Raw genomic sequence first — 217,168 nt, 5'->3', positions numbered from 1 at the left:
TATAGTATTTATTATTTCAATAAACTAGCCTAATTATTTTGTGGCTGGAGAATATTCTCAATGATTGCAAACAATACTATTATTATTATTATTATTATTATTATTATTATTATTATTATTATTATTATGTTTCATTCTTCTTCTTTTAGGCTTTATCAGCTTCCTGGGGTGGATGCTTACCTTGTTTATTGTCAGTCTTTCTTAGTTTCTAATAACTGTAACTAAAGTTATAGATTCCCCTGCAATTGCTCTTTTATCATTCTATACATTTTATGTAGTGTTTTTATTTCTTTTAAATCTAAATATTTATAATTACCATTGTGATTTCTTCATTAATCTGTAAGTTATTGAGAAATGTACTTTTAGTCTGCAAATGTATGGGGTTTTTTTTTCTTTGTTGTTTTCTAATGAAGTTGCCCTGATAAAATATTGTGACCTAAATGACAAGTTCTTTGGAAACTGTTGAATTCCCTGGTTGTTTTTCTGCTCAATTTGTGTAACTGTTTCATATGCACTTTAAAAGAAAATTTGTTGTTTATTTGTTGCATGCACGGTTTTATATATATATATATATATACACACACACACACACACACACACACACATATATATGTGTATATATACACATATATACACATATATATACACATATATAGATACACATATATGTATACATATATATACATATCTATATCTATAGATATCTATATATATCTGTATAATCTCTATGTATATCTGTATAATCTATCATCTATCATCACCTATCTATAAAAATCAAGCTTGTTAATTACATTGTTAAATCTTCTATATCCTTACCAATATTTTTGTTCCTCTGATCTATCAATTTCTAAGAGAGGTGAATGTGCTATATTGATTACACTGATAGCCCTAACTAATGGCCTTTGCGTAACCATGCATGTAGCAATGTGACTTTGCAGCTTCTCCCATCAAAAGGTGGAATTTATTTCTCCACGTCTTGAATTTGGGCTGCCGTTCTGCCTTGGGTTGGCCAGTGGAATGTAGCAGAAGTAATGATGTGCCTACTCTGAGCCGAGGTCATAGACGTATTGTGTGCTTCTGCTTTCTCTCTGGAAGCTCTACCATACCATGCAAACAACCCCTGGCTAGTCTGCTAGAAGATAAGAAACTTTGTGAAGCAAAGATAAGTCATCTTAACTGTGCCCATCTGCAGTTGAATTAGTTAACTGATGAATAGATTCATGAATAATCATTAAAGACAATTCATTTAAGCCAGAGAGTTTGAGGGCAATTTTTATGGAGCCATGAACATTAACATACCAATTTTCCTCAGGTTAATTTATTCCTGGTGTATTCTCCCCCAACTCATTATGTTTAAATTCTCTGTGGATTTTTGTTCTGATCATATCTTTTATACGTGGCCCACCATTTTTTTTGCTTCTTTTTGTTTTCTTTCTCTGCTGTTTGTTGAATTGATCAAGTCGCCCTATCTTTTTTTCTTTACCTGTTTGAAAATTAAGATTTCAAAAAACTAATATGTAATACCTTTCTTTTCCCCATGTGTGTTCTGAAGCAATTGAGAGATAGATAATAGCGTCAGGCAGATGGAGATCACATGCCACCTTTATTACTAATAAAGGTTTTGGAGAATGTAACTTTAAGACTGTTATTCCTGAATTAGACCGATTTACCTGGTCCCTAACATTGTTGAGTAACTACAAGACTCCTTCCTCAGGGAGGAACAGAGTAGAAAGTATGTTCTCTGCTGTTAAGGAGATCCCAAGAGAGGAGGATTAGAAGGGGCTGAACTAAGGGTTCAGTAATGTTGGGTGAGGTTGGTCATCGAGGGGTATGACAACCAGTTGACCTGAGAGCTAGACGAAGGCTTTCAGAGGTTCCTCAGCCCTCCCTATCCTTGGAATTCATGCTCTGCCCACTGTTCCCAAAGTGGGAGCTGTCCCAAGGCTGTAGCCTGAGAGAGTAAGGTGTTGTTGAGACCATCTGGTCTGTCTACGTGACTGAACCCAGGTAAGGCCTCTATAGAATATTTTAAGCTTCTGACAGGTGGGTGCGGAGATCTAGTCTTGTGGTTGTGCACAAAAAGCTTTGTATATAAGTTCCCTTGCTTATTAAACCTACCACCTGCCAATCTGGAGAGGCATCAGGAGTGGTCTTTCTCTTTCTTTGGTCTCTCCTTGCTTTCCCTGTACAGGGGCCAGTTTGCGAACCAACAAGTTGCTTCTCCCAAACTATAGAGAAATGCAGATTCTCCTCTATTTACACTGGGGTTACATCCTGATAAACCCATCGTGAATTGAAAATATCATATGTCAAAAATGCATGTAATATACCTAACCTACTGAACACCATAGCTTAGCCTAGCCAGTTTCTACTGAATGCATATCACTTTCACACCATTGTAAAGTTGAAAATTTGTAAGTTGAACCATCAAAAGTTGGGGATAGCCTGTGATTTTGTCCCTACAAGAGAAGAGTGAAAATAATGACCTGAGTACCCAGTATTACTTTAATAAAAATAACCCCTAAAAACATGAGGAGTGACGGTATAAGTATTCCCTGAAAATAAATCATATATTCCACATCAATTCTTTTAGTGATTAACTCACGATTTTTAATATATTAGTATCCTTTGGTTGCTGTAACAATTACCACCAAACTTGGTAGTTTCAAACAACATTCATTTATTCTTTCACAGTTCTGGAGGCCAGAAGCCTGACAGCAATATCACTAGGCTGAGATCACAGTGACAGCAGGCTGTGCTCCTTCCAGGTGCTCTCAGGCGTTGTTGGGTTGCAACCTCTTCCTGAGCTTCCCAAGTGTAATCTGAAACAGGCACCCATAAGCAGAAGGCAGGGAGAGACTGAAGAAAGAGGCAGGCCACTCCAGGTTGGTAGGTAGGAAGTTTAATAAAGAAGGGAATTTACTAACAAAGCTCATCTTGAGAATCTGCAAGACAAGTAGATCTCTGCGCCCCCTTGCCAAATCTTAAGTTTATACAGAGGTCCTAACTGGGGTCCGTCGCATACGTTAGGAGGCTTTCACTAGGATCAGTCATATACCGAGTCCAGATAGTCTTAACACCACATTTCTACCTCAAGGCTATATCACTAGAGCAGTTTCTGGGAATGAGGAAGGCAAGCGGAGCGGAGTGTACATTTCAAAGCACAGGGGAGGGGTGAGGAGCCTCCAATTGCCTTAGTCCAGATTGTGGGTCAAACCAACCATCATGTCTTCTTGATGACCTTCCCTAACAGGCGTGAATTTGTTTCCTTTTCCTTTCCAGCTTCTAGAGCTACATTCTTTGCATTTCTTGGCTCCTGGTCCCTTCCTCCATTTTCAAAGCCAGAAATTTAGCACCATGCTTCACTCATCGCATTTCCTTCTGTCTCAGCTGTCATCAAATCTCTTATTAGGACAGTTGTGATTACATTTAGGACCCACCTGGATAATCCAGGATAATCTCCCCATCTCAAAATCATTAATCACATCTGCAAGGTCCCTTTGCCATATAAAATAATATTCACGGGTTCTGGAGATTAGGGCATAGCTATCTCTGGGGGCCATTATTCAGATTTCCACATATGTATTCTTAATATCTTATATCTCTAACAAAGTCTAAACTTAGAGTGTCTCTCTTCCTGTCCCAAATAAGCAAAGAGTTAATACTACTGTCTATGATTTTCAATTCTAACCTTTTCTAAATATGCACAAATTGTGGTTGCTTTTATATTGTAACACGTCTTTAGATTAGCTATGTGCTTAACTGATGTCTACTTATTACATCTGGCAAACCATTCCTTCTGATTTAATTTTGTTTCTTGCATCTCAAGTATATTTATTAGAAGTTAGTTTACTCAGATTCTGTGTTATCTAAAATTGTTTTTATTCAACCTTCACTTTCAGTGTAGTTTAGATGATTGTGTAATTGTAGGTTTACAGTGTTTCTTCCTCAGATCTGTGTCACAGTTCCGAGAAGAGCACCAGACACTGAGGGATGAGTGAATGAATGAGCTTTACAAATATTAGAAGGACAGAGCAGTGAAAATAATCCTAAACTAAGGGTCAGAAGAACTAGCCTTAAATGCCAGATCTTTTACTTATTAGATTTTGGTTTTGGTAAAGCCATTTAGCATAATCTCATTTGAAAATGCAAATAATACCTAGATCACAACATCTTTGTGAGTTTCAAGATAAAAATGAAATAATTAATTTGAAAATTCTTTGTTAATTGTGAAATTATATGATTTCTGAGTGATGCATTAATTAGTGTAAAATAATTAATAGCAATTGAAAAACATTTCCAAAATATTGATTGAAATCTACATCCACTTAATTGAGTTTGATAACATGTCTTGCAAATGATTCAGAATTTTTCATAAGGCTTATGTTTCAATGCTAAACAATAAAATTATTTTATGTTTCACAGATGTAACTCTTACCTGTAGAATTTAATTAGATCAATTAGTAAAAAAGTTTTGTTTTGCCACAGCAAAACAAAACAAAATGAAAAAAACCACATTGTATATTTGAAGATTCTCCTCCAGTATATCAATATAGTTATTTGTTTTTTGTGTTTGTTTTTTGTGACGGTTTTTGAAGTAACTTTAAGTATAAGTGGTTAATTGGAAAATTTGATATTCCTAGCAATAATGTTTTGTTTTGTTCCAATTCAATAGGTGCTTTCTTTTGTTAACTTTATTGTCCTTTAAAATTGGGATTAGTGTTTGTGTCCCTTTGGAGAAGGTCACGTTTGCCCAAAGATGGATGGATGACTGGGTAAAGCAGCCACCTGCACTGAGAACGCCAACATGAGACTGGGCTTTACAGGCTGTGTCCAAACCTGGGCTCTGCAGTGTCTCGTCTGTTACCCTGGGCATATCTCCCCTCCCAACCGGCCAAGACTCAGTTTCCTTGTGTGAAGTGGGGATAGTACCACAGTGCAAAGCTGTGTTGAGGATTAAGATAGATGCAGTATGTATGGAAAGCACCTTGCACACCATGTGGGCCAAGGAAGGGTCGATTATCCATGACACCCCTCCCTCTTCCCTCTTCCTTTCACTTCAGAGATAGCCTCTCCCAATCATATTCACTCTTTTGGTGTTGTTGTTGTTTTTGTTTTTTATATTCCATATATAAGTGAAATTGCATTGCATCTGTCTTTCTCTGTCTGGCATACTCCACTCAGCACTATACCCTCCAGGTCCATCCATGCCACCACGGATGGCAAGAACCCATTTCCTTCCATGGCTGAGCAATATTCCATTGTATGTATGTAACTCCTCCTCTTTATCCATTCATCCACTGATGGACATCCAAGTTAGCGCAATGGACATATGGATGCACTTGTCCCCTCGAAGTAGCATTTTGGGTTTCTTTGAATAAATACCCAGAAGTGAGATTCTGGGTCCTTCTTTGTCTCTTGTTATAGCCTTTGTTTTAAAGTCCATTTTGTCTGATATAAGTATTGCTACCTCAATGTTTTTGTGTTTGTTTCCATTTTCATGAAATATATTTGTTCCACCCCTTTACTTTCAGTCCATGTATGTTTTTTGATCTGAAGTGAGTCTCTGTAGGCAGCATATGTAAGGGTCTTGTTTTCTTATCCATTCAGCCCCCTATCTTTTGATTGAAGCATTTAATCCATTTATATTTAAAGTAATTGTTGATAGATATGTAGTTATTGCCATTTTATTATTCATATTTTTTATTTTTTTTTCCATCTTAAAGAAGTCCTTCTAAGATTCCTTGTAATACTGTTTTGGTGGTGATGAACTCCTTTAACTTCTTTTTATCTGGGAAGCTCTTTAGCTTTGCTGGGTAGAGTAATCTTGGTTGTAAGTTCTTGGTTGTAGGTCCTTGCTTTTCATTACTTTGAATATTTTCTGCCAAATCCTTCTGGCCTTCAAAGTTTTTGTGGAGAAATCAGCTAACAATCTTATGGGAGCTCCCTTGTACGTAACTAACATTTTTTTTCTTGCAGCTTTTAACATACTCTTTGTCTTTAATTTTTGGCATTTTAATTGTGATAATGTCTTGGTGTGGGCCTCTTTGGGTTCATCTATTTTGGGACTGTTTGCACTTGGGCTTGTATGTCTATTCCTTCACCAAGTTAGTGAAGTTTTCAGTTATTATTTCTTTAAATAGATTTTCAATTCCTTGCACTCTCTCTTCTTCTGGTAGGCCTATGATGCAAATATTGGTCCTGTTGTTTTTGTCCTAGAGTCCCCTTAAACTCTCCTCATTTTTTTTGGATTCTTTATTCTTTTTGCTGTTCTGTTTGAGTGTTTTCTCCTACCTTATCTTCTAAGTTTCTGATTCAGTTCTCCGCTTCATCTAATCTACTATTGATTCCCTTTAATGTATTCTTCCTTTAAGTATTCTTTATTTCTGACTGGTTCTTTTTTATGTTTTCTATCTTCATTTTTATGTTTCCTATCTCTTTGTTGAAGTCTTCCCTGAGATTATCGAGCATCCTTATAACCAATGTTTGGAACTCTGCATCTGGTAAATTGCTTGTCTCCATTTTATTTAGTTCTTTTTCTGGAGCTTTGTTCTGTTCTTTCATTTGGGACATGTTTTGTCTCCCCGTTTTAGCTGCCTCCCTGTGTTTGTTTCTGTGTATTAGGTAGGATTGCTATGCCTCCCAGTCTTAATAGAGTGGTCTGTAGATTAGGTGTGGGACCCAGTGGTGCAGTCTCCCTGATCACTGTAGCTGGGTGCTCCAGGTATGTCCCTTGTGTGGGTTTGTGTGTGTCCTCCTGTTGTAGTTGAGCCTTGGTTGCTGTTTGCACATCAATGAGAGGGATTGTCCCTCGGAATGATTGGTTGTGAGGACTGGTGGTGACTACAGTGGTGGAGCTGTGGTGCAAGGGCTGATCCTACTGAGCAGGGTTTGCTTTAGTAGGGCTCTGGTGCCTGCCCAGTCTGCCCTTTGGGTATGTTGTTTTTGGAGGTGGCTGGGTGATGCTCCGGCTTGGTACAAAGCTGGTCACCAGACGTGCCAGTTGTGGGGCCGCCTGGGAGGGACCTACTGGAGGCCAAGTTTAGCTGTAGCCTGTGCCCTGCCTGGGGCCACGTAATATGAGCCATAAAGCAATCTGCAGATGCCCTACCCACACTGGGATTCAAGGTGCCTTGAGAAGCCAATCTGAGAATTGAGGCTGGCTGTTGCTACCGTGTTTCCCTGAAAATAAGACCGGGTCTTATATTGAGTTTTGCTCCAAAAGATGCATTAGGGTTATGTTCAGGGATGTCCTCCTGGAAAATCATGCTGGGACTTATTTTCTGGTTAGGTCTTATTTTCAAGGAAAAACGGTAGTACTGGGCTTGGGGCTGTTCAGCCAGAGGTATGGGATACACCAAAGTCAGATGCTGTTTGATTGGTTTTTGTGAACCTTTGAGAGATTTTAGAAAGTCTGCAGCATGCAGCAAGAATGGTTGTTTGTAGGGAAAAGCCACTGGAAACAGCTTGGGTGTGTCTGAAAGTTCAGTGGAGCAGGGTCTCAGGAAATCACCAGCGTGGAGCAGATGAATGGTGATAGCCACTTTGATGGAGACTCAGATATGGCATCTGCATGCGTTTGCATATGTCTGCATGCAGGGCGGGGGAGAAGGACCCAACAATGTAACAAGAACGTCCACCAGCTCCACCCTCTAGGAGCAAGCTGCCCCTCCATCCCTCACCCTGAAGCTAGACAATTCAATTCCTCCTCGTATGGCCCTGGCACCTTTCAAGAGTTACTCTAGCACTAGAGCTCAGAGTGAATGGGTCCATCAGTGAGCAAGTCTGTACATGGGCTTTTTAAGAGGAGCTCCTCGGACTGCAACTGCCCTCTGTCTTACTCCACTGGTTTTTACAGCCTGAAATTATGGGCACTTCTCTCCCTGGCACTGGAACCCTGGGCTTGGGTGCTTAGTGTGGGGCTGGGACCCCTCACTCTTCTGGGGGGAGGGACCTCCACAGCTGAGATATCCCTCCCAATTTTTAATGGTCACTTGTGGGAGTGGGACTATCCTGTTTTGCATCTGTATCCTCCTACCAGTCTTGAGGTGGCTTCTTCTGTATGTCCATAGTTGGAGGGCTTTTGTTCAGCTAGACTTCAGGCGATTCTCAATGATGGTTTTTCTGTAGTTTAGTTGTAATTGATGTGGTCCTGAGAGGAGGGAGCACAGCATTTACCTACCCCTCCATCTTGACTGGAAATCCCCCAGTAATGTTTTCTTGAAAGGAAATTATTTATTTGAGATTGTTTAAAGGAATTGATTAGATCTGTAGAGAAGATGACAGGTGGAATTTAGAATGAATAATGACCCAGAATCTACAATGGTTAGAAAAGTTTTTCTCCTTTTGCATTGCAGTTAGTCACACACAACATTTTATCTTCACAGATAAGATATTCAAAGAAACTACTAGAAAGCAGGTTGAGGGAACGTGAGGGCTTCTTTTTGGCATAAAAATGAAGGTAATGCTTCCATACTCTACAAGACACAAACAAACACATATATGTTTTAATAACAGAGTTATCTAGTTAAATTATTCTTGGATGGTATTTGCTAGGGTTATTTAGAGAAGCTGGTCTATTTACAGATGTTATTCCTGTCTCTTTCTCACTCTCTGAAATTGAAAAAAACAAAATTGTGTTTTTTTGCCTGGCCCCAAGCAGTTATGTTTGATGGGCCTCTTCAGAATTTAAATTGATCAGTCTCCTTATCCTCTCTTTTGAAATAAAGTACTCAGCCATTATTGGTTCCTATTATATATATTAGAAATACTTATTGGTCTGTAAGGTTTTCCACCACACATGGGCACAAGCATCTCATTTACCAAAGTTGTTATAATAGTGGAAATAAAAGCTGAAGCATCAGTTCATAGTGGGTGGAAGAAGGTGGGAAGCAGCTGGGTTCAGTGGACTGATTGCTATTTGTCCTCTTGGGCATTTTCCAGAAAGGCCTTTCATATTTCTTATCCTCCAGGGGCATGAAGCTTAGGGATTGCCACTTAATGGTCCCAACTAGAAACCAATTTTCTTTGATACTCAGTGGGATGGACATAGGTACCACTTTATCCCTTATATTTTAGGTCTTAAACTATTAATAACCTGTTTATAGTTGCTTCTGTATTACTGCAGCTGATCTGGGTATATTAAGAAGAGTTCTACTATCACCAGCACAGTAATTGGTACATGATGAGGGCACAGTAAATATTTATGACAGGTAAAATCAATGAAAGCTTCAATTTCTTCTTTTAAAACAATCAAAATGCTATTGTTTAGGGTCCAAGATAAACTTTTAAGCATAAAGCTGTTTAAGCTAAGAAACAGTTAATTCTCTTAGTGCTTATGTGTGTTTAATACCTTATAACCATTTTAGTGTTATGCTGAGTTTGATCTATCTCAGGAGTTACCTTGTATGTCTTTTTTATTAACATTTTATTATTCTTTGATCCCCATGTTTTAGGATGTTTTAAAATTTTATCACTTCTTTTGTGGGCTTGTTTTTGAAATCTCAACCTGGTATTTTAAAACTAAAGTCACTGGCCAAGAACCTGTTAGTTAATTCTTTTATAAACATCCTGGTTTGAAATACCTGCTATCTAAATAGCAATCAATCAGGAAAAGAATAAAAAGCCAGTTAAGTCAATGATTCCTTTACCCAAATTCAAAATTGGTATCTTCAGTTCTATTATTGATTTTGTCTAATTATTTAAAGCTTTGGCAACAGTGGTGATGAGTAAGAACGTTGTTTTTGTCTCTTTTCCTTTCTCCTCCCCTTTCTTCCTTCTTTCTTTCTTTTCTGCATTTCACAGGGATTTTCAAGATTTATTCTCCCAATGTCACTTAGTGCATCAAAATTTGGGTGTGTATTTTTGTATAAAATACCACCCATCTAAGATATATTTCCACATAAAATGACCAGTTTCACTTTGAAATAAAAATTATGCCACCAGAGTGAAAGAACTGTAAATAGGCTTTGGCACAATAATTATATCCTCAGCCTGCTGAGGTATGCTGACAAGAGCTGCTATTCAGGAGACTCTTCTAGTCCTGGCTCTTCCCCCCAATCTAGTGTTATTACTCCTTCAGCTTAAAGGAGTAATTACTCCATGAGACTTGATAATCTAAAGAAGTCCCTCAGTCACTCTCACATTACCTAATTCTAATTCTCTATACAGCACGTATCACTCACTACTTGATATTTTCTTTATTTATTTTGATCATCCTCCTAGAATTTAAGCTTCAGAGACAATATCCATTTTTTTCCATTGCTGAATATCCAGCATTTAGAAGAGAGCCAGGAAGGTATCATATCCCATTGAATCTAAGCTGACTTCAATTGTAGGCTACATAATCATTTAATGTATGTATGAATTTTTTTAAATGCCACCATTTAAGCTATAGGGCCATGTCTTCCTGTCACTTTAGGCTTTTTATTTTAATTCATAGAAGAGCTCTTTTAGGTTCCTTTAGAAAGAACATAGATTTATCATATATCTTATTGTGCACTCTGAAGATGAGAATATCGGCAAAATATATTGGGTAAGCAATTCCCAAAACAGGTTTTCATTCAGAGTCCAACTCTTCAACATCAATTTTCAATGAAAAGTTGCCAGTATACACAATGTCCCACACAATATCATTGTCTCTGCCATCAAGGTCATTGGTGAAGCAGTATTTCCTAGAAGATTGCTCCATTATTGTCTTTGAGATTTTTTTCTCAGATGGTGACATTCACTCTGCAAATTTTGATGTGCATGGGCCATCAATGCCTGGCAGACAGCAACTCTAAGACTCACTCTGATTTCAGAGATGACAAAATCTGAAGAATTATACACCTTAAAAAATCACAAAAAATGAGGTTGCAGGTACTCAATAAGTAAATAATTTTTGAATGCCTGAATAAATAACTGTTGTCAGCTCTCTGTCCTTGGGCAAGCCAGTCTATTCCTTGAGATTTATTTTTCTCATTTAGAAAATTAAGGTGTTAGATTATAAGCTCTCTAAGATCCTTTTTTACTGTGGGTGTTTTATAAGTGGCTGAAGTTGTGTAAATGTAAGGCAATATAATTTCAGTGAGCTATTAAAAAAACAGACTCTCTAACTTAATCTTCAAGGTTTCCAAGTCAAATAGTAAGAATCCCACCTAGCTGTTCTTTCAGATAATTGATGAGAAGGTACAGGAGCTCAGCTCAGAAGAATTGTTATGTGAAACGTGGGGATTTTGCCATATTTAGCTGGCCCCTTTCTCTTTCCCTGGTTACAGCTGGTTAGTATACAGCACACAGAGCACTGCCATCAGAGAGAAAAAAAATCTAATCAATGACAGGATTTACAAATATGAAAGAATATATGCTTAGCCTTTATATGGCTCAGTCCCCAGGATGTAGGGAAGGGATGACCTCTGGACTCTTTGCCAAAGTTAGGAAATTTTTGGGGGCATCAGGCAGAGACCAGGTCCCTGTTTGCAGCCATGGTAGATTCTCTAGCCAACATGGGAATATGTTGCCTGGTTGCAGGTGACCCCATGGGCAGAAGTTAAAAATATCTTGGTTGTCAAATAAGATCTGTCTATACACAGCCCCCAGGGTCCTGTATCTCCAGATGTGGCTGAATTGCCACTTTGTAAATTCAGAATTGCTTTTTTACAAGCCTGAAGTCAGTGCCTACAAACTCCGGGAGTAACTCCATGATCCACCAGACAACCCACTTATATACCTAACTTCCAGCTAAAATTAGCTATAAGCCCGGCCCAAGACGGCTACCTATACCAGTTAATCTCTATGGTCTGTAACTTGCCATACAGCTCATTGTGTTTCAAGAGGTCCTATCTTGGACCTCCTGCACATGGGTGAAAGAACTGAGCTAAAATAAGGAAATTTGGGATTGGTTTCTCTACTTTGCTCCTTCTATTGCTGAAAGTATCTGACTCTATTGTAATTAATTGCTTCCTGCCTGTTTCTTTCCTTCAGTTATGAGATATTCCCCCAGAGAACTGGGGAGGAACAATGGAGTACATTATTAACTGAAATCAGCACATTCCTTTTTTTTAAAACCACCCTGAAACAGATAATTTATCATAGTTTGATGCCTCAGGAAACATTCCATTTTGGTTACATGACACAGAGAAAAGCTGTCTTAAACTTCCCTCACAGACTCCTCATACACTTGGCATGATGCTAATGTTTCACACTGGTGTGGGAATCTTCTCTTCCCAGCATAATTTGAATTTCTACTTCTAGGTCAGAACCAAAGAAAAATGAGAAAGAAGTCCATTTCAATGTTTAGAGCCCAGTGTATCCTGCCAGTTATAAATGTATTACATTTACCAAAAATTGCTAAGTACACTGCCAATTTTTTGTTAATATTATAATCAAAGGTACTTAGTTATTGCTATTTCTGCAGCCACTGCAAATGCCATGTAATTATATACAGAATATATTTTCTCCTTTGAAACAGCAAAGCCCCAAAGGTTCAGATTAATGGCCATGGTCTTCCAGATATATTATTCATTATAAATTAGCTTTCTAGAATTCTACATTATGGAAAACCAATTACCTGTCACATTTTAAACCACATGTATGCTAATTTATATTAGGAGGATTTGGAACAATCTTTCACTCCTAGTCAACTGGCAGTTTTAGTAATAAAGACACTGAACATTTTTTTTTTTTTGGTAAAGCTTAAAAAATAAGAAAAATAACAAATTAGGAAAATTTGACTAACAAAGAATTTAATACAGTTCATTTTTAGATGCATGATAAACACGTAAAATGGAAGATGAGTAACAGATTTGTGTGCTGGCTCATCTGTTAAGATGTAAGTCTTTATTGTGTAGGATTCTGTATAGATGCCAGGTCTGAAATGGAGGTGATAAGAGATGTGTCTCTCTATTGAGGATATGAAAGACACCACTCACCAGTTGTAGGCAACAGTTTAGAGAGGATTAGATGGGCTGCTTTGCTAGGTGCCCTGCTTCCCATATATGGAAGTTTCCCAAAGGATAATATATGGAATTATATGCTTGGAAGGGGCTTTTAGGTCACCCAGACCAGCCTTCTGTCCATCCTTTGCTAGGGGTTTTAGGGAAAGATGGTCAAAATTAATCTCAAGTATAAGTGTTCAAAAACCCTGGGAATTCCTGAAATATTATCATATACAGAACAAATATAGAGAAAAGTTAAACAACAGCAGTAAACCAGGTACAATGGTAATAGTGACATCTAGAACACAAACCTGCCCCAATCAATCTCTCTGCATTGACTCCATCACCCTGTATTGAAGTCTTATATTTAGAATGCAATTAAGGTCTTCCAAGATTCTACATGAATTGTCCCCCAACAACCTCTCTTACCTCAGCTCCTACAAATGCCCCGCTTTCTCTGCTTCAACTACCAGGAGGTCCTTCACATAATAAATATTTATACAACTGTACAAAAAAATGGAAAAGTTTTATTTATCTGCATATATATATATGTATATGTTTCTGTGCACATATATGTATACTATTATTTAAGTAGCGATGCTTTATAGTTTCTGAAGTACCTTTACTTTTTTCCCTTTGATTTCTATCTTGTTTCCAAAACCTTTCTATCAGTTTCCATTCGTTTTCTAAAAACTCCCATATCCTTGATATTAGATTAGTAGGACATTAGCAGTTGGTAGAAGTAATTGATAAAATAAATGAGTCAATCATTGTGGCTTGGTGGTGGCATTGAAAAAATAAATTAGTACAAAAATAGAAGGGAAAAAATGTGTCTATTGCTGTCAGAATATACATGAAAAAGTCAGTGACTCCAATTAGACTGAAAGTGAGAATATTAGCACAGTTCTTCTGAAAGCAGGTAAAAAATTGCACAGATGCAGAATGGAGTGACTCAGCTAGCCAAACTTCAATTATTATAAGGTAAAGAAGCTACATGTAGGGGAAACCTTGTGAATCATTGACAACATCCTTGCACCTGAGCAAAAACTTCATGCATCTTTAGATTGGAGTCTGTGGTGTCTTTAAGCTTCACTTGTAAGAAGGTGGTGGTAGCATGTTCTGTCATGGCACCACTTAATGAGAGTCAAAGCCCAAGTTGGTGTTCCCTCAACAGGAACAATAATTAACAGGTGTGTTCAGGTTCTGTTTATGCTGCTGCCATGAATGGAAGTCATTTTCCAGGTTGGATGAAAACAACCTTACCTCTCTCATCCTCACTCTAATTTCAGCGAACAGCACGAGCTAGGTATTGACCACGCTGGCTGTGCTCACTTGCTTAGCGCTGAGCTTTCCCCTCCCTCACTGGTGATATGACAAAACATCAACAGAAAGTACTTATGTATATTGTACAAAGCTCTGAGTTTGAGGTGTGAAATTAAATGGCTTGGTTTAAAGCCAGACCACTGTTTGAAGCACGTTGAATGAAGAGACTATAAGCAAACAGGAGGGTGATACACCCTTCTCCCGCCCCTGACAAGTTTTTATCAGTAAGCATTTAAAAGAGGTATTAGCCCAGCTCACGATGGGACTCATCTGCCATGACCTAGTGTGCAGCAGATTCTATTTTCCAAAATTGACGCTGCAATATTTTCAATTCCACATGCTCTCCAGAATCTTGCCTTTCTCCACCAAGAGGTGTAGTTGTTTACCATTTCAAATTGGAAATAGATTCGAAGGAATAAAGAAAGTAGAGGAGATATTGCCCAACTTCTGGGAATACATCACACAAAAGTGATATAGTCAGTACTATCATCTATCTATCTCTGTGTCTATCTATCATCATCTATCTATATCTATCTCTCCTCAGCCTTGGAAACAAGCCATCATGTTTTGAAGGTCGCATGGCCCATGTGAAGAAATCACGAAAAGGAGCCATCGACCTCAAACAGCTGGGATTACTCCCAGACATGTGAGAGAGTGAGTTTTCAGTTGATTGCAGCCCTCTTTTTGTTATGCAGCAACTGATAACTAATACAGATGTCTTGCTCTTTGCTCATTAACTTTCATTGTGGAGGCTTGCCATAGCCAAATTCTACATGATTCATTCTGGGCTTCTGCATGTATCATACACTGCACTTATAATGTGCTTCTCTTCTTCTATGCAAATGCATGTTCTTCATTTTTATTCCCTAATGTAGCTCAAAATCTCTCCTGTAGGGACTGATGCTATTCTCTTTACTCTACATATCCCCATTCACAATGAACTCCTTTATACTGTATTTTCATTCGTGTGTTTTGCTTTTCTTCTCTTTGCTTTTTCCCACAAGGCCAGGTTCTGAATATTAAGTTAGACCTATAATGACTGGAATTTATGGAAGGGGCAGTGTGAGGTGGTGGGTTCAGATCATTGGTTCAAGGCCCAGACCACCCAGGTCAGGATAGTGCCTCTACCACTTACCAGTGGTATGCCTTTCAATAAGCTACTTAATGTCTATATCCGAGTCCTAGCAGAGAAACACAGCCACTAGGATATATAACTCTATCCATATCGAGGTGTATATCTATCTACACCTATCTCTGTCTCTGTCTCTATCTCTATCTCTATCTCTATCTCTATCTCTATCTCTATATCATCTATATCTATCTCTATATCATCATTTGTATCTATATCATCATCTATACCTAAATCTAGCTACTAGACTATATCTAGCTACAAGGTCTAACAATTAAGTTCGTGAACTTGTTGCAATGATGTTCATAACCTTTTTTGATATCAAAGGGATTATTCATTGTGAATTTGTACCAACTGGACAAACAGTTAACCAAGTTTACTATTTAGAAGTGCTGAAAAGGCTACGTGAAAACGTTAGACAAAAACAACCTGAACTTTTCACCAACAATTCATGGCTCTTGCATCGCAATAATGCACCAGCTCACATGGCACTGTCTGTGAGGGAGTTTTTAGACAGTAAACAAATAACTGTATTGGAACACCCTCCCTACTCACCTGATCTGGCACCCAATGACTTCTTTCTTTACCCGAAGATCAAAGAAATATTGAAAAGAAGAAATTTTGATGACATTCGGGACGTCAAGGGTAATACGACGACAACTCTGATGGTCGTTCCAGAAAAAGAGTTTCAAAATTGCTTTGAAGGGTGGACTAGGTGCTGGCATCGGTGCATAACTTCCCAAGGGGAGCACTTTGAAGGTGACCATAGTGATAGTCAGCAGTGAGGTATATAGCACTTTTTCTAGGATGAATTTGTGGACTTAATTGTCTGACCTTGTGTATCTATATCTATATCATCATCTGTATCTATAATCATCATCTATATCTAATCTATATCTATTTACAGAGAGAAAGAGAGATTTATTTCAAGGAATTACACAATTGTGGTCTGGTTGAGCAAATCCAAAATCTGTTTTCCTGTTATACCAGCTGACGAGATCTCAACTCTGGTTCACTCTAGCTACCTATCTTTTTCTAGCAAATTGATGCTGGAGCAAATTTCAGCAGGATAGTGAACAATTCAGAAGAGACCTCATTCTGTCTCTGTCATAAGAAGGGGAATCCCTTCTCTTTTCTCAGGCTAGTCCTTGTACCTATATTTTAAGTCATACCCATGCAGTTTCCTCCTAAAATTCCTCCATGTTCTTCTTTATCTTTTATTTTCAAGCTTTCCTGTCTACTTGTTCTTAATCTCAACATATAAACCTGCCCGCAATCTTCCCTATGTCAGTCTTTAGATACTGGGCCTTCCTTTTTCAAACAAACTTCTTGGGAACACGTTTAGTATATCTTGCTTTATTTACATCCTCCCTTGCCATTTACTCTTCCATCCACTGAACTCTGACTTCTTCCTCAACTTTCCCACTGAAACTGCACTTACAAGTTTGCAGATTTAAACCACTAATCCAAGAGACAGCAAAAACGCATCTTTAGTGATCTTGTTCAAATCCAGGCAGCTCTGGACACTGTTTACAACTCTGTTCTGCTCGAACCCTTCTCTTCTCTTGGTTTCCATGGCACTAATTTCTTATAACACATATCTACTTTAATATGCATTGTAATTGCTCGGTCTCCATTTTGCTCCAATTAGCAGGGCTTCATGCATTTCTCTCCTATCCTCCAATAAAATGTATGCGAACCTGAAGGCTTACTTAGCCCAAAAAGGTCAGTCATGTGTCCAAGTGCCAGGTGAAGAAGGGACTGAAGACTCTGATTCACCCCTGGGGAGACTTCTTTTTCATCTGCTATGACTTCTGTCACTGCCACTCAGCGTTACTGTGGCAAACCTGTGAGAAGAGGGGACTTCAAGTCTCTTCCCTGAGTAACAATAACAAAAAATCCTGACCAAGTGCAATAAGTGGTTCACCTAGAGAGAAAAGAAGCGGGGAATTTTAAATGGCCAGACTTAAAAAGTCCCGCCTAACTGGGCATCATCATATTTCAGGTAGAAGTTACTTTTTAATTACATGAAAGTATAAATATTTCTCAAAATATAGCCACTTCATAGTTTAGACATATAAAATACATGTTATTTTATATTTTGGGATGTGGTCAAACTAATTCAATTCGTGTTAATTCCCTTGGTTATTATTTATTGACTCTGATTTGGGCAGTTCCTGGCTTATGCAGTGTTATTAGTGTTAAATTTGTGGGCTGTAACTTTAGGGTATAAATTTTATAATCCACCATCTGCTATGAAAATATATGAGATAGGTTTTAGGGATGTCAAACTATCAAGTGTAGAGCAGAGAAAGCTAAGCAGCTGTATAATAATTGCCTCAACTGGCTGATGGGTAGCTAGCTCTAAAGAAAGTGCAATCAATGAAAGGGCAGGTGAATGCCTTGAGGTGAACAGAGTGAGTCAGTTGTTTTCCTGAAGACTGAACAAGAAGAACTACACTTAAATCATAATAGAAGGTACCACACTAGCTTCTTCTTTGTTGTCCTTCATTTCTATCTGAACAAATAACTGCAGAAATAGCTGACATTTATGTCATGCTCCTTATAGACACTGAACACTAAATGCTTTATTAACTTTTTCATCCCCACACAATTTTATGAGGGAGGACTTTTACTCTCCTCATTTCTTATTTCATTTGCTCTATGGAACAGAAAAATGAATTATTTTTCCCAAAGTCACACAGCTAATAGTGACAAAACTATCATTTTAATTTAAACTCTCCAAGTTCATCATTGCAATAAAGGCTGGACAAAGCTCTCTAGCTCCATTTCTCCAATGTGAGTGACCAGAGCTGCTTCTATTTTTATTGTAATATTCTTTTCTATTGCTTTCTCTTTTGCCATAAGAAAAGGACAAAAAAGGCAAAGGACGGATACTATTGAACAAACCAGTGCTTCTCCCCTGGGATACCTACTATATACCCCAAAGACAACAAGAATAAGAAGTTACTGATGGAACGTCAGAGGCATGAATGAGGTGAGGAAAGAAGGGGACATGGCTGGCATAGGAGCTGGGAGAGGGACATGCAAGAGGGTTGGAGGGTTTCGCGGGCATCTGCAGTTCTCCTGAATCAGTGGCATTTTGGGTATCTATAATTCTTTCAAAAGAAACATGCACATTGGCTTCTATTCTACTTTAAATCATTGGAAGCTGCTAAAACAGAAATTACTCAGAGAATGCTCAACAGACGTAGATAAAAAATCTTCTGGTGGCCTTTTATTGGCCACATGTAAAATAAGGTCTTGCTGATACTCGTTGGGGAGGCTGAGGTGCTTTGATATTTGTGTTGTTGAGATTATAAAAATAAAGAAGTGGAAAAATTGTATAAGTGAGTTGAGAAGAGCACTTTCTAGTTATTGAATATATTTTAATTCTTAACAGCACAACTTTTTTTTTTTTTTTTTTTTTGAGTGACACAATTTTTCTTCCTCAAGTTCAAAGGATTTTTTTTTTTTTTGGCTTTTTACTCTTTTGGATTGAGATTCCATAGGACTATACAGATTTTGTAAAATATAAATTAAAAAGGAATCTATTTTCATGTTTTAATAAGTCTCAGCAGCCTCTGTTTGAATACTTCCTGTGACAAGAAGCTTACTACTTACAAGGCAGCTTATTCTATTTTTAAAAATACAACTCAAAGTATCAGAAAATGTTTTCATGATATGTAAATATAAAATATTCCTCAATGTTTGTGGCTAAGTAAACGTCTATCTGACAGAGGTGTAGTTAGGATGTTGAGAAGGCCTTCTTTATTTTCTAGAAAAATAGAGAATATTCTACCTTCTTTCTTATTATTTTCCTCATTTTAAACTACCAGTTTAAGAACTCCTCACCTCTTCCATCTACATCCAGTGTTTGGCCATGGATTGCCCAAACGCTTCTGTTCCTCCCCCATGCTTACCTGAAACTAAGACCTGAATCTAGGGACACACTTTAATGCAGGCACTGCCACATCAAGCTCTGGCTTGGAGCAATTCTTCCTGTAGAATGTTTAGAATAGCAAACATCTACGGTTATATTTCCCAATTTTCTATTTGAGACACGATTTTTTTTTAATTGAGGTAACATTGGTTATTAACATTATGTGAGATTCAGGTATACAAAAACAAACTCATAGATGCAGACAACAGATTGGTTGGTTACCAGAGGGGAAGGGGGGTGGGGAGCGGGTGAAATGGGTAAAGGGGTTCAAACATATGGAGGCAGCATTTAGTTTTTCTGAGCAGACTTCTAACATAAAGAGCAGGCTTGTTTCAGAAATCGCATTAAGAAATAGTAAACAAGAAAACTTGACCTTTTAATTGTAATACTGACACAAACAAATTAAAATTGTAATAAGACAAGGGTTCTCTCTCTTTTTTAAAAACATGAAATAGCCACATTACGGTTCCCAGTGTAGCTCTAAGACAATAGACACTGCTTAACACTCGTCTGGGTAAAAGGGCCAGAGAAATAATTACTGGAAGTTGATTGTTTGATATTGGATTTGAAAGTCATCCAAGATGTTAGAATTGTCCTAGAGAGGAAAGTTATGATATCCCCAAATGCCACAAGATAATATTTGTTACGAGTGGTACTGGAAGAATATATGCGGGAAGGAAACCAATATTGTTAGCAGTTTTTCCTTCAAGAGTAAGAGTGTAACAGATATGCCTTTGAAAGAGTAAAGTGATGTATTTATCTTCCCTTTAAATCATAATGTTCTGGGACTTTCCAGCTAACGAACTGGGTTTCAGTTTTTCATTGGAAGGGCAGAATATGCTATTTATTGCACAGATACATTTAGGGCTCTTAAAGATTGAAACTCTGGAATTTATATTATACTAGGGATCACAAAAAGTGGGAGAATACAGGCCGTGATATAAAAAGGCTGCTGTGTGTGCAGGAAAGAATAGCAGATTTCTAGGGGTAAGTGGAGAAGAGGAAAGAAAGAGGATGTGGTTAGATCTATGACTTATTCCTCCCTGCTTCAGGTCAAGCCCTGGGGTGAGGGGCATTAGAAATAACCAGAAAAGTTTCTTGTATATGAGAGAAAGAGGGACTTTCTCCTTATTTCTTTGAGAACAGGCTGGGATTTCAGGTCCCCTCAGAGAAGGAGTACAACAAACAAGGTGTATCCCAGATGACAGGTTAGAATGATTGAGAGGGGCTCTCCATAGGAGAGGAAGAGTTAGCTCCTCGTCTATCCAAGAAGGCCAAGTTCAGTCATTATGGAGGGGCCAGCACAAGGAACTGATCGGGAAAGAGAAAACACTACAGGTTTCCCTTCCTGTAGGTTTCAGTAGCAGATACCAGAAAAAGGTACATTGTCCAGGCAGGATGAGAAACAGCCTCACAGAGGTCAGGGAGGGCTGGGAGCACAGTGCAAGACCCACCCTCAGAACCCCAGACCCCAGGATCCTTTTCTCACCTCCACACTCAGATACCCTTTGATAGCGGAGATAATCTGAATGACTGAGCAATTACCGGAAATAAAATTAAACCCAAATAGACTTTTAAAAAAAAGAAGGGAGCCTAAGTAACCTTTAATCGGCAAGTTTAATAGATAAATTTAATTCTCATTCTCCTTTTGCTGCAAGCCTTTACAGAAAAAGAACCTCAGATGGAGATGAGAAGGCCTTCTTTTTTTTTTAGAAAAATAGAGAATGTTCTACCTTCTTATTATTTTCCTCATCTGACAGTATTGTAGGAATGCTAATTACTCCACAAAAAAACAAAACTCTAGATGTATTTGTTAATTTTATTTGGTTTGGGCACTAGCTTTCATTGAGTAAATTCTAGTTCCAAAAATAATTTCGTATTTTATATGATCACATCTGCTTGATGGACTGTGGTAAGGACATCACTATATCCTCTCCAAACCCTGTTTTTGTTTTCTCCGGGGCACACAGTTAAATTACATCACACCCTCTCCAACAGTTGGTCTCATATGACTATACTCTACTCAGTGGAATGTGGATGGAGGGATATATGCCACTCCCAGGCCTGGCCTCTAGAACCATGCAGTCCATGTTCGTCCTTCCCTCACCCATCAGCTACAGTCTGAAGATCTAGGTGAGAGACTCTGGCTAGGAGAGCCATCGGATGGAATATACCTTGATCCCTGAATGATTGTGTGGAACAGAGCCCTAACCTTCCACCTTCACCTGTCAAGAACTGTGAAGGGTCCAAGATTTTTTTTTTCAAATTTTTTATTGGGGAATATTGGGGAAAAGTGTGTTTTTCCAGGGCTCATTAGCTCCAAGTCATTGTCCTTCAGTCTGGTTGTGGAGGGTGCAGCTCAGCTCCAAGTCCAGTCGCTGTTTTCAATCTTGGTTGCAGGGTGCGCAACCCACTATCTACGGCAATTTTGTTAAGAGCTCACGCTCTAACCAACTGAGCCATCCCGCCGCCCCTCTGGCAGCTCAGCAGCAGCTCAGTGGCAGCTCTTTATCTTCAATCTAGCTGTGGAGGGTGCAGCTCACTGGCCCATGTGGGAATCAAACCAGCAACCCTGTTGTTCAGAGCTCGTGCTCTAACCAACTGAACCATCCAGCCACCCAAGGGTCCAGGATTTTATCGTACTCACAAGATAGCCAGTTAACCTGTTACTGTTTCATGGATCCCAGCAGAAGATGCAAAACTCCTGAGCCAGAGACAAGGACTTCATTAATCATGCAAAAGCAATAGCCAGAGCTTCATATTGGTTTGTATCTATTCTCTCTTTGTCTCCCAAGTTCTATTCAGTCAATATAGGACACATGAGAAATGTGTATACATGCAGTGGCTACATTACAGGAGAGGAACATTGACTTTGGGGAATTTACACTTTTATAGAAAGCAGAAGCAAGCCTGCACTTTGCCCATGGGGAAGATATTACCTCAATTTTCAAGGTTGCTGACAATAAATATAACCCTGAGAATGGCCCTAGTAAAGAATGGTCGGGGTCTTGACGTGACTAGCTAAAACTTGCAATGATGCTTAGTGTCCTACAGGACTGGGCAGCAAAGAAAGCTCTACTGGGTTAAGCCACTGAGATATTGGGGTGCTCTAGCAGTTAGCCTATCCTACCTGAAACATGGACTCACCTGAGATGAGCCCTCCTTACTTATTCCAGAAATCTAGCGGTAATTCCTCCTTTTCTTCTGCCTTCATTCTTATGCTTCATTTTCTCTATCTATTGCTGATAAGCATCCAGGGGCTAGATTTTTCAGACTAAAGAAAGTGTCCATTTTTCCCTAAGGTAATATTTTTTTCCTCAAAAACTATGACTAGGATTCAAGTATCAAAGTTCAAATTTGATTAGATTTAGTGTTAATTTTTTTAAATTTAGACATCTATGTTTGACAATTTTGATTGGTAGCAATACTGACAAATTGCAAAGATTTTCAAGGCCTTCCAATTCATGAGCCATTGCCAAACATAGTAAGTACTATTACTTTTCTTATACTGGTAGTAATAGTATTTCTACTACAGTCATGTACTGCTTAACTATGGGGATTTGTTCTGAGAAATGTATCATTAGGCAATTTCGTCATTGTGCAAACATCAGAGTGCACTTGCACAAACCTAGATGGTAGAGCCTATGATTGTAACTGTATGTGTTGTACTTTTATACAGCTGACTGTGCAGTAGGTTTGTTTACACGAGCATCACCACAAACATATGAGTAATTGTGTAAGCCCTGACAGTGGGCTTTTCTTTTTGTAATGCAAGTGTCTGATTTAAGCTTCTATTTCCCAGGCATCTACTTCAAGGAGGCATCCATTTCCACAGGCATTCTCTTCAAACCAGAGGCTATCTCCAATAAACATATTACCATCCACATGACTAGATAAAGCGCTAGGCCACCTCCTTCCTCTGGGGCTCCTTTGTTTTAGATCTTGGTTGATTTCTATAACTGACAATTTGGGCTATCCCCCCCCACCCTCCTTGAGCTTTAAATTCTTATGCTCTTATGTTTTAAATTCACCAATGAAGAGTGAACCCGCAAGACCCGTGGTCCCCACCCTTGATCCCAGCACCTTCCACAAACCCCCTCCACCCATGACCTTGCTGGATGCCGCCCAGCACCCTGTACGCTCCAGGGCCTGTAAGTAATAAACTCTTTTTTTCTTCAAAGTTTCCTGATGGCTATAGCTGAAGGGTGTCTTGCAATCATAATAAGAAGTCAGTCCAATAAGTCATAATAAGGGTCAGTCATAATAAGGGTCAGTCCAATTGTAACATTGGTTTAGAATATGGAGAAGTCCGTGGGAAGCTAACTGGGCCCAGGTGAGTGCTCCCAGGCATTTCTAGCCGATAGGATTGCTATTGATAGGCTAAGACTGGCACAAAACAGTAATGCCTTGTGCTGACTTTGCAAAATAGCTGTCACTAGGCAATAGAAATTTTTCAGCTCCATTATAAGCTTATGAGACCACATTGTATCTGTGGTCTCTCAGTAACTGAAAGGTCATTATGCAGTGTGTGACTGTATTACTATTATTATTAACTAACAGTTATTTCTTTTTCTCACAATGAAACAGTCAAGTGCTAAAAATATTATAATGACACGTGTTATGGAAAAGAACTAACAATATGAGTTTTTGCAATATCCAGGAAAAGCTAGTAAGATTATTAGAATACATTTCCTCTCCACGAGCTGCTATGGTGAGTTCTTTCAATGTTTAATGCTGAACTAGGAAAATTCAAAAGAAGACACAATTTTCTGTGGAAAATGGTGAGTTGTTACTAGGTCCTACATGGTATAACAGTACTTTATTTCATATCAAAAGTCAAACAATAGGTTATATTTCTTGAAATAGTATTTAACATTTTCCACCACTGATATGAATTACAAGTGTCTTCTCTGTTCACAATGATTGGCTCTCTTTCATTTTAAAATGATTCCATCGACCTGTCCGCAGAACCATCCATTTGAGTGCCTTTACAACAATAGAGACAGATCCATACATACCCACTGCCCTCTCCCCTTTGTCCTATTTAAGGGCAAATTGCACAATGTAGCCTGAAAACAAAGAAAATTGGTCTACTAGGGGATTAAACACACAACTTTGACCTCATTACTGGAACATGAATACCATTTTCTACTCAAAAGAGCAAGTCTGTCACAGATTCCATGAGCCTGTCACGTGACAAGTCTGTTCTTAATTTTCTGTTTTCACAGGGTTTCATGCTTGCTACACTATATGACTAAACCACACTGAGTTATATTTCTGTTCTAATATAGAGGCATAATATATTTTTTTCTCCGAGAATTGGTCATTCTGGGATTTTACATTTTATAAAAATAGGAGTTAGCTATCTGAATTTCTTGATGACTTAATTTATGACTATTCAACCAACTTCAATGACTGATGTCTGCTGTGGCAAAACTAGTGACTGTATGTATGATATATGGATAGATGCTATTTCCTGAAGTGATTTGTTGATGTTTGTTTCCCCAGCAGATTTATGTTGTCTAGTAAGTCTTCTACCACCATCTGGTATAATTAATGACTTGTGAAACTTGCCTCTTGTGGCACAAAATCCATCACATGGCAGACAATGCAGATGGACATTCTGTGAGATGAGCCAAAATTTTAAACACAAAGGCTTCTTCAGCCAGCTTGGAACAAATATATGAAGAGCCCTTGCCACCTGAACTTTGTTCTCCTTCCCCATTCATTGTCCCAGAACAGAGGGCAGCAGCTAGAACTTGACTATGACTGAAACTAAAGCTTCAGTTAGCAACAGTGTGAGCCTAGCCCGAACCTATATCATTATCCAGAGGTTGACTTCAGACTTCAGTATTTGCCAGTACCTCTGTTTTCTTGTTCTTTATTCACAGCTTTTTCCTTTACTCAGTACTCTGTTCTATATTATATCTCTTCCCTGACCTGATAAATCACCGTTTTCTTCTTTCCACGTCTTCCCCCCCCATAAATAATACATGCTTATGATAAAAACATTCAAACATTAGAAGAGTATTATAAAGCAAATGTCCGATGTCATGCAAAATATGTAAACATTGCTAATAGATTCTTTTGTTTCCATGGATAAATTTTCTATGCGTATTACAGTGTAAATAATACAAATATATCTTTGTTTTATAAAGAAATCATACTATACAAACTATTTTGGATTTCTTTCCTACTTAAAATATGTTTCAACATCACTTCAAATCAGTACATATAATTTCACCCCATTTTTTTATACAGTAAGGAATATTTATTATGTATGAACAAGAAGTCCTGAGATAAGAAAGCTCCAGGGCTCTACTCAGCTATTAATATCATTGGCAAGATGGCTTTCTCCTCCTGGTTACAAAATGGCTGTTGTAGTAGCAGGGATCGTATTCTGACATACCAAAGCAGAGTATTAGAAGCAATGTCTTTTCTTGTTTCCTTAAGAATGAAGAAACTTTTCCCAGAAGACCCCTGGAAAGATTCCCCTCACACGTCATTGGCCAGATCACACCAAACGCCCACATCTAACCTAATTACTGGCAAGGAGAGTGGAGACAGTGATTGTCTAAGACCAACTAGGATGTAGCCCAGGAATGACATGGAATGGAGAATTCCTTCAGTCACAAAGAAGGAGGTGAACATAGTTGGAGTTCTACTAATAAGGAAGAATGGAGAAATGGTGGTTGTTTAAGCAACTATGTCAGTTATAGTCTCTTTACTCTTCATTTTTCAAAACTGTGCCAGATATTCTTAGACACTTATTCTTTCATCTAAATTTGAGAATCTGTCATATTCTCTCAAATTCCACCAGAATTTTGATTGGGGCCACAAAGAATTTCTAGGTTATTTTTCTTTCTGTGTGTCCGTGTGTGGGAAAAAAATACCTTTTCAATCTTATGTTTGTCAGCCACAAACATGGTTATCTCTCCATTTATTAAGTTCCTCTGTTAAATACTTAATAGAGCTTAAAATTGTTCTTCATGAAATTCTATATGTTCTTTGTTAGATTAGTTTCTAGATATTTTACAGGTTTATTGCTATTGTCCAGGGTATCATATTTCCTAATACACTTTCTAGTTGGTTGTTTCTGCTGTAGAGGAATGTTGTTGATTTTTTACTTGTTGTTCTTGTGTTAAGCAAATTTGATAAACTTCCTTATTCTAATAAGGTTCTCTATGCCAATATTGGTTACTTTGTCTCTTTCCTTCCAATTCTCATGCCTATTATTCCTTTTTCTTGTCTCATTATGTTGGACAGGACTTCTAATACTATTTTAAAGAATAGATAATGAATATTGTCTTAGTCACAATTTTAAACAGACTATGTCTGAAGTTTATCATTAAGTCAGATGATTGCTGTGGTCTTGCTATTAAATTAAGATAGCTTCCATTAAATTAAGGAATTTCTTTTCTTAGTTTTCTAAGAGAAGCATACAATTTTTTTGAATGACGCATAGTATTGCTTTGAAAAAACATCATAATTTACTTAAGTAATCTCTTATTGTGAAAGATTTTAGTTATTTTTCAGCATTTTATTTTTTTCTATTACAAAAAAATGCTACTGTAAAAGTCTTTGTAATATTTCTTTCCACATTTTTGTAAATATATGTGTGGGGAAACTTTTAGAAGCATAATTGCCGAGTAGAAGGATGTGTTTCTTTAAATTTTTGATACATGTTATCAAAGAGAGAAAGGGCTTAGTATTTATTCATCTTGTTCTGTACACTATTTCAAGCTAACTAAAGAGCCTTAGATAATGAGAAGAAGTTAGTTTTACAGAAGAATTCAGATGAAAATATCGGCAGGGTGGTAGCATTTTATAAATGCATCACTGCAACTTCTAAAGTAATAATTGATTTAAACACAATGATCATTAAGGGATGTCAAAATCATCAAGAGAAAAGTGGATGTTTATAACAGAAGGATTATACAGCCACTTTCCGATATTACTTGTTAGTCTTAATATCAACATAGCTAAGCAACCAGACTTTATGAAGCACACAGCAGAACATGTGAAGTATTCTTTCAAGAAAGCTTGAACCTTGTTCTAAGCAAGGTTATAGATCTAACTTCCAGTTTAATGAGAGGAGAGGAGAAGGGAAAAAGTTAAAAAGCTCCAGGGGAAAGCAATCAGACAAATTCAGAATAGGGACATTCACAAGTCAATGACATGAATATAAAACAGAGAGGTGACAGTTCTAAACTAACAGAGCCTTAAGAAATGTAATGTAACAATCAAATGCCACATGTGGATCTTTGGTTCCTGATTCAAATAAATCTATAATAGATATATTCAAGTAAATCTATAATAGATATATTCAAGTCAATTGAGGAAATATTATTACAAGCAAGGTATTAGGTGATACCAAAGAGTTACTAATAATTTTGTTACAAATGAAAATAATGTTGTAGCTATGTAAGAAAATGCCCCTATTTTTTTTTTGGTGAAACTTATGGAAGTACTAATGATTTTAAATAAAAGAATACCAGAGAATTTCTCAAAAATATTATAGCAGCCCCTTCCCCATAAAACAAAACAAATAAAGAAGAAAAAAGAGTAGTTGAAACAGATATAGCAAAATGTTGATGATTGTTTAATCTGAGAAATACGCAGATCAGTTATACTATTCTCTGTACTTTTGTGAATGCTTGACGACTTTCACTTTAACAATTTTTTTTAAGTATTGCAAATTAGTTAAAGTCCCAAAGGATTTAAAATATGGGACCAAATTATTTTGCTTTTGTGAATTATAATTCCAAAAAATAGATATTAAGCCCTAATCTAATTTTTGTGATCTTTGAAAGTCCAAATAAAGTATAGTCCAAATTACTTAAATTAGCATTCCCCCCACCCATTCTAATTTGCCAATCTCTTTTCTGCTCAGTCTCAACCGGATGATTCTCACTTCAATACTTAGGTAGATTCAGGGTTTCTTTAATACAGTGATTCTTAACCTGCTGTCCAGGCTCCTCCTCCAGTTTCTGATTTCATGTGCTTGGGATGAGCTAGGTTGTCCTCAAACTTTGGTGTGTCTTAGAATCCCCTGGAAGGCTTAGGAAAATACAGATTGCTGGACCCTACCTACCCCCAGTTTGCATGTCTAACAAGTTCCCAGGTGATGTTGATATTCTAATATTAAAACAGCCTTGAATTCCTGGGAAAATACCCACTTGGTCATAATGTATTATCCTTTTAACATGTTATAGTACTCTATTTGCTAATATTTTGTTGAAAATTTTTATGTATGTATTCATGAAGGGTAGTTTGTTTTATAGTTTTTATTTCTTGTAAATGTCTATGTCTGGTTTTGCTTTTAGGGTAATGTTGGCCTCATAAAATAAAATTATTCTATTTTACCCACATTTTTTCATATTATGGGCATAGAGAAATCCATAGTGTTCTCTTCTTGCCTTTTCAATGTCACCACGGTCTGTAGTAATATCCCTTCTTTCCTTCTGGATCTTAGCAATGTGTGTCTTCTCTCTCTTTTTTTTTCTTGATCAAACTATTAAGAAGCATATCAATTTTATTAATGTATTCAATAATTGGCTTTCTGTTTTATTTATTTTCTCTATTTTTAAAAATTCCAATGCCATTGACTTCTGCTCCTATTTTTGGTATTACCTTCCTTCTACTTGGTTTGGTTTTAATTTGCTCTCCATTTTCTAGTTTCTTAAGGTGGAATCTTACATGATTGATTTGAGACCTTTCTTCTTTCCTAATGCAACCTTTTAATTACATATAAATTATACATAATTTCCCCTAATCACTAATTTAGATCCCTGCTACAAATTTTGCGATATTGCATTTTCGTTTTTATTCAATTTAAATGACAAACTTTCCCACAGCTTCCTGTTTGATCCATGTGGTATTAATAAGCAAGTTGTTTACTTTCCAGTTATTTGGGGATTTTCCACATATCTTTTTATTATGGACTTACTCTTTAATTCTGTTAAGGTCAGAGAGCATACTTTGTATAATATAACTTCTTCCAAGTATGTTAAGGTTTTTCTTAGAGCCAAATATATTGGTTTGTCTTGGTGAATGTTGATATAAACTTGAAACAATTGTGTACTCTACCTTTGTTGGTAGAATATTCTATATTTTGTAAATGTCTATATATGTCAAGTAGGTCAAATTTGTCAGTGGGGTTCAAATCTTATATATCCTTGCAATTTGACTATCTTTTTGTTTTATAAATTACTAAAAGAGGGCTTTTGAAGTCTCCAAGTATAATTGTGAATTTATTTATCTCTTCTTCGGGTTCTATCAGTATTTGATTAATGTATTTTCAAGCTCTGTTGTTAGGTGCAAACAAATTTAGGATTGTTATATATTTTTGGAGAACTGACCTTTTATCATTATGTAATGGACCTCTTTATCCATACTGATCTTCTTCATTATGAATATACTTTGTCCTATATTACTATAACTCCAGTTATCTGCTGATAATAATTTCATGGTATATATTTTTCCATTCTTTCCTTTTAACATATCTATATTATTATAGTTAAAGTTAATTTCTTGTAGACAGCAGATAGGCCTCATTCTTTTATCCAATCGGAAATTCTGTCTTTTAATTGGTGTGCTTAGATTACTTACATTTGTTATAGATATTATTATGCTTGGGGTTCAACCTATCATTTTATTATTTGTTTCTCTGTTTCTCATTTTCTGCCTTCTTTTGGGTTGTTTGATTTTTTAAAAATATTACATTCATTCATATTATTATTGGTTTATTTGATATATATCGTGTGCGTGTGCATGCACGCTCTAGATTACAATATACCTACCTAATCTTTCACAATCTACTTAGAGTTAATATTTTGCCACTTCAAAGTGTAGAAACCTTCTCTTTATCCTCTTCATCTTATGTTATAGCTGTCATATGTTTTAAATATAAATAACTAAAACCCATATCAGAAAATGTTATAATTTTTGCTTTAAAAAATTTAGGAGGAAAAAATAAATTTTAAAATATTTATCTAGATACATAGCCATTTATGTTGCTCTTCCTTTATTCCTGAAGTTCCAAATATTTCTCTGGTATCAATTTCCTTTAGCCAAAACAATCTCTTTTTACCATTTTTTTTTAGAACAATTCTGCTGGCAACAAACTCTTAGTTTTCCTTCATTTCAGAGTATATTTATTTTGCTATTATTCCTGAAGGATATTTTTACTGGAAATAGAATTGTGTGTTGACAGTTCTTTTCTTTCAGTATTTTAAAGATGTTGTTTCACTATCTTCTGGACTTCCTAGTTTCTAGGAATAAAAATCCATTCATTCAAATTGTTGTTCCCCTATATGCAATGTGTCATTTTGTTTTCTATGGCTCCTTTCAAAGCTTTTCTTAACGTTTGGTTTTCAGCAATTTTTTAATGATGTGTTTGAGCTTAGTTTTCTTTGAGTTTACTTGGATGTTGTTTGCTGAGCTACTTAAATGCATAGATTCAGGCCTTTCTTCAAATTTTGGAAGGTGTAGGCTATGCGTGTTGTCAGGTTGCACATTATTGCTAGGCAGGAGGAAGAAAAATTACTTCAGCACAGGCAATCACTTTGCTGAAAGAGTCTTGTCAAATCCACTCTATTTATTCTAGCAGAGAAATAGAAACTATAATAACAAACCAAGCAAAAAATTTTTTTAGACCTAAAACATACAATATTGGGAATAAAAATATCAGTGGATTACCTCAATAGCATGATGGAGATGAAAGAGGGAAAATTGTATCTGAAGATAGTTTAAGGGAAATTATTCAATCTGAAGAACAGAGGGATCAAAGAGATAGAAAATAAATTAACAGCCATGAGGACTTGTGAGGCAAAATTACATGGTCTAACATTTATATTGTTGGCATCGCAGAGGAAGAGGAGAAACAACTGGTAAGGAAAACATATCTAAAGAAATCACACTGAAAACTTTCCCAAAGAATTCTGAGATCCAAAAATACCTTTATGTCCTGGGTAATATCAGATTCACTCCATAAGGAAGGAGCAGCTCAGAAGAGCTCAGTGTTAAAATAGCAACGGTGGCCGTGACTCTGGGGATGTGTATTGTATCCTTATTCTATTACCACCCTGCCTTTAGGACCAACAACAGGAGCCCTCAAACTTGGCAGCTTTAGTGCATAATGGTTTGAATCATTGGTTTCTCCCTTTGTTAAAGCAAAGTGAAGTTCTTGGTTTACCGATAGAAATTCCAAGCTTGAGAATGTGATGCAGTCTAGAGGTTTGCTCCAATGGATAGTGGTTCATAAAACCTTGGCTGAAGAAGCAAGCGTAAGTTTGAACAATGGTCAAAATTGAGGGCAGAGTGTCCATAGTACAGCAAGAACCTTAACTTGCCAAGGTCTTGATATATAGTCCGACAGTGCTTTGTGAAGAATGCAATTATGGAAATCCCTGTAGGAATTCCAAGGACGAATTGAAGTGGACTACATAGATGGCAAGCTGAAAATCCCGGTTGGTGGCTCAGAAAGGGACTACAATATACAAGCTGTCCTAAGCCAGCCCTTGGAAATAGCTATCCAGGTACATGAATCAAGCAGCATGAAGGTGTTATAAGATGTTGGGTGGAAAAATGACAAATTCCTTTGCCTCCTGCTGAAGTTGCTAATGAGATAAAAGCCGACACAAAATATCAAGAAAAGTCTCCTGCAGATGACTTTGAGGAAGAGTCTCTGAGATTAAGAGCCAGCATTCTGCTGACAAGTAGACACATAGGGCTCTCACTAGCAGCCCTAGCTGGCTTCAAATGGGTCCTGCCTGGAGTAGACATGTAGTTTACTTTAGTCTATGCTTACCCAGTGCCTAAGGAATGGCTGAAAATGCCATCTAAGGTATGGAGCACCAGGTTGTGCATTAATCGATCTGCCAGACCAGATTTCATTGGACCAAGGTATGCATTCAACTGCTGGCAATGTACAAAACTGGAATAAAAAGAGTAATAATGCATGGACAGGTAGATATACCTAACCACATGCATAGTAAAAGTTTGGTTGAAAACTGAGATAAGCAGTTAAAACTTCTATTAATGAATCTGGGAGACTATAAGGCAGGAAAAGATGGCTGACTCACTTGAGTGAATGTGTGTTGTATCTTATTATATGGGTAATAAAAGGGAAACACCTTTGGGCAGGTTTCTGGAATGCAGAGTTGGGAAGAGAGGAGTAGGGTTTGATGCAGTCAAAACAATTTTGTATTCAGTTTCACAAAAGTTTTCTTTGTTTTCCTGTTTCCAGATGTCCTGGGTCTGGAACTGCCCTTTGGTGTCTGAAAGAGGGAGACAGTATTCAGGACACTATTTTACTATAATTTTTAAAATTAAATTTATTGGGGGTAACATTGGTTAATCATATTATATGATTTTTCAGGTGTATAAGGTTATAATTTGGTATCTGTGTACCCTATTTCATGCTCACCACCCAAAGTCTAGTTTCCTTCTGTTCTCATATATTTGGCCCCCTTTATCGACTTTACCCTCTTTCTCCCCCTTTCCCTTCTGGTAACCACCATTGTGTTGTCTGTATCCATGAGTTTGTTTTGTTAGTTCATTTGTTTACTTTTTGTTTTATATTCCACATATGAGTGAGCAGGACTCTGAATTTGTCTGAGTGTACTTTTAAGGGAACAGTAGCTGGAAAGCATGTCATGTGTCTAAACTAGGCTGGAAGTGCTGTCATACTGCCTAGTGATAGAAATAGTCTCATCATCCTTAACTTTTCTAACTTTAGTCCTATCACCTGGGTAGGGACAGAAGAGGAAAATCTGGCAAAACTATGCCTGCTGCCTGCCCTGTTCTAGGGCAGAGACTCCCTCCCAGGAAGGCTGAAAGGAAGTAATAAATGAAAACAAGTGGAAATTGTGGGAGATGGAGAGGGAGTATATAACTGAGTAATGATGCTAGAAAAGGGTACCATCACTTTTTTCTTGAGAGAACATCTCAGAGCAAGAGAATCATACTTTCAGCTATTTCAGATGTGGCATTGAGTCATGGCCAATGCTAGGCAAAGTCCCCAGGTTTGTTTTTCCCTGAGAAGAAGAACTGGATTGATGCCATCCTACAAGATTCATTTGAAGAATGTACTTGGGAACCTTAGATAAAAGATATTAATCAGCATCCCATGATGACTCACTTGAATAAAAGCATGTTGCAATTGCAATTTGAGTTATGTTATATTGTTTGTGTTTATTGTATCAAGTCCCATGATCTACCTTCTGGGGACTCAGTTCTACAAACTGGGGACCCAGGAAAGCCAGTGGTATAATTCCAGTCCAAGTCTGAAGGCTTGAGAATCAGGGAGTCAATGGTATAAATTCCAGTTCAAGGGCAGGAGAAGACCAAATTTTCAGCTCAGGAAGATAAGCAGGAGGAAAAATGGGGCACATTTCTCCTTCCTCTGCTTTTCATTCTATTCAGGCCCACAATAGATTGCACGATGCCCACCCACACTGGAGAGGGCCATTTACTATACTGAGTCCACTGATTCAAATGCTAATCTCATCCAGAAACACCCTCACAGACACACCCACAAATACTGTTTGATCTGGGCACCCTGTGGCTGCAGTCTAGTTGACAAACACAATTAACCATTATACAACCAAAGAAATTATTAAGTTGGTGCAAAAGTAATTGCGATCTAAAAGGTTAAAAATAATTGTAAAAACTGCAATCACTTTTGCACCAATCTAATATTTCTTTGTTTCTCATTCTTTCTATGTTTACTAATCTTTTTTTTTTTTATGTTTACCAATCTGATTCTAACTCTAGGTGTTATGCACTCATATATAATTGTAGAATTCGATAACTGGAGAGACATTCAAGATTATCAAGCACAATTTTCTGATTTTAGAAGAGAGAAACATGTGGCCCAGAAAGATTAGGTGACATTGTAATTCATTGTGAGTAGAATTTGGTATAGTGTACATATTGACATTTACCAAAAAATGAATATAATATGCAGTTAGGAGGTAAAGTTTGTGGCAGGTAGAGATGAATTTGAAAACAGACATGAGAGGATGTGAGTGTTGAGAATAACTCATAGGTTTCTGGCTACATAATTTAAGGTACTATTCTTAAAGACAGCAAACACTAGAAGAAGAGAAAGTTGGGTCTCAGGACCTAAATTTTGTTTCGGACATGTGGAATTGAGGTGCCTTGAGACATCCAGGTAAAAATATCACCTAGGCAGGGATCTATTCGTGTCTGGATATTTCATGCCCACTGGATCTCATAAAATATATTATTTTACAAATTACCCAATGACTTCACTTGAACTTGGCCTTCTGAAAAAAACCACCCTAGGCCATTGAAACAGGATTCAACTTAAATTTGCTTCTGGATAGTTTAACTGACAGTTAAATCATGTAAATCCAATATGCAGATAAGAAAACAAAGTGAAACTTCAAAACTATAGTTCTAGATGCACTGCTAAAATAGTTTTATAGATACTGACATCAAATTAAAAGAGGAGAGATCATCATGGCCTGAAATGTGGGAAAAAAGAAATACTTGTGAAAAGGATGGGATGTGAAGATAGGTGAGATCTGTAGTATAGGCAAAGGAAGTGAGACAGAATTTCAAATGAAGGGGCTTACATAAAGGAAGCAAAAGAAAGGTAGGGACATGAGTAGGTGGCTTGGTTGGAGGCAATTGTTTGTATGGGGATATAAGATTGAGAATCAGGATTGGTGAAATTGTGGTGCATCCTGCTTGCTAAGGTATAGATTTTAGCCACATACGTGTGGGTAACTGGGCATCCTTTTTTAAGTGCAGGATGATGCGATTAAAAGGGTTTCTTAGTAAGATAAATATGCCAGTGGTACACAGGATGGATGAGTGAAAGGATTGTAGGCAAGGAGCAGGTTAGGAGACTAAAGAAAATGAGAAGCAGAATTGAAACGGTAGCAAAAAGGGAAGCTTGAATTCTAAAGACACAAAGAATTGACAGAACTTAGCACCGATTAGTTGGTCTAAATTCACTAGTCCTTCATTCTTTCAACCCTAACCTAGGAACCTAGGATTTTCTTAATTTAAAGTAAATATGAATATTTACTTACATAAAGTTAATCAATAATATATTCTTTTTTAGTGTAAAAAGATTGACACACTTTTATTAAGCAATCTCTGAATGTATAGGAAGAATAATACCCCAAGGCCCTTCAATTCTATTGCTTAGGGTTACTCCATAAGGGAACTACCCATTTGTAAAAGGTTTTTCTTAAGATATTTTTAGACAAACCTTGAAAAAGAATAAAATGATATAAAGTGTTCAACCTCTACATGCCTCAAATTGCTCCTTTAAAAACTGGGATAACAACACGCTGTACCCCAGAGGGCTGCTATGAGGGTTAAATAGTTAAAAAATGTGAAGTGCCACACTTAGTGTCTCAGGAAGTGATAGCTCCCTTCCTCCCACTCTTCCTCCTTCTTAGACATAATGTATCTGTAGTAGCCTTTTCTGAAATCACGGCACTGTTGCTGTACATCAAAATGGCCATTTCCTCCCAAACATACCTTGCTAAAACTATATAGTCTCAAAATGATTAACTATCCATTCACAAAATTTTGATATTCCAATGAAGCCATGACTAGACTCCTTGGATCACCTCAAAAATACATACCACGTGAATGGAAATATATTCTGTTTTTACACCATGGATCATTTATTCCTCCACTCAATATTTTATTCTCTTACCTTCTGGGCACCATACTCTCTGGATTTTCATTCTACCTCTTGGGTCAACACTTTTCTAACTATTTTACGTATGAATTTTCTTTTATCTGGCCCCCTGAGTGCTGGGTACTCAGAGCTCAGTCCAGAGCACTGTTCGCCTCCTACTATGTTTTCCTCCACTAAACAGTTTCATCTATGTCACCATCTACAGGTCCCTGATTTCCAAATATATGTCATGCCCAGACCTCTCTGAGTTCTAGATACAAATAGATCCCTGCTTAGGTGATATTTTTACCTGGATGTCTCAAGGCACCTCAATTCTGCATATCCGAAACAAAACTCAGGTCCTGAGACCCAACTTGCTCTTATTCTAGTGTTTGCTGTCTTTAAGAATAGTACCTTTAATTATGTAGCCAGAAACCTATGAGTTACTCTCAACACTCACATCCCCTCATCGCTGTTTTCAAATTCGTCTCCACCTGCCACAAATTTTACCTCCTAACAGTTTCTCTAATCAACCCTCCTTTCTTAATCTCTACTGCAAGCATTCCAGACTCAATGATCTCCATGAATATTCTTTGACTCCCCCCTGATTTGTTTTCTTTCTTTTTAAAATTTGTTTCAAATTGTACAAAATGAAAAAGAAATCATATTTTAAGAAGTCCGGTAATAGCTTAAAAGAGTAAATAAATAAAGAACACAAACAAACAAACAAATAAATAGTTCTACCTGCTCCATCCCTTATCCCCTACTCCACAGAGGCAATTACTTTTAGCTCTTTCTGTTGCTTCTTTAGGTAGTTACTTTATAATTCTAAATAATATGCTTATGTTTCCTTTTCTTCAACTTAAAAAAAATGTTATCTATTGAATTCTTTCTGAGGAAGGTGAAGATTTTATCTTATACCCCTCTTCCCCATTTTACCTTGCCCTTATTTAATATCACAGTATCAAATTTTTTGGTTAAATCAGTATTAATTATATTATTAAGATTATGGATTAAATGTATGAAAGTATGTCTTTTCTTTCAAAACTTTTTGTTTTATCTGGAGTTAGTTATTGCCTCATTTTTACATTGGTTTAGTTTTCCCTGTGCCTATTAGTATTTGACGCCTAACTAGCTCGCACAAGTGTCTCTTCTCAACACATTCAAATATACCAATAGGTCTCTCTCGTTTCACTTTCTTCTGGGAGAATGCCTTTCTCAGACGCTCTGTCTTCCTGTTTCAATATAGATTGGTTGCTCTTTTTCCTCCTTTTCTCCAGCCCTCTCTGGTTTCAATTGAGCATTTTATATGACTCCATTTTATCTCCCCTCTTAGCATATCAATTATATTTTTTTTCTAAAAAGTCTTTAGTGAATACCCGAGATTGCAATATACATTTTCAGTTAGTCTAAGTCCACCTTCAAATAATGCTATATGTCTTTATTTGTAATGCAGGTATCTTATAACAGAGCAAAGCAAGTGCATTTATTCAGATAAACTATATTGTTTCTCATTCTTCAACCCTATTTGCTTTGGTGGAAAAGGCGTGTTTTTATGCTTTTTTGCTTTCCCCATTCCAAGCCATTCTGACAAGAAGAACTTGAGATGGAAGAATGGATGACACTTCTGAAATTTTTTATCTCAAGTCATTGACAATTCTATTTAATCTTTTAATGAGAGACTTCTATGTGACTATTAATATTTGTCTTCACGCCCATTGCATCCAAGCTAGCTTGTGAATTGTGTGTGTCCTATTCCCTCTGATCATCTTTCCAGATCTTATTCTTTCTCAACTTTTCAATGAGAGGTGCTTCTTTTCCTCTTCTCCATGGTTTCCATTCTGTAGTGGTTCTGTCTCTTACACAGGCTTTCACTACAACTCTGATGTCACAAAAGTTCTGCCCATCAATTTACTTACGGTATAAAGTAGCTTTGCACATCATGTGTACTAGTTCAGTAAATAAACATTTACAGAGTTTTAAAAGTTGTTTAGTCCCTGAGAAAACACTGTATGTATCCACAGATGCAGAAGCATAAAACAATGTACCTAGATTATCTACTAAAAGTCATATAACCCACATTGCTAAGTATCAGATGAAATATTTTATTTAAAACAAACCATGGGAGTTTATACTTTTCCTTAAACAGCGCTGCCTTAGGAACAGCCGGAATAAATTTGAGGCCCTCAAATTTATCAAGCAAACAATCAAGCAACAATTATTTGTTGAATATGTGTGTGCTCAAGCCTTAGTTGGTACTTGGAGGCATAGGAAGAAAATGTAGAATATTGTTCCCGCTCTTCCCTCAGACGTGGTCATGTCATGTGGAGTCCCCATTTGAATCAAAAGCACAGGCTTGTCATTTGGTATGAGACCAAATACTCTTACTGCCCAGTTGCTGAGACAAGTTACATATTAAAAATGCTATTAGGTTGGTGCAAAAGTAATTTCGGTTTTTGCAATTATTTTTAACTTTTTAAACTGCAATTACTTTTGCACCAATTTAATAGTAACACAACTTAGTGTTTAATCATCTGTCGGAGACAGCAAATACGATAGAACTTCAGAGCAGGAGGTCAAAGGGAACAGGAGCAGAAAGCGCAAACATTTATTGAGTTCTGTAGTGCAGGGGATCCTGCCGACTTCGCCAAGTGTCGTGCGGGGCGGCAGGCAGGGCCTCTGGTCCCGCTCCCCACACAAGAACGCAGGATATGGCTAGGCCAAAAAGGAACACCAACGGAGCCATAAGTAGGGGAATCATATCTCTACACTCTCGCTGGCGGCTGGGTTGGAGACACAAGAACCAGGAGCCACACAATTCTAGACCCTCACTGTGCCGCTTGCAGGTTCAACCACCATCTTCCTGCTAGCTCCCCCTTTTTTCTGCTAGCGTAGCCACAGCAGTTATATTAGTGGCCAATGGCTCACTGGTTACAGCTGACGGCCAACTAGCCACAGCTGATGGCCATTTGATCACAGTCGATGGCCATTTACTACCTGAGCCAGCACCTTTCTATGTGAGGCTGAGAGCCTGGAAACTGCTTTTTGGGGCTCTGTCCCCACAAGTTCCTACCCCATGAAACCTATGTTTTAGTTGGCCTGGGAACATATGGAGGGAGAAATGCTTAGCCATTTGGGTTGACCTTGGATGATGCACTGGATTTATGTGGAGGGAGAAAAAAGACATGCTATGGAAAAAAGAAGGTGTGCCACAAAACACAGTGACAAAAGTGAAGCCTGTGTGACTTGGAAAGGGAAGGACCTGACTGGATTCAGTGTTCATGCTAAGGAAAAGCAGGGAATAAGGTTGGACTGTAGGGTGGGGCAAGATTCAACAATGGTTAAAATAATTTCAGTTTTCAGAAGAAGGAAAAACAGCACATTGCATCACAGAAGTCTCTTGACTTAAGGCATGACTTTGATGTATTTTTATGAGGTTAAATGGGGCAACATTTACATGGCCCCATCATAACTGCAATAGATCTAATTTTTGGTTGTTGGCTTATTTATTTGTTATTTACTCCACAAGTATCCCTTGGACTTGGGAAAGAAAAGAAAAATTGGAGTGATTTGTGTTTTATTTAAATGATAGGAACAAAGAAGGCAGATGATTTATCCACAGCCCTGGCTGCTATAGGAAAGGTTTCCCGCTTCCATCTTCCCCTCTTTCCAGAACAGAAGAGGGTGGATTAGTTACTTTGCAGGGCTTCAGGTGATCTTCATTTCAAAGAATCTTTATTAGGTTCCACTGTGGTAAGATGTAATTTTGGAATTTCAGGGTTTCCCTTCTCTACTACTGATTTACCTAAGTAGGAGAGATTTCTGGGGCATGCTTGTGGGTAAGGGGCAGTGTGTGGTAGGGGAGGGAAAAATTCTCCCCTTCCTTTCTTAGTCCTTAAGGCTGGTCCAATAACTAAAATGACATAAGGCAGATTAACAGGAGAAAATAAAATTTAATACACATGGGAATTCACATAAGCATGAAAATTCCACACTGTAAGACCAAATGAGGTATATATGCCATTCTGGACTAAGGACAAGGAGGTAGGAGTCTGGGACTTCACAGGAAAGTAAGGCACTTCACAGAGAGATGAAAAGTGTTACTGTGTAGTAAGCAAATGTTTACTGGGACATCTAGATACAATGGGACACAAAGGTTCCTCCCTGCCTGCCACATCCAGTTCGGATTAAACTACAGTTATCTCCGATAGTTTCTTCCTGGAGCCTGGAATACACCTTCCATCTTAAATTCTTTTAGCAGTTAGAGGGAAGGTCAAAGGTTCTTCCTGAGCCTCCTGGGCCTGAAAAATAACCAACTTAAAATAATCAATACCCCAAAGAGCCATATTTGATTGTTGCAAACTTTGCTGCCCTTCAGGGCCATTTTTCTAAGAGAGCATAGTAATGTTGGAAGAAGGAGACTACCACCGTTGTTTGTTTATTTGGTAAATAACTTTCTATCAACTTCCCAAGTTCCACTTCTTAGTGGAGAAAGATGCTGGAGAATACTAGACCATATAGCATTTCGGTTGCGCTGGACACCGTAGCATGGTCGGCTGAGCAAATGGAGCTACCGCCTTAGCTTTGGTTCGTGAAGACTAAGCCAACCCGATTAGTAGGCTGCCGCGCTTCTTCTTTGTCCTTGCCCACTTTATGCTAGACAAGATGCTTAAGCAAATAGAATAGGCAACCACTAGGAGGTACCCAAGCTTGCATCAGCCGCCAAGGCAGGAATAAATGGCTAACTGTGGGTCCCTGGACTCCGCGGGTCCAGGCGGATGGTGCTTTTCCAAGGTCGGGATTGCAATGAAGTAGTCGATGGAGCAAGAAGGAGGTATAGGAACAACAGCCTTTTAATCTAAAATGCGGAGGAGGCGAAGGCGCCTCCGACGCACTGTCACGTCCTGAGGTTTGCGTGCCTGGACACCAGCTGCTAGCACATCTGGATGCAGCAGCGTCTTTCCCCGCAAGGCGGAGGCGAGGCGGAGGACCCGGTATGCGCGCACCTCCTCGTGTGCGCGTGTGCGGGCCGTGATCGTCGGTGTGTGTGTGTGTGTGTGCACGCCCGCGCGCGCGCGCACACACACACACACACACGGTGGCGGCTGGAGCCGCGGCTCCGGGACCCGGTAATGGGGGTGGGGGCCCAGGAAGGGATAAATCTCCGTCGGCCTCCTAGCGTCTCACTGCGGGTTAATAACCAACCATTTAGTGAGGGACCAGGGTGACGGCGGCCGGGTGATAGTCCCTGCACGAAGGCTTCGTGTTGAAGGGCCAGGTCATCAGCCAGTCTCTGCCACACTCAGGGATATATATATATTTTTGGGGGGAGCTTATTTTTTATTGTTTACCTCTATCTCCAGAGAACAAGGGCGGGAGAGAGAGGCCCGCACGCTCCAGTTGAGCGTCGCGGATCTGAACGGGTTGAAGGAGGCAATTTCGCGGGTGGGGGAGTGAGGGGGACCTTGAATTCCACCAATCCCCGGGCGTTTGTCTGCGAAGTCCGAGAGCAGCGAAAGGCTGCGGCGCGCTGCTGAATTAACTGATGAGAACGAGTTCTTTTCTTCTCCCGGAGCGGGGGGGAGCGAGGGTCCTGGCTGGCGAGGTGGAGAAGCCCGGCGCAGGATAGCGGTCCCGGGCCCCCGTGGAAATTTCCAAGGACTTGGCGCGGCGCGGAGAGCGCGTCTGGGGAGGGTGCCTGGCTGCGCAGCGGCGCGGGAGGCGGGGAGAGGCGGCGAAGGGCGCAGGAGCATCTCTCAGAAGGGGCCGCCGCGGACCGAGTGTCGGGGAGGGAGCCGAGCCTCTCCCCGGACCCACGCCGAGGGCGACAGTGATGCTGCAGAACCGGCGAGAGCGACTCGCCGCCGCCGCTCTCCGCGCTCACGGAGACTTCAGTGCCCGCCTTCTGCAGGGGAAGCGACCATGGCCATAGCTCGTGACTTGCCCCCAGCTACTTCCTCTTGAAAAAGTTGCATTAAAAAAAAAAAAAATCCTTGCTCTGACCTTTGAGGCTGTGGGGGCTGAAGAAGCGTGAGTGCGAGGGAAAGCAAGAAAGAGAAAGGTGTGTGTGCATGGGGGGCCGGCAGTGGGGACGCCCTCCGCTGCCACTTCGCCTGGAGTTGTGTTGAGGCTCTGGCCCGTGCCCCCCGGGACGTCGGGGCTGAGATGAGCCCCTGCGGGAGGGCCCGGCGACACACCTCTAGAGGAGCCATGGCCGTCCTGGCGTGGAAGTTCCCACGGACCCGGCTGCCAGTCGGAGCCAGTGCCCTCTGTGTCGTGGTTCTCTGTTGGCTCTACATCTTCCCGGTCTATCGGCTGCCCAACGAGAAGGAGATCGTGCAGGGGGTTCTACAACAGGGCACAGCGTGGAGGAGGAACCAGACGGCGGCCAGACTCTTCAGGTATTCCTGCTCTCGCGGCTTCTCCCCACTCGTGTCCTTTCTTCCCACTGCGCCGAGGACAGGGTCACCAGTGAGGACCGCCTCGCAGAGGCCTCTTTCGTGCAGTCTTTCCTGTCCTACTCCCCTTTCCATTCCCAAACAGCAGACAGTAGTCAGGGGTCCTTTCCCACCTCTTACCCCAAAAGATGTGCAGACACCTGTTTCATCAATGCAAAAAGCCTGCACACGTGTTTCTGCCCTGGCCTGATTTGTATTCAACGGTTTACGGATTCCCGGTGGGAAGGGGAACCCAGGCAACTTTGTCCCTTGCGCTTAATGAGAATTTATCTCTCGGGCTCAGCAGACTTTTGAAGATCCAGAAAACTAGACGCCGGTACGCGGCATCTTAATGAGGTTAGGTGAGTGGTTGGTAACATAAATCACTAATGAGGGAGTATGGGCAAGTCTTGAGCAGTGGAAACATGAGCACGCAGCCAGCATCTGCTGCTTTGTGCAACGTGCCCTTAACAAACACAGGGCACTACGGAGGCCCTATAAGAGCCGGGTACTGAGTGAGTTTTATGTTGAAGCCTCAACAACTTTCTAACAACAGATATCAATCCCATCTTACCAAGCACAAAACTGAGTCTTCAGAAAGATGAGGTACTTCCCCAAGGTCATGTACCTTTGAAGTGTCACAGCTGGAATCTTCATCGCAAAAGCTCTAAAGCTCCCAGAGCTTTCTCTTGGCTTAGACTGGATCCCTTCCAAAGGATGGGAGATGGGACTTAGGAAGGGACTTGATATCAGAAAACAAAAAACTAAAACCAGGTTGGATACCAGAACTCTGAGTATCCCTCAGACATTGTAGTTCCCCTTCCTTTCTGGGAATTTCAGTTTAAGTGTCCAAAAATAAGTTCTTGGCAGCAAGGTTTGTGTGTGGATTGGAGGGAAGGCAGAGCTGCTTTCCCTTCCTTTCCGCTTCCCTGGGCAGGGTGGGGGACACACCTGTGCTTCCAGCACTGCCAGGTGTCCCTTTCACCTTCAGTCCCTGGGGCTGATGACGCTGCAGTTGGTGCCTCCTGTGACTGGAGTGGTCTGGGTGGGGTTGCTTTCCTTTACTCTGCATAGAATCTTCCCAAGTATTATATGGGCAGGTGAGAGGCAATTTAAACGTTCCTCATTACTGTTAGTTACAAATGTTCAAAAATATCTATAAATTAAAAAAAGCTTTTAAAACATGTGGTTTCCCTCCCCATCTCAGGCCTGCTCCTGAAAAGAAGGTCTAAGAAATAATAGTCAATTCTTTCAGGAAAAGGTATCTGAATTCTTCTCTAAACTGGGAGGGAAGCCTTTCCTTTTTTTTTCTCTCTTTTTTTAGAATTCTGCTCTCATTGAGTTTAAAATAACCCCACTCCCCTTAAAAGTATATAAGGACTAATCTCTCACCTCCACAGCATTGATTGTCAGACTCAAAAGCATCCCAAAGGCATAGCATGCATCCAGCAATTCTTTTCTCTGAAGACAGAAAGCACATTCACTTCAAGTAATATAAGGAAATGAGTTAAGAACTTCCCATTGGTTTGCAGTGAAAGTCCATTTCTGTTTTGTATAAGAGGAGGAATAATGAAGCTCTGTTAGAAAATACATTTCTTTTGAAGGACGTAATCAACTGGAAAATGCTCCATATTCTGAGAAACACAGACTGATAGTTGTGGAGACACATTTGCCCCTTGCTGTCTGTAGCCTGGGGTACTCTTCAGGGTGTTTGGCTGTCATTTGGTCTAGTCTCTACGTGCCGAGAATTACTTATTAAAATGCACATACTACAAAAACTGCCTAAACACATATCCCTCAAAGTTAGTGTCTATAACACTGTGTGGGAGGCATTGTTGCTTACTGAAAAGAGTTTGGGTTTCAGAGTGGAACCCTGAGTTTTCAGACGGTGCCATGACTGGATAAACAGTCGAGTATCTTTGGCAAGTTACTCTATCTCTTTAAGTCTTAGTTTCCTAATTTATAAATGGGGTAATAACACCAACCTTTCAGGGTTGGTATAAGGTTTAAATAATAAAAAAGAAACTGATGCTAAGTTTGTGGCACATTTACCTAGTCCACAGTGTTACTATAATTGTTATAATTTTCTGTATATGTTACAACTTAAATAAGGACATCTTGCCAGCCCATACGAATTTGGAACATTTTACCTGCCAAATTTGTAGAGAAAGTTTATTGGTCCATAGTCTGCCTCCCTCTCTTATACCCCTCACACAAGCTAATGAACAGGGACGAGGGGTTTAAAAAGATAAAAGTATTATAGTTTGTTAAGTAAAAAAAAAAGATTTTAACTCTTCATGTTTAATAAAATCCATTTTTTACCATCTGAATTGTTAGTATGTGGGTAGTAGTGTACGTTTGTTAAATAATAGTAGAAAGGTCAGCCAGAAGCCTTTATTATGTTCAGGAGATCCAACTTTGGCAAACAGGTATCTGCATTTTCCAGTTTGAAATATATTCTACACAAATACATGTACATAAATGTACACTATGCACTTACGTGTAGGGATATATTCACATTTATTCATAAACCATGGAATAATGTCATGTACATATATATATATTCATATGTACATATAAATGCGATCAATCGACTAATATATAAGTGACTACTACTGTGTATTAGGTATAACTTAGGCCCTGGGGGAAAGCAGTGAACAGATTGCTTCCTCTCAGACAGCTTACCTCCTGCTACGGGGCGACTGACAAAAACAAACGAGTAGAAAAATATGATTTCAAGTAGTGTTAAGTGCTATGAGGATGAAAGAAAGTGTTTCACTATGTTTATAAGCACCAGAATTTTAGAATACATTTTGCTCTTTGTACTTCCATTTTACTTTTGTAAAATTTTGTGGTTTTCTTCTAGCTCAGAACTTGTTAAGTATTGACTTCTCAGAGGTGAACCTTCACAAATCCAATAGGAGAGGGCAGCAAGAAAGTAACAATGCTGCAAAACTTTTGAACTAACTAGGAATCTTTCCTAACATCCACCTGACAGTAGAAAGATACAGAAATCAATTGACTCTAGCATAGAAACAAGAAAGTTACTATGTGACTCTTGTTGCTTCTGATTAAATAGTCAAATACTATGCGGAAATGCCAAGTCGAAGTAGCGTTTGTCTCTTCCATTAGGTCCTTACCCATTTCAGTTGCTTCTCAGAAATAAACTTCAGCTCAGAATTTATGTGCAAGGCTTTATTCTTGGTACTTGACATGGTAACAACAACAACAACAACAAGAAAACTAACAAATTATTTGGTGCTTATTATTTGCACGATACTGTGCTAAATGCTTTAAATATATTGTCTCTTTTAATTCTCCTAAGAACCTTGTATAAATGAATACATTATTATCCACATTTATGAAGATCAGCATATCATCAAGGGGTTTTCTGTAATCCCATGGGACAGGTATATATGTCTATAATTAACCAACTGGAAATAGGGCCATCAAAGAGAGGCAACATTGCAGAGTGAAACACTATGGATTTGGGGACTCCGAACATGGCTGGAATTCTGGCTGTGTCCCTTTCTTGTTGTGTGATTATTGGTAAGCTCAACTCAGAGCTTCAGGTTCTCCATTTGTAAGTTGGGGTTTATAATTATTGCTTACAAGTTTGTAGTGAAAATGACATGATAGCATACAGAAAGCACCTACAATGATGCTCGCCACATACCTCTGTTTAGTACGTGGTCATTGTAACTGTAAATAAGCAAAGTGCTGGGGAAGTTTGCAGAACGTGGCATTTCATTTTGTCAGGAGGAGGGAAATCAGAGAGGAGGTGGTTTTTGTACTAAGCCTTGAAGGATGGTAAGATGGAGTAGCAGTACAAGGAGCTGAGGCAGGAGGATGCTCCAGGCAGAGACAACAGAAAAGGCCAAAGCAGGGAGATGTGGAAGTGCCTGGTGTGCTCCCTGTGTGGAAAGTTAGTAAGTAGCCCACGGACAACATAGTAGAGAGGTAGACTGGGAGGTAGGTGGAAGCCAGCTCACAGTCTTAAGATGGGCTTAAAGTGTAGCTCAGGAGACATGAACAAATATCAAGTAGCCAAGGACACTGGCCATGGGGTAGCCATCAGCAGAGATGGCACATCACGGTTAATGGTGGATTTGGGGATAGGGGACAACACACCAAAATGCTTTGAAAATCCCATCTATTCACTGGGTGGTAACCATCACTCTAAGCAGCTGTGTTCCTCTTTCCTTTCCCAAATTCTGAATGAAACACTATTCTAAACAGTTCTATCTTTATGTCCCTATTTTTAAATCTAGGGATACCAGAAGTTTCAGGTATTTCCACAGCTGTGCCGTTGGCTGCAAAAGGGCGCTGGAGGTGGTAGAGAGGTTGGAACAGGTGCAGCCATCTGTAGATATGAGATGTAAGTTTCATGTTTGTTAGGTTGGGGGATTTGTAGAATTCACTTTACAATTAGATAAGGAAAAAGATGGTTCAATAAGTTGTAGTGCTTGAGAAAACAAGCTTCGATTATGTTGCAGATTTATAAATGTGAGAAAAGTTGATTAGCAATAACCACAATTGCAAAATTAAATCATTAACATTTATTGGACGCAAAAAAATGTTCTGGGCCTGGTTCTTAGCTCTTATGTTTGTTAACGTTTGTTCCCACAGCTACTTATTAAAGTAGATATTTGTATGTTCTTTCTTTTTCAGATAAGGAAATAAATGCTCAGAGAAATATTTTAACAAAATGATGGCATTGGCTTTTCAACCCAGAGCTATTTGATTAAAAGCTTTGTGCTCCTTCCCTGATAATCTTGGATAAATGAAGCATTGCTGTATATGTCTCTTAGGATCTGGCCACGATTACTTCTCCAACATTATCTTTCATCAGTTTTCCTCTTTATGCTTTAGTTATATTGGTAAGGGTTAGAGTTCCTGAAATAAGCCAGGCTGTGCTGGTTTTGCTTGTATCATTCCCTCTACTTAGAATGCTTTCCTTCGAGTTCTCACCTCTTGCTCCTCACCTGGCCAAGTCCTACTCGTCTCTTGACTGTGCAGTCTAGTGGTTAAGAGCAAAGGTTCCAAAGTTAGCTATGTTCAAATCCTGATCCCACCATTTGTTGTATTCTTCAGCAGGTCAGCCTCCATTGCCCGTTTTTCTCATCTGTAACATGTGTCTTCTGGTAGGATTGTTGTGAGCATTAGAATAGATGTGTTGAAAATGCTTAGAACTGTTTCTGGCATATAATTCGTGCTTAATCCATGTTAGCTCTTCTCAAGGCAGTTTCCCTTACTCTTCATTCCTCCCCATGCTGTGTTAGATACTTCTCCTTTCTGCTTTTTAAAAAATACCTTGTGGATGTTCTTGCATTTCTTTCATTTATCCAAAATATCTACCACTATGTGTCTACCACTATTACTGTGGAAGATACTGGAATTATAACAGTGAACTTACTTTCTTGAAATTTATAGCCTTTCTTGAAATTTATAGGCTCAGGAGGGGAGGCATAATGAATAGAAAAATATACGAGTACAAATATCTGCTAGTGATGCATACATTTTTCATGACGTATTAACAGTAGTAGGTGGTTGCCTTTTCTGCTGATTCATTCATATTTGCATTCCCAGAGCTGAGCACGGTTCCTGGCACACTAATTTTTGAATTACTTCATGAATGAACGTTTTAGAAAGGTGTGGGACCAGATAGCCAGTCAGTCAGGCAACAAATAATGAGGTCCAGCACTCGGCCATGTGAGGATCAAAGGAGTAAATGACAGCCTCTCTATTCTCAGAGAGTTCTTACTCTAGAGCAGTTTCCTAGTCTTAGCACTACGAACATTTTGGGCTGGATAATTCTTCATTGTGAAGGGTTGTCCCTTATGCTGTAGAATGTTTAGCAGCATCCATGGCCTCTGTCCACTAAATGAGGCAAACACATATGTCTCCAGACTTAGCAAAATGTCTCCTGGGGGGCAAAATCGCCCCGGTTGAGAACCACTGCTTTAGACAAACAAAACTAACCCAGTTGATAAGATTTTAAAAACTCAGTAAATATCATGCAATTAAGAGACAAATTTGGAAACTACAAACTATAAATGCTTTGACTACTGGAAGAAGAGTGAAAGAATTGTACTTTGATGGATGGCCAGGTCTTAGTTAGAGAAGGGTAAGGAGAAGGGATGCTTTGTGGGAGATTTACTATAATCAGCTGCCTCTATTGAAAGCTTGTGTGAGAGCTGGCTAGGGTTCTCATCAGCGTCCCCCTTAACTCTGGCAAGAGGAGTCCTGGCTCTGTGCCCTACTTTCCGGGGACCTCAGTGGTCCTCTGGTCTCTGTCCTTCTTAACAAGGCAGGGCATCAATGCGGCTTTTGTAGACCCTGGAATTCTCTGCCCAAACGACCCATGCCCACTTCTATAGCCTGCCCGCCTGTGTGGAGGCGTTTTCCCCACTTCTCATCCTGAGGGTGACTTTGCCCGACTGCTGTGTGCACTCCTAGGCTCAAGGGATGGCCAAGGAACGGGTCTTGGCGGGAGGGGAAGGCTGTGGAAGGAACTTGGATATGGGACTGCGCGGTTCACATGTACACTCGGGGGGCTCCGCTGTGTTGTCATGTCTAGTAGCACCAAACTTCCTGGAGTCTGAGGAGCCTAAATTTGAATCTGGCATTCTAGGTTGTTATGCAGGTATATTTGTCCAGGGAAAAGGACAGAAGGATGAAATATATTTTTTATGTTTGTTGATTTGATGATAACTTTTAAATATTTAGATACATTTGTACTTTTGTCCTCTGCTTTGCAGATGGGCTGTTTTTTTGCATCTTAGAAGCCTATTAGTCTTCATTTTGGAGAGGACGGTTTGGGTAACTAGTTGGATCAATTGAATAAGTGTATATGTTAGTGTAGAGTATGGCCAGTTTGTCTTTTGACAAAGTTGTAAATCATCTTGGAAGTGATGCTGACTATGTATCATTATGACAGAGTTGATAGACTTCTATCAACAATACTCTTTAGCTTTTCCTTCTATTTTGGCTCTACTGAGAGCTGTGTGGTCTTGAGCGAGCTGCTTAATCTCTGTTTATTTGTTTTGTCATCTGCAAAATGGTATAATATGCTGTCCCACTTCATAGGGTTATGATGATAATTAAATGAGATAATTAGTGTAGAATCTATAGCCATTCTCATCTGACTAGGTGAGATGACAGAATGCTTGTTCCTACCTAGAAAGAGTCTGGACTTTGGGGCCCCAGAGAATCAGGTTGTTATCTTGTTTCTGTTATTTATTAACTTTGTAACCTTGAAAAATGTACTTGACCTTTCTGGGCAGTACTTACCTTGAGAGGATTAGGTACTGAATAATTGCTAATTATTAAGCCATAATGATGAGAAAAGCTGCTTCCTGGGACACATCCTATGCCTATTATTTGTATTTTCAATAATAGAATATAAGACAATGAAATGTGACCTTATGACATACCCTCTTTTTTTATAGTGTTAGTACTGAGGATGCTATAAAGCCATCAGCAGAATTTTAGGGAAGATAACAGAGCCCAGCCATAAATCACCTATTAATTAATTCATCCATTCATCCATATTTACTAACTGCCTGTATGTGCCAGGCAGATGCTGGGATACAGTGATGAAAATAAGACATGGTTCCTGATTTTATAAAATTTATAGTCTAGTCTAGTGTTATTAATTAAGTCAGTAAGAAATTGAGTAATGTAGTGTTTCAAGGGCTGCAGCTTATCTGTTTCAGATAATTATGCTGAGTTCCAAAGCTATTGATTTTTCCCCCTTTCTGTTCGATTATCTTCTAGCTATAGCGTTGTGTGAGAGGGAAGCAGCCAAGACCACAAGAGCTGTGTCACTCCTTTAATTAGGTGCCAGAAGGAAGCTGAAATGAATTCAGAGCTACACATTCTCCATTACTCAGGGCTTAAGTAACAGAGTACACTATCAGAGATTTCCAAGTGAGTGTAATGAGAAAGAACATTTTGAACAAAGTGCTTGTTTCAGTTATCAATACAACCAATATATACATGACTTTATGTTCCTTATGCTTATTATAAAAAATTAGAGTGCTTATTATTTGTCTGATTTTGGAAGGAGTAGGCACTGTAGAAAAATTTTAAATGTAGTAGAAAGGAGGAAAAACCCACTCATAATTTCATCTCTCAGAAGTATTCATTGTAAACACTGTTTCTTTTGTGCATATTTGTCTGCATATGTATGTATTACTAAATTGTTTTATATCCTCTTTAATTCACTCAATGTTTAACATTTTCTCGTAAAATTAAGTAATTTTTAACTTTCCAGCTTGTGATAAAATAGCTTTATGATTTTTACTGTGGAAAAAATTATTTACAGTGAGTTAAAAAATATTGCCATATTGGAACAAATAACTTTCTTCAAAAAGATCCTTAAAAAGATATCGAAATTTGCATGTTAGATTTTTTTCTTTAAAAATTTCTCCACATATATTTGGTAAATACTGAACACTGGGAATCACAAAGTCTCTTTAAAGAGTTCTACTTTCGCAAAGTTGGCATTTAAATGATAAGAGCAATGCTATTTTCATTTGTAAAATGACTGACATTTAATCACCTAGAAATAAACATTGCTAATATTTTGGTACATATTCTTCCAGACCATTCCATGCATCTGGGTGCATGTGGGTAAAACAAAAATATAATGAATTTGACAGTACATTGTGAATATTTTTCTGGTAACAGTATATGTAGATTTACATCATCCCTGTTCAATAGCTGTAAGATTTTCCTTTGTTAGGATAGTTAATAATTTATTTAACTAATCCACTGTTATTGGATATTTGTATTGTTGCAATTTCTCACTGCTATAAATAATGATGTGATGAACATGTTTGTGTATACATCTTAAATATTTATCTGTTTATCTTAGTATATATTTCTAAAAGTAGTTTCTTGCCAGTTTTTTTTTTCCTACCGTCAATTCTTATAACTGGTTTCTTTGGTCGTTCATAAAAAAAAATCTTTCTTTTTGGCTAAGGGCAGATTTGAGGTTTGTCAGTGTGAGTAGCGATTACTGCATACATAGCAGACATACAATAATTGTTAACATTAAGTGATGAAATCCCTCTTAGCGAATTTTCAAGAAGCCAAAGCAGCTAAGACAGATTCCCATACAACTGGATACATACAGTGGCAGACTCTCCCCTGACTGAGCATTGTGGAGACCTCGCTATGAGGCTTTGACTTAGTGCCCTGAGCAGTGACTTTATGTGTCACGGTTCTCCTGTCCATCAATAGTACAGTGTTTCATCTATGGTTTGAAGGCAGTGCCTTTGTGGGACCCTTTGCGTCATTGTTGTAGGACTTTAGCAATTAAATAAAACTGCAATTTAAAAAGAAAAATGAGCTTTTCCTTCATAATAAGGTAGAGAATTCAAGGAAAAAGAAAACTGTCTTAAATAACACAATGGTATTTTCTGACTCCGTTACTTTAAGAGTTGTTTTCCTGTTTACTATAATTAATAGTTGTGGGCTTGAGTCTGGAGCAGAGCACACCCACCTGAGTGGAAGGTGAGGGCGTGGTAAAAAGGCACAGAAATCCCGTGATGATATTTGGTTGGGTTGGGTTTTTGGAGCTTGAGTGTTGGTGGTCGTGCTGACGCTGGGCTATGTCATCTCTTCCCATGTCCTTCACTTCCTGTGCATTTGTTTTAGATCCCTCACCACAGTCTTACTAAGTGCCTAATACGTATTCATGACAGGAATAAAAAAAATTAGATTGCCTGAAAGGACTGTCTACAGCTGTCTGAACACCTCTCAGGGCTAATTTCATTTATTGCCTAATATTAAGATTCCATGCAATATTCACCACTATATTCATTTATGCACTCCTCCATTCATTCTTTTGTTATAATCTATTCAGTGTCATAATCCATTCCTTTGAACTATCTATTCAGTGCCTTCTATGTACCAGGCATATAGGTGCTGAGAATAAAGTGGTTAGCCAGGAGGACATGGCCTTCCCTCATAGGACCTACAAAAGCACATAGCACACGTTATTTACAGGAGCAGCTCTGGTGTCCAAAAAGTCTCTCAACACCTCTTTATGGAGGGAAAACAAGCCAAAGTTTAAGTTCACTCTCAGAATTCGGCTGTGTATTTCTGGATTTGGTACAGCCCAGAGATCCCTAAATACCTCCTGTGGTCCATTCAGTGTTTGGCCTACATCGTGACTGTGAGGCCAGAAGCCTTGGTGCAGTTCAGTGGTATAATATCTGTTGGCTCTGGTTAACCTAAGCAACATGTGAACTGTGAGAGAGGAAAAGCCCTTTAAAACACTGCTAAAAGATACATGAGTCCATGGGGGAAGCAAAGCTCAATTACCAGGAGAATAAAAGAGACCAAGAGGCAGGCAGGCTTGGATGGGGATTGCTGACTTCGTAAGCGAAAGACCCCCACCCAACTAGCACCCCTGCCATAATACAGGGAAGAGAAGGAGGGGAGCTCATCAGGAAGGGGAAGGTTGGGAAACAGGACAAAGACACTGAGGGCCGGGGAGTCTCAATTTCTGGTAAAAACACGAAGTCATTTTATTTTTTTCTTAGTCACTGCTTCAACTATGTGTTGTCAAATCTACCGCCCGGCCCCTATCCCTGCTTCACCTTGATGACTCTAATGGGTCTCTGACCAGCTTGGCCAGATTTTGTCCATTTGCATCCGCCTTGATTATTGGGACAATCTTATTCTGTTATTTAGCTCAGTGTTCTTGATTTTAAAGCTCAATGAAAACTCTTGGGTCTACCAGTTCTGCTTCCTTCAGTACCGCTTAGACCTCCAGCAGATGAGTGGAAGTGGGAAGGGCATTCTCTGATGTAGAGCCCCACTCCCCTCTTTCAGGCACCTCTTCTTCCCCATTGGGCAGGGAACACATGAATATTTACAGTCCTTTCTCTCCGTGATTGCAGCTTCTCAGGTGAACCCTGACAGGCTGCCCACATCCTGTAAGGGCATATTGTCCTGGTTCCTTTGCCTGCTGGGTAGCCTGCTACGGTGCAGTACTAGTAAACATGCCGTCCTTGCCACTCTAAAGGGATTTTTCACTGCCCACCCCTCTCTTCACCATCTCTTTCCATTTCTGTTTTCCTTTCTAGATAGCGCAGGGCCAGTGCAGCAAATGAGCCAAGGAAACAACACAAAAATGTCTGTTTCTCTTTATTGCAAACCCTCACAGTCTTTACAAGTGATTCTTTTGGAACTCCCCCACTCCTTCTTCCCTCTGTATCGTCAGGGAGGAAAAGCACTTGTCTCCCGTCTCCACAGGGGTGGACAGACAATAGCTTCACCCCCAAAACATGGCACTCCCAAGGCTGATCACTCCTCCCAGTCCTTCTCCAGTATGAATCACCTGTGTGGTGGCTGGACTGCTTTTCTAGTCTTGTACTAGTTAGAACACCTGTAGAGAGGTGATTGGTTCTGACTTCTGGCAGCTTTCTGAATTTAAAAGATGGGGTACTTGGCCCATGTTAGTCTCTGTTTTGTCCAGGACCATAATTCCAAGATAGAAGGGAAAAAAAACCCTCACATTTTGTTATACCTTTCCCCTGGATAAGTTTTGGGCCCTTACAAAACTCCATCACTGTTTCTTAAAAGGATCCCTGTGGGCCCCAGAAATAGCAAAATGCTCAACTGGGTCAGTTCATCTTGAACAGATGATTCAAGGTTTCTCATTGCAAAAAGGTATCCAAGCACCCACCCCCTATTTTGGAGGCTTAATCATTAATGTCTCCAACTGCTACCTCCCCCTTTAGAGTCACTCTTCTGCAGATTCTCATTTCATCTCATGTTTTTTCCCCCAGCTCAGGAAACTTGGGGGCCGACCAACAGGTGTTGGCTAAGCAGAGTCTAGCAGGGGGATGATATCTCTCTGGCCAGGTACCCCTAGTCCTGAGTGTCTTGGGTGTTCCCTCTTTTTCAGGAGAGGGAAGAATCTCCACTTCTCAACAGGGTCCTCTCTCTCCCAGTTTTTCTTTTTTGTTGACTAGGATTGGGACTGGTCTTGGTAGTGGGGCTGGATGGCTAATCAGACCTTCCCACCTCAAGCCCTGCTGGGGGTCTAGCTCCATATCCAGTGGCTCTCTCAACTCAAAATGTGGAGTATTTAGCAGCTATTTCTCCAGCTTTGGGCTTAATTCCAGCATTAGATCCCACTGAATATCCTGTAACAAATGGAGGGAACTTATAAAGAAGCCAGAAGATTGCTCTTGGTGTATCAGATTTCAAGGCTTATAATTTATAAGCAGTCCAAAACATCCTCTTTGGACTTTTAAAATAGAGATGCAATATGGAAAATTAAATTCATATTTCATTAGCATTTACTGAGCACCAGTTATGTGCAAGCACTATGCTAGATGCTTTCATGCACAATATATCAGTCTAACCCTAGACTTTAAAATCAGCTGTTTTTCAGACAATGATGATGATATTTTCAGTAACCTAGTTGTTATTCATTTGGTGTCTGCCACATGCCAAGCACTGTTTTAGGCACTTTACATGGTGTTATCATTTAACATTCACAAATACTCTATGAGGGAGATATCCTTATACTTATTTTACATAGAAACAAGGCTATAATTATTTGCCTAAGGCCATTTAGATTGTACCTCGTTCTGAGAGCTATATTTAAAGAATGCTTACTATGTGTCAGACCCTCTTTTAAATAATTTATGTATGTTCACATTATCATAGCAGCCCTATAAGATAGTCCTTCCCCCACTACCGCCAAACAACACAGATTTATTATGTTACGTTTCTGTAGGCTAGGAATCTAACAAGGGTCTCAGTGGGTTAAGGTCAGTGTCAGCAGGCTGCATTCCTTTTCAGAAGCTCTAGAGGAGGATCCATTCCCTTCTACAGAGGGGTTGTTGGCAGAATTCACTTCCTTGTGGTTGTATGGAGAATGTTGTCATTTCCTTGCTGGCTGCCAACTGAAGGCTGTCCTCGGCTTCTAGAAGCCACCCTCCTCCCTTTTTCCTTCTTAAACGTTCCCAAGGGCAGGTCGGGTCTTGTTTTTTTTTGAGACTTTATTTTTTAGAGCAGTTTTAGGTTCCCAGCAAAACTGAGAGTAAAGTAGAGATTTCCTACATAGTCTCTGCTCCCACACATGCGTACCCTCCCCCATTACCAATATTCTCCCATCGGAGTTGTACATTTATTATAATGGATGAACCTACACTAACATGTTATAGTCTCCCAAAGTCCATAATTTTACCTTAGAGTTCGCTCTTGGTGTTGTACATCCTATGGATTTGAACAAACATGTAATGACATGGAGCCATCATTATACGTAGTATCATACAGAGTAGTTTCACTGCTCTAAAAATCCTCTGCTCTCTGCCTATTCATCCCTCCCCTCTCCCCTAACCCCTAAAAACCCCTGATCTTTTTACTCTCTCCATAGTTTTGCCTTTTCCAGAATGTCATTTGGCTGTAATCATCCAGTAGGCAGCTTTTTCAGATTGGCACTTTTCACTTGATAATATGCATGTAAGTTTCCTCAATGGCTTTTCATGGCTTGGTAACTCATTTCTTTTTAACACTGAGTAATATTCCGTTGTATGTATGTATCAGTTTCTTTATCCATTCACCTACTGAAGGACATCTTGGTTGCTTCCAAGTTTTGTCAATCATAAACAAAGTTGCTGTAAACATTTGTGTGAACATAAGTGTTCAGCTCCTTTGGGGAAATACCAAGGAGTGTGATTGTTGGATTGTATGGTAAAAGTATGTTTAATTTTGTAAGAAACCACCACACAGTCTTGCGAAGTGGCTGTATGACTTTGCATTCCCACCAGCAATGAATGCGAGTTCTGTTGCTCCACATCCTCGCTGGTATTTGGTGTTGTCAGTGTTCTGGATTTTGGCCATGCTAATAGGTGTGTAGTGGCATCTCACTGTCATTTTAATTTGCATTTTCCTGATGACGTATGATGTGCAGCATCTTTCTATATGCTTATTTGCCATCTGGTGAGGTGTCTGTAAGGTCTTTGGCTTATTTTTTTCAATGAGGTATGATTGACATATAATATTATATTACTTTCAGGTGTATAACAAACACAATGATTCAATATTTGTATAAACTGAAATGATCACCACAGTAAGTCTCAGTAACCACCATCATCACACATGGTTACAAAGTTATTTTTCTTGTGATGAGAACTTTAAAAATCTACTCTCAGCGACTTTCAAATATACAGTGCAGTATTATTAACTATAACTACAGTCATCATGCCGCACGTTATATCCCCAGGACTTATTTATTTTAATACTGGATGTTTGTACTTTTTTTACCTCCTTCACCCACTTCACACCCCTCTCCCGCCTCTGGCAGCTACCAATCTGTTCTCTGTATCTATGAGTTCACTTTTTTTCTTTTTTCTTTTGCCCATGTTAAATTAGGTTTGTTTTTTCCTTGTTACATTTTAAGAGTTCTTTACATATTTTGGAGAACAGTCCTTTATCAGCTGTGCCTTTACAGGCTTGTCTTCTCATTCTCTTGACAATGTCTTTTACAGAGCAGATGTTTTTAATTTTAATGGAGCCCAGGTGATCAATTATTTCTTTCATGGATTGTGCCTTTGGTGTTATATCTAAAAATGCATCGCCATACCTAAGGTCATCTAGGTTTTCTCTTTATGTTATCTTCTAGAAGTTTTATAGTTTTGCATTTTACATTTAAGTCTATAATCCATTTGGGTTAATTTTGTGAATGGTGTAAAACCTGTGTCTAAGTTCATTTCTTTTGTGTGTGGATGTCCAGTTATCTCAGCACCATTTGTTGAAAAGACTAAGATAGTTATATTTTATTGATGGAGAATCTGAAATGAAAAGAGCTTAAGAACCTTGCTTGGGATTATGCAGTTAGTAAATGGTCTCTCTGGCTCTAAAGCTCATGGGATCTAGAGCTCTAGGCTCCTTACTATGCTGAATTGATCCTTTGCAGTAAGACCCATATTGACATTCAGGGCTTCAAGTTACAGCCCGATACTTCCTTATAGTGCAGGGTTTTAACTCAAAGGAAATAATGTCAAATGATAAGATTTCAGTCTGTGAATGTGAATTAAAACTTGCTGTATTTCACTATTGTTAATATCCAAGGCTGTTTTTACCACCCACTCCTCAAGCATCCTGCAAAAAAAGCCGTGAACTGCAGTCATGGGGACGGTGACTCCTTTCTCTCTCTGCCTAAAGTCTCTGATTGATCCCAGTGGGTTACTTTTAGGGTTTTTGTTTTATTTTGTTTTTTTTTTTTTCTCTTCTACTTAGCTGTCATAGCTCACTTGCTTAATTCCCTTTTATATCTGTGAGATGGATGCCAAGAAATGATACCAACTATGCTATGGTCAGAAGAACTAAAACCTGTACAACTGTGAGAAACAGGAGTGGAGTAGCCAACTGTGTGGAGACTATTTCTGTGTCATCTGAACAGAGAAGTTATTCTTTCTCTTCTCTCCAGTACTGACATCCCCAGGGGTTTTCCTTTTGGGGTCAGTCACTGTCTCTGAAATGGAATCCATGTGGTAATATTTTGAGTTATTCTGAAAGATAATCTAGAGGTCTAATGTACAATTTATGTTTTTTGAAAATTCTTTATTAAGATAATGCATTTCTATTGTAAATGATAAGCTTTATACAAGTTTATATTAAGCAAGCATATATCTCCTTAATCTCGTTTCTTAGAGGTAAACAATGTGAATGTGTTTTAATGTGTATCCTTTCAGACGTTCTCCTTTTCAGAGTATAATTTATTATCCAAGCTGGGATACTTAAGGTAAAATACTATCATTATTCCAGGACAATAGGCATAAACTAGGACTATTTCAAACAAACCAGGATGTGTAATCCCCCTACTGTATGTGAGTTTTTCTATCTACATTTATAGAAACATCTAGATATACTCCATACGTGTATTTTCTATATATATAGTGATGTCCTCTAAGATGGCTCCCAATGGTCCCCACCTCCTGATGTTCATGTGCCATCCCCTTCCTTTGAGTGTAGGCTGATTCACTTCTAGAATAGAATAGAATACTGCAGAAGTGAGGGTATGTCACTTCTGAGATTAAGTTGTAAAGACCGTGGCTTCCATTTTAGGTGCTCTTTTTTCTCTTTTTGGATCACTTGCTCTGAGAGACAGCAGCTATCATGTTGTGAGGGCCCTCAGGGAATTTATGGAACTGAGATAAGGGACACGTGGTAAGAAACTAAGGTGTCTAGTCAATGGTCAGTAGGGAACCGAGGTCACCAGCAACCAAGGAGGTGAACTGGCAAGTGGACCCTCCAGCTTTAGAAGACTGCAGCCTCAGACGATAGCTTGACTGAAACTTCATGAGAGACCCTGAGCCAGAACCTTCCATCTAAGACACACCTGACCCTATGTGAGAAATAAGTCTTTGTTGTTTGAAGCTGCTGAATTTTGGAATAATTTGTTATATAGTAATAAATAACAGATTTATTAAGTAATAATCAAATCATATTACAAAATTGTTTTTAACAACATCCTTCTTTTCCTACCCACAACTTATCTGTCAGTAGATACCTCATTTAGTATGTGTACTACAAAGCAATTCTATCTCATTCAAAAAAGATGGAGAGAATATGAAGTTCCATTTTAGTGTTGAACATAGTGTCTTCCTTCCTTCCTTTCTTCCTTCCTTCCTTTCTTCCTTCCTTCCTTCCTTCCTTCCTCCTTCCTTCCTTCCTTCCTTCCTTCCTTTTTTCCTTCCTTCCTTTCTTCCTTCCTTCCTTCCTTCCTTCCTTCCTTCCTTCCTTCCTTCCTTCCTTCCTCCTCCTTCCTTCCTTCCTTCCTTTTTTCCTTCCTTCCTTTCTTCCTTCTTCTCTCTCTCCTTCCTTCCTTCCTTCCTTCCTTCCTTCCTTCCTTCCTTCCTTCCTTCCTTCCTTCCTTCCTTCCTTCCTTCCTTCCTTTTAAACTAAAAAGGTTTAACAAACATCCTGGAAATATATTGTTCTTCTGCAATTATCTCTACAGGATAGCTTCCTAAAGAGAAAATTTCAGGGTCACTAAGCAACACGTTTAATTTTAAATTGATATTTATGAATTGTCTTCCATTGTGACCAAAGAGCCTGTTGGCCTTTCCAATACTGAATATTATTAACTTTAAAATGTTTTGATAATATACGGTGATGGAAAGAGAAATGACTCTAGGTGGTGAACACACAATGTGAGATATAGATAATGAATTACAGAATTGTACACCTGAAATCTATGTAACTTTACTAACAATTGTCACTCCAATAAACTTTAATTAAAAAAAATGTTTTGCTAGTATATAGGTAAGAAATTATAATTTTAATGATTTGGTGAGACTGAGCTTTATTTCTTTATTTCTGAGGATTTCCTTTCCTGTGAAGGACATTTCCATGTCTTTGCTACTTACTTCTTGAGTTGTTCATCTCTTTTTTGCTATCCAAAGTGTCCTGTGTTTGTTAAAAGAATCTGTTAAAAGATTCTTTTTTGGTCATATCTGTGGCAAATATTTTTTTCCAATTTGTCTTTTGCTTTGCTTATGCTTATGTTTATTTTTTATTTTTTTCTGTAAAGACTTTAAAATAATCAGGCAATCAACTTCATCAGTTTTTTCTGTTATGGCTTTTGAACCATTCTGTCCTGATTCCTACAGTCCAAGATATTTTCATCTGATATTTTATGATTTAACTTTTTGCATTTAAATTTTAAATTGATTTGCCATTTATTTTAGTATAATTAGGTAGAGATCATATATTTTCCCTATATGTTCTTCTTTTTACAAGACTTTTATTAAAATATAGCTAACATACAATATTATATTAGTTTCAGGGGTCTACATACTTAGTCAACATTTATACACCTAAAGAAGTGATCACCATGATAAGTCCAGCAACCATCTGAAACCATACAATGCTATCACAATATTATTGATGATATTCCCTATGCTATCCATTACGTCCCCATGACTTGTTTGTTTTATACCTGGAAATCTAGACCTCTTATTCTCCTTCACCTTTTCCCGCCTTTTTAAATGTTTCAATTACAGTTGACATTCAATATTATTTTATATTAATTTCAGGTGTACAGCATAGTGGTGAGACATTTATGTAATTTAAGAAGCGATCCCCCTCACTAGTACCTACCTGGCAGAATACATAGTTATTACCATATTATTAACTATATTCCTGTGCTTTACTTTACGTCCCTATGACTATTTTGTAACTACCAATTTGTACTTCTTAATCCCTTCACCTTTTTCACCCTGCCCCCCAACCACTTCCCACCTACCACCCCAACAAATCTAGTATCCATCTGATACCATACATAGTTATTGCAATGTTATTGACTATAATCCTTATGCTATACCCTACATCCCCATAACTACTTTGTAACAACCAATTTGTACTTCTTAATTCCTTCCCCTTTTTCATCCACACCCGCAAAACCCCTCCTATGTGGCAGCCATCAAAATGTTTTATGAATCTATGAGTTTGTTTCTGTTTTGTTTGTTTATTTTGTTCTTTACATTTCACATGTAAGTGAAATCTCATTGCATCTTTCTTTCTCTGTCTGACACTCCACTCAGCATAATACCCTGCAGGTCTGTCCATGCCACCATAGATGGCAAGAACCTATCCCCTTCCCTGGCCGAGCAATATTCCATTGTATACATGTACCACCTCCTCTTTATCCATTCATACATCAACAGACACCCAGGCTGCCTCCTCATCTTGGCCATTGTAAACAATGCTGCAATGAACAGATGGATGCACTTGTCCCCTCGAAGTAGCATTTTGGGGTTCTTTGGATAAATACCAAGAAGTGGGATTACTGGGTCCTTCTTTGTCTCTTGTTACAGCCTTTCTTTTGAAGTCTGTTTTGTTTGGAGTAAGTATTGCTACTTCAACTTCTTTTTTGTTTCCATTTTCATGAAATATCTTTGTTCCTTTACTTTTAGTCTGTGTGTGTTTTGATCTGGAGAGTCTCTTTTAGGCAGCATACGTAAAGATTTTGTTTTCTTATCCATTCAACCCTCCTATTTCTTTTGATTGGAGCATTTAACCCATTTACACTGAAAATAATTGTTGGTTTGTAGCCATTGCCATTTTATTATTTATAATTTTGATCTTTTTAAATTTTCTCCATCTTAAAGAAGTCCCTCTAAGTTTCCTTGTGATACTGGTTTGGTTGTGATGAACTCCTTTAGCTTTTTTTTCTTTTCTTTTTTTTTTTTTCTGGGGAGCTCTTTATCTGTCCTTGGATTCTAAATGATAGCCTTGCTGGGTAGAGTACCCTTGGTTTTAGGTCCTTGCTTTTCATCACGTTGAATATTTTGTGCCAGTCCCTTCTTTTTTTTTTTTTTTTTTTTTTGTCAACAGTAAATCACATCTGATTTTATTTTTATTTATTTTTTTTATTTATTTATTTATTTTTTTTTTAATTTATTGGGGTGACAATTGTTAGTAGAATTACATAGATTTCAGTTGTGCAATTCTGAATCACATCATCCATAAATCACACTGTGTGTTCACCACCCAGAGTCAGCTCCCCTTCCATCACCGTACATTTGATCCCCCTCACCCTCATCCCCCACCCCCCAACCCCCTTACGCTCTGGTAACCACCAAATTACGTTCCCCAGATTAATTTTCAAACCCCGTGGCCATCCTGTGGTCACCGACTGCCCTCCAATCCCCTCACCCTCCCCCCCACCCCCCACTCCCCCCGCCCATCTAGCAACCCTCAGTTTTTCCTCATTGTCTCCCAAACAGTTTCTGATTAGTTCATTCACTTATTCTTTTCTTTAGAATCCGCAAATAAGTGAGATCTCCAGTCCCTTCTGATTGCAAAGTTTCTGTTGAGAAATCAGCTGGCAATCTTATCAGAGCTCCCTTATAAGTTACTAGTTGCCTTTCTCTTGCTGCTTTTAGGATTTTCTCAGTCTTTAATATTTTCCATTTTAATTATAATGTGTCTTGGTGTGGGCCTATTTAGGTTCCTCTTGTTTGGGACTCTGAACTTCCTGGACTTGTGTGTCTCTTTCCTTCGCAAGGTTAGGGAAGTTTCCAGTCATTATTTCTTCAGTTTCTCAATCCCTTACTTTCTCTCCTCTCCTTCTGGTACACCATGATGTGACTGTTGTTATGCTTGACGTTGTCCCAGAGGTCTCTTAAATTCCCCTCATTAAAAAAAAAAGAAATCTTATTTGTTTTTGCTGTTGATTGGGTTTTTTCTGCTGCCTCTTCTTCTAAATCACTGCTTAGATCCTCTGCTTCATCTAGTGAACTGGTGATTATTCCTTTTAGTGCATTCTTCATTTCAGTTATTGTATTCTTCACTTCTGACTGGTTCTTTTTTATGTTTCTATGTCCTTTTTTATGCTTGCTATCTCTTTGTTGAAGTTCTTACTAAGTTCCTTTAGCATCCTTACAACCATTGTTTTCAACTGTTTATCTGGTAGGTTGCTTGCCTCCATTTCATTTAGTTCTTTTTCTGGAGTTTTCTCCTGTTCTTTTATTTGGGATGTATTTCTTTGTTTCCTCATTTTGGCTGATTCTCTGTGTTTGTCTCTATGTACTAGATAAATCTGCTATGTCTCCTAGTCTTGGCCAAGTGGACTTACGTTTTAGGTGCCCTGTTACTTTCTCCCTGGTAATCTGTTCTGGGTGTTCCAGGAGTGTCCCTTTTGTGGGTTGTGTGTGCTATCCTGTTATAGTTGAGCCTTGATTGTTATTGGCACATCAGTGGTTGGGATTGACCCTCAGGCTGATTGGCTGTGGGGTTTGGCCATGTCCACAACTTACAGGCTGTTATGTAGTGGGCTTTCTCCACTGAGTAGGATTTGCCTTAATGAGCTCTGGTGCCTGTTGAGACTGCCTATTGGGTATTCTGCTTCTGGCACTAATTGGGTGGTCCTCTGCTGTGGTCTGAAGCCAACCTCCAAGTATGTTGGTTCTTCTTTTTTCTAGTATTTACTTCCTGTGTTTTGTGTTCTTTAATGGGCATGCTTTCAATGTTTCTTCAGTGAATTTAATGCTGGATTTCTTTATTCTTCCTCTCTTTCCCCTGTTTCCCTCTTCAGTTGAATCTTACCCTCAGCAGTTTCTTGTTCTGTGACCTTGGGCAAGTTACTGACATAAAAAGAAAGTGGAACTTAGAGAGGTAGTGAGGGGCTGAGTTAGAATGCAAACTCAGGAGTCTCTGACTTCAGGGCCCGCACTCTATGTGTTCTCTCTCATGGTCTCAAAAATGATTTGGAAGCTTGCTTGCTTCCAGTCTCTCTCTTCTTCTCTATCTGTATCTCTGTCTCTCCCCCATCCCTCCTTCCCTCTCTCTCCCTCCCTTTCCCTCTCCCCTTCTTTTTATTTACTTTCTCCTTCCCACTGTCCCCTCTTCTTCTCCCCTCCTCCTCCTCTCTCTTTTTCCCTCCTCCTTTTCTCTCCCCCTCCTTCCCTCACTCCTTTGCTACCTCTTTCCCTGCTCCCCTCCCTTAATCCCTCTCTCTTTCTCTCTTCCACTCATCCTCCCCCTCACCCCACTTATTGTTTATGGATGCTCTAAATCTGGTTACCAAACCTCATCCCAGAATGCATTGTGTTTAAATCCTTGTGGTGGAAATCTGCAATTGATCCACCAGGCATCCAGATATACCATTACAGTGACTGGAAGCAAGTATGATGGACTTCTGACTTTAAGAATGATGGACTTCATCATATAGTATTGCTATCTGTGAGTGGATTGTATGTATGTGTGTGTGGGGGGAGGGGGTCTCCCTGAATTTGTTTGTTTGCCTTAACCAGTTTCTTCTTTTCCAGTTATTCCAACTCCTTAGTTCCTTCACTATCTCAAGGACTCTAAATGGCCCGCAGCATATTCCAAAAATATATTTAGTTTACTTAAATAAACCAGGTGAGGCAATACGTGCTTCACCTCGAGTGAGTGGCCCGGCTGTTTGTGTATTTTACCGCATATGGCCCTTGGTGAAAAACGTTGAAAAAAGTTTGGACACCCCTGGTGTAAGGCATAGTCTCTGACCTCCAGGTGTTTGTAGACAATGGTTCAGGTCACTAACTACTGGTACCTAAGAGTAGAGAATGCTGAACTTATTCTTGAACGATGAGTGGAATTTGAAGTGGCAGAGAAATAGTAATGGCACATTTTGAACCTGAGAAAGAGCACGAGAAATGGTTTTGGGTTTCAAGTTAGTCCAGAATGGTTGCTTTGAACAGAACAAGTGAGTGTGAGAAATGAAAAGAAAATCTGGGGCAGTTAGGATATGGTTTAATAGAAGTTTGAAACAGAAAATCAAAAATCATTTCATTTTTTTTTTTTTAAGTTCTTAGTCTCCTGTTACCCTTCACTACCCTAAGGTCTTCAGTTTGACAGGAAACACAGCTCACTGTGAGAGCCTTAAATCAAATGAATCTGGTTTCTGGAAATATCATTATTTTAGGAGGGAGCACTGGAGGGTGGGTAGGAAAATAGTTTGGATTTTTGTAGGGAAATGGAAAGCAAGAGGCAAAATAGAAGTCCTGTTCAGAAGAGAAGAAACAGGGATAGGTTTTAAAAATCAGTGTGTGTTAATTTTGCTGTATTTTCTCTGCATGAATCCTACTTCAGAGAAAAATTGATTGCTCTAAACCAAGTCTTTTGTTAGTAAAGCACAAGTTTGTCATAGGTGGTTGAGATGGGGATGGGAAAGGAGTAGGAAAAATGACAAAAATAGAAACTTCTTACTTGCAAGTGATAGAATTTACAACTCGGCTTAGCACATATTTTTTTCTTTTTTCCAACAAATCATTTTCGAGCTCCTACTGTGATGGTAACTTTGAGGAGAGATAGGAATAAAGTGTAAGGCAGGGGTGTCCAAATTGCGGCCCATGGGCCAACTGCGGCCCATGATCCATTGTTAATTGGCCTGCAGCAAATTCCAAAAATATATTTAGTTTACTTGAATAAACCAGGTGAGGCAATACGTACTTCACCTCGAGTGAGTGGCCCGGCTGTTTGTGTATTTTACTGCATATGGCCCTGGGTGAAAAACGTTGGAAAAAGTTTGGACACCCCTGGTGTAAGGCATAGTCTCTGACCTCCAGGTGTTTGTAGACAATGGTTCAGGTCACTAACTACTGGTACCTAAGAGTAGAGAATGCTGAACTTGTTCTTGAACGATGAGTGGAATTTGAAGTGGCAGAGAAATAGTAATGGCACATTTTGAAGCTGAGAAAGAGCATGAGAAATGGTTTTGGGTTTCAAGTTAGTCCGGAATGGTTGCTTTGAACAGAACAAGTGAGTGTGAGAAATGAAAAGAAAATCTGGGGCAGTTAGGATATGGTTTAATAGAAGTTTGAAACAGAAAATGAAAAATCATTTCATTTTTTTTTTTTTTTACGTTCTTAGTTATGGAAGTAACCCAGAGTATGATTAAGAGCATGAACTTTGTAGTGTTGTGGGGGCAGATTGGCAGAGGTAAGGACGTGAGTTAAAAAACAGTCATGTGAAGATCCCTATGTAGAGTGCAGATGATGGGAATATCATGGTATCAGTAGATCTAAGAGACTCAGTAGAAAACCTTCCAGATGAAAAAATTATTATTTAGTAGAGTTAATGGAAGAGAGGGAACATGCACAATAAATAAGGTTTGAGCCTCAAGTGCTGCTATTCAAAACTGGACTGTCAGGCAAATTGCCATTATTTATGACCTCTTGTGCTGAGTCATAGAATCTGGGCTGGAATTGAGGTTTCTTTTGCCAGTTGAGCCAGTTATTATTTCACTTTTTTTCTTTGATATTTTTCCAGTTTTTAGATGGGATTCTTCATGCATTCTCATAGCTCTTTCATCAGTAATATGTTGAATTGTCTTCAAGTGATTCTCCAGTAGATGCTCCTGTGAGTGAAAAGTCAAAGTTATCACCATGATGGCATCAATAGAGAAGGAGGTTAAAACTCTGTTAGGAGATCTATGGGCCGGCTTCCTTCTTTTTCTTTGATAATATGGGATAAGTGTATTTGAGAGCTCTTTTATGACTGACAGTCTACAGTGAATGCTAGTACTTGTGAGCATGGAGGAGGGAAGAGGAGAGTGTAAGACGAGACCAGTTCCACATTAGCTACTTTGTGAATCCTTCTGTTCTGGCCCATTGTGCAGTGGATGTTGGTGCACTAGGTTGAGCAAGTGAGGGTTTGGATAGATGGGAAAGGCAGACTCCTTGACATACTTTCCCTCTTTCTTTATCCCTCCTCACATAAACCAGTCCAATGCTTTTTTTCTTTCTTTTTTTTGTTTTTTATTTGATAATTACCTCACATCTTACTTACTCAGAATTGCAATTTTACTTAAATCAGAATTTTATTCTGAACTCAATCATTTTCATAATTTTTGTTAGTTTTGTTTTTGTTCTCTGTGATTGACGTATTTTCAAATTTCTCTTTCTTCCTTTCATATTGTCTTATTTTGAAACATATCATACATACTAAAGATGGTATAAAATGCACAGTTTACAGAATAACAATAAAATAAAGACTTGTGTACACAATGATAAACTTAAGAAATAGAATACTGAGTGAAGATTTGAGGTCTTCTGTGTACCTTGATCACATTCCCCTCTCTCCACCCCAGAGAAACTGATACTGAATTTGGTGATTCATCGCCTTGTTTTTTTTTTTTTTAATTTATTGGGGTGACAATTGTTAGTAAAGTTACATAGATTTCAGGTGTACAATTCTGTATTACATCATCTATAAATCCCATTGTATGTTCACCACCCAGAGTCAGTTCTCCTTCCATCACCATATATTTGATCCCCCTTACCATCATCTCCCACCCCCCACCCCCCTTACCCTCTGGTAACCACTAAACTGCTGTCTGTGTCTATGAGTTCTTGTTTCTCATTTGTTTGTCTTGTTCTTTTGTTGTTTTTGGTTTATATACCACATATCAGTGAAATCATATGGTTCTCTGCTTTTTCTGTCTGACTTATTTCGCTTCGTATTATACTTTCAAGATCCATCCATGTTGTCACAAATGTTCCTATATCATCTTTTCTTACCGCCGAATAGTATTCGATTGTGTATATATACTACAACTTCTTTATCCATTCATCTATCGAAGGACATTTTGGTTGTTTCCATGTCTTGGCCACTGTAAATAAAGCTGCCGTGAACATTGGAGCACACGTGTCTTTATGGTTAAATGTTTTCAGATTTTTTGTGTAGATACCCAGGAGAGGGATTGCTGGGTCATATGGTAATTCTATTTGTAATTTTTTGAGAAACCTCCACACTGCCTTCCATAACGGCTGCACCAGTTATGTGCAGTTATGTCCAGTTGGTAGGAACCACCAACAGTGTATGAGGGTTCCTTTTTCTCCACAGCCTCTCCAACACTTGTTACTATTTGTCTTGTTGATGATAGCCATTCTGACTGGGGTGAGGTGATATCTCATTGTGGTTTTTATTTGCATTTCTCTGATGATTAGTGATGTTGAGCATTTTTTCATATGTCTATTTGCCATTTGTATGTCCTCTTTGGAGAAATGTCTCTTCAGGTCCTCTGCCCATTTTTCAATTGGGTTGTTTGTTTTCTTGTTGTTGAGTTTCATGAGTTCCTTGTATATTTTGGATGTTAGCCCCTTATCGGAGGCACTGTTTGCAAAAATCTTCTCCCATTCAGTTGGTTGCCTCTTTATTTTGTCGATGGTTTCTTTTGCTGTGAAGAAGCTTTTCAGTTTCATGTAGTCCCATCGTTTATTTTAGCTTTTACTTCCATTGCCTTTGGAGTCAAATTCATAAAATGCTCTTTGAACCCAAGGTCCATAAGTCTAGTACCTATGTTTTCTTTTATGCAGTTTATTGTGTCAGGTCTTATGCTTAAGTTTTTGATCCATTTTGAATTAATTTTGGTACATGGTGACAGATAGCAGTCCAGTTTCATTCTTTTGCACGTGGCTATCCAATTCTCCCAGCACCATTTATTGAAGAGGCTGTCTTTCCTCCATTGTATGTTTTTAGCTTCTTTGTCAAAAATTATCTGTCCATATTTATGTGGTTTTATTTCTGGGTTCTCAATTCTATTCCATTGGTCTATGTCTCTGTTTTTCTGTCAATACCATGCTATTTTGATTATTGTAGCCCTGTAGTACAAACGAAAGTCAGGGAGTGTGATACCTCCAGTATTGTTCTTTTTGCTTAAGATTGTTTTGGCTATTCGGGGTCTTTTGTGGTTCCAAACAAATCTGATGATTTTTTGTTCTATTTCTTTAAAAAATGCCATTCAGATTTTGATGGGGTTTGCATTAAATCTGTATATTGCTTTGGGTAATATGGCCATTTTAACTATGTTGATTCTTCCAATCCATGAGCACGGAGTGTCTTTCTATTTCTTTGTGTCTTCTTCAATTTCTTTTAAAAATGTCTTATAGTTTTCAGCATATAGGTCTTTCACATCGTTGGGTAGGTTTATTCCTAGGTATTTTATTCTTTTTGCTGCAATTGCAAAAGGAATTGTATTTTGTATTTTTCTGAGATTTCATCGTTAGTATATAGGAATGCAATGGACTTTTGTACGTTGATTTTGTAGCCAGCAACTTTACTGTATTCGTTGATTGTTTCTAATAGCTTTTTGGTGGAGTCTTTAGGGTTTTCTATATATGGCATCATGTCATCTGCAAAGAGTGATAATTTAACTTCTTCATTCCCAATTTGGATGCCTTTTATTTCTTTCTCTTGCCTGATTGCTCTGGCAAGGACTTCCAACACTATGTTGAAAAGCAGAGGTGATAGGGGACAACCCTGTCGTGTTCCTGAACGTAGAGCAAAGGGCTTCAGTTTTTCACCATTAATTATGAGATTAGCTGAGGGCTTGTCATATATGGCCTTTATTATGTTAAGGTATTTTCCTTCTATACCTATTCTTTTAAGTGTTTTAATCATAAATGGATGTTATATCTTGTCAAATGCTTTTTCTGCATCAATTGATATAATCATGATTTTTGTCCTTTATTTTGTTTATGTGATGTATCACATTGATGGATTTGCAGATGTTGAACCATCCTTGTGCCCCGGGGATGAACCCCACTTGGTCGTGATGAATAATTTTTTTAATGCATTGTTGTATTTGATTTGCTAGAATTTTGTTTAGGATTTTTGCATCTGTATTCATCAGAGATATTGGTCTGTAGTTTTCTTTTTTTGTGCTGCCCTTACCAGGTTTTGGTATCAGGGTAATGTTGGCCTCATAAAATGAGTTAGGGAGTACTGTCTCTTATTCAGTTTTTTAGAAGAGTTTGAGCAGGATTGGTATTAGATCCTCTTTGAAGATTTGGTAGAATTCACTAGTGAAGCCATCTGGTCCCAGACTTTTGCTTTTGGGAAGGTTTTGGATGACTGATTCAATTTCATTACTGGTGATCGGTCTGTTTAGATTTTCTAGTTCTTCATGGTTCAGCCTGGGAAGGCTATATGTTTCTAAGAACTTGTCTATTACTTCTAGGTTATTGAATTTGGTGGCATATAGTCCTTCATAGTATTCTTGGATGATCCTTTGTATTTCTGTGGCATTCGTGATAACTTCCCCTTTTTCATTTCTGATTTTGTTTACTAGTGTCTTCTCTCTTTATATCTTAGTGAGCCTAGCCAAGGGTTTGTCAATTTTGTGAATCTTTTCAAAGAACCACCTCTTTTTCACGTTAATTTTTTCTATTGTCTTTTTGTTCTCTATTTCATTTAGTTCTGCTCTGATTTTTGTTATTTCCTTTCTTCTGCTGACCTTGGGTTTCACTTGTTCTTCTTTTTCTAGTTCTTTAAGGTGTACCATGAGGTTATTTATTTGGGATTTTTCTTCTTTCTTGAGATAGGCCTGTAATGATATAAATTTCCCTCTTAAAACTGCTTTCGCTGCATCCCAAAAATTTTGTTAGGATGTATTTTCATTGTCATTTGTTTCTATGTATCTTTTTTTTAAATTTATTTTAATTTTTATTTTTTTGATTTATTGGGGTGACAATTGTTAGTAAAATTACATAGATTTCAGGTGTACAATTCTGCATTACATCATCTATAAATCCCATTGTGTGTTCACCACCCGGAGTCAGTTCTCCTTCCATCACCATATATTTGTCTATGTATCTTTTGATCTCTCCTCTAATTTCTTCTTTGACCCAGTCATTCTTTAAAAGTATGTTGTTTAATCTCCATGTATTTGTGTTTTTTCCTGCTTTCTTTTTGCAGTTGATATCCAATTTCAAAGCCTTGTGATCAGAGAATATGCTTGGTATGATTTCAATCTTCTTAAATTTGCTGAGGCTGATTTTATGTCCCAATATATGGTTTATCCTTGAGAATGTTCCATGTACACTAGAAAAGAATGTATAGTCTGATGTTTTAGGATGAAGTGCTCTATATATGTCAATTATGTCCATTTTATCTAATGTGTCATTTAGGGCTGCTATTTCGTTATTTATTTTCTATTTGGATGATCTATCCATAGCTGTCAGTGATGTATTTAGGTCCCCTAGTATAATTGTGTTTTGGTCAATTTCTCCCTTTAGTTCTGTTAGTAGTTGCTTGGTATATTTCGGTGCTCCCCGATTGGGGGCATAAATATTGATGACTGTTATGTCTTCTTGTTGTATAGTCCCCTTTACCATTATAAAATGTCCATCTTTGTCTCTTGTTATCTTTTTCACCCTGAAGTCTGTTTCATCTGATATCATTATGGCTACATCTGATTTTCTCTGGGTACCATTTGCTTGGAGTGTCAATTTCCACCCTTTCACTTTGAGTCTATGCTTGTACTTGTAGCTGAGATGTGTCTCTTGGAGACAGGATATGGTTGGGTTTAGTTTTTGATCCAATCTGCTACTCTGTGCCTTTTTATTGGTGAGTTCAGTCCATTTACATTTAGGGTGATTATTGATATGTGAGGATTTCCTGTCATTCTATCTTTAGCTTTCTGGTAAGGCTGTGTCTCCATTGTTTCTTTGCCTTTTTGTTGTTGTCTGTTATTTCTGTGTGGTGGTATTCTGTGATGTTTTCCTCTGCTTCTTCTTTTATTACAGTATATATTTCAGTTCTGGATTTTTTTTGAGTGGTTACCCTTAAGTTTATGTAAAAGAAAGTTTGATATTTAGAGTATTCCATTTTCTTCAGCACGCTTACTTTCTCCATTCCCATATTCCGGTTCAGGCCTTTACTCTCCCCCTTTTTATGTTTTGGTTGCCACAAATTGTCCCTGTTGATGGTGGTCGAATAGCCTCCTTTAGTATTTCTTGTAGTGCAGGTGGGTGTATTAGAAAATTCCCTCAGCTTCTGTATGTCTGGAAAGGTCTTTATTCCTTCCTCATATCTAAAGGATATCTTTGCTGGATATGTTATTCTTGGCTCATAATTTCTCTCTTTCAATAGTTTGAATATTTGGTTCCACTCCATCCTGACTTGTAGTTTCTGCTGAAAAATCTGATGATAATCTAATGGGCTTTCCTTTGTAGGTTACTGTCTTCTTTTCCCTGGTTGCCTTGAGGATTCTTTCTTTGTTGTTGATTTTAGACAGCTTCAATACAATGTGCCTTGGAGAAGACCTGTTGGGATTGAGGTAATTAGGTGTTCTATTTGCTTCTTGGATTCGAGGATCCAGTTCTGTCCACAAGTTTGGGAAGTTGTCAACAATTTGTTTGAATATATTCTCTGTTCTGTTCTCTCTTTTTTCTCCTTCTGGTATGTCCATTATTCTTATATTGCTCTTTCTGATGGAGTCAGAAAGTTCTTGCAGAGTTCTCTCATTTCTTTTAAGTCTCAAGTCTCTTTCATCTTCCATCTGTGTAATTTCCACGTTTCTATCTTCAATGTCACTGATTCCTCCATCTGGTCAACTCTACTACCTAAGCTGGTTATTTCATTCTTTATTTCTTTTATTGAGTTCTTAATCTCCAGAAATTCTATTTGGTTCTTTTTTAAAATTTCAATCTCTTTCGTAAAATGCTCATGTTGTTCTTTGATTGTGCTTCTGAGTTCATTAAACTGCCTTTCTGTGTTTTCTTGCATCTCGTTGAGTTTTTTCAGAACTGCAGTCTTGAATTCTCTGTCATTTAAGTCACATATTTCCATATCTTTAAGTTCATTTTCTGGAGACTTTTTCTTTCTGAGCTGTCTTGTTGCCTTGGTTATTCATGTCAATTACTGATTTATTATTTCTCTTCCTAGACATCTACAGGAGTGGCTTCTGCAACAGGTTGATAGGAAGAGGTCTTTCTTTTGTTTTCCAGTACTTGTTGGTAGAATGTTTTATTTTCTCTCAGACTGCAGCCTTTTTTTCTCTCTCACACGGTAGTGCTATGTTTTCTCTGCACTATTCCAGCTTCTCACACAATGGGGGGATTCCCTGGGAGATGGGCTTCTCCTCTGTTAATAGTTTGCCTGGTCACAGGGCACAGTGTCCGTGTGGGTATGCAGAAAGCTTTTGAAGTTCCAAAGCTCTTCCTGCACCAGATCCAGAGCCCATAAGTTTCAGCAGTTCTGTTTACTCCTGCAGTGATCCACCCAGATAGGTGAGGCCAGGGGTGGAGTGAGTTGTGAGAGGTGGCCCAGAGCAATGGCGGTGACCACCACCACAGCTGGTCCTGCTTCCACAGCTCCCTCCCCTTTGCCGGAACTAGTTGGGCTGTGAATCTGTGTCTGCGGTCTACAGTTCTCAGAACACAAATATTCTGTTCTTTTGATCTGACACTGCTACTGTTCCACTTCTAGCACTGGGCAGGTGGGGGCGGGGCAAGCTCTGGGAGGGTAGGGAGGGCGGCTAGTCTCAGTGCCTAAGGCTTCCATTCTCTGCTTGGGTTCAGCCGTGTTATATGCTGACCCCTCAGCCCTGTGGGCCATAAACGGAGCCCTAGCAGTCCCAGTTCTCTCCTCTCCCACAGCTGCGGTAGTTCCGGGATGCAGCGAGCTTGGAGCACTGAGTCAGGTCCGCATCCTGCGCCCGCGCAGCTCCGTCTCCGCACTTCTCCCTTCCCTCCTTCCTCGTTCGGGGGATTCACCCACCTTTAGGTGAATTTAGTAGTGGACCTCTTCGTCTTGCCTGTCTGCTGTGCAGGGAATCCTTCGTGGAGTTATTGTTCAATTAGTTGTAAATTCCAGGGGAGCTTTACAGAGGCTCACCTCACGCCGCCATTTTGAATTTCTCCAGTGCTTTAATGACCACAAAGCTTTTGATTATTCCACATGTACCCTTTGCCTGGCAACACACCCAAACACAGACACTCATAAGTAGAACAAATACAACCAAAATATTTTTTCAATATACAGACATTTTTAAAAAATGAAAATCTCTAAAGTTGCATTATGAGCAAATACCAAGGTGTAAATAGAGCATATTTGCTGGTGCCAGGTATTTTACCAATGATTAGCCAGCCCATATGGCCTGGACAGCTTCCTGCTGACAACACATGACTCCGCTCCATGGACACTCCTGGCATATTCCAGATATGAAAGTACCTGTGTGAGAAGTTAAAGCAATTACCATAAAATTGGTAAATCGAGCATATGCATAAATTTATGAATATTGGTACAATTAAGCGGACATTCCAAAGATTCTATTTTGTTGTTGAACATCAGGGGTATCTGGCTTAGTTCTCTAGGTTCACTGAAATAGGGTGACATTTGTGGACAAGTGGTTACCCCAGCCCTTTGGCACAGGCTGGAATCCTCTTGCTTCTTCACATTTTCAGCTCCCTTGCACATTATCCCGTTTTCTATCCCTGCTGGTTTCTGTATGGAAATAGCTCTTCCAACATTTGTTCTGTGCTTTTTCTCTTTTCTTTGTTGATAAAAAAGTGTGTTTATATGGTGGCTTTAATGCACTGAGTTTTCTTGTCCTCCTATTTTACCTATTTCTACTTTATGTTGAAAATGAATTCAATAATAATAATAATAATAATAATAATAATAATAATAATAATAATAATGGCTACCTTTGAGAGATGTGACAGGTTTGATGCAAAGTACAATCTTATTTAGTGCCTTTACTAACCTATGAGGTAAGTACCTTTTCATTCTTGTTTTCCATTTGAGAAAATGAGGCCGAGTGACTTTATGAGACATACCCAAGATCTCATATATAGAGAGACATGGAGGCAGAACTCAAATTCAGGATAGTTTGTTTCCAAATCTTACTAACTATGAACTATTACTATACCAGCATATTTATGGATGATTCATATTTGACCTGTAAACAATACAGGTATGTCTCAAAGTTGTTCAAAAAATATAGCATAAAATATTGTCAGTGTAAATATTCACCTGTACATACCAGTTAGTCTAATAATGCACAAGAAACTAAAGTTTTTTTGCTAAGTTAAAAAATACATGGTATACTCGGTTTAGCAAAGTATTTTGAATTTGCCCATAATGACTACTTTAATGCCTTTTAGGAATTCAAGTATCAAATCATTAATTTTTAAAAAAATTTCTGTGATGCTCCTACTGGGTTGGCATAACAAATACAAACATAGTCTGCCTTTTGGTTAATCCAGCAATGACCGGAGTAATTTACATTTACAAACAAGAGCAGTAACAATGAAAAAATCACAGCCAATTCCCCACAACACTGATGATGTACTGATGAAGCATGTCTTTTTTAACAATTGTGGGAATTTTAAAACTGCATGTGTCAGGCACAAAAGAAGCATTGTTATAGAGCCAAGTGTTGCAGGGCAACCAGTCTTCTTTGTAGAATGTTGAATGAGAATCTTTGGTAAACTCTAAACATGTGGTAATTCTAGTATTGGAATACTAATTTTTAATAACATTTAAAAATTGTAGATTGTTAGTAAGTGGTCCTTTGTTACAAAGAAAGACGAAAATTTGTGGAGAGACATTTGACTGTTAGAACTTGAGAAGTGTCTTACTGTTTTCATCACTTCGTGTCCTGTCACTAGGATCTGTTGGTCCAGTATCCTGGCTAAAAGTGACCCAGGGCAAAACGAGCAGGAGGCAAGAGTTGAAAAGCTAGTGAGTTTATATGTTTATTTAGAGGACAGGGAGGATCATATTAATATTAACTCTTTACCTTTAGAGTATACACTGGAATTTATGGAATATTTCACCAGCTCATCTTGATTTTGATTTAAGCATCCATAAGTCTGGTAGGTGGGGTGGTTACCAGCATCGGCATTTTACAAACGAACACCAGAGAAAGAAAGTGACTGGCTCAATATCAAACTTGCTAATTCCTCACCCCTTTGAATGTCCCTCCCCTCCTTTTTGCCTATGGGATAAAATCTAAACTTCTTAACCAGCGATATAAAACCCTTCACAGTCTGGGCGCTGCTAACTTTCTGAATTTAATCTCCTTTGTAAACTATTACATGTTTATTTACCAGGTATATTCGACCTATTATCCATGCCAAGTACTGTGTTTCCCTGAAAATAAGACCTAACTGGAAAATAAGCCCTAGCATGATTTTTCAGGATGACATCACCTGAACATATGCCCTAATGCGTCTTTTGGAGCACAACTTAATATAAGACCCGGTCTTATTTTGGGGGAAACATGGTACTTGTGGCTCTGTTAATCTTGCTCAGGGTCTCCCAATTTTAGGATTTATGGGGTTAGAAAATTACCAAATAAATAAGTGGACAGTGTTGGTAATTTTGTATTTTGGCAAATAAGGAAATTATAAAATACAACCATTTTATTAAAGACTTTACATGTTAACATCAAAATACAGAAAGGACACAATCTCAGAAGAAAGGCCGCTGATTAAAATAAAATATGAAAGCCTGACTCATTGCCTGCATTTTCCTCATTTTGCCAGAGATTGTGGAAAAAAAATTTTCTGCACTGGCGCTGGCCTGTGGTATTTAGGAAATTTGCGTCTTTGGACACACTGTTTTCTCTGTCAGGAATTCCCTACTTTTCTCATGGCTCTAGCCTTTGGCCTGTCTGACTAAATCCTTAGTCCTTCAATTCACAACTTACACATTGAGCTTAGAAAATCTCTTCCCATCTTCCTCCACCTGTTCTCTCCCACCCTACCCATCCCTCCAGTTATCTCTTCTTGGTGGTGTTCCGTGCATCCTCTTGCATGCACCGATAACTGTCCTGGGGATGTTTATTTTCTGCTCTTTTGCCACTAGACCATGGGACTCTAGAAAATAGAGACTGCATCTTAGTCACCCTCATTTTCAACATTTAGCACACAATCTTTTGCACATACTCAGTGTGTATTAAATATTTAATAGATGAATGAATGAGTGAATACCTGGGTATTCTTCATGCCCTTTATTTGTGTCTTGTATGTCTTCTGTGACGTGTAGTTTCAAGAAGAGAGGATTTATTCAAACAAACACACTCAACGAATTGAATTAATTTATGAGTTTTGACCTCATCGGTTCTCTTTTTCTTTGGCAAGGAAAACTAATTAGGTTCTCTGTTATCAGAGTGTCTGGGAACAGTCTGCAGCTGCTGTCTGAAATATTTCCATGGGCTATAATGCTTCTCTCGATTCTTCTGGTCAGCTTGTGTTTTTCTTTTAGTCTGTTCACTTTTGGTTTACCATGTTGATTTTCACATTTTTATTTATTTTTATGGCAAAAGGAATGTTAAGACATGCTATGAAGGACATATGGAGAATATTCAGCATTTTTGTAGTCTGATCTTTCTAAATCCACAGATTTAAGATACTTTGCTTTTTTATTGCTGTTCCTTTCAAGAATATGCATGGGTTTTTTTTGCCCTTTAAAAAGTTTTGTCAAAACATCTCATCCAGAAAGGATAGCCACAGCTTCTCTTAAGATTCATTGGTGATCTGAGCACTCTTATTTGGGGACATGATCTCTTGGCAATATGAGTTACTGGATCGAGCGTTTTCCCAGCTCACAAGATGGCTATGACTTGTGTTATTTCACTGACTGTTGCTCAGACACAGGGGGCACACTTCTTTGCCTGTGTCACAGACATGCTTCCTGTAGACAGAGAGTTGCCGAAAGCTTCTCACTAAGGTTGTACAGCCATAAAAGCCCAGGCAGGCTTCAGTCTGGGCTTGAGTCTATGCCTTATAAGAAAAATTAGTTTCTCTCCCTGAAACTCTTTTTTCCTTTGCCTTTCATAGCATTCTCTTTTGTTATGAAAGTAACCTGTTTTTTATAGAGTCAGAATAATAACCACAATGACTGGTGAGCACTACCTAAATATTAGGTACTTTATACACCAGATTTACAATTCTTTCATTTGTTATCAACTAATTTTGTTCCCATTTTATAAATGAGAAAGCTGAAAACCAGTGTGTTAAGTGGTTGGGCCAAAGTCATGCAGCAGTTAGTTTTGGAGTTAAAGCCATGTCATCCCAAAGCCTCTCTTCTTTCCATTACACCATGCTGCCTTCCTCATCAGGCAACCTGAATTATAGCCGTGGGGTTTTGTGCTACTACTTAACTCCTATAAAGAGAAATAAACTATCTGGCTCACAAGACTGTGTTGAGAACTAAACAGGGTAATATATATATATATATGTGTGTATATATATATATATATATATATATACACAAATATATATACATATATATATACACATATATACATATATATGTATATGTATATATATATTATATATATATGAAAGAACCTGGCATAGTGTCTTATGCGTACTAAGAACTATTTTTCTAAATTCATTCCTTTTCCTCTGTGTCCTCCTTTCTTCACTGACCCAATCCACCCCCATCCCCCAACTTTAGACATCTCCTGATGGTCCATCCTAGGCCTGTTCTGTTTTGTATCTTTTTAGGAGACATTAGTAGTTCTCTTGGGTTAAGTATAAAGAATGTGGCTTTCATTATTATTAGAATGAAAAATGCTGAGAACCAAAGTATGAGCCTTGGTATATAACTACGTTTAGGTGATGGGAGGAAGAAGTGCTGTTTTGTCAGGAAAGAGAGGACAGATAAATAGAGAGGACGTGGTTGGGTAGGTTGATACACTGCCATGCACATACTGGGCAGAGGAGCTTGTAAGAAGGAAAGAGTTGCTCAACAATGTCAAATGACAGAGTGGTCATGATGAGTGAGAAATGATGAAAGGCCATTTGACTTTATTTGGTCATTTGGATGTATTTGAAGACCTTGGATAGGGCAGTTTCAGTAAAAGCAATGGGTTGGAGGCACAAGATTGATGAAGAAATAGAGGCAATAGTGTTTTGTGATGTTTGGTTCGTAAAGGTCCTCGGAGAGTTTTAGCATATCTTAAGGAGTTGGCATATTTAAGGGAATTTTTCTTTAGCTTAGGACAAATCTAAGTATTTTTATGGATAGAAATTAAGGATTTAGTTAAGAGGAAGACTTTGAGGATGCTAGAGAGCAGGGATAACTGATTGATAAATCTATATCAGTTTTGAAGAAAGCCTGAATATAACATCAAGATCACAGGGAGAAAAATGTTAATCATATTTTTCTATATGTGGTTGTATTATCGTTTAACTTTTAATTTCTTCTTTATCCTTTTTCATATTTTCCAGATTTTCCGTAACAAGCATCTATTACTTTTAATTTTTAATACCTCTTATAAATTATTCATATTTAAAACGACAAAGTAATATAATTTCACAGCATTAAAAAGCTATAGAAACATATAAGATGAAAAATATAAGTCTCTCTATATCCTGGTACCTCATTTCTCTTTCTTTAAAGCAATCACCGTCAAATTATTTTTTCAGTTTACACACTTTTAAAAAAAATTGAAATATAGTTGGCATACAATATTACATTTTCAGTGTACTGTTGTAGCGATTTGGCATTTAAATACCATGTTAAGTCTAGTAACCATCTCTCATTATGCAGTTAATACATTATTATGGAATATATTTTCTGTGTTGTACTTTACATTCCCATGACATTTATTTTATTACTGGAAGTTTGTACCTTTTAATCCCCTTCCACCTTTTTTGCCCACCCTCCCAGCCCCTCTCCTGTGGCAACAATCAGTTTGTTCTCTGTGTCTATAAGTTTGTTTGTTCATAAGCAAAATCATATAGTATTTGCCTTTCTCTGTCTGACTTATTTCGCTTGGCATGATGTCCCAAAGTTCCATCCATGTTGTTGCAAATGGCAATCTTCATTCTCTTTTATGGCTGAGTAATATTCCATTGTATATATGTACCAACTCTTCTTTATCCAGTCATCTCTTGATGGGCACTTAGGTTACTTCCATATCTTGGCTGTTGTAAGTAGGGCTGAAGGGCACTAGGGGTGCATATATCTTTTTAAATTAGTGTTTTCATCTTCTTTGTATAAATACCCAGAAGTAGAATTGCTGAGTTGTATGGTAATTCTATTTTTAATTTTTTGAGGAACCTTCATACTGTTTTCCATAGCAGCTGCATCAATTTACATTCCCACCAACAGTTCACGAAAGTTTCCTTTTCTCCACATCCTTGCCAACTGTTGTTATTTGTTGTCTTTTCGATGATACCATTCTGACAGGTGTGCAGTGATAGCTCATTGTAGTTTTCCTTTGCATTTCCCTAATGTTTAATGATGTTGAATATCTTTTTATATGTCTATTGGCCACATGGGTGTCTGGAAAAAGGTCTATTCAGTTTCTCTGCACATTTTTTTAAATCAGGTTGTTTGTTTTTATGATGGTGAGTTGCATGAGTTCTTTATGTATTTTGGACATTAACCCCTTATGAGATATATCATTTACAAATATCTTCTCCTTTTCAGTGGGTTGCTTTTTATGTTTTAAAATCAGAAAACATTATTGAAAAATCACAGATAAAGAGTTAAACTTGAAAGGGATAACATTTCCTGGCTTCTGGTTTTCTGACACCTCTTGAAAGACTAATAATATCATAAGAGAGGAATATAAACAGGAATAAACTTCTAAGAATGAAGAGAATGGAAGAGGAGACAATAGCCGACAAAAAGACATCAACAACATTTTAGGAGATGAAAAGCAGATGACCCAGTGCTATCTGACTAGGAGAATACAGAAATCAAAAACTTGAGTGTTTGCAGCAGGGAAAGCCCTTAAGAAGGAAACCAGTTCCTGTTGTAGGATTCCTGAAAAACTCAGCAACTAGCGATGAGTGCTAATAAGACTTAAAAAAGGAGGATTAGCTGGAAGTATTCCAGATCTCCCCTTACCCACAGACAGGAGTTGCCCTTGCCCATCTGTGAGAAGACTGGAGAAAAAACGAGACCGTGGACTTGGAATATCAGTTGGAAATGGGGACCAAGAGAAAGCTTGTGTTCTGAAAAGACCTAAGCCCCCATCTCCACTTAGCTCCCCAGGATGTTACCAACTAGACTTATACCTTATCGAGAAATTGGAAGGTTCCTCTCTGGGAAAACTGACTAGTACAAGAGACACAGCTCTGGATACTGACATTTGGGGATTCTTTAGTGAAATGACTGGGTCCCTGCTGGATCACACTCTGATGAGGCCCAGCAGTTGGTAATCACTGCTCAAGCATAAAGAGCTTTCATTCAACTGGTTAGTACTTCATTCTTAAACGTAAATGGACAGCTGTGGATCTGTAAATATTTCTATAAAGCGTCTAACATGGAAGAAAGAGACCCAAATAAACCAATGGAAAACAGACACATGAAGCAGACAAAGCAGAAGAATACATAACAAATGATATAATTATGATTCTCACAAAGAAAATATATTGCTTTCACAAAGGTTAGGAAGCTATGAAAATAAAACATAAGAAAGAACTTTCTGACTTTAAAAATGTGGTAGTAGAAATTGAAAAGTCCATACATGGATTTATAAAATAGTATTTAGGAAATACTTCCCCAAAAAGTAGAAAAGAAAAATAAAGAGGTCAGAAATGGAAAAAAGGTGAGAAGTTTGGTTAGTAGGAATTTTGGAAGGAGAAATATAAAAGAAAGTGAGGGTAGAAGTTATTAAAGTTATTAAAGAAATAATAAAAGGCTGTTTCCAGAACTAAAGGACTTGTTTCCTGGTTGTAACGGACCACCAAGTGTCCAGCACAATGAATGCAAAAAGACTTATCCAAAGCATATTGTGAAATTTCAGAATCCCCAATTTAAGATCTTAAACATTTTCAAAGATGAAAACTGCTTATAATCAAATGATTAGATATAAGAATAATGCCAGAGTTCTCAATAGAAACACTGGAAGTTAGAAAATAATGGACAATGCCATCAAAATCTGATAATTATTTCTATACTAGAATTTTGTGCCCAGCCAAAATAAATATTTTCAGCACTTAAAGACTCAAATATATATATGTGTGTGTGTGTGTGTGTGTGTGTGTGTGTATATATACATATATATATATATATATATATATTTATACTTTGCTTGCATCCATTCTCAAGAAGGAAGTAGAGTATATGCTACACCAGAATGAAGAAATACCAAGAAAGACAAAAAATGGATAAAGGTAACTGGGAAATAAGATACAGAAAAGACGTGAAGGCAGTTTCCAAGATGACAGGTGTTTATTGAGACTAGCAAGAAAGCAGCCCAAATTAGAGCAGGGGAACAGGAGGTTCTATAAGAGATGTCCCCAAGAAAAAAAGAATTGAACTGACTGATTTCTTGAGGTATTTGACTAAATTGTGAAAATGTTACAGTTTTTTAAAGAATTAAAAGCGGAATTATTGAAAAGTACATGGTAAATGAAGGAAGTGAAAAAAGTTAGGCAATAACAAACTCCTGGAAGAGCAAATTTTAAAAAGGCTATAAGAAAGGAAATATAGTGATAGTACACTGCCTGACTCAGCTATTAAGTAATAGAGACATGATACTATGAAAATATTTGCTTTAATTAAAAATTTTTAATGCAATTCTGTAGGGAATGTGGGGTGAAGAAAAGTCTGTTCATGTCTATTTGGGGTAGGATTAGAAAGTGGTTCTTAACCTTCTTTTGTAAGTAATAAGTAATAAGATAGTACAAAAAATAGTAAAAAAAAATAGCACTAATTGAATGATAATGACAAATATGAAAACCATTGCCTTTTTGTTCTGGGGGTGATGAATATCAAAAGGAACTCTTGTTTTTGTTGCCTTATAGTAGTTTAAACTCTGTACCTATTTTGCTTTGCTAAAAATAAAAAGTAAAAAAAATCAAAGATGGTGTAACATGTTTTTTGAAGCAAGAAGGACCCCATTAATATTTACCTTTAATTCAGTAAATACTTCTAAGAATTTATCCCAGGGAAGCAATCATGGATGTGCTCACAAATCTAAGCATGAGAATTTTTACTGCAGAGTAGTTTGTACCATCAATAAATTGGAAACAGACTAAATTCCTATTTCAAGAGGGCAAGCGCTGAACATGTCTTGTTTACTGGTGTACGTTCACTCTCCAGAATTGTATTTGACACAAACTAGGTACTCAGTAAATATTTGTTGAATACTTGCTGACTAAGGGAATAATTGAATTAATGCATAGGAAAAATGTACATCTATTAATAATGGTTATCTGTGTGTAGAGGGATTATTGTGATACTTACTTTTGCTTATTTTTTTCTCATTTGTATTTTTGAAAATGTCTAAAATTAACATTTTAAAATTATAAATTTCTAAAATTTAAAAAAATTGTACATTGACATTTTAAAAGCAGCCATTAATAAAGAGTAGTGTACAACATAGGGAATATAATCGATCAAATTGTAACAGTTATATTCAATGTCAGAAGGGTAGTAGATGGGGGAGTTATCACTTTGTGAAGGGTGTAAATGTCTATTACATTTTTTTGTACACCTGAAACTGAAAAAAAAAAAATTGGGGGATACCAGTCCATGGAATTGAGGCTAAGATAGTCTTAAAACCGTACTGTATTTAATTCTGAACTTCCTGATGACTCAGTCCAAAGGAACACTTCATGGGTCAAAATAATTTTCATTGTTTGATAAGTAGAAGCATACATTTCTATGTAATTACAAAATTTTTTTCCTCACACTAAATTCAAAGAAGAAGTTATGTAGGTAAACAAGACTATGGATACATAATAAATGTTACCTTCATTCTTATAGAAACTTGACTGCTATTCTTGATTTAGCTATTTCTTATACTGACCTTTAATGAAAACGTGACTTTGTAGTGTAACGTGATGGAGGCATTTCTGGTTAGTTAATTCAGAAACTTTTCAGCTTTGACATAGGTTACAGTTCCAAAAGTTGTTTTTAAATCCAAAATGACCAAAAATAATTTTTAACCTTGCATTACTCAATACATTTCCACCAAGTAGAGTGTCAGTCTGTCCTTTGAAAGCATGTTCTTCTGCTTTTAGTTTTATAGCCAATTAGGTACATTTTCTCCAAATGGTTAGATTTAGTTAGCATTGAAGGATTTTTTTTAATTTTTAAAAATTTATTTTTCAATTACAATTGATATACAATATTATATTAATCTCGTGAATAAAACAACATATTGATTAGATTTTTATATACCTCACAATGTGATGACCCCAATAAGTCTATTACCCATCTGACACTGTACATAGTTATTACAATATTATTGACTATATGAATATTCCCTATGTTGTACTTTAAATCCCTGTGACTTTTGTTTTTCAACTATAGTTGATATTCAATATTATTTTATATTAGTTTCTGGTATACAGCATAGTGGTTAGACATTTCTTTAATTTATGAAGTGATCCCCCCAATAAGTCTAGTACCCACCTAACACTATTCATAGTTTTTATAATATTATTGACTATATTCCCCATACTGTACTTTACATCCAAGTGACTATTTTGTAACTACTGATTTGTACTTCTTAATCCCTTCACCTTTCTCACCTAGTCCTCCAAGCCCTCTCCCATCTAGTATTTGTTCTCTGTGTCTATGAGTATATTTCTGTTATGTTTGTTTGCTTATTTTGTTCTTTATATTCCATATATAAGTGAGATTGCATGGTATTTGTCTTTCTTAGTCTGACTTATTTCACTTAGCATAATGTTCTCTAGGTCCATACATGTTGTCACAAATGGTAAGATTTCATTCCTTTTTATAACTGAGTGATATTCCATTGTATATGTGTACTATAACTTCTTTATCCAATCGTCTATTGATGGACATTTTGGTTGCTTCCGTATCTTGGCTATTGTAAATAGAGCCATAGTGAACATAGGGGTGCACATATCTTTTCAAATTAGTGGAGTCATGTGGGGATGGCCGTGCTGTGAATCAAGGCTGGCTGTCACCTGTACTGGACCTGGGGCAGCTTAGCAAAAGACCCAGGGTACCACTAGGCCTTCGTTACCTGCTGACTACTCATCAGGCTCAGCCTCTGAAAGAACCTCCTTAGGTATGCTGGCTGGGCTGCATATCCTGGTGCTAACAGTGTCCCTGGTGATGCTGCCCAAGTTGGGCAGGGTGGGGTCCCAAGGAATCACCAGGTTTGGGTGGACAGTGTTTACAAAGTTAATGTAGATCCAGTTCTTGGACCAGTGCTGCATCTGTTACCACTGTGCAAAACATCCAGAGAATACCGTGGCCAGCTGCCGCTCACCTCAGGCCCACAAATCTGCAAGAACTGCTCAAGAAAGTCTGCAGTGCAAACTAGGGCTGACTGCCCACTTCCAAAAGTTTTCTAGGTGCCTCAGGACATCCACTGCTGGAAAAGCCTCCTGCAGCTTGCAGGGCAGGCTGGCCACCCAGGAGCTGAGAGTACCCCCAGCAATGCCCCATAGCTGGGCAGGGTGGGGTCCCAGGGAGTCACCAGAGTGGGGAACATGCAAGTTCACTAGGCCAGTGTGGTCTCAAATTTGGCCGTGTGGTGGAGGTCTCAACACAGGAAAGATGGCGCCCACCTCTAAGCTACACATGAGGCAGGCTCCACACAGGGATAATGGTGGCTGTCCCTCTAGCCCTCATCCTGCAGCCACACAATTCAGTCTTTCCCTGTATGTGTCTGGTGCCTCTCAAGTTGTCACCTCTTCACCGGAGCCTAGGGTGAGTGCTTGCAAGTGGGTCTGTGTATGGGCCCTTTAATAGGATGACTGGGTTTCCAGTTGCCTTCTGTCTCACTGGGCTGGACAAAATCCTTGCTGATTTTAACATCCAGATGTTGTGAAGATTTCTCTTCCCAGCACAGGACCACTGGTCTGGGGAGCTTGGTATGGGGCTGGGACCCTTCACTCTTCAGGGGGGACCTCTGCCACCGAGGTGTCACTTCCAATACTCAAACACTACCTATGGGTTTGAGGTCAGCCTATTTCGCATCTCTACTCCTCCTACCAGTCTTGGCATGGCCTCTTCTTTATATCATTTGTTATAGGGGTTCTGCTTAGCTGGTCTTCAGATGGTTCTCAAGGTTGATTGTTTTATAATTTAGTTATTATTTTAATGTGGTCATGGGAAGTGGGAGGCACAGCATTTACCTATTCCATCATCTTGAAAAATTGCTGAATTGAAGGATTTTGAGATAGCTACCAGTTTCCTTGATCTCAGATATTGTGAGGGATTCCTCCTTATCAGGTAATTTAATAAATATTTGCCCCATTCCTTCTAATGGACAGATTCATTGACCTTAACATCAGGAAGCACCCACGGCTTGCTACACATTTTCATCAGTGGTTCTTGCACCGTATCCTTTAAACTTTTTCATAATGTTCTACCATTACCCTGAATTATCATTGGGTTAGTAGGCGTTTGACAATTATGATTTTTCTTTAGCAATAAACTCATTTTTATACTTCTCCCAGTTTTATGCAGTCTTGTTGATCTGTAAGCATTGAATACATCATAGTAGGTTTGTCTGGTCTCTAGTTTTCAGCCTCTTATCCTTTATTGACAAACTAAAAAATTGCTCATTTTATCTATCATTTTCCTTCTCTTTTGCTAATTGTTGTTTCTTTATTCACTTTGTCAAATGACTCATTCTGTCTACATTTGTAATATCCTTTATTTTCTCAATGCTTTCAGTTTTGAAAAAAATATTTCTACTTTTGTTTCCATTTCCAAGCCTACACTTCTCCTTAACTGTTGCTGTCAACTCTCTCAATACTGCTGCACTTTTTTAAATCAGGATTGGGATCAATGATATTCACAAACCAATCACTATTAAGTGCAAATATAGCAAACATAGCAACAAGGTGAGGGATGATGGATGGATGAGATACAATGTCTGTCTGATTGTTTTCATAATATGTTGGTGGTAAGCTAAGTTGACATGTTTGACCTGAAGAACAGCTCTGTTCACATCTGTGAACGTATATAGGGTGGATGTTTAAAAATAGTTACTTTATTTAATGCAAACATCTGACTTGCTTGTGATTTGACTTGATACAGAGAAAGAATATAAAGAAGAATATATAGGAGAAAATCAGCTAACACATCTCTTTGTCTCTCCCAAATATCCATTCCTTTAACCACACATTGAATGGGAACTAGTTTACAGTCAATTAAAGGTTGTTGACAAGTTGAAATGCTGATATTCTGTGCTGAGCAAAGAGAGACCCATATGTTTTAGACAAGCAGGTGGCATAGTAAATATTCTGTTAAGAAAATTGAGAATCCCTGGCTTGTGTTGTTACACAGAATTTCATCCTGTGGAAATGGGTCATAACGCAAAGCCAAAATTTTTCTCAAAAAATAATTCTGAATCTATTCAAATACTGGAACAGTTACAGAAATACCAAAAGTAAATAAATCATAAGTCATGAAAGAGACAATTATGATCTGGAAAAATCTTAGAACAAATGCTCCAGTCCTGCATCTACCTTAGTAGGAGTGGAACTGAGGTGAATTCAGGGAACTTGGTTCCTGGACTTCACCTTCTGAAATTTACCACTCCCCTGCTCATCTTGATGTTCGTTGGTTCAATTCCCTCGTTTAGAAAAGTCTGTATAATTTGAAAAATTTATAATACAGTTTCTATAACTTTTGTCTCCTCCTTTTAATTTGGTTTACCTTCCACTAACTTCTGCTCATCGTTCACAGAAATAATCTCAGACCTAAGTGTTATTAGAACAAGAAAGGAAAAGATGTTTCTGAATGGAATTCTTAGATTTAATACATAATGTCTGGCCTCCTAATGCTATTCAGGAGCACCACTGATCATAGTATGTAAAGAAATTCTACTGCATCTCACCCTGCTATGCAAATTTGTGCATTGGAGAAACAGCTCACTTGTAAATCAATGTAATTTGTAATTTGGGTACCTGCCACTTGGGCACAAATTTAAAACTTACTGGAGTATGGGGTGGGGGGTTATGTGTCAACTGGTGCTTCTGATCCAGACCTCATTTTCAGAACCTCAGTTGTCACATATGACTGCCCAACTATTTCTCTGAGTGGGTACACCTGTATCCTCCCTGTGCTCTAAAAGTAAGTACCCTGCACTCCTCTAAAACTGTGTTTTAGTTTCAGACCACTGAAAACATAGTATCCAAGGATGGGGACTTGAGAGAGGTTAAGGAGCTTGTATCAGGGCACACACTAGTAAATGAGAGAGCTAGGTTTCAAACCCAGGCAGTCTGGCTCCAGGATCCATGCTATTAATCAGGATGCTACATTGCCCCAAGTTTTTCCTTGGCCAGATACGTGGGTTACAGCGTACTAGTTGACCATCACTCAGTAAGGTTCATCAACTTGGCCTTTCCATCTTTCCTTTCAACAACTATTTACAGATGGCTACTTTACATCTTTCCTTTTTCTCTGATTCCGGTTGTCTGCCAAAATTCTCAATCTTTTATTTCCTCAAATATAGTAAGCATAATTATTTTAAAGTCTTTGTCTGAAAACTTCATTATCTTTGCTCCTGTTTTTGTGCCTATTACCGATTGTCCCTCTCAGTTTGCAATCATATTTTCTTTTCTATTCCTTATGTCTGGGTAGTTTTAATTATGTGCCAGACATTGTATCTACATGTTGATAAGATAGTTGAGGACTAGGATGATGTTACCTTCTTTCAGGCATCTAGGGTCATAATTGAATAATCTCAATCTAGTCAGAGATTAAGAACATTCAAAGTGGGGCTTAAATTCCTTCGAGGGCTGGTGTGTTTCTGGTATACTTTTATTCTTAAGTTATTTGTGCCAATCAAAAAGCTAAGGTATTTAATCAGGACAACATCTTCTTGGCAGTCTTTGAATTCCAGTTTTCATCCTCTCAGTTCCACAGGTCTGTTGGAAATTCGGCTCAGCTTTTCAGCCTTTTAGCTGCCTCTTCGAGAACATCAGATGCCTTTTACAACAGAGTGGTCCCAAATGTGGGACTGTCCTCTCTGAGTTTCGTTCTTCTCCTGGATCTTGACCTTATATTTTTTTCACTCCTTGTTAATACACAGATGCTCTCAAACTGATCTTGTTTTTGTCCACCTTTTCTAATGGTTTTTGATGGGATAGTTTGTCCAAATTACCTAGACCACCTTTAACAGGAACACCTTTGAGTAAACCATATTCTAGGTGAGGAACCAGACAGTTCCTGCCACCAGAGGCAGCCTATGAGGGAGGTAGACATGGAAACAGGCAAGGCTCAAAATGGCATAGAGTAATAGGACCACTGAGTGCATTGGTTAAGACAATGGTCCCTGCAGTTAGATCAGGGTTTAAATCTGAGCTATACCAGCATGAGGCCTTTGTTAAGTTACTTAAATTAAACTTATGATGGAGAGGAAGGGCTAGGTCATGGAGGGGTCTGGATATCAGGATCCACAGTAGGCACTGGAGACCCAGGGGATTTTTTTTCAGTTTTATTGAGAAATAATATATATGTATACCACTGTATAAGTTTAAGGTATACAGCATGATAGTTTGATTTTGTGAAATTATTCATGATATTGTGAAATTATTACTACAATAGGTTCAGCTAAAATCCATCTTCTACAGATATGCTAAAAAGAAAGAAAAAAGTAAAAAAAAAATTTGCCTTGTAATGAAAACTCATTGGATTTACTCTTAACTTTTATATATATCCTACAGCAGTGTTAGCTGTAGTCATCATGTTATACATCACATCCCTAGTATTTATTTATCTTATAACTGGAAGTTTGTATCTTTTGACTATTTCCTCCAATTCCCCCTCCCTTCTCCTCCTTCCTATGATAACCACAAGTTTTGATCTCTTTTTCTATGAGTTTTTAAATTCCACATATAAGTGAGATCATACAGTACTTGTCTTTCTCTGTCTGACTTAATTCACTCAGCATAATGCCTTCAGGGTCCAACCATGTTGTTGTAAATGGTAGTATTTCCTCATATTGTATCTATCTATCTATCTATCTATCTATCTATCTATCTATCTATCTATCTATCTATCTATCTATCTATCTATCTATCTTTCTATCTATCTTACAACTTCTTTATCCATTGAATGACACTGAGGTTTTTTTCTATGTCTTGGCTATGGTAAATAATGCTGCTATGAATATGCGAGAACAGATATCTTCTTTCTTTTCCAGATATCTTTTCAATTTAGTGTTTTCATCTTCTTTGGATATATTCCCAGGAGAGAAGTTGCTGTATCATATGGTAGTTCTATTTTTAATTATTTGAGGAACCTCCATACTGTTTTCTGTAGTAGCTGTACCAATTCACAATCCCACCAAAAGTGCATAAGGTTTCCTTTTCTCCAAACCCATGCCAGCTTTGTTATCTCTTGTCTTTTTGATGAAAGCCATTTTAACAGGTGTGTGGTGATATCTCATTGTGGTTTTAATTTGCATTTCCCTAATGGACTAGTGAGTTCAGCATCTTTTTATGTATCTGTTGGCCTGTTAGCCTCTTTGGAGAAATATCTATTCAGGTTCTTTGCCCATTTTTTAATTGGGTTATTTATTTTTTTGCTATTGAGTTGTATACGTTCTTTATATAATTTGGATATTAACCCCCATCAGATATATGGTTTGCAAATATTTTTTTTTCTCATTCTACAGGTTGTCTTTTCATTTTGTTGATGGTTTCTTTTGCTGTGCAGCTTTTAGTTTGATGTAGTCCCACTTGTTTATTTTTGTTTTTGTTTCATGTGCTTTTGGTGTCATATCCAAAAAATCATTACCAAAACCTATGTCAAGGAGATTTATTGTTGTTTTCTTCTAGGAGTCTCATAGTTTCAGATCTGACATTTAAGCCTGTAATCTATTCTGAGTTAATTTTTATGAGTAGTATGAAATATGGATTCAGTTTTATTCTTTTACATGTGAATATGCAATTATCCCAGCACCATTTATTGAAAAGACTGTCTTTTCTCCATTGAGATTCATGGCTCCCTTGTCAAATATTACTTGACTGTATATGCTTAGCTTAATTTCTGGGCTCTCGATTCTGTTCCATTGGTCTATTTGTATTTTTTATGGCAGTGTCATACTGTTTGGATGACTGTAACTTTATAGTATAGCTTGAAATCAGGAAGTGTGATGTTTCTTGCTTTGTTCTTCTGTCTCAGGATATTTCTTTGGCTATTTTTTGTGTGTGTGTGTGTGTGTGATTCCATATAAATTTTAGGAGTGTTTTTTTTGTTGTTGTTGTTGTTTGTTTTTTTCTGCATCTGTAAAATATGCCATAGGAATATTGATAGGGATTGCATTGAATGTCAATGTAAAAAAAAAAACAAAAACAAAAATAATAAAAAATAAGAACCAGTTCAAAGCTATTTATTTGGGATCAAAGATTACAATTCAGGGTACACAGATTCAATGAAAACCCAAATAGTGTCCTGACTGCAGGAGAGAGAGTTAGGGTTTTTACAAAAATGAACAAGGAAGATGAGGTAACTTATTTACAAGGAAAGTTTATTGGTGCTGACAAGCAAAGGCTACATTGGTACTTCATCAATTTGTCAGGCTAAATGGTCACTAGGCAAAGTTTACTTTTATCATTCCTTTCAAACAAGGTATATTTGTTCTTCCTGACTTCTTGGAATGTTGGTAGTTTAGTCCAGTTCAAAGGTTTAGAAAACAGGAATTGCAAGGCAGTTCCTCTGAAATGGCTGCTCTGGCTCCATTTAAAAATAGCTCCACTTATGTCAACTTTCACAAATCTTGATTTTGGTAGTATTGCCGTTTTAACAATATTAATTATTTTGATCCATAAACATGGGATACCTTTCCATTTATTTGTGTCTTCTTTGATTTCTTTCAACAATGTCTTGCAGTTTTTAGAGTAGAGATCTTTCACCTCCCTAGTTAAATTTACTTCTAAGTATTTTGTTGTCAATGTTATTGTAAATGGGATTGAGTTCTTTTTCATTAAATTTGTTGTTAGTGTATAGAAATGCTACTGATTTTTGTATGTTGATTTTGTATTCTGCAACTTTACTAAATTCACTGACTAGCCCTAACAGTTTTTTGGTTGTGTTTTTACAATTTTATGTATATAAATATATAAATGTATAAATTTATATACTCATATCACCTACAAATAGAGATAGTTTCACTTTTCCCCTTCTAATTCAGTTACCTTTTATTTATTTTTCTTGCTTGATTGCTCTAGGTAGTACTTCTAGTACTATGTTAAATAAGAGTGGTCAAAGTGGCCACCCTTATCTTGTTCCTGATCTTAGAGGAAAAGCTTTCAAATTTTCAGCATTGAGGATGATGTTAGCTGTGAGCTTGTCACATATGGCCTTTATATGTTAAGATATGTTCCTTCTGTTCCTTCTATGCCTGATTTGTTAAGAGTTATTTGTCTTAAATGGATGTTGAATTTTGTCAAAAGCTTTATCTGTGTCTATTGAGATGGTCATAGGATTCTTTTCTTTCATTTTACTAACATGGTGTATTACATTGATTGATTTTCATATGTTGAACCATCCTTATATTCCAGGAATAAATTCCACTTGACCATGGTGTATGATCTTTTTAATGTGCTGTTGAATTTGATTATTGAGAATTTTTGCATCTATATTCATCAGGGATTTTGGCCTGTGCTTTTCTAGTAGTGTCTTTTTTTGATTTTGGCATCAGGATAATACTGGCCTCATAAGATGAATTTGGGAGTATGCCTTCCTCTTCGATTTTTGAAGTGTTTGAGAATGATTGGTGTTTATTCTTCTTTAAATGTTTGGTCAATTCCCCAGTGAAGCCCTACGGTCCTGGGCTTTTCTTGATTGGGAGATTTTTGATTGCTGATTTAATCTACTTCATATTAATTGGTCTGTTTAGATTTTCCTTTCTTTCTGATTCAGTCTTGGTAAATTGTATGCTTCTAAGAATTTTTCCATTTCTTCTAAATTGTCCAGTTTGTTGGCATATAGTTGTTCATAGTAGCCTCTTGTGATTCTTTGAATTTCTGTGGTATTTGTTGTAATGTCTCCTTTCTGAGTTATATTTTGTTGATTTGGGTCTTTTTTTCTTTGTTTATTCCCACTAGGGGTTTGTCAATTTTGTTTATCTTGTCAAAGAACCAAATCTTAGTTTGGTTGATCTTTTCTATTGTTTTCCTGTTCTCTAGTTTATTAATTTCTCCTCGTGATTTCTAGTTTCATGCCATTGCAGTCAAAGAAGATAATGATTTCTGTCTTCTTGAATTTGCTAAGACTTGTTTTGTGCCTAACAGTGAATCAATTTATTTACCTCATAACATGTACTGAACTTCTACTATGTTCGCCACCTGCACATTCTTGGTGAATTCTCAAAAATAATCTTTGAAGCCAGTTCTGAAGCTCAGTAACATTCTCCAGTTAGGAAGTTAGTATGTGACAGAGCCGGGATTTCAACTGAAGCACTCCACATTACCATCCCCTTTCAGCTCTGAGCTGCTGTACCATGGATAGCTAACCATGTCTGAGCAAGCATATCTGTGTGAGGTTGCCATTCAGAAGTGGTTGTGTCAGCAGTTTGTTTTATTGGTCCTTCTAAAGGTGAGACTGGGGAATAGCTCTTCTATGCAGGACAGCTCAGTGAACAAAAGGAATTGTTTTCTGACAGGCTTTTAGTCAGAGGATAATATAAAAACTGGCCTGTAGAATAGTAACAGGGCTTCCATTTGAGGGGTAAATAGAGAAGCAGCCTGCCCAGAAAGATGAGGTAACCTAGGAGACCCTGGTGTTCCAGACACTAAGGGAGTGAGGAGACCTTTGCAAAGGTCATATTGCTTAACTGTGTTGAACACTACTGAGGGTTCAGACAAAATGACAAGTTAAAAGGCCCATGAGATTTACAAGTTAGGAGGCAGGTTGCTCTGCCAAGTGTCTGAAATCGCATCACTCATCTCATTTTGTTTCTATTTAAAAGGGTTTCCCAGGGGTTGTTCTTTAATCTTAACCTCAATTTTGGGAGTGTGCCTTCTTTTGGGCCACTGTGTGCATTCCCTACTCCATAGAGCGCATGTAAAGTCCCTTATCAATGAATTTAGCTACCTGCTTGTCAAATCACCATACAGACGCATTTCTACTACAGATGCATAGCTCAACAGTCTCCAAAGTTATCCATCCCAGTCTTTTTTGGACCTGGATATTTAAATCGACCAGTGAGTCTGCAATTATGATTATTTTTTATCTGTGGACATATTTCAACTGCATCTGGTAGCTGATGCATTTTTTTAAACGGTTTTTTTTTATTATGAAAAATTCCAGTCATCAATCCTGATGGCTGGAAGAGTGAATTAATAGTAATGTCGTCACCCTGGAGACACAGATGCTTTTAAGAGCTGGCACTGAGGTAAGGCTGCACATCTCTGTGGGAATGACAAGTGAATGAGTCTGCTGCTCACTTAACCTGCTGTTCTTTTCTCTCTCTATTTTCTCTCCTAGGAAACAAATGGAAGACTGCTGTGACCCTGCCCATCTCTTTGCTATGACTAAAATGAATTCCCCCATGGGGAAGAGCATGTGGTATGATGGGGAGTTTTTATACTCATTCACCATTGACAATTCAACTTATTCTCTCTTCCCCCAGGTTAGTATAGAGTTTGTTGCCTTTCAATATAGTTTCTTACATGTCTTGCTTTCATAGGAAAGGTATAATTGAGTATGCCTAACTAATCACATCTACTTCTTTTCATATTCTTTCTTCTCTTCTTAATTTTAAATGCCTTTCTTTATAGGTGTCGTTTTCTGTGAAGGAATCACATAATGTTTTGATGCGAGGGCAGAAGTAGGGTGCTGTAGAGTAACGGTTTTCTTAGCTCTTCTGATTTGCATCATATAAGCCTGAAACAAGCAAGCAGAGAAGGGAGCAAGGGCAGGGGATTGTGGGATTCTAGTGTCAGCGGGTGGCTGTAGAATGATCTTGGAGATTGTGGTGCCGGCATGTTGTCTTTGGACTGATGTTGCTCTCGGGGAGTGGGGACCACATGGTCAGATCTTGCTTCTTAGAGCTCTTGAACCTTCACCCTGTGGCTAGGTGACTGTTAGAATAAGCTTTGCTCAATGTTTTCTTCTTGAACCTTCACCCTGTGGTTAGGTGACTGCTAGAATAAGCTTTGCTTAATGTTTTTCTTCTTTGTTTCTTGAACATTGAAATAAAAATTTTTACTAAATTATATCTATGCAGCAAGTGGGGCAAAAAGGAAATCTTTCTTTCTAGGGAGCCCTAGTTGGAGAGGGGTGTGAATATTAGGTGAAATTGCCATTAAAGAGAAACGGGGAAATGAATCCTGCCTACCCCTGCCCCCCAAGTCTTCTAGTCACTCTTGGTTTGGCCATATGGTTGTGCAGAAAGAGAATTCATTGTCAGAGCTGGGAAACAGGACTGAACCTTTCATGTATCTGTTTTAACAGCAAAGAGTCCCTAAAGGAGGGATCCTATAAAGTTGTGGCACAGGCTCTCCCAGATCCAAAGTCACACTCTCTGTAAAATAGCCCCAATTGCTAGCTTATCCTTAGGCGTTTTAGTCTAATTTAATGGCTTTACAGTGTAATGATATGTTGTTTTTATTTTTTGATAGGAAATAGAAGGTTTAATCATTGTCTTCTATTTCTCTCTCTTGTGCTGTCTCTCTTCTTCATTTGCCCTTGGGAGCCTTTCTCGTATCAAAGGAAATAATTAAGACTCTTGAAATGTGGGATTGAGCTTTGTCTACATCTCTTACTCAGTAAAAGCCTTGCTAAGTCACCTAACTCTTCTGAGACTCAGCTTTCTCATCTGTACAGTGGAGAGAGCAGCATCTGACCTGCCACCTCTCAGAGTTGTGGTTGGAATTAAGGTAGATGATGCATGTCCACGTACTTTATAAACTACAAAGCATTCTGTAAATGTTGTGTTAATATTGTCCTGGTTCATATTTGCCTCATCAGATGGAGGAATGAAAAAATCTAATTATATTAGTCAGGGTTTAAGGCAAGGAACAGAAATCTTCCTAGGTATATTTTTTAGCAGAAAGATATTTCATATCAGGAATTAGGCACTTAAAAAATCATTAGGGGAATTGAAAAGTGGGAGTCGAGAGGTGGTTCCTGGAATTACTTAATTCAAGAACCTGTTGCCATAATTGTGGTTTAGGGATTAGAAAGCCCAGCTGCCATTGCCATTAGTGTGGCCACAACTGTCTCCAACGGAAACAAGCCTAGGGAGATGGGTTCCAACTGACCTCCTCCTTCCAAATCTCCCTTGAGTGCATCTAATGGATAAGATTAATTTACATCTGGAACAATAGTTGCTAAGAAGTCCAGGAGAGGCGGTTTCTAAGTCAAGGTTCAGCAGGGAGCTACAAAAAGGATGGACTAGAGGGTGAACAAGCCAATCCATAGTATCCTCTTTGTAAAAACCTGGTATCAATTTGCTATGAAATGAAGAAGAGATAAGGAAGCTATCGCCTGTAACAGCTCATCAAATAGAAACATTTAAAAAGAAATTCAAAATCAGCTTTTTATACATGAGGGCTTTCAGTCATACCAACTGACTAAGTTTGTGCTAGAAAACAGATTTGAAGAAAAGAGATGATGAAAGAAATACAAACTAGCTTTCCATCTTAACTGCCAGTTGTACAGTAGGATAGCAGGAAACATTTCCTCTTTAAAGTGCATGCACAGAATTTTGTGTGTCTTTGTGCTAGTTGCAAGACCAAGAGGAATAATAAAGAAAAAAATTGCTTTTTTTAAGGAAGCAGAGCTCGTTACATCATTGTGTGCATGCAGTCAAATGGCTGAACCAATTTAAATAGATTTTTTTAAAAAGTTACATTGTATTTTTCTGCTGAGATTCTGAAATGACTAAATTAATTTATAGAAATCTTGGAAAATCAGTTTGCATCAACAAAAAGGATGGTGTGTATCCCTGTACCCTCACCCCATTATTGTTTCTTAGTGAAATATTTCTAGTTTGTTATCAGGAAGCTAAGTTGCCAATTCATTGATATGCTTCATGTTCCTTGTGGGAAGAAAGTGGTGTGTGCTGATTAGGCAGAAATGCAGGTGAGTGGGCTAGGCTCAATGTTGTCAGATGCACAAAGCATCCCGCCTTTCTCCGAGTTTCAGCAAAATAAAGCCAAATCACTCATTCTCTAACTCAGGTGTATCATTTTCTATCACACTTTTAACATATTATTTTAAATATATATTACACGTTCCCCCTAAATGCTCAATATATGTTGACCATCATTATTATTGTTATTATTCCTTTGCCAACTTTTATCCACTATTTTTGTTGTTGTTGTTGTTGCCAAGATATAATGAAAGATGCTCTGTGTGTTGTGGAAAGTTAGCAAGTCCTGAATCAGGGCTGAAGTTTCCAGGAAAGTCCTACTGAAATACTGCGCACTTTGAGATGCCACATTGAATCTCCTTAATTACAATTAGTAGTTCTTATTTGGAACTCTCACGATTTCCCACAGCTTTATTATCAAATTTATTCAATTCTGCCTCATACGCAGTTATCCATGTAACTGTGTATCTATATATCATAGTTTTCTTAAAGACCTTATCTGCTGATTTCAATACCATATTGTGAGCTTTTGAGGAACAAGAGCAGTTTTTCATTTTTGTGCCTGGGGCAGTGCTTCCCACTCAGTATAGCTGTTCATTTCCAATTGCTCATGTTTGCCAAGGGCTTCCTATCTTTGTCCCACCTGAGCTGGACCACTGCAATGCCCTTGCCTGAACTACAGGAGACTGTGCAGCTGTTTCCAAATGTCTTTATAAATGTATTTTTGTGAAATGTTTGTTGAATATTATCAGGCACGAAGGGCCAAATTTTAACCCTCACATAGGTTTTCCAGAATATTCGACATGTGTGTGTTTGGAGGGGACAGTGTGATGGTAAATGCTTTCACTTTGAGAAAACCGCCATCCCTGGGTTAGGATCAACTCCTTCCTGACTTGCCAAGGCTGTCCCTTTCAAGCCTGCATCCTACCATGTTTATAGATATTACCGAATAAATGCTATTTTGGCCTAAAACTATTCATGCTATGCTTAGAAAAAACATAAATTTCCTTGGAAATGAGTGGGAAATTAGTAGGAATGTTAGAAACCACAACTGTGCTTATATAATCTGAAAAGTATTTCCTTTCGGTGTAATAAAAACACGGTTGGCTCATCATTCTCTTACATTGTGCTAAATAGTCATGTGATATCACAAACTAGACTAGTCATTTTACTTCAGACTAGTCACTCAAAGCCACATTGTAAAGAATCACGAAACATCATTAATGCACCCCAGATGGACACTCATTTCCAGCTCCTCTGGTCACCATAAACTATCTGACATGTTCCACTCGGGCTGGACCCACAATGCTTTGGCCCATGAAAACCTAGCAGGACATTTTGAAGTAGTTTTGTCAAAATGGCTTTGTTATAATGAAAATACACATTTTTCCCTTCTCATTATGTGCTTAATAGAATCCTCTGAGCTCCTAGATATCCCTGAGCTTCACAGCTACTGTTCTTTTCTCCTAGCAAAATCTGAATCATACAATAAAATCTACAGCATGTTGTAGTTTGTGTTTTTACTTACCGATATTATTGTAATCATTTTCCTTAACATATGTCTTTTCAACTGTAAGGAAACTGAGAGGAATAATGTTTGGTGGGCATAGATATTTGCTAAGTATGTGTTAGTAGGTTCATATTGGCAAGCTGACATTTGGCTACTTTATAACAGAAGCCTGACATGGACTTAACCAAATATGGGCTTATTTATCTCAAGCAATAATGAATCAGGAGGTGGGTAGTTCAGGGTTTGATGACAGCTACACAGTGCCATCAAGCTCCCAAGCTATTGTCTTCCTGCTTGAACATCCTTAGCTGATGACCAAGGAATCTTCCAGTTTTGGGCCAGGATCCCAGTAGGAAGAGTGAGGAAAGAGAAGAGGAAATATGGAAAGACTCCGGCTGGTAGGTCATTGGTTAGGACTGAATCACATGAGCATGTCTAGCTGGAAGAGAGGCTGGGGCTTCAGTATTTCAAGTCTAGGCAAATGCACTACATATGCTGACTGTGCTATCTGCCTCAGTTTCTTTACATGTTATCTCCATCTTAACAAGAACTCTGTGTGGTTATCATTATTGTCTTCATTTCATGGATGAAACTGAGACTGAGAAGGATTAAATGACTTATTCAAGGTTCTAGAGCTGGCAAGTAGAGGGCTAGGATGTGAACCCTGGCCTGTCTGATTTCAAAAGTTTTATTGTTTAATATTATTGTTTTTAAAGACATGGGTTCTAGTGGATCAGTTGTTTATTTTTATCACTCAGTTACCTTGGACCCACTTGAAGGTTTTTCACCTCCCTTATATGCATACTCTTAGAAGAAACGGAGAAACTTTTTTTGTAGCTATTTGAGAGAGAAAAAAGAGCATAGATATGCAGGCTATAGGATCCGATACAACACTGTAGTTTCCCTGGACTTTAAGCTCCCTAGTGACCCATATGGAAAGGAGAAATAAGGCCAGTTCCATCATTTTGATTTCTATAATAGAGAAATCTAGGTTCTCAAAGGGAAGCAAAATTATTCTTTGCACATTGCTTCTTTCTTATAGGAATCCAGAACATGGTTCCACTACCATTAAATAATTCAGGCCATTTACTCTATTATGCTTGGCCAAATGCCAACATTAGAGAAATATATAAGTGATGGAGTCTTAAGATCTAGCTTTTAGACGTAGTCTTTCTATGATAACATGTATGATCCCAGACAAGTCATGTAACTGTTTTCAGCCTGAGTTTTATAATTTTCAATTCAAGACTAATAATACCTGGTCTTCAGATTTCAGTGTTATTATGAAAAACAAAGTTAAAATGAGATTATGGATGAAAAACTACTTTGTAATGAATGCACTATATAAATATATAATCATGTTACTGTTATTGTCTGCTTAAGATTAATGGCACATAAGCATTTCCTTGGCATTTTGGTAATAACAGGAACCAATGTGCGTGGGGGGGGGGGGACTACTAGAAAAGGGGTGGAATCAATTTTCCAGGCCAGTTAATGATGAGAAAAGATAAATCTCTTGAGTCTGGGATTTAGGGAAATACAAAGCAGTAATGGATACAAACTCTGCCAATTGTACATTTGTATCATTATAGTTGGAAAATATGATAAACTCAAAGTTCACTGTGAGGTAAATTATTAATTTACAGTGAATTAAGATTGTGTATCTAAACAATGCATTAATATCCACTATTCTTCAAATTGCTATGTAACTGAGAAGATGAGGAAAGTGGATGATCATAGAATTTCCAAATATCTGTTATCTCCGTATAAAAGGAGAGCAATGATTAGACGTAAGGTAGTATTATACAATGGAGTTAACCCACAGAGTAGCTGAAGGTAAATTGTAAGGTTCCTTGTCTTTCAAACTTAGAAAATAATTACAAATCAAAACTTTTCTCTAATTAAAATTCACAGGTTAACTATGGTTGAGAACAAAATGAAAATTAAATGTAAACAATGGTTTATTGTACCATGGTGTAGACCTTTCTAAAATATTTGACAATATAAAATTTAGTACAAAGGCTGATTATGGCTCAGGCTTGTAGCTTCCTGGGAACAAGGGAAAAGGATGCATGACATAAATTACCCCTGAGCCCAATCTCATCTAGTAGGTCTGATGGAGTGATAACTTTTCTCAGGAGGTGTTAATGTTCCATCTTACACATCTTAGGTTTGGTGACATGACAGGGTTTTTTCCTGCAGAAAAAGCTAGTATATCTTTACTTTATTTCCCGTCAGTCGGTTTCTTCATCTTGGTCTTTCTTACTGGCAAGGGTCCAGGTGTAGAAAGGAATTTCCATCTTATTTTGATATAATTTTGAGCATTTGTTTGTATACCAGGAGGCCTCTGTTTCATTTCTGTGGTGCTCATTGATATGCTCATTTGCCCTTCCTACCTCCATTAGAGATCTCTTAAATGCATAAAGATACATTTGATTAATTTATAGAAAGGTATATCAACACTGAATTTTCTCTGGCTTAATTTGATCAGGGAATAAAAAGATACAAATGAGAACAGAGAATGTTTCTATCTGTTCAAATCATTTCACTGTCTTTTGCTCATTGACTTGTAACCTTTAGATCACATGGGAGATAGCACAATATTCTTCTCATCCCTCATGGCCTGACCAGAAGTACCCTGCTATCTGCAGGGTTGAGAAGTTCTGGGTAGACCTTCTCAAGAGAATGAGGAAGGGGTGGTGTGGGGATGGGACAGGGGAGTGAACTTAGCTGTGGGGGCTAACAGGAAGTCTAGCCAGTAGCCAGAGAGGTATTTCAATTCTCACCATAGGTAAGTGTTAGCCGTAACCAGAAGATAATAAGGAGTAACATGATGTGTCAATGGTGTGTAGAACTCAGAGATGAGGAATGGGGGAGGATGGAGCTATAGCCAGAGATCCAGTTTGAACAGCAATTGACTTCAAATTCCCAGCCACTAGGGCTAGAGGTTTTAATAACTGGCAGCTTCCAGGACGTACTGGCCAGAAGAAGGCATGGCCCCATCCTTTCAGAGGTTTGGGAACAGATCATTTTATCAAGTCAGGGACTCAAGGGAACAATGAGGGGGGTCCCCAGCATTGGAGTCAAAATTAGGGAGTGTTTCTGAGAACAAGGCTGAAGCACAGTTCTGGAACTGGATATGAGCTGGGAACCAGGAATCTGAGAGGGCTGCTTAGGGCTGTGTGTTGAAAATAAGACAGAAGCCAACTTACCAGAACCATACCTCAAAACCAGGTCCCAAGGTAACTTGATGGTGGTTCCCACAGCTTTGAGTGAACACTTTCCAAATCATTCCCCTAAAGCCAGGAGTCACCCACATTTCTCAGGGCTCAGGCTAGATCTGCAGATGTCCTAGATGTGGGTTCAGGATGTATATAGAAGTTGAGAAATAGGTTTGATGAAGCAGATGTTTTAGACAAAAACATTAGATTTTTGCCCTCCGAGCTGTGTGGAGAGTGACAATATGGAGGAAGTAGAACCTAAGTGAAGGAAAGAATCTGGGCAAATTGCTAACTAAGATAATATTCGTATATTATTAGCAGCTTGTCAGAAAAATAGATGAGACGATATGTGTGGTGGAGAAATTTAGGATAGATGGGCTGTGGGTCAAGATGTGCTGGCTGTAATGAAAACAGAAGTGCTTTTTGAGGATAATCAACATTTTATACTCTGAAAACTATAATGCGTAGGATTTTTCTTGCTAAATTTTATTTTTCCTGTCTACCCAGACTCAGAGTCTTAACTCTTTTCTAAGGAAAAAAAAAAAAAACTGCTGAGAAAAAGACAATTGCAAATTAGATTCGTCCAATAATCTCTTTATTTGAGGTGGTCAGCTATTAATAATCACTGGCTAATAGGTCCTTATAAAACATACATCATCTGATTATTTTGCTTAAATTTTTCTCTTCTTAGGGTTCAGTCTAACCTGACTTTATATACATTTTGGGTCTAATTTATTATTACGATGATAGCATATTCACTAAGTGTTGTTAATTCTGGAGCCATAATTTAGGAATTTCCTTTTTTTTTCTTGTTATAGCCTGACATTGACTTTGTAACAAACAAGGTCAATAAGAACTGAAGTAACTACAGTTTGCAGATGCTTCCGGAAGCCTGAGGTGGGGATTGTCAGAAAATGTTTTTCAAACTCAAAGGCCAGTGATATTTCTGAACTCAGGGAAAAATACAGTACTTCTATATGAGCCATAAAATTTAGTTAAATCGAATCAAAATAAAATTGAAACAAAATAAAATCAGAGTTGAAATTAAATTTTAAATGAGAGTTGGATACGTCAGAAATTCCCTTTCATATTCCTTGAAGTTGTCAACCAAGTGAATGTGTCCTGCTGCCAGCAAAACTGTGCTTGCCTAAAGTTTTGATGGTTCTATATAAAGCAAGTATTCAACCATTCATTCATCAAGTATTTATTGAGCAACTACTGCTGTGTGCTAGGGACTGTGCTGATTCCTATGGGAATAATGGTGAGTGAAAACAGATGCAGTCCCTTTTCCCATTTGTCCCATTGGGTACTGTCTTCAATGTCCTATGGGTTCTTACTTTCCACATGTTCAAAATTAAACTCCCCTCTCCCTTTCCTGCTTCTTTTCTCTATTCCCTTATTGAATAGTGATACCATAATCCACTCAATCACTTGAATTGAACTGGACACCTGGGTCTTGTGTTTGAATCCATCCTTCATACTAACTGCTCTCTAAATCCATTACCTCTTTTATTTTTAAGGCTTATTATCTGTTTTCTGGACTAATTCAAGCACTTCCTAAAAAGTTTCACGATTTGAAATTGCCTCCCTGCAACTGCCTCCACTCTGCTGCCAATGCTGTCCTTATGAAAATCTGTTTATATAAATTCTCTTAAGTCACCCCTCACTGCCCCCCATGCAAACAAGAGCAAATGGCCAAATAGCACACTCACTGAGCCTGCTGGAGCAGTGTTTCCTGGAGAAAACGCATGGAGAAGGACAAGTAACAGCTAGTAGATACCCTGTAGCCTTTTCACGATTAGAAATGATGAAATTTTAGATGTTGTAGACTCCAGGAAAGGGACCTCGAAACTGGATCGGGCTTTTTAGTTGTCTAATTAGGGATATAGCAACTCCTCCTCTGCTATGGCTCAAAGGCTGTGATTTTATAGTATTAAGGTAAGGCAGAGCTTTGGCTTCAGCCTGGTTTATTAGCTCAGTGTTTGCCATGAGTGGAAAGCCCTCCATTGCCATGATTGGCAGCTAGAGGACAAGCCTTGTAGATACAGGTGAATGACATAGATAGCCAAAAAAATGATTTAGCACATCAGCTCATGGTTGGGCAAGAGCTAGGCTTCTTCCCTGGCGTAATGAGAGTTCCGGGCTCCCAGCCTTGCTATTCGCCTCTGACACTGGACTAATGCTGGCTTCCATGGAACTGTACTGAGGCCGTTTCCTTTTCTACACTGCAGGGGATCAGCCTTCGATGATTTCACCTTGCTGGTTACCACCTATAGAGTAAAGTTCAGACTTCTTAGGGTGGCACACAAGGCCTTCAAGATCTGAACTCTAGGAGAATATACAATAATATAAGCTTAGTCATTGCCGTCTACCTCATTCCCTCTGCTCCTCTTTACTTGATACTCTGTAATTACCAACTGACTTGCATTTCCCCAAACAAATTGTGTGTTTTTCATGTCCTCTTGACATTTGCACATGCTGTTCCCCTGCCCAGAATGCCTTTCCTTTTCTACTCTGATGAATTCTTGTTTATCTTTTGAGATCCAGCTAAAGCATCTTCATTTCTGTCAAACTTTCCCAGTTCCCTCTCCCAAATCTCAATTGCCCTGCCATGTGGATTAAAAATCCACCCCTCCCCCAATTTCTGTATCTCTCTATTACTGTATTATTGAAAAACATTTATTTGTCCACCTGTTTTTTTTTTTTTGTTCACCAGGCTGTGAGTCCCTTGAAGGCAGCAGCACCTGGATAGGGCCTGGCACATAGCACAGCAGGCAGTAAATGAAAATGTACTGAATGAACAGTAGAATGGAGGGCTAGTCTTCCAACCACATGGCAGCAACCTAATTCTTTTGCAAGGAGGGGCCGCCTATGCTAGAATGACCCTGGATTGGTCCCATGAAGGCCATAGCAGTGGGAGAAGGAAAGGGTCTGGGTGTTAACAAGAATGTATGGAGTGTGGGATGTTGTGTTGACAATCACCTGTTAGTGCTCAGAAATTCATCCTAATTTTGAGATGACAAGATCATACAGTTTTAAAGTTGAGCCATAGCCCTGGTGCTTGGCAGTAGTTGTGAATTGGTTTGTGTTTGTTTTGATATTCTTGCTCACTTTAAAAACCTACATTGTTCTTAAGAAATTGTTACTGGCTAGAGCTGAAGGACATTTTCATGTTTGTGGAGGTCATTTCTTTTTCTTGTCATATCGATTTCTTATTCCTCACCACTGCCTCTACCATCTTATTTCAGATGACAATGACTTCTTGCCTAGAATTCTACGATAGCATTGGCCTCTTCTTGTATATAATTTGGCCCCTAGGCCACTTCCATATGGCAGCCTGAGTTATTGTTTCAAAATGCAAATCAGATTATGCCATCACTTGTGCTTTAAAACCCTCTATTAGCTTCCTGATGATTTCAGGATAAAACAGATGTCTAAGGGCCCATAAGGCACTGGTTGGCCTGGTCCCTGCACGGGGCTCCAGCACGAATGTTCACGGTGTCCCCTCTCATCCTTTACAAAAATTTTGCCTTCCAGCCTTTTTGAAGCTCCCGAGAAATACTATGCTTTCTCTTTCCGTAGACATTTTCAACACGATGTTCCTTTTCCTGGCAGACTTGTCTCCTCTTAGTTCACTTGTGTTAGTCCTTTAGATCCTGTTTGAATATCATTTCCTCAGAGGGCCTCCTCACAGCACCAGGTATTTCTGACTTGCAACTTTGTATTCAGTTGTTTAAGTATTTAATTCAAGGTTCCTTCTCACTAGCTGGGAAGCTCTCCAGGGACAGTGTTTAATTTGTGGGGATAGGGAGCTGTGGTATCTCAGTTATTAGTAGCATAATGCCTAGGGCATAATAAAGATTCAGTAAATTTTAGTGGAATGAATGAATGGAACTGCTTGTTTTTGCTATATAAAATCACCTGCTATAATTCTGGTAGATGCCACAGCCTATGTTTAGGTATAAATAAAGATACTAGGACTTCATTATCAGACAGTGGAGGGGGAAATCTATACTTTGGAAGCAGTCCACTTGAGACACCTCAGAATAACTGTGTCAGACTGCAGCTTTTAAGAGAAGACTGTGGGGATGGTCAAATAGGGTTACAATGAGGCCCCTTTGTTACTGCAGCTGTGTTTTGCCCTTGTGTGGTTATTTGTCAATATAGAGTCTCAGGTGTTGCAATGGAATCAATCTTACAAGACATCATGATGGAGAAAGTACTGCTCTTTCTGGAGATTTGAAATCACTGTCAGAGGTATCAATTCGCCCATTCTCTTCCCTCTGCCCATCTAGAACTAAATGACAGAAGCAGTGATAGAGTCAAAAGGGGGTGGTGACTCCTGGGTCTCCTCCCTGCCACGAGCTGATATCCCAACACCAGGCTTCTGTGCTGAGGCTGTGAGGCCCTCTTTTCTTCAGTCTTCTAACCATATGACATTCCTGCACCAATTTTCCCACAAAATGAATGTGTGGGATTTGTATTTTGAAATTACAGCTATTATAATACCACCATCTTTCAAAGTAACATACGTCTTGCCTGCTGGTTTTCAAGTTATCTTGGTTCAGCTGCTGGAGGAAAACATTTTCTAGTCTTTGTAGCACTTTGGAACTAATATGTTTAGGAAACAAACCAATCGATATAGCTCCCAAGCAACCTTTTGCCAGAGGCGGTAATAATTTTTTAACCCTTTTGGAACTCTAACCAGGGAAAAGATTTCAGCCAGATTATAGATGTTAGACTAGTGTGTAGTGTAGGCAGTTAGAACAATCATCCTTTGACTTGAAAACTTAGTGACTTTTCTGGAAGTGAAAGACATAAATTAAGTCCTCTAAGACTTCCTTTTCAGATTGTAATCACGGTGCATGGAAATGACCTTGGAACAGAGGAAGCAAAATGCCCTGCAATATTCAGAAGACAGAATATAGCAGGTCAAAAATTAAAAGTAAATGACATTCATCAAATTTTGAAGGCATTTTATAATTCCATTGTTGACCTTTTGCATTACGAACAAATAGAGCAAGAAAGGATGTCGGAGATGAAGATTTGGGATTAGGGGAATAACCTAGTTAGTGGGAAGGATTCATAAGATGTGGGGTGGATGAAGTGAGGAGGGCTAGGAAACCTGAAGGGAGAAAGACACACTACTATTATATTAATAAAAATAGTGGCAATAAAATGTCATAGATAATGTTATGTCTTTAAAAAGAGAATGCCTGAGGGAAACATAAAATTTGTGTTTTAGGTTGTGTTAGAAAAACAAAATTCAACTGAGGAAATTTGAACATCTAGTTGGCTTTATTAAGCAATTTATGAATCGGGCAGCATCCCATCTAACAAGAAGAAGAATTTGTACAAAATGGAAGGTTTTTATAGGAAGAAGGGTGTGGCAGGGGAGTTATTGGCAAAAGAAAAGAAAGGATTATTTTAGACCAGGACCTCTGTTGGCGGGAAGGGACTAGCAGCGGTTTTATCATGCAGATTACTAATCAGGAAATTTTGGATTGACAGAGGTCACGTTCTTGGGATAGGTTGAAAACTGCAGTTAAGTCTTGGTTTGCTGTCATGGGGGCAAAGGACTCCATTTTGGACCTGCTATTTCTTTTTTAACGGTGGGAATCTTGGTGTGTAGAAATCTCCTTGCTTGTTTCCAGACGGTTGAGCGATGCTGTAAGCAGAACAGTGGAGGGGTGTGGAGCTTACAGTACAAAAAGGGCAGGTGTGGGAAAGAGGGCACTGCAAAAACGACAGAAAACAGGACAGAGATCAGAGCTATGTGGTTATTGGCACTTCTATACTTTAAGGTTATTAATAGCTAATATTTACCGAGTGATTTCTGAATACCAGGCTTGCATTTTTAATAATTACCACCTTATTTAACTCTCTTAATACCCTGTGGAGGTAGTTCCTTAGATGTCTCTCTATTTGATAGAAGAGAAAGCTGAGGCTGAGAGAGGTTCAGGAACTCTGTTAGTAAGAGGCAGACTCTCTGACTTTGTGGTTTGTGTGCTTAATCATTATACTCTCCACGACTTGGGAGTCATTTCTACAACCTGGGCATTTAGAAGATGACTGATGCATAATTTAGATATAGTACATGTAGAAATACAGAGTCTATATATGTTATTGTTCTCTCTTGTCTGCAAAATTATCTTCACTTAAGGTGTGCTTGAGAAGTGTTTAGGCTAACCCCAGACTTTCTATTGCCAGTACTTACTTATTTGGTGCTTAGCATTATGTTTAGTACACTTGAAAGGAAATCTTTCTAGCCTTGAAAAGCACCCTGTCAATGCACATTTTTTTCTCACTGAGTCAATTAAGGGATACGCGAGCCAAATGGTCCATCAAAGCCACTGCTAACAAAATAATGAAAGCTTCATTTACTTGAGAATCCTATTGGTAAGTGCAAAAAAGAAAAGAAAATCTTTGTATCTATGGGAAATGCAGACATCATGGAACTATATCCTACAGCCCATGAAATTCTGCCACAATTGCAAGAAAGACTGGGTGGCAACGAAGAGTGGATGCAAGTGAATATGGCTAAATAAATAGGAAAAAAAAGATATATTTTAAAGACGTTTCAATTTGCTATTTATGACTCTATGGTAGCCACATATATAAATAAAGCAATGAATAAAATTGCCTACAAATTCTATAAAATTTATTAATTGAAATAGTTCTATTTAGAAGAAAAATTATATTGAACACATTTTTACTTTAATTCAGTGTTTTGATTTTAAATTAGAAATAGTAGATAAGTTCATTTAAATCAATTCAATTTCTACAATGTAATCATTAGGTAAAAGTGTCTAAGAAATATGAATGAAAATTAAATATAGAAAATCTACGGAAGTGTAAGTTAATTATGTTTTTGTAATTTGCTTAGATTTTGTGACTGCACTCTAGAGCTATAGTTTGCAGAGACCTTACTACGTGCTAGGCTTTTTGCTAAATATTTTACATGCATTGCCTGATAATTCTAACATACATGACTGGTATTATTTTCTCCATTGTACATGTAGAAACTGAAGTGTGAGATGTTAAGGGACCTGCTCAGATCTCCCAGCTAGAAACTGGTTCCAAGCTGAGTCAGGGTTCAAACTCAATCCTGTTGAAGCCAAACTCTGAACTGAACCACTTAACGCTGCAGTGCCTCTCCTCTTGGATTAAGTAATATACCGTTGAGTGATTACAACACAGTAGAGTCTCTCTCCCCTGGTATGTCTGAAATAGCTGTAATGAGGAGATTCCCATTGTATTTTCCTTATGGAAATAGATGAATACTTGCTCAGTTGCTAACATTTTTTGATATGACCCGGGTTGTTTCCAGGTAGCCAGATGAGGAGGTTGAGACACAGGTGCTCTCAGACCCACTGGTGCCAGTGAAGTAGAAATTTTCTGGTGAGTCATTTCGCAATGTATATCAAAAGCTGTAAATATGTGCTGATTATCTGCCTCAGCGATTCTATAGCTAGGGATTTCTCTTAAGAAAACAATTGGACAAGTGCTCATGGTTATATGTATCTGGTCAGTAACGGCATGAGGAATTCTCCGTGGGAGGGCTCAGGGTTGGCAATATTGAAAGGCAGTCTTGAAGAAGCTTCACAGTGCTTTACGTAAAATTAAACTGCATTGTCCATAGCAGAGGAGAAAGTAGAGGGCTGATCTGTATTTCCCCATCCACCTTCCTGGATTTGTCACAATCCAAAGACATTTATAGCTGTGTTGTTTACCATAGTGAAAAATTGGGAACCACCTAAAATATTCACATTAAGGCGTTGGTGAAATTTTGAACCACCTATTCAGCCAAATAGTATGCTGGTATTAAAATAATGTTGGAAAGATGTATGTGCATCTTGTTCAATAAACATGCATGTTACAAAAGCATGGATGAGGTGATCCCGTTTTGGTGAGAAAACAACGTGTTTAGAATAACAGGCATCAGCCACAGAGGCTGAGAAATCACTGTGGGTAATATCTGAATATTTCTTAATGTTATTTTGGACTGAAATTCGGGAGACTTTTCACTGCTCTTTGTCTTTTAGAATCCTGAATTTTTCACAAACTGCCATATGAAAGGATCTATTATTTCATTTGGGCCTGGCAAGGAGAAGAGGGTCTTTCCCAATCTTTGGCTAAAAATTCCCTAAAACATGTATTTTCCTACCTGTTTTTGAATAATTTCAGATTTACACTCATCTCTAACCTCCCACTCTTTGAGTAAATATAGGTCTGCCAGGGCCCTGCCTGGGTTCTGGTGTAAAAAGTACGGACTGGTTACCAGCAAGCCAAAACTGGCCCTCAAATGTATTTTATTTGGCTTTTATTGTTTTTAAAAAAATCACTTTAACTTTATTTTTCAATATTAAAAACTAGGAGATTTCACATAAAAATCTGGATTTTTAGTATCACTTGGAAAAAAAATCGGAAAACCTGGCAGCACTGGGTCCCGTGCCCATCAACAGGGTCTGAGCTGTTCCTGATCTTTTTGGTTTGGTCATGTGTCCTGTTTACCACAGTCCTTAGCACTCCCTATTGTCTTCCTTCCACTAGCTTATGCTCTCTGCTTGGATTCTGTAGTATTTGATTTTGCCACTCCTGTGTCCTAGATTCTAGCTCAGCTATGTATCCTTAGCCTTTACACCAGCGGTCTAAAAAAATTAATTTTTTAATTAATTTTTTAATTTAATTAATTTTTAATTTAATTTTTTAATTTAAGATTTGCTTTATCTGCTTATATTCCTAGCATTTCTGGGCCAATCCATCAATGCATCAATCAATGAAAACAGCTATTTGCTCACTGTGCTCATAATACTTAACGTCTGAGGACAGTAAGAGTTACAAGACGTGGTTTATACCCTCGAGCGGCTTATTCTCCATTTGTGGAAGACGGGTATAGACACAAAACAGTGGCTAGCGAATGGTACCAAATGCTAAGTGTCCAGAGTCTCTGGTGAGAGGGAGTGACTGTCAGTGCTCTAGGTTGTTTTGTAGCAGTGGGCAGCGTTGTGGATACCAAACCCAGAAGATGAAATTGGTCAGGGAACATTCTGGGGCAGGAAGATGTTAGGTTGTGTTAGAGTGGGCGGGGTCTGGTGGGTCACAGACTTTCCTGCGCACACAAGTTGTGTAGGGAACTTCAGCCTTCCAAGCCTTACCCAAATATTCTGTGTCAAGGGGACTGAAGTGGAACCAAGAATATGCATCTTTAATATGAATTTCAGGGTGATTTTGATATATATGGGCCATACTATGGAAAAAGGGGAGAAGATGGTCCAAGCAGGTAGTAAATAAGTACAGGTAGGAGAGTGAATGGGGAATTTAGAGGCTATATAATCCAGCTGATTGGAGGCTTGTCTGGGGGAGTGCTGGGAGATGGGTAAAGGAGCAATGCTGGGAAGAAAGGAATGCTCTGGAAACTTCTTTTCCTTTCTCTCACAAGAAAGGATGACAAATATTTTTATAAAACTTTTGGGGGGTGGGTGGGGAGTAGTAGGAGCCAGTTATTCTCAAAGAGAATATTCTCCGCTTGACTTCTTCATTTTAAAAGGGAATAGTTTTATATGAGACAATACTTCCTTTGTATCATTTTTTAAATTTAATAATTAAGTTAATAGTTAATTAGCAGGCATTTGATCCTGGTCTTGCTAGTTCAGATGCTTAATCAGTAAATTGGATTAACAGTTTAACAATCTGCTGTGTTACTGAGTAATTACACACTATTTATAGCTGAAAACAAAATAGATATCTTAATTCACACCACATTTTAGTGGAACAAACATTGAGCTGAGGGTCAGGGGTTTTCCCCAGCACCTCATATAGTGACTGGTGTATGGTTGGTTGGCACTCAATAAATACTTGCCAAATGGCCTTAACTGTTATGTGCTTTATGTTCGTAGCTCTTCATTTCTGAAAAAAATGGGGTTTGATTACATGAGTGGTTTTCTGCACCATCAAGTTCCCAGGGGTGCCTAGATTTCACTTTCAGAAACAAGAGAAAGACCAAGAGAAATCAGGGAGGAACAATCAGCTCTAACTCAAACAGCATCCTCTGTTTTATTTTTTAATGGGGGTTTTCTGCATATGATCCTATTTGAAAAAAGAAAACTTGCATTGTGAAACAAACAAAATAACAACATCAACAATAATAACTTTGAAAGTCTCTCAAGTATTGAAGAAATGATTCGATTCACTTCCACATATACAAAGTGTGATCAAAAAATATGGTGAATGTTTAAATCAAAACATTTATTACAGTAAAACATACATTGCCATTCATCCCACTCAAAATACTCCCCCTCGCTTTGAACACACATATCCCATTGTTCTTGCCACTTTCTGAGGCAGTTCTGGAACTCTGCTTTCGTGAGTGTCTTTATTTCATCCTTCATCATGACAATGCTCTGTGTCACGCATCGCTTCTGGTATAGCGATTTCTGTCAAATAAAAACATTACGGTGTGTCCTCATCCACCTTACTCACCGGATCTGGCACCGTGCAACTTCTGTCGCTTCCCCAAAGTCAAAATGATTCAGGATTTTGAGGCAGCCACGACAGCTCAACTAAAGACACTCATCTTCATTTTATAAGAACAACTAGTATATGAGGGTAAAGGATGGATGATGGGCAAGAACCAGAAGCTGACTAATAGTTTTATACCATTTAAAAAATATTTATGATGAGGATGTAAGAGAAGAACAGAGCCTCTGTAGAGGTAGGTGTTAGGATAATATTGAGAGATAAGTAAAAATGCCTCTAAGATTTCTAGGTTGTGTTGCTGAGAAAATGTCAGTCCATTGAAAATAAAAATAGCAGTTACTGTTACTAACCAGTGTCCCCCCCAACAAATTTAATAAAGATTAAAGAAAAAAGTAAAAATAATAGTTATTGATTACTTATCTTGTGCCAAACAGAACTCACTTTATCCTCACAACAACCGTGTGAGGTGGGTACCATTGTTACAAATGAGAAGGCTAAGGCACTGAAGTTAAATAACTTGCCACTGGTCGTAGAGGAAACATTAAGTCAGGACTCAGATACAGGCAGGCAGGCAGGCAGGCAGGCAGGCTGGCTCCAGGGCAATGCTTATCAACAGGAAGATGTACTGTCTCTATCTGCAGAAAAAGAACCCTTCCATAGTTCTTTCACCTCGGCAGCTGAAAATGCAAATTCTAGCCATAGCATGAGGCTTACTCCCTGCTGCTGCTGTGGCCATTTTCTGCTCCCCTACAAAGGCTCACTGACCACTACCTTTGAAATGTTGTGCATGTTCTTCATATTTTCTTTTTTTTCCACCATGAAAAAAATACCCCACAGTTTTGAGGACTCTTGAAATGTGGCTACCCTCTGACCTAAAGTATAGGCACAACCTCCCTTACTGTTTTGGCATTCGAGCATCAGAAACTGCATCAGTAACAAATTTCAGTTAACCAGGAAATGATTATGAAATGTTTAATCAATCTTAATAGTCACATGAATGATGTTATATTTGGCTTCCAGAGGTTCTATGTAGAATAACAGATTATATGTTAAAAATACATAATACTCCTTGGAATACTCAAGTGTTATTTTTTTTATAATGGATTAAGGAAAAATACTAATAGGGAAACGGTACCCATATATAAATATTCACATTATTCAATTTCCAAAGATGCATCCTGTGCACAAAGAACATTAATATTGCATTTATCTTTTTTAAATCCCAATTTTATTAGTGGAATGGGGAATACAAATCTGAGAAGCAGCTTTCTGAACATTTGTTTTCATGGAATTGAAGAACAGTGAAACTTCTGAATGGTAGGGATGTGCAAATATTCTATAATTAGTACTTGTAACTAAACATCCCCAGGCAAAGTTTTGGGTAATGGTTTTTGAAGGGTTCAACAGTTAAATATCTGTAATGAGAAGCATTTGTCTCTGAAGTAAATTACCAGATATTTTCATCATAAAAATGCTAATACATGCAAAGTAAAAAAAAAAAAAAACAGCTGAAATTTTAATTTGGACTTCCAAGGGGCTAGTTAAGTGACTGAAAGAAGCAAATGCATATTCACTTATTTACTGGAAAGGACCAACGCTGCTTTTGATTCAACTGCTCTTGTCATTATTTTGCCTGTTTAGCTGGGTGCTATGCGTACTTGGAATTCACTTGTGGGAAGTTGCCATCCTTGGTTGAAATAAAAAGGGGGAACAGAGATAAAGAGATGTTCATCTGAAGAATATCGGTAAAGGGTTAGGGGCCTCATTGGTGCACTGGTTAGAATGTAAGTAGGTTCTTGATCAGGGCAGTACAATTAAATATGTCAAGGAGTGCATAATTAGATGGGAGGCTGAATGGTGTAATTGCGTTCTTAAGAGGGGGCTGTAATTAGATGTGAGGCAGGCGGTATATTTATATGCCTAGGTTGAGGATATAATTAACGTATGGGTAAGAAATTAAATTATGTGTGTGGGTGGAGCATAATTATGTGTGGGAGTCCACGCAGGTATGTGGGTGAGGGTACATAGAAACGAATGGGTCCTGCTGCAATTAGATGTGTGAGTTCATGTTCTTATGGACAAAAACTTGAGAGAGTTTCATGAATAAGGGCAAGCATATGTTTTGACATTGTGATTCAAAGCAGCTGGCATATAGTGACAGCTTTTCAGGCCATGCTGAAGGGTTGCAAATCAAAACCTCTGCTTTTCCAGTAAGACTTGAGACCCACATCTAACACTGATGTTCATTCCTTTTCTGAATAGTGGCACTCGATGGTGCTCTAAGTACAGAAGAGGCAGTGATTTTGCTAGCTTTAAAACACAACTTCTTGGCAAGGAAGACTAACTTCTCCTTCCTATCAAAGAGGAGAGTTTGGAGGGAGTAGTGGGGCAAAATAAACAAACAAAGAATTTTTCTTTAGATTGTGAAGTGTGAAAATAAAAGTGCCAACTCTTCTAGTTCAGAGTACCAGCATAAAGTTCCTTGTGTAACAAAATCAGCAAAATTAGCTTGAAACCTTACCTTCTTTTTTTCTTTAGCTATGAAACAATGTTTATTCAAGAAATATTTGTGGCATTTCTCCTCCCTCACCCCTACCGCCCAAGTGTAAAAGCGCCACAGCAAGAAATGTAAGATACGGATCCAACCAGAACAGGGAGTTACACTAGAGGGAAGCTAGAGGGTGAAGAATGTAGAGCATAGTAGGTGCTAAAGTTATTCAGTGTATCTGAGCAATTTATATTGAAACAGTGAAGTATGGTGAGAGCTATAATAATTGATGTATCCTGTATTAGATTTAAAGCATGGAGTCTTTTGTTGTCATCTTCAAAACCAAGAGAGCATTTAAAAACACAAGCTCGTTGCTTAGATAATTTCTTGAAATTAAACATTAACTGGCCACTAGTCTGCTTAATCTGATTTAGTCTATTAATCAGTTCTCACAGAGCTGTGTGCCTCAAAGCCTCCTCCCATCTGTTCAGGACTTAGATTGTTTTTAGCAGAGGTCCACTATAGGTAGGATCCTAATGGACTGCTTCTGGAATTCCAAACTTTTCGGCTTCATTGTGAGCTCAAGAAGCCTAGATTTAAGATTAATTATTTTTCATAACCTGGATATAGGGACATTATAGCCTGCCTCCGGATCTCTGCTCTTGCTCTGTAATGATTCCATAGAACATTTTTTCTTCTTCGATTCCAATTTTACGTCAGTGCATGATGCTAGTTTTTTTACATTGGAGACATGCCTCAAAGCTAGTCTCTTTCAAAGACTATTGTAACTTAATGTGTAATCACAGGTGCTTTTACTAAAATGTTGTATACTCCTGTGAAAATAGTTATCACAGCATCGTTTAATCTAGTTCTCTATCTACTAAATGGCTTATATTTTTCTTTTTCTCTATGCACCTCCTACCCACTCCCCTTCTCCCAAGGCAAACTCAAAATCAGTCTAACACAGTGATTGATGGTGGTGAACTCAGTTGCTTTTAGAGCTAGTGTAATTTTCAGTCAAGACTTCTAATTAAGTCTACGGAATGGAAGATCAGTGGGCATGATCATGCTGGTGGTTGAGGTCACTGGCTCTTAGTGCTTTGTTGTCTTGTACGGATTGCATGTCTTCACGAAGAGGAGGAAGAAGTGAGGTATCGGGCTTTGGAAAGTACTCTGGTAAATAATACTTCACTCACTTAATTGTAAAAACCTTTCTAGGATGCTCAGGGGCTGTTTACATACGGCACAAAAAAAGGGGTTTAAATTCTTCAGATTTTAATAATATTCTTCCAGAAGTCACATTGTCAACCAGGAATACTTTTGCAGTTAGTATTAGTAGTTTGTTTCCAAAAAAAAGGTCTTCTAGCCTGTAACAAGTCTTTTTACCCTCATTTAAGCCATAAAACATCAAAGACCCTAATTTTTGTTTGTCTTTTCTTCTAACCTTCTTAAGATTATCTAACAGGCTGGAAATCTCAACTGCTTTTCTTAACGCCTAAAAACTTCTGATCTCAGAGAGATATTCCCTAACCCTAAAGCACTCTTCCCTTTCCTATCATGTTTGTTAAATTCTATTTTTCCTCTTAGAATGTGAGCTCCACAAGTGGGGTACATGTCTGTTTTGTTCTTCAGCACATTTCTCTTATCCATATCAGCTCCTGGTCCATTATAGGTGCTCCACAAATAGTTGTTGAATGAAAAGGGAAGTTAGGCATTAGAATTATTTAAGGAGAGGCACAGGAAGCGCAGGCTATGGATGATGATAAGGATAAAGGATATCTCAAAAGCAAGATTCTGAATGGCTTTATGAATCGACTCATATTTTAGATAGTGATGGGGTACATGTTTGTTCTTTGAGTTTGGGAATTAAATTATACATCCATTATGACAGCAAGGAAATGCCACTTTACGTTAGGCATTGCTAAAAGTAGATGTTCGACATAAATATGCTGACTAAATAATTTATTGAGCAAATTGTTGGTCATCTGACCTACGCTTTGTTTAGATATAGAAAGTTGAGCAAAAAGATATGATACCTGTAATGATTCATACACAAATGTACATTTAAAAACTCATTAATTGACAGAAGTAGTCGATGACCCTCAAAGGGCCAATGATGAAAAATATTTTGTTCAAAATCTATATAAATTTTCAAAATTAAAAGTATCTCACACAAAGATAAATGACACAGTGGTCTCACAGTATAATAATAATTTTTCCGTATAAAATTTAATTTCATAGTGTATAGTAATGTGCTAATTTATATTGATATGGGACGTTAGAGTTTCTTGATGCTGTTCAGTACCTCATCTTATTTTAATTCTTATAATTGTACTGGGAGATGGATGGGATAGTTATTACCGTGCTTGACTTCCAGTGAAGCACTGAAAGTTTGAGGTGCCTGGCAAACCAGTATCTGAATCTAGATAGTTGATATAATATGGTCATTAAGGAGATGGCCATTAGCAGATGGGCACAGTGATAAATAAAAACATTTGGACAAAGATCCATAAAATGAATTTGTGGTCAAGCAATATTTTGAGCTCATTGCTATAGTCAATCTGCCTAATTCATCCTTTTATTTAGAGTTGTGTTTTTTCAGGTTAACAGGAGGAGTGTTATAGTGTACTATGTTTTCAGAGCCAAGAGATATTTACTTGCATGGATGCGTAAAGATACATTTGAAAAGAAAGGATGCAGTGTCTTATTAAAAATACTTCTTGCTACAATCGTAATATTCATGTGTAAATTGATTATCAAAAGTTCTATGTAATATACCTCAAAATGAGAACACCTTGGTCGTACATTATTCTGGTAAACATTGACCATTGTCAAGTTGAGATATTCTGTGTTCTAAAGTGGAATAATGATATTATCTCAATTGATTAAAAAGAATCCCACAGTGTTTTCTTAATTACATTTTTTCTCTCTGTAAATCTTTAGTGAGCTCTTATTGTTCACTGATGTATTACCAATGCCCAGAAGAGTGCACTTCGGCACTCAAGAAATATTTATTGAAATGAAATTGCTTGTGTGAGGGCTAGCAGTTGACCAAATGAAGAAGTAACAAGCAAATATTACTAGGAAATGTCAGAAATGGCTTTTTTTCCTTCATTGGGCTTTTGTTGGAGGGCTTTAAAAACTTTTTTGTAGTACATGGATATAATAGTTAAGTGTTATAATAATAAAATTATTCCAATTGTTTAAGATAGAGTTAGATAAGTCACTATTTTACCATGTTGTTCCCAAACCCATGGAATCTAGGTATTTCACAGCTTGAAAAAGTCAGTAAACTCAGCTGGAAGGAGGAAAGGGATGAAAGAGGGGAAGGAAGATGAATGGATGACACACCAGTGGCTCGGCGAGATGCCTTACATACATCATCTCATATAATCTCGTAAAATCCTATGCAATTTTATCCGTCCTTTAAAGACAGGAAATGGAACGCCAAGGGGGCCTGACAGCCTGCCCCAGAATCCCACAACCTGAAAGTTAGGAGGCAGAGTTTGTACAGGTTTATGTTGCTTCTGTTGCTGCCACTTTCCAGATCTGCTTATTCTGGGCCCAGATCTTTACCTGGAAACCTGGGATGCCAGTCAGTCTGGTTCAAGAACCTCTCTAACAACAAATGCTGGGGTTTTAAGTTGCCTTTTACAAAACAAACTAAATGTTAGTTGAAGATGAATCAGCCCACACTTTTTATATAAACTACAGTATGTTCAAATAGATATGCAAATATACATGTGTAACTCACTGAATCAGATCAGTCTTCTGTCTTCACTGTGGAACCAAATTTGTTCCTGTTAAGGTTACCAGTGACCTCAGTGTTGCTACGGTAAATCCAGTGGCAATTTGCAGCTGTTTTCTTACTTAATGTATTAATAGCATTTAATATAATATTTTTTCACTTCCTTCTTCAGACACATTTTTTTACTTGCTTCCAGGACACCACACTTCGCTGTGTTTTTCTCCCATTCCATTGGCTACTCTTTCTTAGTTTCCTTTAGTGATTTCTCCTCAGACTCCTGAGGAGTGCCCTAGAATTTAGGCCTTACATCTCTTCTCTTTTCTGTCTACATTCATTCACCAGCTAGTCTCCTAACTTTAAATACCTACTGTACGATGATCACTCCTAACTTTCTATCTCCAGGAAAGATCAGGTCCCTAAGTGTATCCTCATATATTCAGTTGCCTACTTGAGACATTGCTGCTTAAATGTCTAAGGGCATCTAAACAGTTGATAAACCATTCCCCTGAAACCTACTCCTCTTGGGTTTTTTTTTTAATTAAAATTTATCGGGGTGACAGTGGTTAGTAAAATCACATAGGTTTCAAGTGTACAATTCTGTAATACATTATCTATGTATCACATAGTGTGTTCACTACCCAGAGTCAGTTCTCCTTCCATCACCATATATTTGACTCCGTTTACCCTCATTTACCACTCCCTTCTCCCCCCTTACTCTCTGGTAACCACTAAACTATTGTCTGTGTCTATGAGTTTGGGTTTCTTTCTTTGTCTTGTTCCTTCTTTGTTGCTTTCAGTTTTATATCCTACATACCAGTGAAATCATATGGTTCTTGACATTTTTCTGTCTGACTTATTTTGCTTAGCATAATAATCTCAAGATCCATTAAACTGAAACCTATTCCCCTTGCACTCTTCCATATCCCAATAAGTAGAAAGTCCATCTTTACCATTGTGCAAGCCAAAAACGTTGGCATGATTCTTGATTTCTCTCATTTCCTCTTACCCTATTTCCATTGCATCAGCAAATCTGGTCAGTTCTTCTTCCAAAATATCTCCAGAATCTGCTTACTTCTGACCACCCTCACTGCTATCACCCTAGTCTAAACCACCAAAGTCTCTAGTCTTGTCACAGGAAACTCCTAACTGGTGTGTTTCTTCCTGCCCATTACATCATACAGCTTATTCACACAGCAGCAGAGTGATCGTTCTCAAATATGACACGTTGTCACTCCTTTGCTCACAATTCATTGACTTGGTTCTCAGCTTAGAATAAAACTCAAAGTCTTTACCATACCCCACAAGGCCCTACAGAATTTGTTCCCCAACCTCTCCCCCGGCCCCAGTTATTTCTCTGGTCTCCCCTCTTACTTCTCTCCCTATTGCTTATTCATCTCCAGACTCAATGGGATCTTTGCTCTTCCTTTCAAATGCCAGGAATGTTCCCTCCTCAAGGTCTGCATCAGCAGTTCCCACCAATATCTGTAAGGCTCACTACCTCATCTCCTTCAGGGATTTGCTTACATGTCCCCTTTGAGTTTTTCCCTCACCACCCTATTTAAATTGCAATTCCTCCTCAGAAGCATTTCCTGATTCTCTAATGACAATGATTTCTTTCTCTCTAGCACCCATGACACCACCTGACATATTGTTCCTTTTACTCATTTATCTCAATTTATCATCTATTTCCCCACTAGAATGTAAGTGCTGTGGGAACAGGGATTATTACTTAACTCCCAGTCACCTAGGACAATGCTTGGAACATAGGAGGCACGTAATAAATGCATGTGCAATAAATGAACAGCTAATTAGAGCATAAATACCTAAATCGACATCGAACAAATTATAGATCTAACTAATGTGTGTCTAGTGTGGATTTCAAACCCTCCTCTCAGGAGTGACTCAGAAAAATGCCCTATGTCATTCTGGATCACCCTGGATGTGTTTGAGTGCTGGCCTCTGCCCGTCCCTCCTCTATATGTCCTGCCCTGGACGTCACTGGACTGGTCTCTGTTGTGGTCATGCAGGGAATTCTTAACTCTGTTGGCAAATGCTTAGATTTCACATTTAGGTACTATATCTTTATCAACTATATTTTCGTAGCTCTGGTTATTCCTTTTACTTACTAGAAATCAAGGAAGTGAAATTTTCTTCTTATGCCACAGGAAGTGCATAAGTAACCTCAGTTACTAAATGACCAAAAAGATTCCTGTAACTTTTTCTCTGGTTTGATTATTTTATGCCTATATAAGGCCCTCATCATATACATTCACGTATTTATTTCATTTATTCTTTTGGTATAATCCATATCATTTACTTCAGATTCATCCAGGATGGCCTACTTAACATCAGTATAGTTATTTTATGTACCAGTTATATGTAGTAAGGTCTTTGCCCAAAGAACTCCAACCGTTGTGCATTGTTTCAGCAGGCAGGAAATTCTGTACCTGGTGGTTCTTGCTGATCCAGCTAAAAGAGGCCGAATGACGCATTTCACTTTCAGGGGCCATTGCTGGGTTTTGATATTCCCTGTACTATAAATAGCACTTCAGGGAACACTGAGGTACAGTGAACATTTTTTTTGCAGTTCAGCTCAATGTTTGCAGAAAGAAAGTCACATGCTGTCTGGTTCAGCACAAGTCACTTGCCCCTCAGTGCCTCCTAAGTTCTAGACAGACCCACCCAGAGTGTTCAGTTGCTCATAAACACAGCATTTGCTCTCAGCATACTTTTGTGCCTTTGTTGATGCTGCTTTCTATGCCTGGCAATATCCTGCTTGTCCTTTAAAATTCAGCTCGAGTGAGAAAGCTTTCCTTGAGTCAGCTTGGCAGAAATACCTTGTTGCTCTTCTGCAGGATTCTCCACAGCATTTGGAACATACCTGTTCTACAGCAATTTTAGCATTACATTAGAGTTGGTTACATAAGTATATATGTTCGCACCCTCCTCATGTCCCACATTGTGAATGCTGAGGCCCGTGATTTCTGTATCCTTTTATCTATCCCTAACAGTTAGCATAGAAAACCTTCAGCAACATTTGTTGAGTGAATGGCTGATTGTATGAATGAATGAAATTCCGTTCAAATAGGGGAATAGGGTAGGATTCCTTTGCGTTTGTTCCCAGCTTAATGCCTTTAAAAATAATTCTATGCGTAGCTTGGATTTTTCTATTTTTCTTAGGAGACACCCTCTACTATGTGCATGGACAGTTTCACACTTTAGAAAAAAAAAAAGAAATGTTATATTTAAATAAACTTCAGGGAGTTAAAAAGTTTTTTTCTTTAATTTCAAAGGAACAATCTAGTTTTTTTCCTTATAGACCTCTTTCATCTCTCTTTCTACATGCTCTCTTTGCTCTGCCCAGTCTTCAAATTCCTCCAAAGGGTCTGCTGTAAACAATGATTTTGTGAGCAGTTGTTTGTTCTCTGCAGTGAAAACCCGCCTTGTTTTCTGTTGCTAGGCAACCCCATTCCAGCTGCCCTTGAAGAAATGTGCGGTGGTGGGAAATGGTGGGATTCTGAAGAAGAGTGGCTGTGGCCGTCAAATAGATGAAGCAAATTTTGTCATGCGGTAAGAGACAGCACTCACAACGTGGCCTCGGCCTTTTCTCCTTTTACCCCCGCCCCCCCCCCCCCCACAGCTCTGGAGCCTTTCAAAACTAGTCACTTGTAATTAATCAGTTGTAGCTGCTCTTTAGCTTCCCTTCAAGTTCATACACAAGTGGGTTCGGGAGAGGGCCAGCGGGGCAAGGGAACATACCCAAAGAAAGTACAAAGCTGAGAAAGTCTCATAGGTTGTGGGCAGACCCCACGAGTGGAAACACACAGATTTTATCTTAGGTTACATATTTGGGTGATTCAAACTTTAAAAATTGTTCTGAAGACTGACTGTCTATGAATAAACATTTTAGCTTATTCATTTCATTCCACGCCCTTTTATTTATTTTTTACAAAAACATTTGTGAGTAGCACGTGGGACTGGAAGAGAGATTTGATCTGTGCCTGACTAGGAAAACTGGAAGGGAGGAGGGGAATAAATTTTGAGCAAGGAAGAAGCTTGGAAAGAGGACTGAGCAGAGTGATGATGTGTACGTCACTTCCAGTGAAAACAAGAGGCTTCTGCAGTGGCATGTAAAGGAACTGCTAAGACACTCTCTAGCCAAGGGCAGAGACCATCAAACTGTAGTGGCACCAACCTGTACTATTTGGTGACTTTTACCAGAAATGAGGACAGCAAGTGATTGGATTGACCAGGTTTCAGATTATCTGGGTGAAAGGGAAGAAGGATGGAAGAGATAATAATATGGAAGGTCCTGGTTAGGGCGTGTGTGAAGTTAGAGACTTTGAAGTCTAAGCTGGACAGGAAGTGGGCCTGAAAGGCATGAAGGAGAAAGGAAGGGAGCCTAATGGAGCCAAATGATAGTCAGAGTCTGGAGGGAGTGGGTGGAAAGGATGAGGGAGAAGTGGAATAATAAGAGCTAAAGTCAAAGAATGGCCTGCTGGAGTATATGATTTTAGAGCTTAGCTTCTCCGGAGATGCTCAGACATGTTGTAGAAAAGAAGACATTTGTTACTGAGGTAATGAAGGGAATTTGAGGCTGGACTGTAGAGACGGTCTTTCAGTTGGGCTCTAAAGTCTCACTGAAGTGGGAATGACTATCAACCAGATGACAGAAGGCTCCGGGGCCAAAAAGCAACACGAAAGATAGAAAGCTGAGCAAAGGAGAGAGGGGAATTTGTTTTTTGAGTTCATTTTTAAGGATAATAGGTGATGGTCTAAATGGCAAAATGTAGCCAAGAAACACTGAACCACCTCTGAGCTCTGAGCTAAGTGGAATAGGGGAGAGTAAAGACTATTTCAAGGGGAAGCCATGTACATGGGGGAGGGCCTAGTTCTCTCTCAGAGAATGAGACTTGGGCTTATTGAAAGCCTGTAGCAGGATGAGGAGGTCCTTCTAGATCCATCTTTCCTTCAGGGATATGCCATGCCTTAGTTTTTCTAGTGTAAGACTGCATTTTCCTCTCCTCTGCAATTATTATTTTTCTGGCAGTATATACAAACAGTAAAAAAATGGAGACTATAAAAATATAGTTCTCTGCATTCAAATCAATATAACTTTTGTGTATTGAGCACCTTCACTGTATTGAGCCTTAGCGGATCTTGAAATGGTATATTGACCGATTCTGTCATGGGCTTAGAACCTGCAGGTGTGCTAGTGCTATGATGGGGCTAATTCAGAGACAGAAAGTGGAGGGAGGCAGGACTTTCTGAGGAAAAGCCGGTGTCTGGGCTCTGGGTGCAGGAACAAGACTTCAGTGTAGGAAAGACACCAAGACTTCAATGTAGGAAAGACACCAACCGTTGCCACAGTGTCATGATCCATGGGAGTGGTGTGAGGTGGGGCTGGAGACATATTTGAGCTATAGGAGTGGATACAATCACCTAAAGAGCATAGATAGAAGAGAAGAGCAGAGACCCAGTGCCAAATTCAGGCACTCATTTCAATACGTTCAATGTGTTGGAATTAAGTAGTCTACGAAGCCAGCAAAGAAAACAGAGATATAGGAGGACAGGTCTTTGCCACAAACTAACTCTGTGATCTGCAGTGAGTCATTTTGCTTTTGCTGGAGCTCAACTTTATAATCTGTGTGAGGAGGTGGGAGTGAACAATTCCTCAAGCCTTTCTGCTGTAGAAACCCTGATTCTGTCTGTGATTATATGAATGCTATATGATTGTAACACAGTTCATGTAATCTAGTTTAAATTTTCAAATTGTTCTCTATTATAAATTTATTTGCTCCTTCCAAAAACTATGTAAGGAAGAAGGAATGGATAATATTATTCTCACAGATTCAGGGAAGTTAAGTGACTTCAGGAGGTCTTAATGCAATGTAGACGGAGGCAGTACAATGAGTGTGTTCTTACCTGATAACTGAGTGCGTTTGTGTGTGTCTCTACATTTAGAAAGATGGATATTTTAAAGGTAACATGTGGAAGATGAGGACTAAGTATTATAGGGGTTTATCTATCTAGTGGGGCCACATTGATCATAAATAAGACTAAGTTTGCATTGTATGCAATCTGGAGTTGATATATTCAAGGTCAGAATTAATGAGTTCTTGTGATTAGAGTGCCCAGCATTATATTAAGCATGATGTTCATAGAAGGATGAGGGCAGCGAGGATTGAAAAGAATTTTCAAAGAGGTAGCATCACAACTAGAGCTATGTGTGCATGTGCCTTTGATTTAATTTCAAAAAGAGTGCTATTTTCATAACACATTTGAATTTTGTTTTTTAAAAAAACCCTATTTATGGTTTACAATGTGGAAGTAATTAAATGTTGATAAACTGTTTTAAAATTATTTTATTTGACCATTTATGGATCTATTTATAAATGGCTGCTTAATACACATATTTTGAGCACCCTTACAAAATTGAGATAGAAGCTCGCTTATATTGAAGATTAAACATTTAGTGAGTACATATGATTAGAAAATACATGGTATGTTTGGTTCTAAACTATAGGGGGCATGGACAGGTATAGTGAAGGAGGAGATCCAAAAATGGCCTTACCAGTACAGTGACATACCAGATTATAGTTCAAAATGTCTTCCAGGCCTAGGTAAAGCAATGCCATAATTTTCTTTGTTTATACATTTTCAAATACATCTTTTAATACTAAAAGTCAATTTTCCATTTTCAAAGTAAACATTCATTCTATAACCAAAAACAACACTTTAAAAATAATATTGAATAAAATTTATCCGGAAGGTCTATAAAACAGAGATAAGAATGATTGCATCTTGGAGAGGAATTGGTTGGTTCAGGGACATAAGTGAGGGCAATGTAATTTTGTTGCCTTTGAATTATGTTCAAATCATGTTTTGCAAACTTACGTATACATAAAATTTGAAAAGTAATTTTGTGACTGTTTTTTTCTATTTAAAGATTCTTCTCCATTAAGCCTATTCCCCACCCACCTCCACTCCCCAAGTCAAAGAAAATGTTATTAAGAAAATTGTACGGAAGAGAAAATACATTTACAGTATTTACTGAAAAAATTCACTGTGGACCTGCACAATTCATTTCTGATCAGTTCTGTGATCACATCTTTTAGGATCATGAGCATAGTTACTAAGATGCTTTAGCCATTAATATGTGTTAATTGTGCCAATAATCAATAATGCAAAGTTTGAAATACTTTTATACAATTATGCCGTATTAGGAATAATTTGACTCTATTAAATGTGCCTTTTATGGACATCTATGTAATTGTCAATTTAGGAGTTGAGGAGCTAAAATTATAGTGTACTTTTTCTAAGAAAAGAGCTACAGGGAAGTGTCACAGAGATTTGTACTTAAAAAGAAAGTTTACCTAGAAGAACTTAAAGCAAATATTCACACCAAAATATAATCTCATTATTTTCCAGGAATGCATTTGTAAAATATTATCTTTATTGTTTTAAGCATTTCCCTCTGCTGTTGGATTTGACAATCAATACCTGTTAGGTTCTCTTGAGCTTTTACTCTGTGGTAGGTGGTAGGAAGGAACCTAGACATATGAACCATGGAACTACCTACAAGGAACACAAAGGAAAACAAACTATTTACTCATGAAAGACAGTTTGTTTCAGTTAATAGTGACAGAGCAGGTTGACAGCAGTCCCTAGCAATATTCAGAGTTTACAGTTTTAATGTAAACTGGTTGCTTCTCAAATGTTACAAAGGAGCATCAAGATCAAAGCTTTTTCGAGAGACAAATGTCCAAATTTTAGCCTGTGTTTTATCCTGGAAGTCATCTTTAACCTTTCAAACAACAGTCAAATCACGAGACCACTGCCAGATAAACCTTGTTGTTAATTCATAAGCTCACTCCTTCACAAGGGTCCTCAGAAACCACATGGGATGTGGTGTAACCACTAGACTGGAGACGGCTCCAGAGTAGGCTCTGCAACTTGGCTTCTGGGCTCCCCACAGTGCCCACTGTGTTCTTAGTGGACACGCAGCAAAAGTCACTAGGTAGCTGACTAATCTGTGGGTAGCTTCTAGAACAGCCAGTATCTCATTACCAAAGAACACATGAAAGGAAGATTCCAAATCAACTGAGACAGGTTTCTGCCTAGGATGTCCTTGATGTGGTAGGAGTTACAGAGTAAATACAAGGCATCAGGGAACTTGAGCAGATCAGCAGAGTTGGTACCCACACAATTGCATGTCCTGGGGAAAATTTATTGGTTGGGGAACTAGCAGAGATGTTAATGTTTGTAAGATCTCTTTACCTACAAATAATCGATGCTTTAGTTTGTTGAAGTAATAAAAAGTTAGAGATGCCCTGATGTAGTAGGAGTTAAGTTAGAGATATGGGTGGAGAGGAGAAGTTAAGACCCAGGACTCAGTAATAAAAAGAAAAAAAGAAAGAAAGAAAGAAAGAAAAAAAACCTAATGGAAACTGTGGACTCGTTTGGGGTTGTCATAAATAATCAATGCATATTTATTATATTTATATGCTATATCTGATATGTGATATTTTTGAGTTTTTACAGTGTGTGAGACATCAAGGTAGGGCTGTTTATACATTTTTTTCCTTTAATCTTTACAAAAACCTAATTAAGAGAGGAAAAGTCACTATTCTCATTTTGTGTAATGGGGAAGCCGAGGCCAGGAAGATGAATTAACTTGTCTAATGTCCCACTGGCAGAAAGCCATGGGGTTTAGATTTGCAGTTGCCATATTTTCCATTGTAAACATTCATAAGACTCTGTGGCCAAGGAAAGCAATCGGGAAAGGGTGGTGGTGGTGGTGGTAGGGGCGGTGGTGGTGGTGGTGGTGGTAGTGGTGTGTGTGTGTGTGTGTGTGTGTGTGTGTGTGTGTGTGTGTGTGTGTGAGAGAGAGAGAGAGACAGAGAGAGAGAGAGAGAGAGAGAGAGAGAGAGAGACCTATTTCACCAAGAAAACATCACCTATACTCTTTCCCTTGGCTGAACCAGGATGGTGGAGAAGCATTGCAGTTTTTCAGAGGACGTATCATTATGACTTCACCAGTAGTCAACCCATACATTGGTCATGCACCCAAAAGAAGAACATATATTGATTTAGGTGGCAGAGTTTGCACTGAAAGTACTATTATAATTTAGAATTTGGGAAAAGAAAGAAAAACACAAACAAATACAATTCCTCCCTGTCTCTTCAGGTTTATGAGTATGCACAGGACACTGTAGGTCCTGTGTCCTTGAGTGTACCACACTCTCCTAAGCTCAAATTTCAAGTCTAATACTACCTGTCTTACCACCTGGAAAATATTTTGAATGGAATAAATTCATTCTAGTCGTGTCTCTTTCCTTTCATAGATCGCTTACCTCTCTAGCTAACACTTTTTTCTAAAACAGGACTAATTTTTATGACAGCGTTTTTTCTTTTTTTCCCTATAGAATACAATCAATTTATAGAAAACAATTTATGTCACTTAACTACTTGGTGACTCACATCTTTTTTTTTTTTTTTTTTTTTTTTGACTTTAAAAAAAACTAGTTTCAGGTGTACAAAGCAATGTAATAGTTAGTCATTTACATCCCACACAAAGTGATGCCTCCCCAAGCTACTACCCCTCTGACATCATATATATCTGTTACAATACCATCGACTATCTTTCTTATGTTGTACTTCACATACTACATATACATGTGGTCTGACAATTAAGTTGGTGAACTCATCCTAGAAAAAGTGCTACATACCTCATTGCTGAATATCACTATGGTCACCTTCAAAGTACTCCCCATGGGAAGCTATGCACCGACGCCAGTGCCACCTTTCAAAGCAATTTTGAAACTCTTTTTCTGGAATGACCATTAGAGCTGTAGTTGTATTACTCTTGATGTCCTGAATGTCATCAAACTGTCTTCCTTTCAATATTTCCTTTATCTTGTGGTAAAGAAAGAAGTCATTGGGGGCCAGATCAGGTGAGTGGGGAGGGTGTTCCAATACAGTGATTTGTTTACTGGCTAAAAACTCCCTCACAGACAGTGCCATGTGAGCTGGTGCATTGTCGTGATGCAAGAGCCATGAATTGTTGGTGAAAAGTTCAGGTCATCTAACTTTTTCACTCAGCCTTTTCAGCACTTCCAAATAGTAAACTTGGTTAACGGTTTGTCCAGTTGGTACAAATTCATAATCCCTCTGATATCAAAAAAGGTTAGCAACATCGTTGCAACAAGTTCATGAACTTAATTGTCAGACCGTGTGTGTGTGAGTGTGTGTGTGTGTGTGTGTGTGTGTATTTAACTATAGTTGGCATTCAATATTATTCTACTTCAGCTTCAGATGTATAATGCATTGGTCAGGCATCTACACAGTCTATGAAGTGATCCCCTGATAAATCTAGTGCCCATCTGGCACCCTACATAATCTTTACAACATTATTGATTATATTCCCCACACTGTAATTCATATCCCCACGACTACATTGTGACTACTAATTTGCACTTTCTAATCCTTTCACCTTTTGCCCTACCTCCATCCACCTCCCATCTAGCAACCATCAGTTTTTTTCCCCTATATCTCTGAGTCTATTTCTGTTAGTTACATTTGCTTGTTTTGAAGATGCTGATAGTCATCTAATGTCTATTAAAAGGGAGAGTAATGAAAACAGTTATTTGTGATTTGAGCTAGATTTAGTAAAATTCCCATTTGTCATGATAACTGACTTGATTTAAAAGTAGGTAAATCGTTCTAAAACGTTTGTTCTTGTTTCTCTAGATGCAATCTTCCTCCCTTGTCAAGTGAATACACTAAAGATGTTGGATCCAAAAGTCATTTAGTGACTGCTAACCCCAGCATAATTCGGCAAAGGTAAGAGTTTATGACTTCTGTTGGTAAGTAACTGAAGAGAAAGGAAGTTGAAGTATTCAGCATTTTAAAGGCAGTTAGCGTGACTCAGCTTGGGAAACAAAAAAGTAAGCCATCTGGACTGGCAGGAAAGGTGAAGATGGGAATTGTAAATAAACTAGGCAGGATTATGGGAATCCAAACACTATTTTATACTTCTTCTTGCATTCTGTTTCTTCCTTTAGAGAAGGTAAAAATAATATGAGGATGCATTGTTTGTCTCAAAGAAGCAATACAATATCTTGCTTACTCATTACTACCATTTTGTAGTTTGTTGGCTTCAGTCCCAACTCCTTGATTGGCATTGATTGGTAAATTGCATTAATGTCAGTTTTATTAAGAATAAAAACAAGAAATGACCAATTTACTGCATATGCCTGCCTGAAAATAATAACATTGCCAGAATATACAGGAAAATATGATATGATATTATATTACATTATATTCACTCAAAATTGTGAAAGCAGATGGAAAATTCTTGCTCTAGTGTTGATTCCAGAAATCTTGGCAGCTACCGTGGAAGCTTCTGGGGTCAGGCTCTAGATGAAGTCCATCAGTAGGCTATCAGCTGTTTTTTCAAGGACTGTTCATTATGGAGAATGACTCAATCTCTGGGAAAGGAAGAGTCAAACATCACCTTTAGACTCTCCTGTGTAGATAACAATTAAGATTGAAATATCCAGACATTCTGGGCTCTGGCATTTGTCACCTAAGGAAGTCCTATTCAAGTAAACAGCACTCATATGTCACTTTATAAACAATGCGACACTACTTCTTTTAATTCCTAAGTAAGTATTCTCATAAAATAGATGTCTAGAAACACAAACCATTTTTAATTTTGACAGATATTATGAAATTACGCTTCCAAAATGTGCCATTTACTTTGTCGTCAGTGATGGAAAAGACTACTTATTTCCTAATACTGGAAATGACGTTACCTACTACTTATCTTTTAAATTTTGTCAATTTGTTGGGTGAAAAATGGTATACTATTTATTTGCTTAATATGTGTTTGTTTGTTTTATCTGAATACAAAGAGGGCTGAGTGGGTATTAGCTATTAGTATTTCTTTTTCTGTGAATTGCCTGTTTGTATTTTTTTGTTTATTTTGTGCTTTTTTTTCTTTTTTAAAAAATACTTATCTGTTGAGTTATAGGAAGTCTTTGTATTATAGATATTAAGCACTTGTTTGCTATATATGTAACAAATGTTTCATTTTAGTCTGTTACATATCTTTTAACTTATGTCCTATTAGAATTTAACATTTTTTATGCAATGAAATTGTTAGTCTTTTCCTTTGTGGCTTCTTTAAAAAAAAAAAATCTTTCTTTGGATGATATTCCTTATTCAGATCACCTCCAATGAGAAAACATTATACTGTATTTTTCTAGTACATTCATAGTTTAATTTTTCATATCTAAAAAATTTAGTCCATGTGAATGTATTTATTTTTATAACAATAATTTTGTTTTTCAACAAAAAAATACGTTCATTATAAGAATTTAAAACAAAATGGTACAAAGAAACTAAAAAAAAGAATCACCCCAAACCTCACCATTGCAAATAACCATAATTAACATTAGGTAAACTTTTTCCACATATTTCATATATTCTTCAGAACTTTGACGCTGTTGTTTCATTATCTTCTTACACCCAGTATTGTCAATTAGAAGTCTGTTTTGTTCGAGGGAAACCTTTCTGTCCCATCTCCATTTAAAGCTTTTACAATTTTTTTTTGTTTCATTTAAATTCAGATAGTTTACCAACATATATCTTAGAGTGGGTCTTTTTAAATTAATGTTGTTTAGCACATTAATGAGAGGTTCTTTTAGTTGGAAGACTTGAGGGTTTAGTGGTTAAGAGTCTCTACTCTAAAGCAAAAGGATTTGGGTTTTATTTCCTATTTGCCCACTAACCAGCTGTGTGAGGTTGGCAAAGTTATTTAACACTTTCTCCTTCAGTTTTCTCATCTGTAAAGCTGGGATAATAATACTTATGTAATAGGTTTATTGTAGGGAATTACACTACATATGTGTGTATATGGATATATGTGCATATATGTGTTTGTATATATCACTATATATTTTAGTTATATATAATGCTTAGAACAGCGTCTGTATATTGTAAGCTCTATATAAGCATTAGCTGTCATTAGTATTATTTTTTAATCTCTGTGAACATTCTCTCTCTTATGTGTGTTACATTCCATTGAGTTGGCTCCAACTTCTGGAGACTCTATGACTGAGTAATATCCACAATGTCCTGTCCTCAACAGCCCTGCTCAGCTCCTGTACATTCAGCCTATGGCTTCTGTTATGAATCAAATCCATCTCATATTTGGTCTTCCTCTTTTCGTGCTCCCTTCTATTTTTCCCAGCATTATTGTCTTTTCCAATGAACCCTGCCTTTTCTTGATGTACCCAAAGTTGGACAGATTAGACAGCCTCTCTCTTATATGTCTGATTATTTCCTCTTCTCCATTGTATTTGTTCTCTCTCTGGTTCTCCTATTATGTAGATATTAGGATTTCTAGATCTATTATCTATGACTTCTAACTTTTTTCTTGTACCATAAAGTCTTATGTATGTGTGTATATATTGTGTCCGGAGAATAACTCCTTTCAGCTCATTAAATCATATTTCAGTTGTGTGCATTCTGCTTTATAGTCTGCCATTTCCGTTTTTAAAAATCATCTTTTTATTTTTTGTAAGTCTAATTATTTCATTTTCAAAGCACCACATTCTTTTTCATGGATGTGATGTCTTTTTAAATTTCATCAAGACTTAATGGACTTAAAAGTTTTGTGTTTTTTTCTATATTCCAGATTATTTCTTTTATTTTTTGAATTTAATGCTGCATATATGATTTGACTTTTTCAAAATTTGAATTTTAGTTTTCTGTTTATTTATGTATGATGACTGGTATCAGTGAGTATAGGTATATTACTTTCATAATAAACAATTAGTTTTTAAAATGTCACGGAAAACCAAAAATGCCAAATTTGTGAGTAAATTAAATGAATGACCAGAGATTAGCTTGATACTTAATATTTAGTGTGGTTTGTTTATGTAGCTGATGTAGAATGAGAAAATAAAACTGCACTTTCTTATAGTTTAGTTATTGACTCTCACTCAATTCTTGTATATATGTATGTATGCATGTATGTATGTATTTTTCAGGGGGTCTGATCAGGAAGATGGCAGAAAATCATAAATGATGATGATATTTCTTTAATTCAATTAAGTGGGTTCGGATTCTGGGAATCCTAAAAATGTACAGTTTTTATATTTGGGATGAGTTTATCTCAAGTTCAAGAGAATGAACAAAGGGGAAACAGAACTTACAGAAATATCTTTTTTTGATTATTTAATAAAAAAGTCTTATTTTTAAATAATTACAGATTCACAAGAAGTTGCCAAAAAAGTATGGAAAGTTCCTAGGTACTCTTAATCCTGTTTCCCCCAATGGTACTATCTTGCATAACCATAGTATAATACATTAACTGTTATTTTGAGTTGGGAATAAAAGAACTTTTAAGAAGGAACAAATGTTATTGTGAGGGAAATGAGACACTCAAGGGCAAAGGATTCTGTTTTCCTGTCTGAATATGTGGAGTAGCTGGTAAGATTTTAAAAGGAAGTTGAAAAAGAATATTTAAAGCAAGAGTTACAGTAAGATAAGATATAGAGAGACTGAGATGGTGTTTTTGAGAAAAATTATAAAAACTACAGGAGAAAGGAAAGGGTAAAAAATTAAATAACTATTTATGAGGAAAAGTAAACCTGTTGGTTAAGAGTTAAGTTTAATGTGAAGAATTAATACAAGGAAAACAAGAATCATTATGATTAATATTGGTCAATGTTTAGTCAACATTTCTATATGCCAAGTTATGTGCTGTTTATATGCATTGCCTCATTTAGTTCTTGAAACAATCCTAGTAGGTAGAAAGGATTTTAATTTGTGTATTTACAGAAAAAGAAGATGTGGTATTGTAAGTTTAGTCACCTCTTTATTCTAGTTGCTGGTACTTATTCTGGGACTTGACCAAGACATGTCTCAATCCAAAGCTCCTGCTCTTAACCAGTAGTCATCACACCACCTGATCTTTCCAGGTGATCCTTGCATTTCACAAAGAGACAATTGAGTTTTCACAAGTGATAAATTATTTTGGAAAAGTGAGTGAAAGTTTTTGCACTTAAAAATGTATTCAATGTAACAAGATTTGGGGTACAGTCCAGTGTATATAACCATTCCATTTTGTGAAATAAGGAAAAAATATACCATTTACAATAGCATTAAATAACATGTTATATAACAATTAAACAAAAAATCAAGCCCTCTACAGAAAAATTATGGAATTTTATTGAGACAGCGCAGACAACCTGACTGAATTTACTGATAAATCACGTCCGTAACTGAAAGAGTTAGTAAAGGCATCAGTTCTACCCAAATTGATTTATAGATTCATTGAAATCCCAATAACAACTCCAATAGTGAAATATGTGTATAACTTGACAAGTTGATTCTAAAATTTATGTGAAAATGCAAAGAGCCAAGAATACCAAAGAAGCTCTTGAAGAAAAAATTGGTTGGAGGAGTTGCCCTACCAGATATTAAGACTTATAAAGCTGTTATAATTAAAGCAATGTGTTATTGGTGCAGGATTAAACAAACTGACCAATTAAACAGAATAACGTCCCTCAATCAGATCCAAATATATATATAGATCCTTAATATATGACAGAGGTAATATTGTAGATTAGTGATAAAAGGACAAACTTTTTAAAACGATATTGAGAGAGTTAAGTGCTTATATGGGAAAAAATGAAGGTACATCTCTACCTCATACCTTATACTAAACGTAATTTCCAGGTGGTTAAGATCTACATTTGAAAAGCAAAACAAGAAAACATGTAGAAAACAACATAGGCCTTGTGATTTCTTTAATAAATAGCACTAATTATAAGGGGAAAGACGAATAAGTTTGATTTATTAAAATTAGGAACTTTTATTCATAAAAAGACATGGTAAAAGTAGAGCAAATACAACCACGTTGTAGAAGAGGACAACTGACAAAGGACTTATATTCAGAATATATGAATGATTCTTTCATATTTAACTTAGAAATAAATTAATTAATGTGAAAAATAGAAATCCCAATAGGGAAATAAGTCAGAGTTGAAGCAGACTTCAAAGCACAAGTCCAAATAGCCAATAAATGAATGAATATATGCTCTATCTCATTAGTAATCAGAAAAATGCAAATAAAAATCTTAATGAGATATCATTACATATCCATAATGTTGGCAGAAATTATTCCAACTGTTCGTGAGGATGCAGAGCAACAGAAAGTATTATGTATGCTGGTTGGAGTGAATATAGCTATTAATACAACCACTTTGGAATGCATTTTGACATTATCTAGTAGAGGTATTCATACCCCAGGCCTTGGCAGTTCTATTCCTAGGACTATACCCTACAGAAAAACAGCAATGAGAAATGTCTAATTGTTTATAGTAGCTAAAAACTAAAATAGTTGATTGTGCATCAGTAGGAGGTTGAATAAATTGGGATTATGTTCACGTAATCGAATGCTTTATAGCAATGAGCTATAACTACTCACAATAAAATGGATGAACTTCGCAAACCTAATGTTGAGAAAAAGAAGTGAATTATAAAAAATACAGTAGAATTCCATACAAAGGTAAAAATACAACTAATTACCAGTATGGTTTGACACATACATAGCAAGTAAAACTATGAAGAACAGTAACTGGTCCTTCTCAGGGGAGGGTGTTGGATTCAGGAAGTTTTTATTTGCACCTCGTACTCTTCTCTTAAAGCTGTGCAAACCCAAGATGTTGGCTGTGTCTTGCATTTTCATGTGACTAAAAATTAAATTCATTGGGCAAAGCTATGCGGTGGAAATGCTAAGTACCACTGATTTTCATAGCTGTCCTTACAAAGCTTTGATTCTTATAAAAAATATTCCATTGAGAATTATAAGCAGTGTGATTTTTCACTATAAATTTCTCTTAGAAAATATCAGTATCAAGATAAAACAAGTTTGAGCAAAATATATATGAAGCTCACACGTGATTATGGTAGCAAAAGTAAGGTTACCGAACATTATTGATGTATTTACAGAAATTGCTACAGCGTTTGTTAGGATATCTTGTTTACAGTGCATTCTTTTTAAAAAATATCTTTATTGAGTTATAACTGATATACAAAAAGAACTGCACATGTTTTATGTATACAATTTGATGAGTTTGGGCACATGCATACATCTATGATATTGGCACCACAATTAAGGTACTAAACGTCCCTCCCTCCAAGTTTCCTTGTTTTTGTGTCTGTATGATAAGAACACTTAACATGAGATCTACCCTCTTAATAAATTGTCGTTCAGTGGGTATAAAGTACATTCCTCTTGACAACACCTACAGCAAAAAGATTAGTTGGGATGTGTGGGACACAGGTCTGCAGTCACATTCATCCTCTGCTTGCGTTTCTATGGGCTAGGAGAAGAGAGGTTATTCTAACATGGCAGCAGAGTCTGTTGGATCCTCAGTTGCCATATCCTCTTCCTTTCTTTGCTGGGTTTTATAGGTGGATCCGTTGATGGGGTTACCCTTTATCAACACACCGGCTCTAACCTATTGGTTCTCAAAGGGTATTTTTGTTCAAATACCCTTTAAAAGAATATTTTAGATCCATCATTATTTCCTTGATCATTTTAAAATTATCCATTTTTTTGACATGAAGCTAAATTGTTGCCAAGTATGTATTTTTGGTACATTATATATTGTGCATGTGCTTTGAATATATAGTGTCAAAATTTCAAAAGTACAGATTTAGCTCTTCTGGTGTTACATGTCCTCATAGCAAAGTCAGTGTTCTTTGTCAAATTAATTCATTGAGTTAACTTTCTGTCCAGAAAAGGCTACCTTTTAATTCCAGTAAGTGTTAAAATGTAACCGCGTACAATCATCTCACTTCTGAATTCTAATTATTAAATAAATAAGGCGTGGGAATTGCCAAGAGTTTGCCCTCTGAATAAAATAAGGTACAGCCTTTTTCTATTTCTTATAAAGATCTTTTTGCTTTTTCTCAGGGGACAGTCCCTCAGGAGCTGTGTATCTTGGAAATGTTTCTTCTCTTAGTGGACTGGTGGTTTTTACACTCTGGGGAAATGCATCATTGTATTATTTGGGATAATAAGAGGTTTATCCCTTTCTTCTGTAAAGAGGAAAAGGCAAAATTATAAAAGTAGAGTTTGGAAAAGAGATAGTTGTCTAGACTGTCAGATTAGTCTCAAGCAAATAAGTTTTAGAAAAGTGTATATGTGGAAGTTGAAGATTTGGAAATTCATGGGGGAAGAGGGAGATGAAAATGGGAGCGTCACAAGAACAAAGTTGCAGAGGCACTCATTCAGCAAGTAAGTTTTTTTCTCTCTCTCTTTTTTAAAGTATGTAAGTATTATTGGTACACAATTTTATATTGGTTATATTAGTTTCAGGACCGACCCATAGAACAGAGACCAAAAGGATGATTACAGAAGGGAGAGGGTGGGCGGATGGGTGAAAAGGGGAGAGGAGTATCGCAGTAGTATTGTGATAAATTTTCACAGGGACAGATGCCTCCTAGAATTAGTGGGCTGGTTACATTGTAAGGTACAAACACGTCGAATCCGCAAATACTTTTTGAAATCTGCTTGGGATAGTGGATACAAAGTTAAATGAGACACAACTCATACCCTGAAATTGCTCATAGTCAGCAGATATTCCCATGGTTTTAGGGTCTGTGGAAGGGCTTTAGGGGTTCCCTGAACCCTTTCTGAAATGTATACAGAATTTTCATGGATGTACATGTATGTATTTTTAATCAGATTGTTCCATTACTCAGAAAAGGTTTAAAATCCACTGGCTCAGACTGAGTCATATGGTAGCATGATGTAAAAGTTGAGATTAGAGTACTCAAAGCTTGATTCTCAATTTTTCAGTAAAACTGAAAATGCAATTAGCCGTTTGGCCCATAATAGGAGTTCATTATATATTTGAGCAAACAATTGTTAAAAGATAAAAACTGGAACTTAATTGATTATCCTATTATGACATTAAGAATTCATTTTTAAATGTTGAGGCTCCAACTTGGGAACGATTGTTATTTGCAGCCACTAAAAGAGCAGCAGGATTCTGAACATGTGTGTTTCATGAAGGCATATTAGAGACAATAGTATAAGTGTGAGCTGCTTGCTGTCAAGAATCTTTTTTCTGTGCTCGCAAGACCGCAGCAAGTTGTTTGGCATACAGGACATGCACAGTATATGTGAATGGAATGAATGAATAAGTAAATAAATATATTTAAAAGTTTCCTCCAAAATGAGTTTCTGGTTTAAATTAACTTATAAAAGGAAATTTAATGTCTTTTTTTGGTGTCAGTCACAATGCTTTTATGATCTTAAGCTGAGGAGGTGAATGTTTTAGTAACAGATATTTCAAAGAAGTATTAGTAGAATGTGTGGCTGAGAAAACTTGGTTACCCCTTTTATTTTTAAGTTGACATGAATTAGGAACCAAAAAAGCTTAGAACAAATAGAGTATAAATCGTGGTGGAGTTAATCTTTTAAAATTTGTACGTGTGTAACTTTTAATTCACTGGGGAGACTTGATATGAAGCTCCGACATTATATTGAAGTTCCTAATATCCAAAGAGTTTGGATAGTCTTTCCCATACAAATGGAAGAGACTTTATCCAATGGTTATTGCCTCTAATTTTACTAAAGGCAATTGGGAGTTTGGAGATATTACTAGGGAGAACAATTATTTATTTTATTTGTATACTTTAAAAAAAATAATTTAAGTGTTGAGGAAAATAAGTTTGGTTCACAGATTATAGAAGTTTCTTTTTAAAATTCTATATGACTCATGTCTCAGCTTATGTTTCTAAAACTTCCATTCTATTTTGCAGGTTGACTCTCTTTCTTCTCCAAAATCAGAACAGCTTATCAATGTTTGCATCAAGGCTTGGCAGTCATTGATAACTATTCTGTCTAACATCTATCATCATATAAGGGAATTGGAAAGCAGATGCTAAAACTGGAACTAGAGAGAGCAAGTAGAAGATAGAGAAGAGATGTCTCTAAAGGGTGTAGATCTGTACAGAGTTTGTGTCTGAGCTGTAGTATTACATAGTGGTGAAGAACAGTTTTTGGCTTTAAACAGATTTGTGTTCAAATTCCAGTGCTAGTGCCAGTAAGTGCTTCTACTTACTAGCTATGTGACTTTAGTTACTTAACCTCCCACCTATCAATTGAGAATAAAATTATTTACCTTGATAGTTGTTGAAAGATATAAATGAAATAATGTAGCTCTGTCCAATAAAAACTACTCTGGGTGATATGTAGAATAGCTACTCAGGAGGACTCTCCTTTTGGAATACATTTTGTTCTTGGAGAAATCATATTTTTAAATGCATTAATGGGCTCATTAACTTTAGGGAATCTCCAAGGATACCTACATACTTATTCCCCAAACAAACAGAAGCACACACACACACACACACACACATACACACACATCATGGACCTAAAACCATACCAAGCACTGAAACTAAAATTCATATATCAAAGCTGAGAACAGGAGACCAAGCCCTGGACTTGCTGTGTTAATGTGTGCCCCATACTAAACCCTGATAAGGACCTAATGTGGTCACAGGTCATTAGCAGCCCTGGCTTCCAATAGAAGCAAACACAAATTTCGTCTAGAGGAAAGCTCTCAAAATTTTCATATATCACTTTCAAACAAATGTAAGCTTATAGGCAAACACTGAAATTTACACAAACCATCAATATTGAGAGTCCTCAGACACAAAAAACAAAAATTACAGATATAAATGCCTGAAAATATATTGGAATTGTTAAATGCAGTATATGACTAAGTATGAAGACTTTATAGAACAAAATAAGTAAGAACAAGTCAATAAGAGAATATAAAAGTTAACGAGGTAGCCTTGAAAAAGAGCCAAATAGTACTTTCAGAAATGAAAAATATAATTGTTGAAATAAGCACACACCATTTTAGATACAACTGAAGAGAGAATTGGTGAACTGGGAGATAGAGTAAATAATTTTCCACATACGAGGATATAGAAAATATGAAGACAAGACAAAGAAACATAGAGGACAGAATGAGAAGGACTACGGTAAAGTGGAATTGTGGAATTGTAAAATAGAGGTAAAGGTTGAGACTTTTTCAGATTTAAAAAGTAATGTAATCCATAAATATAGGAAACACAAAGTATCAAACATAACAAATTAACTTTGTAAAAATGCAAACCTAGACCATTTTAGTAAAACTGAACTAAAGGTAAAAGCATCCAGAGAAAAAATACACATCAGTTGCAAAAGAATGATAATTAGACTAAAAGCAGACTTCTTCCAGCAGTAAAATTGGAAGTCAGAAAGCAGTGGAAAGACATTTTCAAAATGTTGAGAGAAGAAACTCTCAACCCCAAAATGTGTACTCAGAAAATTATTTTTCAAAATAAAAAACGTTTTTTGAAAAACAGATTATTTACTACAATAGATCTTCATTGAAAAAAAATTGTAAAGAATGTATCTCAGGAAAAAAGGATGTTACTTTAGGAGGAAAATCTGAGATTCAAAGAAATCAGCAAGCTTATAAATAAATCTAAACAAACCTCATCTGAATAAAAGAATAATTATGTTTATCTTTACATATGATTTGTAGTGTCAAAATAAAAGGCACAACTGAAATACTGGAAAATAACATCCCATAAATTGGGAAGGGGAAATTGGAGTTGAAGTCTTGTAAAGCTCTTGTTTCAGTTATTTACTGCTCAATAACAAATCACTCTTTGTGGCTTAACAACAATAATAATTTTAATATCTTTCACAGTTCCTGTGGGTCAGGAATTCAGGAAAGACTAAGCTGAGCACATCTGACCCATGACCTCTCACCCGGTGGCTGGAGTTGGAACAGCACAGGGTTGGAACAGCTGGAGCTGGCCAAGCATCTTTCTTTCTCTATGTAGTCTCAGGGCTCTCCATGTTGTCTCTCCTTAAGGACTAGTTTGGGCTCCCTTACAACATGACAGCCTCAGGAAAGTTGGACTGTTTACATGGTAGCTGAGTTCCCCTGAAGCTAGTGTCCAAAGAGAACAAAGTGGAAGTGTGTGGCTTTTTCATAACCTCACACTGGAAGTGACTTAGCTTCAGCTCCATCAGGCTCTATTGCTCCAAGCAATCACAAAGGCCCACCCAGGTTCAAGGAGGGAACATCTACCTCTTGTTAGGAAGAGCATCAAGTCACATTGTTAGAAGAGAGTGGTAGAAGATGATGTTGTGGTCATCTTTGGAAAACATAATCTGCCACAGCCTGCCCTTAGGCTAAGCAAATCATATTCCTCACACATTCAAAATAAATTTAGCCCCTCCCTGAAAACCCCCAAGACTTATTCCATGATAGTATTAACTTAAAGTCCCAGGATCTCCATGTAGTTGAGAGAAGGAACAACAATACCGTGTTTCCCCAAAAATAAGACCTAGCAGGACTATCAGTTCTAATGCGTCTTTTGGAGCAAAAATAAATATAACACCGTATATATAATATAATATAATATAATACTGGGTCTTATATTAATTTTTGCTCCAAAAGACACATTAGAGTTGATGGTGTGGCTAGGTCCTATTTTCAGGTAACACGGTAACAGCGGCAAAAACCCAGAAAGGAATAACCTAAAAACAGAAATACCGCAGAGGAGATCCAAAAAGCTAAAGTTGATTCTTTGAAAAGTTGTAAATGAAAATTGTTTAAAAACAGACTTTCTATTATGTTTCTACAAATCCTTCCTAAAAACAAAGGGGAAAAAAAGTCCTAGTGTACACAAATATACATATCACATTATAGATAATTTAAAAACAATGACACTCTTTATATAAAAATACATTAATGGTCTGTAATTGATGTCTGTATTTATGGAATATGCAATGATATTTTGGAAAAATGTTCATGAATAATTTTAATAAATGGTAAAATGCACATTATAATAAGTAAAAAAATAAGTATATAAAAGTGTATACTTCAACTATATAAAATATGCATAGAAAATTTCTAAGGAAAAAAAAATTTCCAAATTTGGTGCAAAATTTTATAATAGGATAAATTATTTAAAAAACAAGCCTTGTTATTTTACATTTTTTCCTAATAATAACTCCTTTTGACACAACAGCAGCCCTGTGAGTTAGAGTGGCAGGAATTATGAATGTAATTTAGTCTGTGTGTGTTACTGCCCCTCCAGATCTCAGTGAGATTAGCTTGGACCCCACATTTTATGTACTGAATTCAGAAAGTCAAAACTTCTCTGCATCTTTCTAGTAACATTGTCCAGGGAACAGTGGCAGTGAGCATGACACCAAGAACCCAACTCCTGACACAGGGTAGTTATTACTTCAATGTCCATTTATTTCCTTCCTTTTTCTTCCCCCCTGTGACCTTCTAGTTCTCAACATTAAATAGTGGATCAGATCAAATGGTTCTCTAAAGGCATAATTATTTATATTGGAATAGACTAAATTCTCACGACATGTTCATGCAAGTCCATTGTGAGTGGGTTTCACCCCAGTGAGAAAACATTAGGGGGTGGACTCAGCAAGGATTAAGATTCTTTACAGGTTAAGATTCTTTACACAGAATCCTAACATTTATATTGACATGCAACATATTGAGACCACCAGACCAATAATTTGTACCCGCTTTCCCTGAATCATCCCTCCTCAGACTTCTTTTTAATGTTTACTTCAGTTGTATATTTTTCCTGATTAGTAGAATGTCAGTGAGTTTCAGTTTTAAGTGGAAGGAAAAATGTGTGGAAGTATTTCTGGAAACCAGTAGGCCAGTATTTGCTGTGTGATCTAAGATAAGTTATTTCACTCCTCCCTGCATGTAACATGATAAGGAAAAATTTGTTAACAGTGGCCACCAGAATTCTGTTTGGAGAGTGTATTGTCTGTATATGGTATTATTTCTTGCTAACTTCTGGGGGTCAGGGAGAGACGCAAGGGCCTGATGTTTCAAAGTTGGATCTGAGTAACAGAAAAGTATAGAACTGTTGGGATGAGACAAAAAGAGGCAATAACAAAAAGAGGAGGGTAGAGAAGGGAGAGGCAGTGAAGAACCAGGAGAGAAATCTTTGGGAACTTTAGGCAGGTTGGTTAGAAAAGCACTGAAATGTCTAAAATCAATTGTAAATTGTTTTTCAGAAACTGTGTCCTGAGATTATTTCTCCTTGACCTTTCTCTCACCATTTCTTACTCTTCAAATTTCTAATATTCTCTGCATTTTCTGTATATGATATCTGTTGAATTCGTGTGTGTGTGTGTGTGTGTGTGTGTGTGTGTATGTTTGTGTAAATGGTGAAGGGACTTTTTCATCTGGGATCAACATGGTTTGTGTTCTGAATAAAACAGCACTTAGGGGACTAAAAGGGCCTTGAAAATGGAACTCTCCAAAGATGGTTGACATTGAATTCCTGGGAAGTGCTACATTTGTACCGACAGCAGGCCACTCTTGAAATGTAGACAACAGCCTCTTGACTCACAAAGATATTTTGTTACAGCCAAGGCATTTGTGACCCAGCTTAACTGTGGGAGAAAACCTTGAAAGTAAAGTCGGCAACTGGCTAATTATCTCACCAAACTCCTTCTGTGCTAAGAGCTTCTTTGGGCAAGATGGTAGGGGTCCATCTGTGAACTCTTCCATTTCATGGAGTTCATTATGTATTCAGTGATTTCAAATTGTTCAGCAATTAATGAACTTTCCTAATTATCTTCATAAAAAAGGATAAGATAGTAGTAAATAGTATTATGTATATGAATATTTCTATAGTCTCCATGAAAATTACATTATTGTTAAATAATTTTACTGGAGAATATGAACCAAGTGGAGTAAATATAGTTTTAGGAATTTTTTATGTAATTGTATTTGAATATATGTGGGTTAAAATAATCAGTTATATATTCTTATTGAAAATGTTTGCTTTCCGACTTGAATTGTAAGAAAATATCTCTATAAGTTTCTATTACTAAATTGCTTAATTTGTTTCATAGAAAGATTTTTAAAATCAGAGCTTTAGTATTTGATTGGATCTATAAATCATGATATGCATTTTAAGTTTCCACTATTAGCTTTCGTCTGGATCTCTGTATGACACAGACCTGCATCCATGACCACACCAACACAACAACAATCGGAGTAGTGATGTAAATGATTGACAAGGGAAGAATATAAACTTGTGGGACAGATAACATATTTGATAAATACAATTGCAAGTACTCATGAAGGGAAAGGCAGAGGAAGGGATACTCACAAGACAAAAATATGTATTTTATTGAATATGAGATGTACAGTTTTTCTTATGCTACCATCTATGAGACTGAGCTGCCTTTTATAGCCTCTGTTGAACAGGTCGAAGCTGAGGCATAATTGGCACTGCCAGAGCAAAGATGACCTTGGCCATGGCTGCTCCTGTCCTGTTATCTCAACTGAGGTTTGTGCATCATTGGTACTGCACATATTGAGTTTGGCATTTAAAATATCTCTGAAAAGATAGAAGAGCTGTTGTGTATAATGAAAGACATGGAAGCAGAGCAACGGGGTGCCAATTTGATTTATAAGCAAATTATTATTCCAGAGACATGATGGATGCAATTCTCTATTTTCTTGTAAGTCAGCAAAATTAGAAAGGAACTAAATACCCACAAGTAGATGAAGCTGTATCAGAAGTAGTTAGTAACACGTGTGTGAAATGATTGTCTCTGTATCCCATGCCACACAATGCAAGTGAAAGCAGGGAAAATCTCTCAGTTCCTTCGAATGGATGACAGAAATGTCCAAGCAAGAAGTGAGTGCAGGACTCTCCGTAGTGCTATTGTAAAAACATTGAGTCATAGTTCTATTGGCAGCGTTCTTTTTCTTCTGTATTAGTAGATTTGATACCTGCCAATAACTCGGAAATAAAAATGAATAGCTAGATAAGAAAAGAATGAATGTTTGGAGGAAGAGTGACACATAAAAGAAAGAAAACACGAAGCATTACATAACCTTTTAGGTACTGACACCTGGGGAGATAAGTAATGCACATGGGGAGATAAATAATGCAGATATCCTGATTTTCAGTGAAAACGTTTGTGGCAGACAAGAAACGTGATTTCCTTGGATCAGCTAGTAACTGGCAGAATTAGTTTGAACCTAGGTCTTTGTACTTCCCTCTCCTCCCCTCCCTTCCCTTCTCATCTCAAGTAGTTACAGAGATACCACCTAAGGGTTTATGGTTGGTATCACAGCTTAGCGGGGTCTCACTGGGAGAGAAAACTCAAAGAGGCCAAGAATGAATGAGTTTACCAGTTAAAAGGGAAAGGGAGCGTTTATTGATTTAGAGAAAACTGGGTGAAACTCCTGGGGAGGCAAAAACGAGTGATTTATATTACTATATAACCACTCTGTAATACTATATTACAAAGATTCTGGCAGTAACAGGAGAAATGAAAGAGTAAAAGAATACATATTCAGTAAATGTTAAAAACACCAGAGGAAGCCACGAGATTACTACTTAAACATCATGAGCCAACCTGGAAAAAGAGCACAGGACACTACTACGTAATACATGAAACCTTTCTATTAAGTATAATTCCCATTATCTTCTATGTTCACTCATTTTTTTTGGAGCTGTTTAAAACAGAAGCATCCCGTCACAAAATAATTGCTTATCGTAGTAGCCTTAAACTAACCCATAACCATTTTCCATTTGGGTAAAAGATAATTACTCGTTTCTTGGATAAATTGTGATGAACCCCTTATCAGGTTCTTTGCTTTTATTATCACCTGCCTTTTTATAATCAATTCTCCCAGCCAAATTGTCTTCTGATATTTTAACCATGAGGCCTTCTTCTTTAAATTCTTCAAATTATTTTCCTTCAAATGAGGCCAAGTTATCACCCTCAGTTTCAAACCACTTCTCCAATGTGCTTTATAGCAATTCCCTCCTCCTCCAGACCACTCCTGCCATTTCTCTACGGATGCTGATCTCCACCCTTATTAGGCTTATGAGCCACACCCTCTGCTTGATCTCCAGACATGTCCAACTCCCAGCTAAGCTAATCTGATTGGATATCAAATATGCATATCAAACCTAAAATAATTAATAAGTGGCTCCTGATCTCCCCCAGCACCCACCCCAAACCTGTTTTCTGCCATTTTCCCCATCTTAGAAAACAGGACTCCATTTTTCCAGTTTCTCAGTTCAAAAACCTTGGACGTCTCCTTGGCTTGCCTCTTTTTCTCACACCTGACATTTGATTAAATACACTGCCAAATTACGATGAACCTACTTTCAAACATTGTAACTATTTTTCATCTCCTCCATGGCTTCCACCCTGGTCCAAAAAACCATCATCTCTCTCCTTGAATTACGCAGTCGTCTCCCAACAATTATTGTGCTTCCACCCTTACCACTTGTGCCACTTAGCAGGTTATTGTCTCTTGGCTACAAACTTACTTTCCTATAGTCTGTTTTGTGATGTTGGAACGAGGACTCTACAAATCACTTTTTTCCTTTGCCAGCTGGTTTCCTGTGAGGCTTTTCAATAGGGGGTACTAGACAGAGACTAGAGGCTGGCGGAGAAAGAGGGGCCTTCCAGTTTCCTGTGGGTTTCTTGTCTCCTTGTGGTTTCTATGAGCATTACCCTAGCAACAGTTCCTTCCCATAGCAATAACTAAATCCAATTGGCAGTTTATTCCAATACTTTTAAACCAGTCAACACTCAGATAAGAGATTTTTATTCTTGCTTTTTAATAATTTGGCATTTGTAAAACCACAGCCACCCAGTTTAAGCAGTAAAGCCTGTTGCATTAGCACGAAGTAGAAGAATTAGTCTGTACTTGGCCATCCCAAACTCTTATGCTTTCTTACTCTCTTTTCAGGCATTTTCTTCCCACATGGGCTGGTTTTTTTGCTTTGATTTTTGTTTCAGCCTATAACAATTATCTGTGATGAACTTTAGCGCAGGAGAAAAAATGGTTTATATTAATTAATTTAATCATTTGTTTGCCTCTTAAGCTGTTTTAGGGTGAAGGTGTTAGTGACAGGGTGATGCTGGAAGAGGTGAATGTGAAGTCAGGATCTGCAGCAGGGCATGAGTCTTTGCAAAAGCATAAACAGTAGTATAATAAAATTATCTATTTAAATACTTATATTTGGAAAATTTCAGAATTTCCGTATTATTTTCACAATTCAAATTATGGGAAGTCAAGCTCAGCAACATTTTTTATTTTTTAATTGTTTGGAATTTGGGGGAGATTTGGGATCCTTCGGAGAGGCCAAGGCTACCTTGGTGAGTACATCAGAATCTGGAGAGGCAGTGACCCAAGAAATGGTAATGTTTATTCAAGAAGAATTTGGTTTAAAAGAGCCTAAGAAACTCTGTTTTACCTTGTCACTTTCCCCATTTTGGTATCCTTTCTCCTGTGCCCAGTGACATGCTGTTCCTTGGTTATAAGAGTCCTGTCCCCCAGTCAGGGCCTTCTGATTCAAATCTTTTCAATGCCCAGTCCCTATTCTTTTTCCTTAAGATTATATATAGCAAGGCAGATGATATACAGATCTTTGATGAAATATTAATGATTGGTAATGGATTAATGTTTCGCTTCTGTTAGTGTTTTTCCTGGAACCATTTAGAGTAAAGTAAGTGCTTTAGCAAATTAGAATAATTTTCCAACCAAAGGAATTGCAGAAACCTTGACTGTCTTGGAGGTGGGGCTGGGAGGTATTTTAGGTGAAGAATCAGAAAGGAATCTTTATGGTTGTTTATGGCGAGTTATTCCTCAGGCTGTGCCTGCTGCCCCAGGGTTAATGATGGCTTTTGGAGAAAGAATGGGAAACAGACTCCTTTTCTGTACAAAGCTCAATAGAAGACAGGACTCAGTCTACTACTGTCCTCTAAGACCAGAAGCTCTTAGAAGGTTGTCTCCACCTTGGGTTACACCTCACTCCAACAAAGGTGTGAAACAGAAAGGTTGCACTTTCTCACTGTTTGCTAGATAATAACCTGTGCCTGATATCACTGAAAAGCCCAGAAGGCAGAGGTTTCATAACACAAATTCTCATTAGATGAAAACGTTTTCTGGTTAGAAATATCTGTGTTATTGTGCAAGAGCTTTCAGTTCACAGTTCTTCTCATTAAATTAATCTTCACAAAGAGAGATTTCAAGCCCTAGAAGACTGAACCTAGTGGTTACTAGTGTTTATATTACAGGATGACCTCTGCTATACTTACTGCTGTTGTTTCATGCTTCCCTGAAATTCTTTTCCTCTTGAGTCCCAACACACCTCTTTTTCCTGTTTCTTGCTAGCTTCCTTTACTGGTTGTTTTTTCCATCTACCCCCCTAATATTGCTGTTCTCCAGTGTTGCCTGTCAGCTCTTTTTTCTCTCTCACTATATTTGCCTTCCTTGGGGGAAAACATGGCTTTCACCCTCAGCCATACGCACCACTAGGGCAGATTATCCCAGGCCTGGATTCTGCGCTGTGCTTCAGACAGCTATATGTCTACTGGCTGTCTCCAGTTAGAAGCCCCACAGGCACCACACATTCCATGGGTCCCCAAAGAGAATTAGTTCTTATTCTCATCAAACCTTCCTCGGCCCTGTATTCTGCATCACAGTTCTGAGCACCATCCATCAGGTCACTGGGGTGGCTGACTTTTATTTTTTTATTTTTTATTTTTTTATTTTTTTTTTCATTTTCCCTAGCAATTTCACTTTTAATACAACTACAAAATGAATAAAATAGTGGGTTTCCATATTTAATATTATAGGTGTACATTTTATACATTAATAGGAAACTATACCAGCAGTGTCCATAGTTGCCAGTATTACTTCTTTTTTTGTTGTTTTGTTTCTGCTTTTTTTTTTTAATTTTTTTTTAAATTTTTTTTTATTTTTTAAATTTATTGGGGTGACAATTGTTAGTAAAATTACATAGATTTCAGGTGTGCAATTCTGTATCACATCATCTATAAATTACATTGTGTGTTCACCACCCAGAGTCAATTCTCCTTCCATCACCATATATTTGATCCCCCTTACCCTCATCTCCCACCCCCCAACCCTCTTACCCTCTGGTAACCACTAAATTACGTTCCCCAGATTAATTTTCAAACCCCGTGGCCATCCTGTGGTCACCGACTGCCCTCCAATCCCCTCACCCTCCCCCCCACTCCCACCCCCCGTGCCCATCTAGCAACCCTCAGTTTTTCCTCTTTGTCTCCAAAACTGTTTCTGATTAGTTCATTCACTCACTCTTTTCTTTAGAATCCGCAAATAAGTGAGATCATATGGTACTTATCTTTCTCTGTCTGACTTATTTCACTTAACATAATGTTCTCTAGGTCCATCCATGTTGTTGCAAATGGTAAGATTTCTTTCTTCTTTATGGCTGACTTTTAAATCATCCTTGTACCTCCTCCCTTCACCATCCTTATCTCCTCAACTAGCAAGCCCTATCAATATTACTTTCATATTATTTATTAGCTTTGTAGTGTCTCACTATTTCCGCTGCCATTGCCTTGATGCAGTTCATAACAATCCCTCGCCAGGGCTCCCTAGTGTGCAAAGATCTTCCTTCAATCTGATTTTTTTCCCCCTCTCCTGTAGTACAGATTTGTCTTCTAAAATCCAAAATGAAAATTTGTCACTGGCTGGCCCCCCGTTACTTTCTAAATGAAGCCTCAGCATATCATCCCTCACCACAGTCTCTTACTTGCCTCAGACTCTAGCATCACTCTTCACTCCCTAAAGACCATGTGTACCAGCATCTTTGAACACATGCTGTGCCCCTGGCCTAGGTTGTCATCCTCAGTCTCCTATAAGGCTGAGCTCTCTAAAGGCAGGGACTCTGTCTTTTTCACTTTTATATTCCTAGTGCTGAGCAGAGTGTTTGACACATAGTGAGTCTTCCGCTAGTAACTGGATTAATACGTACCATTCTGGTGAAATGCTTTATTGAACTTTGAAAGTGAATCACCATAAATGAGTAAATGGACCAAAAAGTTTACAAGAGAACTGAAAAATAAGGATAAGAGAAAGTCAAATGCTATAATCCTCAGGGAATTTCCACTACCTTCAGTGCAGCAGGAGTTAAGGGTCATAATTCTAAACCAAGTCTGCTGACCAGAGTAGCACAGAAATCTGGGAAGAAGATGGGAAAAGACCCTGACTCAACCGCACTCTAGTCACTGGCAAAGAAACACAGAAAATATCAAAGGCATGTGTGGTCTTCTTAGTTTGAGGTCTTCTTCCTTCTTCTCAGGAGTTCCTCTCATTCTTCATTTCCTTGGAAACCAGCTTTCGCAGTGCATGGCATGACCATGGGTAGAGTGACAGAGGCAGAAGCATTTTGCAGGCCGAGTGTGTAAGAGCTTCAGGAAAATGTTCAAGAAGGGAAGCTGAAGATGAGAGGAAGAGCCGGAAGAACAGTGTAGCTGGAGGTACAATTGTTTACTTCTAGTCCTGACTGTAGAAGAACTGAATCCTAATGACTCCCTACTGGTCAGACTACGGGCCAGTCGGAAGAGAAGATCTTCTGTAGTCGCCAGAAACATGAGATGAGTGCTTCCCACACTCGGAACATCAGGCTCCTTGCTCAGCACTTCAGCATTCTCTGTAGATCTAGATCTAAACAAGAAAATGTACAAAACTTAAATGATTACCGTGTTTCCCCCAAAATAAGACTGGTTCTCATATTAAGTTTTGCTCCGCATTAGGGCTTATGTTCAGGGGATGTCATCCTGAAAAATCATGCTAGGGCTTATTTTCCGGTTAGGTCTCATTTTTAGGGAAACACAGTAGCAGCTGTGGGTAAGAGGACACTACTTACCCATTCTGCAGCCAAATATTGTTCTTGATCAAGTATTGTGTGTGTGTATTTGTGTGTTTACTATTTAAGAAAAACAATTTTAAAATATTTGGTATAGACCCCCCCAAATGTTCTGCCTCACAAGGGAAAGTGACTTAAAGTCTCAGAGGAAAAACACAAATAAAAATTATTTTCCAGAGAATAGAAGACAAACTTTTAAAGCCTTAGCTTGATATACTTAATAAGAATTGACCCATTGGGTGCCAAGAATATTTAGAAGAACAGAGAATGAGCTACAAGTGGAGATGAAAAGGGAGGTGACCGAGAGCAAGCAGAGTTGCAAAGAAAATAAATTTCACATCAGATGCAGCAAAGAGCAAGTTACAGTGCAGAAAGTCCATCATACTTCATTCAGTTTTAAGAATGTAGAGGGTAAAAAACAGAGATGTACATAATAAGAAATAAGATGGAGGAAAAAAGAAAGGAGATCCAACCTATAGGTTACAGGTTTTCTGAAGAAAAATCGAGAGAGAATAGAAAAATAATCATCAGATCCAATCAGAAGAAAGTGTTAATAAACTAAAAAAAGCTTTTCTGAAACATAACTTGGTCCACAGATTAAAAACACTTAGCACATTCCAGATTAAATTAATGGGAAAAGATTCACGTTAAACATATTCTGACAACATCTCTACATTTTAAGGATAAAGAAAAAAATTCTACAAGCATCCAGTCAGAAAAACGTGATTTACTTATAAAGGAGGAAGAATCAAGGTGACTTCAGATTTCTCTACATCATTAAATTTCAGGAGAAATGTCACAGTAGGGATAGATTTGAAGAGAATTCTTTATCCAGCCAAGTTGTCATTCATATATGATACAAGGACTCAGAAAATACCTTTCTCAAATACCATTCTTGAATTACTTATGATATGTTCCATATATATATATATATATATATATATATATATATGTGTGTGTGTATATATATATATATATATATATATATATATATATATATATATATCTAGCTGTGAGCCAGATACTCAAGAAAAAGAAAAAAAAGAAATTTGCAGTCTAAGGTTGTAATAGTAAAATTCAAAAGCAATTAAAAATGTAGGGCTGAACAGCAGTGTGCTGGTGAATGTTTTAAAACCAGCTCTCGGAGTAGGGAGGAAAGACATGATTTGTATGTAGCCCACTTCTGTGGTTTAAGTATTGCCACCATGGCCAATTTCAAGCTGCTGATGTGTTGTCCATGTGGAGTTGTGAAGAAACGTATGCAATTGACTCAACGAGCCTTTAAGGAGATGGGTTCAGGTGGACCAGTTAGTTCACAATTTGAGAAAAAACTGATAAAAATAATTTCTTCTCAGACCATATACCAAAATCAGTTGTGTAGTCATTGTATTAGTTTCTTAGGTTTGCCATAACAAATGCCACCACAAATCGGGTGACTTATGTACTCTCCCACAGGTCCACAGGCTAATCTGAAATCAAGATATCGACAAGGTCATGCTTTCTCTAAGTTTCTAGGGGAGGATCCTTCCTTGCTTCTGGTGGTGGTTGCAATCCTTGGCACTCTTTGGTTTACATATTCACCACTCCAATCTCTGCCTCCGTCATCACATGGTGTTCTCATATGGTGTGTCTGTGTGTCTCTGTTTCTGTCTTCTCTTCTTATGATGGCACCATTTATTGGATTAAGGCCCATCCTAATCTGCTATGACCTAATTTTAACTAATTACATCGCAAAGTTCTTATTTCCACCTAATGTCGTACTTTGAAGTTCTGGGTAGACGTGGATTTGGAGAGGGCACTATTCAGCTCAGTATAAGGACTAGCACTTAAGTGTAAAAAACAAACCACACACAAACAATCATTAAAATGAATTCTTATTTTTTCTGAGGATGGAACACTTTCTGCTAGAAGAAATCATGGAAGGATGATGTATACATTTCACTCCAAAATTTTTAAATTTATTCTTGTCAAAATCATAACCTAAATATAAAATCCAGCAAAAATTTGGCAAAAACAGCATCATATGTAGATAGTATATAAATAGGTATGAAAAATATTATAGTCTCAGGAAAAATTGGATATATAGGTAGAAAAGTCACGAAGGAGTAAATACAGATGGTTCATGAAATCCATAAGTATTCAACCATATTAATAATTAAATACATTTACATTAAATAGCAGCAAGCTATTTTTAACTATCAAGTAGCAAAAATAAAGAGAAAAGATGGGTGGCCAGATAGCTCAGTTGGTTAGAGTGTGAGCCCTGAACAACAGGGTTACCGGTTCGATTCCCACATAGGCCCGTGAGCTGTGCCCTCCACAACTAGATTGAAGACAACGAGCTGCCACTGGGTTGTCGGATGCGCTGCTGGATGGCTCAGTTGGTTAGAGTGCGAGCTCTCAACAAGATTGCCAGTTCAATTTCCGCATGGGATGGTGGGCTGCACCCCCTGCAACTAAGATTGAAAACAGTGACTGGACTTGGAGCTGAGCTGCACCCTCCACAACTAGATTGAAGGACAACGACTTGGAGCTGATGGGCCCTGGAGAAACACACTGTCCCCCTATATTCCCCAATAAAATAATAATATAGAGAAAAGATAACAATGGTGGTGAGTATTCTCATGGGAGGATACCAGGAGAATAAATTAGTACAACAGTTATTCTAGAAGAGCAAAAGAATGGACATGTATTAACCTTAAAATATGTTCCAACCTTTTGAATTAGTAATAACATTTCTAACAGTCAGTCCTAAAGTAATAATCTTGAAATCAATAAAGCATAAAGGAGTAAAAAGCAAAAAAAGGTATCAAAGTATTAAGTATTATCTTGAGCAATTAGAAACACTCTATTGTTGAGGATTTATGGCAGAGAATGTAATCCATTCTAGCTAGTTTAAGCATAAAGTGATTTACTTAAATGGGTTTAAGAGTTGGTGGGAGGGTGATGAAACATTGATGAAACATGGAGAACAACTCCAAAAGCCACACTGCAGAACCTGCTGCAGTCAATAGAGTGCAGAATAAGCAAGCCACCAGCCACACTGGGAAGCTGCAACTTCAGCTGCTAACTTGGGACATGCTACTTTAGTCATTATCTGACTTTGAAAACAGACCCTCTGTCTCTCTTCCTTTAACTTAGTTCAGAATTCAAGACACATGATTACATCTCACTGATTGAAACCTACACTACACTGGAACCCTAGCTGTAAGGAAGTTCAGGAAGTGCAGTTGTTAGCTTTCCAGCTTCTAAGTAGAAGAAGGCACAGAAGGAGGTTGGAATGGATATGTGTGAGCTCATTCATGTATTTGCTACACCCTACACTTCCAAAATACAGGAAATGTATTCAATGGCTATAAATGGCTTTGGAAATACTTTTGATTTAACATTGATCTAAAAAGCATGAAATAGAAGCATATATAATGCATGCTCTCACTATATAAAAAAGGTATAGGAGACAAAACACTCTAGAGAAATATGCAAACAAGCAAACAAATGTTTGTTGAATAAATGCAAGAATTATTGACATGAATAGAAAATAAGTATTCATTGCTATTTGTTTTGCTGTTTTAGGATTTAAAGAAATCCAAAAAAGGCTTGTTAATTTCCCTTTAAACTTGGCTTTTTCACAGCAGCCATGAGCTGTGGCTGCTGATAGAATAGTATACAAGTAGGTAGCACAGTTTAGCCATTTAGGTACAAATTTAGTTTTTTTCATGTATGTGTTTGTCTTAGGCAATATATAAATATGTATAAATATATAGTATTTATATATAACATATATAACTATATAATATTTGTATAAATATATGTACATATAAATATATAAATATATAATATTTATGTTCAAGCATATGACTGGTATATTAGTTAGGGTTCTCCAGAGAAACAGAACTAATAGGAGATACATACATAGACAGACAGAGACAGAGAGATTGATTTATTATGAAGAATTGACAGCAGTTATGGAGGATGGGAAGTCCCCCCACCATCTGCTGTCTGCAAGGGGGAAACCCAGGAAGGCCAGTGGTGTAGTTCCAATCCAAGTCTGAAGGACTGAGAACCAGGAAAACCACTGGTGTTAAGTTCTAGTCCAGATCCGAAGGCCTGAGAACCGATAATGTAAATTGCATCCAAAAGCAGGAGAAGACCAGTAGTATCCCAGCTCAGGTAGTCAGGTAGGGAGGGTGAGTTCTCCCTTTCTCTGATGTTTTGTTCTGTCCAGGCCGTCAACAGATTGGGTGGTACCCACATTGAGGAGAGCCATCTCTTTTTCCTAGTCCACCAATTCACGTGCTAATCTCATCTGGAAACACTCTCATAGACACACTCAGGAATTGTATTTAACCAAGTATCTAGGGACTCTGTGACCTAGTCAAGTTGTCATATACAATTAACCATCACAACTATATAGAATCTTATTTAATATTCATATATAAAGAAACTAATTTTATTTATCAGTCATAGCTATAAATTAAAGAGTATAATAATTGCTTGTAAAGAACAATAAAACCCAGAAATGCAGTACGTGTATGGTCTTTTCCTAGTTAACTAGCAATAATATTATATACGTTCCTTTCATATGCTACTTGTTAAAAATGCTACTTGTTAAAAATTTCATTGGTAGCTTGAATAAATAATTTTTACTGTTTATCAACTGTGACAAAAATCATACATTCTTCAGTATCTTTTCTTCCTTAGATATTAGAGATTTTCTTTTTTGGCAAATCAGAGATTGTCTAATTTAAATCAATTCCTGGAATAAAACTACCTAAGTAGAGCAAAATTTTTTTTCTACGATTCTGCGTTGTGAGAGGGTTCTCCCTTAGCTTCTATTGCTAAAGATCTGTCTGAACCGTGCTTTCCAACTTGCATGTGACCTAGCACACGACTTTCCTCAGAGATTCTGAGGGACGATTTTAACTGTCCCACCTCATTACAAGAAACCCGTACAAGGTGATGCTGAAAGGTATACACTAACATTTGAAAATAAAATTAACTCAATAACAGATATAAATTAGTTTTTTTCCAAATTCATCCTTAATGTAAATATATTTGGTCTCTTACCCTAACACATTGTGATTATAGGGCATGCTAGTAAGATTCCAATATATGCACTGTTCTGTCTTTTTTTTTTTTTACTTTTCCACTTTTCAACAGTGGACAAAGAATGGTGTGACTAACCATATTTTAAAGAGATAGGAGAATGACTGCTGTGTATAAATTTGCCACTCAAAATGCTTTTAGCAAAAGCAGACAGTGACTGAGGACAGATAGAAATGGAAGAAATTGCTATTTGCCTTGAATTTAATACAGGTGTCAGTAGGGAAATGGTTTACTTTAAAAAGCTGATGTAATCCACTAACACTTGAATCACAACATGAAATGAAAATAGATGTTCTGTTTTCAACAACTGTAATATAATTAACTCTTAGGCTCTGTTTTTACCTAGCCACAGAATCAACTGTTTTTGCAGTCTACTGGGTTTTATTTGGGGCTGTTTGCAGTTCATGATTTGAAAGAACTGGAGGTGAAATGAAATGAGTTTATAATTAGTCCTTGAAGTTGAAGAGAGCAAGTGAGACACACCTTCTCACCTCCTCTTCTTTGTTATTTTCTTCACTTTGGTTTTTCCCTGTTCATCTTTGTTCAGTGTGGCAGAAAATAATGGTATTAGTGATAGGAAGGGAAGTGATTTTTGCTTTCTTTCTCTCTTTGTATCTCATACTCTGTATCACACAAGCTTCTGGGTGCCTGATTTTATCTTTCCGTTTGTTTTTTGGCAACATTTTTTAATTCACCTTATCTTCCTCTTATCCCTTTGTTTTCTATTCTTCCGTTCTCTGTCTCTTTTTCTTTCTTTCCCATCTGTCCTCATGCCTCTTCTTTGTTTTTTCCAGATGATGGTATACATTGGAGAGTTAGGATAGTAATAGTGTGGATAAACAGGGTGTGTGTTTGAAGGCCTGTGTGCCTCTCCAAGAAGACGGGCAACTCAGGTGAAGTCCATCTTGGTGCTGTGAGGTACATTTAAAATGCTGAAGAGAGTGCCCAGGGATGGGCTTGAGATAATATCTCCAGTTCTCCATAACCTACATGTGATATTTTGGGAATCATGACATTCCCACACTTCCAGTAGGAAGATACAATAATACTGAAAGTATCTATGGAGAAGGGGCCCAGGTTGGAAAAAGGCAGCCATGGATTCCTGGAACAACAGGGCGCCCACAGACTTCAGTGGTGGTGGCCAGCTTGGTGTCCAAAAGAAATAGAGGTACCAGCTACACTTCATGGACATCAGTGCTGGACCCCAGGGATAAGACAAGATCAACCACACCACATTAGAGACAGCCTAGGAATCCACCATTTCTATGTGGATCCAGAAGGGAGAGGAAAAGAGACCTCCTGAGAGGGGAAACCCCAGCTCTTGCATTTTAAAGGAGTCTTGCATTTTAAAAAGATGGAATGTTTACCCCAAAGACTGTTTCACTTCAAAGACACTTTTAACTGACAAATTTAAGGTTTTCTCCTGCCCTTAGGAAGAATGGGAGCACCACAATAAGATAAAGGCAATTGTAAGGGGAAAAAACTCAACTTTTTCACATGTGAGTTGTGTGCAAATTTCAGTCCTGCTAATAGGTGTGTGTGTGTGTGTGTGTGTGTGTGTGTGTGTGTGTGTGTGTGTGAGATAGAGAGAGAAATATATATGTTAATAGTGGTAATAGAGGTCAACTCTGAATGATGGAATTGTTAGGTGATTATTATTTTATCTCTCTCATATTTAACATATATTTATTGAACATTTGTTATATGCCAAACATACTTCTTTGTGCTTATCTTTAATTTATCTTACCTGTGCTTATCTTAATTTATCTAGAATTATACAATTACTATTTTCGATTTTGTAAAGAGGGAAAAAGAATTAAATGCTATTTAAAAATAAATCTATCCAATTCACTCACTGTGGTATTTGAATGGCACAGGTCCTACCACGTGAGTTATAAACCAGGCCTTAGAGTTGATTCTGAGTATATGCTTTTGAGGTTGGTTAATTGTAAGTCCTAGCTTTTCAGGAATCATTTTGTAGAACTCATATAGAGCTTAATTCCCATGCAGATATTTTCATTCATAATTTGAGACCTATCATGTTGTGATTATTATACAAACCAGCATTCTGTTTTGATCTTCAGAAGTAAGGCATGTTTGTCGAGTGGCATGATATCTTACTTAGTACTCACATGGTCATACCCAACATGAATTGCCAAGGTTCATGTGAAAGTCAAGTCTCGTAGTTGACTCTGTTTTTGAGATAATGATCTGTCTATACCACACCAAATACAATGGGCATTCTTTGCAGGTAGGTCATCGCCTATATGTCTTGTGGCAATCGGCAAAAGTGGTAGGTTTTGCAAGGTATAGACGGCACGTACTTATGAGATGTTTCTATCTGCTTTCTCACAAGTGTCAAATACACACTCTGATGGCTTTGGGGATTTGTAAATGATTAATGATGATTTCTTTTTTTAAAAAATTCTCTTCAAGAAGTTTCCCCAAATTAATTATATCTTTTGGATTGCAATAATCAGCATTCACCTGCCAAGTTACCCAGTCAGAGGGAGTGTGGGTGGAAGATGATGTCGTCTTTTGTTTCTCAGATTTAGTCAGTGGGCTGCACACCGATATCAAGTGTCCTCGCCCTCAGTCTGTCCTGTAAGTGCCATTGGACACTCCTCTCATTCCCTGGATGCCCAGGGGAGAAGGATCCTTGCCTTGCCTTCGCATCCTTCCTAGATTTTCAGTTTGAATTCAGTTTTTATCACAAAAGATAAATTCAAGTTATTTTCTTTTGTTTTGTATTTAATTAAATTTATTAGGGTGACAGTGGTTAGTAAAATTACATGGGTTTCAAGTGTACAATTCTGTAATACATCATCTATATATCATATTGTGTGTTCACTACCCTGAGTCAGTTTTCCTTCCATCACCATATATTTGATCCTGTTTATCCTCATTTATCACCCCGTTCCCCCCTTACCCTCTGATAACCACTAAACTATTGTCTGTGTCTATGAATTTTTGTTTATTTGTTTGTCTTGTTCCTTTGTGGCTTTCAGTTTTATATCCCACATGTCAATGAAGTGATATGGTTCTCGACATTTTCTGTCTGACTTACTTTGCTTAGCATAATAATCTCAGAGAAATTCAACTTATTTTCTAACTTTTCAATTGAGAAATATTCAAAGAAATACAGACTCTAATGCTAGAAATATAATAAATTTAAAACTATGTGATTTAGATTTGTAATAGTTTTTACTGGCAAAATTTTTTAATTAAATTATAATTGAGTAATGGGATATGTAAGTAAATAATGTGATACGTAGAATATGCAGTAAATGTGCAGTATATTTAAAAATGTTTCTGCAAATGCAAATAGTTCAATTAATTGCTTTAAATTACATTATGGAGGGCATAGATAAATTCTTTGTGATAAAATAGAGATGGTTCATTTTATAATATTTTGGAGAGATCTCATTTTTCATTAAACTTTGCTTATACTTAGCTTTTGTCTTTTTGATTGTAGAAAAGAAATTGTTTAATAGACTCTTTCTGCTCTAAATAGATCTCTGAAAAGCTATGTGAAATTGACCATTTTCACTGATTTTTACACTTGTTCTTCCCTTGTCATTTCTAAGTATTCATTGACAGTTTGGACTGTCAGTCACATATTTAAAATTTTTTCAACAAAATAATGAAAAATAAGCATACTCACCTCAGTATTCCAATAATGACTATATAAATAGATGCCAACCAAATCCTGCTTAAGAAGTATTTTTGTTGTTAATTTATAGCTTGCTTTCTTGGAGATAATGTTTACTTCTCTAGAGTTCTTTAAGAATTGGTTTCTCATCGCTTGTTCTTTCAGAGAGGGAGAGTGGTGATGATGATGATGATGGTGATTAAGATGATGATGATGGTGATGATGGTGGTGGTGGTGGTGGTGATGGTGAAATTTTAGATGAAAGGTAAATATTATAAGACTTTTTATGTGCCAGGCACTATTCTAAATGTATCACACATATAAACTTACCTAGTCTTTACAGCGACTGTACAACTAGGTGCTGTTATTACCTCCGTATATTTTCTCAGATGAGAAAAATTGAGGTGTGAAGAGATGAAGTAATTTACTGAAAGTTGCACTTTGCCAGTGAAAGAGACTGAATGTTCAGTCTTCTCAAAGTACCTTTTCTATAATTGGAAGCCATATTTGAAACCATTATCTGTTTTAGAAATTTTTGTAAGCACAATATGGCAAAATCAGTGGGCTTCTAATGCTATCTATTTTTTAAAAAATATAAGACTACTGCTTTGTGCCAACATTGCTGTTATTTTTTTTTCTTTTTTACTTAAAGGGTGATGTTCCACAGGTTAGAATATACCTCACTTAATTTTGTATGTCTCAAAATGAATCAATATGTATTTTTAAAGTTTAGTATGGCTTTAACTTCATATTGAAATTTGGAGAAATAAACATAATTGCTATTTTGAAAACTAGAAAAGTGAGAAACCATAAAAGAACACCTATCATGAGAAAAACAGTAAGCACGATTTTATTTATCCTGGAAAAACTGAGATTTTTCTAAATGGTTCTGGAGATTAAAGATGATTATATGATTCTTGCATGTGTGTCAGAAATTACCATATTCTGTTTACAGGAAAATGAACTAGTGTCTAAAGAGAGATTTGTATTTAAGAGTGCTATTCAGTTTCTGATCACCCATTTTCTGGTTTAAAGAAGGGGAATAGTTTGCATAAAAACCAGTGAAAGAAAATATTGCTTGACGAGTGTGAAGGCAATCAAAAGTATATCTTATATTATCTTAGTATTGCTGGGAGAAACAAAGCATTTTGTGTTTTTTCCTGTAGCACATTTTGGAATGAGTTAAATGCAGTTTGTGGAAAAGTTGCAAAAATGCTTAGAGATCCACTCATTTCTTTATGCATTTATTCATTCAGCAATGAATGCCTACACTGTGTCAGGTATAGTGTTAGGCTTAGGGAACACAAAGATAAAGGCCATTAGCTGTTTCTGAAGGAATTCAGTAAAGGAGCCATAGAAATGAAAGAGACCAGTATATGACAAGGTGATAAGTACCTTGATAAAAGTAAAGTGCACCAAGTTAGATACCTAATCCAGGCTTGGGGTCATGGCAGACTTTCTAGGTAGAGAGTGCTGATGAGTGGTAGCAAAAAAAGAGGCTGGAGAAGTAGCAAGATTTATACGTATCACAAAAGGCTTCAAATATCTACATTGCATAGACTTTATCTGAAGACGAGGCAAAGCCACTTGAAGAACTCCCCCTCGATGGCAAGTGACACAGTCAAATTGGGTTGAGAAGTAGGTATTAGAGACAGAGATGAGTTTGGATGCTGTTGGGTACAGAGGAGGCTTGATGGTGATCTGAAATTAAACTGGCACTGACGATATGCATTAGTTAGAGTGAACTAAGTACTGTAAAAAACTACCTCAAACCTCTGTAGTGTAACACAATAAAGTTTTTTCTTACTCGCCTACAGTTTGCTGGTGCACAGGGAAGGGTTCTGCTGCACACTGTTATTTATGGACCCAGACTTCTTCCATCCAGTGGTTGCACCATTCCCCTAGGGCCACAAATTCCTGGACCACATCCTCTTTATTCTATGTTGCTGACAGAGGAAAGACTAGAGCAAATACTGGTATTGAGGGGAGATTTTTGGGTGTAGGCCTGGAAGTGTCATACAGCAGTTCTGTCCAGAACTTAGTCATGACACAAGGGAGTCTGGGAAGTAGTCCTTCTGCATGCCCTGGAGGAAAACAAAATGGGTTTGGTGAGCACATGCCAATATTCAACTCTTTTTGATCTGGTGAATGGCCATTTCGTGTGGCTCAACCTGTAAGTAATAGGTAGAGAGAGATGGAAAAGTAGACTCAAAAGATATTATATCTATAACAGGACATAGAAGCTGCAAGAAAGGGAAGGATATATGTTTATAGCTGGGTTGAGTCATTGATGGATGGTTGTGCCATTTGTTCAGATAAGGATAGGGTTGTTGCAGTCGACGTTGGAGGCAAGATGCTGAGTTTGAGATACTACCCACAGATCTCCACAACACTTCATGTTTTTCAGACTTCTGCTAAAATGTCACTCTAAATAAAATAGTAACACCACCACTCTCTCTTTTCCTGTTACCATATTTTCTTTATTTTCTTCGCGGCACTCCCTTCATATTATTCATTTTTTGTTTGTTTATTCGTTGTCTCTTCTCACTCGAATGGAGGTCCATGAAGACAGAGACTTTGTGTTGTTCACTGCTATATTCTGTAGTGCATAGAATAGTGCCTGGTACATAGTCAGTAATTAATAAATAACTGTTAAGTGTGCGAATGAAATCAAATGGAAATTGATAATGGTCTATTGGTTATAATAATAAATGCTAATATTTTCGAGTATGGAACAGATAATGTTTTAAGTACTTTGTAAGTATTAATTCAAGTAATAAATTACTATGAGCTAGATACAACTCTTGTTTCTATTTTACAGATGAGGGGACTAAAGTACAGAGAGTTTAAGAAACTTGACCAAATTCACAATGTTAGTAAGTATTAGAGATGAAATTCAAACCTAGATGCTGGGGCTTCAGAGTTCACGCTCTTAACCATTCAGCTATTCTGCTATGTAATTTTGAAATGTTAGAAAACTAGACTGGAGACAGAGATCGGGACATCCTCAGTATGAATTTAGATGAGACTAGATGTCGGCCTGTTCCTTAAGCTTTTTATTTTTTTTTTTTCCAATTGACTCTGAATTCCTCATCTGTGTTTGCAGAGAGGTCAACGCTCTCTCCAATATTTTGAGAATTTCCATAAGCTTAAATTTACACGGTCATTGTTTATTCCAATTACCTGTTTCCTTCACTTACTTTCAGTTTACTTGTGTCCTCATCTTACCTTCTTCTGTAATGGCTCCTCTCTCTTTACTCCACAGAAACGTAAACATGGATTACGACTTTCTTTCCTTGATTTTTCCAGAATACCATTCTCAAAGGCATTATGTACAACATGTATATTAGGTTTGAGATTACAGAGGGGAAACACTGAAAAACTATCAAGCAAAGAATATAAAAATTGAATATCTGCCATCTCTGTTCTTAAAAGAATTTCAAATATCCTGCCATTGAGAATATCCCACTTGTTGCTTTACAGCTAATTTCTGGCCTCCCAGGATGTGGTTGCTGTTCATTCTTTTCTCTCTTTCTCCTTCATATCCCTCTTTGGCTCTCCCTTCCCCTGGATTCTTGGTAACCATTTATGCTGGAGAGATTAGTTATTACTTCCCTTTCTGCTCCCAGGACATGCTCTTAGGATTTCACCTTCAACACCCAAAGCACCCTCTACGCCTAAACAAAGAGAATTCTCTTTCCACAGGGAACTCTGGTATCTGTTGTTAAAATAACACTTTCCACTCTATTACCAGTTTAGGACCTAGTTTAGGTCATGAAAGTGAATGAAATCTCCCAGAGAGTATGAGTGACTTGAGATAAGAAGAAATCATCTGTGGATGGAAGGAAAGAGATCAGGAAGTAGCTGGAGAAAGATGCACTTTTGAGGAAATTTTTGTTGTTTGATTTTAGTTGGGGAGACTTGGGCAAAAACCTATATTTTGGGAAGAGCCAGTAAAGGAAATGAATGAAGATAAAGGCAATACAGAGGATAAGGTGGATCAGGTCCTTGAGAAGGTGAGAATGGGTGGAACCCCGATCACAGGTGAGTGAATTCATACAGGACAGGAGCAGTAAATCTTTAGATACACAGTATAATTGAAAGAGCATTGAATCTATAGTCAGATTGAACTCAGCTGGAATCTGGAATCTACTACATTCTTGCTATGAAAGTTTACTAGAGTAGTTAATCACTCTGAGTCTCAATTTTCTCAACTGCAGAAGAGGGATAATGCCCTCATCATAGAGTTACTACAAAGGCTTAAATAAAATAGTATGTGTTAAGCAGGAATATTATCATAGAATTTGTTGGTATTTCTGTAATTTGATTATAGGTTTCTAATTCTTATCCCAGACTATCATTAGTGTCATAAATAAACAAGAGGCCATATCTATTACAGCTTTTTTCCATCCGCTCGAAATGGATTTGTGAATCGATGGTCTCTCCTTTGTCATTTGGAATTTTGGATAAGTTTTGAGAGTCAAACATCAATCAAACTTGTTGTCAACAGGCCGAATTTGGCCTGCGTACTTGTGTGCTTGCTTTTCCTTTCTTTTTAATTTGAAATCTTTTAGATGGGACATGTACATTACATTTCCAGATCCACATCCTCTTGTCTTATACCTGGCCTCTTAACACATTTTCCTTTCCTGCTTGGCCTCTGTACACAAATGAGTTTTCGACCCAGGATGTAGATTGACTTCTACTGAACTAGCTCATGCCTCTGAAAACTTCCACGTTGCTAACTTTCCAAGTACCATTTTCTGTCTTTGTTTCACTTGATCTCCTCAGCATTTACCGTTGTTGATAAACTTCTTAAACTCTTTTCTTCTTCTGTTATTGAACGCTCTCCTGATTTCTTCTCACCTCTCTAGCCATCTACCCTTGGCTACACCTCTGCCTCCTTTGCCCACTGTTTCAATGCTATAATTTGTCAGTATTTTGTATGTTGTCTCACTGCTCTTCTGGGTGATCTTATGTCCATGGGTGGCTCAACGTTTCCAAAATTGGGTGATAATCTTTCCCTTCAAACCACATTCTCCTTTTATGGTACCTATCATGATGAAAGGAGCCACTGGAAGTCCAAGCCACTCAACCTGCCAAACTAAAACCACCCTCGTACCTAGGGGGGCATGTATATTTAACAACATGCACTGGCACTAAATCAGATGGAATAGTTCTCCGTATACCTCACCGTTGCTTCTCAGCGGAAGAAAGTCACCAGTTGGCTTCTCCTTTCTTTCCTCCACCCTTTGTGGTAAGACCCTCATCATTTCCCCCGTGACTAATGCATTAGTCTCCATTTTTCCTTATGGGTAAAATTTCAACTTTGATTGGCAGTAGGTCATTCTTTTATTTTGCTCTATGCACCAAGGTAGTCTCATCTTTAGCTACTCCCAAGGCTCTAAAGCAGGGGTGTCCAAACTTTTTTTAACATTTTCCACCAAGGGCCATATTCGGTAAAATATACAAACAGCCGGGCCACTCACTCGAGGTGAAGTATGTCTTGCCTCACCTGGGTTTTTTAAGTAAACTAAATATATTTTTGGAATTTGCTGCGGGCCAATAAAAAAATGGATCAAGGGCCGCAGTTGGCCCGCAGGCCACAGTTTGGACACCCCTGCTCTAAAGCTTTGCCATATTAAATTGCTTGCATTTCCCAGAACACTTCCCTCTCTCACCGCTGTGCCTTTGCCCATGCTGCTCTCTCAGCCAAGAATTCTCTTTCCTTTCAACTCCATTTACATAGCTAACTTCTCATTCTTCCAAATTCAGTTCAGAGATATCCATCTCTTAAAGAAGTGTCCTAAATTTCTTTCCTCTTAGCAACGTCCCAAGTCTAGTTTGGAATCCCTACTTTGCAACTATTTTAAAAGCTTACATTCTTAGGATGTAGTTTAACATGTACTATGTATAAAGGGAATAGCTTAGTATGATGTGTTGTTTTTTCTCAATCTGGTAAAATATTTTCCTGTGGAAGAGATACCCCCACAGGATAAGAAGGTGCTGAGGAGGAAAGATTTGTAAATCAACACAAAATTAACGTTCATTGACAGAGGAAAAGGAAGCAACAGCTGGGTAAACAAACAGCTGTGCAAAGAGACAGAAAAATGACAGTGAGCAACTGTGAACATGACAAATGGTCCAAAATATTAGAAAAGCAAGTAAATAATATAAGGAAGTGAGTCAAGCCACCGACTCATTTCCAAATGAGTCAATGGAAAATTACTGAAATATTTGAACAGGAAGTAAATAATAAGGAAAGTGTTCAAATAAAATTTATTACAGAGAAAAATAATTAGAAAAATATTTTATGTACAAGTGAACTTGTAAAATGAAATATGCTTAAGAGATGAATTAACTTTTTTGTAAATATTTGTGACTTTTTTGTAAATGTGTTTTATATGATACAGATATTATCATAATATTAAGAATTTAAAAAGGAATAAAATTACACCATAGTCCTAATTTAGAAAAGAGCAAACTAGAAAATCAAAATTATTTTACTTTGCATTTATGTGATTCCCAAGGTGCCTGACTTTTCAAAAGGAAATATTTAATAACACAAGTAATACATAAATGTACTCACCTTCTAAAGAATGAAAGCATTCCAGATGAAGCTAAAGTTTCCTTTGGCCCTCTATCTGTACCCTCAGATACGCTGCTCTCGCCAGAGGTAGCTATTGTTTTCAGCTTAATGTGTATCCTTCTAAGATTTTCCCATGCATTTATATACATATGTGTAACTGTATAAAATAAGTATCTTCATCTTGTATGTTAAATTGTATGTTATAAATTATGTAACTTCTTTGTTTTTCATGTAACATGTTGTCTTAGAAATATTTATATTTCGACACTAGTAGAGCTGTCTGTGTCACTAAAAGAACTGCCTTGTATCCCTAGTATGAGTATAACTATTTGTTTTGCCATTCCCTTAGTGATGTACATATAGATTATCCCTGAACTTCATTTTCTGAACAGTGTAAAGTAAGAATTTACCTTACTTTCTATTATTTGGTTAACCAGTAGTCCTGGTACAATTTTTGAAATAGTTGATTTTTTTATGAGTTGGTTTGAAATGTCTCTTTCATCATATAAGAAATCCTAAAATATGCCTAGGTCTATTTCTAGATTCTGTCTCCTGTTCCATGTTGAATCCCATGTCTGTTCTTGCTGAATCCAATGGTATTTTCATTACTTCAGTTTTATAATCAGTTTTGCTATTTGTTAAGTCCTCTCTGTTTGTTATTCATTTACCAAAAATTGCCTTAAATGTGTGTTTACTTTTCATGTGACTTCTAGAATTACCATATCACATTTTGATAATAATATTGGAAGTTTTACTGAGATTGCATTGAACATATTTGGGGAGATATCTTTCAATATTCATTATTGTCTTCATAAAAATGTTATGTATTCATTTTTAGCTTTATTTAAAGGTACTCAAGGGCATTGTTTTTATTACAAATGAAGTCTTTATTATATTTTTTTCTAAAAGGTGATTGATACTGTGTAGGGAAGCTATGATGGTTTTTTTAAGACTAATTTTTTTTAGAGCAATTTTAGGTTTGCAGCAAAGTTGAAAGGACAAAGACTTCTCATATACCTCCTACTCTCACACACATAACCACTCCCATTATCAGCATCCCCACCAGAGTGGTACATTTGTTACAACTGATGGGTCTATATCAACACATAATAATCACCCGGAGTCCGTAGTTTACATTATGGTTCACTCTTGGTGTTGTCATCTTATAGGTCTGGACAAATGTATAATGAATGACATGTGTCCATCATTATGGTGTTTTGTACAGTGTATTTTCACTGCCCTAAAAATCCTCTGTGCCCGACCTATTTATCCCTTTCTTTCCTTCCAAACCCTGACAACCACTGATCTTTATACTGTTTCCATAATTTTGCCTTCTCCAGAATGTCATATAGTTGGAATCTTTATATAGTTGGCCTCTTTAATTTAGGAATATGCATTTAATGTTCCTCCATGTTTTTCATGGCTTGATAGCTCATTTCTTTTTAGTGCTGAATCATAATCCATTGTATGGATTTAATATAGTCTCTTTATCCGTTCACCTACTGAAGGACACCTTAGTTGCTCCAAGTTGTTTTTTTTTTTTTTCCTTTCTTTTAAAGATTTTTTATTGGGGAATGGGAACAGGACTTCATTGGGGAACAGTGTGTACTTCCAGGCCTGTTTTCCAAGTCAAGTTGTTGTCCTTTCAATCTTAGTTGTGGAGGGTGCCGTTCAGCTTCAAGTTGTTGTCCTTTCAGTCTTAGTTGTGTCGGGCGCAGCTCAGCTCCAGGTCCAGTTGCCAGTTGCTAGTTGCAGGGGGCACAGCCCACCATCCCTTGCGGGAGTTGAATCAACAACCTTGTGGTTGAGAGGATACACTCCAACCAACTGAGCCATCCGGGAGCTCAGTGGCAGCTCAGCTCAAGGTGCCGTGTTCAATCTTAGTTGCAGGGGGCGGAGCCCACCATCTCTTGCGGGACTTGAGGAACTGAACTGGCAACCTTGTGGTTGAGAGCCCACTGGCCCATGTGGGAATTGAACCGGCAGCCTTCGGAGTTAGGAGCATGGAGCTCTAACCACCTGAGCCACCGGGCCGGCCCCCAGTTGCTCCAAGTTTTGACAATCATGAATAAAGCTGCTATAAACATGCTTGTGCAGATTTCTGTGTGGACATAAAATTTCAACACCTTTAAGTCAGTACCAAGGAGCGTGATTGCTGGATTGTATGGTAAAAGTATATAATTTTGTATGAAACCGCCCAATTGTCTTCCAAAGTGGCTGTAGCATTTTGCATCTCACCAACAACGAATGAGAGTTTCTGTAGCTCCACATCCTCCCAGGCATTTGGTATTGTCAGTGTTCTGGATTTTGGCCATTCTCATAGATGTATAGTGTTATCTCATTGTCATTTTAATTTGCATTTCCCTGATGGTATATGATGTGAAGCATTTTTTTTTTCACTATGCTCATTTGTCATCTGGTGAGGTGTCAAATACTTTGGCCCATTTTTTCAATCGGGCTTTATTATTATTATTATTATTATTATTATTATTATTATTATTAGAGTTTAAAGAGTTTTATGTATATGTTGGATAACAGTTCTTTATCAACTGTGTATTTTGCATGTAGTTTCTCCTAGACTATAGCTTGTCTTCTCATTCTTTTGACATTGTCTTTCACAGAGCAAGTTTTTAATTTTAATGAAGTCCAGCTTATGAATTATGCCTTTCGTGGATCATGCCTTTGGGGTTGTATCTATAAAGTGATCACCACAGCCAAGGTCATCTAGGTTTCCTTCTTTGTTATCTTCTAGGAGTTTTCTACTTTTGCATTTTACATGTAGGTCTGTGATCCATTTTCAGTTAATTTTTGGGTGTAAGGTCTGTATCCAGATTCATTTTTTTGTTGTTGTTGTTTTGCCTATGGATGTCCGATTGTTCCAGCACTGTTTGCTCCAATGTATTGCCTTTGCTTCTTTCTCAAAAATCAGTTGACTGTATTTATCTGGATTTATTTCTGGGCTGTCTATTATGTTCTATTGATCTATTTGTCTATTATTTTGCCAATACCACTCTGTCTTGATTACTGCACCTTTATAGTAAGTCTTGAAGTCAGGTAGTGTCAGTCCTCCAACAGTGTTCTTCTCTTTCAATATCATAGTGACTATTACAAGTCTTTTCCTTTTCCATATAAATTTTAAATTCAGTTTGTTGATATCCACAAAATAACTTGTTGGGATTTTGATTGGGGTTGCATTGAATCTATAGAACACATTGGAAAGAACTGACATCTTGGCAATATTGAGTCTTCCTATTCATGAACATGTAATATCTCTCAATGTGTTATATTTAGTTCCTTGATTTCATTCATTAGAGTTTTGTAGTTTTCCTCACATAGATCTTATACACATTTTGTTAGATTTATGCCTAAGTATTTAATTTTTGGAGGAGCTAATATAAATGATATTGTGGGTTTTTTTTAAATTTCAAATTCTACTCACTTATGACTGGTATATAGGAAAGCAATAGACTTTTGTATATTAACCTTGTATCCTGCAACTTATTATAATCATTTATTAGTTCTAGGAGTTTTTTTGTTGATTCTTTCAGATTTTCTACATAGATAATTGTGTCACCTGCAAAGACAGTTTTGCTTATTCCTCCCTAATCTGTACACTTTTTATGTCCTTACTTGTTTAATTGTAGTATCAATAACTTCCAGTATAATGATGAAAAGCACTGGTGAGATGGGACATCCTTGTCATGCCTCATCTTAGTGAGAAAGCTTCAAGTTTCACATAATCAAGTATGTTAGGTGTCGGCTTTTTGTAGATATCCTTTATCAAGTTGAAGAAGTTCTCCTTTATTCCTGGTTTAACTGTGGATTTTTAAAAAGATTTTTGTTAAAATATGGCTAACATACGATATTATATTTGTAGATTAGATGAAGCAGAGGATCGAATCAGTGATTTAAAACATAAGGTAGCAGTAAACACCCAATCAGAACAGCAAAAAGAAAAAAAGAATCCAAAAAATTGAGGAGAGTTTAAGGGGCCTCTGGGACAAAACATCAAACATGCCAACAGTCACATTATAGGGGTACCAGAAGGAGAAAAGAGAGAGAGCAAAGGGTTGAAAACCTATTTGAAGAAATAATGATGGAAAACTTCCCTAACCTGGCAAAGGAAATAGATATACAAGCTCAGGAAGCCCAGAGAGTTTCAAACAAGATGAACTCTAAGAGGCCCACACCAAGATACATCATAAGTGAAATGCCAAAGGTTAAAGACAAAGAGATAATCTTAAAATCTGCAAGAGAAAAGCAGTTCTTTATTTACAAGGAAGCTCCCATAAGACTATCAGCTGATTTCTCAACAAAAACTTTGTAGGCCAGAAGGGATTGGCACAAAATATTCAAAGTGATGAAAAACAAGGACCTACAACCAAGATTACTCTATCCAGAAAAGCTGTCATTTAGAATTGAAGGACAGATAAAGAGCCTCCCAGGCAAGAAAAAGCTAAAGGAGCTTTTTTCCTCACCACCAAACCAGTATTACAAGGAATGTTAGAGGGACTTCTTTAAGACAAAAAAAAAAAAAAAAAAAAAAAAAGATAAAAAAGATGAATAATGAAATAGAAATCACGACATATCTACCAACAATTACTTTCAATATAAATGGATTAAATGTTCCAATCAAAAGATAGGGGGCTGAATGGATAAGAAAACAAAACCCTTACATATGCTGCCTACAAGAGACTCACTTCAGATCAAAAGATACACACAGACTGAAAGTTAAAAGATGGAAAAAGATATTTCATGAAAATGGAAACAAACAAAAAAGCTGGCGTTGCAATACTTATACCAGACACAATAGACTTTGAAATAGACTATAACAAGAGACAAAAAAGGACCTAGTAATCCCAGGTCTGGGTATTTATCCAAAGAAACCCAAAATGCTACTTTGAGGGGACGTCTTCATCCATATGTTCACTGCAGCATTATTTGCAATAGCCAAGATGTTAAGGCAAGCTGGATGTCCCTGAATGGATGAATGGATAAAGAAGTGGTGGTACATATATACAATGGAATATTACTCAGCCATAAAAAATAATGAAATCTTGCCATCTACGATGACATGGATGGACCTAGAGGGCATTATGCTGGGTGTAGTAAGTCAGACAGCAAAAGATAATTATCATATGATTTCACTTATAAGTGGAATCTAAAGAACAAAATAAACAAATGAAACAGAAACAATCTCATAGATGTAGAGAACATTTTGATGGTTGCCAGATGGGAGGGAGTTTAGGGGTATAGGTGAAAAAAGGGGTTAGGGATTAAGAAGTACAAATGGGTTGTTACACAGTAGTCTTGGGGATGTAGAGTATAGCATAAGGAATATAGTCAGTAATATTGTAATAACTATGTGTGGTGTCAGATGAATACTAGCTGGGGGGGGTTGGGGGTTGGGTGAAAAAGGTGAAGGGATTAAGAAATACAAACTGGTAGTTATAAAACAGACATGGGGATGTAAAATAAAGCATAGGGAATATAATCAATAATATGGTAATAACAATGTATAGTGCCAGGTGGGTACAAGTCAGGGGGATTACTTTGTAAATTGTGTGTGTCTAACCACTATGTTGTACACCTGAAATTAATATAAAAAAGTATTGAATGTCAACTGTAATTGAAAAATTAAAAATGTGGGGAAAGGTGAAGGGGAATAAGAGGTTCAAAGTTTCAGGTATAAAACAAATAATTCTTGGGGATGTAATATACAGCATAAGAAATATAGTCAGTAATATTGTGATAGCATGGTACAGTGTCAGATGGTTGCTGGACTTCTCATGGTGATCTATGAGAATGGATCAGTGAATACAATCACTAAAATATTCATAGCTATGTATAGTGCCAGGTAGGTACTGTTGAATAAGTATGATATACACCTAATATATTGTATGTTACCATGTTTCACCGAAAATAAGATCTAGCCAGACCTTGAGCTCTAATGCGTCTTTTGGAGCAAAAATTAATATAAGACCCGGTCTTATTTTAATATAATATAAGACCGGGTCTTATAATATAATATCAAACCGGGTCTTATATTTATTTTTGCTCCAAAAGACGCATTAGAGCTGAAGGTCTGGCTCGGTCTTATTTTCAGGGAAACACAGTAGCTATATTTTAAGAAAAATCTTTTTTAAAAAAGTGATAAAAAAAAATATACAATATAGGCTGTTTTTTTAAAGTGTCAGTAAACTTATGAGTATAGTAAGTCCAAGGTATGTGTTCCTTTTCAAAGTTAAAACTCAAGGAAGGAAGACGACCCTACTCAAGAATAATCAGTCAGCTTTAAGACAGAGAAAACAAAATCAGTTGCCCTGATTCTATTGGCTCTAATTCTCATTGGAATGCAGTCCACTACAAAAATAGGGATAAGTTCCATCAGCCAGCACAGCTCTGTGGAATAGGAGTCATTCTGCACCGTGATAAGGAGGGAATTGCTCAAGGGATGCAAAAGGGAATAAATGGACGTATATTAACTGTTGTAGGACGTTGATGGTGAAATGAGAGAACCAGAATGTAGCTCTGGGAACAGTGTGGGCATACCATAGGAAGAGTTCTTCTCTCATTAAATTCTAACAAAATTTAAGACAGAAGGGAATAATTCAGCAGAGCTGGAGAGGCTGAATGTTTTAAAGCAGGGAAACCCACTTAAGAACAAGAGTTTTTCAGAAAGTGTGAAATAGCTTGTTCCAAGACATAGAGGGGAAGAGGGAGAACTTCTTCCTCTTAGAATTGCAACAAGGATAAAATTAGAAGACAGTAATGAAATAGATGTTGAAGAATAGGAACAGAGAGCTAGACAGCTTACATTGATGGCTTTGATCTTCGAAATGAGTGTATCTCCTGGACACCTACATCAGATCACCAGGGAGTGCTGGATAAAAATTCAGCTCCCTTGATCACTCTCATTAGAACCCAGGAAGCTGTGATATCAGGTTATTCCCTAGCTAGTTTGAAAACCACTTTTGAAATGAAGTCAGACATTATCTGCAGGGTGTGTCTGCATGACTGGGAAAGCATTTCTGTTTTAGGAAAAGAGCAGAAACTAGGGTTGGGCAATGGAGAGAATAAACAAATTGCTAGGCAGAGCCTGTTTGGAAGTTGGGAAGCAAGAGTTTGTGTTGGAGAGAGGCTAGCTCAGCTCTAGAACGTGGTTCAGTGTGCTTCCATGACTTCTAGGGTAAAATGTTTCCACCTAAAACCCTGTGACCACGTCTCTATTTCTCAGGGCCCAAGGAAAATTGCTAACGCAGGTTGCTGAATCAAGGCTATGAAGAAAACTTGAGCAATTTCCCTTCCTTTGGGCTTGAGAAACACACCTTTCTTGGCAGGAGGAATTAATGACGCTGATTGCTACATAAAATCCTGTGGATTTGTGTATTCAGAATTTGCTTTCACATACAGTGGTACCTCAGTTTCGAACGTAATCCACAAGCTCTGAAACGTTCGAAAACAGCCGACAGCTAGGCCTCAGGATCTTGCACTCAGGGGAAGCTGTGTGACATATTCGACTTCTGAGTCGTGTTCGAAAACCGAAGCATTTACTTCCGGTTTACGGCATTCATAAACCAAAATGTTCATCCACAGAGAGTTTCGAAAACCGAGGTACTGTATTTATGATGAGGCCTGCCAAGATGTCAGGCCAGACTCCCTCTGCTGGTTGTGCCTCCGTTCCATTCTTAGATGCGGCTGCTCCACCTGCACAGAACCTGAGATGGGCAGCTCCCTGAGGTGAAAGAAAATAAAAGTTGCAAGGCTCTAGTCTAGTTCATTGTCTTGAGCTAGATAAGCAACCTCTTCACTGGTCTCTTCCACCAGCCTCTTCCTTCCCCAGAATACCTTCTAAACTGTCAGAAATACCTTTTTGACATAGACTGACAACAAACCAGTAATGAAATATTTGTGATCCAAGTAGTAAGTGCTGTAAGAACGCACTGCTAGGTAGGTTCCTCGTCACCACAGAGTGAAGTTTAAACAAATTAGAGATGCACACATTTTTTTGCAACATGCCTCATCTTCAACCAATGCCTCTACCATTTCCAACTTGCTCGTTACAGGGACATTGAATCTTCATCATTGTTTTATACACTGCAACCCTTGTCTATGATGAAAATGTCCCTTCTAGTTTAGTTGCTGTGCTTCCTGTTGGTCCCCTGAGAAGGTGTAGTTATTTATTGTTTTTTCTTTTTTTTTTTTTAAATCTGAAAGTTCTTTTATTACCATTCAAAAGAATAAAATGCACAAGAGATAAAGATTTCACTAAAACAGTGTGTGAGATGGCTAATAGAAGTGGAGAAAAGAAATATAAAAAATTTATATGTGTAAAGAACAATAAACTCCTTCTATTATAAGATGTAGAGCTGTGTAAAAATGGTTTTAGTACAGTTATTTAACATATTTATTTTTCTGAGTATTTCTTAATTTTTTATTGGTTTCCGGTGTACAAAACAATGTAGTAGACATTTACACCCCTCACAAAGTGATATTTCCCCTTCCCCAATCTACTACTCCTCTGACATCGTATATAGCTGTTACAGCTCCATTGACTCTATGCCCTATGCTGTACTCCACGTCCCGTGACTATATATATACATATATATATATATATACATATATATATATGTATATATATATATACATATATATATATACATATATATATATGTATACATATATATATATATATATATGTATATATATAATTATAGTTGACATTCCATATTATTCAGCTCCAGCTTCAGGTGTACAGCTCAGTGATCAGGCATCTACACCATGAAGTGGTCTCCCTAATAAAACAAGTGCCCATCTGACCCCCTACAAAATATTTGCATTATTGATTATATTCACCAAACTGTATTTCACATCTCTATGGCTATATTGTGACTACTGATTTGTACTTTCTAATCCCTTTATCTTCTCCCCATGCCCAAACCCCTACCATCTAGCAACAGTTAGTTTTTTTCCCTATATCTCTGAGTCTATTTCTGTTTCGTTTGTTCATTTATTCTGTTGTTTAGATTCCACATATAAGTGAGATTATATGGTATTTGTCTTTCTCTGTCTGACTTATTTCACTTAGTATAATATTCTCTAGGTCCATCCATGTTGTTGGAAATGGTAATATTTCATTCTTCTTTATGGCTGAGTAATTCTCCATTGTATAAATATACCACAGTTTCTTTATCCAATTGTCTATTGATGGGCATTTCAAATAGAGAGCCCAGAAATAAAACCGTGCCTACGAGTATATGGTCATTCAATCTATAATAATGGAAGCAAGAATTTACGGGGGGGGGGGGGGGTTAAAGACAGTCTATTCAATAAATAGTGCTGGGAAACCTGGACAGACACATGCAAAAAAATGAAGCTGGACCACCTCCTTACACCATGTACAAGAATAAATTCAAAATAGATTAAAGACTTAAATGTAAGATCTGAAACCATAAAACTCTAGAAGAAAATATAGGAAGTAAATTTGCAGACATTACCTTTCATAATGTTTTTACTGATATATCCCCTCAGGTAAGGGAAGCAAAAGAAAAAAAATAAACATGTAGGATTACACCACTAAAAAGCTTTTTTCACAGCAGAGGAAACCGTCAATAAAACAAAAAGGCATCCTACTGAATGGGAGAAGATATTTGCCAGTGATACATCTGATAAGGGGTTAATATCCAAAATTTATTGAAAAAACTCATTCAACTGAACACCAAAAAAAAAAAAAAACCACAACCAATTAAAAAACGGGCAGAAGACATAAAGAGACATTTCTCTAAAGAGGACATACAGATGGCCAAAACACATATGAAAAATGGTCAACATCACTAATCATTATAGAGAAATGCAAATAAAAACCACAATGAGATACTACCTCACCCTGGTCAGAATGGCTATCATCAATACATCAACAAACAACAAGTGCTGGCGAGGATGTGGAGAAAAGGGATTCCTCATGCACTGCTGGTGGGATTGCAGATTGGTGCAGCCACTATGGAAATCAGTATGGAGGTATCTCAAAAACCTGGAAATGGAACTACCTTATGACCCAGCAATTCCACTCCTGGTTATCTGAGAACGTGTATTTAAATATCATCTCCTCTCTGTAGCTTTCTTGGACTCCATGTCCTTTCCCAAGATGGAATTATTTTTTCATCTGTATTTCATATTTCTTTATACAAATACCAACTGTTGCATTTAGAATGTTTTATTGTACTCATTTATATTTTTGTTTCCACAAGTGAACTTGAATTTCTTGAGACCAAAAATTGGGTCATAAAATTTGAATTCCCCAATATCTGACACATAGGAAGTATCCCATTATTTTTAGTTGAATATATTTGAACTTTCACTTTATATATTCCAAAGTGAAAGAATATAGATAGGTAAGAAGGCACAAGCAATAGGCGCAACTCTTAGCATCATTTTATAATAGTAACAATTTTTTCCCCCATGTAATATTGATTAAAATACCTACTTGTAGAATCATAGAATTTCAATGGGAAGAAGTATTTTAAAGAGCTTCTTTTGATTGCAAATGAGGAACCCAGTCCTTATGACAGACTACACAAGTAGCTTTTATCAAAATCCTATCCAATAACCAAAAACCTTTTGAATTTGTGAATATTAAACCATGTTTACATTCCAGGCAAATAAATTCTGGAAGAGAACAAAATGCACAATGCACTTTAGTTCAGAAGGAATCCTAACCTGAGTTTAGAATGTTGAGGTGGGGGAAAGCCAAGCTACATGATGAGAGATAATTGGTAAGGTCAAGGAGGATTTTAAATACAAATGAAGTGTTTTTCATGTTTTTTTTTTTCTTTTCTTGCTGAGGTGATGGGAGCTATCAAGACCATCAGAAGAACAGTAGAGTAGGTATTGATGAATTTCTTTTCTCCAGGTTTAATTGAGCCTCTTTTTCACTTTAATAGGTTTCAGAACCTGCTCTGGTCCAGAAAGACATTTGTGGACAACATGAAAATCTATAACCACAGTTACATCTACATGCCTGCGTTTTCCATGAAGACAGGAACAGAGCCATCCCTCCGAGTTTATTATACACTGTCAGACGTCGGTGCCAATCAAACAGTGCTCTTTGCTAATCCCAACTTTCTGCGTAGCATTGGAAAGTTCTGGAAAAGTAGGGGAATTCATGCCAAACGCCTGTCCACAGGACTCTTTCTGGTGAGCGCGGCCCTGGGCCTCTGTGAGGAGGTGGCCATCTATGGCTTCTGGCCCTTCTCTGTAAATACGCGTGAGCAGCCCATCAGCCACCACTACTATGATAATGTCTTGCCCTTTTCTGGCTTCCACGCCATGCCGGAGGAATTTCTCCAACTCTGGTATCTTCATAAAATTGGGGCACTGAGAATGCAGCTAGACCCGTGTGAGGACACCTCACTCCAGCCCACTTCCTAGGGACAGTGGATAAAGAAAGAACTAAGCCAGGGTATTTTTGTTAGGTTTTCTACGTGACTGCAAAAGGAAGTGTTCAAGTCGTTTCATGGATTTGCATGGGACACCTGGAGGCAACAACCCCAAGGGAAACTCTACTTTTAATGTTGGCTTGGAGGACAAATGGGAATTGAAACATTCTATGAAATGTTTTATAGCACATTATGTATTTGCAACTAGTAGCAGTTTGATGAAATGATTTTGGTAAAGCACATTTACATGGTTTAAATCAAGGAGGTGCAGTTCACAAACAAGATGGAGCTCTAGTTTTTGAAGCTGAAGAATTAAGGTAAAATAAAGGAAATGCCAGGGCAAAAGTGTTACTGATTGTCAATACGAACAGGCTTAATTAAAAAAACCTCCTTATGAAGACTGATATTAGAATCATAGGTTTTTAAAAAATTATTTATTTTTGCCCTATTTAGGGGCAGTGAGTGGGTGATGGGGTAGATTTTAAAAAATCCCTTACTGAGTAATAAGGATACAAAACACTACAGCTGATATTATGATTTGTTGAACCAAGTCTGTGTTAACTATAGTCCCCGTCCATTTAAAAAATGTTAAATAAGAATTGCTCCCTCCCCTTTCGTCCCTCCCCTTGTGTACTTAGGCAATGAATTGCTCCCTCCCCTTGTGTACTTAGGCAATGAAAAGCATTGTTGAATTTAGACTGTGTCAATTCATAGTCTGGATAACATGAACCACTTTCCCTCCTCCTCAGAATTAAGGGCAAAAATTCAATTTTAGGTCTGCATTATATAAGCCTGTTTGCATTATTATTATTTTAGTGCACAAAGACTATAACGATGAGTACATTATTTATTTGCAAATTGTTTACATAATTGTCTTCGTCATTTAATGTTCAGAGATAAAGCACAATGATGTAAAGCTTTGTCTCTGGAAGACAGACTGGAAGACTCATCCCATTTCTATCTACCATGGTATATTCACTCAAAGATACACATACATGCACACCTACAAATGTGCATATATTCATACATATTCATGTTCTCTCTCTCTGTCTCTCTCTCTCTCTCTTTCTCTCTCTCTCTCAAACAAAGCTCATTCCCATGCAACTATGAAAGCTGAACCCACATGATCTGGTATTTCAAAAATTTGTAATCAGTGTTGGAGAGGTACAAATGTATTATGTACTACGCACTACACTTTGCTATTAGACAAGCCAGCTTATTGGTTGCTGCTCATGATGCTTATACCAGCATGACATGTAAGCCTTACCCCCAAAATCCTTACCCAAAATGAGCAGAATTGTTTTATTCATTCTGACTCTCCCTAGCATCTCATGAATGGACCCTATGTTGAGCATGGTCACGCAAGGCAGGTCCATACAAGGAAAGGGAGGTGAATTAGTAGCTATCTATTCTCTGAGTAGCAGGTGGGACCACTTAGAAAGTCCCTCTACTGACAGACTGCAAGCAGCCAGATGTGTTTACATATAAGAGAAAAGTAAAGGAAGCCTTTCATTGTCTTTGTGCTTTGGGAATGCCTTAATCTAAAAGGGGACACTAGAAATCACTATCTTTATTTTTTTTAAGTATCACCAAAATGTAGGTAAACTGTGCCAAAAAGTTGTTTGATTTTTAATGGTAGAAAATTAGTACACAATATAGATTAAAATAGGTGGCAGTTTTTTGTCAGTGATTTTAAAAGTTATCAAGATAACAATGCCCTTGGAAAAAACCTACATCATTAGAATAGGCAATTTCTCAATAAGGTGGACTATTGAGGTTATTATAGAAATCAGCAGTAGAAATATGACGGATTGACATAACACAGATTATATTGATCCTAAGAAAGTTAAGAATTTGAGTATTGATTCTTTGCAGAACTGATGTGCTATTTTTATCCTATACGGCAGCAAAAATGTAGTGAGAATGTACTATTGAGTGAGCTGTGTTAAATATTCGCTATATGTGCAATCCTGAATATATTTCCTCTTTTGAGCTATTGCTATTTAATAATTATCTTAAAAAGGAATACATTTTTACCTATAAACTTTATCAAAAGTATAATAAAAGGACTAACGAAAAACAAGTACAAATGTTAATAGAACATCTGTCACTCGAATTAGTGCTTTAATTGTTAAAATTGTTAAAATGTAATTAATGAGCTCCATAAAGCCGAGGCATCACAATTCCATTGAAATTGCTGTCTGGAAATGTTACATCTTGTTATGATTCCTCAGATAGATTTGTGCAATAGATTTGTATAATGTTTAGTCTATAAATTTGTGGCTTTTGAAATGCAAAACAGAAATATCCCAAACTGATAGTGTTTAATTAAACCAGAGCTTCTCACCTGGGGTGACTCTCTCCCCCTGCTGGTGACATTTGGCAATGTCTGGAAACATTTTTGGTTGTCAAGATTTGGCCGGTGCTACTGGCATCTAGATAGGGATCCTGCCAAATATCCACAATGCACAGGTCAGATCCCCCACAACGAAGAATTACCCAGTCTAAAATGTCAATAGTGCCAAAGTTGAGAAACCCCAGGTTAGACTAAAGTGATATTTTGATTGTTCCAGATTGTCTTCACTTAAGGGTACACATACGTGCTTATGTCATTCAAAGTATGACTCCAATTGAATGAGAATATTTTCTTAGAGTAGATTACAGTTTGGTATTATTTTACAGTGACAACTCATAGTTATGCCACATGTATTTCCTTTTCTGTGGTTAAATAGATGTATCTAAACATAGGGCTGTGAGTGTGGGTGCTTGTATGTGTGTGTGCATGTGTGTAGAGTAACTTATGCATCTCTCTTTTTATTAAAATACATGTGTCCTAAATGAGGATCTCTCTACAATTGTCTTGCAGAGTACTCTGGAAAATTCTATTACTATTAAGAAATCGAATTCTAAACTTTTATAGTTTTATTTTGTTTTTCTGAAATTGAGGCCTTCAGAATTGTGCCTCATACTTTGCCAAATTTGGTCAATTACATTTTAATATTATTGACCCTTAAGATTCAGCTCAGAAGATATTTAGGTTACGGTAGACACATGCAATAAGAAATATTTCATCACTTTCGATACATCTGCCAAGAGAGGACATAACCCTCTAACATCAGTCTAATTTCTAAAGTTATTTTAGTGACAAAAATTAGGTTGCTCAATGGGGAGAATAGAGGAGGGGATGGGACTGAAAATGAGTACCTAATGAGACTTTGTATTAGCTTTATTAGCTCCAATTTGAGAATTGCATTGATGCGAAGGGTCATGAATGAGGATGACCTCTGTTTAATTTTAATTACACTTCAGTAAAGTTAAGATAGGTGAAGGATTAAGTCGTTCCATAAGAAAGAAAATTTTTCATATGAAAGCTTTTTATATGGAAGAGGACATTAGACACATAAGCTTTATATAGAGTATTTGACCACCCGTTGCTATAACATTGTGCATCTAAACGGCAAGTAATTTGAGAAGTTTAAGAGTGCTTTCTGGATTTGGTTTCTGTTTAGCTCACTTTTAGCTGTTTTAGCAAAGGTAAATGATCCAAAATGGCAGATGTTTAGACAATACTGTGTATTTGGCTGTGTGAGGTCTCATGCCCTTTTTTTGGCTAAAAACTTTGTTTAGGTTAAATATAAATTGGACCTGAAGCAATGGACAACATGGCTTAAAAATCTACTTGGAAAATAACTGAAGAAACTTTAGGATTTTAAATTTGCCAAAAATATTCTTAGATCCATCAAAAGCTTTACAGGAGTATTCCTATAGATGATTCCAAATGGAAATATGAATAACATTTCTTTTTGTCAGCAACTCTGGTAGTTGTATACTTTATTATGTACAATCTCTCATTTCTTTGTTTGGAAAGTCGCTCAGCTACAGCTTTAATTTTCATGTTTAAAAATATTGACATTGTGAAACTTTTAAGTGACTAACCCTTGTGAGGAGGGACCTAAGTGGAAGAAATGTCACGGTCTACTGAAAACTTTAGGAAATTCTTCTTGTGTTGAATGAAATCTTTTTCACTAGAACCAGGTAATATCTGTTTTATGTTTGTAGGGTTCCAAAGACCAAAGCTATAAGGACTTTTGTGGGAACTTGAGAACAAGTATGTGGAGAAATAAGGACTGAAAGCAATACTGTGCTTTGTATGTCTTCATCTTCCCAATGTAGAGGGTGACTCTCTGATTACATGACTTTTGGTGGGTACAAATGAGGGCTGGAATTGAGTAAACAAGTCCAGGCACCTACAACTTAAATCAAGCTTCTGATGAGGTCAGCAGTAACCATTAACTAAATATGACTAGTAGTTTTGGCAACTTCAATCCGCTGTGTGCTCTGGAGAGGATTAGGCAAATGGAAAGGAGAGACAACTTGACTCGCAAGTTCTCAGCACACATAGGACCAGAGAAGTGTCTTCCCTTGACCTTGGGTTCCCAGCACTCTCTGTCTCCATCCAATACTGTGAAACTGGCCTGGGGCTGAGCTGGTAGCCTTGTGACTAAAGAGCTGGTGTGGAAATTTGCTTAAAATTTTACACTGCCTTAAACAGGGTTTTTTTTGCTGATTTTTTTCTTGTGCTCTCTAAATTTGGGTGTCCTGTGACAGAGTTCTGGTCACCCTGACCTAATTATGGCCCTGCCAGTGATTATTAAAAGGGGGGCTTTTCCTCCCATTCAGATGGATTTTCTGAGTCTTTGAAGGTAGGGGGATAGCACATACTCCGCCAGTTCTTACAGAGCCTCTTTGAAAGCTCTGGAGATGAAGCCCAAGGAACCCTGAAGCCTAGGGTGTCTGTGTATAAACCCCCAAATGTGAGGCCATGATATTTATGTTGAGTGCATGGAAGGAAACATACGTATATGAATGTACAATTGGCATAGCCTTTTTTCTTCCTATCATAAGAAAATGGATACTATGGGTACTACCCTCAGCCTAGTCTTGTCTTTTGAATTTCTTTACATACACCTTAGAGGTGACAGACTGAAGCAAGTGCATGAATGGAAAACTCATTCAAACACAACAAAACCTCTGCTTGTCTTTGAAATAAGGGAAAAAATATATGGTTCTGTTTCCTTTTTCTAATTTTCTTCTGGCGCCAGCATTTCTGATTTCTTCTAGCTCTAACAAATAAGGAAAAAATAACTTATAAATTGGCTTATGTTACCTGTGAGCATTTGTGTGATAGCCAAAGCCCATAACTATAATTTTTTTAAAGCAGAAAAGAGGAATTATATTTTGTTTATGGCCACTCATTTACTACCTCCTCTGTGCTCTTGTTAATCTATACATTGTTCTGAATTTTTTTCTGATTTTGCTTTCCTGTGAAGCTGTGGGACATCAATGTTGCAAAGTTGTCTAGGCATTTTAGAGAATCATACCCAAATATATTGATCATGTCTCTTTCTGCTTCTATGTAATTAGATTTTTCTCCAGATATTTGTCATTTTAAAAGTGTGTGCTTCACATGATACCAATAAACACCTACAGATGTGGTTTTATCTAGGGCAGAGAAAATCAGGAGTCAGATATATCTGTTTTTATCTGCACAGTAAGAGAAATGGAGAATTGTAATATGAAGAAAGATTTAACCAAAATGAAAAAAGAAAGAAAGACACAAATCAGCGTTTTAATTGTGAAGGACCATTAGGAGGGATCTGAGAAGGTAGTTAAGCAGAGAGCACACAGGCTTTTGTCCTTGAGTGCAGGCCCCAAAATAGAACCTTTTCAAACATTTTAAAGGAAATATACTGTCATGCAGTTGTTATGACTGATGATGAGAGACGCTAGAGGAAGCAGTGGGAGAGCCAGATTGTGAGACACTTAGGGAAGAAAACAGAAGAGGGGCGCCCATTTACCTACCAAGACTCCCACAGTCTAAATACTTCTCCCCTTCCTGCCCACCTACACATTGTGCTTTCCTTGCTATTTGAACCTGAGTATGCAAACACTCCCATTTTTATATCCCCTTTTCATTTCCATTTTGACACATAGTACTTCCAAAATAAGATTATTTAGATTTCCTGTCGTGATGAGGCAGCAATAGTAAGAAGTATCACCTTGAACTTGACCCTTTGAAACATGGTCATCTTATGCGATGCATAGTGAGAGTTTAAAAGCTTTAGTCCCCTTCTCCCACAATTACTTCAGTAAGAGGCTTTTATATGAATTATGATGTAAGCAGACTTAGATGCATTTTCTCCCTTATGTTCTAGTGTATACACATACACACGCGCACACACACACACACACACACACACACACACACACTTTGTGTTATTTATGCCTATTGAAAACAGAAAGACGTCTGACCTGGAAGGGGGTGGCAGAGGGCGCCTTAACTTTTTCTGGCTTGGCTCCCACTTATCTATTTCCTTCCTCTGTCTGGGTCACTTTAGAGGTATAACCAAGTCTGTTCCTTGTGTATATCTGTTCCAAGATATAACCAAGTTGTATCTTTACCATCTGCAAGAACTCTTATAAATGTAGTGAATGTGACTATTTTATATAAATGCACAATAGCATATAGGCCTTGGAGACATCTGATAATAGTATGTAAATATCCCTTGTTGAAGTAGTAGAACCTTCTCAGAAGGAGCACCTTAGGGAATACCTCCAAGAGGATGCATAGGTTAAGAATGTTTTTTCCTGTGAATTCTAGCATTCATGGAAGCAAAGAATCAATTAGCTTTTGTTTCTCATTCATTCTTAAGCACCAATCCCTTGGGCTTTCTTGTTCATAGTTCCCTTCATAATATACAGGATTCACAATCTGGGGTGATTGATGGCCACTGGGGTACATCAGAGTGAGAGACACTAGAATGAAGATGGGGAAAACAGACAAGGATAGCTCCATTACAAAGATTGACTAATTTTTAAAAGGTCTGGAATATTTTTAGAATTCTAGTTACCATACAGCATAGTTGGTCTGAAAAGCATTGAAAAAGAGAGTTTCTCTTTGATCTCTAATTCAATTATTGCACATTATATATTATTCCCCATATTGTGCAAGCTGTTTTTTAAGAGCAAATTTGCAAAGGCTGGAGATAAGAGAAAAATAGAGAAATCAAATATTCTTTCTCAGTGTAGCCTGACTACTAGTCCATGAATACAATAATTCTAGAACAGATTTTAGATTATACTATTAAATGAAATCACCTTTGAAGTGTACATGGAAATACTTCTTTCTAATAAAGCCACATTCCACTGGCAGGAGATGTAGAGAAAATCAGTGCTCTTCTTTTTCTTCTTTTCTTCTTCTTCTTCGTCTTTGTTTTTGTCTTCGTCTTCGTCTTCTTCTTTTGGTTAAAAAAGAGTTTCAAGTAAAATGGAGCAGGTAAGAAAAACTTTAATTGGTACTTCATATAGTGTGACTTGAAAGTTCAGTACCTATTTCTTCGTTCTGCCGAGTTGTTTCTTTCCACAGAATCTAAATGCGATGTCATGGGAGGAGGTTTGCTGTAAAAACATGTCTTTTTCTTTGGTGTGTTCATTGTAATTATGGCTGGTAGTGAGAAGGTTCAGTAAGTCTCAATTTCTCTACCTCCCTTACTTGGAGAAAACTTGGAAATGTGCCCTGTGAATAAAATGATTTTTTATAGCTTGTGAAGTCTTTTTATTTCCCTGAAGCGTATGGGTAATCCTATTTCCTTTTCCATTCCTCCTTTATTTTGTATCCATGTGAGCCACACTGACATTTTTTTTTTCTTCTGGATGAAAACTAATGCTGCTTAGTGAGAAAATTACTTTAGAAATATAGAACTACAAATGCTGTAAATAGAATATAAGAACACTAGTGGTACCTTTTTTGTGGGTGAAAGGAGCTATCTATTGGGCAAAATAAAATAGAAAGAAAATTGAACATTTAGTTAATATGACATATGTACATGAGGATTTTTACAGCAGTAAATTTTTTCCTTTATATAGTGAGTCAATGTCAGTATGTATGTCCCGGAGATAATTTAATAAATCCCTAACAAGATTAAAAACATTTAGATTTTGCTTCTGCTCATATGGGTGACTTTGACAAGCCCAAGTGTGCCTTCTGGTCTGAATTATTTAACTAATTGCTTCAAACTCCCATTTCCCTTGGGCTCTCTTGGCCCAGTTCTGCCAGATGCTTCTCAGAGGGAGAGACAAGTGACCTTGGTCCATGCTTTGTCATACATTTCTCCTCAGAAATTGATCAAGTTGCTTTGTGCAGATCTCCTTATTAATTCCTTGACTTCATTCTCTCATAGCATCCTTTTGGGCTACAGCTATTTTAGGGAAGGACATTCTATTACCTAATGTTAAACCTTCATGGTGTTTAGCTGAATCATTCAGGGGTGAGGGCAGGGGAAGACAGAGTTCTAGTATAAATGCGGGTACCCTAACCTATTCTCAGACCATTTAAGGAAAACAGATTTAACTTGTTTTCAACAACTATCATTAAGCAAAAAAAAGAAAAAAATCTAGATAATACTGAGTCCTGCTTTTCTACTTTGTTTCGATTTAAGCATTCAAAAACAGATATTACGAATCCAAAGGCATTAATTACTCAAGAATTCCTAAACCTAAAAGGAGAGTAATTACAAGTCACAGACTATATTTTTACATGAAAACTTATTATTTTGGATACACAGTCAGATTCCTGATGATATGAAGAACTAAAGATATAGGCTGATTGAACTGAAGTTCATTGTGAATGAGCAGGAGACTGAGAAGGAGACCATGGGATGAAATAGAGGCCATATCTAATTATGCTTAACATTTATAATTGTAAGAAATATCTTGTTTCTGGGATTTTGAAAATATGGGGAAACAAGCCCTTTGTTATGTCTTTTTTACAGATTTATTTCTTTCTTCCCTAAGAGTCATGGTTTCCATGCGTGAATTAAAAAATCAGCTTCAATATTTGGGAAATTTTCCATGATAAATAATGCAATCAAAAATTAGATTAAAAGCAATCAAGAGTCTATTGGTCCCAAGATAGTCTTCAATCAATAAGATTTCAACCTTTTGTGTGGGAGAAAGGGGGACAGTAAGGATGGAGTATTAGTATTTATTTGGTGAGTCCATTGTAATCAATTTCTACCAAGTCGATTATCGATATGGAAAATGGTTTTCTTTTGAGGGCTCAACATTGGCTTTTGCTATTATTTGTTCAGCGCTCAGCAGTGATGGAAGCCAGGCAATTGATTCAATGCATAACCTCCATACCTACTATGAAAACCACTTTGTGTAGAAGCCCATTGAGAAAGCAGTGGTGTAATTGAGAAAAGAGATTAACTAGCATCCATTCAAGATACTGTTTTGTCTGGACCGCTTATAAAAGTTAAGACTGAGATAGGGCGGTTAATGCTTTGAGAGGTCAAGTGTAGTTATCAGTGCTTTCCATCATGGAGCATGCAGCTATTTGTTCTTACCTGAAATAGACATTTATTCTAGATATACCTTTCCTATCCTCCATGCTCCTGCCAGCACCACCATCTATGAACTTACAGAATGACTTATTTACCGTATTGGTATCATATTACAACATGCAACATTTTTTTTGACCAAGGGATAGCAAAATATGCTTATGGAATTAATGAGCATTATTCTTTACCATATCATATAGTGTGTTCATTCTCACTGGGAATAATACTGCCTCCACAAGAGGCAAAAAGTGGTTGTATGGGGCAAAAAAGTCTTAGATATTACAATGATTAGTGAAAAATATCTTAGAAGTTTTCTTGGGGGTAAAGAGATAATGAAAAAAAGAGAAATGGGTGAAATGTTTTCTTTCTTTTTTTTTTAATAAATTGAATAATTTTTTTTTTAATCCTGTAAATTGGTATTTAAGCCTAGAAGCTTGTTCAGATTCAGGTTCAATATTTTTGGCAAAATAACTTTGTAGGTGGTGGTGTTATTATTTGACAACCTTAAATTAAGATTTACAGGGTGAACAACTTATATATAGTAGAGATTCTTTTTTTTTTTTTTAAACTTTAGTTTGAAGGGACACATATCACCAAAAGGATCTATGCTTGCTGTTTCTCCACTTCCTGGACATTATTAATTACTGAAGCGTGATTCTATAAAAAGGGTATTGAACTGGGGTCCAGAGACTGAATTATCATGCCAACTTGGTCAGATCTTTTCAAGTCCTTCAGCTAGAAAATTCTAATACCTATGATACCCCTTTACTCATTAGTTTATTCAATTCATGTTTTCATTTACTCAGTTATTGAATTCATTGAATAAGCAGTTTTGAAGCTTCTGGGCCTGTCATTTGCACAGGCCCTTTGAAGTCCCAGGAAACACTTTAGCAACATATCCACATGGTCACATGTTTTTGTAAAATTTACAAAAATAAGACCTTTAAACTACCACCAGTTAACGGCTGTGTCTTTTTCACTCCAACTTCCCCTCTGTCACACTTTCCCTCTGCTGGTTATGTTGGAGTGGCCGCCGGCACATCTGAGATCTGGTGAAGAGGAAGTTGAGTTGGAGAATCTATTTAGTGATGGCTTCTTGGGAGAAAAATCAAGTTAGAGAAATGATCTAGAAGCTGCTGCCTTCCAGAGTTGGCAGGGCCTAATATGACTCATGCTATGGACCATCTCACAGACAATGTCTAAGGAGGCTGTGTACCATCTTACAAAATGTGGTGTATGTTTCGGACAGTGACCAATTTCTCCCCTATTTAGATATTGTATCATATTTAGAATATTTGGATCTGGGTACCAAGGGATGGAAGTAGGAGTGACTCCCACAAATTGTGACATGTTGCGCTTTTATTATCATTTAATTCAAAATATTTTTGAATTACCTTGTGATTCTTTAACCCTGTGTTTTCAGAAGTATGTATGTTAATTTTCAAATATATGGGGGACTTACTAGTATCTTTATGTTATCTCATCTTTTTATCTCTTTCTAATTTAATTCTGTCATGATCAGAAAGTAGACCATGTATGACTTTTAATTTTGTATTGGAACTAGTTTTATGGCCCGGTTTTAATGAGTCCTTCAAAAGGATGTATGTTTTATAGTTGTTGGCAGGAGTGTACTAAATAAACATGTTTATTAGGACAAGTATATTCTCACTGCCATTTTATCTATTCTTCTATTAATTACAGGAAAAGAACTGTTAAAGTCTCCTAACATGATATGCCCATTTCTCCTTTAGGTCTATAAATTTTCACTTTATATATTTTGCAGTTCTGTTACAAAGTACATACACTGAGGAGCCTGACTCCGTGCTAAACAACTGTGAGTGATCCTATGCCTGACTACAGACAATGGGATGACAAGGCTTTGCATGGCAGGACTCATGGAGAGAAGCTGTGTTGCCCACACCATACTTACACACAGCCAGTGCATTCATTTTCTGGAGTGAACTGCAGTCAAGGACACAGGACCATCTGGGACAGACATTCTCATATGCATGCCTGCATTTCTAGCCCAACACATTTCTTTGAAGGACTCTTTATCAGGGGTCTCAACTGAGGCACTTTTCTCTACTTTGGCTCAGTACCTTTCTACCCTCCTTCTTCCTGGCCCACAGGTCCATAAAGAGGCAGGAGCCTTTTGTTTAGGGCTCCTTGGCAGTGAGACAATTCCCCCATCTGCAATGCATCCACCTCACTCTCAGCCACTGCCATTCCGTGAGGAAAAAGAAAATTCTTACGTGCCTGTTTTTGCCCCTAGCTTGCAATATCACAAAAAGTGAGTGGGGCCTGATTGTTACCTTCAGTTTGACTCATTGTCTTAACTGATCACCTCGATACCTGATTGCTTGAAACACACATTTAAACCTGTTAAATTTTCTTCATGAATTGGCCATTTTATTATTAACATTTATCAGAATATAAATATTATAATATGAATAAATATTAAGATAAATATATAAGATTCCCTTCTTTACTTCTGGTAGTACTCCTTTTTTTGAAATCTACTTTGTGTGACATTAAAAGTCTTACGAGATTTCTTGCGATTAATATTTTCATTTCATTTTGGGAGAAGATCTCATTTTTAGATTTTCTGCTGTGGCTTAATATTAAATATATGGAGATAACGGTCATCGGTAATTATGCATATCCTCATAGTGATGTGCTGATTTTCATCTCTTTTGCTCACTGTCTTGATCTCTTTAACACCTTTAACATTGTCACGATAATTTTGAGGAATGTTTCTATCTTAGAGTTTCACCAGGATTTTCACTTTACCATTATTACTATTTCCATTTTTTTCTCAAGTGAATCTTATATCATTGCAAGTATCTATTCCAAATTATCAGGAAGGTGTTGACTAATTAACAGCTATTGATAGTCTTGCGCAATGCACGACTAGATCACATCAGTCACTCATTACTCTGAAGTTTATCTATTCAGAGGGACAGGTGCAAATTTTCCTACCTCTAGGTGCACTGCTTGGCACCTGATAAGCAATCTTTATGTATGAATCTCAGTAATAGAATATAATACAGCTCTATCAGTTTCTGGGTATCTTCCCTTCTTAGGCCTTATAGAAAAATTAGTTGTTTTGCAACACAATGTAGAATTCTTCCAAAAAATAAAAATAAAAAAATCAATTTACCTAATCAATTTATATCCCACTGCATAATTTTTCTGCCTTTTTGCATACACAATAGCTTTATGTTTTAATGCCAAAGTATGGCTGTCTCTATATATGCATATGTATACTTATATATAAATATGTAATTATTAATGCATCAAATGGCAGTTGAAGTAAAAAAAAATAGTACAAACAACGCTCATAACTGATGTTAGATTAGAGATTGAGAAATGTTAAAACTAAGTTTGTACATGTGTAGGCAGTCATGATTACTGCATAACTAAGAGTGATAATGAGATGTATTAACTCTCAGATGCAGTTTGGCTTCAGAAATGTTAAAATGTGAAAGAGTGTATCTTAGGGTCAATGACACGCTTTATCTTCCATTACTGGGGTGAAAGAAAAGGCATTTTGAAAGGAAGCTTACACACAAGTCAGTGCTAGCGTCGTGGAGAGTTAATGAGTTCTAATTTTCTAAAACTGGTTTTTCCCCACTGAAGAATAAATCAGGGAGTTGAGGAAAGAAAAGGATCTTGAATTACAGGAGTCAGTCAGAGATCATTGCCTTGAAAACTTCTTCAAATTCTTGTTAATCAGGGCTCCTTCAGACAGCTCTTTTTGCCCACTAGGGGGCTCTAAAGCAACATGTCAAATGAAAATACTGTCAGCCTCTTTTTGTTTGTTTTTGTTCTGTTTTTTCTAAAGTCGTTCCGTCAACAAAGATTTATGGAACATGAATTTCTAGGCATTATACAGTATTTTGTGAGGAATATAAAATTACTATGTTCTGTACTCAGTCTATAGGAGAGTTACAATTTGGTAAAGGAAATAAAGTTTGTATAAAAATTAAAATAAAGGGAGTCAGGAGACAAGTATTGGAAAGCTAGAACAAAGAATTATAAAAATTCAAAAAAGTAGTGAATCCTTGTCCAGATCAATTCAAATTTCTTTGACATGGGAAAAAACTTTAAACATTTCTCTAATGAAATAGCCAGGCCCTGTATTTCAGGGGCTCCTCCTGACCAGAGTTTGTGACCAGAGGTAAGAACAGAAGCAGTTGCCTCTTAAAAGTGCCTTCCAGGGTAGCTGAGGTAGTGGTGGGGACACATGCTTATTCCATGTCACAGGCACTGCTGGCTTTTCTCTCATTTTCCTCTCCTTCCCTTTTCTTCACAGACTTCCCTTCTTTCTTTATCTTTTTTCTTGGGGTATTACAGCTCGTAATGACCTGGCAGTGACTCTAATAGATAGTCTTGCAGGTGGCATTCTGGACTAAAAAATTGTCCATTCCAGTTCCAAGGTAAATTCTGAGACATGTTTTTCTCCCCAGGAAATTACTATGGTCATCAACATCCCTTACTATTATTACTGTGTGTGCATTTCCCAATGTTGCCAAAATTGCAATAGAATGTCCATAGCCCTCTGAGGCAAATTGGTAAAGAAGGAGCAGAAATAGGGGGGCAGAAATACTGACCTCCGTCCTTTATCATGACAAATATAGATTTTTTTTTTCCGCCCACCTCTTACCCAGGCTATATTCTGGTCCTACTTTCGGAGCTCCTAGATGATCCAAAGTTATAGTCTTTGGGACATTTTGAAGTCTCCCAAGAATCCAAGGACTCCACTCAGTTCCAGGAGCCCAATGCAAAAAAAAAAAAAAAAAAAAAAAAAAATTTGCTTTCTCATTTTGGCTCTCCTTCTTAACTGAGAAACAGCTATTTGAAGATTCATTTTATTTATTTATTTAAAGTTGTTAGTTTAAAAGAACCATCAAACTTAAAAAGTTATAAAAATTGTACTCCCATATAACCTTTACTTAAAGCCAATAATCATTACTGTGTTGCAATATTTGCTTTATCTCTAATCATTGTTATTATTGATAAAACATTTGAGAGTAAGTTGCAGACACCATAAATTTTTACTCCCAAATACATCAATGCATATTTCCTAACAAGCATGTTTTCCTACATAACCATAGTATAAAAATAATTTCAGAAATTTAATGTTGATATAGTAGTGTTATCTAATGTAAACTCATATTCAAGTTTTATCAATTGTCCCATTAATATTCTCTATAGCTGTTTTTTTTTCTGTACCAGGATACAACCTAGAATCACATATTGCATTTAATTGTCATATCTTTTTAGTTCCCTTCAATCTGTAACTATTCGTCTATCTTTCAGCTTTGATACTGAAATTCTTCTAAGAGTTAAGGTCAATTGAATGTCTATGAATTGAATTTGTCTGATATTTCCACATGATTAGATTCAGTTAATGCATTTTTAGCAGGAATGCTACATATTCTAAGACATTATATCAAGAGGCGTAAGAATCCCCTCCTTAGAAACAGAACTATTTTTTATTCCCCAAGCAATATAAGAGTGTCCATTTACCCACAGCCTCACCAACAGAGGTTGTTGTCAAGCTTTTGAATTTACTGCCAATGTGATAGGTGAAAAAGTGGTATCTTAATATAATTTTTAAAAAATAACCTTTATTGAAGTAGAATTAAAAAGCAATAGCATGAATTTTTAAGCACACGCTGTGATGAATTTTGATAAGATATAGACTGTGTCCATCTCTCTAAAAAGTTTCTTGTTCTGCTTTTCTGAAAATTCTCCCAAATCCTGGCCCTAGGAGACCACTGATCTGCTTTCTGACACTATAGATTAGGTTTGTATACTCGTAAATTTCATATAGATTAAATCATATGGTATATACACATTTGTGTCTGGAAGGAAGAGGATATTGGTGGTATCTTTATGGTAGATTAGACAAAGGAAATTAGATGTATTATTTTTAATGTGGTCCTATTTGTATGCACAGGCTAGACAGCTTTAATATACATAGAATATAAATAAAATAAAATTTTCCTAATTTTAAATAAAATACAGTCTCTGTTCTTAATTTTCTTATTGGTCTTCTTACTGTGCAAATCTACTAAGCCCTCAAATAATAGCAGAATTATAGTATCTGTAGGCATCTCAAGAGATCATTTTTTATGATTTCTAATCTTACCATCAAATAACTTTTTGTAAAACTTATATATCAAGGAGTCTGTATCTTCCAAAGACTTTACTCTCCATTTTAAAGAAAACTTCTTTCTCCCTTGGGAAACTATATATTGGGATCAGTGGTTAGATTCTAAGAAGAAAACGATGCTGAGTAGAAGGTTTAATTCTAACTTTCCGAATAAATGCTTTCTGAACCAGTGTTCTAAGGGTTATATGGGAGGAGGAAGGGGAGTAAATTGCTCTCATTTATTATATTTTCTTTTACCTTGAGGTCTTGATTTGTCAGGGGGCACCTTGCACCAATGATTTTATGAAATAGTTGATCCCATACCATCTTAACTTTTCCCTCTGTCATAGGTGTCTCTTCCATGGCTCATCAAAAAATAAAATCAAATGAAAAGTGAACTTTACATCTTTAATACTTCAGTTACCACTGACTTCACTTGGTGCTGCTTTTAGCAACCTTTGAGAGTGCATGTGTGTGAGCATGTACAAACAGAGCAATGCAATAAAGCAGGATCTACTTGATTGAAACATCTAATACCCCCTTCCAAGTCAGTCCCTACAATACTCTATATTCATAGCTAAGCTTATTGGTAGCTATGAATCAGTACATGTGTGAGATTCAAAAGAGGAAAAGCAATTAATTTTCAGTACCAGAGAGAAACACCCACAGTCCTGGGACAAAATATTTTCCAAAACTGAACCTCATCTACATGAAGTATATCTCTGAATTAACTGCTACATGAGGAAATAAAGACCTGATATTTTAAGTCAATAATGTTTTTGTTTGCCTTTTGACATGATAAATTTTTATAGGCTTTATTTTATTTATTGTATTTATTTTTTTAAGGAGGGCACAGCTCACAGGGGCCCATGTGGGGATCCAACGAGCAACCTTGGTGCCATCAGCACCACGCTCCAACCAACTGAGCCAACCAGCCACCTCCCTCCACCCCCCATATGGTACATTTTTGATTGATAGGAAATGATATAATGAAAGGGCTTTGGGAGGATATGGAAATAGCAGGCACTGAGGGGGGAGGAAATAAGTGCATATTTAGCCACTGAGAAGACAAACATAAAAAATAAGTAACGAGAAAGACAGCAAAATAATTACATGATATTTCCAATAGTTTTGCATTATTAATTTTAAATCTACTAATTAAACCACTAACTACAAAGATTTCTAATAATTTATAAAGGTAAGTAATTATATAATTTTGGTAACAATGTTCAAGACCCACCTTATACTGAACACACATGCGCACGTGCGCGCGCGCACACACACATTAAATAGCAGAGTGTTGTAGTAATGTTTGTCAGTTTCTGGATATTGAAATATTTCCTCAATAATTTTAACAGCTTCATTGAGGTATAATTGGAATACAGTAAACTGCACATATTTAAAGTATGCAGTCATCATATATCCACACCTGTGAAATCGTCATCATAACATGAGCATATCAGTCACACCCAAAAGATGTCTGTGTCCCTTTGTATTTCTCCTTCCTGTTTCTTTCCACCTCCTTCCCAACCCCAGGCAACTACTTATCTGTGTTCTGTCATTATAAACAAGTTTATATTTTTAGAACTTTATATAAATAAGATCACACAATATATATTGTTTGTTTTCTGACTTTTTTAATCTGGGAAAACAATTTTGAGATTCATTCATATAGTTGTATGTATAAATTGTTCATTCCTTTTTATTGATGAATACTATTCCATCATAATGGATATACCATAAATTGCTTATCTATTTACCAGATGATGGACTTTTTTTTCCCTTCAGTTTTGACTATTACAAATCAAATTGCTATGAGCTTTCATGTACAAGTCCTTGTGTGGATGTTTGTTCCCACTTTTCATGCCTAAGAGTAGAATGGCTGGATCATGTAGCAGGAATATGTTTAACGTTTTAAGAAACTACCAAATTGTTTTACAAAGTGGTGGTACCATTTTAAATCCCTGCTTGTGGTTACAAGTGTTCTAGTTCCTCCACATTCTCACCAAAACTTGGTATTGCCAGTCTTTTTAATTTTAGCCAATTAAATTTAGTCATTTAATAAGAAATATGTGGTAATATCTAGATAAACTGTCACTGCTCAATCTCCAATTTCTTTAAAACCATTGCTCCTTATATCTATATATCTATATCTATATGTATGTCCATGTCTATATCTCTACATCTCTATAATATATATCTATATTATCTATATCTATATCTATCTATCTATATGTTTTGTTTTGTTTTGTTTTTTAGCTATTTCAAGTTGGAAAGTAAGCCAGCATCCTGTTATTCCATCTTTGCCAGAAACCTCCTTCAATTTAGAGTAAAGATAAGAAAACACTCCATGAGACAAAGATAAGACAATGAAGTAAACAGGCAAATTAAAAACAAATTTTTACTCATCGACACTGTATTTTAGTAATGGCTGTATCTCGATTCAGCTGAGAATTTGCTTTCCTGGTGAAGACAATTAGCAGTATCAGAGCTCTCTTAGCAAATTCCTCAATATCTGTACTCCTTGGCCAGAGATGATTTCTTTTCACTCACTCATACAACAGTACATGTTTAGACTCTCAATGAGGACCACCCCTTGCATATAGAAAATGGAGGCTGGCCCCTCATCAGAGAAACCTTCCTGATCACTCAAATTAAAGTAGCCCTCCAATAATTCTATTTTGTATCACCATGGTTTTGTGTTTTACTTATCATCACTAGATATTTTCTTGTTAATCTATTTTTTTAAATTTTTATTATCTGTCTCCCTGAACTAGAATTCTCTCCATGAAATAATGTACTTTTCTGTATTATTCAGAGTCTATTTCCTATAGCCAGAATAATGTCTGGCCCATTGCAACTGCTCAATAAAATATGTTAAATGAGTATTTTCTGGCTCTGGCCTTGGAGCTATCATTGTTCCAAAAGAAAGTGTTCTGGAAAAAAAAAGAAGAAAAGAAAAAGAAGCTAATAAAAATATTAGTATCACAACATAGCTCCAGGTTCACTCATATCTACTGTGGATGAAAAAGGGGTTCTACTCAAAGTAACCTCACAGGGTGATCTGATCATAAATTCTTAACTGGCAGGTCATGGTGAATAGTCATGCTCCAGGCATATATATATATATATATATATATATATATATATATATATATAAATATATATATTTTAATTCAGGTTTATTGGGGTGACAATTGTTAGTAAAGTTACATAGATTTCAGGTGTACAATTCTGTAATACTATATATCACATTGTGTGTTCACCAACCAGAGTCAATTCTCTTTCCATCACCACCATGTATTTGATCCCCTTTACCATCATCTACCACTCCCCTCGGCCTTTACCCTTTGGTAACCACTAAACTATTGTCTGTGTCTATGAGTTTTTGGTTTTTCATTTGTTTGTATTGTTCTTTTGTTGTTTTCAGTTTTATATACCACATATCAGTGAAATCATATGGTTCTCGACTTTTTCTGTCTGACTTATTTCCGCAGCATAAAAATCTCAAAATCCATCTGTGTGTCACAAATGGTACTATTTAATCTTTTCTTACGGCAGAATAGTATTCCATTGTATGTATATACCACAACTTCTTTATCCAATCATCTATCGAAGGACACTTTGGTTGTTTCCATGATAAATGGTGCTTGGAGAATTGGAGAGCCACGTGCAAAAGAATGAAACTAGACTACTATCTGTCACTGTGTACCAAAATTAACTTAAAATGGATCAAATACCCAAACATAAGACAGGCCTATGTCTTTAGTGAAAGGTTTTTAAGCTAGCCCTGTCCATTGTGCTTGTGCGTTGAGGTTAACAAACCCTTGAAATACTAGAAGTAATACCCCTCGAAGGCATAACTACTGAAGAGAGCACACAATCCTAACTGTTCTGTAATCCAATCCCACTTTTCTTTTCCCCACCTTCATGTAATTCTCCTTAAATTCCCTCCTAACTGCAAGTATATAGAAGAAACTGCAAACTGTTATTGTGGAAGCATTTGAGATCTTGCTTCCCAGCAATTGATGTCAGTCTGGCTTAAATAAACTCATAAAAATTCTCTACAGATTTGGACACTTCTTACGGGGACACTACACTCTTTATGACTTTATTGCTTGTGTTACCTGTCAGCCTTCCCTGAAATCACCTTATCTGATTCCTTTCTGTCAGTTACTATTCTTATTGCTTCATATTTCCTGTTCTGGAATTTTTTTTATCCTGGCATGTAAAGTTATCATCATACTCTCCCTTGGTATCAAAACCATGGGGAAAGAAAGATAACCTCTTTCTTTGAGTTTATTATTTCTGTAAACAATCATTGCACTTCAAGTTTTTTTCTCCCCCCTCACACTCCACATCCTAATCCTGAATCCCAGACATTCTTTCTTTACAGTTCTATACATGAAAATGCCTTTTCACTAACTTGGCTTCCTACTCAATTCAAGCCAAGCTTTTGGAAAGATGCCTTTACTGGACTCCAAAAGAGAATTGCCCAGCTGAGCCCAGTAATATCGTAAAACTATGAGACATAATACATTGTTGGCATAAGACACTACATTTTTGGAGTGGTTTGTTACTCATCAAATAGAAATAAACAGAAATTGGTACCTGTATGTGAGGTGTTTTTGTAACAAAAACCTAAAATATGTAACATTGACTTTGGGACTGGACAGTGAGCAGCATATTGATAGCTCATGAGGAAACTGTTTTCCAACTCTTGAAGGACAATGAGGAAGTGATTGTTGTAGGCTGGATGAATGAGGCTGTGAGTTATGTATGGCAGAACAATTAGCAACACCCTGAGTAAATATGGAAAACAGAGAGTACTTAACATGTGGCTTTGCTAAGGAGGCTTCCAGGCAGAATGTTGAAAGCAATAACTGACTTCTTCTAGTGCCTATAAGAAAAATAGAAGAGAAAGAGTTGAACTAAAAAAAGAATCATCAAGTTTTATATTAGAATTTAGTGGAAAAAGGGTCCACAACAGTCTTTCTGGCTAGCAAAACGTTCTCAAAGTAAGAAATGATCTCAGAACAAAAATCACATCCATGGCCCTACCAGCAAAACGTGGTGTCAGGATAAATATGAAGTCAAGGATGTGGCCATAAGATCCTTTGTTGACACTTCTGAAAGATTAAAATGTGTGTGTCTCATAGACCTCATAGGTCAATAACAGGCTTTTAAAAATATTACGGGCACATCTCTCAGCCCTTATCTGCTAGACAAAAAGCTTCTGAGCATCTGAAAGCATCCTGATGCTTATTCCAAAGGAGAATGTGGCATATTCTGAAGACGTTTATGGGTGCGGCTTTTGTCTCACGGAGGGAGCACCAATAATAATCACAGAAAACACACTGTTTTTTAAGAACATTGTGTTGGGGGAAAAAAAAGCCAAAAAAAACCCCAAAACCAAAACAGCCAACCAAACAAACAAACACACAAAACCAACCACCCACCTACTTAGGTTTAAATGTTGCTAAAATGCAGAAATACAATTTATTTTCATGTATTGACCTCATAATCCAGTAACCATACTCAATTTACATATTCATTTTAATCATTTTTAGATTCTTTCACATTTTCTATGTTGTTGACTTAAGAAATGTCCAAACCTATAGAGAATTTTAATAAAAATTTATTTGAGTCAAACAGAGGATGTACAACTGGAAGTAAGATCTCAATAGATTGAAATAAATGCTTCAAAGAATAGCAGTTTGCAATTTCTTTTATGCATTTGAGAATCAGAGGAAGGTAGGAAAGGATTACAGAATAGTTAAGATTATGTGCTGTCTTGGGGATGGTCACATGGAGATTGGGTTACAGGGTAATTAACCTAGATGCACAGAAACAATAGACAGGGCTTGCTTAATGCAAAGATAAACTTTTACTAAAAAGTTATATGTCTGGGGCATGACTACCAACCATGACCTGCCCAGTTAGGAATTTATGATCAGATCACCCTGTAGGTTACTTTCCATAGAACCCCCCTTTTTCATCTACAATGTATAGGATCATTCTAAATTTCATTTCTGCCACTATCAGGTATGTCTTTCTTCTTTAGTTATTTCTTACATAGTAGACCTCTACGTTTTTGTGTTCTGTTCAATTAAAACGCTGATCATTTCCTTGTTGGTATAGATTTCTTTTAGCAGTTATACAAGCAAACAAAAAAGACTCAATTATGGTTTTTTGAAGCAGCTGGACACTTCATGGCCATATCTAATTGAATCCAGACAGTAATAACGTGACAAAAACTAAGAATGACTCAGACAAGAGTTATTTAGGTCACCAAAAACTTTCTGTGTATGTCAAAGTTCTAGATATCTCTTTTCTGCCTTAGGTTTCCTGATTCCCACGTTATCTTTCCTAACGTGTTGCCTGTGACGTTTACCTTAGTCACAGATTTATCTGTCAATTCTTACGTAGAAGAATTTATTTTTTCTCATTCCATTCCTCTCCTCTTCCCAGAATGCAGTACTAGCTACTTCCTCTAGGCTGTGTTAATATTAACAAGTTCAATTTTCCCAATCACTTCCACAGTGATGTAATCCATTATAGGCACTAAAATTCTTTCCTTATTTAGGCCAAGGGATTTGATTAACGTTAGTCCTTTAATATAATGATTACATTCTGATAGCTTGAAAGCTTTGTATGTAAATGATTCTGAGTGACAAGTGGAGGAAATATTTTGTAATATGTTATCAGTGAAATTTAGATAACATCTTTTTAACAGTAGACTTTGGCTTGTGGGGTCATGGTTTAAAAATTACACTTGTGAAAATTGCAGAAGGTATATATATGTTCCTCTACTTGGAATGTTAGCTCAGTAATTCTAAGATTACATTGCCACTGAGCTAGGATAAAAATCAAGGACCATACTTGCTCTGTGCTTTGTATGAAGTTAGTGTTTAGTAAATAATTTTTGATTAATTTAATAAAAGATGTCATCCCAGAACCAGTCAAGTGTTCTTCATAAATTCAAGGAGATCCTTTTTTCTACTATGTCTTCAGAAGAACTTCTAAATTCCCTGGATTCCTTCAGTGCAAGAGAAGATGATGTGTTTCTGGTTTCCTATCCAAAATCTGGTAAAGTTTATTTTAATGTATTTTTTAAATGTAGAAATACAATAGTAATAGTAATATAATAATAATTTTTACCAAATATTTGTTTTTCAGAATTTTCAAAGGAAATTAAAGTATTATAAATGCTTATTTTAATGAAAAATTTTGACAGTAGAGAGCCAAAAAAATTTGCTTTGCGAAAATTCAACTGTAGAAATTAGAGCTTTACTACACTCTTGTTTCTCTAGCTTATTCATGAAAACATACAAATGCCCATATCTATAATAAGCATAACGTTTGTAACATTATAAAGTTTTCTTCCTATTTTGTGCAAGACATGGTGATAAATACTGTTTGTTCAATTTATGCTTAATGATTGATTTATAAATTAATTTTTTTCTTCTGTGCTAATAAGAATCATAAATATTTTTGTTATTAAAGTTTATACCTTATTATTCAAAGTTTATTCCCACATATAGGTATAGACTCATTATTATGAAAGTCATTCTGTGACTGATCAGAATTAATCATATATTATTTTTGATTCTGAGAAGTGACCAGAATATATCATATCCAACTTCCTGTTGCTAATTCCAGAATAGTGGATGTGTGGAGATGGGCATATGCCTGTTATCATGGATTCAGCACCTAAGAACCAAGCTTCCTTTGAGTTGTGTGTGCACTGTAGTCTCCCCATTTGATTGTAAGTCAGGCCCAAGTAATCCTTTCATTGGATGACACAGAGTTCACATAGGGCCAGATCTCTCAGGGTGCTTTTTGAGAATAAATATAAGCCATATATGTATCTCTTTTATTGGAAAATATTGCTGCAAATGGAAATTAAATGATTGCCTCCAGAATACCTCAGTATTCTTTCTATGCAATATGTTGTTCTGTGGATAAATATATCTTACCTTAAATTAATATGTTAGTTTAGAAAGTAATTTATGATACTTTTAAGGTTCTTGGAACAGGGGGCTAATTTATACCATATATAAGGCTTCTACTGTACATATTGGAGCCTATAATTGACAACTTCCCGTTAGCTGCCAGGAGGTTCCCTTCAGCAGCGCAAAACTTGTATTCTCTCTTCTTCATCGGAAGAAATCAGTGTATTTTGTTCAAATAATACAACTATCACTACTATATGAGTCACTTTTGTATGAATGTTATAATTATAAATGTAAATGTTTATAATGTATAATTATAAATGTTTCAGACCTTAACATTATAACCTAAAATAGTCTTAAATTTAAAACATATAATGCAAAGGAGAGCACTGTTTAAGCTCTAAATATTTATTCAACTGCACATTTGTTAATATTGTACCTTATTGGAATAACAAGGAGATAAATGGAAACTAGGGCTGATTTAAACTCATCAAGGACATTGCTTTCAAATTAGCAAAACATCCTCCCCACCCAAACTTCTGCTTCTTGCTGGAGCTTACTAGTGTCTAGGACGTTGGAGCACATCCACACGTGCTTTACGTCAGCACACAGTGGTATTCCTTCCAGACCTCACGGTAGCAGGCTTGCATCTTTATGATGTTTGAATATACCATTTGTGCATTGTTCAAATGCTTTGTTTGCACAACTACTCACTCTGTGTTTGTGTACAAACAAAAATAAGATTCAGTGTCTGTCTTCAATGGGGCAATGCGGAGACAGACATGAATATACTCAATGGCAAGTGTACTCTAGTGTGTGCTGCTTTGGAGGGACATGAATGGTGAGCAATTATGCCAGGGGAGTGGGGCTCAGAAGACAGTTTTTAAAAGAGCAAGATGCGTGAGCTTGCAGGACCAGTAGGAATTGTGTACGGAAAGATCCGTGTGTTTGTGAATTGGAGAAGGTTTTAGAGATGAGTGCTAGAGCATGGAAGCGTATTTCGAGCTGAGCAAACAGCATATACAGTTCTCATATCTCTTCACACTTTTAAAATGTGATTCTTCCTGTAAAATGAATTAACATCATTGGTGTTTCAACAGATTTCAATGGGTGTCAAGAGGTAAAACTATTTAAAATAAAATGAATGCATTCATTGCTTTTATAACCTTATGCTAATTAGCTATACTCGTTTCATCAAGAGTGTCATTTAATTAAAAATGCATTTCACTTTATTTTTGTATGAAGGCACTCACTGGATTGCTAAGGTCATCGAGAACATTCCCAATGCTGAAATCACTCTAACATCTCCAATTGAATTGGGAGACATTTCTAAATTTGAAGAGCTGAAAATGTATCGTAAGAGAAGAGTTATTCCAACACATTTGAACTACAGCATGCTACCAGTGGATATTAAACAAAAACAATGCAAGGTAAGCTCAATACCGAAGGGCAGAAGCCTGGGAATGCCGCAGAACTGAGCTTGGATTCTGGCTCTGCCACTTGTCAAGCTGTGTGACCTTGGAAAACTGCTGATGCTCTCTGAGCTTTGGTTTCCCTACTTAATACAGGAATAATGGTATCCATCTCACACAGTGTGGCAAAGATTGAATGACCCAATGCATGTATAGGTGTTACCACTGTATCTAGCTCATAAAATTATTTTAATGATTTTTCAGTAATGAAAGAAATGTGAATTGTAATTACACTAGACAAATCTTATTCTATTCTGAATCTGGTTTTAGTCTTCTTACTTTAAATATTACTGCCTAAAGAAAAAAAATTGCCTTAATATTATTTTAATGATTTTATTTATCATTTTTGCAAGGGGTTACATAGGAAAATAATTTAAAAATTGTATATAAAACACTAAAGAATAGTACCTCAAGCTATTTTTAAAATGCACACATTATTATTTTAAAAGTTAACTATAATTTAAAAGAATATTTTATATTTTTATGTATCTCTTATTCAAATTTTTTTTATGGAGAGATTCGAATGGAATAAGGTTAAGTAGAAAGCATGTTTTAAATATGTATATATACGTATATATACAATCTCAATTAATTAAACATATACATATACACGCATAATAAAAGTCTAGACGTAAATATGTTAACTTGCTGAGTGGCTTTCTATGGTATGCCATTAGGGTTGGATTGGCTTTTCTTTACAGGTGTCTATATAAGGAGTAGTTTCAGATTCTGTTTTTATGAGAAAAAAAAAGAATAACATTTGAAAAGCAAAGGCAAGATCCAGGTGTCCATTGTTACAGGGTCTCAGTAATAAAGCCTCTTTAACCAATGTCAGCCATATTCCAAAAATAAAAACAAAACCTACCAGTCATATGTTTTGCATAAATCAAAGCAGGTCTTCCTATAATTATAACCCTATGACCACAATGTCTCTATGCATACCATCTACTCTTCTCCAAAGTAAACACAGTAAACCAGAGGCAAATATCAGAGTTTTGCTTTTATCCCCAGTAAATCTATCAGAACAGGTGAAGGTGTCCTAACTTGATTACACGATCACTCAACCGTGCATTTTCATTTCAAACATTCTGTCTCTAAGACAGAGAGAGAGGTTTGGGGAAAAACAGGAGTCTGGGGAGCTCAATAACCCTTCCTGGGGTAGAGCAATAGCATTGATAACAAATGGCTACTAGAGACTGAGCTGTGTTTTATAAACACATTACAAAAAAATGACAGGAGTGGGACTTTTTCCTTTCATAAGCAAAGAAACTGAAGCTCAGAAAGATTAGGGTGCTTTGTTAAGCCACCGCTATAAAGCTACAGCCTTAAGGTACAACACTTTGAGCGTGACCCTTAATGGGGACTCTGGTTGCCCCTGGCCTGAGAAGAGGATGACATCCTCTGGTGCTGATGGCTTAGCCCTGAGGGCTTCATGCTGGACCAGCCTTACCTGTGCCCGCAGGCCCTATCAGACAGGAAGTTCCCTTTCCAGTCGTTCTCCACCAGCTCTCAACCCTACGAGGCCTCCTGTATTTTCTTCCTAACCTTTGTCTCTCTTTTTTTGTTTCCAAACTTACCTACATGAAATTTATGTTTTTCAGCTCATTTCATGATATTTAGTTAATATTTAATTTTTACCCCAGAGTACTATTCTGCCTTGCCTTCATATCCTTCAACTTCCCCTTAATATTTCTCATGATTTCTTAGAATACATTCTTCTGTGTGTGTTTTTTAGTATAATTGATATATAATATTATATTAGTTTCAGATGTAGAATATAATGATTCGATATTTGTGTATGTTGTGAAATGATCAACACAATAAGTCTACTTACCATCCGTCACCACACATGATCCCGTAACCATTTTCTTATCTAAGTAAATCGTGTGCACCCTGATTGTCAGTTAAAACGCAAGTAGACCATCTGGTACTCGTGCAATGTTGACCATAACTGAAGAATAATCCTTTTATAGCCAGCTTCTCACACTGGTTTCCTAAAGTTTCTTATATGCTGTATTGCACTCTATACTTCCTTATTGAAACTCTCATAACCCTGCTTTGTCAAGAGTGTTCCCTCACCTGACTGCAAGTTTTGAGAGGGCTGGAACCATTTCTGTCTTGCTCATCATTATATCCCTTGCACCTGCAACATTGCACACTGTGTGGTATACAGTAGGTATTAAATAAATATTTATTGAATCAAATTAAATTACAGTTGCAGTGTTCATGTAAACTGAGAGGGTATCTCAGATTCCTTATGCTTTTGGTGATTAAATTGTAGAAAAAGGAAATTCCAAAACATCATTCTTCTTATACATAAGAATAGACAATTTGTAAGACACCTTAGTGTATGTAAATCATGCTTTAAAATAAATGGACATTAAAAAGATAGTCTCATCCTACAAATGAAGAGGGATTTCTCATGTCTGACTCTAGAAAGATAGGACCAAATTTAGCACATAAATTGAAATAGTGGTTGATGGGCGGGCCGTATCAGCCTCACCCTGAACCTCCTGAATTATAATGTGCATTTTAACAAGATAACATAATGATTCTTATGCACATTAAGTTTTGAGAAACACTGGCTGAAGTCTGTGTTTAATAATCAGCTGAAGCTGCCAAAAAATCATGACTTGCACAGGTAAGTTTTGCTGCTACATTCTTTTAGGAATGTTTTGTGTTGGTGCTATTTCCACCCAAAAATAAATTAATTTTTTTGTTTAACAGATTATTTACATCATTAGGAATCCCAAAGACACAGCTGTTTCTTTATTTCACTACTACAGAGATAACCCTAATCTCCCTGGCGTTGAAACCTGGGCTGCATTTTTAGAGCTTTTCCTAAAAGGAAACGGTAAATATGACAATGATTATTATTCAAAATATACAGTGAACCTTTCCACTCAAAATGAAAGCATTTTCCAAGAGTTTAAATGGATCCTAATGCCTACTTTCAGAAATACATTTGAATAGATTATTCTTTTATTTTTCTAAGCAATTCTTTCTCACTTTGCTTCTTCAGTCTTTTTTTTTTTTATCATCTATGGGTAGTACATATTACCAATTTCTTATTAAGCTAGTTTTAATGTTTTCAAAACAGAGATTAATTCTGATCAAGCATCTCTTGTTTTCACCGACCATCAGTCTTTTCAGTGAAGTAATTATGCATTGATTGGATACGGTGAGATATAGATGAAACCTGGACAGGTAGCCTGAAACATGTTTTATATGTACCTGCATATAAAACAAAACAGCACAAGTAAACAATATACACAACCATGCCCCCCTCCCCAACCCCGAATAAAACAAATGTGAAAGAATTAGCCAGCCTGGCACTTGGTTTTATGAAGACTAACAGTAATTTATCCTGAAAACACCACAATGATACATTATTTGATTGAGCTGAGTAGCACATATTGGTCTTGCTACCATGCATGACCTTTAAATTTTTCATTTTTCCTGATTCAGTGGTGTCTGGAGCACTTAAAAAAAAACTATTTTGCAAAAATAATATACCAAAACAATACAGAAGTTAGAAGAGACATGATTTAGAAATGGTGTATACCCAGAGGATCTTGTCTCTTACAGGACTTAGAGTAGATCTTAATTGCTCGCTTTACTGTTTTGCTTGTAAATTGTTAAGCTTTTGCTTGTTAATTTAAAAGAGGCCACAGCTAGTATAACCTTAACATGAAGACGGTGGGAACTCACCAGCAACAGGGTTTAATACTGTGTTTTGCTATATTCCCTGTGGAAGAATATGCTATTCTCACACTATTTCAACTCCTCTATTTCCTTCTTATTTATTGGCATACATTGAATAGAATCATAAAGTATCAGGAATAATGGATACATTAAAGGTCCTCTGGTTAAAACACCCACCTAATGTTCGAATCACCTTTACAACCTCTCCAAGAATTGTGGAGGCTAAGTTTGAACTTCTTAACCTTGACAACAGGTTCATACCCCACACTCCTGCCCCAAAGCAACACATTTCTTCTGGGTGCTCCTAAATATTAAAAAATAAAATTCTTACCATGTTATACATACGTTTAGCTAAGTGCTATGCAAACATGATCTCTTTTCGTTTTCACTGGAACACATGAGGTAGATATTGTTATCCTCACTTACAGGTGAGGAAAACTCCGACCTTGGGAAGCCAAACAACTTGTCTACAGATGTGTAACTATAAGCAGAGCCAAGATTTAAATTCAGGGGTCAGCTCCAAAATCCTTGCTCTTACCACTGTGCATAACTTGTCCAGGCCCAAACCAAAACAACATAAAAACTGTCCCCCAATCAGGAACTTGTCTTCCACATGTTAGCCTTCTAAATATTTGAAGATAGTTAGCATGCTTCACTCTGCTTCAATTCCAGTTTTGGAATAAGCAGAGTTTAGATACATAAATTGGTTTTTTAAAACAGATCTTGAGCCCGCTTTTTCTCAAGGAAAAAAAAAGAGTCGCATTTGTTTTCCACTATTACACTCTGTGGCTCACCATTCCTCTCTCACCCTGCATGAGCTAGTCTGACCGTATCTCTATAATTTTGCAGTGCCCAGAAGACAAAACAGCCTCTGGGGATGGTCTGACCAGGGTAGGGTAGAGTAGGCCTGTTACTGCTCCTGTTCTAGAGATTCTTTTTCTATGAATGTAACCACAGAAGGGCCAACCCAGGCCATGTGCAGGGAAGCAAACTCGCCTTTGTTACCACATTTTCAGGAGTTGTAGCAGAATATCTGGGAAGGGCAGAGTGTAGTTGGAAAAAATATTCCAGGTGATTCTTTCTCACCTTAGGTGAGTTAATAGATTTTTAATTGTAATGCGATTTGACCTGTAAGTATTCTACAATTGGGTAATTCAGCCTTGAACTAAGACACCTGAATAGAATTATTATTATTATTAATTCTTCTTCTTCTCCTTCTTCTCCTTCTTCTCTTTCTCCTCCTCTTTCTCCTCCCTCTCCTCCTCCTCTTCCTCCTCTTTCTTCTTCTTCATTTTTTTCTTCTTCGGAGAAGTTTATAAACTTTTTATGCTAAGAACTTATAATTATGAAAAGCTTGTCACTTTACAAGAAGAAATTATATAATCTCAATGCTTCTCTATTTCTCGTAACATCCAAAGTAGTTATCAAAACGCAATTATAGGGAAAATGTGTATCATTGTATTTCTCTTGTCACTTCTCCTGATGATAAAAAAAAAAATATTTACTACAAATAAGAAAAAAACAGCATAGCCTTATTAAAAGATAGAGCCATCCAGCTTCATTTCACAATATTGAATTTAGTTGTAACAATGAAATCGAGCTCTTCTAAAGAAAACTGTTTCATTACACAGTCTAATATGCATGTGCCTTACTCTGAAAACTGCTGAAATGGGAAGAAGCCAGGGACCCAAAGCCATAATGTTTAATATTAACACAATTTGCTTCTCTTCTAGTTGTATATGGATCCTGGTTTGATCATGTTTTAAGCTGGGAAAGCCACAGAAATGATAAAAACATTCTATTTATCTTCTATGAAGAAATGAAGAAGGTAAACCCTTCCAAACATTTCAACAATCAAAATTTTAGTAAAATTAAGCTAATACAGGAAATTGATCAATGAATTCTGTTTTCAGGTTTTAAGGAATGAATTTGGTGTTTTGATGAATTAACACTTTTTAAAATTTATTTGCTTATTGCTCAGGATCTTTCTAAAAGCATAAAGAAAATAACGACTTTCCTTGGTATTAATGTGAGTGACGGCGAAATTAATCAGATCTCTTGGAAATCATCATTCAGGGAAATGAAAAATAATGCAGCCAAAGAAAACTGTGATCCAAATAAGACCATCTGCGCCCTCACATCTAATAAGAACCTGGTATTTAGGAAAGGTAAGTCAGAAACAGACGTATGTGGTGATTTGCCTGGGACTTATATTTGGAAGTTGTTCTAGTTTACCATTTTTAATCCTCATTTCATCATTGTGCACTCCATATCTCGTACAACAGATTACACATTGTCATCCATCAGTGAATGTTTATTAAGTGAAATTCTTGAATTGCATTCTTTCCAGACTTTGAGATTTCCATGGCCAGTTAGGAACCAACTGAGAGAAAGAGACAGGTGTCAGACAGCTGGAATGATCAAGTTATTTGAAGAATGTATCTTAGGTCTGCCGCCTAATGTGTTTGCTAATAATTTACCCTGAATGTTATAAATATACGCTTAGTCACAGCCGATCAAATGCAGTATTATCCCCCCACCCGGGCAGGTCACTTAGAGCATGGTGGAGAGGTACACATGTTTTCTTTGGGAGAGAGAAAGGAGCTGGTGAAGGAGCAGTGCATTTTCCCAAACTCACCAATCTAATGACTTACCTGCAGAAGCAATAAGGAAAGGGTGGAGAGAGAGCTGGGATTGTTATCTAAGGACATTCCTTTGCATGGAAACACAAAGAGAAGGAAATAAATCTCCATTAATTCCTAACTTAGAAGCAGCTTGAGTATATCTGGATATAGAATAGCTTTGAAATCTATGTGAATTTTCATCGAGATCTGGAGGGGAAATGATTGAACATTTTTCAAAATTTTCATAACTTTCAAAGACAAAATTTTCTGCATTTCTATACTCAGGTTTCTTAGTAGAAAACACACATTTCTTTCCATTCTTTCGCTCAACTGAATATAATTCTCCCCAAAGCAAATATTTGCCAATTCATTTAGATCAGATATTATCTCAACTTTGCGAATTATTTTTTGTCCTTTTTGGTGGTTCATTTTTTATTTCCTTGTAGTTGCAAAACTATGGCTGGGAGGGAAAAGATAATTCAATTCAGCAAATATAAATTAATAAACCATTTTCTAAGAACTAAGATTTAAAAATGGAAAAAAATTCAGTCCTGTCCTTCAGAATGTTATAGTCTAAGCAATAATACAAGGTGATAATAACTCTGTTACTAGTATGCGCAAATGTGACTAGCATCATAAATAAGAGAGAGATAACTTTTTTCCTGGCAAAGTAGATGAGAGGATTACATTGGATTTAGGACTGGAAGCATGAGCAGGATTGTACCAGGAAAATGATAGGGACAAAATACATTCCAAAAAGAGCTAATAGCAGGAAGGAGAGCCACCTGGAATTCGATGGTATTTTCTAGAAAGAGCAAATAGTTTCATGTGCTAGAGTGGTGTATGTATGATATGTGAAGCAGAATGACGAAAATGAAGATTGAGGTCAGAGAGAGCAAAAGCTTTGATGGACATCATTAGGAGGTATTTTTTCGTTTTTTTCCCCTAGTCTGTTTGCTGTTTTAAGAAGGGACCTGACATGTCAAACGTGTGTGCTAGAAAATAAAAGATTCAGAATGGAAAATTGATTAGAAGAGGATGCAAGCAGAAAGTCCAGGAAAGAGGTTAATGTAATAGTACAAGTATGAAACCCTGATGAGCGTAAATTGGGCAGTGGCAGTGAGTCGCTGTTGGGCGATGCCCAGCTGGGAAGGCAGTTCAGGAGCTATCCTCAGATTGTGGAATTTGGTAAAAATGTTCAGGGTGAGTGGGAAGGGCTAGTGGAGAAAAGGGACAGAAGAGCGAGCACTGGGACCCTAATATCAATGGGAATGAAACAGCACAACAAGCCAAGAAAAGACATCAGCCATAGTTAGGAAGAAAGTCAGAGTCAAACATGCCCATTTATCTATCATGAGTGAATTCAGAGAGTGGGGATGAAGTCAGGTTGAGGGATATAAAGAGATGAGAAATAAAGGAGGGAGCAGCACATAAGGACCGCTCTTCTAAGAAGTTTGATAGCGGAGGATAGGAGCAAACTGATATGGGAGCTTGAGAGAGAGGCAGAGTCAAGAAAAAGATTAGGAGGGATGGGAGAAAGAAGATAAAGGGAAGATAGAAAGGGTTTAGAAAAGAACACGTGAAGGAAGGTGAAATGAGCAAAGCGGAGAGAAGCAGAAAGAGATCGATAGGGACCATGGTAAAGAGGATGATGATAAATGAGGAAGTTCTGAGGCTTAGTGGATTCCAGTATTACTGTTATCTTTTATCACTGCCCTTTGAAATCTGGTTAGCAAATTCTCAGAATTCACATATCTTATCCTAGTAACTCTGACCTGCCATCCTTGTGGCTCTAGCAAATATTTCCAGGTGAAATCATATCAACATATAGCTGACAACATTAATTCTAATGCATTTAAGTTCTATCTAAAAGTGGTTTCTTTATATTGGGTCTAACAAAGCACAGGTTAACAGCAGAAACACCCTCACTTTTATCTCCTTTGGTTTATATGTATTTTCTCTAACCTATATATATATATAGCTACTATATTATTTAAAAAAAAAATTTTTTTTGAAGTAAAAGAAAGTCAGAGTGAAAAAATAAATCAGAAAGCATGCAAACAAATGTCAGGTCAAATGAAAGGAGACAGCAATAGTTTAGGTGCGTTGATATCAGAAACCAGAAGGGAGAACCAGGAAGGACCAAAGAATATTGACAAGTAACATTAATAACGTTAATATTATTCTTCTAAGGGCCTCATGAAGCCCCAATTGGTGTGTTTTTGGAGCAATAGTGTTTCCTGACTCTGGGATCTTCCCTCTGATACTTTCTCCCCGCCCTGGCCCCCCTTTTTTTCCCAAACAGAAAAGGTTTTACTCGTTGTTGTTTGTTTGTTTTTAAACTCAGTCTTTTGGACTAGGAATCAACAACACCAAATATTTCTTAAGTTGTAGTATATTTCTTTGCTGTAAGTGACATTGTCTGACATTCAATCAAACCATGGGTTTTATTGAGCACCCACTATATGGCACGGGATTCAGTACTGCAGGGTTCAGTACTGCAGGAATACACATGAATACATCACAGTCCCTAACCTGAAAGAGTTTAAGCTAATTGCAAAGAAAATATAACAGAGACAAATGTAAGACAGTCTGTAATGGAGGGATAAAATGATGCATTACTGGTTCCAGTGTAGCTACACCCCAGGGATGAAGCTTAGGGCCAGAAGTGGCAAAAGACCGTGGTGGACAAGATGCAGGGTCCAGGTTTGGCATAGTGTGCATAATGGAGATGAGAAGGGCAGTCTTTAGGGGTTGGCACTGCGGCCAAGGCTGAGAGGGTGACGCACGGTCAGGACAGGCCAATGGACTGTATGAAGTACAGTTGACCTTTGAGCAACACAGGTTGAACTGCATGGGTCCACTTATATGCAGAGAATTTTCAATAAATACCGTAAATGTATTTTCTCTTCCTTATGATTTTCTTAACATTTTCTTTTTTTTTCTAGCTTACTTTATTGAAAGAACACAGTATATAATACTTATAATGTACAATATCTGTGTTAATTCACTGCTTATGTTATCAGTAAGGCTTCCAGTCAACAGTAGGCTATTCGTAGGAGTCAAAAGTTATACACAGATTTTCCCTTGGGGAAAGGGTAACCCCCACATTTTTCAAGGCTCAGCTGTATATATTTTATTTCAATTTCCAAACATGTTATATGGAAGGTGAACATGTCATACAAGTTACTTGGTGATTATATTTTCAACTCTCTGTTATCAATATTGTAAAATAAATTTCCTTAAAACGAGACCAATTACTCACTCCTGTGATATGTTATCAGGGAAATAAATGAAGCATCATTAAGTCCACTTTGTCTGCTTTACGTTTTGATTGTTTAGCTGAGATACTTGTTTTCCCTGCCATCGTAAAACCTAGGACAGTTACATATTTTTAATCTTCCTTTCTTTTTAAGAAATAACTTTTAAAACTGTACAAATTAATAGGTAACTATTACTGAAGAAAGTAGAAACAACAGATAAACAAATGAAGAAAAGAATAATTCTCCCATCATCTTTATCACCAAGAGATAAAATTGTTCATATTGTATTATAAATCTGACAGATTGCTTTTCTGAACATTATACATTTAAATTGGTTCTTGTCTGATATATTTCCAATTTTTCCAGGAGCAGTGGGTGATTGGATAAACTACTTTACTTCAAAGCAGAAGAGAGTATTTGATGAACTATTCACAGAGAAAATGAAACACAGTGAACTAGCAAGACACTTTGAAGATTACTCTTAATATAAATGGAAAATGAAACCAATTTCCATTTTATGAGATACAGTACTTGTGGAATATATAAATATTTTTCACCAATGTGGAAAGCAGATATTTCTTTTAGTGAGAAATGGACACTTTATGAATGCGTCAAAAATGCCATGTGTGAGAGACTATTATTATCATATTTGGTGGTAACAGAGAATTATTAATAAAATGAAGTATAAAATTTTTCAATGGATGAATCATGTATCTATTTTCAAGATATTCATAAGGCAAGGAGATTACTTCTATTCAGAGAGCATATTACTGTGGGTGTTCTATAAACTGCATTAACGTACAACAAAAGAGGTGAGGGATTATCTAAAATGACCAGTGTCTGAGAAGTATCTATTTTCGCCTGTTTGGACCATCGTGACCTCTAGAAAAACATTTTTATTTCAACATTCCTTGGGGTCCATGTAGAAATATTCTCTAGGGTCATAGAAATGACAAATATAATCTTACTAAGGTGGAAACACCTAATAGGTAGATTATAACAAATTATCACAATCTGGTATACTGGTGAAATGAACAATGAAAAGATACTCTTTTACATTAAATAACATTGGTGTGGCATTCCAATATTTCCTTTATCTTTAATAAAGTCAGTTAAGTTACAAAATTTCTTATTTTCCAGTTTTGAAAGGTATAATTTTCTGAGGTGTTTATTACTTTTTACAGTATTTTGAATGTGTATTGTTTCTCTCAGTAGCATTTCTAGCATTAATCCAATCTGTGTAATTCTCTCTCCTATAATGAATATTATTCTGTAGCTTTAACCTAGAGGATATTATAGGCTATTTCAGTGAACTTACTTAGTTTAGGATTATTACCTAAATGACAATACGCCGGTTATGAACATCTATGTCATATTGTTTACATCTGTGCCATAACTTAAGACTAACGGGAAGTCAAAATTGTATACTGTATGTGACTCTGAGCTTTGAAACCAAAGCAATGGGTTGACTGAGTTAAATCAGCCAAATACCAATGTATTGAAAATCTTATTTTCAGTAACAAATCTCTTGGAGTCTTTTGTATCAATTTTATCACAATTCAATCAGTATTAGATATTTATGAATCTTTTATATGTACCCATTTGTTACAAATAAAATGTATTTCTGTTGACATCATGCAATTCAGGTTGTTTTTTATTTTTTTACAAAGTTAGCATACACAGAGATTTACTAAGACATTTCCTTTCCTCAAATATATGAGGTTAGTAAATGAGAAGGGCAATCAAGTGAGGTCTTGGTTAAGTCCTCATCTTCATGTTGGAGCATTTCAAATCACTCTTAACCTTTTCTGATATTGATGGGCAGAGACTGACAAAGCTGTCAGAGTAAGGTGAAGGGGATCTGATGAGACTGGCAAGTGGAGAAGACGGTGGCTCTATTGTTAAATCCATCAAATCCTCTGAGGCTATATTACCTTCTCACAATATTAAAATGATCATTGAGATGGAAAGAATTGAAATACAACTTTATTTGATGACATCGTAGTATCTTAGATCAGTAAGGTACTTTCGGGATTATTATAATCCAATTTTGATAGGAAATTGTTTAAGGTCAATAATCTAAAGGTTTAACCAAGAGCTTTAGTTCCCAGATTATCACCAGTCAGTCAAAAAATATTTTACCCATATTCATAGCACCATTATTCACAATAGCCAAGAGGTGGGGATAACCCGTGTCCATCAACAGATTAATAGATAAACAAAATGTGGTATGTACGTACAATGGAATATTATTCGGCCTTAAAAAAGAAGGAAATTCTGACACATGCTACAACAGGAATGAACCTTGAGGACATTATGTTAAGTGAAATAAGCCAATCAGAAAGGGACAAATACCGTATGTTTCCATTTATATGAGGTATCTAGGTAGTCAAATCCATAGAAACAGAGAGTAGGATGGTGGTTGCCAGGGGCTGGGGGGAAGGGGAATAGGAAGTTGTTTACTGAGTATAACATTTCAGGTTTGCAAGATGATGTTCTGGAGACTGGTTGTACAACAATGTGATTATACTTGATGTAGGTGAACTGTACAATTAAACATTAAAAATGGTAAAAATACATATACTTTTGAACCTCTTCTATGTGGCAGGCATTATTGTAGACTGTAGGGATGCATGAACTTGAAAGAGTCCCTTGTCTTAAGATGCTTGACATTCTACTGCGGGTAAATATACAATTTTTTAATAAAGGAAATATCTGAGATATGGCAGGCATCTATAGTTGCTATAAAGAAGATAACATAAAGTAATGTGGTAGACTCTTCGTTAAACCTCTAGATTATTGACCTTAAACAATTTCCTATCAAAATTGGAGTATAACAATCCCAAAAGTACCTCACTGATCTAAAATACTAGTGAAGAAAAAGTTGCCTTAGTTGGGGTGTTGGGCCAAGGACTCTGAGGAGGTGACATAGGAGCTCCAATGTGAATGATGAGTGGGGCTCCCTGGGCTTGGAGGCACGGCAAGGATTTTATGCCAGCTGGGAGGTTATCCACAGCAGGGTAAGACGTTCTGACAGACGCTTTCACAAGATCACTCTGACCATTAGATGGAGGATGGACCTAGCGGTCACAGGAGGAGACATGGCTAAATGGCTATGACAGTGGTATAGGTGAGAGAAGAGGAGCATGTGAACAGTGGTGGTAGTGGTGGAAATGGTGAGATGTGGCCAATTTCAGGATATAGCATGGATATTGAGCCAGCTAACCCATTAATACAGCAGTGAAAGACAGAAAGGGAGGGAAGATGAAGCCTAGATTTTTGGCTAATCAATTGAGTATCTGAAGATGCCATTTTTAGATACGAAGACTTGATAGTAGAATGATTTTGGGTGCAGGGAGGTGGGCTATGGATCAAGACTTCTGCTGTGACCACGCTGTTTGACATGTCTATTTAGACACCAGGTAATTGGCTGGGTAGAAGAATCTCTGATGGCTGCTGTGTTGTTCCCTGGGGCCCAGTGGGTGGGTTCAAGAAAGTGGGGCGGTGTGGGAGGTCACAGCACTTTAGATTTATAGAGCGCTATGGCAATGAGCATGTGCATGATGACGTAATTGCTGGCGATTTGAGGCAGACTAATTACCTGGATATCCACACCCACCTGGGTTTTCCCCATTTCAAAGACTTCTGGATCTTTTCCCCTGAACTCTGACCTACCACATTGCTTTTTCACTTTCTTGGAACTGAAAAACAACTTATATGCATTTCCTCATCCAAAATGCCTCCCACTCGTTCCCTAAAGATTTCCCTGTGACTTATTTTTCCGACTTCTTCCACTTTCATGTTTCTGCCCTACCCCCTACTCTCTGTAATCAATGAGTCAACTGGTCAATCCTAAGTATTCTTCTAAAGTTTCACTAGGGGGCACTTTGTGCCTTAGGGCATTTCACCCCTTAAGTAGTTTAACACCAGCTCTATGAAAACCTTCTCTGATTCTCCCCGTCCCTTGTCCCTGTTATTTTTTTATTTCTCCCCCATTGGCTTTCCAGTGTTCACTTATATGTTATTTCCCACATTTAACCATTTGGGCCCTGTATTTATATAAAATGTCTGTCTCCTATTCCAGTTTGTAAGTTCTAGCCATTAGAGTCCGTGTCCTGTTCATTTTGCATCCTGCACCATACCTAGCCCAGCACAGCACTCATAATAGATGCTTAACAAGTGTTGGCTGTGAATTGAGTTCGTGAATCAATTTAATTCTATGTCTCCCAGCAAACTCAGTTCTAATACTATAATCCACTTTGATTCTGTTTTTGTAGTCTCCTATTACTTTATGTCTGCATTAGTCAATTATTTTTAACGTAATCATATATTCCCTTCTATTATTACTTAACTGTCTCACATTGTACAAGTCTTTTAAAAAAGATTTTTATTAAAATATAGCTAACATACAATATTATATTAGTTTCAGGTGTACACAATCGTTATTCAACATCTGTAAACCTAAAGAAGTGATCACCATAAGTCTAGCAGCCATCTACCACCGTACTATCACAATATTAGGGACTGTATTTCCCATGCTGTACATTACATCCCACCACTTATTTGTTTTATATCAGGAAATTTGAATTTATTATTCCCCTTCATCTTTCCCTCCATTTGAAAAATTTTTCAATTACAGTTGATATTTAATAGTATTTTTTATTAATTTCAGGTGTACAGCATAGTGGTTAGATAGTTACATAATTTAAGAAGTGATCCCCCTGACTAGTCTAGTACCCACTTAGCACTATACATAGCTGTTACCATATTATTGACTCTATTCCCTATGCTTTACTTTACATCCCCGTGACTATTTTGTAACTACCAATTTGTACTTAATGTCTTCATTTTTTTCACACTGTGTCTCAACCCCGCTCCCATCTATCACCCCAATAATTCTAGTACCCATCTGTGGGGATAGAGTCCCAGAGAGCAGTTTCCAGGCTCTCGGCCTGGAAAGGTGGAAAGGTGCTGGCTCGGTAGTAGATGGCCGTCAGCTGTGATTAGTTGGCCATCAGCTGTTACCGGTTAGCCATTAGCCACTGATATAAGTGGCGCGGCTTTGCTAGGGGGTTGGTTGGTTGCCAGAGAAGCGGATGACAGTTTGCGGATCGTGTGGCTCCTACTTCCTGTGTCTCCAACCCAGCCACCAGCGAGAATATAGTGGTATGAACCCTCTATCCATGGCTCCGTTGGTGTTCCTTTTTGGCCTCACCACATCCTGCGTTCTTGTGCGGGGAGCGGGATCAGAGTCCCTGCATGACACTCTCTAACACCATACATAGTTATTATTAGGTTGGTGCAAAAGTAATTGTGGTTTTTGCAATTATTTTTAACATTTAAACTGCAATTACTTTTGCATCAAGCTAATACAATATTACTGACTATATTCCTTATTCTATACCCTAAGTCCCCATGACTACTTTGTAACAACTAATTTGTACTTCTTAATTCCCTCCCATTTTTCACCCAATCCCGAACCCCCCTCCCATCTGGTAACCATCAAAATGTTCTCTGTATCTATGAGTTTGTTTCTGTTTTGTTTGTTTATTTTGTTCTTTAGTGTTGGGACAGAGTCCCAGAGAGCAGTTTCCAGGCTCTCGGCCTCACGTGGAAACGTGCTGGATCAATTATTAGATGGCCCTCAGTTGTAATCAGATGGCCATCTGCTGTGGCTGGGTGGCCATCAGCTATAACCAGTTAGCCATTAGCCACTGATATAACAACCGTGGCTACGCTAAGGGGTTGGTTGGTTGGCAGAGAAGCGGATGTCAGATTGTGGATCATGTGGATCCTACTTCTTGTGTCTCACCTGGCTGCCAGCGAGACTGGGGTCCA

The 217,168-nt window shown here is 37.3% G+C and overlaps 2 protein-coding genes across 4 annotated transcripts; both read left to right on the top strand.

The window, feature by feature from the left end:
* Positions 1 to 41,471: 41,471 nt before the first annotated feature.
* ST8SIA1 (ST8 alpha-N-acetyl-neuraminide alpha-2,8-sialyltransferase 1) lies at positions 41,472 to 188,336 on the top strand. 3 transcript variants are annotated; one of them, XM_033117717.1, is made up of 5 exons: positions 42,034 to 42,382; positions 94,076 to 94,220; positions 121,593 to 121,702; positions 128,885 to 128,977; positions 176,256 to 188,336. In XM_033117717.1, the coding sequence occupies exons 1-5, from the start codon at positions 42,147 to 42,149 to the stop codon at positions 176,740 to 176,742; spliced, it is 1,071 nt and encodes a 356-aa protein (XP_032973608.1). In that variant the 5' UTR covers positions 42,034 to 42,146; the 3' UTR covers positions 176,743 to 188,336. The 3 variants fall into 3 exon arrangements, with proteins under 3 accessions (XP_032973606.1, XP_032973608.1, XP_032973607.1); XM_033117716.1 differs by lacking the exon at positions 121,593 to 121,702 and having other exon boundaries at positions 42,183 to 42,382; XM_033117715.1 differs by lacking the exons at positions 94,076 to 94,220; positions 121,593 to 121,702 and having other exon boundaries at positions 41,472 to 42,382.
* Positions 188,337 to 199,161: 10,825 nt separating this feature from the next.
* LOC117028888 (sulfotransferase 6B1-like) lies at positions 199,162 to 211,957 on the top strand. The gene is made up of 6 exons (XM_033117714.1): positions 199,162 to 199,400; positions 201,512 to 201,696; positions 204,466 to 204,592; positions 207,177 to 207,271; positions 207,425 to 207,611; positions 211,697 to 211,957. The coding sequence occupies exons 1-6, from the start codon at positions 199,256 to 199,258 to the stop codon at positions 211,813 to 211,815; spliced, it is 858 nt and encodes a 285-aa protein (XP_032973605.1). The 5' UTR covers positions 199,162 to 199,255; the 3' UTR covers positions 211,816 to 211,957.
* The last annotated feature ends 5,211 nt before the right edge of the window (positions 211,958 to 217,168 follow it).

This window comes from Rhinolophus ferrumequinum, chromosome 10 (genome assembly GCF_004115265.2).
Source record: "Rhinolophus ferrumequinum isolate MPI-CBG mRhiFer1 chromosome 10, mRhiFer1_v1.p, whole genome shotgun sequence".
Taxonomy (NCBI): Eukaryota; Metazoa; Chordata; class Mammalia; order Chiroptera; family Rhinolophidae; genus Rhinolophus; species Rhinolophus ferrumequinum.
This window is presented reverse-complemented; position numbering and strand designations above follow the sequence as displayed.

Bases quoted from the DNA above. Each gene is read 5' to 3' on its own strand.
- ST8SIA1 (XM_033117717.1), top strand. From the start codon at position 42,147: ATGAGCCCCTGCGGGAGGGCCCGGCGACACACCTCTAGAGGAGCCATG. The intron at 42,383-94,075 runs GTATTCCTGCTC...TTTCTCTCCTAG, and splicing joins ACGGCGGCCAGACTCTTCAG to GAAACAAATGGAAGACTGCT. The intron at 128,978-176,255 runs GTAAGAGTTTAT...TCACTTTAATAG, and splicing joins CCCAGCATAATTCGGCAAAG to GTTTCAGAACCTGCTCTGGT.
- LOC117028888 (XM_033117714.1), top strand. From the start codon at position 199,256: ATGTCATCCCAGAACCAGTCAAGTGTTCTTCATAAATTCAAGGAGATC. The intron at 199,401-201,511 runs GTAAAGTTTATT...TTTTGTATGAAG, and splicing joins GGTTTCCTATCCAAAATCTG to GCACTCACTGGATTGCTAAG. The intron at 204,593-207,176 runs GTAAATATGACA...CTTCTCTTCTAG, and splicing joins GCTTTTCCTAAAAGGAAACG to TTGTATATGGATCCTGGTTT.